General features: G+C 35.0%; 1 protein-coding gene, 1 long non-coding RNA gene and 1 pseudogene across 6 annotated transcripts; all 3 read left to right on the top strand.

The window, feature by feature from the left end:
• The first annotated feature begins 45491 nt into the window (after nt 1-45491).
• On the top strand, nt 45492-168992 carry CDK8 (cyclin dependent kinase 8). 5 transcript variants are annotated; one of them, XM_074303614.1, is made up of 13 exons: nt 45492-45696; nt 108245-108320; nt 120718-120828; nt 130903-131043; nt 152228-152285; nt 154518-154649; nt 157176-157289; nt 159129-159198; nt 160330-160402; nt 164095-164192; nt 165211-165289; nt 165408-165566; nt 168162-168992. In XM_074303614.1, exons 1-13 carry the CDS (start codon nt 45569-45571, stop codon nt 168285-168287), a joined length of 1365 nt encoding a protein of 454 aa, XP_074159715.1. In that variant the 5' UTR covers nt 45492-45568; the 3' UTR covers nt 168288-168992. The 5 variants fall into 5 exon arrangements, with proteins under 5 accessions (XP_074159715.1, XP_074159714.1, XP_074159713.1 ...); XM_074303613.1 differs by having other exon boundaries at nt 157161-157289; XM_074303612.1 differs by having other exon boundaries at nt 157146-157289; nt 165411-165566.
• Nucleotides 168993-209302: 40310 nt separating this feature from the next.
• Nucleotides 209303-215892, top strand: LOC141563056 (uncharacterized). Its single transcript, XR_012488317.1, has 4 exons — nt 209303-209441; nt 210109-210173; nt 211240-211543; nt 212545-215892. It is a non-coding gene; the product is annotated as an uncharacterized LOC141563056 (long non-coding RNA).
• A 69327-nt stretch (nt 215893-285219) lies between these two features.
• Nucleotides 285220-285659, top strand: LOC141559708 (large ribosomal subunit protein eL24-like; annotated as a pseudogene).
• The last annotated feature ends 1977 nt before the right edge of the window (nt 285660-287636 follow it).

The raw sequence follows: 287636 nt of genomic DNA, 5'->3' as shown, positions 1-287636 counted from the left end.
GGAAGTGAGACTTACTTTGATCCAAAAAGCAGCCAGAAGTAAGAGACAGAAGACATAGAGAAGTAGATAACTTTCTAAGTGACCAAAATGGAATGGGCTACATTAAGAGAAAATGGGCTTCAACTTGAGGTCATCAAAGGAATGTCCATCCTTTTGACAGGTTAGATTCTTGTGGAGATATGAGTTGTTCTCAGTAGTCCCAGGTTAAATGGTTTACAGCCAAGTGGAATCAAAGGAAGACTTAAATCCAGGTCTTCTGTAAGGTTTTTTTTTTTTTTTCCCCTGATTCATGCTGTAAATCTCTTAGAATAAAATTAAAATAAATCAAGGAAATCTTTTTGATCAGAGTGATAATAATAAGAGTATAAAATGGTCCACACCATTAAGGTATAGATAGTTAAATTAGGACAGAAGGAAAAAAAATGAAGAAATAAAATAATTTAAAGAAATATCAGAAAGCAGTACTTTTAACATTGTCAAATGAGTGGTACAAACGGAAAGGATGAGATCACTGGAATGGAGTGATCTAAGAGCATTTCATAGAGGATGATGCCTTTGTTGGTCTTGAACAATGGACAGCATTTGAGACGGGACAAATGTGAATCATTAGAGTCCTAAATATCAGGATCTTTTGGAACCACTATGAGAAAGTCTGGAGTCTGCTTCATTCTTTCTATAAGTCCTCCATAGTCTTTGGGTAACAGGTTCTAAACAGGCTCATTTATCACCTACTTTCAGCTAAGTACTAAGATCCAGAGGATCACAGATTTAGAGTTATAAGGATCTTATCAATCAATGGATAAGGAAACTAAAGATGGCTTGCCCTAGGTCACATGGGTAGCACAAAATAGATTTGAATTTGTCAGTCTCCAAATCTAGTGTTACTCTGCTCTTCCAGACACTATAGGCTTACCTGTCTATTAGTGACAGTTGGTTAGCCGTTGGTATTGGTTTGGTGGGGGGTGGGGGATTGGGAGCAGGAGAAAAATGTGTTTTGAAAGTGGGCGGATGAGGGGCTGGACTCTAAAAGACATTTAGGGAACTGGAAACTCCATTTTAAATTAGAACTTATTTATACTGTTCATTCTAGCCCATGCTAATTCTTCTAGAATAAAATTTAATGCCTGACCATGGTTTTCTTTTCTGACTTATTTATGAAGTGTTAGGGTCCAGTTAAAGTTATTTATTTGAAGCCTCCAAAATCCCTACCCATTTTATTGTGTTCATGAACTGCTTAGCCTCACTAAAATTATAGCATCATAGACTTTTATAATTGAAACATACCTTAAAAAATATCTTGTCCAAACTTTTAGAGTTAGTAAAAAACTCTATTATAGTATAAGTGAGGCCCAAAGTTAAATTAAGTCAAGAACCTAAGTCTACTGACTATTACAATGAAATTAGTCCTCAGACTAACTTCCAACTGGACACAAATTTTATTTTTAAAGGCATAAAATCAGTAAGTACCTCTAGGCTTCCTTTTGTAATAAACCATTGCCCAGGAAGATCAAACATTGACCAGCTGGCAATTGTAGCACTTACCTAGTGTTTCACTTAATTTCATCTTAGTCCCAGGAGTTTCTTGACAGCAGGAACTGTTTTGTTTTAGCACCTTGCCTAGAACATTGGGGATATGTAATGAATGTTAGTTGAATTAAAATGAAGTCTTTTGGTCTCTTCCAACTTTGAAATTCTATGATTCTGCCTTAAAGAAATTGTCTCTACCAGAACTGATTTTTGGGAACACTGGTCTGACCTGTGGTGCAATAAGTACTTGACCTCACAAGTAGACTGGCCATAATATATCAAAGAAATAGTATATCAAATAAAAAGTGAAAATCAATAGAACACATTTAACAACAAATAGGTCCCAGTATTTTCAAGTTCTGAAAACCCTCTGAAGTCACACATTATTGCACCAAAACCATGAGGAAGGTAGTATGTGAAATAGAATCCTGACTAGATTCTGGGTTCAGTTCTGGATCTGCCACCTTAAGATTACGTCACTTCTCTGGGCCTCTATAAGTTTCATTATTCAAATAAAAGCATTGAACAATAATACCCTAAATACCCTAAAAATTCCTTCTATCTCTAAATCTATGATTCTTTGGAATAACAGGATAGGATTCTCCCAAGAATCTGTTTGCCTTCACACGTGTTACTTCCAATACAAACACTCATCTTTCTCTGAAGTTTCTGCTAAACAAGACTCTTTACTTGATTTCATGAAAAAAAAAAAATTTTTTTAATTCTCACCAACCTCCAAAAGAAATTCATTTAGGAATTAAAGTAACAAAGCAATGCACATTGTCACCAAATTGCCAAAGCAGTCCTTGACAAAAAAAAAAAAAAAAAAAAAAAAAAAAAAAAAAAAAAAAAAAAAAAAAGTTGTCAGAGTTGCAAGGGGCTTATGGTAAAACCAGCATGTTGGAAGCAGTTGGTAGTGCAGTAAAAATGGCACTGGGTCAGAAGTCAGGAAAACCTCAGTTTAAATCCAACCTCAGACACTACCTATGTGACCCTTAAATCCCTTAATCTCTTTACCTTAATCCACTGGAGAAGGAAATGGCAAATAACAGTATCCTTACTAAGAAAACCCCATAGACAACACCTGTATACTCTGGTTCACTGGGACATGAAGAGTTGGATATGACTAAATGAAGAACAAACAATGCTATGTCAGATATAGGACTTAAATGTTGATGACTGCGAAGATGGTCTTCTATGTGACATTCTACTTTCTTAGAGATTATATATTTCCTTAATGATCTCTTATGTAACTTATTTTTAGGTCATCATTGGAAATAGGTTGTAGCCAAATTGTGTAGAGTACTTCTCTTGATTGTTTTTTGAGTATAGATATGCATAGACTTTGGATCAGGCATGCTAGCATATACTAGGAAAATTCCCATTGGTCCTTCATCTTCCTCCCAGAATGTGCTGGCACCTCTGGCCCATGCTCCATGCACATGTATATCAGTAGATCATCTACATTCCAGTTCTTAGGAAATTATGGTAATCCTGGATTTTTAGCCTCATAGCATCATTGGAGAGAACATTTTTGTTATAAAAATGTGTTTTTATGTTGAGAACAGCCGAGGATTGTTGTAAACTCAGGACAGTTTCCCAAATGTAATACAACTCTTCTTCCTGTCCAGTTCTGAGCTGAACTTATTGTTTACTTTGTCCCAGATACATATATTAATATAGTAACTCATCAGACTGGCCATTCAACTGTATTCCATAGTCTGGACAAAGAACTTTTTTATCCATTTTAGTTTTTCCTGCACGACTTGTTTGGTTGAGCAACCATAGATCACATTGTGGAAGACATGTAATGTTTTAGGTTTTGATGAAGTCAGCTCAACATGGAAATATCTAGAATAGCTTATCTATAGGAAATCCCTTACCAGAATGCCTTATGAACATCTTTAAAAGTAGAAACATATCTGGATTTATCTCCCTATTTTATGCCTCATTTGGTATTATTAATCAGAAGATTGTTGAACAGAGTTGCATTTGTCAAGAAATAGTGTTTAGTATATGATCCTAATATGCATATGCCTTTAAGACTATATCTTGTTCTACCCAATTTAATGCTTTTTTTGGTAATCAGCAAACAATTAATAAAACAGACAATAAACTTGGCAAGGTTTTGTATTCTGTCCCTTTCAGTCAGTCATATGTAACCATAAAAATGTTCTCTGCTATAGAGAATCATTTTGGAAAAATTGCCCATTCCCTTCTCATATATTCAAAGGGTACTTTTGATGTATATAGTTATTATGATGAAGACTTTATAAAGATAAGAAAGGAGGCATATTATATACATAATATAAATATATACATATATAAATTTAAATATTATGTACACAATATAACTATGTATTATGTACATAATACGTGAATATAAATATATGATATAAATTTGCATACATATAAACATATTTTTGTCATTTTAATCATGTCTGAATCTTCATAAACTCGTCTGGGATTTTCTGGACAGAGATACAGTACACACATACGTGTGTGTGTATGTGTGTGTTATTTAGGAGTTTTCCTAAATATCTTAACAATCAAAACTATCTAAACAACCTAACAAAGAAGTTCATCAAACAAAATGATGAAATTATAAAGCATTGTATATCAGATGAAAGCAACTGACAATACAAGAAACCTATCAATTGACTGGCTGAAGGCTCAGTGCCACACCCCCTCCACCAGGATCTTTAAAAAACATGGGTCTGCTCTGAAGAGAAAATTTGTTCTTTATCTTGTTCCCTTGCACCTCCTAAGGAGTTCAGTAGGCAAGTGAGGGGGATTTTCTTTTCTCTTTTCTCTCCCATTAAGAGCATATGGCAGCATTGGGTGGAACAGAATTGAGCTATGACATCTAGTTGGAAGAGATCAAGAGTCTGTCCAGTACCTGAAGCTGGGGTGAAGACTCCTGCTGGTCCTAGGGTATGGGTTCTTGTTCCTTCTAAAAGTTCCTTTCAGTATTTTAGCTCAGGATTTCAGCTAAGCCTGAAGCAGAGAAGGAGAGATTGACCAAAAAGTGAGTCATCTGTCCCATCTAGGAGCATGCCCAGGGTTTCTATTGAAACAACTTATCCTTCAGAAATGCCTTAACACATAAGGAACAACTCAAGGGTGTCATGATCCCAAGATACTGGAAGCCCAGAAGCACCAAAAGTGTAAGGTGTTCAACCACATACCCTCCTTCCACATGTGATTTTCCATTTGTACTCTCTATGCGTTTCCATTCTTCTCATTTATGCTCCAAATATTTGTGAGAGAATGTGTCTCAGGTTAATGGGGAGGATATTTTGTTGCTGGATTTTTTATTACCACTTTACTCACTACCTTTGCTTTGAACTATGTCCTCAAGCTGATATCAAAAGTTAAAACATATTGAAGGGAACTAAACACTAAAATAATTAGGCCTTTGGTTAATTTAATTAAGAAAAAGAAAGATAACCAAATTACCAGTATCAAAAGTGAAAAGGGTTCATTCACAACCAATGAAAAAGAAATAAAAGCAATTATTAGGAATCATTTCTCTAACTATATGCCAATAAAACTAACAATTCAAATGAAATGGATAAATAGAATTTATAGATTTACAAGTCAAGAAGGACCTACAAAGACTCTTGAACCTGAAGCTATTATTTCCCCAGGAGATCCAAACTGGGAAGGATAATTTAAATGAGGCAATTATAAATATACATAAGACATTTCTTAGAGAACTCATTTGTAATTTGCTATATTTCTTTTTCTAAAATAAGCTGATTCTATGTTCTATTGTGTTGATATGAGCATTTGATGTTTTTATAAATATTTATCCATTTCATTTGAATTGTTAGTTTTATTGGCATATAGTTAGAGAAATGATTCCTAATAATTGCTTTTATTTCTTTTTCATTGGTTGTGAATGCACCCTTTTCACTTTTGATACTGGTAATTTGGTTATCTTTCTTTTTCTTAATTAAATTAACCAAAGGCCTAATTATTTTAGTGTTGTTTTGTTTTAAAAGCAATTAGTTTCTAGTTTATAATTCAAAGGCCCATTATTACATATAATTTTTATTGTATTGTGGTCAGAAAATACATATTTCAAAAATTGGTCTGGGTCCTCTTTCTATTCATTCAGATAATAAAAACTACTGTGGCAAAAATAACATACTTTGAGCAAAATGGTGATGTTTTTTGTTAGGATTTTTATTCTCCTAACTAATGCTAATCGGTCCTTATTCTTATATGATATTATTATTAATATAAAGGATTTACAGAAAAGAAACCTTCCAGAGAAGGATTATAATTGAGAGACAACAGAATATTAGTTTTTCCAAACTTTTTCCTTACCAGTACTCATGTAATTCATTGCTGGGCTCATAGATTGTGTGTGTGTGTGTGTGTGTGTGTGTGTGTGCACGAATGTATGTGTATCTGATGTGTGACTCAGTGGAACAAATGCTGGATTTTTCAGAGGACTGCAGTTCAAAACCCAGCTCTCTCACTTGGGAAAGTGATAAACTTCTTGGGACTAAAAGCTACCTCTATAAGCATCAAAGGATTAGACTAGATGGTTTTTAAGAGCTCATTATTCCAGCTCTAAATCTATGACCTTGGGAACATCTCATATGACTACATACATGCTCAAACTACTGTCATTTTTATTAATTAATTAATTAATTACTTTTGCTGAGGCAATTGGGGTTAAATGACTTGCCCAGAACTACACAGTTAATTAGAAAGTATTAAGTGTCTGAGGCCAGATTTGGAGTTCTGACTTCAGGACTTCAGTGGTGATCTATCTACTATGCCATCTAGCTGTCCCTACTGTTAATTTTTTTTGGGGGAAATAAAGTGATAGATTTTAACTCAATATTAGTTAGCATCATTTAGAAAAGTAAACATCCACTTAACAAACATGAGGGTAATATTTCTTTAAGATCAGTTAATAAATTAACTCTCTATTTTTAGAATGTTCAGATATTTGCTAGATTTTGGATTATGCTGATATTGACATTAAAGGAATTTGTACTTTATGATATGGATGCCAACATATCCCTTTTTTCATATTTATGCATACAAAAACTGAATTTTTAAAAAACTTCTCTCCTTTTATATTTATATACATATTATTTTTGCTTTAAATTGGAGGCCCCTTTGGGTAGGGAATCTGTGATTTTAAATTAGATTTTAAAAAAAATTAAAGACTCCTTAACTTAGCATGGAATCTATGTTCCATAAATTCATTTATAGATCATTTGTTCAGAAAAAAAAAATCCATTAACCTACAGAAACAATGATTGTAAATGGTGCCGAGATGGCACAAAAGACTATTTAACCCAAAATATAACATTTATACTAATTATTTTAGATTAAATCTGGGGTTCTAGAGACTCAGAACCATTAACTGCAATAGGGTGAAGAAGGGATTGGATAAGAAGCAGAGAATTTTTTCTCCAGGGCACTAGACTGGGCCTAGGAGAACACTGTTAAATAGTCTTAAATTTATCTTTGACATGCTTTTACTTTTGTGTTCCCCCTTTCTTCACTCCCTAGGCACCCAGTGCTTTCTCTGCATTATATGTAGGCCTGTCTTCCAGCGTGCTCTATGTAATAGAGTACAAAGTAATAGTCTTTTCTCCCTAACTATATTCCTCAGCAAAGCAAAATTGAGTATTAGGAAACCAGGTAATATACACAAAGGTGTAAATGACTCCTTGTCCATTCTAGAAGTATTAATGTGTTTTTTTAATAAATCTATAATTAATCAAAATTTCAGGATCTGCTACAAAACTGGAATGTAAAAAATCCAGATGGAGGGAGGAAAATTGTTTTATAGCCAAAGAATTATGTAACCTCACCTGCTTTTCATAGCTTCTTTCCTTTTTCCACTTCTGAGTACACAGATTCTCAAAAAAATGCTGTATGTGTGTGTTTTTAAACATAGCAGCTGTCTACTATAGCAACTATAGTAGGATGATAGGGTGGATAGTAGTCATTGATTTAAAAAAGGAGGGTGGGTGAGGGTGAAGGGGTGATATGGAGGCATCATGAAATAATGGAAAGAGAACTGAACTTGACCTTGAGTTAGAGCACTGAGTTCATAGTTTGTCCAGGAGCCATTGACTTTTCTCAGTCTCACTTTCTTCTTCTGTTAAAGGAAGATAATAATAACTGAGGAGAAAGTGCTTTGTAGACTATAAAGTAATATATAAATGTGAACTATTATTGATGACATATATTTGTAAGTTGGAGCTTACCTTACAGGAGGAACAAATGTCCATTTGGATACACTATTATCTGGTCATCCATTTATAATTTAAGACTTTTCCAACATAACCCCTCCTACCTTCATGAACCTTCTGACTTACACTGGTTTATTTGTTATTCCTCCCACATAACATTCCATCTCTTGACTCTATGTAATTCATGACAGGTAATAGAAGGTAATAAAGATAAGCAGAAGTCAGATTGTGGAGGTCTTTTACTGCCTGATTAAGCAGTTTGCATTTATTCTATGGACATTGGAGAATTGTTCATGGTTCTATGAAAGACCTGTGATTTAGGAAGACTATTTTGGAAACATGGATTAAAAAGAGGAGAGACTTAAAATAACCCTAACTTATTCTTTTTAATTATGTGGGCTACAGCAGTACTACTACTGGGCTTATATCCCAAAGAAATACTAAAGAGCGGAAAGAGACCTGTATATGCCAAAATGTTTGTGGCAGCTCTATTTGTTGTAGCTAGAAACTGGAAGATGAATGGAAGTCCATCAGTTGGAGAATGGTTGGGTAAATTATGGTATATGAAGGTTATGGAATATTATTGCTCTGTAAGAAATGACCAGCAGGAGGAATACAGAGAGGCTTGGAGAGACTTACATCAACTGTTGCTGAGTGAAATGAGCAGAACCAGAAGATCACTATACACTTCAACAACAATACTGTATGAGGATGTATTCTGATGGAAGTGGAAATCTTCAACATAAAGAAGATCCAACTCACTTCCAGTTGATCAATGATGGACAGAGGTAGCTACACCCAGAGAAGGAACACTGGGAAGTGAATGTAAATTGTTAGCACTAATATCTGTCTGCCCAGATTACATGTACCTTCGGAATCTAATGCTTATTGTGCAACAAGAAAATGGTATTTGCACACATGTATTATATCTAGGTTATATTGTAACACATGTAAAATGTATGGGATTGCCTGTCATGGGGGGGGAGGGAGTAAAGGGAGGAGGGGATAATTTGGAAAAATCAATACAAGGGATAATATTATAAAAAATATATATAATAAAAAAATTAATTATGTGGGCTAAAAGTTTATCCATTTTGTTAATCTTTTCAAAATACCAGCTTTTAGGGTTTTTTTGAGTTCTATAGTCTTTGGGAAGGTTAATTTTTCTATTTCTCTTTTAGTTTTCAAGATTTCTTTTGTGTCTGTTTTGGATATATTTCTTTGTCTTCTCCCTGTTTCTATCTAATTTGCAAGATTGATCTCAGGAAGATCTTAGACATGCAATCCCTTTCCTTAATTTTTCCCATGACATGTTTAGTGTAAGGTTCAGAACTGCACCTAAGTGATTGATAATTTTTTTTTTTGTAATACTACTTTACTTAAGAAACCATATGGCTATATAAAGTTGAGTGCCTAGATAACATAGAGAGTGATGAGACAACTACAAAATTTCTCAAAGGTGAAGTGGGAGTTCTAGAGCTCTATATTTTTAATAATTGTGAGCAATTTTACATGACTCCCAGAGTTATAATTCAGAATACAGTCAGAATGCTCCTTACTTTTTTTTTTCCTTGACTATTCACCGCTTGTGAAACTACTAATGTTGGAGGGGTAGGTAACTTGTATATGTACAAATTAAAATCTCCAATCAAAGAAACCTTGAGGGGAATCTTTGATGTGGTGTATTGCCTATAGAGCCACCTGCTGGGCTAATTATATATTACAATTCCTCTCTGATTAATTGTGAAGTGATCTTTCTTCTTTCTATGGAATTAAAGGTAGTAGGACATAAATTGTTGTGAAATGCTGCTGCTATTGATTTTATTTCCCACCTATCTCTACTCCTTTAGATTGTGTTTAATCATATTCCCAGGATTTTCATCATCAGGAAATTAATGAGCATCAGCTGTATCAGCTTTGGCAGTCACATCTCCTCAGTACCCTCAGTACTTGTGCCCCTAGGACTTTAGGAATGAAGAATGAAGCAAAGAACTTCTCCCAAATCCTCCATTTAAAGAGGATTTCCAAGCTGCTATCTCTTTATTTTCCACCTGACTACCTTTCTTTGGACTTCTAGTAACCCCTCTCCCTCATGCCTCTTTAGCTTCTCTTTGTGTATTTTACCTGTAAAATTGCAAGTTTCCTGAAGGCAAGAACACCCCTTTTTTTGTATTTATCACAACACAACAGTGCCTGACATATAGTAAATGCTTGAAATAATGCTCTGCAGTACCTGGGGTCACATGGGACAAATGTGTATACAGTACACATCACTTATATCTGATTTAGTTCCTCTGGTAGTATATTTTTACTCCCTGGATGAGAATCTCTCATTTTGAAAACTGTTAGGTTATTGTTTATAGATAGTCCCAAAATTAAGTGTTTCTTAGCTTTCCCTGTCCCCTTTTCTACCACTCACTGCAGAAATTAAAAAGGACTGCATGGAACTGAAAGCATTTTGCATTTGTTTTTCACATTTTGCCCTAGACATTTGCTGCTCTGTATCTCCTAGTCTCTCTCTGAGAAAGTACATCCTCTTCCAGTTTTCACTGTGACATTCACTGACTTCCACTTCTGATCTAGCATCTTCACACCCTCTTCTTCCTCACTGCCAAATTAAGGTTTGCTCTGCATCTATCAGCATTTGCACTCTTCCTACTCTCTGGCACTTCTAATAATTTTGTGGAAATGACAGCACAGCCAATCACACATATCAACCACTCTTGCATTCTGTGTATATAAGAAATTTTCTCAAATTGCTATAGCGTCCACTCCATGTCCAGCTGCTGCTCAGCCCCACAGCAAACAATACTATTTGTATGATATTTCTCTAAATTTGGACCTCATAATTCTGCCATTGTAGAGTAAGAGCACTATGGATAGGTATCTAGATTCTTCCCTTTGTGTCTTCCCTTTAGTCTATGTTTTTGTGTTCTTCTATATCTCTTCTATATCTATTTCTATATATAGGGTAATCAGGTGTGTCCTTCTGGGTGCATTACCCCTTCCTTGGATGAAATGCCTTCAGGTCTCTCCAGTACATAGAAGGTCAAGAGAGAAATGGGTTAATGACAGTTTGAGTCTGAGGCTCAGCTTCTTCCTTGATATCACCTGAGGCATTTTCCCCCTCAAGGCATGGTCTTGGCTGTGGTCAAAGATCCTGTCTCTCACATTCTCTTAGGAGGTGAAGACAAATCTATAAAATAGAATAGAAAAAAGGGATAATGGGATACAAAGTGCTTGGGGTGTTCAGAAAAGAATGGGACAAAAATAGCATGAATATGGACAAAATAGCATCAATGAGATCACAAAAGCTGGTAATATCAAGAAGAATGGACATCTGTATTTCCATTTGGCTAGGGCACAGAGTGTTTGTGGTGAAAGAATAGGACATAAGGCAGGAAAAAGTGGTAGTGGGCCTGGAATACTAGACTAATGAATTTCGATTGTACATAGTCTATCAGTGGGGTAACCAGTTTGTCAAACAGGGTTATTCAGCCACTCCTTTTGGCTTTCTCACTCTATTACTGACTCATTGCCTACTTGGAGATTCTAGTATAAACATCCTTCCTCTGCTCAGGAAAGTTGTAACAAGAGGAATCTTTCTAATTGACTCCCCTCAAGAAAGACAACATAGTTTAAAATTTATCTATCTTTCCTCTTTACTGGAATGATTACCATTAGCCTTCTCTCAAGTGTAATTCTAATTATACAACCAGATTTACAAACACCTATAATTAGTATTGTTTATACAGACAAAGAAAACATTGAGACAAAAAAAAATATAAACTGACCTTTGCAGTGACCAAAGCAAAAAGCTTCAGGCTACATGGAAATACCTGGCATTGCCAGGTGAGAGAAAGGCCACCAGGTCTTTTCCCCACCCCCACCTCTTCTCTTTTCAGATCACTTTCATATTCTCTGTACATATCTTGTATGTGGCTACATATTTTTATATTGTCTTTCCCATTAAAAGGTATAGTTCTAGAAAACAGGTATTCAAAAACTTATGACACATAGTAAGCACTTAATAAATATTTGTTGACTGATTTACAGGCTCCCATGAAGGAGTACAAGGAGAAAAAGGAAAAAAAGAATTACACCTTTGACCTCTATAGTCTGGAGAATTTCATCAACTCAGCATCCATCCTGACATTCCTAGTGTTCAGTCATTCCACTCTGCCTTTTTCTTTAAGTCCTGTTCTCATTATTTTTGGCCCATGGTTCTTTTCCTCTGGCACTGTGGTCTTTTCCATATCTCAATAGGAGAGTTCAGTCTTTATTCTGGGGCCAGCCTGTCTTCATGGGAACTGGATTTTAAGGGTGATCCAGGTAGAGTAAATCATTTCATGACTAATGGGTTTACTCCTTTTCTAATCCACTCAAGAGACTTGTTCCACTTTCATAAAAGGATTACTGGATGTCCTTGCATTTTTACAGTCGGTTTAACTCATCACAACTTATGTTTTATGAATAGGTTTTCTGGGCTTTCAGAGGACAATTTCTTTAAAAATAGGATGGTAAGATCAGAGACTTAGAGCTAGAAGGGAATTTAGAGGCCATCTGTTCCAACCCATTCATTTTATAGTTGAGGAGACAGAGGTACATTATGAGAACTTCTCAATGATTGACAGAATTTCAGAATTGGAAGGGATTTAAGAGACCATTTGGTTCAAGCCTTACTGAAAAAGGATCCTTACTGCAACATTCCTATTGTAAAAGAACATTCATAAAGCTGCCTTAGGGACTTTGTGTATGAAGAATTTCCAGGTAACTTCTCAGTGGCCAGGTTTGACTCAGTTGTGGTTTAAGAACCCCCCTTAATTAGCCACCAAGCAGGATGAACTGCTGATTCACTGGAACTTTAAAAAGAAAAGAACTCCAGAGGAACTTTCTTCCTTCTGTCCAGGTAGTATGGTGTAACTTAGAAACTTCCCATAAAGTCTGTGGGAGGAATGACTTTGTCTCAGGAGCATATCAGCTGCTCCTATGTAACAGCAAGAGCAGGAGGACTTAACTGATAATGAGCCAGGTCCTTTGACTGTCACTTTTCTACTTGATGTTTCATTGCTTGATCATAGGTGACTGAATCAGTCTTAAAGTGAATATGTTCAGACCAGAAGGTGACCTTATGAATTACAGTTTGGATCTTGGTTACTCAGTTGAGGCTGGGTTGGAGAGAATAGTGGTAGTGCTAGTAAATGTTGACAATAGGTCTGGATAAGTGGGTGGAACATACCCTGGGACCACTTTTAAATTTAATCTTCATGATTGCCATTTTTTTTCTCACATACTATTTTAAAGCAATCAGCATTTGTTGATTTTTCAAAATTGTAAATGTTCCCAATGGGCAGCTAGATGGTAAAATAGAGTACTGGGCTTAGAATCTGGAAGACTCACCTTCCTAAATTCAAATCTGGCCTCAAATACTTAGTAGCTGTGTGACCCTGGGCAAATCCCTTAATCCTGTTTGCCTCAGGGCTAGTAAAATGAGCTGAGAAGGAAATGGCAACCCATTTTTTCTATTTCTATTTTGACTAACCAGTTTAAGCTGATTCTAGTATACTCCTGAGCTAGTTATACTTTAAAGGAGATTCTAGCAAGTACTCTAGCATGAGGTTTGTTACAAAATATCTACCTCAAGGGAGGACAGTCTTGAAGGAAAGTAAAATATGAAATTCTTATTATTCAACATTCTGGCAAATGCTTTAAGTTTGGATGATGCTTTTAAATCTCAAAGTCCTGGAAGAATATAATACTCCTATATACATGCATACATACATATATATGTAGATAGATATTTAGTGACTTCAATTACTGGGGACAGGCAGTAAAAAGGCACAGTCAGGAGGATCTGAGTTCAAATATGATCTCAGACACTTAACACTTTCTGGCTATGGGACCTTGGACAAGTCACTTAACCCTAATTGCCTCAGGGGAAAAAAAAAAAAAAAGAGGATATTCTGATGTATCCAAATCAGTCTACTCCCTAACCTCTGAACATGACTTATACTTTTCTTTTTTCATTTTTCTACTTATACTATTTGATATGTAGATAATATACTTAACTTCTTTCCCCATTGTCATCTATCAAAGTCCTACTCATCCTTCACAGCTGAAGTAAAACTTTGCACAATGATCTTTATCTTCTCTGAAGTCCTTTATCATTTGTTATCCATATGATTCACATCTATACTTGTATTTTAGTTATTTCTGTGTAAACATATCTCCCATGAGATTATTTACTCAAGAAGAGTAGGGCCCTTTCTCAGATTTCTTTGTAAGTCCCATAACTTTAGGGCTGGTGTTCTATCCATTGTTCCACATAGCTGCCCCAGGATCCTCATTTAAAAAAAAATTCTGAACTTAATAAACACCAAGATGAATATTTTCATATATATAATAAAACAGAAAAAGGATTGCACTCGCGAATCTCCAATCATGAGTAGCTTGCTTTAAAATATATATAACAAATTAATCACGAAACTTTCAAAAGAGTCCTGCTTCTCCGCATGTTTTTGTCCTTCCTTCTATATTCTTGTGTATTAAAAAATGCTTCAGTCTTTTAATATCTTTTCTTTCTTTTCTTGTCTTTTTTTTGGGGGGAGGGGAATGTAGCAGACTTTACCTACTCCCCTTTTCCCTTCCACTCTCACCTGCCCTACAAAAAAAGAAAAATAAGCCTGTATGTAAATATATATAGTCATGCAAAATCAGTTGCCACAATAGCTGTATCTGAAATTTTCCTAGTCATCTTGAGTCTCTCATTTTCTCAGAAGATAGGTAATATGTTCAATTATCAGTCCTCTCTCCAAAATTATTTCTCCTTCCTTTATAAGAGAATTGAGCACACATACCTTCCTTGCTAACCCAATCTCTGCTTTTATATTAAGAGATTTTTGATAGATATATTGACATCCTTTGAAACACTCTGGCCTCCCAGTTCATTAACCTTCTTCTCACTTCCATGATGTGCATCTTTATTCCACCTCAGCTACCCATAAAGACAATCCTTCCCTTGATATAAAAGGATTCTTGTAGGAAGAATAATGAAAGGTAAGGTTGGAAAGAGAGTTTAAGGCCAAATTGTTGGGGGTTTCTGCAGATTAGTGCTTTCCAATTTCTAATTCATGACAAATTCTTGCTGTTACCTTAAATTGTTATAAAGTTATTCTTAAAACATAGTTTAAAGAATTGACTCCTGATACATCTCCTTTTCCCATGGCTTTTTAACCCCTTGGCTTTTTCTTTCTCTCCAGGTCTATGTCCCAGTTCCCTAAGCCACTCAGATTTGAGAACAAGTATAAAGTTATAATTTAAAAATAGAGAGTAATCCAAAGCTGATCCATAAATAGACTGCATGACATAATCAATAATGATGAGCCTGGGAAGTGGCATGAAAAACATCACCAAAATCATGTAACCTACAAAAGAGCTTAGTCAGTCACATGTCTATGAGGAGAACCAATAGATGGATGATCAAATGCTGCTTGTTTATTTTGGAGTTATTAAAAGATAGTGGTCAATCTGCCTGTCACTAGGCTCTCCTTAGAACAGGCCATCCAGATACCAAAGGATTTTCATAAAACATAGATCTGACCTTATTACCCAGCTACTCAATGAATTCCAATATCTCCCTATCACCACCAGGCTCAAACATAAAATCCTGTGTTTGGCATTCAAGACCTTCAATTACATAGCTCTTACTTTCTCCATCCTTTTAAATCTTCTTTTATCTTTCATCGTTCCCCCACCCTCACCCCATGAAGTCTTCAATTCATTAACATTGGTCTCCTTGTTGCTTCTCAAATAAGATATGCCATCTCTTTGCTTAGGCCATTTCTCTGGTTGTCCTCCATGACTAGAATGCTCTCAATCCTCACCTTTATGTCCTGACTTCTTTTAAATCCCAATTAAAATTTCATCTTCTACAGGATACTTTCCCAAACTTCTCTTAATTATAGCACCTTCCAGAGGATTCTGAGAAGATGGTGGAGGAAGTCAGAAAACTTCAAGCTCTCTAGATTTCTCCCACTAACAAAACAAAATTGTGCTTCTAGCTGAATGTAGACCTGTGAAAAACAAATAAGGGTGGGGCTGGACAGAGGTTTTCCTCTTCAGGTTAGCTCCAATGAAACTGCAAACAGGGAATCCTGGAGCTAGCTGGATTCTGAGGTAGCCTAAGCCCCAACCACAAGAACTTTAACCTCCTGGACAGAGTGGGGGATCTAGAGTTTGAATCCAGAAAGATTGAGGGAAGCTCTGCTGAGAAGAAATACCAGGTCCACCTGTGCTGCAGAGATGCAGTCCTGAGCAAGAAGCAACCAGCTCATACCTAGTGAGTGCAGAAAAAGTGGGGCAAGGAAGCTGATGGCTGCAGATACTTACAGGAAGGTGAAATTCTTAGTTTTGGGGTCCACACCAGAGGGGGAACTAAAGGATGATATAGAGCCAGAGGCACCATCCCCCACACCCCAAGACTAGAGGTGAATATACTAACAAGCTCTTTTTGTTTGTTTGTTTAAATGAATGGGCAAAGGAGAAGGAAATCAATCATACAAATTTACTATAGGAATAGGAAAGACCAGGGTTCATCTTCAGAGGAGGATACTGAAGTAAAGAAAAGCCTCTTTTACCCCAAAGAGTAATGTTAAATGGTACCTGCTTAAAATGAATTTATAGAAGAATTTTTAAAATACTTTAAAAATCAAATCAGAGAGATTGAGGAAAAACTTTAAAAAAGAATAAAAAGATCAAGAAGATTATGAAAAGAAAGTCAACCAACTAGAAAAGAAGATTCAGAATCTTAAGGAGAAAATGACTTTGAAAATTAGAATTAGGCAAGGGGAAGCCAATGAAAGTATAAAAGACCAAGAGATAATAAAACAAAATATAAATGATGAAAAAATAGAAAAGAATATGAGATATCTTGTAAGAAAAACAACAGTTCTGGAGAACAGATCAAGAAGAGAAAATATAAGAATAATTAGACTACTTGAAATATTTATATATTTCAAAAGAAGAACCTTGATACTGTGTGAGATGGAAAGATGAAGGACTTTCAAGATAAGTATTGTATGACTCCCCCTCACTTTTGTCCTGCATAAGTAGAATATATGCAGACATAGTTACTTAACATTATTCAGTGACATTTATCAGTATTTGACATTTATTGATATTTAGTCTATTAGCTTGACCACCATCGGCTTGATTATCTGAAGCCTGAAGGCCTAAGTTTCTGTTTCCTAGAAATCAGGTAATTTTGGGTAAATGTAAACCTTCCATTCCAATCTTTTTTGGGTAGCAATAACCAGTTAGATGGCTCCACCCTTCTCAATGCTCTCTAATTTGTGATGTAATCTCTTGTAATAAAATCTATAAAAGCTGTGTGTATTCAGTGATTCTTCACCTCTCCTGCTGTATCTTCATTTCCTTTTTTCGCTTTTGACTAGACTGCCCGCTTCTCATAAGATTCTACAATAAACATTTTTCTACTTTCTATTTTGAATTATCTTTGAGTAGTCATTTTGGGTAAGGGTCTTTACAGTTGGGGGCTCATTTGGGATTGGGGGCCTATTGGGGAGAAGGCTGTGCACCCCGAATGGGGACAGGTGTGCCCACGGAGTAGTTCTCTCTGTGGTCTCTGGTTCTGAGTGTGCAGCCTCCCTCCCTTTTTAGATAATGACCCAAGGCAGAGGTACTCAGTGGAAAGTAGAATTGAAGATTGGAAGGAATAAAGTCCTGATGGCCAATGCAGTCTAATCTGAAAGACTTACAGGTGTAAATTGAAGTAAACTCTCAGGAGTCTGGGGGTCTGTTGGCTGGATCAAGGGAGACCCAAGGGATTAGCCCTCCTAAATTTGTTTTTGGTGGGGACTGCTGTCAACTCCTGTGATAAAGGACTTTCCTGAGGAAGTTCTCAGGTGACTGCTGCTGTGAGGGTGACCTCCATTGATACCTGGTTTGGGGCAGGTTGAAAAATAGGACAGAAGCAGTCCAAGAATCAATGTCAGAACCTTACCCTGGGAATTCCAGTTGATAGCCCTCTTGGGAGTCAACTTAAAGATTGAGATGAACTTCCCAGGTATAAAGAGAAGGATAAATTATTGATTAAATATTGCTACTTTGTTTGAAGTGGCCAGGATATTGGCTGCAGAATAATTTGGTCAAAGTACGGTTCCACTGAGGATTGGGTGGGTCAGTAATTGAAAATATATGTAAATGATAAAGATCCATATAATCCAGAGGAATCAACCTATGCTAATCTCTGGCTAGAGTCAAGAGTCATGAAAATCTTTTTGAGTAAGGTGGGGGTAGGAGGTGATTAGGACACGGCTAAGGGGAGAACCAAGTAAGCCTCAAGACCCTGAAACTAGCCATTGGGATCTTCTTGCTGCTCTCCTACCTCCCTATGCAGCACCTCCCTCTGCACTGCAAGATCCTTCTCCTCCCCCAGTAAAAGAAGCCCCTTTAATAAATTTAAGCCAAGAGAGAGTATAGATAGAACTCAGAGTAGCTCATATGGGTACTTATGTAAGGAATTGGAGCAGCTACGGCAGGATGTTCTAAACCTCCCCTTTAAAGAGAAAAAGGAGAGAGCTCCCATGAATGTATGTACCCACTCAGAGAGGTCCCGCTAGGTGAGGCTCAAGGAGGAATTGGGTTTGTAAATGCATCTCTGTCACGCAGTGAAGTTAGGACATTTAAGAAAGAATAAGTTTCCATTATGGAAGATTTGGTTGGGACATCAAAGCAGTTAGATCAATTCCTAGACCCCAACCTATATACTTGGTCAGAATTGATACATATATTATCCATACTATTCACTCTCAAAGAATGGTGTTCAATTTGGGCAGGAACTATGTGGGAATGGGAAAGAAGACACCTCCCCCTGAATGAAGGTGTAGTCCCAGCTGATCAGAAGTATCCAGTGAATGACCCAGGGTGGGATGGCAAAAATCAGGTGCATAAGCAAAATATGTAGGATTTGAGAGAATTGGTAATTGTAGGGATAAGGGATACCTTCCTGAATGGACAAAATATAAATAAAGCATTGACCATTACCTAGGAAAAATATGAGCCACCAGCCCAGAATTTAGGACTTAGGGAAGGGATGAGGAAGTACTCAGGAACAGATCCTGATAACCTGGAGAGCAAGCAGATATTGAAGGTACATTTTGTGTCCAATTCTGGGCCAGACATCAATAAAAAGTTACAGAAAATTGAGGGATGGATGCAATCTACTTTAGGAACTTTTCTGGAGGAGGCCACCAAAGTGTATGTGAGGATAGATGAGGAAAAGAAGAAACAGAAGGATAAATGGGAGTATCAGAAGACTAAGATGCTGTTGCAGATGATTCAAAGGACTCCGAAAAATGGTACAAGGAAGAGGGCTATAGGTGCATGCACTTCAGGAATGAAGTAAAGAAGGGGGGAGGAAGAAAGTTGATATGGCTTGCTGGACCTGTGGGAAATTGGATCACTTTTCCAGAGAATGCCCGCCCGAAAAAGGAGAAGCAGGTACTGTCTCTGGTGGAATTAGAAGATTAGGGATGTCAGGGACTCAATGGGGGACCCCACCTGGAACCCTTGATAAATTTAAAAGTGGGGTCCTCAAAGAAGGAGATGATTTTTTTTGATTGACTTGAGTGCAGCTCGAACTTCAGTGACATGGGTACCTGCAGGAGCAAAATTATCATCAAAATCAGGAATTAAGGAAGAAACTTTCCCAATGCCTGTGTCTGAGGTATTGCCTATAGAATATGAGGGATTTGAGGTTCTGGGATAATTTTTAATAGTCCCTGAGGCAGGGGTGAATTTGCTAGGGAGGGATTTGACAGCAAAACTTTCTATTAGTCTTGTGCCCAGAGGCCCTCTGCTATTTCCACTTCAAACCTATGTAATGAGGGAAATAGATAGGCAGCAGATTAATTCTGAGATTTGGGCAAGCCCCAAGAATCCAGGACTGCTGTCTATTGTCTCCAATATGGATAACTTTAAAAGACCCACATACTATAGTTCAGGTCTGACAATACTCAATTCCAAGTGAAAGAAGGAAGGGCTGAAACTGATAATTGAGAGACTCTTGAGTATGGGACTAATCGAACCTTGTATTTCACCATTCAATACTCCCATTCTCCCTGTGTGAAAGAAGGATGGGATGTATAGAATGGTTCAAGATTTGAGGGAAATAAATAAGATAGTATTGCTCTCCCATCCAGTGGTTCTGTCTGGATCCTTATATGATTTTGGGAAGAATTCCTGAAGGCAGTGCATGGTTTAGTGTAATAGATTTAAAGGATGCATTTTGGAATTGTCCTTTATCAGAGAATGGACGAAACCTTTTTGCATTTGAATGGAAAGCTCCAGATACAGGGAGGAAACAACAATATCAATGGTGTGTGTTACCCCAAGAGTATACAGTCCCCCCACTTATTTGGGTAAATAGTAAAATTTTGAGAATCCAATTACAGGGATGCAAGTTTTACAGTATGTAGATGATCTTCTTGTAGCTGGATGGAAGAAGAATGATCTTACCCAGGTCACTATTATTAGCTAGTTAAATTATTTAGGAGCACAGGGGCTGAGAGTCTCTCAAGACAAATTGCAACTTGTGGAGTGTGAGGTAAAATATTTAGGCCACTTTATAAGTGTGGAAGGAATTCTCCAGATTACGAAGTCTAGAACTAAGAACACCCTCTGGAAATTTTTAGGATTGGTGGGGTATTGTAGAACTTGGATTGATGAATATGTAGTATTGACTAAACCATTGTACACTCACTTATTAGAGGACAAACCTATTAAAGTGCAGTGGGACCCAGAAGGGGAAAGGAATTCTGAACAACTCAGACAAGCTTTAATTTTGGCCCCTGTGCTATTATTACCATAGTTGGCTAAGCCTTTTCATCTATATGTAAATACTGTAAATGGGATGGCTTTGGGGGGAGAGGGGATACTGGCACAAGTCAGGGGAGGGCAACGACATCCAGTGGCCTTCCTGTTAAAAATTTTAGATCCAGTGGCAAAAAGATGGCCCACGCATATTCAGGCAGTTGCAGCTACGCGCTCCTAGTGGAAGAAAGCCAGAAATTAACATTTGGTGGTAGTCTAATAGTAAGTGTTCCACATCAGGTCTGATCGATCCTGTATCAGAGAGCAGGAGGTGGTTGACTGATTCCAGGATTTTGAAATATGAGGCAATATTTCTGGAAAAGAATGATCTGGTGCTTTCACAGGACCATAATCTTAACCCAGCTCTGTTCCTCTCTGCTTCCCCTGGGGAACATGTGTCTCTTGAACATGAATGTCTGAATGTAATTGATTATCAGATGAAATTTAGGGAGGATTTGCAAGAAACCCCTCTGTTGAAAAGTGCTCAGTGGTTTGTAGATGGATCTTCACGGGTGGTGAATAGAAAAAGGAAAAATGGATATGCTATAGACAATGGGGATAATTTGTCTCTGGTTCAAGCTGGGTCTCTACCAAAAGAATAGTCAGCTCAAACTTGTGAGTTATATGCATTGAATCAAACATTGAAATTGCTTGAAGGGAAGAATGGGACTATTTATACGGATTCAAAATATGTATGGGGGGTAATCCATGTATTTGGAAAAATATAGGAGGAATGGGAAATGGTAAACACTAACGGCAAGAGATTGGCATAGGCATTGGTCTTCAAAGTTTTAACTAATCTTATGTTGCCTAAGAACATTGCAGTGATTTATATGCAGGAGCACCAAAAAGGAAATTTGTCTGAGACAAAGGGAAACCACTTTGAGGATGAGGAGGCAAAATGGGCTGGAGAAGAGGAATCTGTAAGTATGGAGGAGATGATAGTGTTAATTCCGGCATTTCTGCCTCAAATGCCTCCACCTTCCCTTACCCCAGAAAAGCAGAAAATCTAGGACTTTGGTGCTCAGGAGACTAAGGAGGGATACTGGTTCCTACCCAATGACAGAGAGGTACTGACCACAGCAGGTATGAGACATGTACTCCAGCATTTATATCAGGGCAGTCATTTTGAGGTGTCCAGAACCTGTGTGATGCGGTGCTGAATAAGTTTGTAACACCGGGCCTGTATACTATAGCACGACAACTTGTCGATGGTTTTCTTGTTGTTGAAGGATGAATAGGATGCCCCAATGAGGAGTGCTGCGAGGAGGAAGGCCTCCCAGCATTAGGCCCTTTCAAAGCATACCGCTGGACTTTACCAAGCTGCTGGTTGTTGGGCATCTCAAATATTTGCTGGTCATAGTGGACCATCTGACCTCTTGGGTGGAGGCCTTTCCCTTTGCCCAGGCAACTGCCTTGGCAGTCACGAAAATGCTTTTTGAGCATATTGTTCTGAGGTATGGGTTGGTGGAGAGGATAGATTCAGACCAAGGCACTCATTTCATGGATAAGATCCTCCTGTCTGTAGCCCAAGCTCTAGAAATATCATGGGATTTACATACCCCATGGCATCCACCCTCATCAGGTAAAGTGGAGAGGATAAACTGAGAAATTAAACAGCAATTGACTAAATGAGCTTTGGAGACACAACTGCTCTGGACCAAGTTTACCTTCCCTTTGCCTTATTAAGAATTAGAACGAGACCCCAAAGGGACGTAGGATTGTAACCTTATGAGTTGTTGTATGGTCATCCATATCTGAAAGGGATTCAGAATTCCTCTTCAGATCCAATATTGGAAACCAAGGACTTGTTTTTAAGGAAGTATGTTATGTCTTTAATACAACATATGAAAACTTTGCAATTAAAAGGGATTATTGCTCAGACTCCTCCTCTAGGATTTGCAATGCATGAGTTCCAGCCTGTAGACTGGGTCCTGATTCAGACATGGAAGGAAGACAAGCTGATTTGGGAGGGGCAGTTCCAGATCCTCTTAACATCAGACACAGAGCTGTATACGATGGAAAGAGGTTGGACTCATCATACCAGAGTCAAAGGACTAGTGGATGTCCTGAGGGAGTGGACTGCAGGACTGGACCCAGAGAACAAACAGACAGACTTTTAAAAGGAACTGATGAAGTATGCATGTAAAATCTTAATAGGGGTCCTGATCTGGGGAACCTTATTAGGGCTTTTTCTGGTAGTCCTGGATAAGATTTTCTATTGGACAGTGTTTCAGTTCAGAAATTTGACCTATCATTTGATAGAATGGGGACAGAACAAAACTTAAAACATTGGAGACTGTGCCTTATATCATTATGTCAGATATTTCCCTCTGCTGTCACTACTCCTAACCCTTTGCTAAGGAAAGAAAACAGTTTTCAGGGCTTGATTCAAATTATCGTGGATACATTTTTAAAATTGCTGCATATGTGGGGAACCTGAACAACTCCCACAATGGCCATGAGTTCCCATTCCCCTACCTCAGGTTTGGATCTTGAGCAATAAATCAACTGTACACAATGGTACTGGTTTTTGGTCAGCCCAGGAAGAGCATCAGCGGACATTAACTAGCACTGTCCTGGGAAGGTACAAATCCAGGGCTGTGGATGGGAGAGAGTAAGTGTGAATGGACCTTTACTCACCGACCAGAGAAGGTAGATATCATAGATTGTAGTGAGTATAAGGATAGGTGGAACAAGTCAAATATTGTTTGTGATGATGGATCCATGCTTAACTATGTCCACCAGCACTCATTTGAAGGTAATGAGGAATGTCTGAAGGAATTGAGAAAGAAGCCTAATTGCCATACCCTCCTGTAATCTATGGAGATGCATAATGCTAAATAGTACAGGACCTGACACAATTAGCACTACAATGGAATGGAAATAGGAAAATGGAAATGGTACTGTTGGAAGATGTTTAGCAATTTCTGGAGCAATATAGACTTCACTGGGGAAAATTATTGCAATTGTACTTGGATGTCTGAAAAACAGCTTTGGAAATGTAATTAAAAAACTATGAAAGGGGGCCCATTAGGCCCATAGGATATTAAATATTTTCTACCCTCAGTGGGGACTTTATATTTTAGTATGAGACTTCTAGACTTTGAAGGGACATTATTGGATTTGTGGCCAAACAGCATATACAAATCTGCCAAGAAATTAGACTGGGATTTTCTATATAGGAACAATAAGACCTAAGTTCTTCTTTCTCCCAGAGGATAGTGATAGGCAATTAGGAATATGACTCTATGACAATCTGAAAGAAGAAAAACGGAGTCTAGACTGTTCCCTAACTAGTATTGATACTTTGACTCAAACTGGTGATACTAATGAGTGGGGAGACACCTGGCCTCCAGAAAGAATCATCAAGGAATATGGGCCAGCAACATGGACCCAAAGTGGTAGCTGGGGATATCCAACATCAATATATATTTTGAATAGACTGATTTGATTACAAGCAGTCTTAGAAGTAACTACCAACCAGACTGCTCAGGGTCTCAATCTATTAGCTGATCAAGTACTCAGACAAAGGAAGCTATTTTACAACATAGATTGGTCTTATACTATCTGTTGGAAGAGAAAGGGGGAGTCTGTGGAAAACTAAACTTGTCTACTTGTTGTATGTGAATTGATGACAAAGGGCAAGCAGTGAAGGAACTCACTAAAGGCATTCAGAGGATAGTTCATGTGCCCCTACAAGTTTGGGAATCTCCCTTCACAAATGGCTGGTGGTCTTGGTTTGATGGCAATTGGTGGAAGCAACTTTTATGGTATGGACTTATTGCAATTAGTGGTATTATCCTGTTGCTATGTCTGCCTGTATAATTACATTAGTAACCAGAATAGTTCAATGGTCCCTGTCAAAGATACTGCATACAGAGGATGCAAAATGATGATTCTTCAGAAAGAAGGTTGGAATGTAGTAGAGAGAGATGATTCAGATGGTGAGCTTGATAAACAATGTGTAGATATGTTGACTGATTTTGAACGGTCTGTAAGCCCTTCATAGAGATATGATAAACATCATTCACAAATTATAGGGGGGATTGTGTGAGATGGAAAGATGAAGGACTTATAAGATAAGTATTGTATGAATCCCCCTTTTGTCCTGCATAAGTAGAATATATGCAGACATATTTACTTAACATTAATCAGTGACAATTATCAGTATTTGACATTTATTGATATTTAGTTTATTAGCTTGACGACTGTCAGCTCAATTATCTGAAGCTTGAAGGCCTAAGTTTCAGTTTCCTAGAAATCAGGTGATTTGAGGGAAATGTAAACCTTCCATTCCAATTTTTTCTGGTAGCAACAACCGTTAGATGGCTCCAAGCTTCTCAATGTTCTCTAACTTGTGATGTAATCTCTTGTAACAAAATCTATAAAAGCTGTGTGTATTCAGTGATTCTTCAGCACTCCTGCTGTGAGTACTTTCACTTCCCTTTTTCGCTCATGGCTGGACCACCTGCTTCTCATGAGATTCTACAATAAAAATTCTTCTACTTTCTTTTTTGCATGATTGCTGAGTAGTCATTTTGGGTAAGGGTCTTTATGTCCCACATAATACTGATGAAATGCAAGAATTGAGGGTAAGAAATCTCCTCAATGTTGCAAATTCTTTGTGAAAAAATTTGCAAACCTGGTTTGTGGCAAAAGGGGATTTATTTGCAGCAAGAAGACAGCTTTCTTAGCGGCAAACTCCTGATTAGGAATTTAGCAAAGATGGGTTTATACTGAAAAGAAAATATCTTCATCAGTGGGCTAAGTCCAGAAGGGCAATTAGCAAAGCTTTGGGTTTCAAAGTCATCTTTTATTAGTTTTCTGAGGACTTGGGCTTTTTTGATCTTTGGCCCCAAACTGGGGCCAATTTTCAATTCAATTCAATTCAAAATTGAATGAGATTATTTATCTTGGGAGTTGTCTGGGAAAGATGTGCCAGAGAGGGTTTGAGAGTCAGGAGTACCATTCCCCCCAAAGGAGACATACTTCATATCAGGACCTTTCTACCCCTCCCCCTCAAGACCTCAGTTTATATCTTTCCCCCCCCCTCAAACAGTCCCCCAAATTCATTTAGGGCAAAGGGACAAAGGTCTCATTTTCTGCAGATGCTTCAAGCTGAAAAGGGTCATAGAGTTGTCCCTATGTTCAATGGGGATTCAGGCCAGGAGAGGAAGTTTGAGATCTGAAGCGGCATATAGGGGATGTGGAGTGTCCCATGATCTTTAGGCTGATGGAGTAGTTATAAATTTGTTTGGAGCCTGTAGGAAACAAATCTCAGGAGCAGATTAAAAGTGGGGTAGCATCCAGGGTAGAGATGGAGATGTTTGGGAATGGGGTCTTTGCAAATAATGCATCAGGTTCCATCTGTGGGCTGCCTTGAGGATGCTGATGGCCCACCCAACAATGCTGAATGCCCCCACTGCCTATGAAGCTCCCTAGCTGAAAGGCTAAGAAGGAGTTAACACCCTACTGGCAGAGGCCACAGAATGACATCAAGAAAAGGCAGAGAAAAAATGCTAGGGACAAAGTTCTCATGGTGAGAAAGGAAGGAAGGAGATTATAGTGAGAGACAGACAATTTCATCCTTCTTTCTCCAGAGTGCTCACAGGAGTACTCTGAAATACCCGAGAAATAAAAGCTGGACTATTTGTCACTCTGCAAGGAACTAGGCAGGCTTAGGTGAGGTATGATCTCTTTTAGCAAGCTCCTTGATACCTCCTGAGTCTTCTCAGTCCTGCAGGGAAAAACTTCTACTCAGTAAAGGTGTCAACAAAAATCAGAAGCAACTTGAAACCAACCTCCTCTGGGTATGTGCCCTTTTTCTAAACAGTCTTCAGGAGAGGGGGAGGTTTAATAGCGCCTTCAGGATTTACTTGTGCACAAGTTGGACAGGCCTAGTAGACCTGTCTGATTGATTCTCCCAGTTTGTAACCTGTAAAAATGCATTTCACAAGGGATTGAAGGGCATTTCTTCCTAGATGCACAGCCTGAATGAAGACCAAAGATAAGTTTCAATTTACTTGCCTCTGGGATTAAGAGTTGGTTTTAGGGTGTTTGAAACCAGAAAAAAGGAGAAAGGGTGTATCCCCTTTCTTCTGCAAGAGCTTGCTACTTCTTATAGAGAAGGAGTGTAAGAATCAGGGAGCTGAGAGATTAAAGGTGCCATAGTCAGGGGTGAATGAGCAGACCCTGCAAACCCATTCCCCTTGACTTGAAGTGAATCTCCCTTCTGGTGTCCTTTTCAAAATATGACTGAAATCCCTATACATCTTGTAGTAGCTATAGGATTTCTCCTGCATATTTAATAGGAGAATACTTTGCTGTGAAAAGTCCCCTTTCTTTCCATATAGCCCTGTGAGCATGCAAAATATGAAAAAGCATATTTTGAGTCTGTAGATGTTCACTTTCATTCCATTCCCTAGTTCCAAAGCTCTGGTTAGGGCAACAAGTTTGGCTTTCTGGGCAGAAGTCCTAGGGGCCAGTGGTTTAGCCTCCAGGGTGCTATTGAGGATAAGCTTCCCACCAGTAAGCCACTGATGCCCTTTGGCTTCTAAAATGCTCTGGTGTCTCAGAGTTAGTTTTGAAGCTTCTTCAGTTAAAAGGGCTATGGCAGTCACTGCTCTAAGGGAGAAGGCCATCCTAGGGAAACTGAGTCTACTTTCTTTGAGAAGTAGGTGACCAGTCTGGGGTCAGGTCCCAGGGCCTTGGCCTGCCTTTGGGGACTGCAGATTAAGATAAGACTGCAGTTAAGTGGCTCCAAATCTCATAACTCTTTGGCTAAAAGTTTATGCTTAAGAAATTTCTCAATCCTGACTAAGGCTGGAGTGGCCCAAAAAGAGGAATCTATTTTCTCCCAGATTTCAGAGGGAATATGGGAAGGCTTTGAGAGTATCACAAAAAAAGACCATCTAGAGGTCTGAGAAGAGAAAATTGAGTCTCCCCAACTTCACCATTAAATCACCCCCTAATAAGGGAGCAGGATAGGAGGGAATACTAAAAAATGAGTGTTTAAATAACAGATCACCAAACTGGCAAGGCAGTGGAAAAGTCTCCAAACAATTCTTAAATTCCCCTTCATTCCCCATTATCCTATGGGGGGAGGGGCAAGTGAGACCAGAGTACCAGATCAAGAAAGAAGAAGTCCCTGTAGCAAAAAGAAATTCAATCATCTTACTGGCCATATGTGGATGTTGGGCTGTCACGGTGGAGTGAGGGGGAGCTTGACCAAGCCCTAAACTCCTGTCGGAGAGCAGGGTATTGGTGGGGCAGCTTGTGCCCTGTAGGCAGTCTCTCCTCCTGTGCTCCTCAGGGCAAGGACTAGGGAGTTTCCTCGGACAGTTTACATGACACCTAAAGCACAAACTTCTGTGGTTCCCTGAAATGTCAGCAGTCAAAAGTAGGGACTGTTCTCCAAATCTTGCTTTAATTCTGCAATCTTTTTTTTTTTTTTTTTTTTTGCTGCTGTTTGATTCCTATTATTAAAGACTCCAACAGTTGTTTCTAGCGGCTGAGGGGGAGAAATTTCAGGGCCTAAAGCTGGCTTCTGCAGTTTCCTTCAGATATGTGGGGCAGAGTGTTTAATATTAACATCTCCCCAGGAAAGATCAAGGGGGGCATTGGCCTTGGACCCCTCCCAAAACTGGGTGGGGCCCTCAGAGTAATGGCCAGGTTTTTCCCTACTCTAGGAGAGATTTGATGTTGAAAGAAGCACCTTTGCTCTGAGTGTCTCTCCCTGAGAGACATTTCTCTCAGAGGGCAGAGGTTAAAAGGAGTAGCTGAATCCTAAGTATCCTGAGGAGGGGCCTCACTCCTTGTATCAGAGGAAGTGAGAAGTGCTGGGAAGCCTCCGGATCTGGTTCAGGTGAGGGGGATAGAGTTAAAGAAATATTGTTGGATATAAGGTCCTGTTCTAAAAGGGTGAAGCCTCCTGATAAGGACAGCATAGGAGTGCAGAGGAGGGATCCTGTGTCCCTAGAGGAGCAGGAAGGAGGGAGTTTGATTTCTCTCCAACAAATTTAAGTGCTGTTTTAATTTAAGCTTTTTTACTTTTGAGATCATTTAAGCCAAACTTGTCTCTGTTTTTTAAGAGACTGCTTAAGGAAGAATCCTTAGGCATAGAGACAGAGGTAGATTGTCCCATTTTGCTACAAACTTTAAATTTTCCCGATTCTATAGCGCCTCATTCTTCTCTTAGGCATCCCCAGAGAGGGAGATATGACAAAACATTCCCTGAATAAAGGGGCTTTTTGTCAGAAAACACAGGAGTTCCCAGTTCAGGCATTCCTGAGGGAATTCTGCTCCAGTGTGGAGCTCCCAATTACCCTATTTTTTCCTGGAAATTTGAGTGTCCTAGCTATAGAATAGACAACCAATAAGAAAAAGGCTTACCTCGGCCAGACTCTTGGGAATCCCTATACAGGGCCACCAGATTGTAAGGTGTGAGAATTGAGGGTAAGAGATCCCATAACAGCAATGGGATCCCCTTGGCTGGTAACAGATTTTGTGAAAGAATTCATAAACCCCAATAAATACAGACAAGAGGTTTGTGTCAAGGAACGGGTTTATTTATGCTAAGAAAACAGAACGCTAAAAAGATATCTTTATTAGCAGAAAACTCCTGATTAGGAATTTAGCAAAGATGGGTTTACACTGAGAAGAAAATATCTTCATCAGTGAGTTAAGTCCAGAAACTTCAGGGTTTCAGTCATCTTTATTAGAATTCTGAGGTCTGGGGCTTTTTTGATCTTTGGCCCCCAGCTGGGGGCCAATCTCTGGATGAATCTGAGACTGATTTTTCAATTCACTTCAATTCAAAATTGAATGAGATTACTTATCTTGGGAGTTGTCTGGGAAGGTATGTCAGGGAGGGTTTGAGAGTCAGGAGCACCCTTCCCCCCAAAGGAGACATACTTCACATCAGGGCCTTTCCAACTCTTTCCCCCAAAAGATTTCAGTTGATATCAATACAATAATACAAAAAATAATTTAAGAAAATTGTCCTGAAGTGATAGAAAATAGGAAAAAGAAGAAATAGAAAAAAATCCTCCAATCACCACCTGAAAGAGATCCTATAAGGAAAACAACATATAGGAATATCATTGCTAAATTTCATATCCCCAGATTAAAGAGAAAAAATTTCAAGCAACAAAAAACTAAACAACAACAAAACCACAACAAAAAAGCAATTCAAGATACAATTAGAATCACATAAGACTTAGTGACTACAGATCCTGGAATGCCATTGACAATAAAAGAACTAGGGCTTCAGCTGAAAATATTATATCCAGAAAAATTAAGTATAATACTGAATAGAAAATTTTACATATAAGAGCCAACATCAAAAAATAATTTCAAGGAACTCAATAGTGACAAACTGTTTATTTTTTTTTTTTAATGTGGAAATGTAAACCATATATTGAAGATTGTCGTCCCTAATTAGATAGAGATATAGTGCTATTCTAAAAAGCAAAACTGTGTAGGAAAAGATAAAAACAGTAATTATGCTATAGGAATGAAGTTCTTGTGCTTAAGTAGTTCTGAAATCCTATTCACATCAGGAATAGGTTAAAGGGGAAACTATATATATATAAATCTATATAAAATAAGAGGGGGAAGGAATAGGATAAGGCAGAGTATGGAAGAGTATGCATATTAATAGGAATGACATAAGGTACATACATTAATGGGAAAGGGATAAAGAAGGAAGGATTGGGGGGGGGAGAAAAGACGAGGGAGGCATCCTGGAGCAGGGAAAGGAAATTATGTAATAGCAAGGCAAGCTAGTGGGGAAAAGTAAAGTAGAAGAATTAGCAGGGATAGGAAATGAAATAATGTGTACATATGTATGTGTGTACACGCACACATATGTGTGTTTATATCTATGTACTTATATACATACATATGTATGTAAACATAAATATATCCATTCATATTTAACTGTAGCCTGCTTGGGGAGGTGGAGGTAAGGAGGAAGAAAGGGGAAAAAAAGAATAAAATAAAAAGTACATAGTAGAAAACAAAAGAAACCTACAAGCAAAAAAAAGATGGACAATTCTGAATATAGCATGGTCTATTATTATATATGCTTTCTTGAAGTGGAAATTTGTTGTTACATATTTTGAATCCTCATGTTCTGCTGTGCAAAAGATAATGTTTTCTTTTTTCTGTTTTTTTCTCCACTTTCTATGTAAGCTTTAAATTTTTAAAAAATTAAAAAATTCAGCACCTTTTTTATATTGCTTACTTTCTATTTATTTTGTATACAGCTTGTTTGTCTAGAGTTGTTTGCATGTGGTTTCCTCAGTTAGATTGTGAAGGAGAAAGACTGTCTTTTGCCTTTCTTCGTGTGCTTAGGATATTGGCAGATGCATAATAGGTGCTTAATAAATGCAAATTGATTGACTGACAAATGAAGAAACTAAGTTTAAATGACTTATCAAATGTTATAGAGCAAATACGTGTCTGAGTTAATCTTCCTGACTCAATGTTTAGCACTCTATCCACTATAACTCCTAGCTATCTCTAGATAACAAAAGGTAATAAAAATCAATGTTAGAGGTATTTTAGGAAGATAGGTACAACAATAACAACACTGTTACTGTACTTGTGAATTAGTTTAATCATTCTGGAAAGCAGTTTTTTTAATGGAATTACACAAGAAAAATCACTAAACTATTCATATGCTTTGCTGTAATAATCCCACCACTGAACATATAACCCAAAGAGGATAAAGGCAAAAAAGAAAGGTACTAAAATATATACAAAGTGAATATACCAAAATAACCATTATAACAACCTTTTTATGAAAACAAACTAGATAACTATTATTTTTGAAATGGAAGTGAATGTGATGAAATACTATTGTGATGAATAAAAACAATGAATATGTGAAACTAACAGACACAGGAAGATTCATATGAATTATTATAAAAAGATGAAAGAACCAGGAAAACTATATGCACAATAACTGATGTAAATAGAAACAACACTAAAAGGCAGCTAAGTTAAAATTAATTGCAATGATCACTTTATTCCCAATTATCAAATAATGAAACTACCTTGTCTCCTATCATTAAAGAAGTTGTAGTGAATATTTCTGTTTTGAAAAAGACTTAACTATTTTTTATTTCTTTGTCCCTCTCTCCTTCCTTCCTCTTTTCCTCCTTGCTTCCTCCATTCCTCCTTACCCTCCTTTCCTTCCTCTCCCTTTCTCTCTCCTTTTCCCTCTTCTCCCCTCTCTCTTTCTTAATTTCTTTTTCTCCCTTCTTCCTTCCTTCTCCTTCCTTCCTTCTTCCTTCCTTCCTTCCTTCCTTCCTTCCTTCTCCTTCCTTCCTTCCTTCTCCTTCTTCCTTCCTTCCTTCCTTCTTCCTTCCCTCCCTTTCTTTCCTTCCTTTCTTTCTCCCTCCCTTCTCCCTTTCTTTCTTCCTTCCTTCTTCCCTCCCTCCTTTTCTTTCTTCCTTCCTTTTTCCCCTCCTTCCCTCCCTCCATCCCTTCCTTCTTCCTTCCTTTCTCCCTTCCTTCCTTCCTTTCTTCCCTCTCTTCCTCTCTCCTCCTTCCTTCCTTCTTTCCTCCCCATCTCTTCTTCTTCCTTCCTTCCTTCCTTTCCTTCCTTCCTTCCTTCTTCCTTCCTTCCTTCCTTCCTTCCTTCCTTCCTTCCTCCTTCCTTCCTTCCTTCCTTCCTTCTTCCTTCCTTCCTTTCCTTTCCTGTCCTTTCCTTTCCCTTCCTTTCCTTTCTTTTCTCTCTTTCTTTCTTTCTTTCTTTCCTTCCTTCCTTCCTTCCTTCCTTCCTTCCTTCCTTCCTTCCTTCCTTCCTTCCCTTCCTTCCTTCCTTCCTCCTTTCCTTCCTTCCTTCTTCTTTCTTTCTTTCTTTCTTTCTTTCTTTCTTCTTTCTTTCTTTCTTTCTTTCTTCTTTCTTTCTTTCTTCTTTCTTTCTTTCTTTCTTTCTTTCTTTCTTTCTTTCTTTCTTTCTTTCTTTCTTTCTTTCTTTCCTTCCTTTCCTTTCTTTTCCTTTCTTTCTTTCTTTTTAAGTATTACCTCTGACACATTCCTGGACAAATACCTTAACCCCTCAGTGCCCTAGGCAGCTTTCTAAAATTATAAATTGCAGAGCAAGTACCATCATGTGTCAGTAGCTGCCATTTTTTTTTCATCAAGAGCTACCTATACCAAAGAAAAAACAGGCCCAAATCAAAACAAACTTCTCTTTCTGAAAAATTAGGGTTCAGTAAAAGGTAGAGAGGGAGGGTATATTTGGAAATGACCATGATGTTAAAAAAAAAAAAGGCTCTAAAAATACTAGTTGGGAAGATTATTGTGATAGGCTAAGTATAGGTGAAAAATAATTATATTAAGTTAAAAGAAGTAGGATTGGAAAGAGATCGATAAAAGCATCTGTAAATGAAGAAATAATGGATTTATGGATAAATAAGACTGGAAGGAATCATAAAGATCATCTAATTCAATTTCCTCAATTTTATACATAATGGAAACTGAGTCTTTTTTTACTCTATATTGGTAAATAAAATCAAGAAAGATGATAAATTCAAAGATAACTCCAAGATGTCTAGCCATAAAACTGGGAGAATAATGGCACCATTAATTGAAATTAAAAAGGATAAGTTGTAGAATCACAGATTCTTAAAAGGTAACCAAAACAGATATAACAACCTGATACCCAACACAAGTATGACAAGTTAATAAATACATAGAAAATGCTAAACTAGCAGTCACATTCAAGTGTAATGGATATATGGTGGGAGGTGAAGGTGGGTGTGGGTGTCTCCATCTTCTCTGTACTGCTTCACAACTTTCATATAGACATATGAACACAGTGGCCCATTCTCTCTGGCTTGCTTGGTACAATTTGCTCTTACTCTGGCAGAGAAAGACAATTATTATGTAGTTATTCTTAAATGTTTTCAGGACTGTAGAGATAGGTCTGTTGTAGGGGAATACACTCACATTACTCACCATTTTAGCTCTTTAGCCCCCAATTACATATTTCTTTTTACATAGAAAGTCAACACAGTAATTTCACTGTTAGATATTAAATATAACCACTTAGTAATAAGGCCAAAAATAATATCATAGGCACTCAAATATTAAAACATGTGTATCAATAATAACATATTTTGTAATCCATCCATAAACTTGAATAACACTCTCCCATCAATGCACTCAGTCACTGTGGTAAAAAGTGAGTATAGAGAGAAACTTGTCAGAGAAATATATGAGAGAGAAAAACCCATATGCTTTTGGTATCTTACAACACTGGAATGTAAGGTTAATTGATCTACTCAGGCACATTTGTACTATATGAGAAATTGACTCTCTGCTATTTGTTTACTGATCCTTCCCACTCTCCAAGTGGGCAAATCTCCTCTTTTCAAACAAATATAGCAATTAATAGATCTTTAGAATTATAATTATCCTTAAAGGGCTTTACAAAAGTATAACACTATTGAATTACCTACTAGGTAGTCTCCCTTTAAGTCAAAGAAAATAAGTTTGTCAATTTGGTTATGTCTAGGCATAACAAACCAACACAACTAGCTGTTGGCTTATCAGAATGCTTTATCATATAATAAGGTCATTGCTTACCAACAAACAACCCAGGCTGACTCTGCTGGCAGAACAAATCATTCTAACTTTTTCTTCTTCTATTCCATTTTATTTTCAGTTCCAGATTCTTTCTCCTTTTCGCTCCTCCACCTATCTAGAAGGGAAGAAATATAAACCCATTATAAATGTGAAATTATGTAAAAACAAATATCCATATTAGTCATGTTTAGAGAAAAAGAAAGAAATATACTTTAATATACATTATTCTGAGTCTATCAATTTATTTCTTCTCTCTCCCTGTCCCCTTTGTTTCTGTCTCTGTCTTTCTATCTCTATTTCTCTGTCTTTGTCTCTCTGTATGTCTATCTCTATCTCCTTTCTCCCCCACTTCCTACCCTAATGGGAGACACCAATTTTTAAATCTAAGTTCTTTGGAATTCCAGTGGATCAATGGGTTGATATTTTCAGTTAGGGGGTATTTCAGTGCATAGAGTGCTAGGTCTGGAGTCAAGAACACTTATCTTCCTGAAAATCTAACCTCAAATATTAGTTGTGTGAGCTTGGGAAAGACATTTAACCCTCTTTGCCTTAATTTTCTCATCTTTAAAATGCATTGGAGCATTTTACACTTCAGTGTCTTTGCCAAGAAAACCTCAAATGTAGTCATGAAGAGTCAGCTGAGCAATAATGACAAAATGTGCTGTTCAGACTTGATTGTCTTTACAATAGTGCTATAACTGTATACATTGTTCTACTGGTCCTTCACTTTTCTTTGTGTCAGGTAATATAAATCTTCCTAAATTTTTCTAAAATCATCCCCTTAAAGTTTTTTTATAGCACAATAATAGTTCATCATATTTATATACCACAAGTTACTTAGCCATCCCTTATTTTATGGGCATCAGTTTTTAATTTTTTTTGCCACCAAAAAAGATGCTATAAACATTTTGGTACACATGGATCCTTTTACTTTTGTGTCTTTGGAGTATAGATCTAGTAGTGGTATTGCTGAGTCAAAGAGTATGTATGTGCACTCTAACAACTTTTTGGGCATAATGCTAAACTTCTCTCTAGAGTGGTTGAACTAGTTCACAAATCTACCAATAGTGCATTAATGTAGCTATTTTCTTACATTCCTTCCAGATTTGTCATTTTCCTTTTCTGTTAATTTAGTCAATCTGGTGGGTGTTTTAATTAAACTCAGAGTAGTTTTATTTGCATTTCTTTATTAGTGATTTAGGGTATATTTTCTTACTATTGAGACCTTTGATTTTTTTCCTCTGAAAACTACTTGTTTATATCCTTTCACCATTTATGAATTGGGAAACAACTCTTACTCTAACAAATTTGCTTTATAATTTTAGCTTCCTAAACATTTGAGAAATGAGATCTTTATGAGAGAAACTTTCTGCAGAGATTTTCCCCTCATTGCTGCATTTCTTCAAATTTTAGCTGCATTGGTTCTGTTTGTGCAAAAACTTTTAAAATTTTATGATAATCAAAATTATTCATTTAGCTCCTATTAATACCAGCTCTTATTATATATTATGTACATATGTTATACAGGAAAACACCATCAGGAATTGTCTTTCACCTTTGTTTCCCCTCTCATATTAGAGGTGGCAGAAAAAGGCAGCATATGCTACTGAGTCTTTATTTCTCTTAAACTTTAGTATATTGTTAAGTCCTTGTGAGGATGAGTTTCTAAGCAATCAGAAATCATGAACCTGAAGGCTTCTATTACCTTCTCTATACATAGTTGCCACTTCTTTACACATAGTCCTTACAGAGCTACTCTTTTAACATGCTACTGTTTCTTCAGTCTTCATTTGCCAAGTACTTCTAGTTTCAATTTCAATCTAGTCTTCCTCTATGCTATGTTTTTCAGTGGTTTAAAATAGAGCTTCCTGGCACTCAGTGACAGTTTGCAATTAAAAGGTAACAATTCAAGAAATTTTCTCTGAGAAATTAATAAAAATTTAAAAATTAATCTCCAAATAAACATATGAATTTTGATCTTTTGAGCTTTACTCGCTTAAGTCTTAAAATAGATTTCTATATGGACCAGGAGTGCAGTAATTAGACTCATAGATCAGACTGTATTAGGAGTACTGAAAGTTTGGAAGTACCCAGTTTGTCTCTGAGATCCTGAAATAACCTATCATTTAATACCCCCAAGAAAGCAGCAATAGGCCCAGCCCAGACTTGTAAAAATATGCCAGAGCCCAGCCCCAACATTAAGCCTGAAGTCAGAAAGTAGGCTGGAAGAATAGGGAGGAGAGAAGAATCTTACCATAAAAAAATTAGTATGATAACAGGGATATTCAAGACACAAAACCAGAAGAAAATGTCTCTGAAACATCCATCTATAAGCTAAGTCTGAAAGAAAAATGTAGATGGGATATAAATTCAGCTAGAATTCTTGGAAGAGATTTAGCAAGGGTTAAAATTATTTTTGTAAATGAAACAAGAATTTTTTTCCCTGAAGCAATTGGGGTTAAGTGACTTGCCCAGGGTCACACAACTAGGAAGTGTTAAGTGTCTGAGACCAGATTTGAACTCAGATCCTCCTGACTTCACGGCTGGTACTCAATCCACTTCACCATCTAGTTGCCCCCCAAAACAAGAGCATTTGAGGAAAAACCTGGAAAACCATGGAAGAAAGACTTGGAGAGAATTATTAACTTGGCACATGAGGTATAAAACCTTACTCAGGAAATTAGAATGGACCAAATAGATGTCACCAACTTTGTGAGACAATAAGAAATATTAAAATAAAGTTAAAAGACTGAAAACGGTAGAAGAAAATGTAAGATTTCTTAAAGTAAAAAGCAGCTTACCTAGAGATAGAGAAAAAATTTTAAGAATTATTTAAAGTACTTGAAATCTGTGCAAAACAAGAGCAAAACAAGAGTTTACTACATCCTTTAAGAATTCTTAAACAAACTCACAATTGTTCACTCCTCTTAGAACCAGATAGAAGAATCTTCACTTTTCACCCTGAAAGAATCCAAAAATGAAAATTTCCCAGAAGTATCATAGTCAAAATTCAAGGATTCAAATCAAAGAAAAAGTTTTCTTAAGATGTTTTTCATTGTATAAATCTGAAATCTGTCTTCCTTTAACCATCACATATTGGTCCTAATTCTTTCTTGGATTTCTCTTCTTAGATGAAGCAGATCCAATTTCTCTTCCTTATAATAAAAAATAATAGCTTATATATTATATATAAATTTATAGTTTATATATAATATATATCCCCTATACATATATAATATACACTATATAAATATATGTATATAATTAACAGTTTATTCATATAAAATTAGAAACTGAGAAGTTTCCCATAAATGAAGAATGGTTGAATAAGCCATGGTATGGAAATGTGATCAATTATTGTGCTGTGAGAAATGGTGAAAAAAGAATCAGAGAAATTTGGGAAAACTTGTATGAACTGATGCAGAATGAAGTGAACAGTATTAGAACTACAATTTGCAGAATGAAAACAATATGGTAAAGGAAAAGAACTTTGAAAGACTTAGGAACTCTGATCAATATGACTTAACCATAATTCTGAGGACTAATGATAAAACATACTACCTACCTCCTCATAGGGAGGAGGGATTCAGAGTGCAGAATGCGACAATTTAAAAAATATGGACAACTTAGAAATTTGTTTTAATTGATCATTCATGTTTCTTGAAGATAGGAGTCCAAAGACCAGGATTTCTTTTCTCTCAAGCTCTTGACAACTGTCTCTGATGCACATATGGAGCATTAAGTAATCAATCTTTACCAATAAAGAAAATCCTATATAAATGTATTATGAGCCATAGATTATACTAGTACTATGTCAAATAGAATTGGTGACAATGTACATCCTTTTTTCACCTCTAAGTTTTTTGGAAAAAAATCTGTTCTATTTATAATCATTTTAAAGGTCCGTTTTATTATTTTTAAATTAAAAAATAGAAGTGGCTGCTATATTTTGCCAAAAAATTTTTCTTCAGTAATATGATTTTATTGACTTAATGTGGTTATTTGAGTTTATAGTTTTCTTAATGTTATACCAGTCCTGCAATTCCTGCCATAAATCCAACCTAGTCATAGTGTATAATGTATATAATTTGTTATTTTAGCCTCTTTCTAATATTTTAAGGTTTTTGCAGCTGTTTGTCATGAATATTAGTCTATAATTTTCCCCTAGTTTATGGAAAAGGCTCTCATCTGTACCATAAAAGGAATTTGGTAGAATTTCTCCTTTTGTTATTTTTGCAAATAATTCATGTAATATTTGAATAAATTTTCCTTCCAATAATGCTTGATTGAATTTATTTCTGAATCTTTCTGGTTCTAGAGGTTTTTGTTTTTTTTTTTTTTACTTTGGAAGATCATCTGGCTAATCAAGCATCATTCAAAGGGTGGCTTATGTTGTTTTGGCTTTCTAAAGATCAGACAATTTCTCTCTACATCTTAGACCATTTGGCTAATGTTCTGCAATAGAACTTTAGTGAATATTAGCCTTAACACATAGGGCTTCAGACACTGGGAAAAAAAGGAAATGGAATTAGTTCTCACCCACCTTTTCCCCCATCCTAACTTAATGCTTCCCTCTAAGAACCAGCTATTTATAGTTAATTTGTTTTTTTCCCCTTTATTGTTATTTTCCAATTACACGTAAAGATAGTTTTCAACATTAATTTTTGTAAGACTTTGTGTTTCAAGATTTTTTCCCATCCTCCCTCTTTTCCCCTCCCTGATATATTATACATCTACAAATATTTTAAATATATTTCTATTTTTTCATGTTGTGAAATAAAAATTAGAAAAGGGAAAAACTATGAGAAAGAAAAAGGAAACAAAAAAAGGTGAAAATAGTATCCTTCAATCAGCATTCAGTTTTCATAATTTTTTCTGCATGTAGGTGGCATTTTCCATTCCAAGTCTACTGAAATTGTCTTGGATGACTGTATGCTGGGAAGAGCTAATCATAGTTGATCACAGAATCTTGCTATTATTGTGTATAATATTCTCCTGATTCTGTTCACTTTATTCAACACCAGTTCATATAAGTTTTTCCAGATTTTTTCCCCCTGAAATCAGCCTGTTCATTTCTTATAGAACAATAATACTCATTATAGAATAATAATATTACATTCATGTAAGTAATGTAAGTCATGTATTTTGGGCAAAGTAGGAACACAATTATAGCTACTTTACAGGGGCACATGAGAAATGTACTCATGTGCACTTATGTACCTGGGGTAACCTATAACATTAGACTATATAGGCCTTCATATTAGGCTCTTTAGGGAATAGTATATCACTTGTAGTTCCAAACTGCGGCTTTAGTATCTATTCCCCTGAAAGTCCTCACAACTCACCTCAGAAATGTTGCTTCTATGATATTATCAGGTCACTGAAGCAGTATTTGGTTCTTTTAGCACATAATACTCTTGGCAGAATGCTCTTTTAGCAAAAATAGATCAGTTTTGAAGTCAGAAGGACCTGAGTTCAAATGTGACCTCAGACACTTATACTTCCTAGCTTGTGACTCTAGGCAAGTAACTTAACCCCCAGTTGCCTCAGGAAAAAAACAAAAAACAAAAAACAACAACAAACCCCCCCCCCCCCCCCACAGCTTTATGCTTTTTTTTTTTTTTAAGTGAACTATCCATCCTAAGCCTGGAATCTTTAGTTTTCCAGATCTGCTTCCTTGACCAGGTATTGAAAAGCAATACAGACCAGTCTTGTCAGCTCTTCATGATACAGGATTTTGCTTTTTTCAATCACTTCTAAGCAACAGCGTCTCTCCTATGCTAGGAGCATAACTCCTAGCAAAATAGCGGTAAAGATTGCTTTCTTCTTTTTTTCTTGTTTTCTCAGTTTGTTGTTGTTGCTCAGTCATTTTTCAATCCTGTCCTACTTTCCCTGACCCCATTTGAGACTTTGTTGGCAAAGTACTGATTGGTTTGAGCTTTCCTTCTCCAGCTTATTTTACAGATGAGAAAACTAAGGCAAATAGGGTTAAGTGACTTACCCAGGGTCACACAGTTAGCCAGTGTCTGAGGCCAGATTTGAACTTGTGAAGATGATGATTATTCCAAATTCCAGGCCTGGAGCTCTATCTACTGTCCCACTCAGCTGCTTATTTGTGTCCTTCTTAGATTGTAAGGGACAGTAAAAGGCAGTGTAGGCATTTTTGAGAATTTCCCCCTTAGCAAGCTGTAGATGGTGATAAAGGACAGTATGATTGTCCTTTCTGCATGTAGGTGGCATTCCAAGTCTGCTATTCAGCTCTCAAAAACTGAGTTTAGTATTCAATCAGCATAGTTCTCAGAAAAATGTCTGAAGAGCATGTCTTTCTCCTGTTAGCTGTCTCATCTCTAAGCAGCTATTTTCTCAGCTTATCTTCTGTGTTTTTGGTTTTCCATCCATTCAACTTATGACATCTTATGCCTCAAATCTGGGACTCCTCAATAAGCATTTAACCTCTGTCTATCCCATTTCTATCTCAGGTTGAAAAATCCAAATTTACAATTTTTCCAAGTATAATATAGACAATATAAAAATATAACCAGACAATATAAAAATTTTCCCATGTAGTTTTCCCAAATAGTTGATTTATGATTGCTCAGATATATTCTTAAAAACTTTGAAAAGTCCTAGCTGTGTGACTCTGGGCAAGTCACTCAACCCCAATTGCCTCAGCAAACACACACACACACACACACACACACACACACACACACACACACACACACACACCAAAAAACCAAAACAAAACAAACAAAAAAGCCCTCTGAAAAGTTATATGTAAATGAACTAATGAACAACAATACCATTTAGGCACCTCTACCTTCAGATCAGGGAAGCTAGGTGGTATAATGGATAGAGTGCCAAGCTTGGAAGATTCTTCTTTCTGAGTTTAAACCTGGCCTGAGATACTTAACCAAGCTTTGTGACCCTAGGAAAGAAACTTAGCCCTCAGTTTCCTCATTTGTAAAAATGAGAAGAAAATAATCACTCTAATACTTTGCCAGGAAAACCCCAAATGGGTTCTTGGGGGGTTGGATATGCATGAAATGACTGAAAACCACCACCACCAGCCTTCAGGTCCCTTTAATTTAAAATAGTTCATTTAATCGAAAGATTGTTTTCAAGTCCCTATAACTATCTTAACCTACCTTTCTTGGACAATTTCCCTTAAAAAAAAAAAAAAAAAAACTTTTTCAGCAACTAAAACATTCACTTAAAGAGGAAAGTATCTTACATTACTAAAAAATGTTTTTTAAAATTTATGATAAATGAGATTTTGTAGACTCCCCTCAGCAAAGTACATAATAGCAAAGTCCACTGTGAATATTTCTTGTGAATTTGCTGGTTTCCTTCTAATCTCACCAAAAGGTCCCTTATTAATTTGTAAATGCATTATTTTCATAAAAATTTTATATAGATGTGAAATTAGGCATATTGGTCAATAGTTATTGAAGATCACTTTCATCTCTAAATCTATATTTTTGATTCTATGTTCACTTAGTTTTTTTTTGTTTTTGTTTTTGTTTTTTGCATTAAGTGATTTTTCCTCTATTCCTTTGGCATCTTCCCCTCCTTTGATTTCAATCCCTCAATGAACTAAAAATGCCCTATTTCTAGCATATGTTCTGTATATACTTGTTCGTGTTGTCTTTTATATCTTCTCTACTTCTGGAATAGCATATCCATGTAACATTTGCATCTGAATGTAAAAAGAGCTATAAACATCTATTATATCATCCTAGGAAACAGCCTAGAGTTTTATCTTTTTGTTCATTCTTTTCTAGGTACAGAAAATAGAATCTTTAATTGGCCTGGGGTATGGGGAAATGAGGGAAGGCCCTTCCCCTTTACAGCAGAGTTCTCTTATAAGGAGCTATTAGTGAAGGAGTCACCTTGATCTCTCAGATATGAATGCTGGAATCCTCAGTTGATGCTGACTCTGGCCATTTAAAAAACACCAATAGTTCTTATTATACAGTCAATGAAAAAAATGCTTTTCCAAACTACAGCGTAGTCCAGTGCATAATGTCTATAGACATACCCCAATCTTCATGAAGCATAACCTAAATTCTCTCCATGCTGAGAGATGCTATCTTAGCAAATTGACGTTATCTGTACATGTGCTAGCATCCCATTAGATATCTTTCATCAACTTGATGTTCACCTTTTAGTTTCATTGCTAAATAGACTTAGGATAACTTTATTTTAGTTTGGTTTTCCACCCCTTTTTATTTAAACTTATTTTTCTTTGTTGCTTCTATTATATGAGGTGATACTATTCATAATCTCCCTATGTTCTTTTCTATAAGGTCATATAAAGAACTTTATATACTAATTTGGCTCTGCCATTGGCTGACATCTTTGCTTGTTAAAAAGGTCTCAGTATTTGACACCTGAGGTGATTTTCAGTTTCTTTAATTGACAATTGACTTAGTTATGCTTTGGTATGAAATTGTGATCATTTTATTTCTTTATATCTTTTCTATTTTTATGTGTCAAAACTTATTTAAATAAGTTGGAGCTCACTTAAAATTGAACTACTTTTTCTAATTTTTATTCTTTCATCTAGTTTCATATTAATTTTAATCTTTGATCTAAGAAGTTAGTGGTTGACTCTTCTCAGAGTGCTGATTTAGTAATGGCTGCCATATCAATTACAAATTGTTTTTTATTTGTTAAAATATAATCATTTAAAATTTTTGGTGATATTATCTGGTGCTCACCATGTCCAGTGCTTTCCAAATCATTTCTCTAAGAAAGTACTCATGATGTATATATTGTGGGACTTCTTTGTCTTTTTTCATCCCTTACTCCTGAAATATATTTTGTCTGTTCTTGGATAATTATTTCATGTTCATGTTTGTGTTTATATTACTGTGTATCAAAATATATGAATTTTTAATTTGGAAGAACTTGCAAAATTTCTTTACTTCTCAATCTGCTGCAATAACATTGATGTATAAAATACAATGATTTCATGGTGACATTTTCACATTAATTTATCTTGCGCACTTCCATATAAGGTAATCGAATGTCCTGTGATCTTTCTTGTCACCTCTTGATACAAAATAACATCTAATCCTGTTAGACCGGCTACTTTAGGCGCCTTTCCACTAAGAATGTGTGATCCACAGCTTTCTTTGTCTTCGGATTCTTTCAATAGGGAAAAGTCAAAACTGCTGATTCAGCTCCACTACATAAGGATCTGACATTCCGTGTATGAACACACCTGAGTTTTGCGCTTCATAGCCCAGCTTGTTCTTTTCCCACAACTGTGTCACCTTCACAGTAAAAGCAGAAGGGGGCAGCACAGGACTAAGAATTGTTGATAGGGTGCTGTGGCTGAAAAATTCATCAACAAGTCCTTTGATTGGTTCGGAGTCTCCATATAAATAGCCACGATGGTCTCTAAAAAGGAGAAATAATCCTCAGTGGTGCTCGCCGTATCATCAGCCTTTCTCTAGCTGGGGAAACTTCCAGATATCGTGCTCCACGGCACAGACTTCATGAAGACAGGATTACATCACATTAGTATGGCACAAGAGTGAGCTTCAGATTCTTTAACTATAAAAAAACAAACAGTATTTGCACTACCAACCTTGCCGGGCTGGTTTTTAGGAATGCTTTTGGTAAACTATAATAACGATAATAGCTTGGTAAGCTATCATAACTATAATAACAGACTATGACCTTTCATTTTATTTTGATTCATAGGAATACAGATTTAGAGCTGAAAGAAAACACAGAGCCGCGGAATTCAGCCTTTTTTTTTTTTTTTTTTTTTTTTTTTAAACGGAAAACAGGCACTGAGAAAGTGCGACTTACCCAGGGTCACACATAGGTAGGAAATACCTGGGACAGGTTTGGCTCTGCATTGGGCAAGACACCGGACCTTACTTCCCTCATCTGTAAAGTGCGATCTCTGCGGTCCTGAGTGACAGCAGACTAGCTCAGTCGATAAAGCATTCGGTCTAGAGGCAGGAAGACCTGAGTGCAAATCCAGCCGCAGACGTTTATTAGCTCTGTGACTGGGCAAACCCCTTCACTTCGGCCTGCCTCAGTTTCATCAGTTGTTAAGTGGGGATAATAATTTACATCGCTTCCTGTGTGCCAGGCGCTCTGTGGAAGCTTTGGAGATATCTCAAAAGCGCCACGGAACCTTTACACATCTCATCTCAGTTGTTCTTCACAACGATTCTAAGAAGTAGGTGCTGTTATGATCCCCGTTTTGTTGTGAGAATTAAATGATATGGTTCCTATCTGTAAAGCGCATTGGCAGATACTACTAAATAAATGCCCACTTCCTTCCTTTTAGGGCTTCTTCCAGCTCTGTCCGGACACAGAATCCTTTCGAAGACTACAAATCCCAGCAAACAACAAAAACTTCCTTTCTGGGCGGAGTCACGAAAGGGGGTGGGAGCCGGACAGGAGGGAGGAGCCTGCTGCTTGCTGGGAGTCGTAGTCCCCGCGGCTTGAAGGAGTCCACGTGGTCGGCCCGGCCGCAGCTGGGGTTTGCCGGCTGCCTCACACTCTCACCCCACCGGCTCTGTGAGGCTCGGGTGTCGCCGCGAGGGGCAGCGAGCTCTGAGGTCTAGAGCTGTCGAGGCGGGGGAGGAGGAAGAGAAGCAGGAGGAGGAGGAGGAGAAGGGAACCTGAGGGTTTGCGACGTTTTTTTGCGACAGCTGCGGCCGCGTTCAGTGATTTCCCCCTCCCCTCAGGTCTCGCTCGTCCTCTCTCTCCCTCTGTGTGTGTTTGTGTGTATGCGTGTGTGTGTGCGCGTGTGTGTGAGTGTGTCTGTGTGTGTGGAGATACCGGCTGTTGTGCTGGTGCTGTGCCTCTCTGGGGGAGTGTGCTTGCGTGTGTGAGTGGGTGAGTGTGTGTGTGAGTGGGTGAGAGAGGGAGTGAGTGTGTGAGGGAGAGGAGGAAGAAGGCGAGGAAGAAGAGAGTGGCTGCAGCTGCAGCCGCCGCCGCCCCAACCAACCCGGAGACGCGGACCGAGAGCGGCTCCGGCTCCGGGCCCCGGCCCCGGCCCCGGCCCCTTCGCTCCCCTTCCCGGGTGAGAGCGTCCCCGGCTCCGTCTCTCGCCCCGTCTCTCTCCTCTCCGCTGGATGTCCCCGGCTTCGGCGTGGGGCCTCCTCCTCCTTTTCCTGCATCAGCCGGGGTGGTGCCGCCGCCGGCGGGCGTGAAGCGGGCGGGATCCCGGGGGCCGCGGCTGCCTCTGCTCCCCCCCCGGACCCCGGCCCCGACCCCGACCCTGACCCTGACCCCGGCCCCGGAGCCTCGGCCCCCCGCCCGCCCGCCCGGAGGCTGTGACAATGGACTATGACTTCAAAGTGAAGCTCAGCAGCGAGCGGGAGCGGGTAGAGGACCTGTTTGAATACGAGGGCTGCAAAGTTGGCCGAGGCACTTACGGTCACGTCTACAAAGCCAAGAGGAAAGATGGGTGAGTGGGCCGTGCGTGTGCCCTGGTGCGTGCCCGTCCGGGTGCGCTCCCGCAGGCCGGGGGGAGGGACGGGCAGGGGTGGGGGTGGGGGGGGCAGCGACCCCCCGCTGGCCTGTCCAGTGTCCCCTTCTCTCACTCTTCTCATCCTTCCTCGTTCCCATTAGCCGGCTCTGTGAGAAAATAGCCAGTGAGCGAGGAATAGCCAGGAATACCAGGTGCTGCCTGTGTGAATTTCCACTGGGAGTGGGGGGTGGGGGAGCAAATTAGGGACCGGGGACGCTACTCTTAGGGTGCTTTGCTTTTCGAAAAAAGGGTTTCAGCCCGAGAGCTTCTAGTCTAAGGACGGCGAAATGGATTTTATAAGTTGCATTACGCTGGTGGTTACCATTCTGGGGACTTTACCATCCCCCTCCGAGTGACATCCATCAGTCTGGAGAGTGGTGCAGTTTAGGGGCAGCTGGGATCCTTTCTCTCTGATCCTCTCGCCTCCCCTTTAAGCAGTTTGTAATGGTTTTTAAATAAGGACTTCATTTTTTTGGAAGGAAGGGGGCAAGTAAATGTTGATAGCGTGAGTTGATTACTGTGATCCTCTCCTATGTGTATGTGGCACTTGCCATTTAGATTTCATTAGCCCATAGAGAAGCGGTGAGTTTTTACGTAGAACAATGGGGGTTTGGTGCAGGGTGGGTGGTGGGGAAAAGACTAGTGACAGACAGGGACTGTCTTGTATGCTTAGCTGGAAGTGAACTTTAAATAGTCCATTTACTTGAGAGAAAAAAAAAATCTTTTTCTCTTCATAACTTAATTAAATCTATGACTGGTAATCCTCTGAATATAGCTCCTCAAAATGACAAGTGAAATACTCTCCTTACCCTTTGTCAGTAGATAGAATATTTTATAACATTGACAAAAGAGAAAACAATTGTCAGTTGGGAAGAAAAATATATTTGATAAGTTTCTTGTTTTCTTTTACATAAATATGCTCCTAGCCTGCATTCCACTTAGAATTGTTGGGAAGAGACTGTTCAAGTCCTGTTACATAATCTTTGGAATTTATTAAAAAATCAACATAGGAATACTTGCATATTCCCATCGTTTTGGCTATTTACTACTTAACATTAAAATTAAGCCAACTTTTTTTTTTTTTAATTGGAAAGCAGGATGTGATGGATCAATCAGGAATGTCAGCACAGAAATATGAAGCATTTGACAAAGCTCCTCTTTGAGTATTTTAACAATTCAAAACAATTTGAGTATTCTGGATATTGAAGAGAAAATTCCTAATTCAACATTTTTCTTACCTTTATTGAGATTTCTTTCAAAAAAAGGTGAAACAGAAAGCCCCTGAGAAAAAGTGCCTTAGTTACTTTTTTAGATATATGCTTTAGCAGCTTTTTGTAACAGTAAAGCTTTTTATGCATCTGCAATCAATCTGGAGGAATTTAAAAATTTGATGCTATTTATTGAGTTTATTTAATATTTTCTCCTCCATTCCCCTTCACCCTTTAAAAAAAAGAATGGTCAGTCCAATGACATTTGAGGAATCAGTTTATGGAAATGTTGCTTGCTCTATTGTCTAATTAGATTTTTCACTAAAGAGTATATTCATTTTACAAATCATGCTTGATTTATTTTCAAAGACATTTTTCCAAAAGCTTCTCTCCAGAAATTCATAAAATTTTGAACTCCAGGAAATTAAAAAATAAGGTTGTTTTGATCAAATTGTGGTTCATTTTATAAAATTTTAGTGAGTATAAATTAACTGGAAACCAGTTACATTTTCAAACATTGCCAATGTATACTCATATAAATATGCAAAGCTCATATAAATATGCAAATTTGTGGCTGTAATTATGATTACACATTTTATTAAATCAAATGTATTACTCTCTTTGAAGAAGATGCTTTTCGACTTGTTTTTCTCATTATCATGTTTTAATTTAAGTTGTTTTAAAAATAATACAAACATTGTCATAATTTTAAAAGTTTTAAAAGAATGCTTTGTTTTTTATTTTAAATTATTGTAACAAAAGAAATTTGTATTTTCTAAAGGAAATCTTTATTTGAAATTGTTTGAGTTTCCTTTTGTGTATATGATGAGCATTTAAAAATGTATTGAATTTCAGGTTTTAGCCTATTTCAATTTTCCAGAAGTCTTTTTTTCCTTTTTGGCTTCTTCTGGCAAAGTATAGTACTGTGTTTCTGAAATTATCTTTTTATTTTATATTTGTTTAAAGTAATGTATATAATTCCCTTTGATCTTGGAGATGCAGATTCTATAGTTGTGAAATTTTCTAATAAAATAAAGATGATTAAGTAATTTTTATTTTTTATATTGATTAACATTTGCATATTTTACAACTTTCATCCTGATCCTGGAATTCAGCAAATGATAGGAGTAAATTTGAGAAAGTGCATTTTGTTGTGAAATTTTATCATTATTGTGTACAATAAAATGAAACTAATTTTGTTTAGTTATTTTAACACCTGTTAATGTAATTAGAATTAAATCTAGTAACTATATCAGATTATTCTTATGACCAAGTAAATTTCAAAAAATTGTGTACCTATCTTCTCTAAAGCAAATCTTCAAGGATTTCTTTCAGTGATCACACTTTTTTGGAATGAAATATATTCTAAATTTGTGTCACCATTCTATCATGTGACCAAGTTGTTTAAATTAAACATAATCTGTTAAGTTTGGATTTTGGGGACTAATATAATAGTGAAGCAAATAAAAAATTCTTTAATGTGTTAATATATATTTTAGAGTAAAGAACTACTTATTGAGTTAGTTTTAGGTAATCTCCAAAAGAGTTCAAGTGTTTGTGTTACACAAGTGCACAGTAAACCTTGAAATTAATGACCATTGTCAATATAAATAAGATAGAAAGTGTTCTTTCTGTCTGGGTACCAACTCTGGGAGTGGCTTCTTCTGAAGTCAATTGCATGTACTTTGTATAAAGTTTAGGCAACTAAATCGATTTTGTTTGAAAAACGTGGGAATATGTGCAGTAGACATTCACAGTTTGTGGGGTTTAAAAGGCTGAACTAAATCCTTAAAAGGCTGAACTAAATCCTTTAAAGGATTTAAAATGTAATTTATGATTCATCTCCCAACATATTTCTTTTAGTAGATTGCCTTATCTCTATGAGTTTCCTGAGAAAGTAACTATCACATAATTCAAAGTTTTTTTTTTTTTTTTAGTTGAGCATATGTTAAAAAAAATTCCTTCATGGTATTTTTGAAGATTAGTAGAGCTACTTATAATTTAATATAATAGCATTAATGTGAATATTCAGAGTTAAATTGTTCTTGGAAGATTTAATATTCTTTCTGCTTGATGGAAAATATGTGTGCATGTGTATATATATATATGTGTGTGTGTGTATGTGTACATAAACATGTATATTGCCTAAAACAATTATCTGCTTTTTCTTAGCCATGTACTTGGATTTAGTAAACTGGTATATATATTCTTATGTGTTCTTCAACTCTTCTTGAAATTCTTATGATTAGAACCATTATGTTAATTACTTATTTCTTTAAAATCAAAAACCATTTTGGTGAAGGTAAATTAGTTTAAGACAGAAAATTATAAATTCTAGTGGAAAAAGAAAACTTAAGATTTTTTAAAAAGTATAAAATTTAGTGCATACAAAGTAAAACTTTTTTGCAAGGTGACATAAAATTCAACAGCTGTTAAATTTGGGATTTTATGAGGAATCCTGTAGTTAGCCTTGCATAACTATCTTCTATTTTATGTCCATGATAACTTTAGTTTCATATTGGGGCATTGGCTATTATTGCTAACTTCCAGGAAGAAGTGGATACCTGTTTACTAATTATTAGCAATCTGGTAAATAGCATTTCTGAAATCTGGAATTGATATTTCTTTGCACTGGTGGCTGGGGAAAAAAAAAACAACATGCTTGGTGCTGCCATTGAGTTTTTTAGAGGCTGCCCTGGGATCCTTTAAATTTAGGACTTGGTAACTAAATGCTTTTTGTTGTTACTTAGTGATTCATTTGCTTGACTCTTGCTTCATGAGCCAATCAAATGGAAGTATAACAGCACCTAGAAATATCCTTTTAAAAAAGTCTGCATTTCTCAACCCCATTGTTAAGCAGTCTGATTTTTACATTGGACCCTTAAGTCCCCTTGCCCCATTAATTTAATGTAGGGTCATAGGTCACAGATCTTAAGAATTTTTTGAGGATAGTGACTATCTTTTGTTTCTTTTTGTTTTCCTAACATTTATCAGTTTCTGGCACATAGCAGGCAATGTTTACTGATTGAATGATTGATAGATCTAGAGTTGGAAGGGACCTCAAGGGGCTGACCATTTGGAGTAACCTCATTTTACATACTTGGTTCAGAGAAGTGAAACAAACTATCCAAGTGTTAACATAGGATTTGAACTCACAGCTTAAGACTCCAGGGTCATTGCATTTTCCATTGCACTGTTACTCATTCCTTTCTAGATTGCAAGATATCTCTTTTCCTATTCAGTGCAACTAGAGGAAATCAAAACTTTAATAGACTGGCTCTATTACATATTTATGTTTTTCAATCTCAACTGTGCTCTAACTGCTGCATTGTAATGTTTTTACTCTTCTTGATTTACTGTCACATTTGCCACAGTGTGTCTATTCCATATCATCTTTTCTTAAGCCTTCTATGCTGTCATAGCCCCTCCCTTTCATCAGATGACGTTTTGTTTTCCTGAAAAAATCGAGGCCATTTGTTCTGAGCTTCCTCTCCTCTTTTGCTCTAGTTTTGGGGAATTTTTTGGTAATGTTTCTGTGGTCTTTTCTCTTCCTGTCTTCTCAGGGAGTTTGTCTCTTAGATTATCCCTCCCCCTAATTTTCAACTTTTCCATATATGTTGGATTTAAAAAAAAAAATTGTTATGTTAATAAATGTAACCATGGCTCACCAAGGCTTTGATAGTAGCATATAGTCTCTTAGAGGATGTACCATTCTGAAAGAGCTTTGGATAGGAACTTGTTGACAAACTTTATATCTTTTAAGGATTGGCTATAAAGTGGTGAGTTACCTGGCACACAATTCAGAGAGGAAGTACAGAAGGGTTGTGATTTATATTAGTGGAGGAAGCACCATAACTGATTAAATTATAGGTCCTTGAAGTATAGATGTAAACTTATAATTCATAAGAGCTGGAGGGAACCTTAAAAATTATTTTAATCATCTTGTAGAGCTGGAGCTGGAGATTTTACATATTATTGTTAGCCCCTCTCATTTTATAAATGAGGGAAAGTGGCTTGTTTAGGATTATGTAGAGAAGACAAGTGACAGAATCAGACTTATTCCCATTCAAATTCTCTTTCCATTCTACTTCTTGTTGATCATCAATAGATGATTTCTGTTTAAAGTTTTGTCTTATGACCAATACATTCCTTAATTATTTGATTCATTCCAAATAGTTCCATAACTATTTGTAGTGAATCTTTATTTTATCTTGATATCCTCTTCAGATTTTGTCCTGTATCTTTTTCCTTTTCCATCTAATAGAAAAAGCTATTATCTTCAATTCAAATTTGGTCTCAGATACTTAGCTTTGTGATTCTGGGTAAGTCACTTAATCTTTCCCTCCACCCCCAATTTGCCTCAGTTCTCCTCATCTGTTAAATGAGCTGGAGAAGGAAATGACAAATCACTCCAGCATCTTTGCCAAGAAATCTCCAAATGGGGTCATAAAAAAATGGACTCGAATGAAAAATAACTGAACAACAAAATCTTCATTCATTTGACATTTGTATCCTATACATGCTACTTTTCCACTCAGTTCTGGTTTCTGACTTTCCCACTTGATTAAAACAACTCTCATTAAGATTACCAACAATCCTAATTGCTAAATATAGTGGCCTTTTCTCTTTCAGTTCTTGTGTTTTTGTTTTATTTTTGTTTTTTTATTTCTCCACAGTGTTTGGATCCTGTTGAGCATTTCCTCTTTTTAGATAGGCTCTTTTTCCTGGATTTTCCTAACACTGCTTTCTCCTGATTCTGTTCTTTCCAATCTGACCCACATTTTTCCAGAATTCATTTTTGTATTTTTATGCTTGTCCTGATCTCCATGCCCTAAACTCTTGCTCTCTTTCTCCTCCCATTCTGCTCTCTCTCTCTCTCTCTCTTTTTTCATTTTTTTTCTCCTATCTCTCTGTGATCTTAATTAGGTTTCATTTTATTTATTAATTATCACTAAGCTGATGGCCTCCAGACCTATATATTCATCCCTAAACTTTTGAACTTTTAACCCCATTCCTTCAAGTATCTCCATTTAACTGGTATATAGGCATCTCAAATTAAACAAAATCTCAAATTAAATTAGCCCAATATCTTTCCCCTTAAACTCACTCTTCTTTTTTTTTTAATTATAACTTTTTATTGACAGAACATATGCCTGCATAATTTTTTACAACATTATCGCTTGTATTCACTTTTGTTCCAACTTTTCCCTTCCCTCCCTTTGATTAATTGGAACTGAATTAAATCTTCTCTTTGCCCAAGATATCCATTTCCATTAGAATATATCCTCATACAGTATTGTTGTTGAAGTGTATGGTGATCTCCTGGTTCTGCTCAATTTCACTCAGCATCAGTTCATGTAAGTCTCTCCAAGCCTCTCTGTATTCATCCTGCTGGACATATCTTACAGAACAATAACATTCCATAACATTCATATACCATAATTTACCCAACCATTCTCCAGTTGATGGGCATCCATTCATTTTCCAGTTTCTAGCCACTACAAAAAGGGCTGCCACAAACATTTTGGCACATATAGGTCCCTTTCCCTTCTTTAGTATTTCTTTGGGATATAAGCCCAGCAGTAGCATTGCTGGATCAAAGGGTATGCACAGTTTGATAACTTTTTGGGCATAATTCCAGATTGCTCTCCAGAATGGTTGGATTCATTCACAACTCCACCAACAATGTATCAATGTCCCAGTTTTCCCTGCAATCCCCTCCAACGTTCCTCATTATTTTTTCCTGTTATCTCAGCCAATCTGACAGGTGTATAGTGTTATCTCAGCGTTGTCTTAATTTGCATTTCTCTGATCAGTAGTGATTTGGAACACTCTTTCATATGACTGTAAATAGTTTCATTTCATAATCTGATAATTGTCTGTTCATATCCTTTGATCATTTATCAATTGGCTCACTCTTCTTTTTAACTTTATTTCTGTTAAGTGAACTTCTATGCTTCTAATTGCCCAGGTTGTCATGACATTTAGGGTCATCAAGTCATTCTTGATATTCTGCTTTTTCACCCTTAGTATCTAATCAGTTGCTAAGTCTTATTCTATCTCTACAATATATTTGGGATCTCTCCCTTTCTCTCCATTCACGCTGAGATCACCTACACCTTTACCATCTCTTGAACTATTACAAAAGTGTTTCAGTCTTCTCTTCAACCATATGGCTTCCAAATGATCACTTCTAATATCTCGTCATGCCTACTCCCTAATTTAAGAAACTTCAATGCTCTCTGTTAATTTCTATATTATTTGTTATTAAAACTCTTTACTTCTTATCTTTCCAGGCATATTTTACCTTATTTCCTCTCTAGCCAGATGGACATACTTTCTATTCCCATTACATGAAATTCCATTCTCTGCTTTTGTACAGCCTGCTCCCTTCCTGGAGTGCTCTCCTTCCTTACCTTTGTTTCTTGGAATTTTTTAGCTCCTTTGAAGGCTAAATTCAAGTGGCACCTCCTTGAAGAGGCCTTTCTTCCCACATTATTAGCACTTACTCCTATATTACATTTTATTATTAGACAGCTGTATTAATAAACTGGACCTCATCCATTGTTGGTTATTCTGGATTATGAGGGGGAATTGAAGTAGTGCTGTAAAAATTGATTGGAGGAATTGGGAATGTTTAACCTAGAGAAGAATCAGTAATAGATGGAAATTACTATTTCAAGTATATGAAATATCATATAGTAGAAATGTGATTATATTTATTCTGCTTTGCTTTAGGGGGCAGAACTAGGTATAATAGATGGAAGCTTCAGGGAAGCTTGAAGAAAATAGGAAGAAAAACTTTAACTGGAGCTTCCAAAAAAAAAAAAAAATTGCAACAGGCTGGGTCAGAAGGTAATGAATACATCTAGAGAAATATAGAAGTTAAAATTGCCCACAGGTAGGGAATGTTTTAGAATAAATTCATGCTAGATTTCTGAGAGTGAGATTCTATACTTCCAAGATTTCCTCAACACATTATACCTTTTTACAGTTGAGAATATCTACCTTCCCTAGCTATTAATTATGTTAAGATATTTCTTGTGCAACTGTGCTATTTTGTTTTGTGGCCATTACTTTATTTACTTATTTATTTATTTGCTTATTTATTTATTTATTTATTGAAGCAGAGGAGAATGGCAAACTAAATTACAGTAAATTACCTTTTAGATATATGGGTCATGTATTTTTTTTCCCCCCAGAGCAATTTTTGCTACCTGGTAGATAGTGGTTTTTATATATATTATTGCAGACTAGCTTCTCACAAAGTTGGTCTTTTTAAAAATTTATTTTACTGATACCTTTTGTTTTATCAATGTGTTCCAATATATTTCTCACTCCTCTACCAAGAGGGTTAAACATCACCATAAAGAAGAAGGAGTGCAATGGGTGGTACAGTGGGCATAGAGAATGGAAGTCCTAGATTCAAATCAGGCCTCAAACAAGTATTAGTTGTGTCATCTTGAACAAATTAATTATCCTTTATTTGTCTCAGTTTCCTCAACTGTGAAATGGGTATAATAAAGAACCTATTACCTAATATTGTTGTGAGAATAAAATAAAATATTTGTAAAGCTTTCAGAACAGTGCCTAGCACAAATAGGTATTAATATTAACTATTATAATTAGAACTAATGAGAGTAATAAAAGCAAACAGCTTAGCAAAACAAACCAATACATCAGGCATATACAACAGTATATGTTGTGTTCTGTGCTGTTTTGGTAAACAGTGATTGATAGGAGGTACATTCTGGTCTTTTAGAGGACAAACTACCCAAAATTCATTTTTATTTTGTTTCCATTCACTTTGTCATAATCATGATATATATTTATATTCACAATATAAATATATGTCATGATTATGACAAAGTGAATTTTCTTTACTTTGTGTCAGTCTTCCCATGCCTCTTTGTATGTTTCATTTTTGTGATTTCTTACTGTGGTATTTTATTCAATAAGTTTCAAACTCATTTGAATAAACTCTAAAAGTTTAGTTCATGCAAGGTATTCTGCATTTCTTGATTCCTGCCTCTTATCCTCAGGAGTTTGTCTCTTAATTTTCTGTCAAAGCCCTTTTTTGTTTACATTCAATTAAGGTCTCTCTGAAGTTTAATAGTTTTCTATCACAGGGTCATAGCCTCCTACTTATAAGCATCCTATTTAAGAATAGTAATTTAGATACAAGGCAGTTCTTTTTGATATTCCCAGAATAGAAGAAGGGTGAATTGAGACTATACTGGGATGGGGAAGAGAAATCTTTTCTTCCATGGAATTTGAGTAAATGTGGTAGGACATCATTTTAGATAGTAGGGCTGTCTTTTGTTGCCCCAAATTCCTACTTGGGAATTGAGGTGATTTTCCTCTTAAAAATTTTCTGCTTAGAAATAATAAAAATTTCTGCACTATTGGAGTTCTTGAACTGAGTTAAATAAGAGACTGAAGGCTGAGAACTGGATCACTGTTTATTAACATTGTTTCTATAGAATAATTACAAACAAACTTTTATAATTTGTAAGATTGGGGATTGTACCTGCATTAAAGCACTTTTGATTACTTGTTTTCTTTTCTTTTCTTTTCTTTTTTTTTTCTTCCCTTTCTATATTTCCTTCCTCCCTCCTCCCTTTTTAAGATTTAGTCTTATTGTCCAGCCCTTTGGAATTTTTGACTTTACTTTGGCTATATTTTATATTACTTCCGTGTGTCTAATTTGTTTCCACTGAGACATCTGTTAAGGCACTGATGAGATTTTTGTCTTTGTATTCTTAAAACTTAACCTGGTTCCTAGCACTTGGTAATTAATAAATGCTTGTTGGTTGATTCTCTGATTTCTCCCCCTCCTCCTTTTTGTTGATGTTAAGATATTGAAATTCTAATTTTTCCCTTTCCCAATTCCTACCCTTTTTAGAGAAGTTTGTCACCTGTTGTTTTGAATTTATGCCATGTCAGTTTTGGGAATATCTTTTTGCCAAGATTTTTTTACTGTTTGAAGTTGATTTATCTGATTGCCCTGTTCTTGGGTCCTCTATGCATCAGGCCTTTTTTTGCTTTATTTTGTTTTATCTGTCAAATTTATTCATTCCTTTGACAGATTATTATACCTTTTTCTTTGAGCTGTATTTTAGGCTATACTTTATTTGGAGAATACCTTTCCCTTTAACTTTGATGAACTGGATCATTTTAATAGACTAATTTTACTAATTTTTCAAAGCTTTCTCTATCTCTTTGGGAAAGAATTTTAGAGAAGCCTGCCTCCCTTTCTCCCCAGTAAAAAATATTTTCATTTCCTTTTCAATGATTACCTTATAAAACTACTTTTTGTGAGTTGAGAGTTATCATAATATAGTGAAAAGAGTATGAATTTTGATCCTGCACATCTGAGTTTAATTCCCATGGTTGTTACTTACTCGCTTTGTGACCTTAGGCTTCTCACTTAACCTCTGGGCCTTAGTTTCTTCATTAAAATCTAGGAAAGTGCTCTAAGATAATAAAAAAAAGGTTAAATACTTTGTTACTTCCTAGAGGAGAAATATTTGATATGCTGCCTTGATGCCAGGGAGTTGAATTACTTACGACTCTTAATTTTTTTTTTTTTTTAGTGCCTAGAACACTGATTTAAATTGAGATCTATCTATCTATCTATCTATCTATCTATCTATCTATCTATCTATATCCATGCATAAACACATATGTGTACTATATATATATTTTATAATTGTTAAACTACAATTTTCTTTTTGCATAAATAAGTGTCTGAGATCACATTTGAAGTCTTCCGAGTCCAGGATTGGGCACTTTATCCACTATGTCACCTAGTTGCCCATGCAAAAACAATACTGATAACAATAAAAAGAATAATCCCAACATCAAAATGATTTCTGAATCAAATTTGACCCAAAATGACATTTAATTTGATTCAAGTTCTTTCTTAATATTGGATATAAAAGCAACAATTGATTACAATATGAAGTTCACTTTCCTGTGTGGGATTATAAAACAATCTGTAATTATTCATCTTCTATTCATTTAAAGCTTTTAAACTCAGAATCTAAGGCTAATGACTCTGAGTCTGAATTCTAACAAGGGAACAATCTAAGGTAAGAATTCCTGCTTAGGGTTTTAAATAAATTTATCCTTCTCTGAAGTCATTGTTTATGGAATTAAAAAGAGTTGGATTTTGTTGTTGCTCTTGTTGTAAATTGTTTTTTATATTACTATTCAAAATTAGGATATTATATAATGTTTATGAAGTTATGTATTAAAATGTTTTTAAGGAAACCAAATAGTGCATGTAAAATTTTGATCCCTTAGAATAGATAGTAAAACTAAACCACCTTCTATACATTTTTTTTTTCATTAATTCTCTTGACATTCTTGATTTTTTTTTTTTTTTTTTTTAGGTTACTTTAGTTGTTTTTCTTGCTCTATAAAATAATTTTTTGATAGTTTGATTGATATAGTTGTATTTTAGGTAAAATTGCCATTATTATATTGACACTGCCAATGAAGTTATATTTCTCCAGTTATTTAAATCAGACTTTATTTTGTGTGGTAAATGTTGTGTAATTGTGTTCTGTAGTTCCTGGGTTTGTTTTGGCAAGTAGATTCCAAGTATTTTATATTGTCTGCAATTATTTTAAGAGGAATTTCTCTTCTCTTTCTATCTCTTGCTACTGGATTTTGTTGAATATATGCAGAAGTACTGATGATAGTTTATTTTATGATGGTTTATTTTATATCCTGCAACTTTGCTAAAATTGTTAATTATTTCAATTAGTTTTTTCAGTTCATTTTCTGGAATTTTCTAAGTATACCATCATATCATTTGCAAAGAATAATAGTTTTAGTTTCCTCATTGTCTGTTCTGATACCTTCAATTTCATTTTCTACTCTTACTGCTATAGCTAACATTTCACTACAATATTATAGTGGTGATAATGGGCATTTTTGCTTCATCTCTGATCTTATTGGGAAGACTTCTAGTTTAATCTCCCTTATAGATAATGCTTGCTGATGGCTTTGTGTAGATAATACTTAACTGTTATAAGTAAAGCTGCATGTAGTCTTATGTTCTCCTAGTGTTTTAAAATAGGAATGTGTGTTACATTTTGTCAAAAGCCTTTTCTGCATTTATTGAGAGAATTATAGGATTTCTGTGGCTTTTGTTATTGATATAATAAATTAGTGATAGTTTTTCTATTATTGATTCAGATTTGCATTCCTGCTATAAATCCCATCTGGTCATAGTATTTTATCCTTATGATATATTACAGTAATCTCCTTGCTTGTGTGTGTGTGTGTGTGTGTGTGTGTGTGTGTGTGTGTGTGTGTGTGTGAGTGTGTGTGTGTGTGTGTTTGCATCAATATTCATTAAGGAAATTGGTTTAGAGTTTTCTTTCTCTATTTTGCCTCTTCTTGGTTTAGATATCAGCACCATATTTGCATAGTAAAAGGAATAAGATTCCTTTGTCTATTTTTTCAAATAGTTTATATAATAATAGAATTAATTGTTCCTTAAATGTTTCAGAGAATTGTGAATCCATCTGATCCTGGGAAGTTTTTCTTAGGAAGTTTATTTGTAACTCAAGATGAGATTATTGAAGTGTTCCATTTCCTCCTCCATTAATTTAGACAATTTGCATTTTTGTATTTATCCAAATCACTTAGATTGTTGGATTTATAGGCATATAATTGGGCAAAATAGCTCTTAATAATTGTTTTAACTCCTTCTTCATTGGTGAATCTAATGTTTTCATTTTTTGATGTTGGTAATTTAATTTTCCTTTCTTTTTTTAAATCAAATTAACCAATGACTTAACTTACTGGTGTTTTTTCTTCAAAAACACAGCTCTTAGTTTTATTTATTAGTTCAATTTTTAAAATGTCTGCTTTGATTTTTCATGATTTTCAATTTTGTACTTAATTGGAATTTTCTACTTCACTTAGTTGATTTTAAAACCTTTTAAAAAGACAGCAACAAACAAAGCTCTTCCAGTTTTTTTAAACCTGAAATTCCTTTGAAGCCATTTTGACATTATTGACTTCTCCCTGTCACCAGATCAGATTCTTTTTTGTTTTTTTGCTTATTTTTTCCAGGCTGCTTGTTAACTTTTATTTTAAAGTTGGGCTTTGTTCCTGTGCAAGACTTTATGTTCCAAATTTTTTCTGCTTCCCTCCTTTTCCTCCCTATTCCCCAAGACAGCAAACAATCTGATATAGGTTGAACACGTGCAATCTTTTTAAATAGATTTCCATATTTGTCGTGTTGTTCAAGAAAAATCAGACCAGAACAAAATCTACAAGAAAGAAAAATCAAGCCAACAAAAAGTGGAAATACTATACACATTCAGTTTCCATAGTTCTCTCTCTGACATTTTCTATCACAAGTCTATTATAATTGTTTTGGATTGCCGGATTGCTGAGAACAGCTGAGTCTATCGTAGTTGATCATCACATAATCTTTATGTTACTGTGTTCAATGTTTTCTTGGTCATGCTCACTTTAGTTGGTATGAATTCATGTATTTACAGCTTGTTAATCATTTCTTATAGAACAATAATATGTCATTACGTTGATATACTGTAAATTATTCAGCCATTCCCCACATTGCCACTCAATTTTTAATTCCTTATTATTACAAAAAAGGGCTGCTATAAACATTTTTGCACACATAAGTCCTTTCCCCTTTTTTATGATTTCTTTGGGATACAGGCCCAGTAGCAATACTGCTGGATCAAAGGGTAGACACAATTTGGCCTTAGTTCCAAATTGCTTTCCAGAATGGTTGGATCATTTCACAACTCTAACAACAATGCATTAGTATCCTAGTTTTCCCACATCCCCTCTAACATTCATCATTATCTTTTCCTGTTATTTTAGCCAATCTAAGAGATGTGAATTGGTATCTCAGAGTTGTCTTAATTTGCATTTCTCTATTAATAGTGATTTAGAGTAAACAATATTTTAAGAAAGATCAAAAGAAAAAATAAGAGGGGAAAATCAGTGTAACTGATCAATATATTGAAAAAAATCTTGAAATATATGCAGTGTATTAGCTTTTAGACCTCCTACCTCTACAAAGAAGTAATATGGGAATGTCTTCTCATATTTATTTCTCTTTGTAGTTAAGCTTCTTTGTAATTTTGCAACACCCATACTTTATTTATTTTTGGTCATGGGTATAATTCTTTCCATTTCTGTTGTAGTCGTGTGCAATGTATTGTTTTTTACTCTTTTGCATCAGTTATTATAGATCTTTCCATGCTTCTCTGTATTCATCAAATTTCACAGCTAGGAAAAATTATTAACAAACTGAAGATCATTTTACAAAGATGGAGAAGGGCCTGAGATCTTAAAACTTGAGGTGTTTGGCCTGGCAATGAAAAGGAAATATTATGGAGAAGAATTAGATTTGTTCTGTTTGACCCTACAAGAAAGAACTAAGGGCACTGGGTGGAACTTAGAAACAGAGAAATTTAGGCTTGAAGTAAGGAAAGGCTTCACCTTTAATATGGTTGTTAATAGTTTTAATTTCTTATTTTGAGAATTGTTTGTTAATGCTCTTTGACCATTTATTCATGGTCTCTACTATGTGTTAGAAATTCTGGCTATCAAAATAAGAGCAAAAAAAAAGATAAAGGGAAAATTATAGACAAAAAATAAAATCTTCTCTTTTTGCAGATGACATAATGTAATTCTCTAAACAGTGATGTGGTTGATTAGGTCAGAGTATAATCATATTGTCCTATTCTTTATTTCTGGAAGTTATGCTTTTCTCATTGTAGGGCAAGACATCATTAACTTTGTTTGTCTGGTTATATATTGAATTTCTAGGCCACTAAGTCTCTCTCGCAGATCTTTTTTAGATAAACTGTTGCCTGGCTATATCTTCTTATTTTATACTTTTGAAATTGATTTTGAATCCAAGTTGAAAAGTGAAATAAGATTTTTTAAAAACCAGTCCTTTGAAATCATTGGTATGAGGAACTCTTTTTTTTTTTTTTTTTTTTTTTTTTTTTATAACATTATCCCTTGTACTCATTTTTCCAAATTATCCCCTCCCTCCCCTTGATGACAGGCAATCCCATACATTTTACATGTGTTACAGTATAACCTAGATACAATATATGTGTGTAAATCCAATTTTCTTGTTGCACATTAAGTATTAGATTCCGAAGGTATAAATAAGTAACCTGGGTAGATAGACAGTAGTGCTAACAATTTACATTCACTTCTCAGTGTTCCTTCTCTGGGTGTAGTTATTTCTGTCCATCATTGATCAACTAGAAGCGATTTGGATCTTCTTTATGTTGAAGATATCCACTTCCATCAGAATACATCTTCATACAACATTGAAGTGTACAGAGATCTTCTGGTTCTATTCATTTCACTCAGCATCAGTTGATGTAAGTCTCTCCAAGCCTCTCTGTATTTTCCTCCTGCTGGTCATTTCTTACAGAGCAAAAATATTCCATAACCTTCATATACCATAATTTACCCAACCATTCTCCAATTGATGGACATCCATTCATCTTCCAGTTTCTAGCCACTACGAAAAGAGCTGCCACAAACATTTTGGCACATACAGGTCCCTTTCCCCTTCTCAGTATTTCTTTGGGATATAAGCCCAATAGCAGCAATGTTGGATCAAAGGGTATGCACAGTTTGATAATTTTTTGGGCATAGTTCCAAATTGCTCTGTATGAGGAACTCTTAAGGAGGCTTTCTCATCTATATAGATTGGTACCTATTCTGCAGTTTATAGTCTTTTTTTAAATAGTATTTTATTTTTCCAAATACATGTAAAAATAGTCTTCAACTGCCTCAGTTTTTTTCTTTTAATTTAATTTTTACTTTATTTAAACTTTTAATAATAGCCTTTAATTTTCAAAGTACATTCAAAAATAATTTTCAACATTCATCCTTGCAAAACCTATGTAGACTGAATATGGATCAAAGAATAGTATTTTCATCTTTCTGATTTTTTTTCTCATTTTTTCCTTTTTGATCTGATTTTTCTTGTGCAGCATATGTGTGGAAATATGTTTATAAGAATTGCACCTATATTGAATTATTTGCTGCCTAAGGGAGGGGAGTGCGAGGATGGGAGCAAGAAAAATTTGGAACACAAGGTTTTGCAAGGATGAATGTTGAAAATTATCTTTGCATGTACTTTAAAATATAGCTCCACTTCATTTCATTGGTGACTGGGAAAGCACAAAAGCATCATCTGTTACCTGGAAGTCATGCAAGCATGTTGTGGGATTAGGTAGTACAGTATTGATGAACTTCTCCGAGCATCCAAATTTTGCCATGACCTCTCCCTATAAGTCTTTATGACTGACAGTATCAAAAGCCTTGGGTCAAATCAATGACGGATGTTGTATAAAGACCTCTGTTCTCTTTGAGTGGTAGGCAGCAAATATCAATCATTCCCTCACTCTTTCTGAAGCTATGCTAGCTTTTAGGTAAATGATCTTCCAAATGAAGGATACGCTTATTAAGGAGGACTCTGGCAAGAATCCTGCTAGCATTAAGAGAGACTTTCTTGTGATTGTAACAGGACAACTTAATACCTTTTCCTTAATAGAGATGGACAGTGGAGTCCTTGAATTCTTAGGGAATGTCCTCTTGCAATATAACCAGGAAAATTTCAGTCAGCTTTCATATGAGTAGTTGACTCCCTGCCTTGTAAATCATAGCTGGAAAAGAATTAGCTTTAGGTGCTGTGCCGGATAAGAAGAGTCTAAAGACATTTAAAACCTCTTCAATTGGAAGTTTGGCTAGAGTGGAATTGACTTCAACCTGAGTTTTGTGGTCAATGGCTTCATCATTAGTTGAAGATAGTCTCTTGAGAACACTATGAAAGTGCTCTGCCCTATGGAAGTGTTTAACCCATTGCTCCAGGATTTTGTCTTTATCACTACTAATCAATATGGCTAAATCAGTATTGAATACTTGAGATGTAGCCTCAGTCCTTAAATAGCCTCCAGGGTATCACAAAAGCACTTTGGATTGTTACTGCCAGCATAAAACTGGTTTTTATCTGCTTTCTTACTGAGCCAAAAAATCTTGCATCTCTCTAAACTTTGCTTGTATTTTTCTTTTGACGGTGCCTTTTGAAACACGTTATTCTGTTGGTAAATCTTGTGGAGTTATTGTTTTTTGGCTTCTGCATTTCCTTTTCATTTTCATCATTTATCTTGATGTTTGTGAATGTTCTGGCCTACTTGAATAAAGGTGGTGCTACACAACAAATCCCTGAAGGCTGTCTACTCTTTTTGTGCTCTGCTATTGCTTGTCTATATGTTGGCTCAGCTTTCCTGTTAACAACAAACTGTTCACATGAGAAGTGCTGTAAGCTGTTGACATTAAATCTCCTGGCTGTTAATGTGTTTTGGGGCTTCCCCATTTGTTGATTTGGAGAGGGTGAATCCATGCTTGATTGGTCCAGCACTCTGCACCATACATCACTTTTGCCATTCTCATAGTCAAAACTGTCTCTTCTTAAAATGATATAGTTTGCTATTAGGGTGCAAACATGAAGTTTTATTTAAGCATGTAGGTAATGGAAAATATTTGGTGACAAGTAAATTGGATATTTGCTGATACTTTGTGGGATCTTTGGGTTTTCTTATGCCAATATTTATATTGACAAAATATCAAAATAAATTTTACCAATTTATTATTATGAAATTAGATGTCATTTCTGATATCCATTTCCCATTTTTTATTGCTAACTAATTGTTTAAATAATTCATGATTAAGTTGTTTCCATTGTATGCCATAGTTTTTTCTTTCTTTCATTTTTTAAAAACTTATTTTGATCTTTGCCTCAATAAACTTTGTTATCCTCTGCCGGGATATCTAATATCCCTGCAACAACAGGGATAACTCCAATATAAATAACAAAGTTCTTTAATTTTTTAAAAACATGTTTCATATTTTTTTTTTTTTATTATTTGGGGCATACTATGTCCAATTTTACTAGTTCTTTTCTCAAAGAAATTGATCATGATATAAAAGTGAAACTTCTGGGTAATCTGTACATTTTTGTTCTTTCTCATTTTCTCTGACCTTTACTTTCCTATTTATTTCTCACCATTCTTATCTTTTCCCAGCTTTTCCTTTCAAGACATATAGTCAGAGTATGTATTAATTGAATTTATACAAATCTTTTAAAAATTATATTAGATGGTAAATCCTCTACATATCTATAATGATTTCATCAGAAATTCTTTTCTCTTACTGATTTAGTTTATCTTTGCATCTTCAGAATTTTAGTCTTTGAGTCAATCCATCCTTCCTGGACTGATTTCACTCCTCTTATCCAACAAAGTTATTTTGAGGGATAATTATCCAAATGATTACTTGTCTTCAGTGATTCTGTAATTTGTATATTCTGTTTAAAACTTAAGTTAAAATTAGGAAAGTTCATGTCCTTTTGGTTTGGGTCCACGTTTAAACAAATAATGGTGGTATCTTCAAATAAAGATCTTATATATTATATTTTTCTCTTATGAAATATATTTTCAACTGCTTGTAAGACATTTTTACTTTGATATCCTCCTTCTCTCTAAAACTTAAATTTCTAATACTTAATTCATCTTTACTGTTTTCTTTCACCCTCTCAACTTTCTTGTTACTTTTCATTGTACTACTGTCTTTTTAGCAAACCCAAGCTTGAAATTTTAGTATCATCTGACGTCTTTATTTGCCTCATTCCTCACTTTTGGTCAGTTGCTGGGTCAGTCTGCATCTCCTTTCCCTTTTGTCTTTCGTATCTGTTTTTTGTTGTTATTCAGTATTATAATCATCCTTATTGAGGCCCATATTAGCTCTTATATAGTTAATAATCTAATAGTTGTGCTTATTGACTTGATTCTCTTAATCATCCTTACCATTATTTTTCCAAGTTATCTTTCTCTTGTCCACTTTTGACTGCTTCAGTGGCATTTCATCATCTAAAGGATAAAGTATGAACACTGTAGCCTGGTAAATAATACCTTTTTACAATTTCCATCTTGTGTATACAGTTGTGTGTGTATATTTCTGTATGTTTCTTCCTCCAATCTTTGACCAGTTCAGATGAAAGTGGAGTTCAAGAGTCCCAATAATAATTGAATTTAGAGGAGAAATGTATATCTCTCCCCATATTAAAATGTTGTAAGCATTTGTTCATATTTACTTTTTTTTGCTTCTCTTAATTCCTTCCTTTGATATACTATGATACATTATGAGACTCTGGAATCTTAATAATAAATGCTGAGAATTCCCCTGTTTGATTAAAAGTCCATTTTTTTGGCCCCTGTAGGATTTTTTGCTAGGTCAATTTTTCATATTGGTAAATTTTGTCTTCTTTATTTAGTTGCTAAATAATGTATAATACGGATGTTGTTTCTTGATACTTGAATTCTTTCTTTGCAGTTCCTCACAGTATTTTTGCTTTGACCTGGGAGCGCTCTGAGTTTTAACTACAGTGTTCCTGGGAGTTGATATTTTAAAGTTTCTTTTAGGAGGTGATAGATTCTGTTTCCATTTTTCCCTATGGTTCTGAAACATGGGCAGTTTTCTTATGATTTCTTGAAATATGCTGGGATTTTTTTTTTTTTTTCATGACTTTCAGACAGTCTTTTTTTTTTTTTTTTTTAGTTTACCTGTCAGATTATATATATATATATATATATATTTTTTTTTAATATAGCTTTTTATTTACAAGATATATGCATGGGTAATTTTACAGCACTGACAATTGCCAAGCCTTTTGTTCCAATTTTTCCCTCCTTCCCCCACCCCTTTCCCCCCAGATGGCAGGTTGACCAATACATGTTACATATGTTAAAGTAGAAATTAAATACAATATATGTATACATGCCCAAACAATTATTTTGCTTACAAAAAGAATCGGACTTTGAAATAATGTACAATTAGTCTAGTTATTCTTAAATCTTCTTTTCCAGGTCAATTGTTTTTGGTTTGAGATATATTACATTTTCTTTTTTTTCCTTTGTTTTTTCTTCAGTATTTTGACTTAGTTTTAATGTTTAATGATGGCTCATGGAATCATTAACTTTTGTTTGTTCCATTCTTAATTTTCAGGGAATTTGTTACTTGAGAAAGGTTTTGTACTTCTTGTGCCAAGCGATTCTGTTTCTGTTTTTTCCCCCTTAGCTCTTGTTTCTTTTCCTATTTTTCCCTTTCCCACTTTCATTTGATTTTTATAAAATCATTGTTAACTTTTCCCCCAAATATCCTGCTTCAATTCCCTTTCTCCTCCCCCTCCCAGGAATATTTCTTGAGGTTTATTGGATTATTCTTTTGGCTTTGTGTCTTGAGTTTTTCAGTCTTCCTAATAGTTCTTTATAATGATTCTTTTTTATTTTTTGTTTATTCTATCAGCCCATTTTATGGTAGGATCAGGTTCTATACATTTTTGGAAGGGAATGAAATCGCTGAATTTTTTTTTTCCTCTTTAGTCCTTTTGCTTTATTTTGGGGTATTGGCTATTGTGTTCTTCCAAACTTTCAGGACTTACAAGCTTTTGGTGCTATTAGAGTGACACAGTCTGGGTCAGACTCTGTTCACTGCTTCACTCTGACCTCTGCAAGTTCCTGACTCCAAGATTTGGGTCTGTCAGCTTGTCCCTGATTGGAACTTCTGTCATCAACTGTACTCAATCACTATTAATAGGATGGGGAGTTTGGCAAGTTCAGAGTGATTGAATTGCAGGTCTTCCTTTGGTCTAGCACTCCTTCCCTATTTATTCTACTATAAATTTCATCCTGGGCTATAAGTTAAAACTGAATCCCTGCTCAGCCCCTTGGTTTAGAGCCACATAGTTCCTTATTTACTTCTGAACTTGTTTTTCTCTTAGCTTACAGAAGGACCAGTGACCAGGACCAGTCCTCCCTGTCACTTCCTTATCCCCTTTTTGTTTTTCCAGTATTGCTTCCCATTTCTGAGATTAGGGTAGCCTAGTAACCACCCTAAAGCTATTTAAATGCAGTAAAATCTTCAGGAAGACTTTTTGGACTTTGCCATGAAGAAGTAAGGTGTAATAGGATTAATATTGAGTGGGGTCCTATTTCTAATTTCACCTTGGAGGTTAGGCTAGTTCTTTCCCTAAAGAGTAAGGAAGCTTTCCTTAAGCCTTGATTAGCTCAAGGGGATAAGGCTCTACCTAGGCCACTTTAATATCCTTCCTGATCTCCCAAAGTTATAAAAAGGCCCATTCACTGCAAATCTGGGCCTTTTAGACTTGGAAGGCTTTGCTAGTCTGTATAAGTCACCACACCCTGTCCTGCTAACTGGACTCTTTCATAAGGAGATGAAAAGGGTCACAGATGTTTTATCTTTGTTGAGGATCCTTTCAGCACGCTGAGTAAACTTCCTTTTGTTAATTGTTAAATAACCAAGGACTATTTCATTTCATTATATTTGGACTTAAGGGTCTAGAGGATTGGCTTGGCTACTACACCTTCCCAGCAGAAACTAGTAGTCTACTCTTTAGATTCCTTATGTGAGTTGTCTCCTCATCTTGCCTTAAGTATATCTCCATGTTATTTCCTGGCCTATTTCACCCCATGTTTTCTGTCTTTCAGTCATCATGTTTATAATTCTTCTTCTGTCAGTCAATCAGTAAACATTTATATAAGGAACTTGGATTCTGCTTCTAGGATCCTGGGCTCCAAAAAGGGAGCTTTCACTTCATCTTACCAGAAACTAGGTCTTTGTGACACTTCTTAGATATCTCTGTATTATGCCTCCATCAGCTTTTTTCTCCCTGTATTCTCAGCTTCCCTTGAGCATTAGAAGTTTTTCATATATTAAGTTTTTAACATATGTTCTCTCTTTGTCTGTTTTTCTCTTTTTCATTGTTCATACATTTTTTGGCAGTGAGATTTTTATAAAATTTTATTATTTGTGGTTTACTAATAGATGAAAATTATGAAAATAATAAATGTTGCAGCCAAGATGATATAGAGGACTAACTACTTAAAGAGAGCCTCTCAGGGTCCACTATTTTGATCAGTGACCTGGGTGAAATCATAGATGGTCAGATTTAATGATGACACAAAATTGGGAAGAATAGCTAACACATTGGACAGTAGAATTTTAAAGATTTCACTAGACTGGTATTTGAAGCTCTATAATATGGAATAGAAGTTAAACTTTCCTATCAATACTAGAGGCACATCCAGAAACAATAAATATTGCTCCTATTAATTTAAACAACTTCCTCTTAAATAGCTATCTCCAAAGTTAGAATGTGTTGTCTCAAAAAGTAATGACTTTTTCTTCCCTGGTGGTCCTGAAGTGAAAACTGGATATCTAGGAATATCAAGGATTACATTAAGGCATGGATTACACTACATAACCTCTGAAATTCTGTAGGAGTCTACACCTTGATTAGTTTAATTTGGTTCTAAGATTTGGTTCTCATTTTAGGCATTTGAGAAATTTGATTTTCTTTAATTGGGGATTTGTGCCTTTTGAGCATTGTCACTTTCACTTTATTCAACAAGTAATGTGTTAATTTATAGTGGAAGATGTTTGTGGTAGTTAATTGGTATTGCTTATTTGTACAAGATAATCTGTCCAGTTGATTGGTTAGGGAGACTGGATTAGAGTGGAGCTTTTTGAATATATAATAAAGCAAAAGGAATGAGATAATGTTGAAGGAATATCTCCATCAATCTCTAATAGTCTAATAAATTGTCTTTCTCTAGGGATATATAAGTAACAACAATGGATATCTAAACAGTACTTTAAAACTTGCAAAGTGCGTAATGTATATTTCTCATTTGATCATTATAACCACTGTATAGGGTATATATTACATTCCTTGTTATTTTCATTTTTATTGCTGATGAGCCTGAGGACAAAAGATGTTAGTTAAATTGTTTACACACATAACTAGTAAATGTTTGAGGTAGAATTTAAAGCTAGGTTTTTCAGACTTCAAATCCAATAAGCCATCTACTACTATTATTCCCACCTAAAATTACACGCAAACACACACACACACACACACACACACACACACACACACACACACCCTACCCCTGAAGTAGAAAATGTACTGACTAAGTCAAATGACCTGTAGTCCTTAGGTGAATTATAATTTTATCTATAAAATGAGGAGATTGCATCTCAGAGGTCCACTATAGCACTTTTAGAGGTATAATACTATCATCCAAAGATTATTCTGTCCCCTGAATACTGAGAGCTGTGCAAACTGTTTTAGTGTTTGGGGTGGGACATGAGATCTGTCTTATTTGAAGTATTGTCATGAATTGACTTGTGCTTGAGTCAGAGGGAAGAACTATGAGTGGTATAAGTAAAGACTATTTGAGCTCAGCCTCTCTCAGCTTTGGCCATTCTGATTATTGTTCAAGCCTGGAACATTTCCTTCTCTGCTCCAACTATTGACATCCCTGGCTTCCTTAAAGTTCCAGTGAAAATCTCTTTTTATATGAAGCTTTACCCAACCCCTCTTAGGGTCATCTCTCTGTTAATTATGTCCTATTTATTCTGTATATAGTTTGCTTTGTTTTTGCCTCATTTTGTATAATCAGCATTTAGCACAGTACCTGGCAAATAGTAAGTACTTAGTAAATGTTTGATATCACATAAGGAATAATTTCCTAAGATAAGAAGAGTCAGAAACTGAAGTACCAGCCTTATGTGATAGTTACCTTCTTGTCACTGGTGGTCTTTTAGTGGAAGCTTGATAAATACTAGTAAAGGATATTGTTTATGAGATGATGCTCAAATGGGGATTTTAAAATACTAAATCATTTCCTAATAATCAATGAGCATTTGTTTTTTTAATTTCAAGATTTTTTAAATATAACTTTAATTGGAAAAAACTATTTCAAAAAAGATTATCTTGTACATTTTTAATAGTATTTTATCTTTCCAAATATATGCAGATTGTTTTGTAAATTTTTTTTTGTAGAAAGTTTTAAATATTCACTTTTGTGAAAACTTATGTTCCAAATTTTTCTCTGTCTTCTCCCTTTCCCTCTTCCCCAATATAGCAAATCATCTATTATGTACAACTCTTCTAAACATGTCCAAATGACGAATGTTGGAGGGGATGTGGGAAAACTGGGACACTGATACATTGTTGTTGGAACTGTGAATGAATCTTACCATTCTGGAGAGCACTTTGGAACTATGCTCAAAAAATTATCCAACTGTGCATACCCTTTGACCCAGCAGTGCTACTACTGGGTTTATATCCCAAAAAGATATTAAAGGAGGGAAAGGGACCCACATGTGCAAAAATGTTTGTGGCAGCCCTTTTTGTAATGGCTAGAAACTGGAAACTGAATGGATGCTCATTAACTGGAGAATGGTTGAATAAATTATGGTATAAGAATATTATGGAATATTATTGTTCTGTAAGAAACAACCAGCAGGATGATTTCAGAGAGGCCTGGAGAGACATAACATGAATTGATGCTAAGTGAAATGTGCAGAACCAGGAGATCATTATACACAGCAACAAGACTATACCATGATCAATTCTAATAGACCTGGCTGTCTTCAACAATGAGATGATTCAAACCATTTCCAGTTGTTCAGTGATGAAGAGAACCATCTACACTTAGAGACAGGACTATGGGAAATAAGTGTGGACCACAACATAACGTTTCCACTCTTTCTATTATTGTTTGCTTGCATTTTTGTTTTCCTTGTCAAGTTTTTTTTTTCTTTCTAGATCTGATTTTTCTTGTGCAGCAAGATAACTGTATAAATATGTGTATATATGTGTGTGTATGTATATATATATGTGTATATATGTATATATATATATTAGATTTAATATGTATTTGAACATATTTAGCATGTATTGGACTATCTGCCATCTATAGGAGGGTATGGGGGGAAGGAGGGAAAAATTTGGAACAGAAGCTTTTGCAAGGGTCAGTGTTGAAAAATTACCCATGCATGCTTGTAAATTAAAAAAAAAAACTATAATAATAAAAAAGAAATGATCAGCAGGATGATTTAAGAGAGACTTGGAGAGACTTACATGAACTAATGCTAAGTGAAATGAGCAGAACCAGGAGATCATTATACGCAGCAACAATAAAACTATATGAAGATCAATTCTGATGGAATTGGCTCTCTTCAACAATGAGGTGATTCAAACCAGTTACAATGAATTTATGAAGAGAGAACCATCTATACCCAAAAACAGTACTGTGGGAACTGTTCACAATATAGCGTTCTCACTTTTTGTTGTTGTTTGCCTGCATTTTATTTTGCTTCTCCCTATCTCTCTCTCTTTCTCTCTCTCTCTCTATTGGTTTGATTTGATTTTTCTATTGCAGCAGGATAATTGTATAAATATTTATGCACATATTGAATTTAACATATATATTTATCACATTTAACACATATTGGACTATTTGTCATCTAGGGGAGGGTGTGAGGGAAATTGGAACACAAGATTTTGTAAGGGCTAATGTTGGGGCAGCTAGGTGGCTCAGTGGATAGAGCATCAGCCCTGAATTCAGGAGGACCCTAGTTCAAATGTGGTCTCAGACACTTAACACTTCCTAGCTGTGTGATCCTGGGCAAGTCACTTAACCCCAGCCTCAGGGAAAAAAAAAAAAAAAAAGGGTAATGTTAAAGAATTGTCCATACATATGTTTTGAAAAATAAAAGGCTTTAATAATAAAAAAATAAAAATATAGCCATATTCATCATGTGGTACAAAAAAAAATAGATCAAAAGGGGGAAAAAAAACCAAGAAAGGAAACAAAAAAACCAAGCAAACAAACAACAAAAGTGAAAATGCTGTCTTTTGATCCACATTCAGTTTCCATACTTAGGGTGGCTCTTTCTATCACAAGTCTATTGGAATTGCCTTATATCACTTCATTGTTGAAAAGAGAGAAGTTTATCATAGTCAAACATCACATAATCTTTTTGTTATTGTGTAGATTTTTCTTTTGGTTCTGCTTATTTCACTCAACATCAATTTATGTAAGTTTCTCCAGGCCTTTTTGAAATGCTGATCATTTCTTATAGAACAATAATATTCCATACCATTCATATACCATAACTTATTCAGCCATTCTCTAATTGATGGACATCCATTCAGTTTTTGGTTCCTTGCCACTATAAAAAGGGCTGCCACAAACATTTTATGATCTCTTTGGGATACAGACCCTGTAGAGACATTGTTGGATCAAAGGGTATGGTTAGTTTATAGTTCTTTGCATAGTTCCAAATTACTCTCCAGAATAGTTAGATCATTTTACAACTCTACCAACAATGCATGAGTGTCCCAGTTTTCACACATCCCCTCCAACATTTATCATTATCTTTTCCTATCATCTTAGCCAATCTTAGAAGTATGAAGTAGTACTCAGAGTTGTCTTAATTTGCATTTATGTCATCAGTAATGATTTAGGGCATTTTTTCATATGACTAGAAATGGCTTTAATTTTTTCATTTGAAAACTTCTTGCTCATATCCTTTGACCATTTATTAATTGGGGAATGACATGTAGTATCATAAATTTGAGTGATTTCTTTATATAGTTTAGAAATGAGGCTTTTATTAGAAACACTGGCTGTAAAAATTTTTTCTGAGCTTTTTGCTTCCCTTTTAATCTTGGCTGCATTGATTTTGTTTGTGCAAAAGCTTTTTAATTTAATGTAATAAAAATTATCCATTTTGTATTTCATAATGTTCTAGAATTTTTCTTTGGCCATAAATTCCTCTCTTCTCCACAGATCTGAGAGAGAAAATGTCCTTTAAACACACATTTATTTAATGCTCTAGACCATGTTCAAATCTTCAGATACTTACCAATTGTATGACATCGGGCAGATCACTTAACCTATGTCTGCCTCAGTCTCCTCAGCTGTTGAATGGAGATAATAGATGCCAAGCTGATATTCCCAAAGCATAGGTGTGAAGCTGTCATTCTTCTCAAAAAATATCCCTTTTCCTACCCTACTTCCCATTTCACTTAGAAAACCACGAAATCTTCTGTTTAACATTTAAAGAAACCATTTGTAGTCTAGTCTGCAGTGGGCCGCAGATAGTGGGGAACTCTGGGTAAGGTATAAGATCCTTCAGCCCAGAGGAAATCTATCTGTGGCCCTCTACACCAGTCCTGGCTTATCTTTTCAGGTTGATCACATATTATTCTCCCTCATTCACATTCACTGACCCTGTAAGACAGTCTATCCTATAGTCAGGCTAGCTTACTTGCTGTTCCTCACATACAACATTATTTCTTATTAAGTCTTATTGAATTCTTTTTATTTCAAAGGTCACTTAACTTTGTGTACTTTTTAAAATGGAATGTTCTTTCTCTTCATCTGTTTTTTAAAGTACCTCATTTGGCACAGAAATAGGGAAAAAAACTCAAGTTTCATTTTTCTATGTATTATGCACAAATAACACTGTTTTGCATGAATGATTTTTATTGACTCTTAGGAGCCATTCCCACGATAATAACATTTTGACCAATCTTAATAGTTTATTTTTTTTCCATTGAAGTGTAGTTGTAGACTTCTATTTTATGATGTCTGTGTGTACTGATTATTGGGTAGAATAAACAATATGTGTTCAGAAAAACCCTTGAAATTTTGACTTCTTAGAAGAGAATTATTTGTGTATTCTAAATCTCAAAATAGAATGATGCATAAAAAGAACCAGAAAGAGAATTGAATGCTAGTCAAAACAAAATTTGGCGATTTGTTGAGTATCTTTATTTTTAAAAATAAAAAAAAGACTCAATGTGATTAAAGCCAATCTTTGAGTCAGATACTTTGGCAGAATTTTAAAAGAAGAGATTATGTTGAATTTGGGGCAATGTCTGTATTGTATGCAATACAAGTAAGTGATTGGGGCAAGGTATGGATTGTACACAATGCAAGTAAGTGAGGAATTAAATAAATGCAATAGCAGCCTCTCCTTTTATGGAGAATGACTGTTTACATTTAGAAAATTTCAGTTTCTGAATGAATCTCTGTTTGAGTCAGTAAGCCTTTATTAAGTACCTCCTTAAGTTCCAGGGATATATGCTGGGGAAATAGTTCACCATTGGAAACAAAAGTGAGAGCATTCTTACACAAATGATATATGTGTAGGATTGGAGATAATCAACCAAAGGAAGATACTAACATTAAGGAGGGTTAGGAAGAATTTTAGTTGGAATGTGAAGGAATTCAAGGAAGCCAGGAAGTGTAGATGAAGGAAATATTCCAGGTATGAGGCGAAGCCAGTGAAAATGGAGTCAGGGGATGAAGTGTTTTGGTTATGAAATAACAAGAGCAAAGTGGCCAATGTCACTTGGATATAGAATATGTGGGGGCAGGGGGAATAAATTATGAGAAAACTGGAAGGGAAAGATAGTAGGTGGACAGTTTGGGAAGGTTTTTGAGTGCAAAGCAGGATTTTATATTTGAACCTAGAGGTAATAAGGGAACAATGAGATTTATTCAGTGGAGGTGGAGGTGACATATCAGATCTGCCCTTTAGGAAGATAATTTGACTGCCAAGTGAAGAATGGACTAGAATAGGGAAGAGATTTGAAGCAGAGAGATTAACCTGCAGGCTTTTGCACTAGCAAATTGCAAGTGATGAGAATCTATATCAGGGTGGTACTAGTGCCAAAGGGACACATTTGAGAGATATTATGAAGGTAAAATTGAAAGCTTTTGGATTTTGGATATTGGGGAAGAGACAATGAAGAATCAAGGATGAAAGCTAAGTTGTGAACCTGGTGACAGAGTATGGTGGTGCCCTTGATAATAAAAGAGAAGATTGGAAAGGCGAAGGTGATTTTTTTGAGAAAGATAAGGAATTTTGTTTTTGGACATGCTGTGATTAACGTGTCTGGGAGATATCCAAGTTGAGACATGTAATGAGAGATAGTAGTCTAGAAGTAAGAGGCTAGAGTTAGATAAGTAGATCTGAGATAGAGCATAAACTGTTGAAACCTTGGGAGCTGATGAAATAAATATTATCTTTAGATAAGAGAAAAGGGCCCAGGCCTTTAGTGGGTGGGACTTGGGCTAAGGTCCTACAAAGGAATTAGACTAGTGGGAATAGAGCTGGGATAGTGAAGTGACATGAAAATGTAGAGAGAAAGAGGGTCATAGACGGTGTCAAAAACTTGCAGAGATATCAAGAAGGATAAGATTTTAAAAGGCCATTAGATATGGCAATTAAAAGTTATATATGAACTTTGGATAGAACAATTTTGATTGAACAATGAGATAGGAGTCTAGATGTAGAAGTTTTAAAAAGAGGTTGAGAAAAAAGGCAGTGGAGGCATCCATTATAGATGATCTTGAAGAGGTAAGCCACAAAAGTGAGGAAAAAATACAATGGAATAGCCAGCAGGGATAAATAAATCAAATGAGGATTTTTTTTTTTTAAGGTTGGAGAAGAGCATGTGTGTAGACAATGGAGAAGTAGTCAATAGACATAAATACATTGGAGATAAGTGAGAACATGGGTATAACAGAGGGAGCAGTTTGCTAGCGAAGTTATGGCGGAATAAGATCCCTTGTGTACGTAGAATGATTTGTTTTATTTAGGCAAAATTTCTTATGTGAAACATGTATGAAATAGGCATTTGGCGCAAAGCATCTGGGTAATGGGAGATGAGAGAGGAAGGAAGAAGAGGAAGCTCTTGCTAAATAACTTCAATTTAAACATTTGTATATATTTTATATATATATTATATAAATTGCCTATTAAATATATTTAATCATAAATATACATATACACATGTATAGGTTTGGAAGAGCTTCTGTTACTGAGTGTGATAAGTAAATTATGGAATATAAAAGGATTATATTTAGCAGTGAGGACCAAATTGATATTATAACATAAATTTATATTGGACCCTGTTACCATAGTTTCATGGATTTTCTCCACCTTTGTTTAGAAAAAAATATGTATGGGTAAAGGCAGTTGATGATGGAAGTGAGTGCTCCAAGACTTATTACCAGGGCAGAATCTTCAAGAGGACAGTGTTAAGTTCAACTGCTTTTTTCAACATTGTTATGCTTGGGGTTGGAAATTAAGTGTAACTAGTAATATTTTTGCATATGATCTTTCAAACTAGAATCTGAATTCCTTGAGGGCATAGATGGTATTTTTTTTTGCCTTTTTTTTTTTTTTAATCCCTAAAGCCTGGCACAAAGCAGGGCTCTTTAAAATATGCTTTGTGATGGAATCACATGAAAATTAGATTAGTGAAACTTGCTTTATTTTACTTTTTTTCCTTTCCACTCCTTCCATCTTCTGACTGTCACTAAGACCTTGCTTCCTTACTGTGACAAATCTTCCCTGGTTCTCTTTCCAGTACAGACTATACTTTGTTATTCCTCTATACACTTAAAAAAAAAAAATTCAAAAGACTAGGTCTCCTTATTTTGATTGATTAAAACAAATAGATCCCACTCTGACTGTGGAAGGACTTTTGATCCAATCAATTTAGCTTTCTATAGCTCAGAACTGCAACCTCCCAAGGAGCTGGAATTACAGGCCCTGATGGATGTTTTCTGTTCCATATTGTGGTTTCCAACTACAGGGGCAGCTAGATGGCACAGTGTATAGAGTACCAGCTCTGGAGTCAGGAGTACCTAGGTTCAAATCTGGCCTTAGACAAGCTATGTGACCTTGGACAAGTCACTTAACCTCAGTTTCCTCTCGAAAGAAAAAAGACAACCTTCCAGCTTTTGTTTACTTTCTCCATAAGGAGAGACATTGTGCTATTTGTTCATATATCTCTCCATAAATTGTTGATAAAAAGATGCCATATTTGAGAAAAAGAAATCAGGGCTTTTCATAGACATCTGATATTGTTTGTTGACATATCTGTACTTTAAAAACTTTTCCCCATTTGATCATAGTGTCAAATCTTTTTTGAAGATGGGATTTAAGCAAGGAATCAGATTTTGGCGAATGTGAAATTTTGCAAATTGGAGGAAAGCTGCATATATACTTTTTTGCCTTTTTTCACAAAGATGTTAAAACTGGAAACAATTCTCAGATCAACTATTCTAAGATTCTGCCATCAGTTAGATAAGATATTAAATAGATTTTACAAATGAGATAAGTGAAACACAGAGAAATTGAGATGCCATAATAAAACTGAGTTAAATGCTTTATGGGGAGGAGGATGAGGGAAGATAGAAACTTCTAAAAATGTTGCTTTCATTTAGTATCAATTTCTTCTCATTATAGAGCATAATTTTTTGTTTAAAAAACATCAGGAAAATATCAGTGTTATATCTTTTGGTTGGTGGACTGAATTTCTGTTTAGTTCACTGAGAATTTTCTCTAGGTCATATTGAGAGTAGCAGAAAAGGAAAGACTCTTGAAGAGAGTACAGGATCCAAGAATACATGTTAGGGAATTAGATATAAGGAGACTGAAAAAGGAGACATCTAGATAATGAAGGACTTTGCCAAATATAGCATTTTGTATTTGTTTCTGGAGGTAATGGGAAGTTTATTGAGTTGGAGTGGGGGATGAGGATGGTGGTGGTGATATGATGGGATCTGTGCTTTAGGAAAATTACCGTAGTGGTTTAATGGAGGCTGTTTTGAAATGGGGAAAGATCTGACACAGGTAGATCCACCAGTAGGCTATTGCTTTATTTTACTTTTTTTCCTTTCCACTCCTTCCATCTTCTGACTGTCACTAAGACCTTGCTTCTTTACTGTATCAAATCCTCCCTGGTTCTCTTTCCAGCACAGACTATACTTTGTTATTCCTCTATACACTTAAAAAACAATGTTAGAGGAGAGAAGGGAGTGTATTTCAAAGATGTTGTAAAGATGAAATTGGCAGGTCTTGGCATCAACATTGAGTGTGGGAGTAGTGAGAGATACTGAGAAATCCAGATGACTCCCAGGGTGGGAGCCTGAGGGACAGGGAGGATGATGATGATGATGATGATGATGATGATAATGATGATGATGATGATGATGATGATGATGTCGTGTAATAGGAAAGATAAGAGTTGGGAAGAGTTTGGGAGAAAAGATAATGAGTTTTGTTGTGGGCTACTCAGTTTCAGGTGTTTACTGGACATCCTATTGAAGATAAAGGGAAGATGGGAGATTGGAAATCAACTGAGACATTGAGATAGGAAAGGTAGAATTGAGAATCATCAGCATAGAAATAGTAATAAATCCATGGGAGCTGATGAGATCACTAAATGATGTAACATAGAGGAAGAAGAGAAAAAGACAAAGGACACAATTCTGAGGGAACCTACAGTTAGAAGGCATGATCTAGAAAAGGATATAGCAGAAGGACGGAAAAAAAAGCAAACAAGTAGACAGGTAGGAGAACCAGGAGAGAGTAGTGTCTTATTTCTTTTGTTCTTGAAGGGGACTGTGATGTCATGACTTGCAAGTTATTTGGATTTAAGTGAGGGAAGACTGCAAAATCAACTCTCTCCTCTGGAGCCAAATGAGTCCAATGGCAAGATTGTAGATTAGGTCTACTGGAGGTGGTTCCAGATGCAATTGAAGACCTTGGCCTTTTCAGATTAAGGTCTTCTTCAGGTCTCAACTTTGTCTGAGGCAAAGATTGGCTTCTTTTACCTAGAGAAAATATCAGAGGAGACTGTGATCAATAGTTTTAGAAGTTGCAGAGAAATTAAGGGAGTAAGACTTGAGAAAAGGCATTGGATCATAATTATCTTTTTTGTGGGAAGTGGCACTTGAACTGAGAGATTTTCTAAGAGATGGAGATGAGGAGGGAGGCAATTCCAGGTAAATGCAAGGAGGATATAGAAAAACTTGTAGCTTGTAGCAACAGAACTTTCTCAGAAAATGGCTTCAATGAATTTTGTGATGACTTGTATGGTTCCCTGTTAATATAAAGTATTAAAATGGTTGCCAAACAGTTGCTGAAATGTGAACATTTCCATATTCAATGAGTAATTAAAAAAAGGGGGGGGATTTTATATAAAATTATTCTGAGCTTGAAAACACCCTCCTTTCTCCCCCTTAATTTATGGAATAAAACAGTCATTTCCATAAAGTATTATAAAGAGGATTGCACATATAATATATACACACATTTTCAAGAGTCTCTTTCTTATTTTTTTCCCCACTCTCCTAAATCTTCATGCATTCTTTTAAAAGTTCTTCCTCAATCCTGTCATCCAGTTTTCCTCACCTCTCTAAAAATTTAGAATAGTTCTACACCTTTTCAGATGTAGAAATTGTTTGTTCTTCAACCCAGATCAAAGCAAAGTTCCAACATTAGCAGCTTTTCACCCCTACCTGCTTCCTCTATATTAATTCTTCCTTTCACGTCCCTCTTTTTCTGATAGAATTGCTCCTTTTTACTTACTCAATCTTGTTTTTTGGAATCACCCCATCATGTACAACTTAGTCCTAACTTTTCATATATTCTTTATATATATATATATATATATATATATATATATATATATATATATATATATATATATATATATATATATATATATATATATATATATATATATCCTTATATATATATATTCTTATATATACTTATTTTATATATATGCTTGCTTGTATATATGTGTATGTATATACATATGTATAAAAATAAGTAAACAGATTGACTGTAATGAGTACCTTATAATTAATCTTTATTGTTTTCCTTATGTTTCTTCTGGCTCTTTTATTTTGAATTTTCTATTGAATTCTGGTTAATATATATATCTCCGCTTTTTCTGAACATAGTTCAACACTTTAGTTCCAAAGCTCTCTTGTTTGGGTTGTTCTGTGATTCTTCTTCTTCAGATCTCTTATATACATTTAAAAAAAAAATGCTTCATTGGTATTATTATTATTATTTTTTTTTTTTTTACCATTATCACTAGTTCAGTTATTCCATCCTTGTCCCTTTCATCCTTGTAACAAGTTAACAAAATAAATCTATCCACATCCTAATTATGTGTGTCTTTCTTCACCTTTAGTCTCTCATCTCTCTGTCACGAAGTGGAAAGTATTCTTTCTCCTTGGCCTTTGGAGAAGTTTTGTAGTCAGTGCAAATGATGGAGTTCTTAAATCTTTCAAAGTTATTTTTGTGTGGAACAGCAATGCAATTCCTTACTCAAAATGATTATCCAGAGATTTCTTAAAGTGAAGATCAGAAATTTTATTAGAATCTCACGAAAAGTGGGCAGTCCTCTCACTAGCTTCTCAGAAAGAGAGGCCACTGATTACAGACTTGGAAGTGATTTAATAGCCATAGGAACCCATGACACCCCTCCCCCCTCACCAAATCCAGTTAATTTTCACTGCTTGCTCAGGTTTGCTAAATTTAGTAAGTTCTAGTCAAGCCAATTTAGTTGACTTATTGCAAGTGTGTTTGTCTAAATTTATTGCTACAATGTTTGCAAATGCTTGCTTGAGCTGATGTGAGCACTCTATTGTAATGTTTGTACAAAGAATTTCATTTTCCCCAAACTCATCAAATGTTCATAAACTAAAATTTAGGTTATAGGTTCAATCTACCTTAGTTACTGATTTTATGAGAAACCACATAATACCTCACAATAAGGAGATTTATTTAGAGCAACTGTCCTCAAACTTTTTAAATAGGGGGCCAGTTCACTGTCCCTCAGACGGTTGGAGGGCCAGACTGTAGTAAAAACAAAAACTCACACTCTGTTTCTGCCCCTTAGCCCATTTGCCATAACCCATTGGGCCGCATAAATATCTTCAGCAGGCCACATCTGGCCATAGTTTGAGAACCCCTGATTTAGAGGTAAGTAATTGATTAAGTCCGAGGGGTTAAAGCTTTCTAAAATAACTAATGAGACTTGGTTTTACCTCAGGCTTTCTCATTCAACAAATAGAGATAGCAAGTTTAGAGACTTCTCTAATATCTATCTTCAGGCCATTAAATTAATTAGTCAAGTTCTCTCTAAGCAGTTGAGTAAAGGTCAAGGGTTATCTCTAAATGTTTTCTGCTGGAAGAGCAAGAGCCTAAATGATGAACAGATCCTTAGTGCTGAGTCTTGAATTACTCAAAGTTATTATTCTGAGAAGTCCTTCAGTTTCCCTGTTTCACTCAAATCTCTCTTATTAACATATGAGGACTTCTCATCTTTGTTCAAATTCCCCCATTTTCACCAACTTCCACTACCTGTCTTGGAAACAGCGTCATCACAGAATAGATTGGCATCTGGCAGCAATAGAACTCCAGCACTATGGATGCCTGGGGCTCCAGGTCCATTGCCACATAATCTCCCACTTCAAGCAGTCTGGATCCAGACTCATTTGGGAAAAAGAGGTGAAGGTTTCATCATTTTCTGGAGCTGCTTCAGGTTCACAAGGGGCATATAGTTGGCCCTACCCAGTGGAGTCCAGACTGAAGAGGGGAGATGAAATGAGTTGCAGGCGATGGCAGCAGCAGCATCTGGTGCTGAGTGTCAGAATCAGGTCTCAGGTAATTTCAGGTTGGCTGAATTGTTGGAACTTCATGGCTCAGTGTCTGGAAGAAGCAACTCTCACAAGTATTAAAAATACAAGGACTAAATATGAGTAAAAGAGAAAGCATAAATAAAAGTTAAGTTAATATAGAGGTTACTAGGGACAGTAACCAAGGAAACCCATCCAGAAGAAGGCTGGGACAGGGTGGGGAGGTGAGGCTATTATAAATGCCTCTCATCCAAAAGGCTTCCCTAGGATAGATATCAAAGAATGTTTCTCTGCATACTTAATGGGAAATTGTTTGATTGTCAAAAGTTCCTTTCTTTTCCAAATAATCCCACCCCCACCCCGCAAAATATAAGAAAGTCAGTGATAGCTCTTTCATAAGTAAGCAAGAGGTCCAGGGTTGGGATTCCAGAGACCCCAAGGATCTAGCCCTGCTTTCCATTTGTTTCTATTTCAATGAACAAAGGGAAAATGGGAGTGGTCTCAAATATTTGGGTGAAGTAGGTCTTTAGATAAAGAAACTCTAGCCCTAGCCCCAGAAAGAAAAAAAAAATAATTAAAAGATGTTATAGCAGCAATCAGAAAGTCATCCAAGGCCAGGCTGCAAATTAAGATATCTACATATTTGCATATCTTTTATATCTTCTTCTGATCACTTGCTCTGATTACCTGGTTAGCTTTCTGGGGGACCTTCAGATGGGAGTGTCTCTCTTCCAGTCTTTGTTGGTTCTTACATACCTTTTTGTAATTATATCATTTCAGCATATTGATTATGTGTGAATTTAGAGAACCATTACATCACTATGCTAAGTACTAAGTATATGTAAACTAGATAACCATTGTCTCATCAATTCTTCTGAGTTAACACCTTGTTTCAAGTTTATTTTTCCAGAGTTCTGGCTCTCTCCAACTTGCTATAAGAGGAAAAATCAGGGACATGAATTACTTAAAGCAGTTTTACTTCAAGCAACTGTCCAATTTTTTAAAATTCCACCTTAAGCCAGAGTCAGGAATAATCATGTGGGTTCTCATTCAAAAGAACACCACTGGGAAATTGAATCTGAAGGATCCTCTCTTCAGCAGAGACCAAGATCATCCTTCTAATTCATTCCCAGATGCTAACTTCCACCTATAACAACTTCTTCTGAGTAGCTTATGGTATATTCCTTTCAGATGATGGAGCATTGGTTTGATGATCTATACAGACAGTCATACCTGTTTAAAACTCCAAAAGATTTTATCTCCCACAGTAATTATTATTAATCAAAGCTTCAGATGAATCTAGCTTTCAAGGATCACAGGAAGAGATTCATCCTAGAAAGTTCACAGCTTATATAACTTTTCTTTCATATCTAAATAGATGGTTCTAAGTCCAACATTACATAGATTATTTTGCTTTTAAAATATCCAGTACGATACCTAAACCAGGTAGGTTGAAAAAAGAGAAAGAAAATTATAGATCACGAATTATAGAAATTATAGAATATGAATATTGATGCTGAAATCTTAAATAAGATATTAGCACAAAGACTACAGAAAATCATCCCCAGGATAATACACCATGATCAAGTAGGATTTATACCAGAAATACAGGGATGGTTCAATATTAGGAAAACTATCAGTATAATTGGCCTTATTAATAAGTAAACTAACAAAAACCATATGATCATCTCAATAGATGCAGAAAAAGCATTTGATGAAATCTAACATTCCATTCCTATTAAAAACACTTGAGAATATAGTAATAAATGGATTTTTCCTTAAAATAATCAGTAGCATCTGTTTAAAACCATCAATAAGCATCATATGTAATGGGGATAAACTGCAACCATTCCCAGTAAGATCAGGAGTGAAATAAGGTTGTCGACTATCCCCATTACTATTCAATATTGTATTAGAAATGCTAGCTTTTGCAATAAGAGTTGACAAAGAGATTAAAAGAATTAGAATAGGTAATGAAGAAACCAAATTATCACTCTTTGCTGATAATATGATGGTATACTTAGAGAACCCCAGAGATTCTACTAAAAAGCTATTAGAAATAATCCACACCTTTAGCAAAGTTTCAGGATACAAATTAAACCCATATAAGTCATCAGCATTCTTATATATCACTAACAAAATCCAACAGAGCTACAAAAAGAAATTCCAGTTAAAGTAACTACCAATAGTATAAAATATTTAGGAATCTATCTGCCAAGGGAAAACTAGAAACTATATGAGCAAAACTACAAAACACTTTCCACACAAATTAAGTCTGATCTAACCAATTGGAAAAATATTAAATGCTCTTGGATAGGGCATGCAAATAAAGATGACAATACTGCCTAAACTAATCTATTTAGCACTATACCAATAAGACTCCCAAAAAACTATTTTAATAACCTAGAAAAATAACAAAGAAAGTTCATATGGAAAAACAAAAAGTCAAGAATCTCATGGGAATTAATTAAAAAAAAAAATCAAATGAAGGTGGCCTAGGTGTACCAGATCTAAAATTATATTATAAAGCAGCGGTTACCAAAACCATTTGAAATTAGCTAAGAAATAGACTAGCTGATCAGTGGAATAGGTTAGGTTCAAAGGACAAAATAATCAATAACTTTAATAATTTAGTGTTTGACAAGCCCAAAGACCCCAGCTTTGGGGATAAATTGCTGGGAAAATTGGAAATTAGTATGGCAAAAACTAGGCATTGACCCACACTTAACACTGTACACATCTCAAGATAAGGTCAAAATGGGTTCATGACCTAGGCATAAAAAATGAGATTATAAATAAATTAGAAGAACGTAGGATAGTTTACCTCTCAGACCTGTGGAAGAAGAATGAATTTATGACCAAAGAAGAACGAGAGATCATTATTGATCACAAAGTAGAAAATTTTGATTATATGAAATTGAAAAGATTTTATACAAACAAAACTAATGCAGACAAGATTAGAAGGGAAACAATAAACTGGGAAAACATTTTTATAGTCAAAGGTTCTGATAAAGGCCTCATTTCTAAAATATATAGAGAATTGACTCTAATTTATAAGAAATCAATCCATTCTCCAATTGATATGAACAATTCTTAGACAAAGAAATTGATCCTAAATCTTCAACATAAAGAAGATCCAACTCACTTCCAGTTGATCAATGATGGACAGAAATAACTATACCCAGAGAAGGAACACTGGGAAGCAAATGTAAATTGTTAGCACTACTGTCTATCTACCCAGGTTACTTATACCTTCGGAAGCTAATAATTAATGTGCAACAAGAAAATGGTATTTATACACATATATTGTATCTAGGTTATATTGTAACACATGTAAAATGTATGGGATTACCTGCCATCGGGGGGAGGGAGTGGAGGGAGGGAGGGGATAATTTGGAAAAATGAATAAAAAAAAAGAAATTGATCCTATTTCTAGCCATATGAAAAGATGCTCCAAGTCATTATTAATCAGAGAAATGCAAATTAAGACAACTCTGAGATACCATTACACACTTGTCAGATTGGCTAGAATGACAGGAAAAGATAATTCGAAATGTTGGAGGGGATGTGGAAAAATAGGGACACTGATACATTGTTGGTGGAATTGTGAACACATCCACCCATTCTGGAGAGAGCAATTTGGAATTATGCTCAAAAAGTTACCATTTTGATCCAGCAGTGTTATTACTGGGCTTATATCCCAAAGAGATTTAAAAACAGGAAAAGGGACCTGTATGTGCAAGAATGTTTGTGGCAGCTCTCTTTGTAGTGGCCAGAAACTGGAAACTGAATGGATGCCCATCAATTGGAGAATGGCTGAATAAATTTTGGTATATGAATATTATGGAATATTATTGTTCTGTAAGAAATGACCAACAGGATGATTCATAAAGGCCTGGAGAGACTTAAATGAACCAATGCTGAGTGAAGTGAGCAGGACCATTAATTAGATCATTATATAGTTCAACAATAATACTATATGATGATCAATTCTGATGGACGGGGACATCTTCAACAATGAGATGAACCAAATCAGTTTCAATAGAGCAGTAATGAATTGAACTGGCTACAGCCAGCGAAAGAACTCTGGGAGATGACTATGAACCACTACATAGAATTCCCAATCCCTCTATTTTTGTCCACCTGCATTTTTTATTTTCTTCACAGGCTAATTGTACACTATTTCAAAGTCTGATTCTTTTTGTACAGTAAAATAATTGTTTGGACATATATACATATATTGTATTTAATTTATACTTTAACATATTTAACATGTCTTGGTCAACCTGCCATGTGGGGGAGAGGGTAGGGGGAAGGAGGGGAAAAATTGGAACAAAAAGTTTGGCAATTGTCAATGCTGTAAAATTACTCATGCATATATCTGGTAAATAAAAAGCCATAATAAAAAAAAAAATACCCAGTACGTAGAAAAATTCTGAACTGCATATTGTTCATAACAGAGACATTCTCAAAGGAACAAAGACAAAAATATTATTTTCAGTGTCTCTTTAAATAATGGTACAACTTTAAGATGATGCCACATAATCAATTCAACTCCCACAGAATATCCTATTTGCACATAAAAGAATTTGAAAGGTTTTTTAAAAAAAATTATCAATTAACCTTTTGGAAATAACCTTACCAAATTATAGAACATATTTATGACTATATTCATTAAACAAGGAGACTATTATGCATCTAAAGAAACAAACATTCAGTCAATTAACATCTTGTAAGAGCAGGCTGTCCCTTTAAATCACAGTTTGCTTTCTACAGCAGAAGGCCAAGTGGTTGCAACATAGTTACTGGGGGAAGGGGAATTGACAAGATCCTTTATAAGGCTGCCCTTCCTCCCCACTCTACATGGCATTTCTCCCAACTCCCAATCCCCTTGCTCAACTTTTCTCTTTCCATCTTTCAACCTGTTCTTTTTCTTCCTGTCTCTGTCTCCTTCCTGAAATCATTCAAACCTTTAGTTGCTCCTACAAATCAATCTTTCTAATCTCAGTTCTTCAAAAATCACGTTCTTTCCTCCTTTTCTTTCAAAACTTTAAGATTCATAATACAGTGAATAAATAATTACATAAAACACACACATGTTCCACAGAGTTGACAGAATTTAAAGCACAACTTATAATGTTTACAGATTACCCAAAAATGTTTCAGAAGATAACATACTTTACATAATTAGAGGCATGTGACTTCTTCAAGTAAGTTATCAGAGGTTGCTTTAATAAGCTATTTTTAAACTGAACCAAGTATTCTAATTCTACCCCTTCAATTATTGGAACATTAAAATTCTCCCCAGCAATAGTCAAATTCTTTGAGAAGCCCATTCCTCCTGGCAAGTGAGTCACAGATGTATGAGCTGCTCCCATATCTATCAGAAATATCATCTTCCATTGTGGCCCTACCCTCAAATTTATCAAGGTGGGATTTTTTTTTTTTTTTTTTTTTTGGAGGAACCCCTGACTTCCCTAATCATCTGATTCCATGAGAGAGCAAACTTGTTCATCTTCCCTTCCTCCCAGACAATTCCTACAGATGGGTCCAGTCTTCCCACAGGTCCAACAGGTCAGAGGGCCCCATGATTTGCCACCTACTTAACCACCTCTATCCTCTGAAGGTCTTGTCACTCCTTTTTGTTCTGAGACTTCTTATTCCAGCCTTTTTCCCTGTCCTTGGGTGGCTTGTAAAGTCTGAACTAGTATTTTGATTCATTGTTTTTCTTTCCTTTTTTTTTTTTCCCCATCTCTCCTCATGTATATCTTTGTTGCTTCTTTCAATAATTCCCCAATTGACTTAATACTCCATCCTTACAATTTCTGCAATTTTTTATTTATGTCTAGCCATGAATTGGAGACAAAATATAGCTTTAGCACACTTTCTGTTGCTGGATTTTCTAAGTTTATTCTCAAATATTTTTGATCTCTTCTTTCAGACATTCTAGGAATCTGAAAGGTGATTCATCCTTTTCCTATCTAACCTCTAAGGCTTTATTAATATTTTGTCTTTTGAGAAAAGAATCTGATCCCCATAATAATTAAATGGTCCCTTAAATCATTTATATTCTGCCTGTATGCTTGATTATTATTATTCCATCCTGTATTTACTAGCGGATATTTTTGTTCTGTAGTCCTCGCTCCTTTTGCAAGGGGATGTCTCTCCCACTCTTCTATAGCTGCCTTTCTATAACTGATTTCTCTTCTGGAGTGAAGAGAGTGGCTAAGATATACATTAATTCTCTTCTTAGTTCTAATTCTCTTTCTAAATGTCTATATACTAGTTACTTGCGGACTCCTGCTGCCCCTTGGTTTTCCAGTTCAATACTCAGCTGGGGATATGGGCACATAAGGTGGAGGGACTGCAATTAAAGGATTCCAGACGTGAGATGGGATTTTCTTAATTTCAGGCTCTTTTACCAGCTTTTTCTCTACCTCTTCTGCCTGGCTTATACACAGCCTGTCTTTTGTCCCTGGAAGCCAGAGGCTTGAATACACCGATTCTTCTGAACTGAAGGGACTTTTCCCATTAACATACAAATTTAGTGTTTGTCCAATTATTGAAGATACCATATTTTGATCAAATTATTCTTCTGCCCAAATCTTGTCCACTCCAAACAAAATAGCAATACTTTTATCATTTCTTTTTGTACTTTGGTGATTCTTTCTAATTTTGCAGCAGATTACCTAATGGACTATCAGCTGGTACTCCCTGACCTAGTTCCTGGCTTGGGGACTTTGTTGACTGCACTTTCCCCATAATTGGAGAAAATTCTTGCCCCCAATCCTTTTGACAAAGATCACTCTTTACCAGTGGTCAACCAAGAGCTGGTTTGGTGAGTCCTTTCCCTTGGGATTTCTGCAGCTTGACAATACACACGTATACATCTCTGTTTAATGAGAGCTAATCTCTTGGGTCTCCCTTGACCCAGCCAGTTGACCCCCGCACTCCCGAAGGTTTACCTTGGATTACACATGTAAGTCTTCCAGACTGTGAGAGCACACATCTACAAAACACCAGGTTTCAGTCTTTCTATTTTCACCGAGTGTCTCTGCCTTAGGCCTCTGCCTAGCAGGGAGGAAAAGGCTGTCAAATCCAGGAGATTTGGGGACAAAAGGACCCTAAGTGCCTTTTTGGTCTCCAAAGCCAAGCAACATTGTTCCCTTACCAAGCATTCATCCTGGACGAGCCCCCAAACTGTGTGAACCTGCACCTCAATTCCTTACTCAAAATGATTATTCAGGGATTTCTCAAAGTGAAGATCAGAAGTTTTATTAGAATCTTGTAAGAAGTAGGTAGTCTGCTCACTAGGTTCTCAGAGAGAGAAGGCCACTGATTGCAGAGTTAGAAGCAATTAAATAATCATAGGAACCCATGACCACCCCCCCCCTTCCCCAAAATCCAGTAAATTTTCACTGCTTGCTCAGGTTTGCTAAATTCTAGTCAAGCCAATTTAGTTGACTTATTGCAAGTGTGTTTGCCCAAGTTTATTGTGGTCAGCTTGTTACAATGTTTGCAAATGCTTACATCAGCTGATATGAGCATTCTATTATAATGTTTGTACAAAGAATTTAATTTTTCCCAAAATCATCAGATGTTTATAAACTAAAATTTAGGTTATAGGTTCAATCTATCTTAGTTAATGATTTTATGAAAAATCGCATAATCCCTCACAATAAGGAGATTTACTTAGAGGTAAGTATTCAATTAAGCCAGAGGGGTTAAAGGTTTCTAAAATAATTAGGAGACTTGGTTTTTCCTCAGGCTTTCTCATTCAACAAATAGAGATAGTAAGTTTAGAGATTTCTCAAATATCTCCAGGCCATTAAATTATTAGTCAGGTTCTTCTCTAAGCAGTTGAGTAAAAGTCAAAGGGTTATCTTTTAGATGTTTTCTGCTAGAAGAGCAAGAGCTTAATGATGAACAGATCCTTGGTGCTGAGTCTTGAATTACTCAAAGTTATTATTCTGAGAAGTACTCAGTTTCCTGTTTCACTCATTTTCTTTACAAAATATTGCATTAATTATTTTCTTATTTTAACTTCACTATGTATCATTTCATATATGTCTTACCATATGTCTCTGAAGATCTGTTCCTGATAATTTTTATGGTGCAGTAATACTTATAATTATATGTCACTGTTTGATCAACCATTCTCCAGTTGATAGGTTTGCCTGATCTATGTAGATCTCTATATACACTTTCATCAAATTCTTCCCAATCTTTATTGTCTGATGGAAAATTTAATACAATTGTTTCTTTTCTGGTAGCTAAAATTGAAAGTTTAAATGACATCTCTCTTGTAAGTTTATGCTTCATGGTGAGTTGATTCTAGTATGGATTTTTTTTTTTTTCTATTTTCTTGTATTGTTTTCACAATAAAATTGTAGCTGATCAATAGAACCTAGGCTCTCCCCCATTACTTTTTTTTAGTAGATCTCAATGAAATTCTTGTAGAAATAATTGTGGGTGTTTCTCCCCACCCCCCTTTGAATGGGAATCTTTATAAAAAGCACTGAATATTGCCTTAGTAAAGAGCGCAGACAGAACACAAACTAAACGTTTATTAATTACTTTTGATCAACATTTTGGAAGATAAGCTGTTGATTGTACTGTGTTGTGATAAAACGATACATGCTGGTGCTTTGTACACATGAATGATTCAGCATTACTTCTACAATATATTTGTGTGCGTGTATGTATGTGCACATGTTCTCCATTTCTCTCAGTTATCACTGATTACTGCTTTGAACGTTTTCTTAGGAAAATTCTGCTTTTATTGTATGGTGCTATAAACTAGGTTGAATTGAAAATTACCAGGACAATACAGCTAACTTAATCTTAACTTGGGAGGTTGTGATCACTTCTTTTAATTTTAAATAGCTTTCTGTTCCCTGAAGAATAAAATACAAAATTCTCCCCATGCAATTTGACCCCCACAAATCTATTAAAAAAAATAGAATGTTTAATCAATTTTTTTTTAGTTACTTTTTTTTTTTTTCATGTCACCTACATTATCCTTATCCTAATACATAGAAAAAAAAATCTATGAAGTATTCCATGCTTCTGGGTCCTTCTCCTCTGCAAAAGAGTAGAGACAAGTGTCTTATTAAGATTTCTTCTTTGGAGTCAAGTTAGTAATAATTTTGCAACATTTGTTTTTGATTGTTTTGCAGTCAACAGACATTTATTAAGCACTTACTATGTGCTATATGCTAGAAATACAAATATAAGCAACAACAAAGACAGCACCTCAAAGCTCTTGTATTCATTCTAATGAAGGAAGACAATACTTAGAGACTTGGAAAAAGTGTTAGAGGGAATAGAGAAATCTGATGAGGCATAGTGGTAGAATCCATAAAATGAAGAATATCTGATTTAAACCTTTCTTAAATTTCAGTCTCTGAAAAGAATTTAAAAATCAATGATATGAAGAGACAGCCAAGGTATAGTGTCATAGTCTGTCAAAATCCCTCAAAATGAGGCTAGTTGCTCTTTCTATTTGCATTGTTGTAGTCATTGTGTATATTGTTTTCCTGGCTCTCTTTACTTCACTTTGTATCACCTTATGGAAGTCTTCACATTTCTCTATATTCGCCATAGAAAAAGAAAGAGAGAAAGGAAGAGAGACAAATATATTCATCATGTTTGGTGTTTCTTACAACACAATAATATTTCATTACCTTTATACACCACAATTTATTTAGCCATTCTTCATTTGAAGGGCCTTAATTTTGTTTACAATTCTTTGCACAATTCAGGACAAAAAGTGCTGCTATAAATATTTTAGTATATAGAATACATTTTTTTTTTATCTATAACTATGCATATGTATAGTAGTGGTATCTTTGCATTAAAGTTTATAAAGTATTTTAGCTATTTTATTTGCATAATTGCAAATACTTTTCCAAAATGGTTGGGCTAATTACCAACAATACCAGTAGTATATTTGTGTAGCTTCTTATCACTAACCTTGACTATTAAGGAAGGATCCCTTGTCATCTTTGACATTTTGCTTGGATGTAAGGTAAAACTTCAGTATTAGTTTGACCTTTCCTCCCTTCTCCCTCCCTTCTTCCTTTCCTTCTTTCCTCCCTTCTTTCCTTCCTTCCAAAAAAATAAAATTATTAAATACCTACTTTGTGCCAGAACCGTGCTAAGTGCTGATGATACAAATAAGAAGAAAAAAATTCCTGTCTAATAGAGCATCTAAGAGGAAGGTAGAAGAGTGAGGCAAGGTATCTGGCATAGTGAGAGAGATATGCAGTCTTCTACAATGACTGGCCTTTGAGTATTTTTTTAAAGAGGCCCCCCAGCTGTCCAATTAGAAGAACAGAAGCTATTCAGGAAATTGAAGTGTGAGTGTAATGCTACTGTAATCTTTGGGAGTAATGAGCTTTTTTCTCCCTCATTATTAGTGACCTGGAGCATTTTTTTCAAATGGATATTAATGTTTGCATTTTTCTTTTGAGAACTGTTTATCATATCCTTTATATAGAATATTGTTTGTTAGAGAATAGCATTTGTTCCTTTTATCTTTTTAATCTTTTTTCATAGTGCTCCCTATCATGTACTCTCTGTTCTATTTCATTCGCTTTTAGCTGTATCCCCCATACATTACCCTTCTGCCTCTTTGCCTTTGTCTGAACTACCTTACAGAATCCCTGGCTTTCTTAACATACAGGTCAGGGGACACTTCTTATAAAAGGCTTTTCTTTTTTCCCCTACCCCAAAATAATTAATGCTCTTTTCTCTTTGAAACTGCTTTGTATTTATATCTGTGTATATGCATGTCACCTCAGTAAAATGTAAATTGTCAAAGGGCAGAGATTTTGGGTTTTTTTGTATTCTAAGTGAATGGTGCCCTGCTCAGAACTCCCAGATTAGAATCATTCTGACTTCTCAGACAGGGTTTGTCTCTGGCCTATTTAAATTCTGTATATTCAAATATGCAACAGCTATCTTTTCATGTCCTCTCTTAGCATGTGGTTAAATATATACATGCATATGTGTGTGTATATATATGAATACACACACCTAACATATAATTAAGATCATTCTTATCTTTATTTAAAGAATGCCAATTGTACAAATTAAAACAGAAATTGTAAACATAATCTTAAAACTCATAAAACATTGGAAAGGAAGGAAAATGGAAATTGGGAGAAAAAAATCATTTTTCATCTCAGCAGAGTCAGGAAACCATATTATCTCTCGTCTTAGCCCCAGTTGGTATCCCTATGGTTTAACAAATATGAATCAATTTATATTAATAGGGGAAATAACTTTTATATAGAAAAATAAATACTTCATACTGAGTAGTGGAGTTGGAGGTCAGGAAAGGACTCTATAGGAGGTGACATTTGATCTGAGCTTTGAAGAAAGGCTTCTACTGCATTATAGGCTTGGAGGACAGCTTATACAAAAGGTAAAAAATGGACTATATGGTGTAAGAAAGAGTAAGTAGGTCAATTTAACTTGCATGGTGTAGTTGATTAAAGTGCTTAAAGGAGTAATGTGCATTAAGTCTGAAAAAGTAGAATGGGTCAGTTTTGAAGGGCTTTAAATGCTAAGCAGAGAAGTTTCTATTTAATCATAAAGCAGAGAAATAAAGCCAAAAAAAGAGCTCTTGGGTTTTATTCATCAGGGGAGTGCCTTGTATCATAACTATGCTTTTGAAAAATCATTCATAGCTACTTGGAGGACAGATTAGAGGAAGGAGATTGGAAGCATTGAGTCCTTGAGATTTAAAGATCTATTACTTTTGTCTAAGGAAGAGGTAATAAGGACATGATCACCTCTCGTGATCCTCTCCTGTGAGTAGAGATAAGAGAGTGGAATTTGAGATGTTTTAGAGGTAGAATTGATGAGACTTGTCAGCTAATTGTATTTGGGGGATGAAGCAGAATGGAGAATCGAGGCTGACTATAGGTTGTCAGCCTGGTAGAAGGATGGTATACCTGACAGAAAAAAGGAAATTAGGAAAAGGAATAAGATTAGGGAAAAATTAATAAGGTCTCTTTTGAACAGGTTGAATTTGAGCTGCTGTTGGATATCTTGATAGAGATATCTAAGAAGGAATTGGTAATGTAGGATTGGAGGTTGAATGACCAAAGTTGGATCTCTATATTCTTCTACTAGAGATTATAGTTGAGCTCTTCAGGCCAGATGAGCTCAGCCAAAAGGTATTCATATTCTGAGTTTGAGAATCTGGCAAAGAAGGCTCACAGTTATTAAGGGGTTAACACTCCTCCTAGCATTGTTGTTGCATCCTGAGCTAAATATCTAAAAGGGAGCTGTTTAATTGTAACAAAATCACTCTGTAACTAACTTTACATAGAATGTATATATTCTGTAAAATGAGGGATACCTTTACTTTAAAGGGAATATCCTAGAAAGATTAAATTTGTTATAATTACCATTTTGAACATTTTCTTGTGGTTGTACATTCTAAAAGAATTGGACACTTAAAATATAGCCTAGCTTTGTAGGAATGACTAAAAGCAGATTTTAAAGAACTAGATGATTTGTAACATAGAACATGATTTTTCCAGAATCTTTTCCCCTAGATCACTGATTAAATTTAGAAAGGATGAATTTGCATAGCTAGCATTTATAAAAGCTGCCTGGTTCTTATAAACCAGGTTGTTGGTGGTAGTGGTGCTGTTAACTTTTGGATGACTTCTGAGGCATAGGATAAGAATTAATACTACTAGCTTGTACTGTCTAGTCAAGGTAAAGCTATACTTTGTCGGAAAATTGACAGCACTAGAATCCAAGCTCAATCTTTGAAGTCTTTAATTAAGCTACTCATTGCCCATTTGCTATAATTTATTCCTAAATCTACAAGAATTGTTTTAAAGGTGAAACATATTTACATGATCTATAATATACAATATAGATCACATTCACAACTTGAATGGTAAGACATTTCCTATTTTTTTCTTGTATGACAATTACAGTTTTGTAAGGCTAATGTAATAATAATATAGTAAAAAAAAAAAAAAAGGTGATCAGCTGGCTAGAGATGTTGGGATTTTTAATGATGAAAGAAATTAATTAAAAAATACTGGTTGAGGTCAGTTAAAATTTGATTTTTAAAACACATTGGAGAATGTCAGTACCAAATAAAGACATAACTTCTTTTGTTTCTGTACCTTATTTTTCTTTTAAGGATTAGAAAATTGTGGTATAAACTCCAAGGTAAAATTTTCCACTGAATATTACATTTTGTGGTTATTCTGGTTCTGATATTAAGTTATATTTCCCCCAAGGAATACATTTTCCTTATACATTTCCTTATGGCATGAAGCCAGTTTGTTAGTGGTGGGCAATTTGAATAGAATTGTATTATTGGAAAAAAATAAAACTTTCATCTCTTGTTCATATTCTTAATAATAATATAAAATATGCCTCAGCAAATGCTGCCAATAGTATTAAGAGAGAAAAGGAAGAGAATGGGAGCTACTTTGTGTCCAGTATTATGTTAAAGACTTTATAAATATCGTCTCGTTTGTTTCTCATATCAACCCTGAGAGAAAATGCTTTTATTATCCCCACTTTACAATTGAGAAAACTGAGAGAGATATTAAATGTAAAGTGCCTAGCTCACATAGTTAATAAATTTCTGAGACAGGATTAAAATTCAGTTTTTCATGACTCCAGGACCAATATTCTGTCCACTGTTTTAGAATTGCCCCTTAATATACCATGAGTTTAGGCAAATTATTTGACACCCCACTGGACTTCAATTTCTTTATCTGTAAAATGAGGGTCTGCTTTTTAAAGTTCCTGAGCGCTCTAAAATTCAATGAGCTGCTTTAATAGACTCTCTGACCTGGTCACAGAAGCCAGGTAGGTTTCTAAGCCACCTTCCTGGTCAACAAACTCAACAAATATTGTTTGAGCACTATGTGGAAAGGATTGTACTGTCACCAATAGTTATTGTATCCACTTGGAGTTTTTTTTTTTTTTTTTTTAATCAAATATTGTTTTTCTTTATGCAAAATATTCTTTCACAATAATTCCCTCTTGCCCCTGCATCCTGATCTTTGTGTAAGGGGATGTGTAGTGAGGGATTTGGGGGTTTTGTAGTTATACTTAATTTAATTCAGCTTTCCGTAAAATGAAGGATTGGATCAGATTCTATGGTACCTTCCATGTGTCAGATGTTAGAATTGTCTAACTTTAAATATAAAATACATAAGGATTATAGAGTACTATTGACTTGTTTTTAAGGACATTGGAAATGATAACAATAGAATGTAAAAACTAAAAGAAGGGATATATGCTTTATTAATTTTTTATATGCATCTTATTTTAAGCAGGAAACTTAGAAACTATTATTTATATATTTATATTTTATGTTTATAGTTCAGATATACTAGAAGCCTGTGGAAAAAAGATATTTAAAAATTTTTAAGGTTAGTGGCATAATAGAACTTTATTTTCACATGCAAGGCTAAATATGAAAACCAATTTTTTTTTTCTTTCATCAGTAAGTACTCGTTTTGGTTTTTTTTTTTAACCACTGTATTCATTTGATTTATGGTAGAATCAATACTAATAATATTGATAGGGTGAGAAATAAATTGAATCTGATGGCTTTTTAAAAATTGGTAGAATAAAAAGAAATGTGGAATAATGGGAGAGAGGAAAGTGAGCATTTTTGTAAAGAATGTGCTTAATTAATAAACTGATTACTTATGTAGTATAGTATAATTTAAGAAAATGTCTGCAATCAAAGAAGATTAAATTAGTTATATATGAAAACAGTTTGATAATCCCTAGTTTCATTCTAGGATAAAAGACTTATTCGAGTAAAATTATTAGTGTAAATTAATTTTTATTTAAAGTTCTACCTTCTTCTCCTTTTAATAGACTTGTCAGTGCAGTAGCACAAGCAGATTTTACCAAGGTGGGAAGGCTTTGAATATGTTGTCAATAATAGTGGATCAGTAATTTAGATTAGTTTATCAAATTTATCAAGCCAGGGATACCACCAAAAGAGGTTGGCCACTTGAGAATTGATTTATTTGTCAATAGCAAATTAATAAAATTATTTACTGTGGTTTAGAGGGACTATGGCAATGGCTTGGGATGCAGGAGATGACTTTGGTCACTTCAATATCTGACCAAGCTCTAAGCAAGCACTCCACAATGCCTGCTTGGCCATTGGGGGGAAAAAAGTTTTCATCTGTCCGTTCCACTGGGGGAGTCTTCACAAAATTGAGATAGACATCCTCCTAACTCATTGATAGATGGAGATCTATCCTTTACCCTCAGTCTGGGTTAACCTGTTTAGATAGTTTTATTGGGGTGTGGCCCCTGTGCATGTTATAACTACTCAGAGCTGCAGATAAGAATTGGGGACAAGTGGACACCAAAAATGGATGATGTATTAAAATAAATGAGACAAGCCCCTCAATTAGCAATGAGTCAGTAACTAGAAGGTATTTTAGGCTTTTTGAAAGGGAGGAGAATGGTATGATCAGATGGGCATTTGGGGTAAATAATTGGAGTTGGAGAGAACAAGTCCATTTAGGACTTAGCAGATGTCTTTCAAAATTTTAATTGGGAGGAAAGCTCTTAAATTTTTTTGACCAAGAAATTTGGTCCAAGCTGGACTAAGCAAAACAGTTTTAGTCTAATTACTCTTCTCTATGACAGTTCTTCAGATATATTTCTTGAAGAAAACTATTAGATCTCTCTTAATTTTTTTTTCTCATGAGCTAAACTCCCCTAATTCTTTCAGCAGCAACTTATAGTTTCAAGTCATCTTAAATCTGATTTGTCCTCTTCTAAACATAGAATCATAAATTTAGAAACTTAAAAGCTGGAAAGAACCTTAAAAACCATTGAATTCAACTCCCTTGTTTTAGAGGTGAAGAGATGACCTGTCCAGGGTCACAGAGCTGTGTCTCATACCCTTTCCTGTGTCCCATAGAAGATGTCATGAGCAGAACTAATCATTATGTTCTAGATAATTTCTGAATAGGACAGAATATTTCCAAGCTTTTCTTATTTTGAATATTATGCCTCCGTTAATGCATCCTGAGATGACATTGGCTCTTTAGTCTGCCATGCCAATACTCTTATTGAGTATGCATTACACTAAAGTCCACAGTTCTTTATCACATGAATTGTTTTCTAGTCATTCCTCCCTCATACTATACTTTGATTGTTGATTTTTTTTTAAAGTTAAACTGTAAGGTTTTACATTATTCCTGGTAGAATGATAGAATTCATATTGTTAGATTCAGCCTATTATCCTCCTATGAAAATCTAGTAGTTTTCCCAAGTAATTTTTGTAATCTGCATATTTGATAAAAACACAATGCTATTTCTGCTTTGCAAATCTTAAAGTGCTATGTAAACATTAGTAATATCAACTGTTTTATCCAAATTCCACTAAAAGACTTTTATTCATTTGTCACCAATCTTTGGCTTTGTTTTCAACTGTATTTAACTGTACTACCCACATATCTCCATCTTTTCCATAAGAACATCTTAAGAGATTTTGTCAAGTGCTTTGCTAGAATCCAGGCATTCCCAGATCTGCCCATTTAGCCTGCCAAAAAAGGAAAAGAACAAGAGCTATTTTCTGGCCTCCAAGGCTGATGGTCTTTTCAGCCTTGCAGCTGTCTGTATAGCAAGGTAAAAATGAATCAGAAATACAAAAGCTAACAGGCTCAGCCATAAAGCTGTCCATCTGGCAAAACCATTCATGAATCAGGTTTGAATTCCAAGTGAGAATTTTGATGAGGCCTTCATTCCTAGGACTGTATTACATTGGAAAATTTTAGTTACAAAGAACCTTCCAAGATTTCTCATCCTTAGACAACAGACTTTCTCTGTTTTGTCACATAAATTCCTTTAGGGATATTTTCTGAGATTGCTTATGGTTTTAAATCTTTCATACCTTTCAACAAGTAAGGAGAGAAATGCTACTGATCATTATACTCATATTGTCAAAGGTAATCAGATATGGCCTAAAATTCCTTTGTAAGATTTTTTGCATACCTGTGATGAGAATCAAGGAATAATAGGAACCTGAAGGCATACCTTAATATTTTAACGACTAGAAAGAAAAATGTTAATTATATGCAACTTCATGGTTGTTTTTTTAAAAACTATATCCCACGTGATTTTAGAATTTGTATTTTATTTGATAGTTTGAAAAAGAAATCACTCAAAAACTAGAATTATAAACTTTTTAATTTTTCTAAGAAAACTTGCATAGAAATATATTTTCTAAGAATTGGCTTGTAATCTTTTTTTTTTCAGGCTCAAATGAAAAAGTACAATATAAACTAAAAATGAATGAATTCATTAAGATTTATTCTAAGGGCTATCCAGTTAGCACAGTGGGTTAAGCACTAGCCTTGGACTCAGGTGAATCTAGGTTCAAATGTGGCCTCAAACACTTAACACTTCCTAGCTGTGTGACCCTGGACAGGTCACTTAACCCCAATTACCTCGTGCCCCTCCCCCCAAAAAAAAGAAAGTGGGTACTGTTTCTAGCACTATAAATCAAAGCCCATCCATGCCTTTTTATCCTTTGCAACTTTGGTTCTGTCTTTTCATATAGGCTCTGCCAGAGGTCTACCTATTGAGTACAGAGCCAGGAACTTCCTTTTTTTTTTTTTTTTTTTTCCTGTCTGTCTATCTATTCATTCATTCATTTATTTATTGCTGAGGCAATTGAGGTTAAGTGACTTGCCCAGGGTCACACGCTAGGAAGTATTACGTGTCTGTCAAATTTGAACTCAGGTCCTCCTGAATTAGGAGCTGGTACTCTATCCACTGCACCACCTAGCTGCCCTTTTCTTTTTTATTTCTTTACATTAAATGTGTTCCTGTGAAGACAAGCTGTCCCTCCTTCATTCCTTGTTTTTACTGTATGACTGGTCATCTCCTTTTCAAGTCACATATCTCCCTGATGATATCTTTCATGTTAGTTTTGGTACATATCTCTTAGTTGATAATATTCTCAATACCATCCATTTTTCCATTGCCCTTTGAATAACTGACAACATTAATTCTTTTGAGATTGGTAATCTTTGTTTTGCAGCTGTTTGGAATTGCCAAGAGAATAATAGTGTTAAAAAAGATGGGTTTTTGTATTTGGAAGTATTTGAATTATTATGAATATTAGTACTATTTCTATGTGCAATGCAGCTTGTTCCCACCCCCTCCCCCCATTCAATTCTAGGCCCAGTTCATTATCTGTCTGCTGTGGTATGTGTGTTATCATCAATTTTATATGTGGAATACACATACATATATGCATTTACATTACATATACCACACATAGAAACAAATGGGCAAGCTCTACGAGTTATAAATCCAACTGCCTATCATAAGAATTTATTAAGGAACTATGTGCCAGGCACTATGCTAGGCACTTTATAATTATTATCTTATTTGAGCCTCATAATAGTCCTTTGAGGTAGTACTGCTATTTTTTCCCATTTTACAGGGGAATTTGAGACAGCTTGACAAGAAGCAACTTGCTTAGGGTCTCAGAGCTAGTACATTGAGCTGAATTTGAACTCAGTTCTTAACTCAAAGCTCAATTTACCTACTGGGCTACATAATTGCATATTAAAGTACAATAGGCAGTTTTCAAACTCCTGATTTTCATAGTATAGGCTGTTTGAATTTTAATTTCTTATTTTTTCATACGTGTCTCTGGTTTTATTGCTGGAGGGAATTCTCATGAAGATATTCTGGTGAATTGTGATCACAAGAGTTAAAGTTATCTAATGTTACTGTAAAGTTAAATGACTTGTTCAGGTTTATATAACAATGCGTATTGCTGTACAAAATGTATTGTATAACAACATAATGCCTTTAATCCAAATGAGTTTTTACTCACTAATTTTCCATTAAAGTAACCCTATTGTTATATTTGGTGATCTCCTCTGTTTCCATGGATTTGAATCTCCATGCAGATGACATGTCTTTCTGACATCCAGTCTAACATCCTCTTGAGCATCTTGCACTGAATGTCATATATATATAATTCCATTTTAAATTCGTTATACTTCAGACCAAATTCTTTATCTTTTTCCACTAACTTCCTCTCTCCTAATTTCCTATTACTTTCTAGGATATCACTATCCTCCAAGTCACTCATACTTGAAATGTGGGTGTTTTTCTTGACATCTCATCCAATTAGCCTCCTCTATCCTCATATCCAATCAGTTCTTAAGTCCTTCTGCTTCTACCTCTCAACAACTTTCTCTATGTCTGTCCTCTTTTTTCCTTTGATAGTTCCTCCACTTTGTTGTAAGTCATGTCTAAACTATTGCAGTAACTTGTTGTTTGGTCTCCTTGACTTCATCACTTCTCCATCCAGTTCATATTCCACTTATCAAAATGATCTTTCTAAAGCATACATCATATCATGTCTACCCCCCCCACCTCACCCCCCCACCCTGTCCCATTCAGTAAACTCCACAGATTCCATATTGGTTATCTCTAGGTTCAAATATGAACTCATTTTGTCTTTTAAAACCTTTCATAATTTAGCCATTTCTTCCTGCCTTTCCAGTGGTACACCTTATTCCCCTCCAAATGATTTGTAATTCAGTGATATTGGCCTTCTTGCTATTTCTAGCATAAGACACTCTTAACTCCCTATTTTGCATTTTTACCAGCTGTCTCCCCCAATGTTGGAATTTTCTCCCTCCTCATGTTTGCCTCTTGATTTCCCTGTCTTCCTTCAGATCTTGATTAAAGTTCTACCTTCTGTAAGATTTTCCCAGTCCTCCTTAATCTTAATGCTTTCTCCATGAGACTATTCCCATTCATCTTTTTTTGTATATAGTTGTTTGTATGTTGTCTTCCCTGTTAGACTGAGCTCTTGTCTTTTTTTTTTTTTTTTTTTTTTTTTTTTGTTGTTGTTGTTGTTGTTTTGTTTTTGCCTTACTTTATCCCCATTGCTTAAAAGGATGCCTGGTACATAGTAGATGCTTAATAAATGGTTATTAACTACCTGAAATCAGTGTATATCATGTGCAAATAGGAACATTACAGTTTCTGAACTTCCATTTGGACTCTGTACTAATCATGCTCCAATATAGAGCATTATAGATGTAGTTAATAGATTATTGAGTGGCTGCAACAGAGCTGAAAGAGATTTAGGAGAGCTTTTAGTTCAACTTCCTCCTTTACTGATGAGGAAACTGAAACAAAGGATATTAAGTGACAGGAAATGCCATGCTCTTTCCATTACCACGTAATGCTTCTTTATCATAGGTACATTTACTGAATATAAGCCATCAGAACATCATGATAATAAAACTTCCACAGGGATAAAAAGAAACGTCTTCCATCTACAAGATATGTACCAGACCACTTCCAGTCCTGCTTGCAGTATATCCCTGGAGATATTTGGAGAAGATCTAGTTATCCCTGCTTCCAGTATAGCCCTAGGAGATATTGGAGAAGGTCTAGTTATACAGATAGGACAGTAAGCCAACCTAGCTGAAGAAGCAAGGCATCCTGAGAGAGATAAACAGCATGTGCCAGGCAAGTCAAATCAACACCATCCCTTGGCTACCATTTCCCCTCAGACCCTGATGGAGACAGCCCAGGACCCAGAACACAGATAATTAGTAATAACATGTTTGAACCTAGTGTCTATAGCCGTCATCCTGGAAGCAACCTCTGGAGATGCAGCTGGCAACTGTTCCTGCAAGTGCCAGGAAGAAAGTTCTTTTGTCATGAAAATCAGACCAAACACCACCACCAAATGAAAATATAAAAAAGAGCTATTGCCATTTGCTGTACCCTAAGGATCATGGACTTTTCCATTTTACTTGCAGCTAAAGCCTGCTATATCTGCTTTTTCAATAGAATGTAAGCTCCTGGAGAGCAGGAACTGTCTGACTTTTTTTTTTTTTTTTTTTTTTTTTTTTGCATCCCAGCATTTAATACAATTAATTTCATACCTTGTGAATGAATGGTAAGCTTAATAAACGCTTCATTTTTGAACAAAGTTAATTGTGTTGCATCTTTCAGAATATTGGTTTCTATGATTTTAACATGCATGAGAACTAGCTTGTTGGAGGAAAGCCTTTAAAATGAATTTTATTCTACAGAATGAAGTGCTTTTAAAATTGTTAACAAATGGTAATTTGATTCTGTGTCGGGCTTTGTTCTAGGTGCTGAGGATAATATTACAAAAACTAATAGGGTTTCTATTCTCACAGAGCTTGCAGTACTATTTTTTATTCTGGGTTCTTTTTAGTCAGTTATGTGGCTAGGAAGATGTAGCGTGCTATAGAATGCTCTTTTCTAGGTCTGCTCACTCCCTTCTCGTCCTATCTCCCTCCTCCATATATACTTGAAGCTGCCTCGTTGCTTCTTCATGTTGATGTTCCCTCCAATATTCTAATCTGCTTTATGAATATGAAATCTTTACTGGGAAGTATTTGGCACAGTTCAGATGAGATAACATACAATGGAATGGAATAAGTGCTTATAGAGCTCTTTCTATGTGCCAGGCATTTACTTTTCCCAACAGCCCTGGGAGTTGAAGAAACTGAAGCATAGAGTGTCATCAAGCTAGGAAGATCTGAGCTCAGGTCTTCTTGACTCAGGCCCAGGGCCACCAGTTCCTTCTGACTTGGTAGTAGGCATTTTTAGCATTGTTTCATATTCAGCAGTTGTCAGTAAGAGTGAATGAGCCAGAAGGTGGAAAATCGTCCCAGGTTGAGTGAGTGTGGGTGAATGGTGTGCTCTGCAATAGTGCAAGGGGACAGTGGGAGAGAGCTGAGAGCTTCACTGAGGGTGGGGAGCCTGGGTGAAGGTGACAGAGAATGGAGTAGATGGAGGTCCCAGTGAGAGATTTAGGGGTTTTTGGGGACCAAGAAGGTGTAATGATAAAAAATTATGATCAGATAAAGGAATATAAGAACCTGTGAATGTAGAAGTTAGTGAAAGCAAGATGGGGGATTTGATCATCTCTGAGTATAGCTAGGGTAGAATTGAAAAAAAAATAGATATTAGAATGTGAGTATTGTGGGACTGGGGGTAGGATATTTAAGGTGATATCGATATTAGATTGAAATACTCTATTATGAGTTTAAGATTTAGAAAATGAGAAAGACTGAGCCAGGCACTGAATCATTTTAGAATGAAGAAGAATGTCTCAGGGACCATTGTATACCTAGCAGGATCTGGATTGGATGATATGTTTAGATAACCTGGACCTCAAATGGTGATGGCTGCTTAGTAAAAAGGGTCTGGATATAACAGAGGAGAGCATATTGGACTCCCCTTCTGTGACCAGGAAATCACCCCTCTGCTGACTCCATGTATCTCTTCCCTCCCAATGTTGACGTCTATGTAAACTCATCAGACCATTTTAGCCTCTCTTCCTGAATCCCTTGCTCACTTTTTTTTTTTTAAAAGGCAAACTTTGCCAAATCCCAAACAGATAATTGGCTTCCTTTGTTCCTACTCATTGAGGTGGAAGAATTTAAGAAACCATTCTGACTAGCTCCATTTAAAATTTATTATCTTTTGTCAACTGTGTCATCACTTCAACAAGGCAATACTTCTGCTCTTTCCTGTTGGATTCTTTATGTCATTTATCACAGCAGCTTTTAAAAACATTCTTTTCTTAGACCGGTAGATCAGTGGAACAGATTAGATACAAAGGACAAAAAAGGGTACATCTATAACAATCTAATCTTTGACAAACCCAAAGATACCAACATTAGGGATAAAAATTCATTATTTGGAAAAAACTGTTGGGAAAACTGGAAATTAATATGGCAGAAATTAGATATGGACCCACACTTAACACCATATACCAAGATAAGATCAAAATGGGTCCATGATTTAGGCATAAAGAGTGAGATAATAAATAGATTAGAGGAACCGAGGATAGTCTACCTCTCAGACTTGTGGAGGAGGAAGGAATTTATGACCAGAGGAGAACTAGAGATCATTATTGATCACAAAATAGAAGATTTTGATTACATCAAACTAAAAAATTTCTGTACAAACAATAGTAATGCAAATAAGATTAGAAGGGAAGTAACAAATTGGGAAAATATTTTTAAAAGCAAAGGTTCTGACAAAGGTCTCATTTCCAAAATATATAGAGAACTGACCCTAATTTATAAGAAACCAAACCATTCTCCAATTGATAAATGGTCAAAGGATATGAACAGACAATTCTCAGATGAAGAAATTGAAACTATATCCACTCACATGAAAGAGTGTTCCAAATCACTACTGATCAGAGAAATGCAAATTAAGACAACTCTGAGATACCACTACACACCTGTCAGATTGGCTAAGATGACAGGAACAAATAATGATGAATGTTGGAGGGGATGTGGGAAAACTGGGACACTAATATATTGCTGGTGGAGTTGTGAAAGAATACAGCCATTCTGGAGAGCAATTTGGAACTATGCCCAAAAAGTTATCAAACTGTGCATACCCTTTGACCCAGCAGTACTACTACTGGGCTTATATCCCAAAGAAATACTAAAGAGCGGAAAGAGACCTGTATGTGCCAAAATGTTTGTGGCAGCTCTTTTTGTTGTAGCTAGAAACTGGAAGATGAATGGATGTCCATCAGTTGGAGAATGGTTGGGTAAATTATGGTATATGAAGGTTATGGAATATTATTGCTCTGTAAGAAATGACCAGCAGGAGGAATACAGAGAGGCTTGGAGAGACTTAAATCAACTGTTGCTGAGTGAAATGAGCAGAACCAGAAGATCACTATACACTTCAACAACAATACTGTATGAGGATGTATTCTGATGGAAGTGGAAATCTTCAACATAAAGAAGAGTCAACTCACTCCCAGTTGATCAATGATGGACAGAGGTAGCTACACCCAGAGAAGAAACACTGGGAAGTGAATGTAAATTGTTAGCACTAATATCTGTCTGCCCAGGTTACATGTACCTTCGGAATCTAATGCTTATTGTGCAACAAGAAAATGGTATTTACACACATGTATTGTATCTAGGTTATATTGTAACACATGTAAAATGTATGGGATTGCCTGTCATCCGGGGGAGGGAGTGGAGGGAGGGGGGGACAATTTGGAAAAATGAATACAAGGGATAATATTATAAAAAATATAAAAAAAAAAAGATTGGAAACCAAGACTCATGATATGCAGGAAATAAAAACATGTATCTAAAAAAAATTAAATATGAAATCTTAGTGCTTTCATATAATGTGGAATTTAGTGCTATAGGAACTCTTCATGGAAGAAATGGCATCAGGTTTCATAAATGAGTGCCTAAGGAATTGAGAGGAAAAGGTATTTCAAGGAAAGGAAACATTGTAAGGAAAAAATGCAGATACTGGAAAGTAATGTAAATAGTGATTAATCTAGTTTAGCTGTAATATGGAATATACGAAGTGGTGTATTGGATGATATAGTTAGGAAAGTATGTTAAAACCAAGTTAATTGAATATGTTTAGTAAAATACTTATGTGCCCAAATAAAGATTTGCTTTTGAAAAGTGTGGAAAAAACAAAATAAAACAAAAAAACCATTCTTTTCTTTCCTAAAACCTTTTACAACAATCATCCTTCCACATTTAGCTGTCTCATTCTTCAGTGTAATAATCTTCTTTAAAATGTAATCTTCTCTTGTTGGAGTTTCCTTGGGGTCTCTGGAGGCAGCCTTAGTTTCAGTTCAATAATCACCCCAAATGCAGCCAGATATTAAAGTCCAAATCTTTTATTGTGTCCTTCACTTGGGGCTTGGCTAGTTTTTCTGGAGGCCTTCCCGATCTTGGTTTTAGTGTTCTCCACAGGACAGCCTGCCACCATTTCTTTGTCTTCCTTCCTTCTGCCTGACTGCCTTCTCTGGCGTCTGAATCTCCCTGACTCCAAGGGTTTCAGCTTCAAGGTCCAGCCACAATAAAGGTTGAAGATGGAATGAATCTGTCTCAGCGTTGGAGAGGTTCTAGTGCCCTTGTCCTTTCTGGCCCTGAGAGCTCCTCCTTATATATTCCATACTGAGTATATACCACTCATTATATCACTAGGAAACCATTATTTGTTGTAGGATTAAATCAATGCTAAATAGATTTAACCACTGTCTCCTCTATTCCACTTACTTGGCACCATGTTTCAAGTTCTGACCCATAACATTTACCCTTCTCCTAATCAACCTATCTCCATTTTCCCTTAGCCCTTTCTTCTATTTCCCTGTTGAGTAAGATGCATTTCTCTGCCCAACAGTGTGTTATATGCTTCTCTCCTTTTCACAGGTCAGGTGAGAGTTAGGTTCTGGTGTCACCTTATCTCTTTCCCATTTCCTCCTCCATTGTGGAAGCTCTCTTTTGTATATCTTTTGTGTGGGAGATATTTTCCCCCTCTCTTCCTATCCTTTCCTTCTCTCTCTGCATTCTTTTTTCCTCCCTTTTTCAAGCTTTTTTTGAGATCATTTCAACATTATAGATTTCTAAGTAGATTTCCTTTTTAATTAATGATAATCTTGTTCTTAGGGGGTTACATATATAATCTTTGTATATAGGAATGTAAATAGTTTAACCTTGTTTGATCCTTTATGATATCTCATTCATCTTTATTTTTTAATACTCCTTAATTCTTTTGTTTGAATATCAGAATGTCTCTTCAGCTCTGGTCTTTTCATCAAGAGTGTTTGAAAATTCTATTTAATTTCAACGTCCATTTTGTCTAGGTCCTTTTTTTATTCATGGTTTTCAGGTAGACCAATAATTCTTAAATGATCTCTCAATCCATCTATTTTGTAGTCAATTGTTTTTCCTATGAGATATTTCACATTTTAAAAAATTTTCTTTCCAGTTGTTGGATTTTGTTTTATTGTCTCTTTATTGTCTCATGGAATTTATTTGCTTTCACTTGCTTTATTTTACTTTTTAAGGAGTTTTTTTCTTCAGTATTTTTTTTTTGCCTCTTTAATAAAACTGCTAATTCTGTTTTCATAATTTTCTTGCATTGTTCTCATGTCTCTCCCTCTATTGCTTTTATTTGATTCCGTTTTTCTTGCTTTCTTAAAAAAAAAAAAAACCTCTTTAGTTTTTCAAGGAATTCTTGTGCTTGTATCCAACATATTGTATTTGCATATTTTTCATTGGAGGTTTTGCTTGTGGATGTTTTAAAGTTGTTTTCTTCTGGGTTTGTGTATTGAGCATCTCCACCAGGTTCTTTTTTTGTTGTTGTTTGCTCATTTTTCCAGAATATTTCTTCACTTTAGACTTTGTTAGGATTGAATCTGGAAGTAAAAAGAATTTATCATACTAGTTTAAGTGAGAGAGGTAGTGAAGATTTGGATTATGGCGGTAGTTGTGAGAACGGAGGAAAAAATATATATAAAAGAGGTTGTGGAGATAGAAATAACTAAATTTGGCAATTGATTGGATAATGTGGCATGACTGAGATTGAACAGTTGATGCCATCTGAGATGTGTACTTGGGTGACTCAGAAGGGTAGTAAATGATAGTTTTATGTAAGTTCAGAAGAGGAATGAGTTTTTGAGGAAAGATAATGAATTTTGCTTTGGATTTGAGTTTGAGATGCTTAGAGGACAAGTATGAGATATCTAATAAATAAGAATGTGTTAATTTCTGAATTTTTTACATTTAGCTCAGTAAACATCTTATATAGTTTTCAGATGAATTATTTTGCTGATCTGTACAAAAATCTGGAAACTACCAGAATCATCTCATTTCATTTCTAATAGAATGTATTTGCTTAATGATTTTTATTATGTAGAGATACTATTTATTTACATATTTGTTTTCTGTATAGTGAATCTAATTCTGTATTCAATGTTCATTTAAATTTTTTTTTATGTTTTTATAGGAAAGATGATAAAGATTATGCTTTAAAACAAATAGAAGGAACTGGGATTTCTATGTCAGCATGCAGAGAAATAGCAGTAAGTAAAGTTCTTTTCTTTTCATTCTTGTTATTCTTATTATTATCATCAATGACTTTGAGTGACTTTGTTTGCTGTCATTTGTATTCAATTTTCTTGGCACTAAAATTTTTTGTAGTGAATATTGTAATTATTAAAACTAAAAATTGAACTTAAAGCAGTTTTTACCACATATATAAATGTGGTCTTCAACTTTTCATTTATTTAGGAACAGCTCTTTCTTACATAAATATTTGTATTTTATCTAAACTATGTATTTAATTTCACAAGAAAATGAGATTGCCGAAGGTAGTAGAAAGAATACCAGACTTGATGTTAGGAGAAAAATAAAGGTTTCCTATCTTCTGTCCTGAATAGTTGTGTGACTGTGGACCCACATTGACCAAATTTCTCTGAACTTCATTTTCCTAATATGTAAAATAGCATTAACAGAATATTTGTAATGCCTATCTCATAGGTGTATTGCAAAGATCAATAAATGTAATACATCTATAAATTGCCTTGAAAATCTTAAAAGTGAGGTCAAGTTAACAAGAATTTATTAAGCACTTAACTATGTACAGGACTGTACTAAGTGCTTAGGGATACAAAACACTCTCTACATTCCTGGAGCTCACTCTGTCAGCCATTTCTATTAATAGCAGAATACTTTTTTTTTTTTTTTTTTTTAATTTTAAATTTTAATTTATTTTTATTTTTTTCCTGAGGCAATCGGGGCTAAGTGACTTGCCCAGAGTCACACAGCTAAGAAGTGTTAAGTACCTGAGACCAGATTTGAACTCAGGTTCTCCTGAATTCAGGGCTGGTGCTCTACCCACTGCACCACCTAGCTGCCCCCAGAATATTTAAGTAATAGAAAAATTCTTTTGATGATAAGATTCGTGGATTATTAAAATTAGATGAGCTTAAAAATAAATATTTCAATAGTTGGTTTTCATAGCTTCTACTTATTTAATCATTTGTGCAAAGCAAAATACATATTTTTTGGATCACAGTTTTGAATGGTATTTTTGTGTGTAATTGAATATTAATAAATACTTTATATATGAACTTGTTCATCCATTTATTGCTAGAGTTTTTGTTTTTGTTCATATTTTAAAGATATTCTTCCAGATTTATTAATTTACATTATTGAGGGATTTAAGGATTTGAATTAGAATCTATACTATTTTATCCTATCAGCTGATGTCTTTTTAAAATAATTATGTTAAAAATAACATGAGTTTTAGGAATTATACCCTTACATACTTCTTAATAAACAATCTATGTCAGTCAGTTGGAAAAATCTTAGTTTAGAAAGGGACTTCAAATACTTTATAATTTATATTGCTGTTGAAGGAACTTTTACATAAAAATCACCAACAAATGATGTTACTTGATGTTGTTTTGAGTTTGAAAATTTTTTATGTATAAATATGAAGAAGCCTGGAAAACTGTTCCATAGTGTACTGTGTACATAACATTCATAATTTTAAGAATTAAATTTAAAGAGGTGGTATGAAATAATGAATAGGATATTGAGCTTAGTGTCAGGAAGACCTAGGTTTGATTCCTGCATAAACTATATACTATACTAGCTGTGTGACACTGGATGAAGTTTTTTTTACCCTTTATGTGCCTTAGGCAACTCCTTAAAACTTATCTATTAAGTCATAAGAGAATACATTGATAAATTAAAGAAAGGAATTCCATATACTGAAGAACTCACAGATCCTTCTCATATTTATATAGTACTTATGATGTTGACAGCTTTAAATTTGTATTTTTTATAGGAATTATTAGACAACTTTTTTCCTGTTCCTTAAGTTGAGATCTATTAGAAAATTGCATCCTAATTTACTTTTTGCTTCTTGAATATTGTATTGAGAGATCCTTTAATCATGTAGATGTGGTTTTGAATGGAATAGTATGTAAACTAAATAAACTTAAATCAAAACTGACCAAGCAATTTCTGATAGTTTGTCTAATTGCAATCTTTTGTAAAATCCTTTACCACTTTGTCAGCTTTTTTGTATATATGTCATCTTAGGTCTAGGACAGTGGCTATACATAGTTGATTCTCCTTTCCTGGCTATCATTCTGTATTTCTTCTGCTTTTTATAGATAAAATAGAAAAGACCGTTTGCAATAATAGGTGCTTCTACTTCCTTTCCTCTCACACTTTTCTAAGCTCTACAATCTATCTCATCATTCACCCAAAACTCATCATTCAAGCAAAACTTTTCTCTCCAAAGTTAACAGTGATTTTTAACTGGTAAATCCAATGGTCTTTCTCACTTTTATTATACTTTTTCTTTTCTCATTCTCTTCGTAACACCTTATAATCTAGTTTCTGACCTTATCATCCTACCGAAACTACTCTCTAAAGTTTCCAGTTTTGTACTTGCTAAACCAAATGCCTTTTCTTAATCCTGACTCTCCTTGACTTCTCTGTAGTTTTTGACACTGTTGATCACCCTTCTCCTTGATACCTTATTTTCTCCATGTTTTTGGGATACTGCTTTTCCCCTAGTTCTTTTCCTACTTATTTGACTACTCCTCTTCTGTCTCTCTTGCTGAATCAATCTGTTGTCAAAATCTACTGATTTCATCTTTGCAACATCTCTTGAATATTCTTTCTTCTCTCTTCTGACATTGACACTACTTGTGTGTTAACTCATGCCTACTATTGCAATAGCTTTCTGGTGGATCGATCTATCACAAATCTGTACCCATTGCAGTCCATCCTTCCTTAAGCCACCAAAGTGATTCCCTAAAGCTCAGATCTAACAATGTCAGCCTTTGCTCTCTTACCCGATCCTCCGCCCATTTCCCAATAACTCCAGTGACTAAGTCTTATTTGTTCCAGAATCAAACGCAAAATACTCTGGAAGCCCTCATAAACTAGCCCCTCCTACCTTTTCAGTCATTTACACCTTACTATCTAATATGTACTTTTTGGTCCAGTGTTCTATGAAAAAGACACCTCATTTCTTATCTCTGATCATTTTCTTCTGCTTGTGCAGAGGGCTGGAACTCTGAAAATGTGTATGTGAATCTAAAGACAGCAGAGCACTTAAGGCTAATTACCTACTCAATGCAATGTAAGATAATGATTCTATAAATATATACTTGGATGATATGGTGATGTGAGGTAATCGTAGGCAAGGATTGGAGGGCTGAGGGAGAGGGTCAGAGTCTCTCTGCCTTAGCATGCTCAGGAGACGAGATTTCAGGCTCCAGACTACAGAGCCCAGAGTCTTGCCTGCCTCCTTTGGTGCTTGAACCTGGATGTAAGGATTTACACTCAGCAGTCTGACTCACACGAGTGGAGAAGCAAGCCCCTGTGACCCAGATAATAGGGTAAATACAAAAATAGACAGGCAGGAAACTTTGGTAAGGGCTAAATTAGTGTTTCAGCTGAAATGGGACAAATGGTTAGAAAAAAATCTTCCCCACCCCAAGGGAAGTGTGTAGAATGCATAGTTAAGCTAATTAAAAAAACCCAAGGTTTGATTGTAACTTGAAAGCAGATCATTGAACTCTTCAAAACATTAGAGTACATACCTCTTTGGGTTCTCTAAGAAAGAAAAATTAGAGCCAGATAAGTGGAAACTAGTGGGAGAGCAATTAATTGAATATTACAGTGATAATGGTCCTGATTCAATACGTGAAGAAACATTCCATATATACAACATAATACAATTGGTTTTAAGGAATTACATAAGTATTAGAATAAGAAAAAAGAAGAAATAGGAGGAGGGGAATGGTACTGACAAAATAGTTGAAAAGCATGAAGAATTAGACAAGAAACGAGTTAAGTATAATGTTGATGAAATTAAGGAGTGTGGTGCTTTACTGCAGGAACCATTAGGCATTCCCCATCTCATCACTCTTCCTTCTCAACTTCCCCTTCATGGGTGGAGAGAGGAGGAGGAGGAGGAGCAGTGACACAATCACCATCCATGAAGCAGCTTTGTCCACCCCTTATGACACGATTAGAAACGGCACTAGTTAAAGCTAAAAAAAGACAGGGTATATCTGATTTAAAAATAAAAGCATACCCTGTAATTGAAGAATTTGATTCTTCAGGTCAAGCCAGGAAAAGATAACACTCCTTTTGATCTGGAAATTATCAAAGATCTGAAAAAAGGTTGTACTCTTTATGGGGTTACATCATCTTATGTTAAAATAATATTAGAGAATTTGGCTTTTGAAATTTTAACACCTGGTGATTGGAAATCTATAGCAAGAACCTGGACAAAACTTCTGGCTTTCTAAGTATAGTGAACCTTGTAGAATACAAAGAAATAAGCAATATGGAGTTAATATACCAGTCACCTTTGATCAACTAGCATGTATATCATTATGTAGATACTTTAGTATAGATTAATTACCCTATAGCAGCATATGAGCAAATTGCTACTGCTGCTATCAAGGCATGGGGCTCCCTCCCAGGAAAACAAGATAGAGGGGAAGCCTTCACGAAAATAGAGCAAGTTCCAAATGAACCCTTTGCTGATTTTGTGGAATGTCTGCAGACAGCTGTCATACAAACTATTCGTAAAAATGCAACAACATAAATTATGATAAAACAACTTGCTAGAGAAAATGCTAATGAGATTTGTAGAAGAATTATAGTAGATCTACACAAGGATGCTTCTCTAAAGGAGATCATAAGACGCTGTGCCACAGTGGGCACAAATACCTTTTATGCCCAGGCTGTGATGCAGAACATGGGAAGACAAGGGTCCCTTTTGGCAAGGGACTTCCAGAGAGACTCCTCAATGCTGTGGTAAAGTAGGGCATTTGAAAGCTCAATGTTGGCATAGAGATCGAGTGAGAAGATAGGGTGAGAGAACAAGACCCAAAATCCTATGTCCAAAATGCAACAGAGGCTTCTATTGGATATCAGAATGTATTGACTCAGGGAAATGAGAGATGGGGCCCAGCTCCTGGGGCCCAGGCAAAAAACATCTGGAGCATGATGACAGCCGAGGTAACACCCAGAGAGTCTTTAGAAGTTAAGTACTCTGATATGTTAAGTCAACTGTGAAGCAATCTGATGGGAGAAAGGGATTACATGATCTACATGATCAATCATCAGAAAAGCAATCTGATTTTTTTTTTTTTTTTATATTCACATGGAGAAAGGAATTACATGATCTATTAGCCAAGAAGCAATTAGATGGGAAAAAGGGATTATAATTGGGAAAATACAGGTTTTATATTCTGACAGAAGGGCATTGTCCAGTGCGAGCAGCTCCAATATAATTGCCACATGATGAGGAGAGATCCCAAAAGTAGTGAATGGAAGAGATCAGATAGGTTAATTGCTTGGGGGAGAGGGTTTGCTTGTATCTCTACAGATGGAGAAGGAATCAGATTGGTGCCAACAAGCACCTGGAGAGAGAGACATAAAAAGAGAAATAACTTCAAAATAAAGGAGAAAATTCAAGAAACATGGGATATTTCCATCTCTGACTACATGTGCCACTGAAAAAGCATGACTGTTAACAATGTGTATGGTAATTGACACAGGAACATCAAAAAATTGTTGATAAGATTGTTACAGAACTTCAAAACCTCAAGAATCATTGGATTCTCTGACACATGAAGTAATGGACAATAGATTGGTTTTGGACTATCTCTTGGCTGCTGAAGGAGGAGTATGTATGATTGTTGTTTACATATCCTCCTTCTAGGACTTATGGAAATCTTTTACAATACCATGTCAATTCATATTGTTTGTTGTATCACTACTTGCATGTATAATTAATGTTTGTTATACCACATTGAGCCTGTGCTGGCTGTGGGGATAATCATCACTATTAGCCTGTGCTTTATTGCTATGTATTTGTGTAATACTTCCCATGCTGATGGATTTATATATACCTGTTTTAAGTGAGACCCTTCAGAAACCCACTAACAAAATCTGGCTTGACTCCCCATTTCCCTTTGGTGTTTTTGTCTCCCTTCCTGAGACATCAGGGAGGGAATGATCCACCTCCTTTTTGGTGCTTTCACCTCCTTTCCTGAGAAGTCAGGGGTGGCATAATCATCTCCTTTTTGAGGTTTTCACTTCCCTGAGAAGTCAGGGAGGGAGTGACCACCTGTGTTCTAAAAGGAAAGAAAGCAGGAGATGTAGAGGGCTGGAACTTTGGAGAAGTATATTTGAAGCAAGGATTCTTAGGACAAGGTATTAAGTCAGTGGACAATGGTAATCTAGTTTAGCATGGTGATTAATAGTTCTCAAGTTCAGTAGGATTGATTTAATCCTACAATAAATAATGGTTCTGTAGTGATATAATGATTGACTTATACTCAGTATGATGAATGGATTTAATTGTAATGGAGTATTTAAGTGGTCAGAGTCAGACCTAGAAAAGGAAGACAAAGACTCGTGGTGGCTGGCCTGTCCTACTTTACTTCTCCATTGAGATCAAGGCCCGCCTGAAGGTCTCCCAAAAAGCTAGCCTGGCCCTAGGTGAAGGAGACCAACTGTGAAGGAGGCAAGCAAGCTGCCCCATGGCTAATCATAAGATGAATCCTGGACTCTGGAGTCTGGATCCTGAAGTCTCCTCTTCTGAACATGCTGCGGCAGAGAGACTCTGACCTTCTCCATCAGCCCTCCAGTCCTTCCCTGAGATTACGTCACCACAACACATTCTGCAGTTGCCAATCATGAGGAGAGCTATCACATCACCAAATCATCTAAGTATATATATAGAATCATTTTCTCATATTGAGTAGGTACTTAGCTTTAAGCACTCTGCTATCTTTAGATTCAAGTACACCTTTTCAGAGTTTTCTAGCCCGATAACATGCTTGAAATACTTCCTCATATCTCCCTCCCAGTTTCCCTGACTTCTTTTAAGTGACAACTAAAATCCTTTCTTCTACAGGAAACATTAAAACATTCTTTCAATTCTGGTGCCTTCTTACTGTTGATTATTTCCATTTATCTTGTCTATAGTTTATTTGTACATATTTGTTGGCTTATTTCTCCCTCATTAGATTGTGAGCCCTTTTAGGGCAGGAACAGCTGTTTGCCTCTTTTGGTCTACCCAGCTCTTAGCACAGGGTCTGGCATAGAAGAGATGCTTACTATGTGATTAACAATAACTACTTCTTGAATTGTATTAAATAATGGTGTTAAATAGCCAAACAAGTTCTTTCCACAAATAATGAATAAATTATCAGATCGGTATCAGATAAAGATTGTCTGAAAAGAGAATATTTTAATCTTCAAAAACAGGAAGGAAATACTATCAAATGATGCATCCCCAGAGGTTATTCATTATATTGACAAATTAATTGAAACCCTAGATGTGGAGAAGTTTTTACAAAACAGTCTTATTTGATTACTTTTTTTTTTTTTTTTTTTAGGCGGGGTTAAGTGACTTGCCCAGGGTCACACAGCTAGGAAGTGTCAAGTGTCTGAGATCAGATTTGAACTCGGGTCCTCCTAAATTCAAGGCTGGTGCTCTATCCACTGCGCCACCTAGCTGCCCCCAAAACAGTTTTATTTGGTATCCAAAACAACACAAATAATTTATGACTATTTCGTTGAAGTTATATGTAATCTAATTAATGTAATCTAGTTTAGCATGGTGATTAATAATTCTCAAGTTCAGTAGGATTGATTTAATCTTACAATAAATAATGGTTTCCAGGTGATACAATGATTGGTTTATACTCAGTATACTGTAAATGACCTAGTTATAATAGAGCATATAAACTGAGACAAACTCAGCCAGGGTGGGACTCAGAGACACATTCCTTCCATTTCCCACTTTTGTGGTGGCTGGAGGCTGGAACACCAGCCCTTGGACTCTGAGAGATTCACTCCATCTCACACCACTGTGGTGACTGGCCTGTTTGTCCTCCTGCAATTTCCTCCACTGAAACCAAGTTGCTTGGGCCCTAAGCAAGGACACAATAAAGAATTTGGACTTTATCCCTGGCTATTCTCGTGGTGATTACTCTGCTAAAACGAAGGCTGGTCCAGAGACCTCTAGAAAACCAACCAGAACATTACAAGCAAAAGACCAGTTCCAATAGACTTGTGACAGAGGGACCCATCTGCATCCAGAAAGAGGACTATGGGGACCGAATCTGGATAACAGCATAATATTTCCATCTTTTTTGTTGTTGTTTGCTTGCTTTTTTTTCCCCTCATTTATTGATCTGATTTTTCTTGTGCAGCATGATGAATGTAGAAATATAATTAGAAGAATTGCATATTGGATTTAACATATTGGATTAGTTGCTTTCTAGGGGAGGGAAAAGGGAGGGAGAAAAATTTGGCACAATTTGCAACGTTAGATGTTGAAAACTATCTTCACATGTATTTTGAAAATTAAAAGCTATTATTAGGAGGGGGGGAAACACCAAACGATGAGATCACTAGGCTAATTGACATATTTGTATACTGTATAAAGCACTAAGCTTGTATTACAAATTCTATCTATAAAAACTTATGGATCAAAGAGTTGCGCCAAACAATCTCAATTATGTGTTGTCAATTTATCGTTGAACAAATTGCTTGAAAACACAATATTGTCTTCTGTTGATTATTGTACTATTCCATACTCATACTTATTCATATGCTGTAAATATATGAAACAGATCTAAAGTTTTGATATTCACATGGAGAATTGTTTATTATTTAATACCTCCTATCAACTCAAAAATGTTGAGAGTATTTAATATAAAGCATAGCATCTTCAAGAAAGTAAGTTTAACTCTTTTATTTTTCCAAGCCCTACACCCTGATTTTTACTTCCAAGTCAGAGAGGGAGTAGTACCAGAACATTCTATTAGACATTTCATGTGCATGGATTATTACATATATAAAGTAAAATGACTCACTTAAAAGCCCCCTAAATAGCTATTTCATAACATGGAAATTTTCTCCAGTAGTATCTGAATGTCATTTATATTTAGTAGGTATGAAATTCTTTCATGTGTATCAAGAAGAAATAGATAATGCAAACTTTGAACTTGAATCTTAAAGTCAAATAAAACATAAAGAAGATACATAAGTTGGTCATCTTCAGGCAAGATGTGAAAAGGTATCTTAATGGAATGACTGGTACTTTTATGTCAGTGGTAAAAGTTTAGAATAATCCCTACATGATGTCAGTTTATCAGTTAGTTTTGTGATAGTTAAATTGGCCCCATTGGATCTAGATTAGGGCTGATTGTGACTTCAAAGGAAGTTGCAATTCTACATAAAGGAGGAGATTCAAAGAAGTAAGGAACAATGTAGAATTGCTCTGTGGCCCTGCAGGCCTTATATATAAGGATTCATTCAGTTTAGATAGCAATAACTTAGATGGGATAGTATTTATTAAGTTTTTTCTTTAAAAAAAAAAAAATGGGAATCCATCCCTGCTAATTGCTTTGTGTGGCAAATGTAGGCAGCCAGAAAATTAAGAACAAGCTATAGCTGACCTGATAGGATTGTGTAAGCAGCTAGGAAAATATCACACAGGGATGAACAATTATATTGGGCAATAGGACTTTGTCATGAGTCTAATATGAGGAGAATTGGGGCTTAGGAAGAGTTTTTTCTGATGAAGGGTCAACATGGTCTAGTCATAAGCACTGATTATTTCTCTAGCTACTTAAAAATTTTTTTTTCAGGAGCATTTTATGATTTAATTTATGCAATTGTAGTCAATAGAAAGATAGAAGCACACTGGATCTAGAGATCTGTCGACTATTTTTTAAATTCTAGATTAATTCTAATTTAATTAATTTTTTAATTCTAGAATGTTTAATCCTTTCCCCTATTAATTATTTCTTATTTATCCTGTTTATAGCTAGTCTGTACACATTTACTTCTCCTTCGACTTCTCATTAGATTGTGAACTGAAGGGCAGAAATTTATCTTTAGCCTTTCTTTGTGGAACACAGTACATGTTATTGTTCATTCATTCAGTATTGTCCAATTCTTTGTGATCCTGTGGACCATACTGTCCATGGAGTTTTCTTGGCAAAGATTAGTATTCTCCAGTTATTTAGATCTGACTTTTTTTTGCGTGAAAAGGAGTGTTTTATAGTTGTGTTCATATAAGTCCTCGGTTTGTTTTGGCAGGTACTCCCAGTATTTTGTATTGTCTACAGTTATTTTAAATGGAATTTCCCTTTCATTCTCTTGCTGCCCGACTTTGTTGATAATATTTTAAAATGCTAATTTATGTGAGTTTATTTTGTATCCTGCAACTTTGCTAAAATTGTTAATAATTTCACATAGTTTTTTAGTTGATCTGTAAGATTTTTAAAGTTTATCATATAATCTACTGAGAAATGATATTTTATTTCCTTGTTGCCTGTTCTAATTTTCATTTCTTTTTCTTCTCTTATTGGTATAGCTAATATTTCTAGTACAATATTAAACAATAGAAGGGATATAATGGACATCTTAACTTCATGTCTGATTATATTGGGAATGTTTCTAGTTTATCCTTATAATGCTTGCTGATGGTTTTAAACAACCATTACTTATTGTAAGGTAATCTCCATTGCTCTCTAGTGTTTTTAATAGGAATGGGTACTGTATTTTTTCAAAGGCTTTTACTGCATGATGTATTGAGATCATCATGATTTCTGATATCAGTTAGGCTGATAGTTTTCCTAATATTAAACCAGCCCTGTATTCCGGTTATAAATTTCACCTGGCCTCATTGTATGATCCTCTTGGTATATTGCTTTAATCTTTTATCTAGTGTTTTATTTAAAATTTTTCATTAATATTCTTTAGGGAAATTGGTCCATAATTTTCTTTCACTGCTTTGGCTCTCCCTGATTTTAGATATCAGCATCATATTTGTATCACAAAAGGAATTTGGTATGACTCCTTCAGATATTTTTCTAAATAGTTTATATAGTGTTCAGATTAATTTCTCTTTAAATGATTGGTAGAAATCATTTGTGAATGTACCTGGGCCTGGGAAATTTTTATAGGAAGTTCACTGATGGCCTGGGAAATTTCTTTTATTGAGACTTGGGTTATTTAAGTACCTAATTTCCTCTGTTAATCTAAGTAGTTTATATTTTTGTAGATATTTCATTTACATTCCAAAACATCTCTTAACAATTGTCTTAATTTCTTCTTTACTACTCGTGAATTCTTCCCTTTCATTTTTGATACTGTTAATTTGTTTCTATTCTTTCCCTTTTAAAGTCGAATTAAATAATGACTTATCTATTTTGTTAGTTTTTCCATAAAAGCAACTTCTAGATTTATTTATTAGTTAAGTGACTTTCTTACATTCAGTTTGATTAATTTCTCCTTTTCAATTTCTCACTTGTTCTTAATCTTTGACCATTTATCAATTGGAAAGGAGTCCTTATTCTTATAATTTTGACTTAGTATATATTTTATCAGAGAAACTTGCTGCAAAGATTTGCTTCTATCCCCTGATCTTCATTTTCCTTTTAATTTTAGCTGCATTGGTTTTGTTTGTGAGAAGAAAAAAAAAACTTTATTTAACCAAAATTGGTAATTTTGTGCATGTACTCTCTTTGATTTAGAGATTTCACTAAGTATATACACTCCAAGGAGGTCACTGACTAAAACCATCAAAATAGTGATAGTAGCTTTTTTTTTTTTTTTTTTTTTTTTTTTTTTTTTTTTTTGGTGATAGTAAAGAACCAGGGTAAAAAATGTAGATACTCATCTCTTAGTGAATGGATAAACAAATTATAGTACTTCAGTATAGTATGCTATTGAAAAAAAAGTGATGTGAGATATATATGTGTGTGTGTATATATATAAAGTGAATGTAGAGAAACAGAGAATTGATCCATTGTAAAGGAAACAGCCAAAAAACAATGTATACATTGGCTAAAACAACGTAAAGAATTGCCATAAAATAATAATAATTCAATTTTGTAAAATTGTAGTGATTCAAGAAAGCATCTTCCCCACTGCTTTTTTGAGGACAGAATGTAAGGGATACATATGATTGGAGAATGTAGGTAATATAAAAACAAAATATATTAGTTAAAATGTTTTAAGATGCTTACTGTTAACATTGGTATATGTTGGGGAGGAGGAATAATGTTCTGGCTCATTTAAATTAAATAGGGATAAAATAAAAACATGAAAAAAACACAAGTAAGATAATCTCTTGACAATGTGAAATGTGTCTTCATCTATATATAAAGACTTTTATATTTGATAATCTTGGGAAACATGCAAAATTTTAAGTAAAAATTTTGTTTATCATTCTTTTGTCTCATACTTTGAAACTCAAATTAATAACTTAAGCTTTTATTTATTGGATTAGATATTTAATATAGAAAACAGAAAATCTGTTCCGATTTAAAGGCAAAAAGGATACATTATTACTATTCATTTGTGTGTATGTGAAAACTTCTTTAATGGTTTTCCTTTGCTTTGCAGCTACTTCGAGAACTTAAGCATCCAAATGTCATCTCTCTTCAAAAGGTGTTTTTGTCTCATGCTGATAGGAAAGTGTGGCTTCTGTTTGACTATGCTGAGCATGACCTCTGGGTAAGGCATATTACATTTATATTGATTTGACGATCAGAGAGTTGAAAATCATATATAGGCATTGATATCCATTCATTAAATAGAAATAAATAGGTATGGATGTGCATATTCTCTTTCATAGTGTTTTTGCTTTGCATAGTTCCTTTGTGTCACTATCTTTTGTCTTTTGTGTAAAGAGAAATAGCATAGCATATTTTAGAAAAAAGATTCAAATATATATCCAAGTGCATATATAGATTCTTTTATGGATATTCATTATCCTATATGCTTATGATAAAATTGTGTTCTAAAATAAACATACAAAAACATAAACACTTATTTTGAGAGTTAAATTCGGAGGGGAAAAATTTCATGTCTTGTCTAACTGTATAAGCAAGCACCACAGATGGATTTGGACCCTAATTTGGGCAGAGGAAGTATAAAACAAAATAATAGGAGACAATGCCAGATTACTCTTTTAATCCTGGCCTCCTAATACAAAAGGCAGAGTGGGAAAAACTAGTCAAAGTGATTTTGTTTAATTCAAATTTGGAGGAAAAGAGAGGTTATATTAGGGTCATTTCATTAAAAACTTTAAAATCTTGTTCATATGATCATGCCTTGGTTGACTATGTAATTTAGTTATTAATTATACATAAAGGAAATCACTTTTTTGATGTAATTGTATCATTCATCAAAAATGTTATTTAACATTATACTTTCTGGAATTATGCATATATTTTGCATGGAAAAATCCTTGTAGAAAGTTCTATTTTGTAAAATGAGATCTCTCTGAAAATATATAGATAGATATATAGCTTTCTGATCTATGAACAAAATTAGCAGTTTACATCTGTAAATGCATGCCTTTTTAATATTGTTTTTACAAGTTTTATTTTTGTCTTAGAGCTAATTTTTTTTCATATTTCAGATTTGTTTTGAGAGACATACTAGCATTTTCAGTTGAAAAAATGCAGTAAATGTCAATAATGTAAAATGAAAATAAAAAGTGAGAATTCTGGATGTTCAAAGAATAGAAAAGAAGTAGTCCTTTAAATAATTATATTACAACTAAAGTTTTTGAATTAATTTAACTAGCTCACAGAACCAACTTTGAATCATTTAACATCTAAGAAATAGTTGACTTTTTAACTAAGCAGCCTAAGAACTTTTTCAAGTAGCATTTAAACCATGGTAAAATTTAGGGGAATCAAAATTAACCCTCTCCCCCCCCCTAATCCCCCAAAATCCTCTTTGTCCAATCAGCCATGGTTAGCATAGCAATTAGAGAAGCCTTAAGTGGTTTATATTAAGGAAACATTAATAGTATATCCAAATTTTTATAATTCTAATTTCATGATTCATTACTTTGATGTTAGCTCCCTCCTAATTACCAATAGATTTGTGAGTCAAAGACATATGTGGTCAAAAACAACTGATATGTTTGGAATAAGTGAACAATCTAATTCTGTGGACCATACAAAGAAAGGGGATAACTTTTCCACAATTCATCTTTGATTTAGTTTTATTTATTTATTTCTTTTTCTCAGGCATTGGGTTTAAGTAACTTGCCCAGAATCATACAGCTAGGAAGTGTTAAGTGTCTGAGGCCAGATTTGAACTCAGGTCCTCCTGACTTCAGGGCTGGTGTTCTATCCACTGTGCCACCTAGCTGCCCTGATTTAGTTTTATTTTTGTTATTACTTTTACAGAACTTTTGTGCTGATTATGTAGTTATATGTCTACCTAGAAAAATAAATTTATTTTGTAGATATTAGGAAGAAGCTAGAAGCATTCATTTGATTCCTTTCTGCCTGAATACTTGTTTCATTCTGTTTTTTTTTTTCATTCTGTCATCTTTAAAAACAAACTAAAAATCCAAACATTATAGAGTTTACTAAAGCTAAATAGCATAGTTATAGAATGAATTAAGAAGTATTTGTGTGTGTGTGTGTGTGTGTGTTTGAAGTTTTAAACCCAGCTCCATGGCATTGATATTGTTCATTAAAGTAAATAATAAAGCATTCTAGGTTAATGAGGTTTAATATAGTTTTTGCATTATTATATGCTTTGGAAAATGAGAGAGGGGGAGGATTCCTGGAGTAGGTTGGTAAATTTCAAGCTCTCCCAATTTCTCCCACAAATAGAAGAGATTTGTGGCTCAAGGTGAACATAGACTTAGACATGTGAAAAAATCAAGAAGACTTGGGGAAGTTGGGTAGAACAGCGATTTTCTTGTTAACAACCCATGAAGATGTTGAAGAAAGACCTAGGTCTGGGATTAACCCATATGAAGTGCATACACCTTCAGGATAGCTCCATAGAAACAGTGGGAAGCCCTGGAATGAGCTGGGTTTGGCTGGAGTCTCAGCAGGGAGTGCAGAGAAGCTCACCTTGGGAGCTGCTTGTGGAAACCAGGTCTGAGGCCAGGAAGACTGAGGGGGACTTCACTGATTAGAATGCCAGATCCATCTGCATATACATGCACACATTCTGCTGCATGTGGCCCTGGGCAACAAGGAACCAGCATCTGGTTTGTGCAGAAGCAATGGGGCTAGGATGTTGCTGGCTGCAGCTATTTGAAGGAGGGTGGAGTTCTTGGTTTGGAGTTCCTGGTCAGAGGGAAGAGCTGAAGAGAAGCCAGAGACACCATTTCCCTACCACAGGATTAGAGGTACACTAATACCTCTTAAAGAATCCCACTCTAGAAACATAATATGGGAACATGGAAGACTGGGGGTCTGGAGTTCATCTTCAGAGGAGATACTGAAGTAAGAACAGTTTCTACTCCAAAGAGTAATGTGAAATGGCTCCCTACCCAGAGAGAATGTATAGAAGAACTTAAAAATCAAATGAGTGACATTGAGGAAAACCTAAAAATAGTAGTAAAATAACAATAAAGATAACCATCCAAGTAAAACAAAAAGATTATGAAAAAAATGTTAACCACCTAGAAAAGAAGATACAGAGTTTTAAAGATGAAAATAACTCTTTGAAAATTAGAATAGACAAGGGGAAGCCAGTGAAACTAATGAGAGACCAAGAAAGAACAAAACAGATTATAAAGGATGAAACAAATAGAACAGAATATAAAATATCTTATTAAAAAAATAGATTTAGAGAGCAGATCAAGAAGAGGAAAATATAAGAATAATTGGACTGCCAGAAAGTTGTGACCAAAAAAAGGACCATGACACAATAATTTTAGAAATAATCCAAGAAGATTGACTTAGAGTGATTAGAACATTAGGGGAAAGTAGAAATAGAGAAAAAATCCACTGATCATCACCTCAAGGAGATCCTTTGTGGAAAACACATAAGAACAAAAGAGAAAAATTTCTAAGAAACAAGAAAACAGTTCAAATATGCTGGAGCTACCATTAAAATTGTATAGGACTTATTAGCAGCTACAGTAAAAGACCACAGTTCTGAACTCATATCTACAGACAATCAAAAGAACTAGGCCTGTGGCCAAAAATGTCCAGCAAAATTATCTATAATATTGAATGAGAAAAAATGGTCATTCAGTGAATCTTGGAGATTTTCAGAACTTTATATCAACCAAACCAGAACTTATTAGAAAATTTTACATATAAGAGCTAATATAAAAGATCAATTTCAAGGAATTTAACATGGACAAAATGTTTTTTGTTTTTTTGTTTTGTTTTTGTTTTTGTATTGGAAATTTATGTTGGAAAAAACATGTTTAAGATTGACATCAACTGCTGAGTGAAATGGGCAAGACCAGGAGATCATTATATACTTCAACAAAAATACTATATGATGATCAATTCTGATGGATGTGGCCGTCTTCAACAATGAGATGAACCAAATCAGTTCCTATAGAGCAGTAATGAACTGAACCAGTTATGCCCAGCGAAAGAACTTTGGGAGATGACTATGAACCACTACATAGAATTTCCAATACCCCTATTTTTGTCCACCTGCATTTTTTATTTCCTTCACAGACTAATTGTACACTATTTCAAAGTCCTATTCTTTTTGTACAGCAAAATAACTGTTTGGACATGTATACATATATTGTATTTAATTTATACTTTAACATATGTAACAAGTATTGGTCAACTTGCCATCTTGGGGAGGGGGGGGTGGGAGAAAGGAGGGGAAAAATTGGAACAAAAAGCTTGGCAATTGTCAGTGCTGTAAAATTGCCCATGCATATATCTTATAAATAAAAAGCTATAATAAGAATTTGGAAAAAAACCCAAAAAAACAAAAAAGATTGACATCAGCAATACAACAAACAGCTCAAGAGAAAGATTGGGGTAGAGTCAAGATAAAATAGTAATTTTTTTTATACAAATGAGATGCAGAAGGATAGATACAGAGGCATTAGAAGAGGGATGAAGCACTCGTAGTTCTGAAAAATTCACATTGGGAATGGCTTCAATAGGCTGCACTACTTATACACTATGAAGGATATAGCACCTTCCAAAATCTGTAAAGAAACAAGAAAGAAAGAAACAAGGAAGCAAAGAGTGAGGGAAGAAGACAGGGGAGATATCCTTGGGTGGGGGAAAGTTAAGTTACAGCAGGGCAAATTAGGAGCAGAATTAAAGCAAAGAGTTAGCAAGAATAAGAAAGATATGTGTGTGTATATGTGTATGTAAATATCTACAAATGTATAAATGTATCCTTTTTTAATTATAGCCTGCTTGGAGGTGGGGAGTGGGGAATGAAAGGGGAAAAAAAGAATAAAGTAAAAAAGATATGCAGCAGAGAATAAAAGAACAATTTATAAAGAAGTCAAGAAAATATGCACACTCATGAATATAATTTCTTTTACTAACTTTTATATATCTGTACATATACTTTCTTGAACTGGTATTTGTTGTTATATGTTTTTGAATCCTCCCTGATGTTCTGCTGGGCACATGGCAATGTTTCATTTTGTTTTGTATTTCTTTTCTGTTTTTTTCTTATTCTGTTTCTTTAAATAAAATAAATTTGGGAGAAGAAAAAGAAAATGAGGAAAATGGAATAATATATTATCATATAAGCTAATCACATCACTTAGATATTCTTGCCTTTTCCATTTTCCTTATTAATAAAATCAAACTTTATACAAATAGTTATGTCTTTTATGACCAAATTGCTTCTTCTGATAGACATGTCTTTTCACTATCCATCATTTCATTCTCATGATCCCAATAACTTTTCAGTATCTGATTAAAAGGAGTACGATGTCAGGATTTTAATTTTTTATAGGAGATTTCTTTCTCATCTTCCTTTTTTCCCCCTACCAGCTATAAAAGCCTATTCAATCTAACTCACATATATATGCCTGATGTATATTTTTCTAAAGACAAAGCAGCAGTAAACTATTAAGAGGTCTTAGAATTTTGAGCTTAATTCAATTCACTGGCACTTACTATTTGCAAAGCATTGATCTAGGAGGCTGTGAAAATTGTAAAATCCTTGGTAAGAAAAGATATATTTAAATAACTCTAAATGGAAGTTAGAATATGATCAACATTAAAAGTGATCAGTCAAAGAGAAAGGAAAGATTAGAAAAAGGGGAAGATTCATTTTTCCTTTAGGAAGAAGAGTCAAATTGAGGCAGTCATTAGAATACTGAGTCAAGCTCAGATATCTTTGCCTAATAATTAAGACCTTACAAATTCTGGCACTACTCTACCTTTGTCCATCTGTGTTCCATCCAAATTGGACTCCTCTCTGTCCCTCCAGCATGCCTGCTCTTTCAGTACTCTCCCTAACTCAACCCCACCTCAATCTGCTGAATTCTTTCCTACTTTTGAAAACTAGCTTGTATGGTATTTCTTTGTGAGCAATTTATTCTGCACCTCTTTCATGCTTTTGTAGAATATTTCGTGTTGTAATTACAAGTATTTGTGTCATTCTTATTTAAAACTTTAAATTCCAAACTTATATGTTTTCAACTTAGTGATTCTTCTTTTCCTCCAAATAATGTCAATTTTAATTAGCTTGTATGGTCATTTCTATCATCTTTTATTCTATATCTTCCTTTATTATGTATGGTCTTTGTTACCTTAGGCATATAAGCCTTTCCAATTTTAAAATTTAAGTTATTGACTTCTAGTTGTCTAGGCATATTTCTGTTCAGTTTGTATATCAAGCTTCTTTTTAAGCACCTAATATATGTCAAGCAGTCCTATCTTCTACTAATTCATTGTCTTCTGGTGATAAGGGAGAGAAGAAAACAGCATTATTTATCTACTGTCTACATTTTTTATGTAAACTTTTTAATTAATAGTTTTAAAAAGATTTGACTAGTGTTTGACAAAAACCAAAAGATCCCCAGCTCTTCGGATAAGAATTCAGTATTTGACAAAAACTGCTGGGAAAATTGGAAACTAGTATGACAGAAACTAGTCATTGACCTACATCTAATACCATATACAAGATAATGTCAAAATGGGTTCATGATCTAGACATAAAGAATGATATCATAAACAAATTAGAACAATATAGGATAGTTTATCTCTCAAATCTGTGGAGAATGAAGGAATTTGTGACCAAAGGAGAACTAGAGATCATTATTGATCATAAAATGGATGATTTTGATTATATTAAGTTTAAAAATTTTTGTACAAACAAAACTAATGCAGACAAGATTAGTAGGGAAGCAATAAACTGGAAAACATTTTTACATTCAAAGGTTCTGATGAAGTCCTCATTTCTAAAATATATAGAAAATTGACTCAAACTTAGAAGAATTCAAGCCATTCTCCAGTTGATAAATGGTCAAAGGATATGAAGATACAATTTTCACATGAAGAAATTAAAACTATTTGTAGTCATATGAAAAAGGTGCTCCAAATCACTATTGATCAGAGAAATGCAAATCAAGACAACTCTGAGATACCAAGACACACCTGTCAGATTGGCTGACAGGAAAAGATAATGGAATATGGGAAAACTGGGACATTGATACATTGTTGGTGGACTTGTGAGCAGATCCAGCCATTCTGGAGAGCAGTTTAGAACTATACTCAAAAAGTTATCAAACTGCATACCCTTTGACCCAGCAATGGTTCTACTGGGCTTATATCCCAAAGAGATCTTAAAGGAGGGAAAGGGAGCTGTATGTGCAAAAATGTTTGTGGCAGTCCTTTGTGGTAGGCTAGAAAGTGGAAACTGAGTGGATACCCATCAATTGGAGAATGGCTGAATAAAGTATGGTATATGAATGATATGGAATATTATTTTTCTGTAAGAAAGGACCAGTAGGAAAATTGGAAATTTATATGGCAGAATCTAGGCATTGACCCACACTTAACACCGTATACCAAAATCAGGTCAAAATGGGTTCATGACTTAGGCATAAAGGATGAGATTATAAATATATAGTTATATAGGATAGTTTACCTCTCAGACCTGTGGAAGAGGAATGAATGTATGTCCAAAGAAGAACTAGAGATCATTATTGATCACAAAATTGAAGACTTTAATCAAAGTTGAAAAGTTTTTGTACAAACAAAACTAATGCAGATAAGATTAGAGGAGAAACAATAAACTGGGAAAACAGTTTTACATCCAAAGGTTCTGATAAAGGCCTCATTTCCAAAATATATAGAGAATTGACTCTAATTTATAAGAAATCAAGTCATTCTCCAATTGATATGAATAGACAATTCTCAGATGAAGAAATTGAAACTATTTCTAGTTATATGAAAAGATGCTCTAAATCATTATTAATCAGAGAAATGTAAATTAAGACAACTCTGAGATACCACTACACATCTGTCAGATTGGCTAGAATGATAGGGAAAGATAATGTTCAATGTTGGAGGGCATGTGGGAAAACAGAGACACTGATACATTTGTTGGTGGAATTGTGAACAGATATAGCCATTCTGGAGAGCAATTTGGAACTATGCTCAAAGAGTTATCAAACTGTGCATACCCTTTGACCCAGCAGTTTTACTACTGGGCTTATATCCCAAAGAGATCGTAAAAAAGGGAAGGGGACCTGTATGTGCAAGAATGTTTGTGGCAGCTCTCTTTGTAGTGGCCAGAAACTGGAAATTGAGTGAATGCCCATCAATTGGAGAATGGCTGAATACATTGTGGTATATGAATATTATGGAGTATTATTATTCTGTAAGAAATGACCAACAGAATGATTTCAGAAAGACCTGGAGAGATTTACATGAACTGATGCTGAGTGAAATGAGCAGGACCAAGAGATCATTATATAGTTCAACAACAATACTATATGATGATCAATTCTGATGGACATGGACATCTTCAACAGTGAGATGAACCAAATCAATTCTAATAGAGCAGTAATGAACTAAACCAGCTACACACAGTGAAAGAACTCTGGGAGATGACTATGAACCACTACATAGAATCCCCATTCCCTCTATTTTTGTCCGCCTGCATTTTTGATTTTTCACACTATTTCAAAATCCAGTTCTTTTTGTACAGCAAAACAACTGTTTGGACATGTATACATATATTGTATTAATTTATACTTTAACATATTTAACATGTATTGGTCAACCTGCCATCTTGGGGGGGTGGGAAGGAGGGGAAAATTAGAACAAAAGGTTTGGCAATTGTCAAGGCTGTAAAATTACCCATGTATATATCTGGTAAATAAAACTATTTTTAAAAATAAAAAATATAAAGCTGGAGATTAAAAAATAAATAAAAAAAGAAAGGACCAGCAGGATGATTTCAGAGAGACCTGGAGAGACTTACATGAACTGATGCTAAGTGAAATGAGCAGAACTAGGAAATCATTATATATGGCAACAACAAGACTATATGATGATCAATTCTGATGGACGTGGCTCTCTTACAATGAGATGATTCAGACCAGTTCCAGTTGTTCAGTGATGAAGAGAGCCATCTATATCCAGAGAGAGGACTGTGGAACTAAATGTGGATCACAATATAGCATTGTCTTTTTTTGTTGTTGTTTACTTGAATTTTGTTTTCTTTCCCAGTTTTTTTCCCCCCCTTCTTGATCCGATTTTTCTAGTATAGCAAGATAACTGTATAAATATGTATACATATATTGGATTTAACATATATTTTAACATATTTAACATGTATTGGACTATCTGGCATCTAGGGGAGGTGGGAAGAAGGAGGGGATAATTTGGAACAGAAAGCTTTGAAAGGGTCAGTGTTGAAAAATTGCCCATGTATATTTACACACATATAATGTGTGTAATACACATTGAAGATGTATGGGATTGCCTGTCATTGAGGGGAAGGAGTGGAAGGAGGGAGGGGATAATGTGGAAAAATGAATACAAGGGATAATGTTATTTAAAAAAATTACTCATGCATATATACTGTCAAAAAAGAATTTATAAATAAAATATAAAAAAAAAAAAAGAAAAAAGAAAAATTGCCCATGTATATGTTTTGTAAATAAACAGCTTTAATAAAGAAATAAGATTTGGTTGTGAAATTGAATTTTTAGTAGGGCCCAAGAAGAATATGACACCCTTCAAAATTCCTGTCAGATGTAGAAAAAACAGCCTTTTTGTTTTTCCTTGAATTATTATTAACCCAATTCTTCAACTGTTTTCTGTAAATTTCTCATGTGAATATAAGTCATTGTTGCTGATCTTTTGTTGTTAATATTTACTTGTTTGTTACAAAAATAGAAGGGTCTTGCCTGGCTTAAATTATCTTCAATGTTACCAATGTGTTATACATATATAGTACTATTATAATAGCCAAAATACTTGGTTTATCAGAGTACATTACAAATTTTCTTGGTAAAATTCTTCTGGTATTTCATTAGACAAATCAGAATGGAATGTTCTCAAAAGAAATGATTATATATTAGTCATATTTTTAAATGAAATCATAAAATCTACAATTCCTCTAAATTTCCATTTATTTTCTGACCATCATTTATATTTTTTATTGTGTATAGTAAACTATTTGGACCCTTAACACAGTTATTTGGAAATGTTGAAGTTGCTTGAATTATTTAGAAGAGTATGGAGTGATATTGGCAGGTATCATGAGGAGTCTGAAGGTTTTCTGTCAGTAAATTGTTACACATCAAAGTGTCTTTTTTTCCTTTTTCTGAATCTATTGATATTTTTTTCTTTCTTTTAGCACATAATCAAGTTTCACAGAGCTTCTAAAGCAAACAAGAAGCCAGTTCAGTTACCTCGGGGAATGGTCAAGTCACTATTATATCAGATCCTAGATGGTATTCACTACCTGCATGCTAACTGGGTGTTGCACAGGGATTTGGTAAGTTGATCTTCAGTGGAGTTTGAACCTGGTAAGGAGCACATTTACAGGTTGCTTTACTAGTTGCCTTTAGAGCTTAAACATTTTCATGAGCTAAGGCTCTAGGCTAGCTAACTTTTAGGGATAAAGAATGTGTAGGAACCTAAAAAAAACATTGCCCAAATTTATATAGAGCTTCCTACTCTTTCTCTCTCTCTCTCTCTCTCTCTCTCTCTCTCTCTCACACACACACACACACACACACACACACACACACACACACACACACACACGTATATGTGAGTGCATGTGAGAAATAAAGGTTTGTTTTAGTTAGATCATTTATTAAATAACATTTATTAAATGCCTGTTATATACCAGGAGAACACTGGAAAGTGAATAGATTTATGAATAACTTTACACAAATCTGGAGAACAACTGTGATGTAATAATAGAAAAAGACTATATCATTTTGGGGGCAGCTAGTTAATGTAGTGGATAGAGCACCAGCCCTGAAGTCAGGAGAACCTAAGTTCAAATGTGGCCTTAGACACTTAACACTTCCTGGCTGTGTTTCCCTGGACAAGTCACTTAGCTCCAATTGCCTCAGCAAAAAAAACAAAACAAAAAACAAAACAAAAAAACCAAACTCTTCATTTTGTTATCCTACCAATTATATAGAAGTCTTTTGATTAGAAAACTTTCATTATTTGTAGAGAATGCTGTCTTTTTTTTTTTTTTTTTTTTTTTTTTAGTGATTTATCAAAATACCCTGATTTTCAAAAATAAGTATCTTTTAAAATTTGACCAAGTCTTCTATAAGTTCTTTAATTTTTTTTCTATAGGAATACTCTCTCTGTTTCTGTGTGTGTGTGTGAAATATATATATATTTACCTGTTATTTTCTGTCTACCATATTATTTCATCCTGAATATTAATAGAGTTAAATTGTCTAAATTGGACTTATCCTTTCTTATTGAACATACTTCAGAATTATGTGGAAGTTTTTTATTTTTACTTTAAAAGCAAGTGAGGTTTTTAATAATTCATTTGTTTCAAACAATTCTGAGTACAGTACTGTAAATTATAATTGTAGTTTCCTAATAGGTATTTTAGTAATGTGCTAGAAAAACCCATATAGAATCTGATTCCAGACTTCTTTATATTTAATTCATTAAGGCTCTGGCCTTCAAATTAGCTATTTCAGTGTCTTATCTTCTCGATCTTTAATCTTACTTCAATAATCCCCTTAAAGTGTGTTTAATGATGGTTATTTTACCTCCTGTTCTTGTTCCCCAGGAAATGTTTAAAATAGATTATGAAAAGTGAAAGTACTTTATCCTATATTTAAAGTATTTTTAATAGATTAGAAAGTTTTATGGTAGTAAAGATTTAGACTGTACAATTTATTACAGATTTGAATTTTAAATTGATTTTAAAATATAAAAGGTTGAAAGACAGTAATTAAGGAAGGAATGATATATTAGAAGATATGATTAATTTTTAATCCCTGTCCATTTCTGTGACATCAAAAGAACAAAATATAAAAATATATACTGAAGACATGCTTTCTGCCAGTATCTCCTACCCCCCACCCCACTGTCCAAATAAATTTTAAGCAAATGCAAAGGTATTATATTTCATTTCATTGTGATCCTTTTCATATTGAACTTCTTTTTTTATTTGTGTGTGTTTAGTTGTTTAACAAATGTATACCATGGACCTAATTTTTCTCCTAGTTATTTTGATTAATGTATAAAAGTATACATAATATTCTTGCGTCTAAATGCTGTTTGTCTATAGAGTGAATTCAGCACAGGTAGAATAATTCTATTTAAATTATGATAATAAAATCTATTTCTTATGTCAAAGCTATTCATTTTTTGGTAGACATCTTCACTACTATGAAGTAGAAACACTATAGAATGTATACTATCCCATGTCTCATTTATTTGTCGACATATTTAATAGAGATTTTTCTTTTACTAGATATTATATATAGTTTGGTTAGTATTGCCTCTATCATATATTTCATTTGTTTCATATGAAATCCCATGTGTCTTAGCTCGATTGTTGCTCTTATGTCCTCCTTGTGTGTTTTAGAGATAAACACCTGGGGAAAATAGACTAAAAAGTCATTGAAAACTAAATAATATCATCCTAAAGAATGAATGGGTGAAACAGCAAATCATAGACACAATTAATAATTTTACCTAAGAGAATGGCAATAATGAGGTGACATATCAAAATGTGTGGGATGCAGCCAAAGCAGTAATGAGGAAATTTTATATCTCTAGAGGCCTACTTGCATAAAATAGAGAAAGAGAAAATCAATGAATTAGGCTTGAAACTAAAAAAGCTAAAAATAGAGCAAATTTTAAAAACCCCAATCAAACACTAAACTTGAAATTCTAAAAATAAAAGGAGAGATTAATGAAATTGAAAGTAAAAAAATCTATTGAGTTAATAAAACTAAGAGTTGGTTCTATGAAAAAACTAACAAAATAGATAAACCCTTGGTAAATTTAATTAGAAAAAGGAAAGAGGAAAATCAAATTGTGAGTCTTAAAAATGAAAAGGCAGAACTTTCCACTAATGAAGAAATTAGAGCAATAATTAGGAGTTACTTTGCCCAACTTTATGCCAATACATTTGATAACTGTTGCCGAGATTGACAGAGGGAGAAGTAAATTGGTTAAATAGTCCCATTTTAGAAAAAGAAACAGAACAAACTATTAACCAACTCCCTAAGAAAAAAATCCCCAGGACCAGATGGATTTACATGTGAATTCTACCAAATATTTTAAGAACAATTAACTCCACTGCTATATAAACTATTTGAAAAAATAGAGATTGAAGGAGTCCTACCAAATTCCTTTTATGACACAGACTTGGTACTAATACCTAAACCAGGTAGGACAAAAACATAAAAAGAAAATTATAGACCAATCTCCCTAATGAATATTGATGCCAAAATCTTAAATAAAATATTAGCAAAAAGATTATAGAAAATCATCCCCAGGATAATACACCATGACCAAGGATTTATACCAGGAATGTAGGACTGGTTCAATATTAGGAAAACATAATTAATTATATCAATAACCAAATTAACAAAAACCATATGATTATCTCAATAGATGCAGAAAAAGCATTTGATAAAATCTAACACCCATTCCTCTTTAAAACACTAGAGAATATAGGAATAAATGGACTTTTCCTTAAAATAGTCAATAGCATCTATTTAAACCCATCAGTAAAGCATCATACGTAATGGTAATAAACTGGAACCATTCCCAATCAAATCAGGATTGAAACAAAGTCACCCACTATTACCATTACTATTCACTATTGTGTTAGAAATGCTAGCTTCTGTAATAACAGATGAAAAAGAGATTAAAGAAAGTAGAATAGGTAATGAGGAAACCAAATTTTCACTCTTTGCAGATGATATGATGGTATACTTAGAGAACCCCAGAGATTCTACTAAAAAGCTATTAGAAAGAGATAAACACCTAATACCCATTGAACTGTTACTTTAGGATGTTTAATATTTGCCAATTTTTGCCTCTTGCCCTTGGAGGCAAGTACTAAGTATTTTCTTAAAGATGGGACCTCTTGGTCTAGTATGAAATGCTTTTTAGTATCCACATACAAATTACCAGCCCAGCACTTTAAATATTCAATATTATGTAAGTATTTAAGGGTAGTTATAGATAGTAATTGCATGCATAACAATGATTCTTTCAAGACTCTACTACTTTAGGACCAACACAAAAAACATCTTGCCTTGCTTTGGCTCACTCATCCACTACCTGTTCCAACCTCTGACTGTTCTGCTTTGTAAATAATACACATGAAACATATGATTTGTGTCAAGAAATTAAAAAATGAACATTATAGTTTAACACTGTGCTTTTGTTTTAATTAATTTAATATACATTGTGCAAGTTGTACATAGTCTAGTTATATGGGGTTTAACATATTAAAGCTTTGTTTCTAATCAGTGACATTTGATTATTTACTTGTCAAAAGGAATGGCTTATAAGGTGGACTCACTGATCTCTAAAAATGATGTTACGGTGAAGCTCTATTATAGTGTTAACTTGTGATAAATAGAATCAACTCATGTGGACACTAATTTTTTTAAGAACTAAAAGAAAACACTGTTATGAAAATAGAAGATTTAGGAGTTATATTGATTTGACATTCATGAGGGAATTGTAACTTTTTACTTTTAGTTACAAATGTAATCATACTTTTTCTAACAAAGTTACCATTGTTATCTATTGTCAAATTTTTAACTGAGATAAAAATTTCTTACCCTGCTTTGTGGTGGTGTCATCTTGAACAAAAATAGGATGCTGGGAAATAAAGATTTAAACTTTGTAGAAATATTTTAAGCAGTGATTTCAATGGGAGATGCCAAATAATGAAGGACCTAGTTACTTTGTTTCAAAATAGAAAACTGCATTATCCAATTATACTTATATACTTAGAGATGTGAAAGAATGAATGAAGAAACAAACTTTTGAATAAAAAATGAATTTGTTAATTTTAATTCTAATTTTTTTTGGGGGGAAGACATCCTTAATAAGAAAAGGGTATTCCTGCCTCCCACCTTGGATTTTCCTTTCTTTTTTCCCTGAACCTCCATCCTTTTTGTTGGGAAAGCATCTTGAAGAGAGAAGGGAAATGGAAACTGGGGAAGGAACAGTGATTGTGGTCTCAAATTTGGTCAAGAAGTTTACAATAAAGAGTATGGAATTCAGTGTTGTAGAAGAAATAAATTTGGTAGAATTTTTGTAAATTTAACTCCAAATAAGAAAATTTCTTATCATGGAAATAACTATTTTGTATTTGCTGGTATTTTGAAAAAAGCAAGTGAAGATTATATTTGCATAATTTTCTAAATTCCTCTCTCACCTTGAAAGCCGGTTCTTTAGCATAGGGCTCTTAGCCCACAGCACATTTTTGAGAAATAAGCTGATTTGGAGATATCCAGAGAAATTTAGTCTCCATAACTGTCCATTTAGTACTTTTCACTAATACTGGCATTAAGTGAAACTTGAACAGAGCTAGGAAGAACACAACTTTCTTTGAGGATAGATTTCTTTTCTAACCAATTTAATAGTTTATTTTCTTGTTACTTTTCAAAGTTGGTGGTTTTTTCTTTTAGTTGACATGATTTCTGATTTTATTGGGAGAAAGAACTTTATTTGGGGATCTAGTTACAATAAGAGGTATGGTCAAGTATTAAAAATAAAACAAAACAAAACAATCCCCCTCCCCCTAGTTTTCTACTTAAATTGCCAAGGCAGATCATCAAACATCAAAAATCAATTGAATTCCAAAATATATGTTGAATACTTATTTGTTTTCTGAGATAGGCTGATACTTTCCTGAATCAGGGGAACAAGTGCTAGAAGGTGGTTTATTATTTATTATTGTGCTTAACCATTCATCTGGAACCCAGAATATTAATGTCCTTGTCTTGAGGTGCTTCCCCTCCACTACCTCTCATTGCCTCATTCAGCCCCTTCATCTCTCAGTAAGGAACTTCCCATGGTTCTGCTGAGTGGGTGGCTTACTTAGTGCAGTTCTTTTTAGTAGAAAATGGTCCTTCCAGGAAGTCCAACAATATGCATTATAGTGAGAGAACCTTCAGGGTAATTGGTAAGGCCCCAGCAAGGGGATTTGGATAGATGGATCTTTATGTGTGTACTTCTAAAGTTTGTCTTGTCAATTGCCTGAACTTAATAAAATACCCAAATTTGTGCTTTTTTTCCTGACAGACATTTTTGATTTCTCAGACTAACTGTGGTATTGTGGAGGAGCCATCAGGAATCTTGGTCTAATCATTGCCCTAATTAGTTGGGTGCTGGGAGTGGGTGTGAATGTCAAAAGAGCCACTGAATTGAATCCAGGCTCTGTGGGGCCTTATGACCAAGCAGAGATTTTCCAAGGATATTTTAAGGACTCTTCAGAAAACTATCTTGTGTCATGTCAAGTTGTATAATCAACTTTAGGGTCATCTTGGTTCTAGAATTTGTCAGAATAGAAAAAGTTCTACATTTTAATGTAAATAGTGTTAATGTCTGACATATGCTTCAAAAATGTTTTTTGTCTTGTTTCATCTTAGCAACAGCCTATAAATTAAAATTTGCATCATTCCCATTTTACAGATAAGAAAACTGAAATATTGAGAATTTGTGTAACTTTTCTAATGTTACATTTGGAGTTCTTGACAGAAAATAGAACTATAATTCAATTTTGTTTCTTGACTGCCAGACTACTAATATTCCCATTATGTGGAATAGCCTTTTACAACTCTGATAGATAACTATTTATAAGACTATATAGGTGGTTGTTCAGAAGATTTGGTGGAATTAGCTGAGGGTCTAGCTGTGTGAAAAAGAATAGAAATAACAGAATTGTCAATCCTGGGATTTACTAATTGCATCATGTAATGTTATAGCAGATTAAAGTGGTGAATGAACATGTCTATCAGATGTAACTTTTGCATGATTAAGAACACATGGGTGAAGTTTCAAGAAAAAAATAAAATCTTTAAAACATCTTGGATTTTAAGCTGTTTCATATAGAAATTTTCTTTATGATGTCCTAGCTTAACAGTATAAACAGTTAAATATACATGCTTCTTGACAGTAATGAAATAATTTTGAACAGAGTTAATCTTAAAGAAATTTCAGAATTGAATAATCACAAAGGAAAACATATAATCAAAATTTCATAAATGTATTTCATATTCATTTTATTTGAAACATCTTAAGACAGTTTTTGGACTTATGTTGGAAATACTGTGTTCATCTGTGTGTCTCTAAAGATCTTTTCCTTAAAGTTCAAAGAAATCCAGTAGTTAATTCATACTCAACCAAAAAACAAACAAAAGGGATCCCAAGATGACTTTTTATATAATTGAAGGCAGCGTTACCTATGACAGTAGTTGGAAAAATCAAGGAATTAAGAAATGTACTTTCTAATCTTAGTTTTGTTCTAGTTATGTGCTTCTGGATTATTCAGTACCTTCTCTGTGCTTCATTTGCAGTCATTTGCCATGAGTTAGCACAATAGTACCAATAATCTTATCCACTTATTTCCAAAGAATTAAGAATTTGATGAGAATAAAATGCTTCTTAAATCATCAAGTCTAATTTTTTTTAATTGATTAATTCCCTTGCTAATAAGAAATATTTTCCTATCAGGAGCATATTTCCTGGCTTCTTGAATTGCATATTCAAAAGAGGAAAATATTGTTTCTATGTACCTTGGAATGTGAGCAAGGGGAATGGAAAATATCATGAAAGAGCTGATTAAGAAAAATGGAAAAGTTTGAGACTATAAGAATTTCATTAGAATGAAAGGGTTTTAGTATTGAAAAACCTGATTTCTGATTCTTGCTTTATTAAGGAAAAATTAAGAAGAAAGAAGGTAAATTATTTAATTATTAACACATAGGTTTGTGGTATTGGTATTCAAACCAATCTTTTAATTCTAAATTCTATTATGTCCTTTACATTATACTATGATGATAGTAACAGAAATATTAGTTTATTTTCATATTTTATGAATTACAAAGTTCTTTATGTGATCTTATTTGATTCTCACAAATAGTTATTGTGAGAATTATTACTGTACTTTAAAAAATTAGGAAGGTAAAAATCTAGAGGTGAAGTAACTCGCTAAAAGTCACAGTGATAAATTAGTAAAAGATCCCTCCAAAAAGCATCTTCCAACCATAATATGCCTTGAAGATATAGGTTAATAGGCCTAGCAATTGATTAGAAAAGAAATAAAATCAGGTTGAGTTCTAATTTGTTTTTATTTCATTTTTAATTTGTGGAATAAGATAAACATTTCCCTAATATAGCATAATTTTTTTAACAAAAAGATCATTGTACATGAAACTGCAAATCTATTATGTACAACCTGCTAATTGTTTTGAAATATATAATAAAGTTATGTAAATTTCTTTTTTCCCTTTTTTTCTTCCCTTTCCCCTTGCTGTAGAGATGACAACAGGACTCAAATATGTGTCTACAAATATATATATATAATGTTCTCTTGGTCCTGCTCATTATTTCATGCAATGAAATGTTTGTCTTTCTATGTTTGTCTAAAATCATTGAGCTCATCATTCCTTAATGCATCACAATCACATATCAGAATTTCTTCAACCATTCCCCAGTCGAAGAACTTTCCTGCAATTTCTTGTTCTTTGTCACCACAAAGAGAGTTGCTAAAAACATACAAAGTTCAGGTCTTTTTTAAGGTAGAATGTCAGTTTTATTAAATATCTTCTGCTATAGGAAAGATATGGATGGAGGAAGTCTGGTACACCCTCAACCCCCTCTATGCCAGTTTCTGTTTTCTTCCATGGCCCTTCACTACCTGGAGTTTGAGCAACTATCTGTAGCCCTCAACTTTGCCCATTTGTGCCTAGTGGGAACTAGGATATATCCTGATGCCATCATTCTTTATTATAGTATTTTTGCATTTCTTGATCATTCAATATTCACAAAACTGTGCCTCTTTTTATTTGATTCCTATCTATTTTTTTAAATTTGTCACTGATATTTAATGTTTTATATATTTTGTCCCTAACCCCATTTTCCTCATAAGCCATATGACTCTCACTGTGTCATTTTGCACAGCCTAGTGATTTTTAGGAATCCATATGTCTTGTTTATACCAAATTTAGAAACTGACTTTAATACTATGATAAAGCATATGAAAAATTTATATTTTGATCTTGTTTTAAGACATGCACTCTAGCCTTCTAGTATTTTATTTTCCAGTCTTAAGAAGATTTGTAAAAAGTAATTTAATTTTTAAAGATGGAATACATTAGATTAGGTACTCATCACAGCTAAAATTCTGAAATAAACCAATTATAAGTGTTTGGTGGTCAGAGCTGCATAAATCTTGCATTAAACCTTTGTCATTTTGATAACCTTATTTGTCTTCTTGATGTGTATAAATGAGAAGTGATTAAAATGAAAGGGTGAAATTAAGTGTTTCTTTTAGAAAGCTTGACCTGTCATCTTTTACAGGCAACTTATCACAAAAGGTGTTAGTCTTGAGTAATTTTTTTTTTTTTTAAACATGTAAAAGACAATGCTTATGATCAAGAAAAAGACAATTACCAACACAAGTATTGAATCTTGGAGTTGGGATCCTTAAGGGTCATCTATTCCAGCTTCCCTCTTTATCTAACATCTATGATGGAGAGCTGATAAGTTCACCTGATTACTTGTTGTTAAATGGATCTAATTATAAGAAAATTCTTATTTTGGAAAAACATATTTAATTACATTTGTCTTTTAATTTTCCATGTCTGATGAGGCAAAAAAAAAAAAAAAAAAAAAAAAAGCCATTAATTTTGCCCAGGAATTAGAAATCTCTGTAGCTGTTACTGGCTGAGAGAAATGTTGTTAGGCTTTTTCTTTTCGCTTCTGAAAAATTTTTTTTCCCTGAGGCAATCGGGGTTGTGACTTGCCCAGAGTCACACACCAGGAAGTGTTAAGTGTCTGAAGTCAAAATTGAACTCAGGTCCTCCCGACTTCAGACCTGGTGCTCTATCCACTACACCATCTAGTTGCCCCTTTTCCTCTGAATTTTTTAAAATTAATTTTATTTTGTATTTTTTTCAATTAACAAACATTTTTTTTTCTCTCTATAGAACTCTTAACATACGTATAATTATTGGTCCTATAGTTAGGGTCTATCATATTGATATGTCATATTAGCCAATCTGATAGATGAGAGACGATATCTCAGAATTGTTTTAATTTGTATTTCTCTAATCAATAGTGATTTAGAGCATTTTCCCTGTGATTCTAGATAGTTTTAATTAAGTGCCTGTTCACATTCTTCGAGCATTTATCAGTTTTTATAAATTTGACTTGTCTCTCTGTGTATTTAGAAATTGAACCTTCATCAGGTTGTAAAAATTGTTTCCCAGCTTTCTGTTTTCCTTCTAATCTTAGTTGCACTGGCTTTGTGTAAAACCTTTTTAATTTAATGATCAAAATGATCCATTTTGCATTTTATAATATTCTTTATCTCCTATTTGCTCATAAAGTCTTCTCCATAGATCTGACAGATAAACTATTTCTTGCTCTCCTAATTTGTTTATGGTATTATCCTTATGTCTAAATCAATGTACTTGTTTTGACCTTATGTTGGTATATATGGTGTGAGGTGTGGATCTATTCTTAGTTTCTGCCATATTCTTTTCCTAGCAGTTTTGGCAAATAGTGAGTTCTTATTCTAAAAGTTGGAGTATTTGGGCTTTTCAAACAGCAGATTGCTGTAATCATTGATTACTATGTAATGATGATTTAAAAAAAAAAGTTTTCTCGTCCAATTATGAAGAGACAATACTATTTTGTTGTTGTTCAAATACTACCTCAATTTCTATGTGTATGAACTTGTCAAGTTAGTTATCCTCTTTGTCATTTTCCTTTTCTGTTAAATTAAGGGTATTGAATTTGATGGCCTCAAAAATTCCTTTTCAGTTCTAAATCTATATTCCTAAGAACGAATGTATTATGGATTCTTTTCCCAGGTTGGTATAGAATCATAAGGTATAGTTATTTAAGTAAGCATTTTTAATCACCTTTACCTGCTTCTTTCCTTTTACTCTTTATGATAGAAAAAGTGATCTGAATTTATTACCAGTGTTTTCTTCTTGTTATGGTTCTTTCTCAGTTCTTAGAATTGAATTGCCAGTTGTATATTTGTAGGTCTTCAGATGAACCTTGAACCATTTTTGGTTCTTTAAAAGAGATATTAATGATAAAAACATTGCTTCTGTCTCTCATCACCATTTTTCTACCTATCATATATGATCTTATGCCCTGTGTCCTACATATGAAATGACAATACTGAAAACTCATTAAAAGTAGAGCTACTTCACTGCTTTAGTCTTATAAATAAGTATTTAGATTTCAAAACACAATCCAGAGACAGAGTAGATAAGATAGAGTACCTAAGAAAGCAGTTCATTGTAGTACACATATTATTAGAGAAAACAGGATCTTTAATATTGCCTTATTTTAATTTAGAAAGAATTCAAAAGAAGCCTTAATATTTTTTTCACTCTCAATTCATTTTTGATGATTTATGTCATAAACTGTATATATTTCATAATACTTTTAGGAGACTCTACAGAATTGAAGAATCTTAGCAAATGATTAAATATAGGGGACAAGGGACAAGTAAAAATCAAGTATTACTCCAATAACGTAAACTTTGGTTACTGGAAGGACACTATTTCTAAGGTCATCTATCTTCAAGTTTTCACTTATACCAACTTAGCATATTGTATTGTGCATCACTTTATTGTGCTTTTCAGATAATTTTTTTTGAAAGATTTATGGCAACACTATGCCATAGATAGTCTATTGGGGCCATTTTTCCATCAACATGTGCTCACATTGTGACTGTGTATCATATTTTGGTAATTCTCACAAAATTTCAAACTTTTTAATTATTATTATATCTTTTGTGGTGATCTTTAATGTTCTTATTGTAATTGTTTTGGAGTACTATGAACTGCTCCCATAAAAGATGACAACTTTGTAAATGTTGTAAGTGTTTTGACTGTTCCACTAACTGACTGTTGCTACATTTCTCTCTCTTATTGATTGGGCTTCCCTATTTCTGAGACACAAAAATATTGAAATTAGGCCAATTAATAACCTTATAAAATTAGTGTGACAAATTTCATTATTGGCTTATTTTAATAAATTGGAACAGCCACTCCAACCTTTAGTAACTAGCGCCCTGGTCGGTCACCAGTTATCAACATTGAGACAAGACCCTCCACCAACAAAAAGATTATGATTTGTTGAAGGCTCAGATGATTAGCATTTTTAAGCAATAAGTATTTTATTATTTGTACATTTTCCCCCCTAAATGTAATACTATTGCACATTTAATAAACTACAGTATGGTGTAAAGTTTTAAAGGCATTGGAAAACAAAACAAAAAAAAATGAATGGCTCACTTTATTTCAATATTCACTTTATTATAGTAGTCTAGAATCAAACTTTCAGTATATCCACGGCATCCCTGTTTTTATTCAGTTTTCACTTATATCAGTGGTTCTCAAACTTTTTGATCTAAATGTCCTTTAGATGATTTATTTTGGTAATTATTAAGGTCTTTTGAAGAATTTTTAGCGTATTAGAAATTAAAGTTCTTAATAACATAATTTTAGCCATGTGGATCCCTGAAAAGATATCAAGCAATATAAAAGAGTCCCTAAGCCACACTTTGGGAACTGCTTATCTAGATTGTTGGAATATCCTTGTAATGGATCTTTCCAATCTCAAAAATTCTCTCTTCTGCAGTCCATCCTCCAAAAACATAGCTCTGACTATATAATTTCATTGCTCAAAAATCACCATTGGTTCCTTATTACTTCTAGGAACAAATTCTAATTTTTCTGCTTGACATTTACAAGTAGTTGTCATTATACAACATTTTCTTTCACATATTCCACAGCTCAGTCACTCTGTCCTAGTGGCTGTTCCTCATATATAATGTTATTGTCTTCATGCTTTTGTATAGACTATCTCTTTGGCTTGGAATATATTTCTGCCTTCACCATCTTATAATTATTTTCTTTCAAAAATCAGTGCAAGTATAACTTACTACATGAAGCTTTTTAATGATCCAACTCAATCAGTAGTTAATGTTCCTCCCGCTCCCCCCCCCCAAAAAAAAATAGACCTTGTATTTACTTTATATATTTTTTGTTTTTTATATACATGGTGGATACAATGTAAAAAGTTCAGAATAGTTGATGGTATAGGTTTATAAAGGTCTTTGAAGGTCAAAGATGTTTATATTTGATCTTGGAGGTAATAGTAAAACACTGGAGTTTATTGAAGTTGGGGAGGAGGAGTTGACATGATCAGACCTGCCTTTTAGAAAGACCATTTTTAATAGCTCATTGGAGGATGATTATAATAGGGATATACTTAGGGTGGGGCTAACAATCAGCAGGCTATTGGCAATTGTTGTCTTCCATTCTCTAAAATGACCTTGACATCTGGGACATCTGGGAGATGATGCCATGACATGCAGATAAATTGGATTTAAGTAAAGGAGGGTTATGCAAAATCACCAGCCTTTTTCCTTTGATGCCATCTGGGTCTAGTGGCAAGATCAGATCAGGATGACTATAGATGGCCCTGGATGTAGTATGAGACCTTGGTCTTTTCCAGTGTTGGATAAGGGGGTGTATTTGAGAGATGTTGCAAAGATAAAATCCACAGGCCTTGGCAATAGATTGGATAGTGTGGGTGAGAGAGTGAGGAGTTAAGGATGACATCCAGGTTGTGAGGCTGGGTGATACCCTCAAAAATAATAGGGAAGTTTAAAAATGGAGAGATTTTACAAAGAAAGATAATTCAATTTTAGAAATGTTGAGTTTAAAATATTTATGGGACTTTCAGTTTGAGGTGTCTTAATAGGCATTTGGAATACTGAATACTGGAAGTCAAGAGAGAGGATAGGGCTGGATAAGGAAGACTGAGAATCATTAGCATAGAAATGATCATTGAATCATTGGGAGCTGATGGAATCATAAAGCATTATAATTCTTTATAATGCATTATAATATGGAGGGAAACAAGAAGATGGCCTAGGATACTTCTGTGGGGAATACACATGGGTAGCTGATAAGCCCTAGATGAAGATCTAGCAAAGAAGGTAAAAGGAAAACCAGGAGAGAGTTGTGTCCTGAAAGTTTAGAGAGAAGAGAATATCAAGAACATGATCAACAATTTAAAAGGTTTCAGAGAATTCAAGAAAAATAAGGATTGAGAAAAGATCATTAGCTTTGAGAACTAAGATTTGGAATTAATTGTATGGTCTGACTGAAAATAGTTGTTAATGGATATCAAAGGTTATCTCCAAAGTCATAGAAGGTCATCTCCAAGGGAATATTCTGGAAATCTGTATTTGAACCTATCTATTTAATATTTTTATCAGTGACTTGGTTAAAAACAAGTGTTAGATCTTTATCAGATGTGCAGCTAGCACAAAGTTGGGTGACATAACTAACATTGATTCAGAGAAATAGGATTTAAAAAGACCTTATTCAGAACTTTGCAACTAATTTAAAAAGATGAAATATGTCGGGGCACTTCCTAGCTATGTGATCCTGGGCAAGTCCCCAATTGCCTTGGGGTGGGGGAGAGGGGAGGAAGATAAAATATGTTAAAGGTAAAGTCTTATATTTGACTTCAGAAAAGCAACTTCAAAAGTCAAGATGTGGCCAGTATGGTTTGACAACACTTTGTAAAATATGTTGAGATAGATTATTAATGTACTACAAGTTCAATATTAAATCATCATATGACAATTAGATAAGTTAATGCTATCTTACATTACACTGAAAGTCAATGAATAAATGATGATAATCGTGGTGTCAGATTATTTTTTTAGTAAGATCACATCTCAAATAGTATGTCCATTTTTGGGTACTACATATTAGAAATGATATTGGTGAGCTAAACGATATCCAGAAAAGAGTAGTGCCATATGAAGATCACTCAGAAAACTTGGAAAAAGACTGTGGCCCACTCAGGTAGAAGTTGCAAACATACAAATTTATTATTGATATATGAGATAGCTTAATAATTAAAGGTGGAATGGAATGCCTCAAGAGAAATGTCTTCCTTTCAGTGGAAGCCTTTATGCAGAGGCTGAATGAGTCCTTGTCAATTAAGTTATGGTAGGGTTTTTCAGGGGTAGGTAAGACAAAATGGTCATTGATAATCTGTTTCAATTTTGAAACCTTATAAATCAGTGAAATCATTTGTGTTTAGTTTTGTCCTGTACCCAAAATATAGAATGTTAGGATCAATATTCACTCTAATTTTTAGTAATGAAAATGAATAATGAAGTTCAGAATCAACAAATATGCTTGTTATAATATAGAAAGCAAGTTAGAAAGTCTGAACAAAAGTAAACAATTTAATGAAGAGATTGTAGGGAAAGATCAGCTCTGTTGACTGCCATACTCCTGATTATACTTCCTGGCTCCTAAAAGATGAAGGTAGAGTGAAGGGAAGGGGGAAGGTATTCAAACCAGCTGAGATTTTGAGCCCCAGGGTGGTGGAATGGGTGAATGCCAATATCAGGACCATCTCCACTCTCAATGTGCCTTAACATAGTCAAGGGAGCCAGTGGACTCCTAGTTCCAGGAACCAACATGTGCTTTGGTGTAGCCTTGGACAAACAAGTATCATCATGGTTTCTGATCATCCTGTGCTTCTGCACAGTCTGGGGCAAACAGATTGGAATCAATCCTAAAGTTGCCTACGAAACCAGGCAGCTGCCAACACAAACCTGCCAGCCTTCAGCATAGCCCTAAGCAGCCTCCAGAGGCCAGATCATCATGTAGATCCAAGGAAAAGCAGAAATCTTCTACAAGTTCTCTGCACATATCTCACACCACAACTACAACTCCAGCTTAGTACTAGGTAAGCTGCCAGACCCTTGCATTCTCCAGCAGTATCAGTCATTCCTCAGGGCCCGTAACCGCTGACACTGGCACCCTAGGAATAGAGCTCAAATTTAAAGGAAAAGGGAAAAACAGGCAAAATTTAAAAAATAAAATTAAAAAAAATATATGAGCATATAAGTTATTATGATGGCAGGGGAAGACCAAAACACAAACTCAGAAGAGGGCAACAATATCAAAACACCTGTGGACAAAATTCCAAAGAAAAACTTGAAGTGGTCTCAAGCCTAGAAAATTCATGAGAGGAGAGTTCAAGAAAGGAGCTTTTAAAAAATCAAATGAGAGCAGTAGAATAGAAATTGGAAAAAGAAATGAGAGTGATACAATAGAATTATGAAAAAAAAGTCAACTGCTTTAAAAATTGCTTAAAAAGTAGAAGTGGCCAAATGGAAAAAGTGATACAAAAATCCACTGAGGAAAACAAATCCTTAAAAAGACAGCCAAATGGTAAAGAAAAGTAGAAAAGCCGATTGAGGGAAACAAAACCTTATAAGTTAGAATTGGGTAAGAGGAAGCTAATGACTTTATAATATATCAGGAATCAAACATTCAAAAGAATGAAAAAAAAAATATATAAAAAAGACCACCTGGGCTCTTTATAGTGGCCAGAAATTGGAAATTATGTGGATGCCCATCAATGGAGAATGGCTGAATAAATTGAGATATATGAATATTATGGAATATTATTGTTCTGTAAGAAATGACCAACAAGATGATTTCAGAAAGGCCTGGAGAGATTTACAAGAACTGGTGCTGAGTGAAATGAGCAGGATCAAGAGATTATTATATACTTCAACAGCAATACTATATGATGATCAATTCTGATGGATGTGGCCATCTTCAACAATGAGATGAACCAAATCAATTCCATTAGAGCAATAATGAACTGAACCAGCTACATCCAATGAAAGAACTCTGGGAGATGACTATGAACCACTACATAGAATTCCCAATGCCTCTAATTTTGTCTGCCTGCATTTTGGATTTCCTTCACAGGCTAATTGTACACTATTTCAAAGTCCAGGGTTTTTTTGTACAGCAAAACAACTGTTTGGACATGTATACATATATTGTATTTAATTTATACTTTAACATATTTAACATGTATTGGTCAACCTGCCATCTTGGGGAGTGAGGGGGGGAAATTGGAACAAAAGGTTTGGCAATTGTCAATGCTATAAAATTGCCCATGCATGTGTTTGGTAAATAAAAACTATAATTAATTAAAAAAAAAAACAAAAAAAAACCTCATGGGAAAAACAATTGACTTGGAAAATAGATCCAAAAAAGACAATCTTAGAATCATTGGACTACCTGAAATCCATGATCAGAAGGAGGACCTGGACAACTACAAGAAACTTTGAAAGAAAACTTTGATATATTAGAATCAGAGAGCAAAATGAGCATTGAAAGAATCTTCCAATCACACCGGAAAGAGATTTCAAAATAAAAACCTCAAGGAACTTTTTAGCCAAATTTCAGAATTATCAGGTCAAGATAAAAATACAAGTGGCCACAAAGAAACAATTCAAATATTGGGGAGTCACAATCAAGATTTCACAGGTCTTGACATCAAAGCATGAAAGGATTGGAAAGTCCTAGAACTTGATTATCTAGAAGGGAAAGGATCTAGGCCTTCAACCAAGAATCATTCACCTGACAAAATTTAACATAAGGGGGGAAATGATTTATTCATTCAAGGTTTCATAAGAAGACCAGAACTAAACTACATAAAATTTGGCCACTATAAGCTTAAATAGGTAAAAAGGGAAAAGAAAACGCAAAGGATTCAAGGATTCAATTGTGCTGAGTTGCTTACGTCCCTACATTGGGAAGATGATACTTGTAATTCTTAAAAATTGTACTACTAATAGTATGGCTAGAAGGAATATACATAGAGGTTATAGGTATAAGGCAAATTTGAGGGAATGAAGTTTAAAAAAATAAGGAATGAGAAAGGAATACAATGGGTGCAGAAGGAAGGGAGAGAGAATGATGTGAATTATTTTACATTAAGAGGCACAAAAGACTTATAGTGGAGGGGAAGATGAGAACATGGGTATTGGACATTGCTTGAATCTCATTCTTATCAGTATACACAATATACTCAATATACACAATCAGTTGAATATAGAAAGTAGGAGGTCAGGAGATTAAGTGAAGGAGTGAGGATAAGGACTGACAGAAAGGAGAAAAGATGAGGGGATGTAAACAAAAGCAAAACATTGGTAAGAATGGAAAGGGTGAAAGGAGAGAGAATAGGTGGAAGTAAATCAACAGTAATCAATAACCTTGAATGTGAATGGAATGAATTCTCCCATAAAAATGGGAATGGATAGCAGAGAGGATCAAAACCCAGAATCTTACAATATGTTGTTCATAGGAAACACACTTGAAACAGAGAGACATATGCCAAATAAAGGTAAAGGACTGTAGTAGAATGTTTTAACTGAAGTTTAAAAATAAATAAATAAAAAGCAGATTTTGCAATTCTGGTCTTAGATAAAATATAAGCAAAAATAAACCTAATTAAAAGAGGTAAGGAAAGAAACTACATCTTGCTAAAATGTATCATAGACAATAAAGCAACATCAATATTAAAGACACTTCAAGTAGCATAGCATATAAATTCTTAAAGGAGAAATTCTGTGAAGTACAAAAAGAAATAGTAAAAGTGTAGTGAGGTACCTCAAATGTCCTCTCAGAACTTGACAAATTCAACCAAAAAATGAATGAGAGACACTTGGGAAGTAAAGAGAATATTAGATAAGTTAGATATGGCAGACCTTTGGAGAAAATGGAATGGGAACAGAAAGGAATTTATCTTTTTTGTCAGCAGCATACGTAAAAATTGATCATCTGATAAGGCACAAAAACCTCAAAGTCAAAAATTTAGAAGGCAGAAATATAGAATATTTCTCAGATCATAATGCAATAAAATTACATTCAAAAAAGGGCAATGAAAAAATTAATTGGAAACATCTAAACTGAAGAATAAGTGAGTCAAAGAACAAAACATAGAGACAATAATTTCATTTAAAAAAATAACAAGACAATATATAAAAATTTATGGGCATCAGCCAAAGCAATACTTAAGGGAAATTCCCTCCCTCCCTTCCTTGCTTCCTTCCTTCCTCTTTCCCATAAGAAGAAATAGAATGTTTAAATAATCCCATACTAAAAACAAAAACTGAACAAGCCATTAATGTACTCCATAGGGAAAAAAATTTCTCTGATCCAGCTGGATTCACAAACGAATTCTACCAAACATTTAAAGAATAGTTAATTCCAATACTGTATAAACTATTTGAAAAAATAAGCAAAGAAATTCTATCAAGCTCTTTTTGTGACACAAATATGATGCTGATACCTGAATTAGGAATAGTTATGGCTATGACCAACAAAGCCCAGCAGTAAGAAATAGAAAAATTCAATTTAAAATGACTGTAAACAATATGAAATCCTTAGGAGTCTACCTGCCAAAACAAGTCCAGAAACTATATGAATGCAATTACAGATCACTTTGTACAAAATCAGGCTAAGCAATTGGAAAAATATCACTTGCTTATGGGTAGGACTAGCTAATATAATTTTGCATAATTTACTTATTCAGTACCATACCAATCATACTACCAAAAATTATTTGATAGAGCTAGAAAAAATTAAAAAAAAAAAAGTTAATCTGGAAGAACAAAAGGTTGAGTATTAAAGGAATTAGTGGGGGAAAAAATACAAAAGGAAGGTAGCCTAGAAACCCCAGATTTCAAGTGATATGTTAAAGCATTAATCATCAAAACTATCTGTTATTGGTTTTACTCTAAAGTAATGTGTAGTATATCATTTGTAGGATCATCAGATCAAAGATTTTGAAAGGGTATTTTAGCTACTTAGTCCAACCACATGAAGAAATTCAAGCTCAGTTTAAATGCTTTTCATGGAGTGATCCAGGTAATAAAAGTCAAAGGCTGGTTTTGAACATAGATCATGGTGTCTCCCAATTTAGCACTCTATCCATTAAGCTATACTGCTTCTCAAAATTTATACTAACCACTACTCCCAAGTGATCTATCATACAGGTAGTCTGTAGGCTTAAATCTACTTAACTTCTGTGATCAGATAAACTTAGATATTTTCAGGGGAAGTACCTTCTACCTCTTCATCAATGACTTCATGATCTTAACTCTTTCACAAGATGCTGGTTCCATGGGGAACCAGCTGTCTTATGACAAACTAAATTGTACATGTAAGCAGTTTAGGATGTTTATGATCAGATATAGATGAACCTTAGGAAGAATTTTGGTAAGCCTGTTACCAATCACAGAAGTATATGAATTTAAGGTATTTGAGAAACTGACTTAAGTTCTGGTATCTTTTTCCAGAAAAACAAATTAGAAATGAGCACATCAGTATTCACTAATGGAAAAATCTTTTGTCACTCAGTGTTTTTTTTTTTTTTTTTTTTTTTTCCAGGCATGTCATAGAAAAGGTGTTGGACTCAGAATCAGGTTTTTAATTTGTTGTTTTTTGAGGGATAGTCACTTTGGTCTTAGTTCATTTATATAATTAGGTATTGAGAATAAATTTTTTCTTGTCTTTTCCATTACTAAAGTTCTATGAATTTCTAGCTGATGGAGTTTTATGACAAACAATAAATAGAAAGTATAGGTTCTTTTTGATATCAAAAACAGATCTTTATTTTTTTGTAGCTGAATGGTAGTTGGAACGGTATTTAATTGTCTTGTATGGTATTGAATCTTTTACAGTGATGACATAGAGGCATTACACTAGTACAGTAGAGGATAAGGAGGAGATCCTAATATCTACAGTAAACACAATTAAAAATATTCAATGTGATTTTTAGGATTGATTGCTCCTCTTTTTGTTTTCTAGTACAGTTGTACTATTTAGCAAATTACGGCTATACTGAATAAATAAGTCTGTCCATGTAGAGTAGGGAGAAAATTAAGAATTTTAATATCATGTCTACTTTCTTATGGTTTGGGGAATTATTGACATTTTTAAAACCACTCAGAGTTGTGGGATTTTAAAATTGAATGGTTTTCTTAATTTGTACTTTTAGATTGCAGTTTAATTTTTTAAAAAAGAAACAAAATTATTATTTTCACAAAATTTTCTGCCATTTACTTAGGAGAGATCTGCATGAAACTTATTTGTTTTTTCATATTGAAAAATTTCTGTAAATAATACAAGATATTTGACTAAAGGGCTTAGGGGGGAAAAAAAAGATTCATTTATATATAAGCTCACTGAGGGCAAAGAACATTTTGGTTTTGTTTTTGTTATCCCCTGCTGTCTAGCACAGGGCTTTGTTACATGGAAGCCATTTAATAAATGCTTCCTGAATTTAATTATCAGCTTCCTATTAAATAGTTCCAGTAAATACAATACTGAAAGTAATGGCTATTTAAGAAATTCAGAAATGTCTTAGCTCTACTTATGGGAAAGGAAAGACTCTTTGGATAATCATAATATGTTCAATACATACATACATGCAATTCTTTGGTAGTCGTTTCATTTGACAACTTTGTAAATCAGTATATTTTTTTTTCCATTTCAGATGGATTTTTACTTGTACTGTCATAGTCTGCTTAAAAATATACAAATATTTTGTTTCCACAGAAACCTGCTAATATTTTAGTTATGGGTGAAGGTCCTGAGCGAGGAAGAGTAAAAATTGGTATGTTCTATCTTTGTTAAGTGATGCACATTTTTAGAGCTTTCAAATAAAGTTATATGAATTTAAAATTTTTTTTTGTGATTATATGCATGTGTTCATTTAATGGAAATAATTTTTAAAGAATGTTTATTTTAAAGAATTTTTTCATTTAGTACCTGAAGCATTCTTTTAATGAAGCAGGTAACAGATAATTCTCCCAAAATCTATACCTTCACTATATATAACCTATAAAGATTATTAAATGTAGAGAGTAGATTCACCTTTACACATATGACTTTCTTTCTGTGATGGAACAAAACATATGTACCAAGACCTATCACTTCTATTCATCTAAGTCAATAGAATTTTAAATACATTTAAGGCTGAATTAAATGCCTCAGTTTCTTGATAGAAGTCTAGTAATCAGCCATTTATGCCTGAAACATTTCTAAAACAATGTATCTTAAAAAAACCCCAAACACACTGCTGTGAGTAGTTGTCTTTTTGAAAGCAAATAAATAATACAAGCACCCTATACCTTGAGGTCTCTGTTCTTTAATAGCATTATTTAATTAAAAAAAAAAATTAAATGATGATTCCACATATTTCTTGATGTGCTACTCTGTGGAAAGAACAAGTGTGTCATTTTTCTCATTTTTCATTTTCATTTCCCTAGTCATGTTAGACATATATATTTTAAGCTATTTTGTGTTTTTGTACTAGGAAATGATGAAATCCTTTCACAAAATTATATTTTAATTTAAAATTGGACGACTAGTAGAGCTGTGTACCAAGTTTAATATTTATTTTAGTTTGCAGAGTTGTGTTTCAAGTAATCAACTGGCAGGTTCTGCTCTACCAAAGTGTGAGCTTCTCATGCCTTTTATCTTTCTTTATCTTCTCTTTCTCCTGTATAACTCCTTGGCATTTCTTTTCAGGTGGTAGTTGTATGTCATTTACATAAACCCTGGTTAATACAATCTAAATTTTTATGACTTAGGCTGTGCAAATTTCTGACTAAATGTCCTTCATAGTAACTTTCTTTAGACCTTATAGGTAACCAAGCATCAAAGGAGAAGAGGCTATTAAATTTGGTAAAATTTGAATGTAAGCTTCTAGCAAAGCTTAAATAATAGTAGAGAAACTGTTTCAGCAAAAACAAGAAATAGGAGAGAACCTTTTAAGTAATACTTGTTACATGTATTCCATGAGATTTGGAGAGATTTTACATAAAATATTTACATTTTCTCATTTGGTATAGTATTAACTTCATATTAAGGTAAAAATTCTTCAGGGGGCATAATTGGGGTGGAGAAGCTAATGTTGCAGATTGACACATTTGAGAGAACTTATTTTAATTGTAATTATCTTGAAAATATGATTATATAGAATTATAATCCTTTGCCAAATTAGTGATTACTATATTCTTTTATTCAAATTATTTAAGTACAGTAGAACAATGCTTATTTTGTTGAAAAACTCCATTAGGAGAAAAGCTAACCTTACTTTAATCTTCAATTTTAAAGAAGAAATAATGGGTTAAGCTTGAAACTAGTGAATAGATTATAAAGAAAAGTTGTTTTAAATAGATGTGTATGTATGTTTGAATATATACATATATATATATAATAAACATGTGTAAATATATTTATTCAGTGTTATGCATGATCTGAATTTAAAATCTATCATAAATGAGTTTAATGAGTTTTGGAAGTCATGTGACAAATCTGGTCTTCAGTTTCATATAAAAATTATGGGGTTGTGATCCCTTCAAGCTTTAAAATTCTATGATATAGTCATTTAAATCTAACACTGTCTTTGAAGAAGCATCAGTGATAACATTTAAAAACTCTTGCCAGTTAAATAGGCACAGATAATTTAAAGTGGCAGATAATTCGTCTATCTTTGTCAGAACTATATTCCATTTCCTCATGGTTGTCACAGACAACTTAGGCTCATGGCTCTTTGCCCCTATTTTGGCACAGCAGATGGAAACCTACTTCTGAGAATAGGATCATATTTACCAAGGGGAGCAGGACCATGGACTTAATCTAATCAAAGATCTGGGTGAGATAATCTAAGTTGGTTGTATAAAGAATCTTATTAAGAAATAAAAGTTTTATTACTTCAAATTATTATTCTTTTATGAGTACTATAGAATATTAATGAACTAGAATATAGTCAGTAAGACTTGCAAAAGTCTTATTTTCTTAATATTAAAATGGATTTTTTTTTTTGTTTTGAATTTCACAGCTGACATGGGCTTTGCACGATTATTTAATTCACCTTTGAAGCCTTTAGCAGATTTGGATCCAGTAGTTGTAACATTCTGGTACCGAGCTCCAGAGCTCCTTCTTGGAGCAAGACATTATACCAAAGCTATTGGTGAGTAGAACTAATTAAAAATTGCTTCTTAACAGTTACTCTTGTGAAATAGTCTTTAAAATTTAAGAGTTGGAAGGGACCTCAGAGTTCATATAGTCTAACCTCATCCAAAGTTTGAATCCTGTCCACAACAAGTGATCATTAAAGCTAGTCTCAATTTGAAGACAAGCATTGTTAGAAAATTCATTTCATTTCATGTTTTGGACAGTTTATTGTTAGGAAAATTTTCCTTACGTTGAACCAAATTGTTCTTCCTTATAATTTCTACTTATTGGTCCTAGTTCTGGTTTCTAGAACCAAACAGCAGAACAAGTTTAATCTTTCAGTTATTTAACCATATCATTTTAGAAGGGCTAAGTTGACATGATGTGATAGATGAGATTAGAGAAGATATTCCATTAATATTTCGTGGCTTAACAAAAGGCACATTGATACAAGGAAAAAGACAGAAAGTCATAAATAGGAACTGTCCATACATGTTTGCAACATAGACCGAAGAGTCTATGGGATGAAAGGAATTAGGTATAGTAAGCTACTAAGTAAATTATTTTTAAGTCCATGGTTGAAGCTTTTGAATTTGATTTGCATATTGATGAGAAATTCCTAAAAAATTTTGAGTGGAGAATGAAATGGGCAAAATAATGTGGATTTTAAAATGATCTCATTAATATACAAGATAGAAGATACTGAAAGTGGTGTATATGTTGAAAAGAAAGCTACCGTAGGTGATCTGGGGCTTGGAACAAATCAGTCTCCTCTCCCCTTTCCATTTGCCTACTTTTTATTAAATCCCCAATATATATTTGCTTTTATCTGTCAAGCCACATTGTTAACTTAAGTAGTCCTACTTATTCTGATGTCTCTTAATTGTCTCCTAGAACTTGGAGCAAGATTCTTATGTGTTGTGTTATAAAAAGAGTCCCCCATCTGCTTTTATTTTATGCAGCTATATTCTGTGGCATCATTATATTTCTTAATTGACTCTTTAAGACTATCATAAGTCATTTTGGTGTAGAATTGCAGTATAAACTGTTACCTAACAATTTCTTAGTGTAAAAAAAAAAAAATTGGTAAATGTAGAGTATCTTTGAATTTATGTTATTAGAAAAAAATTCTTCATAGATAAATGTTCAAAACATAGTACTTAACTTTACCAAGGATGTTTTTATTTAAAAATGTTGACTGAGCTTGGTGGTTTTGGGGTGTGAAATGCAAGAACTAAGAAATTCATTTATCACTGGGAAATATAAATCTAGGTTCATATCAAATATAACATTTTTGCATCAGTGATAGGTTTTCTTTCAAGAACAGGTAGAGGATAATTCATTCCCTTCCAAATTTAGCCTTGCTGAGGATGGCAGTACAATTAATTTTTGGTTCTGATGATCTTAAAGTTGCTTTTGAATGTCATTATTTACTGGACTACAATTAATATAGTTAATTTACTTGAAAATAAGCTTTAAAACTTTTTCTCCCTTCTTTGATTTGAATCTGAATTTTTTTTTTAATTTTGCACATATATTGGCCAAAATAATAAAGTTTTCCTGAATTTGTTATGTATCTGTTGTATGTAGAGTGGATCATATATTACCTGCCATCTTTCCTTATTTTTTTTAAAAGGATTAAGTCAGTCCATCTTTTTTTCCTATTTGGGTTTCAGAAATTTTTTCAATGATGAATAATTCTGGTAAGTAGATTGTAAATATGAGGCAATAAGAAAATAAATATATATTTTGAATTTTACAAAATGAATTTACAGGATAAAAAGAGATTAGTCACTTTGACCAACCTTTTCAAATAGTGATATGTTGCCATTTTCACTGATACTAAAAAGTAGCTTACGGGTTGAGATACAACTGTAACTTGAAAGGAACACTTTGAAGTGCTACTTGCTCTTTGAGGACAGGAATGCTGTTTCAATGAGTTTTTGAAGTTGGAAGTTGTCTTTTTTCTTATTGGCAGTCGAAGTTTACTAATTAGGATTAATGGCTGAGCAATTATTGAACTTTTAAAATTATCAAGGAGACAAAAATAGCATCATTATTTCATCATACTCATATTCTCTGCCCTTTGTTTCAAAAAAGTATTGCTTAATTTTAATTTTGTTTTATTTTCAGTTATCACTTCTGATATAAGGGACCTTGCATCCAGTTTTATGCATGTGATTTTATTTTGAGCTAAATAACTTCACTCAACTATTCTAAATTTAGACTGAAACTTAGAATAAAGCTACTAGGTGGGAAGGAGGTGGGGCAACAGTATTTAAAATGTGGAGTTTAAAATAAATGTAATTTCATGGTATTTATTGTCCATAAATTGATTGTTTAGGAGTGAATATGCTTTCCTTTAAAAAAAAATCCTTCCCCTTTCTCCATTCACCCCTCCAAACACCCCCCTCCCCAACAATGCATTTTCTTTTGGAAAGATCCACTTTATTTTCCTCCTTTCCTTTTCTTTTTCTTTTTCCTTTTTCTCTTTCTTTTTTTTCCCTTAAAGATATTTGGGCTATAGGGTGTATATTTGCAGAGCTACTAACTTCAGAACCAATATTTCACTGTCGACAAGAGGACATCAAAACTAGTAATCCTTATCACCATGACCAGCTGGACAGAATATTCAATGTAATGGGATTTCCTGCAGGTACATATTGCTTTTTTTTATCACTCTTATTTAATTTTACATATCAGCATTTGAAAAGATGTATTTTTTAAAATAAAGGATAGACTAAGTAAAGCATAAAAGTTGTTGGTATAGAATCTTTTGTTCAAAAGGTTGCACAGATAATACACCCGTTATATGAATTTATTTTATATATTAATGGTGATCTGAATTTGTAGAAAGAATAGGGATATTGTTTTATGTTTGAAAAAGAATAAAATACTTTTAAGATCTTTATTTGTTTAAAGATTCTATTGTTAATGGAATAACAGGGGAATCGCTGAGATTTGGGGTTCCATGTAAGAAAAGGCTCTATTAAAGCTCACTGTATTTCAAGATCACCTCAAAGAGAGATCTTGAGTTGTACTTTCATATTTTCTAATGTTAGGTGCAGTAAATAACCATTGGACTGTTTATATATTGTCTTTCTTTGAAATATGTCCTTTTCTGTTAGTCTGTTTCCCCACTTCATATAAGACATAATGGACATATGATTTTTCATTTTTCTTTTCAGAGGGAGAAATTGCACTTACTCTTGATTCTATAGAAAGACCCAAGCAGAGTTGGGGCTAGGGTTAAGTTTTCCTGTCTCCAAATTCTTTACTGTAGCTATCAGTTTATCCTATCTGGTTTTTCCAGAGGGAAAGGGAGCAGTAATAAATATAAACAGCTATGATAAGTGCTCAGAAATTTGCCAAGGTGCTTTTATTTAAAAAAAAAAAAAAAAAAAAAGAGGATCCTTAAAGGGTCCATTTGAAAAAAATAATACCTATATATGGAGTAACTAGAGAATATTTACAAAGTTTTTCTCCCAAAAGAATGTATTTATATATATATAATCATTATTGTTATTTGATTGGTATAAAACTTTCCCAATAATGAAACTTCTATCTATTCAGATCAGCAAAGGCTTCATAACATGTAGACTTAGAGAGGCTTGGAAATACTGAGACATTAAACAAATTGCCCAAGGTCATACATCCAGTCTATGTCACAGGCTAGAATTGGACTCACGTCTTGAGGCTGGCTTTTTGTCACTTAATATGAGTACCATATAGTCTTTTAGCATGATGAACACAAGATAATTTATATAGCCAAGTACAAAATTATTGTGTGGCACAGATATAATTTTTTAGAGGGCAGAAAATGCTATAGTCCATGATTAGTTACAGAAGACATCCTGGATAAGATGTGAATTAGGCCTTGAAGAAAAACTAGAATTTGAATAGTCACAGGCAACTTAAACCATAGGAGAAAAGCATGCTCTCTTACTTGGGAATTCTGCTTTACATAATTAGTAATATTCTAGGTAATAAAATTTTCTTCACCCAAGAAATTTTAAATAATTTTAGTTGATTTAAAAGTGAAATTCATATGAGTAAGTGATATTATTACGTTCACTTCTTAATTACATATAATGCTGTGAAGAAACGTGATAAAAAAATGAAATAAACAAGGCCAGATCATTAGAAACTCTGGTTTCAAGATCTGGCTCTGTCACTTATTATACATATAACCTAATTTTCTGGCCTCACTTTCCTGATGTGTAAAATGGGGTCCCTTTTAGCTCTAGATTTTTGAGCATGAGCATTATGGGAAAAGCCTGTTATCAGTTTTAAAAACTATATAAGGGAAGGAGTAACTTTCAGTTACCTTTGAGAAAATTACAGATGGGACCAGCAAAGTTTAATTCAAAAAGTAAAATTAGATTAATTATGCCATAATCATTATTGGAGTGACATATTAAAATAGGTTGATCAATATTTTGTGCACTAATAATAGGAAGTTGGGCAATATAAAATTAATGAATGTACTTCACAGATAAAGATTGGGAAGATATAAAAAAGATGCCTGAACATTCAACCTTAATGAAAGATTTTCGAAGAAATACGTAAGTCAAAGAATTTCATTTTGTTGCATGCTTTTTGTTTTGTATGAAGTCCTGTTCATTTTATAATTTCTGTGTGAGGCCTGACATCACTCAACACAAGATTAATTTTGATTTTTGACAAATGGCTATTGTCTTTGTTTCTCTAATGACAGCTTTTACAATGAGGAAATCTTGATATATGAAGATGGAAAAGATTTCTCTTATATATATAGCTGCTACTTTGATAGATAGAAAATTTTTTAAACTAAAAAAACTAAACATATTAACTACTCATTCATACAAATAATAATTTATGCTCAGTGAATAATGAACAACATAGTCCTTGTCCATTTATTATTCATATAAGGAAAAATATTCTTTCTAATAATTTTTATTTATATATATATATTCTAACTGATGTAATTAATCAGTAAAATGAAAATATGATTATAAATAAAGACAATATTATAAAAAGCAATTTGTGCCATAGAACAGTGTTATAAAAGGTTGCTTGTCAAAAAGTGTTATTGTGTTAAGTTTTTATTGGAGTTTGTTTCTGATATTTTTTTATTGACAAATGGCTGGTTCAATGAATAAAGTATTAGATGTGAAATTAGGAAGACTCGAATTCAAATCTGGTCTCAGACACTTACTAGTATGTATGATCCTGGGCAAGTTACTTAACCTCTGTCTGTCTGTCTCCCTATCTGCATTTACCTTGAAATGTTGTGAAAATAAAATTAGGTGATATTTGCAAAGTGTTTTCAAACTTTCAAAATGTAAATGCTAGCTATTAAATATTAATAATTCTGATTAAGGATAATGTTATGTGGCATCCTACTGCCTTTTAACTTAGTTACCAAACAGATAAAAAAATAGGTTTGAAAATCCTAAGGGTTTTAGTTTAAAATTAAGTATTCAAAGAGTGATTCAATATATATTATATATTTTCACCTCAATTAAAGATCCATTCTGAGTTGGATCTCCTCTTGTGAGAGGATGATGTTTATCTTTATATGTATGTAACTATTTTTACATATATGTCATAATCAGTAATCAAGGATTAAAAACCTTATTAGGTTTTTTATGTAAAATGAATCTCAACTTAAGTCTGATATGATTCTTCTACATCTTATAGTGTTTCTCTTTCAGATATACCAACTGCAGCCTTATCAAGTATATGGAAAAACATAAAGTTAAACCAGACAGTAAAGCATTCCACTTGGTAAGCCCTGATTAATGGCAATCTAATGAAACTTATTTAGTGCACAATAAATGAGTGGTTCAGCTTGGGGCTAGTCTGTTAGAAGAGGAGCTCACCTGTATGTATGTAGTGCGGCACATGCTTCAGTGTACTTATTCCTAGCTTATCAGAGTTTAACTATTTTATATAGATTTCCAATTAATAATAACTCAAATATTTTTGTTGTTTTCCAGTTAAGTACTTTGAAGAACTGTTTAAAGCATGTTAAAAGTACAGTTGAATCCTATTATAATTATTCTATTAGAGAACAAGAATGACAGTATTAAAAATTTCAGTATTGTATTAAAAGATACATTGCTTCACTCTGTATGTAGAATTTGACTTATAACAAAAAATAAATATCAAATAGAATAGTGATTCATGATGAAATTATAATATGCTGTTTCCGCTGATTCCATATTTGACAATGCATTTTGTCACCAATAGAAATTTTGTCACATTGCTACAGAAACATTGCTTAACTGGATTTGAAAAGTATGTTTTTTGAAATGCAAAAATAAATCTTTGGAAGACAGCTTGATTTTTTTTGTTGTTTTGTTTTGTTTTCTGATTTATTTTTATATAATCTACTAACACATGGTCCTTAACAGTTCAATAAGTAGTACATGCAATTCTTGAAAATTTTAAATGTGGCTTCATTTTTCATGCTTATTTAGTAAATATTTCTAACAATGACAACAGTAATAATATAATGATTATATCTTGTCAACATTTCAAGCTGCTTTTTTACTTCCCATAGGACCAGTATATTTTTTATTTCAACAATAGATTATTGTAACATTTTTAGAGTTAGATTCAAAATGTTAAATGAATTTATACAAAATAGAAAATTAGCAGGGTCATGAATGTGTTCTTTAAATATTTGGTAGGCTTGTGAATTTTCCGAGAAACTTAGGATCCATTAAAAGCAACTTTAAAAAAAATTCAATCAAATGGTAGCACTTTAACAAGCATTTAGCATCAGAACTGTCTATTCAGATATCTTTCAGGTCCCTCCACTGGGCAACATGGTATAAAAGAATATTGGCCCTGGAGACCAAAGATTTAGGTTTATCTCTTAATGCAGAGCCGTTTAAGCAGTAGATACTTACTTAGACAATAACCTTAGTGTCACTCACTTCTCTCTGGCCCTCCATTTCTTAATCTGCAAAGGTAATATTACTTACCTCATAAATCAAATGACAGAAGAAATATAAGAGTGTTTTAGAATTACTTTGTGACTACAAGGTACTATATAAATCTTAGGTTGTTTTTATCTTCTCATATTAAACCTCAAGGCCAGTGAGGTTTATTAGTTCAGAATTATAATAGAACAGATCACTGAGTATACAAGGAATATTCTAGTTACATATTTCCTAATGGACTCAGTTTTTACTTAAGTTTATTAAATATTTAATATATAAATGTGATCTTTTAATAGGTTTGTACCTTTAGATATTCATGATTTACACTAGTTTTTTTTTTTTTTTTTTTTTTTTTTTTCAAAATCTAATCATTATTCCTTTCCAAAAAAGGATACAAAAGTTAAAAAATTTTAGGATGTTTGAGAAAATGGTAATCATGTGAGTATATGTATTTTCAAAGAATTTTATAATTTTGAGGGAGCTTAGAGATCATCTATTCATTTTGCAGATGAGAAATTCTAAAGAAGGGCTACTTCAAAAAAATGTTCAAATTATTGAACAATTGTGCTTATGAAGCCATTAAGATTCTACAAACTAGGCTTCAATACTTATGTGAACTGAGAATTACCAGAAGAGCTTGCTAGTTTTTCGAGAGTCAGACAAACTAGCGACCAAATTGCCAATACTCCCTGGAATTCAAAAACAACAACAACAACAAAAAAAACAATCTACTTCTGTTTTACTGACTAAAGTCTTTGTGTAGATCACAATAAAATATGGCAAATCCTGAAAGATATGGAAGTACTAGATCATCCTAGTTTTCTTCTGAGCAAACTGTATGTGGGTCAAGAAGCAACAGTTAGAACCAAACATGGAACAACTGATTGGTTTAAGATTGGAAAAGGAGTTCAACAAGACTATATATTCTCATTTTATTTAATCAGATTGTGTACATATTGTGTGAAATGTCAGGTTGATAACTCAAAAGTCAGAATAAGGTTCCCAGGAAAAATATCAACAATCTCACTCTGAAGGCAGAAAGCGAAGTAGAATTGAGAATCTTTTAGATGAGAATGAAAGAGGAAAGAGTGTAAATAAAAGCTGGCTTGAAGCATAACATCAAAAAAACTAAGATCTGGACAACTGGTCTCATCACTTCCTGACAAATATAAGGAGGAAAATAATGGAAGCAGTGTCAGATTTTATATTTTTGAGCTCAAAGATGACTGTAGATGGTGACTGCAGCCATAAAATTAAAAGATATTTGCTTTTTAGAAGGAAAGCTATGACAAATTTGTACAGCATAATAAAAATCAGAAATATCACTTTGCTGATAAGGTGATATATTCCAAATTGTGTGGTTTTTCCAGTAGTAATGTATGGCAATTGCAGTGGGACTCTAAAGAAAGTTAAGCTCCTCAGAATTGATGCTTTTGAATTGTGCTAGAGAAGATTTTTGAGAGTCCCTTGAAAGGTATGGATATCAAATCAATCAGTACTTAAAGAAATTAGTTCAGGCTATTTAATGAAAGATGAAATATTGAATTTGAAGCTTCAGTGCTTTGGCCACATAATGATAAAACAGGATTCATTGGAAATGATGTTGTGGTAAAGATTGAAGACGAAAGAGAGGACAGCAGATGATGAAATGAACAGTGTCATGAAAACAATGAAGATGAATTTGGAAAGAGAGTGTGTTAGAATTCTTACAAGGTGCTAAGTAAGTGGAATTGAGGAGACAGTGATTTAATACAACAAATAATGGTTTCCTAGTGATATAATGATTGGTGTATACTCAGCGTGCAACATATAAGCAAGAAGCTCTCAGGGCTGGACACACAAGCCCACTCTCAGAGGAAGAGACAGATTCATTGCATCTTCCACCTTTGTGCTGGCTGGAAACTGAAGTACAAACCTTTGGATTCGGAGACATTCAGAGGGAGCTAGAGGCAGAAGCTGGCAGAGGCAAAGGACTAGCGGCAGGAGCTCTCAGGAACCAAGGAGAGAGATAGGCCTTTAAGAAAGCTAATTGGGTCCCAGGAAAAGAGACAAGACACAATAAAGGATTTGGACTTTAATCCCTGGCTGCATTTGGGGTGATTACTCCGAACTGAAACTAAGGGTGCCTCCAGAGACCCCAAGGAAACCCCAACCAAGAGACCTGCTTCCAGAGAACAATATATTTTAGAGAACAACATTACAAGAGTGGAAGATAGAAGAACCTGATATGCTATGGTCCATGGGCTCATGAAGAATCAGATTTGACTGAATGAACAACCACAGCAGCAGCTAGGGTGTATGAAGAGTTCATGTTAGATCCTGGTCTCCAGACTCCCAGTTAAGTGTACTTCTCATTACCTGAAATTACACTGGATTGCTAACTTGTGAATTTTAGTATATTAACTTTGAATGAATAGGCACCTTTTGCATTCAGATTTTGATTACTGAAAGTCAGGTTGTCTAGTCATAAGTGTTCATTCATAAAATTCAGAGCAGTATATTCAATTCTTTTGTGACTTTTGGTTTCAGCTTCAGAAGTTGCTTACTATGGACCCAATAAAGCGAATTACCTCAGAACAGGCTATGCAGGATCCTTATTTCTTAGAAGATCCACTTCCTACATCAGAGTAAGTGATATACTTATCATCTTGTCAGCATGATAAGTAAAGGTTTTCTTGTATGCTTTCTCCTAGTCACCCCTCTCCAGTAGCCATTCCCAAGATGGTCAGAAAGGAAAGACTTGATTTCTGACAAGTTAAAAATGAGCTCTAATGACCAAGATGCCATTTGAAGGGTTTAAAATTAAATGGCATTTTTGTTAATCTCTTTCTTTATGAAACTTTGATCCCATTAGTCATAGCACTAATCCTGTTATTCACTGACAGGTTGATTATTCATGCTATAGATCTTCCCAGACTTCTGCTCAAGGCCTGAAGTCCCAGCTCTCTGTTCTGGAATGCCAAGTGCCATTTCCCTATCTCATCTTTTATTTTAAAGTGTCCAAAAAGTGTGGAGTTCAGTTCAGTTTAACAAAAGATAATCTTATGACACCTGAACCATATTATGATGGCAATTTCTAATATTATCTAGAGAAGAGGAAGTTTGTTTGTTTGTTTGTTTTAAGAGAAGAAGAAGTTAATGGAGACTGGAAGAAAATTGGTTCAAATTTTCCAATTCCTGTTGAGACTACTGGTTGTAGTTTTTATTAGATTCTCCAAACTACTTATGATAATTTTAGTATTTGGAAATAAAGACTCAAATTATTTCTTAGTTACCTGAAAGTTTCTTGAAAGTGTGAAATAAAACTTTTTTTTTTTCCCTTTTATTCCTTAAGTAATAAAAAGTGGGTATTTTTTTTTTAATACAAAATGGTTGAAATTTAATATTAAAATATTTTTGGCTAGTTCAATATCAGTCTTTCCTTGCTCAGGTATCTATAATACCAATACAAGAAAAAACTGTTAGCCAGAGGAAAGTTTCATTGAGAATATCTCTTGCTATCTTTTCTATAAAAATAGTGAAGGAAGAAAATAATTAAATGAGGCATCCAAAAGGAACTGTTTAGTCCAGTTTTCCCCATATAGGGCACAGGAACTTTGATCCCATCTATAAAAAGACAGTAACTATTTGTTTTCTTATGGCTAGTGTTTTTGCAGGTTGCCAGATCCCTTATCCTAAACGTGAATTTTTAACAGAAGAAGAACCTGATGACAAGGGAGACAAAGTAAATATTGAAGTACAATTTATACCTTATTTTATTGTATTGTTTCCCCTAACCTTTTACATCTTGACTTTTGTTCTCCTTCTGAGTTGAAATTTATTTTTTTGTTTAACCAATTGAGAAGAACCAGCAGCAGCAGCAGGGCAATAACCATACTAATGGAACTGGTCATCCAGGGAATCAAGACAGCAGTCATGCACAGGGACCCCCGTTGAAAAAAGTGAGAGTTGTTCCTCCTACCACTACCTCAGGTGGACTGATCATGACCTCAGACTATCAGGTATTTCAAATTAAAATTATACGATTCATTATAAGGTTGTTTTGTGTGAGATAATCAGAAAGAAGCAACTAAATCATTATAAATTTTTCATACTGTAAATTCATGTCATTTAGACATTTTCCTTATCCATATGGGACAGAGAACAAACATTTTTAAAGTTCTTAATATGTGACAGGCACTGGACTAAGCACTTTACAAATATTATTTCATTTGATCTTCATAGAAACTATTAGGCATATACTATTATTATCACTATTTTATCCTTTAGGCAGACAGAATTTAAATGACTTGTCTTGAGGTCATACAGCTGGGAAGTATCTTAGATCATATTTGAACATATCAAATTCTAAACCAACCACTCTATCTCCTGTACCTCCTACCTGCCTAGGTATTGGCATGTCTCCTATTCAGATGACTTGTATATTATTTTCTCTTAAGATTTGTTTTCAGAATCAGTTTCGTTCCTGTTCATTTTAATTAGCAAAAATCCCTATCTGGTAGTCCTTGGTCATTCAACCTTCATGTGGAAGAAAATGTTTACTGTTTTATTTAAGAATTAGGATGTTGATTTTGGAGGTATCAGAACTGCAATAAAGGGGAGTTGTTGGAGAAAAACTACTATTTGGGTTAAGACAGAAAGTATAACTCTTCTCCCATTTTACTTCAGGATAATAATTTGATTATATATGGTCTACCAACAAAAGACAGCTTAATTCTTCTTCCCCTTCACTCTGCCTAGATAGATACATTTTTCACCTTTATTTAGCTCAAAAATGTCTTTATACCTTACTAAGTTGATTATCTTGGAATGAAGTCAAAGCAATGCTACAACCCCTAAAAAGTATTGTTTAGAAGAGAAGGCTTTTATCAATCTTACCCTTCAGTGCTTTTCTCTGTTGGTTAATTTTGAGGGGGGAAAAATTATCTGAATTTTTTATAAATCTAGGGAACTACTGGCAAAATTTAAAATGATATTGTAAAATATTCTTTAAAACAGAATATTTTATGGCTAAGCTTTTTTTATAGTAGAGTGGAAAAAACAAAATCCCATCACTCAGGTGAACTGTCAAAAATATTACTTTTGTTGTTTCTGTTTTCCTATTTATAGTTACTAAATCTAACATATTCTGCCTTATCTTCCTTTATCTTTCCAATATATCATTTTACATTTATAAATAATTTAAGAAAATAAAATTCATAAATGAAAAAGTATATCAAAGCAAAATAAATTGATGCTGCAGATATCATCTTTTCAATGAGTGTTCATTAAGTATCTTTTATGTGTCATGAACTTTGCTAGATTTGGCAATATTAAGACAAATATGAAGTAGTTCCTGTCTACAATGAGAGATTTTCTTTTTCATTGTATCTTCAATCCTAGTGTCATATTTATTTTTCTCCTTTTGTTTATTATCTTGGGTTGATGTGGATAAGAAATAAGATTTGTACATATTAAAAATGTCTGTAATGTGCAAAGTATTAAGTTAAAATAAAAAATTAAGAATTTCGTTCAAATCAATTCAGTAGACATTTATTAAACCCCTTATGGTTTTGATCTGTTTCACTAAGGTGATAATTCATTTGAATATTAAGAGAATGAGTAAGGTGCAAGCTAAATTGTCCCAGCCCTTACATCTTATAGTAGGTAACAATGTATATACAAAGAAATTAAAGTGAAACACATAAAATATAAATACAAGATAATTTTAATATGTAGAGACTATTTTCAGCTGGGGATACAGGACAGGCCTCTTGTAGGAAGCATCAATTGTTCTGTGCTTGGAAGGAAGCTTGAAATCTATGAGGCAAAAATAAAGGAGATGTGGCAGGCCAGTGTGCAATAATAAGTTCTAAACGGTAAACAGCTAATAATTATTTTGTGAAGATAGTCATCAGTGTGGTGTAAATTTTTTTTAGCAAATGTTTAGCAGCATGTAAGTAGGAGCAAATAATGGTGGGGCTGATAGAAATCCAGGGTTAGGGGTAGGCAGAGCATAGTGTTTGTTTGGATGTACTGACTATCAGGCCAGGATTCTGAAGGAAAGGAAGAAGAGACAGAACAGATTGATGAACTAGGAGAATATGGAAGAGTGGGAGACAGGCTGGCATAGTAATATGTATATACAAAGAATAGGTATAGAAGTATTGAAACAGAAGGTGAGATTGAATTCAGCAAGAGGAACTTAAAAGTTCTGGATCTTGGAGGTAGGATAGTAATGGTAAGTAAGTAAAACCTCTTCTTGGGGTCCAGTGCTTTGGGAGCACACCAAAAAAGGAGCATCCAGGAGTTGAAGGGGAAACCAGGGATGGCCCTGTCTTTGGCTATTGTTATTGTTCACTAAGGCATTACCTTGTAATGGAGACTTTTTAAATCTCTCCAACAAAGTGTGTTTAATGAATCCAAAAAGGAAATCTAAAGCATAAGTTGCAAAATATTAATGCTAGTACTAAAAGTCACTTCTAAACCCTTGATTCAGCAGAGATTTGTGAACACATTTCATTGGGAATCCGTGAGCAGTATCATTTTAGGGTATGACAACTGCATATTGCTTACTCACTTTACTCATTCCTTTTGCCTTTTGCCTCCTTTCCTAGCGTTCCAATCCACATGCTGCCTATCCCAACCCTGGACCAAGCACATCACAGCCACAGAGCAGCATGGGATATTCAACTACCTCCCAGCAGCCTCCACAGTACTCACATCAGACACACCGGTACTGAGCTGCATCTGAATAATGTCAATGCACTGTTGCTAATGCTGCAGGACTGACCATGCAGCTCTCTGCCTGGAACCTGGTATGGGCCATGCGAATGTACTGTACAACCACACCTTCAAAATGTCCAATAGCCAAGTTCTACCACTTTTCACAGATTGGAGTAGTGGCTTGCAAATGTTACCTGTTTTGGAGTTAGACTTGAAAAGAAAGTGCTAGCACAGTTTGTGTTGTGGATATGCTACTTCCATAGTTTACTTGACATGGTTCAGACTGACCAATGCATTTTTTCAGTGACAGTCTGTAGCAATTGAAGCTGTGAAATGTGCTAGGGGCAGGCATTCCTTGTTGTATGTGGTGAATTCTCTCGATGTAACATTATCTGACCAATAGTACGCAAAATCCTTTAACTGGTACTTGAAACAAACAGTATATGTTAACAACAACAAAAACCAACAAAATAATCAAGATTCAGATTGAGATTATTTTGATATATATTTCTTTTTAGTCTTTTCAATGGGTTGATTCATTTTCCACATGATCAGTGTTTTTGACCAACAAAATTAGTACATTTTTTTCAAAGTACATAAAGCCACGCAATTTTTCCAGCAGATTTCAGAACTCCCAAAGATTAATTTCCAACCTATGAATTTGTTTTTTGTTTTTTAAATCGATGACTTGACTGGTATTAAAGCTGCTATTCGATAGTAAATAAGTATGTTGTCATTGATATAAATCTGTTTGGTTTAGCAAACAAACTAAAAAGATTGTCATAGACAGTGTTTTATTTTTTTTCTGTTGGTGTTGCTGATTGTGAGCATGCTTTGAGATGAAAAAGCATGAGGTGATAACTTCCTTTTAAAAGGTGCGGCATCCATTCAGATATTTTGTCCTGATTTTCAGAGCTGACTTGGTGTAGTGGAATTAAAATTTTGTTCATTTACTTTTCTTTCTTAAAACTTGTTCGCACGTTACTTAGGGTGCCCTTACTTCAGCAAAGGAGAAAGGAGTAGGAGAGCCTTAGAATTTATGAGGAAAAAAACTATAACATACAACGTACTGTATCAAACTATTTTACATGAATGACGCAAGTATTCTGAGGAAAAAAATTGAACATTGTTAAAAACAAGGTGTTATGTAATAAATTTATTTTTCATAAATCTGAAAATGATGTTATTTGTCTTCCTTTTTTAATATTTAAGTAAACTATTTCTAAATATAGTGTAATAATTATCCCAAATTGACTTTGTTATCTTTTCCTTTTTACTGTCAAGGGCACCAACCATCCCTCAAGTCCCATAGGCTCACAGTCTATGTGTCATCTTCAACTTCTCTCACCCTCATATATCTAATCTCTTGCCTATTGATTTCACCTTTGTAACATCTCTCAGATATGCCCTCTTCACTCCTCTGATACTCACCCTGGTTTAGGCATTCAACTCTTCACCCATGGATTTCTACAATAGCCTGCTGATAGGTCTCCTGCCTTGAGTCTCTCTCCACTTCAGTCTAGCCATTGGGCTGCTAAACATAGGTTTGTTTAACTCCAGTGACTTCCTGTCATGTCCAGGCTCAAGTGCAAAATCCTTTTTTGGCATTCAAAGCCCTTTATAACCTAGTTTTCTTATATCTTTTTCCCCCAATGCCTCACACATACACACTGTGATTCAGTAACATTGGCTTTCTTGCTATAATTCCAGCAAGAAATTCCAGATGTCTTCACTAGCAATCCTCTTTGCCTGAAATGCCTCCCCTCTTCATCTCCACCTTCTGGCTTTCCTGAAGTTCCAACTAAATTCCCACCTTCTGTAGGAAACTTTTCTAATCCCTCTTAGTTCTACTGCCTTCCCCTGTTGATTACTTCAAAATAATTTATTATGTTCATAGCTTATTTTGTTTATTATCAGTTGCATATTGTGAGCTCCTCAAGGATAGAGACTTCTCTTCTGTCTCTTTTTGTATCCTCAGCAGTTAGCACAATGCCTGACATATACTAGATGATTAATAAATGTTTATTGACTTATATGATTTAGCACAATTTTTGTTGTGTTCTAATGCCAGCAAAATTACAACTCAAATTAGAATCATCTCCCTAAAATTCTGATTTCCTGAATACAAGAGGTACATGGACCAGATTTTAAATGTACAATGATCTATACATTTCTAGCATGATACATCATACTTCTTTTGAACTGAACATAATTTTGTTGGTATAAAACACCAGCTTTTTTTGTAGGAGCCATATAATATCCTCCTCAAAAAAGGAATTTTGATTCCTTTTGCTACCCTCATAGTTCAGGTTCTTATCACCTATGTATATTCTTATCTTCCTAATTCATTTTTCAAACCTATGCTTGACATCTTCCTTATGCATAGATTTAATCATATCACTTTTGTGTTCAAAAATTTTAGTTGATGCTTTATTGTCTGCTGAGTAAAATCCATATTCTGTTGCCTGGCATTCAGAATCCTCTAGAATCTGGAACCATCCTATCTTTGTAGCTTTAAAACATCTTTTCTCTCACCTGTCTTATGCTTCAGCTCTGCTTATGCTCTCATTTTCTTACTTTGAATCTTTTGTTCTCACTATTCACTATATTAGAATGTTTTCACCACTTATCTGGACCTGTTGAATTCTTAACAATTCTTTAAAATCTAGTAGTGTTAGGTTCTTTCTTCATGAAGCCATTTGTAATCCCACCCTGGTGTCAGTCAACCAGTGAATAAGCATTTATTAAATGTTTAAACTAACAACCAGTATTAATGCTAGTTGATAGCAAATTAGTATGTTGCCTTTGAAATAAGCCTTTTTGGCTCAACCAAAAGAAAAGAAAAGAACAAATTCCATAAAGTTGCAGGTACTATACTAAGCCCTGGAGACACAAAGAAAAGCAAAAACACAATCTCTGACCTCATTGAGCATACATTCTAATGGAAGAGACTATAAGTAAATAACCAAGTATTTTCAGGGTAAGTTATATTGCACCATATAAGATACAGAATAAATGGAAGGTAATCTGAGAGAAGAAAGTACCTGAGATTAGAGAGAAACAAGAGCTAGAAAAAGCCTCCTAAAAAAGGGTAGGATTTGAACTGAATCTTGTGAAGCAAGTCAAGTATGAGACAGAAGTAAGGAGGAGGAACATTATAAGCAAATAAGAATTGGCAGTGCAGAGGTATACCAAATACAGGAGATATAATGTCTTATTTGAATAGATCAACTTTTCTGGATCATGGACGTGATCCAGGCGTGAGATCAAGTGCGAAGAGAATGGAAAGAGAACTAGGTTATGAAGATCTTTCAGTGCCATAGAACTTTTTGTTTGATCTCTTGATAATGATCCTGGTGCTCACTGAAAAGGAAGATAGAGTGGTCATAGCCACATTTAGGAAAAATTAATAGCAAAGTGGAAGATATCTTGAAGTAAGAAAATACTTGCAATGTCTAAAAGTCGGGTAATGATACTACAGGACTACAGCTTGGGAGAGAAACTAAGATTAGACATATAGATTTTAGAACCACCTACATAGAGATGACAATTGAACCCAAGGGAACTGGTGAAATTAAAGGAGATAATATAGAAAAAAAGAAAATATAATCAAGATAGAGTACATCCATTATGGCTGTGACCATGAGGAACAGCCTGCAAAGGAGATTGCGTGGTTAGACCAGAATGACCAGGAGAATGTGTGGTAGAGAAAGGAGAGTGTGATCAACAGTCCCAAGTTCTCCAAAGAGGTAAAGAAGCATGATCAAGAAAATATATCAAGTTCTATGATACTTAACTCCATAATCTGGCCCCTTCCTGTGCTTCCAATCTCCTCACACTTCCTGATCTAGCAAAGCTGCTCTCCTTGCTGTTCCTTGAGATTTGGCAAAGAGATTACTGGTACCTTTGAACAGGGCAATTGAGTTAAATGAAAAACTTGGAAGCCAGGTGGCATGGAAAACACAGGTTTCAAAAGTTTGAGAAAAGTTAGCAGGGATAGTAAAATCACATGAAGATTATTTTAATGATAGGGGAGACAGACATTGTAGGGAAGTGGGAAGGAGTCACTAAACAGGGAAAGATTGAAGACAGAGAATTGGGCTAAGTTCAGGCAATTTGCTGAAGAAATTAGGAGGAGATGGGACCAGTGGTATATGCAGAGGGATTGTCTTTTGTCAGGAGGACCATTGATCCATCCAAGACTTGAATGACAGAAAAGATGGCAAAAGATAAAATAACTGAATGATGTGAAATAAGGACAAGAAGAATAAAGAAAGTTTTTAGCAAATGGCTTCATTTCTCTCCCTCTCCCTCCCCCCCCCCCCCTGAAGTAATAGACAAAGTCCTCATAAACAGTGGTTCTATAGGAGGCTTGAGTGTCAAGATCTGGAACAGTCGTTACCAGGATTGGGGTAGCAAAATCAATTAGGGAGAAATAAAATATTTGCTGTGTTACATATGTAACCAATTTTTAAAATTCTGTGATTTTTGCCATCTCTGTTCAATACTTTTTTATTATTTAGCTAATGTAATTTAGTTTACCTCATCATTGCAGAATACTAGTAGTGAATCAACTAGGTAATAAATAAACACGTCTTGACATTTTATTCTTTTAGTTGGAAAAGATGTATGTGTACATGTGCACATTTTTTTTTCTTTTTTTTTGTAATGTGAGTGTGTGTTTTTCGGCTCCTATTTTAGGATCTATTGAAATTTGCTATGTTCTTCTCATAATAAATATCTTAAGTTAATATTAAATTGTACCGGGTTGGTATTAGTCAGCAGACTTTTATTGGATTATTTATGGATGAACTATATACATAATAATTAGAAAATAAGGAACAGAGGAAAGGCAATAGAACTGAGAGGGATTGTGAAAGCCTATAGTAGCTAAAATTTTAAGTGGTGAGACTTGAAGGAAGCCAGTTGTATCCAGAAAGCAGAGATGAAAAGGGAAAGCATCCTGTGCACAAGGCATAGCTGTTGAAAATGCTTAGAATTGGGGGGCCAAGCATCTTTCAGAGAACATCAAGACCAGTATTACTGAATTGAAGAGTCCCTTGTAGAGGAAAGAGACTAAAGTGTAAGACCAACATTGAAGGCCAAATAGAGGATTTTATATTTGATTCCAGAGGTGAGAAGAAGCTTGGAGTTTGTTGAATTGGGTGAGTGACGTGATTAGACCTGCACTTTAGCAAAATCACTTTGGTAGCTGAGTGGAGGATGAACTGGAAAGGGGAGAAAATTGTGGCAGGCATACCCACTAGCAGGCTATTGCAATAGTCCTGATCTGAAGAGATGAGACCCTCTGAACCAAGATGGTCGCTCAATCAGAAGAGAAAAGGGACATATTTGAGATGTTACAAAGGTGATAGTGACATGTCTGGATTATAGATTGTGAGAGAGGGAGTTTGGAAAGGGGAGTGTTTGGGAGGAATGATGAGTTCAGTTCTGGACAAGTTTGAGTTTAATGTGTCTGTAGGACATACAGTTTGAGATATCCTAAAACCAGTGTAGATGGGAATCTAGAGGACAGTAGAGAGGGTAGGGCTGAATAAGTAGTTTTGAAAAGCATTAGCATAGAGATGATAATTGATTCCATGAGAGTTGATGAGATTACTAAGTCAAATAGTTTAGAGGGAAAAGAAAAGGCATACTCATGGTCAATGGGCAGGACCTAGATGAAGACCTAGCAAAGATGTAGACCTATCTACAAAGATAGAAGAATCAGGAGAGAGTAGAGAGAAAAGAATATCAAGAAGGTGGTGATCAACAGTATAGGGTGCAGAAAAGTAAAAAATGATGTAGGTTGAAAAATCATAGGATTTGGCTATTAAAAAAAATAATTGCAACTTTGAAGACAACAGTTCTAGTTAAATGAGTCAGAATTCAACCTGTGTAGAGTTAAGAACAGTGAGAGGAGTAGTGGAGACGCTTGTTTTGGATGTCTTTTCAAGAAGTGTAGCTGCAAATGTGGAATTTTAGGCAGCAGAGATGGATTAAGTGAGGAGAGGATGGGAAAGACAGGGGCATGTGTGGAGGCATCCAGTGGGCAGGGAAAGGTTGAAGATCAGTGAGAGCTGGAATGATAGAGGGGACAATCTGCTGGAGATAATGGATATAAGGGAGTTTGTTTTGGCAAGGAGAAAGGCCATCTGGAACAGCCCAGAACAACTCAAGAAGACAGAAATCTATAAACCTTAGAGTAAGGGTGACTGGGAGAATGGTGCACAGAAATGATGGAAGTAGCATGTTATACAAGAAAATTATGACAAATAAAAGAAAATGGTAAATATCTCATTGGAAAAAACAACTGAACTAGAAAACAGATTAAGAAAAGATAATTTAATAATTATTGGACTACTTGAAAGATTTGATCAGAAAAGTTCAGATATCACATTTCAAGAAATTATAAAAGAAAATTATGAAGATATCTTAGAACCAAAGGGCAAAGTAGAAATTGAGAGAGCCCACCAGTGACTTCCTGAAATACATCCCAGAATAAAAACTCTCAAGAAAGCTATAGCCAAATTTCAGAGCTTCCAGGTCAAGGAGAAAATATTGCCAATAGCCAGGGGGAAAAAAAAAACAAAAAAAAAAAAACCTCAAAACATAGAAATGCCATGCAGCCACAGTCAGGATCATCCAAGGTTCAGCAGCTAACACTATAAAGTGGTGGAGGGCTTAGAATATGATATTCTTTATGCAACAAAACTTTTTTTTTTTCTTCAAGAATAACCTACACCACAGAATTGAGTATAATCCTACAGGAGAAAAAGGGATATTTAATAAAGTAAAGGACCTTCAAGCATTTCTAATGAAAAGAATAAAAAATTTGTCATTCAAACAATACTCAAGAGAAGCATTAAAAGATAAATATGAGAGAAATCTTAAGGGATCTAATAAGGTAAAACTATTTACATTCCCATATGGGAATATGATACATGTAATCTCTAACAACATTACCAGCATCAAGACAATTAAAAGGAATCTACTTTGACAAAGAGAATGGGTATGTTAAGAGAAATCTAGGGGTGAAAAGAGGGATTCAATTGGAGAAGAGAAAAGGGAGAACATAAATGAAGAAAATTATCTCACATAAAAGGGAAGCAAGGAAGAATTTTTACAGTGAAGAGGATAATGGTGAGGGGAGCAGGCAATACTTGAACCTCTCATCTGAACTGATTCGAGGAGGGAAGAATATATATACTGATACAGCTGGATATAGAAATTTATCTTATCCAGCAGGGAAGTAGGAAGAGAAGGGGCCAGGAGAAAGCAGAGGAAGGTGGTAAGCAGGAAGATTGATTAAAGAAGGTAATGATCAGAAGGAAAACAGACTTTGAGGAGGGGACAGGATAAAAAATAGAAGGGCAAATATAAGAAAATGAGATGGAGGGAAATACACAACCAGCAATCATAATTGAATGAATGAGACAAACTCAGCCATAAAACAGAAGAGGATAACATAATGAATTAGAAACCAGAATCCAATAATTATTTTGTTTGAAACATTTGAAGCAGAAACACAAAATTAAGAGGTTGAAGCAGAATTTTTATGCGTTGCCTAAAATTTTAAAAGGCAGGATAACAATCATGATGTCAGACAAAGCAAAAGCAAAAATAGATCTAATTAAAAGTGATGCTCAAGGAAACTACATTTGGCTTAAAGATACCATAAATAGTAAATTAACATTAGTGTCCAATACATATATGCACCAAAAGTCTTAGCATCCAAATTTTAAAGCAAATGTTAAATGAGTTACAGGAAGTATTAGACAACAAAACTATATTAGTAGAGTCTTCTATTTATCTGTCCCTCAGCCCTTGATAAATCTAACCATAAAACAAAAAGAAGTGAAGAAAATTAGTAGAATTTCAGAAAAGCTAGATATGATAGGACTTGAAGAATACTGACTAGGAATAGAAAAGAGCATACCTACTTATCTATTGTACATGGCATATTCATAAAAACTGTCTATGTATTAGGGCATAAAACCCTCACAAATGCAGAAAAGCAGAAATATTAAGTGCATCTTTTGGGGGCTATAATTTAATAAGAAATTATATTTAATAAACTGCTTTTGAAGCATAGATTAAAAATTAATTAGAAATTAATTTTAGAGAATGAGTGGGTCAATGAATAAATTATAGGAACAATCAACAATTTCATTAAAGATAATCCCAATAATGAGACAATATAGCAAATTTGTGATGTGCTTATTGGAAAATTTATCTCTAAAAATTTACATTAAAAAAGGGAAAAAACAGACCAAAAAATTTGAGCTTCTAAATAATTGGAGCAATTTAAAAAACTAAAAAAAAAAGATGAAATTTAAATCCCCAAACACCAAACTAAAAAACTTAAAAATCAAAGGAGAAATTAATAAATTTATAAGTTAAATATTGAAGTAATATATAAAACTGGGAACAGATTTTATGAAAGCAAACAAAATAAATTACTGGTTAATTTAAGAAAAGAAAGCCTAATTACCAATATCAAAAATGAAAAGGGTGCATATGCAACCAATGAAGATGAAATTAAAACAATTAGGAGCTATTTTCTTCAACTTTATGCCAACAAAACCCACAATTTAAATGAATTAGATGAATGTTTACAAAAATACAAATTGCCCAGATTAACAGAGAAAGAAATAGGATATTTAAATATACCTCTTTTAGGAAAAAACAATCGAATAAGTCTTAAATTAGCTCCCTAAAAAAAAAGAAAAAAGAAACTCAGGGTTAGAGGTTTAGAAACAGATTCTCCCTAAATATTTAAAGAGCAATTAATTCCAATGTTCTAAAAATTGTTTGAAATAATTGGTAAAGGCAATCTTCCAAGTTCCTTTTATGGCACATACATATCTTTGACACCTAAACCAGGAAAAAAAAAAGCACACACACACACAGGGAAAGAAAACTATAGATCACTTTTCCTAATAAATATTGATGCAAAGCATTTAGATACTTGTAAAGATATTACTGTTAACATATCACAAATATCATACAGTATTGATGAGGGTGAACACTGAAATTAAATTCGGGGTCTCAGACTCTGAAGATTCTGGAAAAAAGCATATTTTCCCAGACAAATCCTTCCCAAGTTAAGCAGTGTTATTCAGTTGGAGAACTTGGTTTGATAATTAGCTCAAAATGCCTCCCAACCCCCAGGCCAAAATTTACACATAAAATAGGAGTCTGTTAACTTACTCTTTGCAAAATTCCTCATTAGGAATTTGCCCTCTGAGAGAGCTTCTTAGTGAACAATAAAACTTCCTTTTTGCCACAAATTTTGGGGTTCGTGAATTCTTTCACATTTGGACCCATGTCTCCGGGCTGAGGGAATCTTGTCTCCCTTATTCCCACACCTCAACAATATGACTAGCCTCTATGCTAGGAATGCAGGGCTAATTCAATATTAGGAAAACTATAAGCATTGTTGAAAATATCAATAATCAAAAGAAAGTAGTATGATTATATCAACAAATGTAAAAAATCCATTTCTTAAAAACACAAGAAAGCATAGAAATAAATGGAACTTTAAAAAAAAAAAAAGTATCTTTCTAAAATGAAGAGCAAGGCTCACCTGTGATGAGAATAAACTAGAAGTCTTTTCAGTAAGATCAAGAATGAAGCAAGGGAGGAGGATTCTGGGAAGATGCCAGGTTGGTAAATTTCAAATTCTCCAGATTTCTCCCACAAATAGAACAAAATTGCACCTGGGGTGAACATAGACTGGTGAAAAATCAAGTAGATTTGGAGCAGAGGAAGGGTCCTCCTGATACAACTCAACAAGATCTGAAGAAAGACCGAGCCAGGCTTAACCTATTTGAAGTGCAAACCCCACCAGGCTAACTCCACAGAAACATCAAACGGGGATCCTTTGAGCTGGTTGAGTATGACTGGAGCCTCAGCAGGAACCACAGACACTTTCATCTCCCAGACTTCTTGTCCTGTTTGTCCAGAAGGGGTTTGAGTCCAGGAAGACAGAGAAAACCTCAGCTGATTGGGAACAGCAGACCCCAGCTGGGCTGTTGAGTGAGAAGGAGCCATCACCTGGTGAGTGCAGAAGTACCTGGCCTGGGGCGCTTTTGGCTGGAGGCGGAACTTGTGGTTTGGGATTCCTGGTCAGAGGGGAGAGTTGAAGGGAAGCTAGAGGCACCATATTCCCCCTACCCCACGATCAGAGGTGCTTTACACTAATACCTCTTATTTAAAAAAAAAAATGAACTGGCAAAGAAGAAAGAACTCCACCATTGAAACATATTGTGGGAACAGGGAAGACTGGGATTCACCTTCAGAAGAGGACACTTTAGTAAAAAAAAAAAAAAAAAAAAAAAAAAAATTCAAAAATCAAATGAGAGTCATTGAAGAAAAATTAAAGAAAAAAAATTTTAAACCATCTAAGAAAAACAAGATTATGAAAAGAAGTTAACCAATTAGAAAAGGAGGTACAGAGTCTCAAAGATGAAAATAACTCTTTGAAAATTAGAATCAGGTAAGCTGAAGCCAGTGAAGCTATGAGAGACCAAGATATAACAAAACAAATTATAAAGAATGAGAAAATAGAACAGAATGTGAATCATTTTATAAGAAAAATAATAAATCTGGAGAACAGATCAAGAAGAGAAAATATAAGAATAAGTGGACTGCCAGAAAGTTGTGACCAAAAAGAGAATTTGATGCAATAATACAGGAAATAATCCTGGAAAATTGTCTGGAGTGATAGAACATGAGGGGAAAGTAAAAATAGAAAAAAATCTACCAATTACCACCTCAAAGAGATCCTTTGTGGAAAACACATAAGAATATAATTTCCAAATTTTGAAACCTCCAGATTGGAAAAAAAAAAATTGCAAGAAAGAAGAAAAAAAAAATTCAAATACACTGAAGCTACAGTCAGAATTGTACAAGACTTAAAACAGCTACAATAAAAGATTGCAGATCTTGCAATCATATCTATAGATAAGCAAAAGAGCTAGGGCTATAGCCAAAAATATCATATCAGGCAAAATTATAATTTTCAATGAGGAAAAAATGGATATTCAATGGACCTGAAGATTTTCAGGACTTTCTATCAACCAAACCCAAATTTAACAGAAAATTTAACATGTAAGAATAAATATTAAAGAGCAATTTTAAGGAACTCAACATGGACATTTAAACATGGACTAATCATTTGTTTTTTTCTACATGTGAAATGTATAGTCTATGTTTAAGATTTATATCAATAATAAAGTTCAAAAGAAAGATTGGCAGAGTAAAGGTAAAAATAGTAATCATGTTATACAAATGAGGTATAGAGGAAGAATAAACACAGAAACATTAGAGGGGAAGAAGGGTTCATAGTTCTGAAAAACTTACTCACATTGGGAATGGGTTCAATAGGCAACAATACAAATATACCATGAATAGCATCCTCCAAAATCTATAAAGAAATAAGGGGGGAGGGATGGACAGATGGGGAAGCAAAGGGTAAGGGAAGAAGACGAGAGGAATCCATGGGTGGGGAAAGGTTAAGTAATATTAAGTCAAATGATGGAGCAGAATTTAATGAAAGAGTCAGCAGGGATAGGAAACATATGGGTGTATATGTGTGTGTGTATATAAAAAGTGAAGCAAGGATATCCATTAGTATTCAATAGTGTACTAAAAATGCTAGATATAACAATAAGATATGAAAAAGAATTTGAAAGATGTAGAACAAGAAACAAAACTTTTTTTTTAGTTTTAAATATTTTATTTTCCCCTAATACATGTAAAAACAATTTTTGACATAACATTTTTTAGAAAAGTTTTGAGTTCCAAGTTCTACTTCTCCCTCCCCTGTTCCCTGAAAGTAAGTAATCCTATATAAGTTATAGACATGCAATCATGTAAAACATTTCTATGTTAGTGATTTTGTGTGAGAAAATTCAAACATCAGAATAAATAAATTAGGTGAAAAAATAGTATCCTTTGGTCTGTATTTTAACAACACCAATTCTTTCTTTAGAGGCAAATAACATTTTTCATCATGAGTCCTTTGGGTTTGTCTTGGATTATTTTATTTCTGAGACTAATTTAAAGTCATTCACAGTTCTTCAATATACAATATTGTTGTTACTGTGTGCAATATTTTCCTGGTTCTGCTCACTTCATTTTGTCTCAGTTCATACAAGTCTTTTAACTTTTTTTTGAAATTCTTTTGCTTGTCATTTCTTACAGCACAATAATATCCCATTGCAATCATAATAAAAACAAATGATACATTCTTTACAATTGTATTGTAAAGCAAATATTTGTGGATCTTATTTTCCCATCAGTTTATAATACCAAAGACATATTTCTACTTAAAAAAATTGACCTATAAACACAAATTTATGCTTATAATTCTCCCATCCACATCATCACATAGTCATAGGATCATAGCTTCATAGATTTAGAGGAGAGAAGAACCTTAGAGGCCATCTAATCTAATCCCCTCATTTTATCCATAAGAGGAAGATAAAATTGAGACCAAAGACCATGCAAAAAGTAAATATTTGAAACCAAGTCCTCTGACTCCAGACACATATCCCTAATGTGTAATTTTGTCAAAGGGCAATCTATAACTATTTAATTCTCCATAATAATTCTTATGAGAAATTAAGTCAGTAATTGACAGTTTCATAATGTTTTACCCATTGGGGGGGGAAGGTTTCCTAACTTTTTAAGGGTCTTTTCATTTGGAACATTTTAGAGATGGAAAAGGCAGAAAAAGTTTTGGGGAAGCAAAGGAAAAGATCCTAGCAACTGCCAAAGAATATGATATATTGCTTTTATTATTATTGAACATTTTGATACTTAGAAGGAATAGGAAATGAACTTTTTTTAAAAAATTATTGAATAAAATACAAAATGTTAAAAGAATAATAGAAAAAAGAGAGAAAAATAAAATTTTTTAAAAATCAAAATAAATTTTTGCATATGTTCAGCAGAACATCACGGAGGATTCAAAATATATAAAAAATAATTTCCATTTCAAAAAAGTATATATTACAGTAGAAAAAATTACATTCATGATGTCCTTCTTTTGCTTCCTTAGTAAATTATTCTTTTTTTTTCTTCTTCTAAACACTTTTTACTTTATTATTTTTTCTCCTTTCATTCCCCTAAGCTCCCCTAAGCAGTCTATAGTTAATATACATATATGTGTGTGTGTATCTCTATCTACAGACCCACACACATCATAAACTTACATACATATATGCCACGTATACTCAGACACAAATGAAACATACATCTAAAACAATAATAACATGCCTGATATATAATGTAGATTTCTCTCTTGATTGAATCTTTGTTTGTTTTTGTCTATGATCAATGATTACTATCTCTACTTTTTTCTAGTAAATTCTACTTTTGATCCTTGTGGTAGTGTTTCTGTATATCTCTTATTTTCTATCCCTGTTAACTCTTCTACTTTAATTTTGCTCCTTAATTTACTTTGCTATTATTTAACTTCTCCCTACTCATAGATCCTTATCTTTCCCCCTCATCCTTTTCTTCCCTCTTCATCCCATTCCCATTTATTTATACACCTTATCCTATTCCAATTAATTAAAAAACTCTACTGTATTCCCACTTTATCTTATGCTACCCTTTCCACCTCTTTATCCCTTTCCTGTTAATCTGTACACCTTGTCCCACTACCATCACCCTTCATATCCTTCTGTATCCCACCTTATCCTCTATCTCTTGCCCAGTAATTTATGTATCTTGTCCTACTGTCATAAATCTACTCATCCTTTTATACCCCATTTTATCCTATTCCTTCCATCCATCCCCATTGCTTATTTCTCTGTAGATTTTGGAGGATGCTATACCCTTCATGATATGTGTATAATGTTCCCTATTAAACTCATTCCTGATGTAAGTAGATTTTCAGGACTACAAGCCCTCCTCCCCCTCTAATGCCTCTGTGTCTCATTCTTCTGAACCTCATTTGTATAACACAATTACTATTTTTACCTTTTCCTAGACAGTTTTGCTTTTTAAAGTCAGATCATACTCAACTCTGTCCCAATCTTTGTTTTGAGCCAACCAATTATTGAAGTCAATCATAAATGTGTTATACATTTTCATGTATAAAATAATTTGTCCATGTTAAGTTCCTTGAAATTAATCTTTGATATTGGGTCTTTTATGTTAAATTTTCTGTTAAATTTGGGTTTGGGTGGGACAGTCCTGAAAATCAGCACGCTCATTGAATGTCCATTTTTTAATCTAATATTATGGATAATTTAATTGGATATGACATTTTTTGGCCATAGACCTTGTTCTTTTGATTGACAATATATATAATTCCAGGACCTGAGGTCTTTTATTGTGGTTGCTAAATCCTGTACAATTCTGAATATAGCTCCTGTATATTTGAATTTTTTGTTTGTTTTATTTCTTGTGAAATTTTCTCTTTGATCAGGAGGTTTCGAAATTTGGCAGTAGTATTCTTATATATTTTCCACAAAAGATCTCTTTGAGGTTGGTGATTAGTGGATTTTTTTCTGTTTCTACTTTCCCCTCCTGTTCTATCACTCCAGGACAATTTTTTTGAATTATTTCTTGCATTATTGAGTCAAAGTTCTTTTTTTGGTCTCAGCTTTCAGATAGTCCAATTATTTTTACATTTTTCTCTTCTTGATCTGTTCTCCAAATCTATTGTTTTTCTCATGTTTCACATTGTTTTATTTTTTCATTCTTTATGTTTTGTTTTATTATTTCTTGGTCCCTTATAGTTTCATTGGCTTCCTCTTGGCCAATTCTAATTTTCAAAGAATTATTTTCTCCTATAAGATTCTGTATCTTATTTTCTAATTGGTTACCTTTTTTACATAATCTTGTTTTTCTTGGATGGCTTTATTTTTAAATTTTTTCTTCCATCTCTCTCATTTAATTTTTTTTTAATTTTTGTTTTATTTTATAATTATAACTTTTTTTTTGACAGTACATATGCATGGGTAATTTTTTACAACATTATCCCTTGCACTTAATTCTATTCAGATTTTTTCCCTTCCTCCCCCAACCCCCTCCCCCAGATGGCAGGCAGTCTTATACATGTTAAATATATTACAGTATATTCTAGATACTGTTAGGATTACTAAGTGAGAACTGAGGTTTTCTGGACAATTACAAGGTGAGAACTCAGGTTGACTTGATAGAGGGGGCAAGCTCATTGGCTGGGGTGGTTCTTCCCAGAAGCCCTTGCATTATCCCACGCCCATTCTCTGGGAGAATAAAAGAGAGGACTCTCAGAGAAAGAAGAAGACTCTCTGCATTACATCAGGCCTGACGGGGCTCTCTGCAGGAAGGGAAGTCACTTCTAAGGACAAGAGTTAACAGCAACTGCCTGGAGACAACGGTTCGTTACAGGAAGAAGAATCTGTCTGAGAGATTTGAGTAGACACAGCAGATCTCTTCCCAGAGAGCAATCCAGCAGCTTCTGGAGACAAATGTAGCGAGCTGTCGTCTCCAGAAGCTGCCGGATCACTCTCTGGGAAGAGATCTGCTGTGTCTTCTACTCAAATCTCTCCAACAGATTCTTCTTCCTGTAGTGAACCGTTGTCTCCATGTAGTTGCTGTTAACTCTTGTCCAGAGAAGTGACTTCCCTTCCTTCAGAGAGCCCCGTCAGGCCTGATGTAATGCAGAGAGTCTTCTTCTTTCTCTGAGAGTCCTCTCTTTTATTCTCCCAGAGAATGGGCGTGGGATAATGCAAGGGCTTCTGGGAAGAACCACCCCAGCCAATGAGCTTGCCCCCTCTATCAAGTCAACCTGAGTTCTCACCTTGTAATTGTCCAGAAAACCTCAGTTCTCACTTAGTAATCCTAACATCTCCCCCTTTCTTTTGATTTAGAACATAGGACAGTCATGACCTTGAAACATAAATCCATCAATATGGGAAGTATTACAGATAATTACATAAATTACATAAGCACATAGTAACATAGTAACGTAACACATGCTAGAAGTATATAACATAATCATAAATTGAAAATTTATAAATGTCCATAAGTCCATTGTCCATTAGTCTCATCTTGTGTGAGGAAGTCCAATGATTCCTGCTGGTTTTTAAAGTTCTTTAACAGTCTTCTTATTATCCATGCTCTTTCAGTGTCAGATGTTTCTTAGATCTTCTCCTTTATTTTGAGGCCTTTTTCTTTTTCTGTCTCTCTCTGATGGACAAGGCGAATATGACTCGTTGGCACCCATCTGATTCCTTCTCCTGCTGAAGAAATACAAGCAAACCCTCTCCCCCAGGCAGTTAACCTATCTGGTCCCTTCCATTCACCACTTTCTGGATCTCTCCACATCACCTGGCGATTATCTAAGGACAGTGGAGCTGCTCGCACTGGACACTGCCCTTCTGGTGGGTTATAAAACCTGTCTGCCGGAGCCAGTGCATCTTTGTCAAAAATTAGAAAATTAATGGTATAGAGAACTAAATTTAGAAGTTCCCTAGGGCTACCTGTGGCTCCCCCTTTCTTTTGTTTTTGGAGGAGTGTCTTAATATCTCTGTTTCTTCTCTCTACTATTGCCTGCCCTTGAGGATTAAAGGGTATGCCCGTGGTATGTAAAATCTTATACTGTGCACAAAAGTGTGTAAAATGTTTGGACGTATATGCAGGTCCATTGTCTGTTTTTATTGCTTGTGGCACACCCATAATTGCAAAAGCCTGTATAAGGAATTCAGTGACCACTCGGGCTGTCTCTTTTGCTGCTGGCATTGCAAATGTGAATCCTGAAAAGGTGTCTACCACGACATGAATAAAAGATAGACGACCAAAAGATTTATAATGGGTCACATCCATTTGCCAGATTTCATTGGGTCTCAAACCACGAGGATTCTTCCCTGGAGGGAGTGTAGGAGCATGGAAAGGAAGACAAGCTGTACAGCTTTTTACTATGCTCCTAGCTTCCTCTCTTGTGATTCCAAATTGTAAACGTAAAGCTCGAGCAGCCTGATGATATTTAGAATGAGATTCTTGTGCTTCCTGAAATAAAGGACTACTGGCTAACATGGTTAGAAGGCTATCTGCCTTTGAATTTCCATCAAAAATGGGACCTGGAAGTCCACTATGTGAGTGGACATGCAAGATATAAATCTTGCCTGGATGTTTTCTCACTTGCTCTTGAAGTTCCTTAAAGAGCTGATAAATATTGGAGGCTGCAAATTTTATTTGGGCTGTGGCAATTCTTTGTACTACACCTACTGAATAGGCTGAATCAGTAATTATATTTATGTCTCCTGGGTAATAAGTGAGAGCTAGCATGATAGCAAATAATTCATTCTGTTGAGTGGATTGAAAAGGAGTCCTGATTACTCTCTTTATGGTTAAATCATGAGAGTATATGGCACAAATATTTTCTTTGGAGGCATCTGTAAAGATGGTTGGTCCTTTAAGAGGAACCTTAGAAACCTTTTCTTCAAAAATCCATCGCCAATTATGTAGTAGCCGGGTAATCTTTAATGGAGATCCATGTGCAAAATTTGGAGCGGTGGCTAATAAAATTTGCCATTCTGGGATGGTCTCACAGCATACATTAATCTGTGCGTTAGTATAGAATGTGTATATTTTTTCAGGACTTATCCCAGATAATTGTGTTACTCTCTTAATAGCCTTTAATAAAATCCTAGCCACAAGCACTGGGTAAGGTGTAAGGCTTTGTTCTGGTTGTGCTGGGAGGTTCACCCACTCAATCACTCTGTCTCCTTGGTGAAGGACTGCTGTGGGTGCCTCTTTTGTAGCAAAAACTGATATTTCCAAGGGTTTTTGAGTGACTCTTTCAACCACGTTGGATAAAGCCAGTTCAACTTCTCTCAAAGCCTTTTGTGCTTCTTTTGTAAGCTGGCGTGGTGAATTTAAAGCACTGTCTCCCCTTAAAATGTCATATAGTGGTTGTAGTTGATTGGTAGTTAAGCCTAACACTGGACGCATCCATTGGATATCTCCTATTAATTTTTGAAAGTCATTTAAGGTGTTCAACTTCTCTGTTCTTAAGGAGAGTTTTTGTACTGTAAGCACCTTAGGATATACTTCATATCCTAAATATTGAAAAGGAGCATGTCTTTGAATTTTTTCTGTAGCTATATGCAGTTTGTAGTACTTTAATGTTTCCATGGTCCTTTGTAGACATGCCTCTAACATTTGTTCCTCAGGTGCACATCCCAAAATATCATCCATATAATGTAACAATATTACTTTTGGAAAGGCTTTTCTTACTGGAGCAAGAGCAGCTGCAACATACATTTGGCACATAGTAGGGCTGTTTTTCATTCCCTGTGGCAAAACTGTCCATTCATATCTTTTATAAGGCTCAGCCAAATTAACACTAGGCACTGAAAAAGCAAATCTTTTCATATCCTCCTTATCTAGAGGAATAGAATAGAAACAATCCTTAATGTCTATAACCCATAGAGGCCATTCTCTTGGCAACTGAGTAGGAGATGGAAGTCCAGGCTGAAGAGTTCCCATAGTTTCCATCTGTTCATTTACTCTTCTTAGATCAGTTATCATCCTCCATTTTCCAGATTTCTTTTTCACCACAAATACTGGGGAATTCCAAGGACTTAGAGAAGGCCGCAAGTGTCCTTGGTCAAGTTGTTCTTGCACTATGTCTAATAAGGCCTGAATTTTATCACTTCTTAAGGGCCACTGTTCTACCCACACTGGTGAATCAGTCTTCCACTGAATAGGAACTGGTGAAAGTGCAGGTAGGCCTTCAACAGCAGCCCTGCCTAAAAAGCAGTTGGGCGCCAAATGTAGCGAGCTGTCGTCTCCAGAAGCTGCCGGATCACTCTCTGGGAAGAGATCTGCTGTGTCTTCTACTCAAATCTCTCCAACAGATTCTTCTTCCTGTAGTGAACCGTTGTCTCCATGTAGTTGCTGTTAACTCTTGTCCAGAGAAGTGACTTCCCTTCCTTCAGAGAGCCCCGTCAGGCCTGATGTAATGCAGAGAGTCTTCTTCTTTCTCTGAGAGTCCTCTCTTTTATTCTCCCAGAGAATGGGCGTGGGATAATGCAAGGGCTTCTGGGAAGAACCACCCCAGCCAATGAGCTTGCCCCCTCTATCAAGTCAACCTGAGTTCTCACCTTGTAATTGTCCAGAAAACCTCAGTTCTCACTTAGTAATCCTAACAAGATACAATATATGTGTGTAGAACCGAATTTCTTGTTGCACAGGAAGAATTGGATTCAGAAGGTAAAAATAACAGTTTACACTCATTTCCCAGTGTTCCTTTTCTGGATGTAGCTGATTCTGTCCATCATTAATCAATTGGAATTGGATTAGCTCTTCTCTATGTTGAAGATATCCACTTCCATCAGCATACATCCTCGTACAGTATCATTGTTGAAGTGTATAATGATCTTCTGGTTCTGCTCGTTTCACTTAGCATCAGTTGATGTAAGTCTCTCCAAGCCTCTCTGTCTTTCTCCTGTTGGTCATTTCTTATACCATAATTTACCCAACCATTCTCCAATTGATGGACATCCATTCATCTTCCAGCTTCTAGCCACTATGAAAAGGGCTGCCACAAACATTTTGGCACATACAGGTCCCTTTCCCTTCTTTAGTATTTCCTTGGGATATAAGCCCAGTAGCAGTATGGCTGGGTCAAAGGGTATGCACATTTTGATAACTTTTTGGGCATAATTCCAGATTGCTCTCCAGAATGGTTGGATTCTTTCACAACTCCACCAACAATGCATCAGTCCCAGTTTTCCCACAGCCCCTCTAACATTCATCGTTATTTGTTCCTGTCATCTTAGCCAATCTGACAGGTGTGTAATGATATCTCAGAGTTGTCTTAATTTGCATTTCTCTGATCAATAGTGATTTGGAACACTCTTTCATATGAGTGGAAATATTTTTAATTTCATCATCTGAAAATTGTCTGTTCATATCCTTTGACCATTTATCATTTGGAGAATGGCTTGATTTCTTATAAATTAAAGTCAATTCTCTGTATATTTTGGAGATGTCTCTCATTTGATTTTAAAAGTCTTTTTGAATTCTTCTATAAATTTTCTCTGGGCAGCATGCTATTTAATGTTGTTCCTAATCAGAAGAGGTCTTCCTGGACTCAGACTCCTGAGGTGAACGTTTCTGTGGTTTCTGCAGAGGCTCCAGCCAAACCCAGCTAGCCTCAGGGATTGTACCAGGAGGACCCCTGTTCTGCCTAAGTCTTCTTGATTTTTCACCAGTCTCTGTTCACCTTGAGGTGCAAATTTGTTTTGTTTGTGGGGAAATCTGGAGAGCTTGAAATTTACTAACCTATTTCACCATCTTCCCAGAATCCTATCCCAAGAACTTTGTTTTAATTAAAAAACAAAAAACAAAAAACCTGCTAACATGTTTATATTAAAAAAAAACTGCTTTTCAATAGTATTTGAGAAATTTTAGGATTTCAGAAGTTTTGTAACTATAGACACTTAAATCATTTTGTAAATTTGGCACTTTAAAAAAGGTAGTAAAAAACTTTTGTTAAAAATTAAGAAATATGAATAAAACTTTTTTCTGGAAACATTCCCTTTGTTATTATTTATAACATAGTAATATCCCATACCATTAAGTTATTATGCACTCAATTATATACTTCCCCCCCATAGTTTCCAATTATTTGCCACCACTAAAAGACTTGCTCTAAATATTTTTACATATATGGACACTTTCCCTCTTTCTTTGATCTCTTTGGAGCATAGACCAAACATTGCTATTATTGAGTCAAAGCTAGGCACAGTTTAATAGCTTTTTGGGTCTACTTTCAAATGCTTTTGAAAATGGCTGGATTGGTTAAGACCTTCACCAACAGTGTATGAATGTTTTTTGACAACCTTTCTAGTATTTGTCACTTTCCTTTATTTTATCAATTTTGCCAATCTTATGGTTGTAGAGTGAAATTGCTAAGTTATTTTAATTGGAATTTCTTTACTTCTTGATTTAGGTAATATCTTCCTCATGTAGTTAATAATAGCTTGTATTTCTTTCACTGAAAACTTCTTGTTCATATCTTTTGATTATTTATCAATTGGGAAATGGATCTTATTCTTATAAACTTGAACCAATTTCCTACATAGCTTAGACATGATCCTGTATCCAAAAAACTTGCTGCAAACATTTTTTTCCCTAATTCCCTGTTTGTCTTCTAATTTGGAATTAATTTTATTATGTAATTGAAATGGTCCATTTTTCCTCTTATGAAACTTTCTATCTCTTAAGTTCTTCCTCATCCATACATCTGTTGGGTAATTTATTCTATGTTCCTTTAACTTGTAATGTCACCCTTTTTATTTAAACTATGGATCTATTTGAAGCTTGTCTTGGTATACAATATGAGAGTCTATAACATATTTTTCCAAGTCTGTTTTCCTGTTTTGCTAACAGTTCATGTCTAATAACAACAATTAGCATTTATGTAGCACTTATTCTGTGCTTAGTATTGTGCTAAATGCTTTCCAAATATTATAGATGGAAATTTGGATTTATCAAGCACTTGTCTGCAGTGCTTCTTTGCTTCTATATGTTGTGTGTCTAATCTGTTCCATTAACCATTTTCTTCATTTTTCCCCAGTATCAATATTTTTTATAATTATGATTTTATAGTAGAGTTTAAAAGTTGATTCTGTCAGGACCCCTTCATTATCACTCGTATTTTCATCAATTCTCTTGACATTCTCAAACTTTTCTTCCTCCATATAAGTTTTATTATTTTTTTTCTAACTCCATTTGTATTGATAACTTGATTGGAATGACACAGAATAAGTAAATTAAGTAGCATTGTCATTTTTATCATATTGATTCAGCCTACTTATGAACAATTAATATTTTCCAATCATTTAGATTTGTTTTTATATGTTTAAAAAGTGTTTTGTAATTGTGTTCCTGTAGATCCCGTGTTTGTGAGTCTTAGTACATAGACTATCAAGTATTTTATGTAATCTGAAGTTATTAAAACAGAATTTCTCTTTATATCTCATCATGCTGGAATTTGTTGGTAATAGAAGAAACACTGATGGTTTATGGGAATTAATTTTATATGTTGTGACTTTGCTAAAGCTATTAATTATTTAAATTTGTTTAGTTGATTTTCTAGGGTTCTTTAAATAAACCATCATATCTTCTACAAAAAGTAAAATTTTTATTTGTTGCTTATGCTGTTTATCTCAATTTCTTTTTCTTATCTTATTGCTATATGAAATAGTAAATGGTAGTAGTAAACATCTTTGCTTTACCTCTGATCTTATTGGAAAAGCCTGTACCTTTATCTCCACTATAAATAATGCAGCTCGACTTTAGATAGACTCAATTTATCCTATGAAGGAAAGCTGTTTCTTGTGTAATTTTAAAATAATTTTATTCCTTTTTCTGATCTAAAATTTTTACTAATTTACTAATAATTATTAAAATATCAGCAAACAATTGATATTATTTATATTTGTAGCAAGGAGATGAGGAGGGCACAATTTGTGTAATGACATTTCATATAGACAGGAATCAATTTTCCTAGTGTTTTTAACAAAAGTGGATATTGCATTTTACTTAAAACTTTTTCTGAATCACTTGATATGTAATGTGATTTTGGTTGGTTTTATTAATACAGTCAATGATGTTTATAGTTTTTTTGACATTGAACTAGCCCTGCATTTCAACTATAAATTTAGCTAGGTCATAGTATACAATTTTTGTGATACATTGCTATAGTCTTATTGCTAATATTTATATTTTAGGTCTATATTCATTAGAGTTATTGTCTAATTTTTTCTTTCTCTTGTGCATCTCCCTAGTTTAAATATCAAGATCATATTTGTGTCACAAAAGGAATTTGGTAGCACCCATTTTTTTCCTTAAAAAAATTTATGTGTATTGGAATTAAATTGTTCTTTAAACATTTGATAGAATTAGCTTGTGAAGCCATTTTGTTTTGGGCTTATTTTCTTTTAATTTTAATTTTATTTTAATGGTATGTTATTTTTCTGATTATAAGTAAAGATGGTTGTTTTTAACATTAATTTTTGTAAGATTTTGAGTTCCAATTTTTTTTCTTCCTTTCTCCCTTACCTTTCCCTTCCCCAAGACAGAAAGCAAACTGATATAGGTTATATATGTACAATCAATTTTTAACATAATTTCTATTGTAAATCATGTTGGGAAAGAAAAATCAGAACATAAGGGGGAAACCACAAGAAAACAACAACAAAAAGCAAAAACAAACAAACAAAAGGTATAATATGCTTCAAAAACCACACTCGGTCTCTGTACTTCTCTCTCTAGATACATATGACATTTTCCATCCAAAGTTGGAATTATCTTGGATCACTGTATTGCTAAAAAGAGCTAATTTGTTTTTATAAAATAGGGTTTTTAAAGTACTCTTTTTCCTGTTTTATTTACCTGGGCAATTTATATTTTTGAAAATATTAATTTTATTTTGTTTAGATTTTGTAAATATTCATTTATTTTGTTTAGATCATCACATAAATCTATTATTATATGCCAATTTTATTGACATAATTCAACAAAATGTTGCTGTTGTTCAGTCATTTTCAGTTGTGTCTGAATCTGATCCCATTTGGGGAAAGATACTGCAATGGTTTGCCATTTCCTTCTCCAGCTCATTTTACAATGAGGAACTGAGACAAAAAGGATTAAGCCATTTGCCCAGGGTGATACAGCTAATGTCTGAGGCCAGGATTTAACTCAGGAAAGTGAGTCTTTCTTTCACTCCTGGCACTTCATCCACTGTGCCACTTAGTTGTCTCAATTGTATAAAATACCTCCTAATAATTTATTTTGTAATTAATTGGTTGTGAATTTACCTTTTTTCATTTTTGACATTAGTGATTTGATTTTCTTTCTTTTAAAAAAATCAATGAAACAATCACTTATTTATATTGTATTTTTCAACAAAAACAGCTTCTAATTTTCCTTATTAATTCAGTGTTTTTTCTGCTTTTGAATTTTCAATCTCTCTTTTGATTTCCAAGATTTCTACTTTGTTGCTTAATTTAGGGCTTTTCATTATTGGTTTTCTGTTGTTTTAGTTGCATGCCCAATTCATTGATTGGTTCTCCTTCTCTTTAATGTGGAAGTGTTTATAGATATAAATTTTCTCCTAAGTAACACTTTGGATATGTTCTACAAAGTTTGGTATTTTATATCATTTTTGTTGTGAACTTAATTTGAAGTATTGGCTATTTCTATGATTTATTCTTTGACCCATCATTTCTTTAGAATTTAGTTAGTTTAGAATTAATTTTTTAATCTTTGCCTCAGAGGCATTTATTAAATATAATTTTATTGCCTTGTGGTTGGTTATAGAAGCATTTAATATTTCTGATTTTCTGCATTTGTTTTTGAAGTTTTTAATGCTCAAATACAAGGTCATTTTTTGTGCATATGCAATGCACATTTAATTAATAATTATACTTCTTTCTATTTCCATTCAATATTTTCTAGAGGTCTATTATATCTAACTTTCCCAAAATTTTATTCAGGGTCTACATTTCTTTTTTTCTCCCTTAATTTTGGTTTGATTTATCACCAATTATTATAATTTTATCACCTATATCTCCAATTGTCACCAATTATTATAGTTTTATCACCTATAGCTCCTTGTATCTCATTTAACTTTTCCTTTAAGATTTTGGATACTATGCTATTTTGTATATATACACTTAATATTGATGCTAATTAATTGATTTATGATGTCATTTAGCAAAATGTATTTTCCTTATTTGCAGCAGCTAGGTAGCACAATGGATAGCTTGCTGGGCCTGGAGTAAGGAAGACTTAACTTCCTAAATTCAAATCAGAATCCTGATACTTATTAGCTATGTGACCCTGGGCAAGAAAGACATTTAAACCTGTTTGCCTCAGTTTTCTCATCTGTCAAATGAGCTAGAGAAGAAAATGGCAAACTACTTCAATATCTTTGTCCAGAAAACCTCCAGGGAGGTCATGAGGAGTCCAAAATGATTGAACAACAATAAAGTTTTGTTGATAATCTTTTTTAATTACATGTTTTTGCTTTTGCTTTGTCTGAAATTGTGATTGCTACCCCTGCCTTTTTAACTTTAGCTGAAGAATAAGAGATTTTATTTTAGCTATTTATTTTAACTCTGTGCATATCTATTTCTGATTCAAGTATGTTTCTTGTAAACAAAATATTTTTGGATTCATTTCTAACAAATACTGTTTTTTTTTTTAATTTTATGAACTTTGGTTGCTAACTGTATTTTCGTCTACTCTATGCACTTATTCTTTTCCTCTTTTTGTTGCTTTCTTATGCCATCCTTTGTTTTGCTTCAGAATAATCCCTCCATTAATCTAAATCTCCCCATACCCCTTTCTTTAATCTTTCCCCTCCTGTTCCTTATTGGTGAAATGTATTTCTGTACTCAATTGTATATTCTTTCCTCCCTTGACCAGTTCAAAACAGTAAAATTTGAATGTTCCCTATTAGTCCTTTCATTTCCTTCTTTTTGTATAGAGTTCTATTTGCACATGCCATTTATTTAAGATAAATTTCCCTGTTTTTCCTCTTTATTCCTTTTCTCCCAATACAAATCCCTTCCATTTCCTTTCTGTTCTTTTAAAATCACCAACACAAAACAGAAACATTTCCAAATCCTCTAATTAGATTCGCCCTATGACTATTGATGATGGTAGAGATGATCTCCTCCTATTCCCTTCAAATCAATAGAATTCTTTTTTATATTCATCAGTACTCTGCTTTCATTCAAAATGAAGTTAAATATGATACAAAATCTGAATCTTTACATAAACAAAGCCAAAGATCCCTAAGATGCTGACAAAAGGCATAGTGTCAAATTTCCTTCTGTTTTTACCAGGCTTATCACTCTATTGTCTTCTCAGAGCTTGACAATGTAACACTGAGAGTAAAATTTAAAATTTGCCTTTATCTTTTCCTAAGTCATAGCCTTTCCCTTTTGGGAATCCTTATCAGAGGAATTTCAGTATTTGGAAAATTCAGCAGTTTACTAGTGTTTTTGGAGGAGGTAGTTCACCAACCTGCTAACCCAAATTTCTTCATTGACCCTATAATCTAAATGTCAAGATAAAATGAAGACTTTGGAATCAGATTAATTGGGAAAAGAAGAGTCTGGGGAAGTAAGCATAGAGCAGTGAAACAGTTCAAGTTATTGATTTCAATGGAAGAAGCACACTGTGTTAAATTGCTACTTTGAACACATCTTCAGGGCTTATCACATCTCTGTTTTTCTTGAATATATGCTCCTTTGCCCTTGATATGTAGAAATTTGCTTTTTCTGTTCCTTAATACTCATTTTTTACATGTGTATTTATTTTCCCCAGGTACCTAATTTTACCTGAAATTGGAGTGGATTTTTAAATTAAGGGCTCAGTGGAATTTAAATGACCTCAAGAGATTATCACTATCATTATTAGAGATAAATTAATTCTTTGTTCAGGTTCATATTTTTTGTCTTTAAATTCACATGCTTATTGTATATTCTTAAGAGTTCTAAAGGTCACTATTCATTAGTCTTGAAAGAGATAAGTTTTATTTCTTGGAGAAGCAGGTTCTTACTTGACATTCAAAGCATACTCTTTGGCTGTGAACGTCTTTACACTCATTTCCTAGCTAATTTATTTCTTTAGGAGCTACACAATCCTAGGCTTTGTCCCCATGAGTGTTAGAGGAGAGACTTTGCCACATTCAGATGGCAGTGACTGATTTAAAAATAGTTTGTTTTAGGTCCCAGCCAAAGAAGTCTCTGCTGCATCCTTGATGCTGTCTAACAGATTTCACTTTCTTAATTTACTGGGAAGCATTTGCTTTGTTTTATTAGCTGTAGGACTAGAAGGAACCAACAGAGCTGAGTGGTAATCAAGCAGCCAGGTAAGGTTGCATAGTGTAGATCCCAGGGAGAAAATTGTTTCAAATGCTGAAAGGCTTTGGTGTCATGCCAACCTATTCACCAAGGAACCTGTTCTGCCCTGCCTGGGAAATTGGTTAGACAGGCAATAAGAGATTCAGAACACTTCCAAAGGAGAGCACCTAAGGCACATATAATTGCCCAAGCTGAGTAGAAAGCCTGTGGAGAATCAAACTACTGCTGAATGTGTGACTTGGAGAGCTGAGTCTTAACAGAAATGCAAATGTTTTTTACAACTTGAATCTACTCAGGGAAGATGAGGTCTAGGTGTCTGCTTTCATAGCAAATTTGTTCTATTCTACTTTTGGTTAGCAAGTTTAGAAATAGAAGACATTAACAATGCTTAGCACAGTGCCAGACACATATTAAGGGCACAATAAATTCTCTCTCTCTCTCTCTCTCTCTCTCTCTCTCTCTCTCTCTCTCTCTCTCTCTCTCTCTCTCTCTCTGTCTCTCTTTCTCTCTCTCTCTGTCTCTCTCTCTCTCTCTTTCTCTCTCTCTCTGTCTCTCTCTCTCTCTCTCTCTGTCTCTCTGTCTCTCTCTGTGTGTGTCTCTCTCTCTTTCTCTGTCTCCTCCTCCTCCTCCTTTTTTTTCCTCCTCCTCCTCCTCCTTCTTCCTCCTCCTCCTTCTCTTCGTCCTCCTCCTCCTCTTCCTCCTCCTTTCTCTTCTCTTCTTCTCCTTTCTTCTCCTCTTCCTCATCTTCCTCCTCCTCTTTCTTCTCCTCCTCCTCTTCTTTCTCCTCCTCCTCCCTTCTCCTTCTCTTCCCCCTTTCTCCTCTTCCTCCTCCTCTCTATTCTCTTCTTCTCCTTTCTTCTTCTCTTCCTCATCTTCCTCCTCCTCTTTCTTCTCCTCCTCCTCATCTTCCTCCTCCTCTTTCTTCTCCTCCTCCTCTTCTTTCTCCTCCTCCTCCCTTCTCCTTCTCTTCCCCCTTTCTCCTCTTCCTCCTCCTTCTCTTTCTTCTGTTGCTGCTTCTTTTTCAGCTTCAAAATCACACAATGAATCACTAACTGAGAAGGGATTCAAACCCAGGTCTTCTGACTCTAAAACCAAATTTCCTTCCAAATTGTTTTTCTTCATCATATTTTGAGTTTGTCGAAGGATAAATCCTAATGATACATAAGGGAACATAACAGGTGTGATGTTATGATAAGAAAAAAAATAAGCTTTTGCAACAATATTCTACAGCAGACTATATTTCTCTAATCATGCATATATCTCAGAGTTTTAATTACTACAAGATTTCACTATGATTTTGTCAATTAACAATTATTTTATTTTTCCAAATATATACAAAGATAGTTTTCAACATTCACCTCTGCAAAACCTTGTGTACCAATTTTTTTTCTCCCTCTTCTTCCCTTTCCCCTCCCAGTAATCAATCCAGTATAGGTTAAGTGTGTAATTCTAAACATTTTCCATATTCCTCACACTATACATGAAAATTTAGATCAAAAGGGAAAAAAACCAGAAGCAAACAAGCACCAACAAAGAAAAAAGGTGAGAATACTATTCTTTGATCCATATTCAATCTCCTTAGCTCTTTCTTTAGATGTAGATGGCACTTTCCATCACAAATCTATTGGAATTGCCTTGAATCATGCATTGTTAAAAAAAAAAAAAAAAGCCAAGTCTATCATTGTTGATCATCACATAATCTTGCTTGTTACTGTGTACAATATTCTCTTGGTTCTGCTTACTTCACTCAGCATCAATTCATATAAATATTTCCAGGGTTTTCTGAAATCAACCTGCTCATCATTTCTTATAGAACAATAATATTCCATTACATTTATGTACCATAACTTATTCAGCTGTTCTCCCATTGAGAGGCATCCACTCAGTTTCTCGTTCCTTCAACTACAAAAAAGGTTGCTACAAACATTTTCACATTTGGGTCCTTTTCTGTCTTTTATGATCTCTTTGAGATACAGACCCAGTAGAAAACTGCTGGATCAAAAGGTATACACAGTTTTTTTGTCCTTTGCATAGTTCCAAGCTATCCTTCAGAATGGTTGGATCATTTCACAATTCCACCAACAATATGTGAGTATCCCAGTTTTCCCATATCCCCTTTCACATTTAACATTATTTTTTCCTGTTGTCTTAGCCAATCTGAGAGATGTAAAAGAGATACCTCAGAGTTGTTTTAATCTGCATTTCTCTAATCAATAGTGATTTAGAGCATATTTTCATATGACTAAAAATGGCTTTAATTTCTTCATTTGAAAACTGCCTGCTCATATGCTTTGATCATTTGTTAATTAGGAAATGGCTTGTATTCTTATAAATTTGAATCAATTTTCTAAATATTTTTAGAAATGAGGTCTTTATCAGAAATACTACTATAAAAATTGTTTCCCAATTTTCTGCTTCCCTTTTTACCTTGGCTTCAGTGGTTTTGTTTGTACAAAGCCTTTTTAATTTAATGTAATCAAAATTATCCATTTTGCATTTCATAATGTTCTCTAATTCTTCTTTGGCCATAAATTTTTCCCTTCTTTACAGATCTGAGAGGAAGACTATCCCTTGTTCTCCTAATTTGTTTATAGTAATCACCCTTTATACCTAAATCATGAACCAATTTTCGCCTTATCTTGGTATGTGCTATTAGATGCTGGTCAGTGCCTAGTTTCTGCCATATTATTTTCTACTTTTCCCAACAATTTTTGTTAAATAGTGAGTTCTTATTCCAGAAGATGTAGTCTTTGGGTTTATCAAATAGGAGATTACTATAGTCATGGACTATTGTGTCTGTGAATCTAACTTATTCCATTGGTCCGCTACTCTATTTCTTAACCAGTACCAAACGGTTTGATGGTTATTTTTTTCTAATATAGTTTTAGATCTGGTACAGCTAAGCTACCTTTGTTTGCATTTTTTTTTCATTAATCCCCTTGAAATTCTTGACTTTTGTTCTTCCAGATGAATTTTGTTATTATCTTTTCTATTCTCTATTTCTAGAGTCTCTAAAGTAATTTCTTGGCAGATTGATTGGTGTTCAGTAGAAAAAGTAAATTAATTTAGGTAGAATTGTCATTTTTATTTTATTAGTTTGGCCTAACCATGAGCACCTGATATTCTTCCAGTTGCTTAGATCTTACTTTATTTGTGTGAAATGTGTTTTGTAATTGTGTTCATATAGTTATTGGCAGGTAGACTCCCACATATTTTATAATATTATCTATGGTTATTTTAAATGGGATTTTTCTTTCTATCTCTTGCTGCTGGGCTTTGTTGGTAATATATAAAAATACCAATAATGTATGTGAATTTATTTTATATCTTGCGACTTTGCTAAAATTGTTGATTGTTTTTAGTAGTTTTTTTTTTTTTCAGTTGATTCTCTAGGATTCTCTAAGTATATAATTATATCACCTACAAAGAGTGATAATTTTGTTTCCTCATTACCTACTCTAATTCCTTCAATTTATTTTTCTTTTCTTATTGCTAAAGCTAACATTTATAATACAATATTCAATAATTGTGGTGATAATTGATTAGTTTGTTTCACCCCGATCTTTTTGGGAATGCATCTAACTTCTCTCCATTACAAATAAACCTTGCTGGTGGTTTTAGATAGATGCTGTTTATCATTTTAAGGAAAACTCCATTTATTCCTATACTCTCTAGTGTTTCTAATAGTAATGAGTGTCATATTTTGTTAAATGCTTTTCCTGCATTTATTGAGATAATCATGTGATTTCTCTTACTTTAGTTATTGTTATATTCATCAAAGCATGCTGATAGTTTTCTGGACATTGTCCTGCATTCCAGATATTCCAGATATAAATTCTACTTTGTCATAGTATTAGTATCCTGGTGACAAGTGTCTGTAATTTCTTTGTTAACATTTTATTTAAGGTTTTTTTAAGCAAATATTCATTAGGGAAATTGGTCTATGATTTTTTTCCCTCTGTTTTGACCCTTTTCTAGCTTAGGTGTCAGCACCATATTTGTGTTATAAAAGGAATTTGGTAGAACTCCTTCTTTCCTTATTTTTCCAAATAGTTTATATAGTAAGGGAAATATTATTTAAATGTTTAGTGGAATTCACTTGTTAATCCACCTGGCCCTGGAGATTTTTTTCTTAGAGAGTTCATTAATGGCTTGTTCAATTTATTTTTCCAAAATGGGACTATTTAAGTAATTTATTTCCTCATCTATTAATCTGGACAATCTATATTTTTGTATGTATTCATCCATTTCACTTAGATTATCAGATTTATTGCATATTCTTGGGCAAAATAACTAATTATTACTTTAATACTTTCCTTTTCCTTTACTTTAATTACTTTCCTCTTCATTTGTGGTAAATTCACCCTTTTTGATACCAGTAACTTGATTTTCTTTCATTTTTTTTCTAATCAATTAACCAAAGATTTATCTTTTTTTTTTTTTTTTCATGAAACTGACTCTTAGTTTTGTTTATTTGTTCAATAGTTTCCTTACTTTCAATTTTATTAATCCTTTGATTTTTAGAATTTCTAACTTGGTATTTAATTGGGAGGGTTATTTTGTTCTTTTTTTTATCTTTTAAAATTGTATGACCAATTTATTTATTTTCTCTTTCTCTATTTTATTCATGTAAGTATCTAGAGATATAAAATATTCCTAAGAACTGCTTTGGCTGCATCCCATAGATTTTGGTATGGTTTCTCATTACTATCATTCTCCTGGATGAAAATATTGTTTCTATGATTTGTTGTTGACCTACTCATTCTTTAGGATTAGATTATTTAGTTTCCAATGAATTTTTGCTCTATCTTTTCATGGCTCTTTATTGCACATATTTTTATTGCATCAAGATTTGAAAAGGATACATTTACTATTTCTGCCTCTCTTCATTTGATTGTGAGGTTTTTATGTCATATATGGTCAGTTTTGGTGTAGGTACACTGAGATAAAGGTATATTCTTTTCTATCTCCATTCAAATTTCTTCAAAAGTCTATCATACCTAACTTTTCTAAAATTCTGTTTACCTTCTTAACTTCTTTCTTCTTGTTAGATTTATCTAGTTCTGATAGAAGTGGAGAGCTTTCACTAGTACAGTTTTCCTGTTTTGTTCTTTTTGCAACTCACTTAATTTATCCTCTAGGAATTTGCATGTTATACCAATTGGTGCATGTATTTAATATTGTTATTATTTCATTATTGATGGTAGCTGCTAGCAAGATGGAGTTTCCTTCCTTGTCTCTTTTAACTAGAACTATTTTTTCTTTGGCTTCATCTGAGATTAAAATCATTACCTCTACTTTTTTTACTTCTGCTGAAGCATAATATATTCTGCTCTAGATTTTTACCTTTTACCTGTATCATCTTCCTATGTAGGGATACATTTTTAAAACCATTTTTAAAAAACATTTTTTTTAAATTTCCTTTTTTTTAATGCTTCTCTTGAGTCTTGCATTTGGAGCTTAAATTTTCTGTTCAACTCTGGTCTTTTTATCTGTAATGATTACAAATTCCCTATTTCATGGAATGTCCATCTGTTCTTCCAAAAGATAATGCTTAATTTTACTGGGTAATTGATTCTTGTTTGTAGTCAAAGCTCCTTTGCCTTCCAGAATATCATATTCCAGGACCTCCAATCCTTTAAAGTAGAAGCTGCTATGTCTTGAGTAATCTTGATTGTGACACCTTCATATTTGAATTTTTTTTTTCTGGTTGCTTGCAATATTTTCTTCGTGATCTGATAATCCTGGAATTCAGCTACTCTATTAGTTGGAGTTTTAGTTTTCCTTGATGATTTCTTGAAAGATGTTTTAATTTTGGCATTTTACCTTTGCTGTCCTCTTCTGGGTTTGTATTCTGATCTTCCCTGTCTCTATAGAAGCTCTCTATGGTCAGAGTTCTTTTTTGCTTTTTTGTTCATTTTTAAAGATTGAAGTCTGCTCCTAGAGCACGAGGAAGGTTGTTCTGAGATTCCTCTGCAGGGCAATAAGGACTTCTCACTGACTGTGCTGGGGCCAGTGTTGCTGCAGGGTTTCCCACTGTGGTGCATGGACCTAATCAAGTCCCACCTGTTATGCTGGGCTTTAGTGGCTCACAATTTGCCTTCTGTAGTTGTGTTGGAGATCTCACAGCTAAATCTGCTGATCCACTGGCCTTCTGAACCAGAACAGAGTACTCAACACTGCTGTATTAGCTAAGAGCTTCTCTCTAGATTCCCTGCATCTTCTTTGTGCCAGACATTATTCCAAATACTTTATAAATATTATCTCATTTGATCCTCACAGCAATCTGGGAGATAGGTGCTATTATTATCATCCCAATTTTATAATTGTAGAAACTGAAGCAGACAAAAATAACTTGCCTAGAGTCAGAGCTAGTAAGTACATGAGGCTGAATTTGGACTGACTTCAAGTCCAGTATTCTCTCTACTACTTAGCTGACACAGGAAAAATTAAATTAATGAAGCATTCTTATTGGCAAGATTGTGATATGCTATTGGATAGATAATCCATGGAGTTAATCCATCTATTTATATCTTGTACATATATTGCAGATGAACAATTGAATTGTGCCAAATTAAATAGTAGAGGAGTAGACTGACCTAAGAAATTATTTAGTACATTTGGATACCTCCCAAGCTTCTTCCTTTAATTTTTTTTTACTGGACTTATGATTAAATTAGTGTAAGAACAAAGCAAAACAATATTTGTTCTATGGTTTAGTCTTTTCTAAAAAATTATTTTCCCAGCTACATGTAAACAAAAACTTTTTTTTTGGTTATGCATATACATTCTTTTTTTTTTTTTAACATATTTCCTTATGAATCCTTTGAGAGAGAGAAATCAGAGCAAAAGGGGAAAATGAGAGAAAAATTTAAAAAAAGAAAAAGAAAGTGAACATGGTATGTATTGATTTACATTCAATCTCCATTGTTCTCTCTCTGGTTTGTTGTTGTTTTCTGGTTTTTGGTGAGGCTGTTGAAGTTAAGTGACTTGCCCAGAGTCGCACAGCTAGTATTAAATATCTTGAGCCAGATTTAAACTTAGGTCATCCTGACTGCAGAGTTAGGGTTCTATCTACTGCTCTATGTTGCTGCCCCAGCCTCAGTCTTGAAAAAATTAAAGTCCCATATCATACAGATAGTACTGGCAAGATGTGTGATGGGCATGAAGAGACTATAATATATTCATTAAGAATACTCTAAAATACTGAATGTGGAGCACAACATATCATTTTCACTTTTTTGTTTTTGTTGTTTGCTTGCTTGTTTTTTTTTTCTCATTTTTTCCCTTTTGATCTAATTTTTCTTGTGCAGCATGATAAATGTGGAAATATGTTTAGAAGAATTGTACATGTTTAACCTGTTTTACCTGCTGTCTAAGGGAGGGGAGTAGGTGGAAAGGAGGGAGAAAAATTTGAAACACAAAGTTTTGCAAGGATAAATGTTGAAAACTATCTTTGCATGTAGTTTAAAAATAAAAAAGCTATTATTATAAATAAAAAAAGGAGAATGGCTTAGTGCCTGAGGCAAGGAAAAGTGATATGCAAATTTTTTCTGGAGTTGTGGCATAAATAAAAATAATTTAGATTAGGCCAGAATTATATACCATCAAATGAGCCTACAAATGGATTCATATTTTCTAATTCATTGGAGCATAATTCCTACCTCATGGGCAAAACTCAAGAAATAAAATTCCAATCATAACCAGGGGAAAAAAATAAGATAAAAAACATAAACATTATTATCAGAGAGGTATGTGATGGTAAAAGAAAGTGGACTCTCTCAACAGAAATTTTTTTAAAAAAACAAATATTTATTTAATATTTTCCCCAGTTACATTTTAAATGTTATTTACATTTAATTTTTAAAACTTTTAAGTTACAGATTCTCTCCCTTTCCCCCTCCCCAGCCTCCATTAAGAAACAACATGTGAAGTTATGCAAAATATTTCCATAAAAGCCATGTTAATAAAGAAAACATAGATGTTCCACCCTAATTTTTAAAAAAATCTTCAAGAAAAATAAGTTGAGAGAGACAGACAGAGAATGAATGAGAGAGAGACAGAGAGGAGAGACAGAGAGACAGATGAGAGAGAGAGAGAGAGACAGAAAGAGAGAGAAGAAGGGAGGGAGGGAAGGAGAGAATCAGTTTCTTCTTTGTGTATGAATAGAATTTTTCATCATATGTCTTTCAGAGTAGTTGTGGATCATTATACTACTGAAAATAGCAAAGTCATTTACAGCTAGTCATTCCAGAACATTGCTATTAGTTTGTATATAGTACGGAATATACTTTGCTTGAGTTCATAGAGACATTTTCAAGTTTTTTTTTTTTTCTTAGCACATTCTTCTCATCATTTCCCATAGAACAATAATATTTTATTATAATCACATAACACAATTTATTTGGTCATTCCCTAATTCTTCTCAATTTCCTTTTTTTTTTTTTTGCCCCAAGAATAGAGTTGCTACAACTTTTGTACATAGAGATCCTTTTCATTAAAAAAAAATATATCTTTTTATACTCATACTTAGTAGTGGTATTGTTAGGTCAAAGGACATGCATGAATTTATAGCCCATTGGGAATAGATCACATCTTTTAATCATTTATCAATTGGGACATGGCTATTAGTTTTTATAAATTTGATTCAGTTCCCTCTATGTCACAGAAACTTACTTTAAAATTCTTTTTTACAATTACTGTTTACTAACTGTATTTCCCCCCTATTTATTCTATTCTCTCTCCTTTAACTCTGTACACCCTCAAAAGTTTTTTGCTACTGACAATTCCTTCCCCCAGTAAGACCTCTCTTTTATTGCTCTGCCTCCTTTCTGCATTCCATTCCCCTCCTATTTTCCTGCAGGGTAAGATAAATTTCTCTACACATATTGAGTGTGTTTGTAATTTCCTCTTTGAACCAGTTCTGATGAGATTAAGCTTCAATCTCTCCTCCTCTCTTTCCCTTCATCTGCACTGTAAGAAGCTTTTTCTTGCCTCTTTTTTTATGGCAGATAATTTATACCATTCCACTTCTCCCTTTCCTTTATCATCCTTTAATTTCATCATTTTTAAAAGATATTATCCCTTCATATTCAACTCATACCTGTGTCCTCTGTCTATATATTCCTTCTAACTGCTATAATAATGAGAAAGCTCTAATGAATTATAAATATTATCCTCCCATGTAGGAATATAAGCAAACAAACCTTATTAAGTTCCTTATGATGTAACTTTCCTGGTTACTTCCTTGTACTTCTCCTGAATCCTATATTTGAAAATCAAATTTACATTCAGCTATGGTCTTTTCATCATATCCCAACTCCATTGCTCTCCAGAATATCATATTCCAAGCTCTCCAATCCTTGAATGTAGAAGTTGTTAAATCTTGTGTTCTCCTGACTGTGGCTCCACTAGACTAGAATTGTTTCTTTCTGGATTCTTGTAATATTTTCTTTTTGACATAAGAGTTTCTTTTCCTATTTTTTCCTTTATTTCTCTTGATTTTCAGAGTCCCTTTTGAGCTCTTCCATGGTATGAGCCCAATTCTTATTTTTCTTGGAGGCTTTGGATGTAGGAGCTTTGACTTTGATTTGTATCTTCTTCTGGGTGTGGGTTTTGATCTTTCTTGTCACCATAGAAACTTTTTTGTCTGCTCGTTTTCCTAGCCTATTAACTCTTTGTTAAAGTAGAGCTCTGTGTTCAGGATGGGAGGATGCATTGTCCCAGTCTTCAGGGGTTTTGTGCAGCTGTTTTCAGAGATGTGTCTAGGACTTGACCACAAGCACTCTTTTCTGCCTTGGAGCTGTTAGGTGTGTCCCCACCCTACTGTAGCTGTAAGATCTAGTGTGCTTAAGCAATAGAGTCCTGTAAGCTGGGGCTGAGGCTGGGGATGCACTGTCATGGGCTAGGTTCCCACTTTGTTGCTACAGACCTTTTCTGCTGACCTTCCAAGTCCTCCTTGGTGTCTCTGGGCTGAGAGGTCTGGAAGCTGCCAGCTCTGACACTGATTTAGAGATCCCTAGACTTGTTCCTGCTTTACTGGTGTGAGGCTGGGCCAGGGCTGGGGTTGAGGCTGTGCTGACATGATCTGTACCATGACTGCACGCTGGAGAAGAACTCACCCTGATGTCACAGACTTATTCTGCTGACCTTCTAAGTTGCCTTTGGCTGGAAAATGTTCTACTCCATTTTTGGAGATATTCTGATACTCTCAAAAATTTTTAAGTCATTACTTAAAGGAATTTGGAGAGGTTTTGGGGAAGAGGTTGGGCAAGTTCCTACCTTTATTCCTCTTTTTTTGCTTTGTCTTTCTCTCAATGAAAATCTTTTTTTTATTATAACTTTTTATTGACAGAACATATGCTTGGGTAAAAAATTACAACATTATCTGTTGGAGTGGATGTGGGAAAACTGGGACACATACATTGTTGGTGGAGCTGTGAAAGAATCCAGCCATTTTGGAGAGCAATCTGGAACTATGCCCCAAAAGTTATCAAACTGTGCATACCCTTTGATCCAGCAGTGCTGCTATTGGGCTTATATCCCAAAGAAATACTAAAGAGGGGAAAGGGACCTGTGTGTGCCAAAATGTTTGTAGCAGCTCTTTTCTTAGTGGCTAGAAACTGGAAGATGAATGAAGTCCATCAATTGGAGAATGATTGGGTAAATTATGGTATATGAAGGTTATGGAATATTATTGCTCTGTAAGAAATGACCAACAGGATGATTTCAGAAAGGCTTGGAGAGACTTGCATGAACTGATGCTGAGTGAAATGAGCAGAACCAGAAGATCACTATACACTTCAACAACAATACTGTATGAAGATGTATTCTGATGGAAGTGGATATCTTCAACATAAAGAAGATCCAACTCACTTCCAGCTGATCAATGATGGACAGAAACAACTGCACCCAGAGAAGGAACACTGGGAATTGAATGTAAAATATTAGCACTACTGTCTATCTACCCAGGTTACTTATACCTTCAGAATCCAATACTTAACGTGCAACAAGAAAATTGGATTTACACACATATATTGTATCTAGGTTATATTGTAACACATGTAAAATGTATGAGATTGCCTGTCATCTACGGGAGGGAGTAGAGGGAGGGAAGGAGGGGAAAATCTGGAAAAATGAATACAAGGGATAATGTTATAAAAAAATTACTCATGCATATATACTGTCAAAAATGTATAATTATAAAATTAATAAAAAAATTACAACATTATCGCTTGCACTCACTTCTGTTCTGACTTTTCCTTTCCCTCCCTCCACCCTCTCCCCTATATGGCAAGCAGTCTAATACATGTTAATTATGTTACAGTATATCCTAGATACAATATATATGTGCAGAACCGAACAGTTCTCTTGTTGCACAAGGAGAATTGGATTTAGAAGGTAAAAATAACCTGGGAAGAAAAACAAAAGTGCAAACAGTTTTCACTCATTTCCCAGTGTTCCTTTTCTGGGTGTGGTTGATTCTGTCTATCATTGATCAATTGGAATTGGATTAGCTCTTCTCTATGTTGAAGATTTCCACTTCCATCAGAAAACATCCTCATACAGTATTGTTGTTGAAGTGTATAGTGATCTTCTGGTTCTGCTCATTTCACTTAGCATCAGTTCATGTAAGTCTCTCCAAGCCTCTCTGTATTCCTCCTGCTGGTCATTTCTTACAGAGCAATAATATTCCATAACATTCATATGCCACAATTTACCCAAACCATTGAAATTTACCCAACCAATTGATGGACATCCATTCATCTTCCAGTTTCTAGCCACTACAAAAAGAGCTGCCACAAACATTTTGGCACATACAGGTCCCTTTCCCCACTTTAGTATCTCTTTGGGATATAAGTCCAGTAGTAGCACTGCTGGATCAAAGGGTGTGTACAGTGTGATAACTTTTTGGGCATGGGGCAGCTAGGTGGCGCAGTGGATAGAGCACCAGCCTTGAATTCAGGAGGACCAGAGTTCAAATCTGGTCTCAGACACTTAGGATGTCCTAGCTGTGTGACCCTGGGCAAGTCACTTAACCCCAGCCTTAAAAACAAAAAAACAAAAAAACAAAACAAAAAAAAACAACAAAACTTTTTGGGCATAATTCCAGATTGCTCTCCAGAATGTTTGGATTCATTCACAACTCCACCAACAATGTATCAGTGTCCCAGTTTTCCCACATCCCCTCCAACATTCATCATTATTTTTTCTTGTCATCTTAGCCAATCTGACAGGTGTGTTGTCTTAATTTGACTCAGCATTGTCTTAATTTGCATTTCTCTGATCAATAGTGATTTGGAACACTCTTTCATATGAGTATAAATAGTTTCAATTTCATCATTTGAAAATTGTCTGTTCATATCCTTTGACCATTTATCAATTGAAGAATGGCTTGATTTCTTATAAATTAGAGTCAATTCTCTATATATTTTGGAAATGAGGCCTTTATCAGAACCTTTAACTGTAAAAATATTTTCCCAATTTATTGCTTCCCTTCTAATATTGTTTGCATTAGGTTTGCTTGTACAAAGGCTTTTTAATTTGATATAATAAAAATTTTCTATTTTGTGATCAATAATGATCTCTAGTTCTTCTTTGGTCACAAATTCCTTCCTCCTCCACAAATCTGAGAGGTAAACTATCCTGTGTTCCTCTAATTTATTTATGATCTCGTTCTTTATGCCTAAATCATGGACCCATTTTGATCTTATCTTGGTATATGGTGTTAAGTATGGGTCCATGCCTAATTTCTGCCATGCTAATTTCCAGTTTTCCCAGCAGTTTTTGTCAAATAGTGAATTCTTATCCCAAAAGTTAGGATCTCTGGGTTTGTCAAATACTAGATTGCTATAGTTTTACACTATTTTGTCTTATGATCAATGGAAATCTTTTTTTAAAAAAAGTAGATGACCATTTTTTTGATTAAATTAAAGAGAGAATTCCTATGCTAAGACTAGATCATCCATGTGGTCCCTTCCAACTCTAAAACTCTATAATAATAATCATTATTTACCTGGTTAGTAGTTGAATAAATATGAAATAAAGAGGCAAAGTTTTATTATTGGCATATATTTTTGTGTGCTAATACTAACAGCAACCACCTGTAGGTATTTTGTACATTTCCAAGCCTGTATGCAGTATATGAAAATATCATAAAAATATCTCTTCATATTCATGTCATTGTTGTTGTTGAGTCGTTTTTATCATGTCTGACTCTTCATGACCCCATTTAGGGTTTTCTTGGCAAAGATATTGGAATGATTTACTATTTCTTTCTCTAACTTATTTTACAAATGAGGAAACAGGCTAAGAAGGTTAAGGGACTTTATTTGAGTCACATAACTATTAAGTGTCTGAGTCTGGATTTGAAGTTATTCACCCATATGTAATGACTATATATCTATATTTATATCTACATATACAATATCTTTATTTTCCCTTAGAAAATGGAGAGTGACTCATTTTCCAATGAACTTGCCCCACACATATATCTTATTGAATTAGCAATTCTTGATATATTGGCTCAGTTTTTCGATGGTGCCTGACTTATCCCATCTATCAGAAGAACACACACGCTCCCACTTAACAGAAAGAAATAGTGACAGAGTATATTTGTACATTGAAAAATATTGCCAATAATACAGTTATTTATCTTCCTTTCAGTATCCTATTGATATATTGCTTAGATAGTTTAGACAACTCCCTGAAATTATGTGAGATTATTCTTTAGTATTCAGACCTTATATGAGCTCAGGCCCCAGGATATATAGCCCCATGTGTTATGTGTTACTTCACATATGCCTTTGTTAAATATACCAGACATATACTATGCCTCAAATGCTGAACTATCAGTATGAGCCACTTCTTCAGTGAGTCAGTGAACATTGCTATGAGCTATTATAATATTTATTGACCAGCCTGGCAACAAAAACAAATTGAATCAGATTTCATCAGGAAAATCTTCTTTGGGACTAATCTAAATCCTTCTCACTAGAGGGCCAATTTTATCTTGTTACAGTCCTTAGTGGAACCAGGTGGTTTTTATCACTTCTGTAATAGCCTTTCTAGCATTATCAAATATATTAAATTACTTTTTGCCTTCTCTCTCATGGCTAACTATCTAATTTTTTTTTTTTAGGAAACTCCTTTATCTAGAGATCTTAGAGTACTTTAACTGGATGCATGAAGGTGGTGACTACTAAAATGACACGCTACATGAAATGGAGTATGGATTGTGTTGTACAACAGCCCATCCCCACAGTCACAGCAGGAGAGGTAATAGTAGAACACCTTGAATTATGGCAATATTTAAGATAGGGTCAAGAATAGTGTATCAGGATAGCCTGAGAGTTGGCCAGGAATGGTTCTCCTATATATATATCAAGTCACTCATACTACAAAAATATTAATAATGATAAATTTCTCATTGAGAGTTCTCTATAGCAATGAAATCACAGGTCCAGTAAAAAGAAAAATAGATTATGTGTGTATGGACCTGTACAATTTATAATGGCTTTACATTGTTTCTCTGAATATTTACAACTTACCTTAATGCTGACCTTCAGATCAGCATCAGTTTTTGTCAATGAAAAGAACCCACCATTCATTTACTCCCTTTCTTGTCTTCAGGTGACTATCCTAGAAAAGGGTTTATTGTTGTTCTGCTTGACTGGGAAAGGCAGAACAAGGACCAAGGGTTGAAAGTTGATTTTGGTTTAATATATTGATTTAGGTTTTGTGTAAGGATAAGCATCCTCACAACTGGAGCTCTTCAGCAATGGCATTGGCCACCTGAAGACAGTGATTTCACCATCACTGAAGGTTTTTAAGCAGAGACACATTTATCAATAATATTTCTAGAGGTATTCTGTTTAGATAAAGATTAGACTAGATAGTCTCTGGGACTTTTTCTAGTTGTAATATTTTGTTATTGTTCTTCTAGGCCTCAGTGGACAAAACAAGGACCAATGGGTTGACATGGGAGTAGACTTGAGCTTGTTACAAGAGGTGAGATAGTATGGGTTCAGAAGGTGGATGGAAGAAGGGATACAACTTTCTAAACATTTAAGACCAGTTAGCAATAGAGCTGCCTTGGGAGGTAATAGATTAATTTCTTCTTCTCACTTCAAGACTTGTGATTGAATTGTATTGTTGAGATTTAGAAGGTGACCCCAAAAGTTTGGGGTTGCAAACTGGTGTCATGAGGTGTCCTAAAAGTATTTGCAGGCTTGGGGTAGCAAGGTAGTGCAGTCAGGAAGACCTGGATTCAAATCTGGTCTCAGATACTTAAAACTTCCTAGCTGTGTGACCCTGGGCAAGTCACTTAACCCCAATTGCAAAGATTAAATAAATCAATAAAAAATAAAAATTTACAGGCTTGAACCCATTTCTTAGTCTAGGGACAAAGTTTATTGTAATTATAATGGCACTTGAAGTGGGCTAAGTTCCAAAAGAATTTAGCAAAATGCTAAGAGAGAGAGGACACCTTTATGCAGCTTTCTATCACTGACATGTTAATTCTATGGCCCAGAGGTAGGTCAGGGAATGGTCTCTGGAATTTGATTCTTACTGACCAACAGAGTATCTCTATTGTCTGAGGAGTTTGGTCCATAGGACTATTCTGAGACCAAAAGCTATCTGACTGAGGAATGATCTATTCAAAACAACTTAGATTGGGTGTGGGAATCTCCTGAGGCAGACTCCAAAGTCTGAAGATTTAGGATTACTGACTTATTGTTAGAATGGAAGCCCCCCCAAAGGTCAGGGGAGCTAAAAATCATTGCTGGCTCCCCTAGAAGCTAGATCAGTATGACAATGTGTGAAGAATATGGTAGAATGTACTCTACTCTAGATATGGGTTTAGCTAGGTACATCTGAATGTTTACTAATTCTGACATTCCAAGTTCTGTGAACAGGCCCGTGAGGGAAATACCAGATACCTTATTCATATTTTGTAGGTGAGGAAGCTTGCTCTTAGAGAAGTAAAGGGATATGTCAAAGGTTACATAGTTATGAGCACATGCCCAGTCCTTTTCTCCACTGTGCCCTTGCTAAAAACCCTCTATTATTCCAGGAGAAAAAGAAGCCATTTTCTACTTTTGTATAATGCTGAAGACAGAGGAGCTTGTTCAGATGATATGCGTGTGGCCTTGTTCTGTCCTACTCATAACCCAGCACTGTACATACATCACAAGCCCAGGAATCTATTTTCTAAAACAGTGACTATGACAAGTTTGTTATTTAAATTTAGTCTCAGCGACTGAAAATATTAGTATTCACCCTGGCTCCATGAAAAAAATAAATATGAAGGGTCTCTTGGATACTACTCTGAATAAAGTCCTAGTGCTGGAAGAGAAGGCATGTAGAGCTTCTACCTGGTGAGTCCTAAGTGAATTAAATACCCCACCCCCACCCCCACCATGTTACTATCAAAAAATAAGTGCAAATGCATTCAGTCACAGTGGAGGCTTCTTGTAAAATGGAACCAGGAGCTACAGGTTGGAGAGTTAAGAAAATACAACATAGGATAGATGAGTTATCAAAATTGCATCACTAGGAATCTAGAGAGCTCTTGGGCTGGCTAAGAGAGTACAGAATCTGAAGAATGCTCTCCAAAACTCCTTGATTCATCTCCTTGTGATTATTTCCACCTCAAAAATATGACCTTATTTCTCACTACCATCCTAATATTCATCTTTTTCAAAAGTACTATCCTGAAATGGGGGTCTACAAAACTGAAAAACAGAACACTAGTAGTTTGGACTATACAATTACAACTTCATCATTTAAACATTTGTTGAATGCTCATATGTATGCAAGATCCTCAGTTAGATACTTCAGACACAAAGAAATAAGATCATAGGATTCAAGTAGGAACAGCACTTAAGGAATAAAGAGAAAAGGTTAAAAGAAGACAAGACAAGACAGAAATAAACAAAGGGTCAGGGATACTGTGGAATCTTTTACTTTTTTGGGAAGCCTAGTTTTCCCCTCCTCAGAATTAATTTGATTTATGGAGGGAACTTTTTATTGGAATCTTCAAACTCATAAGAACATTGTCCATGAAGTAAACATACATAGCCACCTTGTTGTTCTTATCTCTATTATGCTCTCTCACGCAGTATTCTCCAATGCTATTTTACAAGTTTTCTTTTGCTTTTCTTGCTGTCTTTTTGGGTAAGATCTCAACGTTTTCTGAGTACAAGTGCTACCATGATATGAAGTAATGTATGTAAAACATTTTGCAAACCGTAAAGCGATCACATAATTGTTGCTATTAATGTTATTATTATTTCTTTTTCTTGTTTTTAAAAATGAATCCTAAAACAAGTTTTCTTTGTAATCTTAAAAATGTTCTTTTCATATTTTAATATCCTAGGGACTTTAAGAACTAAAGGATTTTCAAACATTCTTGATGAAAAGACCAGAGCTGAATAGAAAAATTTGGCTTTTACATACAAGATCTGAGCAAAGCAAAAAAAAAAAAAAAAAGGTAAACAAGAAGGAGAAATTATATGGAACTTAATGAGGTTGGACTGTTTACATTCCCCCTTAGGAAGATGATACTTGTAACTCATAAGAATTTTGTAATCATTAGGACAGTTAGAAGGACTATATATAGACAGAGGGCACAGGTGTTAGTTGAATGTGAAGGGATAATATTTAAAAAAAAAAAAGAAGGGGTGAGAGAGGGATGTACTGGGAGAAAGGGAAAGGGAAAAGTTGAATGGGGATAAATTATCAAACATAAAAGAGTCAAGAAAAAGCTTTTTCATTGGAGGGGAAAGAGGGGGAAGATAAAAGGGAGTGACTGAACCTTACTCTCATTTAAATTGGCTCAAAGATGGCATAACATACACACTCTTTTGTGTATAGAAATATATCTTACTCTACAGGAGAATAGGAAAGGAAGGTGATAAGGTGGGGAGTGGGTAATAAAAGAAAGGGCAGATTTGAAGAAAGGGTTGTCAGAAGAATGGGGTGAAAGGAGAGACTGAAGGGGAGGTTATACAGTTAGCAAGAGTAATTATGGCAAATAAAATTGAAGCTAGTTTCTCGGATAAAGGCCTCATTTCTCATATGGAGAATTGAGTCAAATTTATAAAAATAAAATCCATTCCCTAATTGATAAATGATTAAAAAATAAGAACAGTTTTCTATATCTTATCTATAAACCAAATCTATGAAATTTTTCATATATTTATAAGCAGAATTACCTCAATTAGGTTACAGAGTAAACTACTTAGAGAGCTTACAAGGAACTAATTTTGAGAAGGGAGGTTTGCATGTCACCAAGATACCAAGGAAAATTTAACATAAGTACCATGAAAAAAAGGATAGAGCAAATAATCATCAATATAACTAACAACAAATTTCCTTGAATCCTTGTAACTTACTCCCAATATCTATTTAATTAGCACATTTTGAGATTCAGATGTCCATGTGGTCTGGTCCTTGGAAATCTTCTCTTATACATTTTGGAATATGCTCTATTCTCAAGAAAGCTATGAAGGGGGTTTTACTTTTTCTGTTCCAAATCATTTTTAGAAGTTACTAGGTAATTCTGATAAAATCTGCTACTAACAGACTCGGTAAAATTTGGTATATCTTAAATTTTATATTCCAATCCTGAAACTTCAGAAATTTTATTTTTTTTTATATATCACTTGCTATTTTTAATTTATACCTAAAACCTCATGTATAAGAATATACATATCCTCAACTTGCTTCTTGTTACCTTTATGCTCAGTATGTTTTGACTGAAGAACATGAAAATATTAATTTCATCTATTGGTTCAGTTTTACCTCCATAAAATAAATGTATTTAATGTTATGGCATTTTGGAGTATCTTGTTCACTAATCACCAAATCAAGAGTGAGTAGCTCTTTATACTTTTGGAACTTTTAGTTATACTGTTATATTTATAGATTTAAAAAACTGATACAAACTATGAATGTTTATACAAAGTGCATAAACATGTAATATTCCTATATAGCTGGAGTGGTTGCTGATGTTCTCATATTTTGCTGATAAATATGTAATGTCTTCTGTTAAGAAATACAAGATTAGAATTTTGATTATATTAAACTAATTTTTTTTGTACAAACAAAACCAATGCAGCCAAGATTAGAAAGAAAGCAGAAAGCTGGGGGAAAAAATGTTTACAGCAAGTGTTTCTGATAAAGTCCTTCTTCTAAAATTTATAAGAATACAAACAATCTCCCAATTGACAAATTGGTCAAAGAACATCAACAGACAATTTTCAGATGAAGAAATTAAAGCCATTAACTATGCTCAAATGGTTATCAAACTGTGCATATCCTTTGATCTAGCAGTGTCTCTATTGGGCCTGTATCCTGAAGAGATCATAAAAAGGGAAAAGGATCTACACATGCAAAAATGTTTGTAGCCCTTTTTGTAGTGGCAAGAAACTGGAAAGTGAATGGATGCCCAGCAGTTGAAAAATGGCTAAGTTATGATATAAAAATATAATGGGATATTATTGTTCTATAAGAAATAATCAGCAGGATGATTTCAGAAAGGTTTGGAGAAATTTATATTAATTGATGCTAAATGAGATGAGAAGAACCAAAAGAACACTTTATACAGCAAAAAGATTATGTGATGATCAAATGTGATGGGCTTAACTCTTTTGAACAATGAGGTGATTCAAAGCAATTCCAATAGACTTAGGATGGAAAGAGCCATGTCCAGCCAGCGAGAGATCTGAGACTGAATGTGGATCAAAGCATAGTATTTTCATATTTTCTTGATGATGATGGTGGTGGTGGTTTGCCTTTTTTTTAATCTCTTGTGTGTTTTTTCCCTTTTGATCTGATTTTTCTTGGGCAGCATGATGAATATGGGAATATGTTTAGAAGAATTGCTCATGTTTAACCTATATCAGATTGCACAAACATAGAATAAAGATCAGGAATAAAATTTATTATGTAAAAAAAGTTGGAGTAGTAATCATGATCTCAAAGTTAAAACTAAAACAGACTTATCAAAAGAGAAAAATAGGGAAACTATACCATGTTACCCATATTAATCAATATTATTTTAGATTATTTAAAATAAAATTTAAAATAACAATATGAGGTTGGAATATTACTGTAATGTAGGAAATCAGGAACTGGTGGAATTAAAAAAATATGGACAGAGTTGAACTTATGAAAGCAGATATATGGTCTTACATTAGATGCATGTGAATGTATATTGTGTAGGTGTATGATAATAGATATTTGTATATGTATGTGTATGTGTATATGTATATATGTATATGTGTCTGTGTATATATGTGTTTATATATACACACACATTTCTCCATGTAGTCTTCTTGGGAGAGAGAGAGGAGGAAAAGAAGAAAAAAGAACAAAGTATGAAGTGCACAGCAGAGAAAAAAAGAAAACCTTAAAGGAAGCAAAGAAAATATAGACAGCTTTGAGCACTATGTATAATATATATGTAAAATTTTGAGCTAACAATGAAAAACTTTATCTGTACCTATCAAGCCTTTCAGTTTTGTAGAGAAATTACAATTTCAGTTACTTCTCTTGATATAATAACCATGCTGCCATTCATTGATTTAGTGATATGTAAACTTTCTCTTTTGAAATCAATACAACTTGAAAGTGTATTGTTTTGAATTTCTTTTGACCATATAAGACAACTAGAAATTGCCTACATTTTGCTTTTGGGGTTCTCCCTCTCCTCTAATTTATGTCCTTCTCAATTTTTACTGGATATAACAATCTAGTAATCCTATTTAAAAATATATATTCATATAATAAAATAAAATTATTAGAATATTTTTTACAATATATAAAATGAAATATCTAAAATTATAAAGGAAACCAATTATATCGATAAGGTTATCAAAATATTTTTAAATGTTAACAAAATGTCAACTATCATCCATTTAAGAAATTATTCATAGATCCCAGCCTACCAAACTCTGATCTATAATATAATTTTTGGCTGATATTGAGTTTTTGTTATTTGGGCTTCCTTGGCTCCTTCCAGGGGTTCTCAAACTACGACCTGGGAGCCAATATGGCAAATGGGCTGAGGAGAGGAGACAGAGTGTGAGTTTTTGTTTTTACTATAGTCTGGCCCTCCAACAGTCTGAGGGACAGTGACCTGGCTATTTAAAAAGTTTGAGGACCATTAATATTTTGTTTTTCACTTTCCATTGCTGATAAAAGATAGAAAGAGTTTTTTTAAATAAATTTCCATTTTCCATATTCCATTATACATGTTCCTTTGCTGTCTTTTTAAAATTGAATACTGTGGTATTTAATCTTCCTATCAATTAGATATTGATATAATTTTCTAACCCAAGAATATGGCTGCACCATATTCTTCTGTGCACAAATCCTGAAATGTTTTTAGACTTTACGTCAAATATTTTGAGAGCATGCATTCATTCACAATGGCTAGAGTAGGGATCAACTTTTGTGAATTACTCTATCTTAATATACTTGGTCTGAACTGAAAAAGAGCTTTTTGAAATTCTTTTCTATGTCTGTCTTCTCTTCAGAATCACTTGAGACATAAGCATAATATATTCCATCTGTTTCATTATTTGGTGGTGCTTTTTAAATTTTTAATCATAGGTTCTTTTATTAAATTAAATTTTTATTTCATTTTCAAATGAAGATTTCTTCTCCCCTACCACTTCTTCCCTATCTCCTAAATGAAAAAGAAAGAAAAACAAAAGTTCTTGTAACAAACATGTCAAAATAGTCAAATAAATAGTCAATAGTCAAAATAAATTACCCCATTGGTCATCATATTTTTAAAAAATTCTCATTCTCCATTCTGAATACATGGTTCTGTATCAGGAGTGGAGCAGCATGTTTATTCATATATCCTCTGGAATTTTATTTGGTCATTGTGTCAATCAGAGCCCCCATGACTTTCAGAGGTTTTTTTATCTATATAACATAATGGTTTTTGTATACTTTGTTCTCCTGGTTCCTAAGAATAGATTTTCAATGCCTTAAAGTCTCATCACCTTATCCCTCTTCGAATTTAAATAACTTTGGTGTTTTTATTTTTATTTCATCTAATCAGGGGTTTAAGAATAAAGTTGTTTTTTTTTTTTTAATTAACTTTCACCTTATAATTGCCTTGCAATAATTTGAAGTCTAAGACTGTCATCGAAAAAAAGCAGCATGAAGTCCTGACATAAATGATAAGATTACTCTCTAATTTTGTGATGATGGTACATAATAAAAGTATTTATATTTTCAGTTTATTTCATCAGCACCTATGGTTTGCCCACTTTAGTAGTCACTGTCATTTATACCAAAGCATTTCCAGTAGAGGAGTTTGAGCTTTTCAAATTAATTCCAGGATAATTTGCCTTCTCTGGTACCAGAACATGAAGGAATATCACTCTTTTCTTTGTACTTCACATAATTCAGCAGAGCTGATGGTTCCATGTAGGGCCAAAATGTCCTCTGCTGCCTCACTGATTTCTTCAGTATCTACTCTACATCACCATGGCTGGCATTCCCTTCTTTATCATTTACCTGTTTTTCTTCTCTCTACGCTACCTTCCTCATCTCCCCATTACATCTTCCCAATCCCCCATCCTCTAAAAGAGAGGATGTATTGAGCTCAGGGGAAGATATTACTGTTAATATCATTGTAATGTGTTTTGACTTCACCTGCAGTCATTACCATGAAAATGTGGTGACTGAGGTAATTGCCTACAGGCCAAGCAGACTATGCAGATCCTTGAGGTTCTGTTAGTCTTGCTTTTGACCTTGAATTGACTTTTGAGGGGAAAAAAAAGCCAACAGGATAGTTACAGGAGAGATGCCAGAAGAGATGATGGAAGGTTAGGAGAGGGAATTCCTTGGACTTCATTCCTCTTTTTTTGTTGAGAAAAGGGATGGCCTAAAATAGAGAACAATTGGATTGAGAATGTTGGGACTGGGAGCTGACCAGGTGTAAACCAGGTGCAGTACTGAGGCTGGGAGGAGAATCAACTTGTCTAATAGCACCATTAGCTCCTTTATTCCCCTCTACTACCTTATCCAGGGAAAAGCTATTCCCTTTCCTTCCTCCTACTCCTCTCTGCCATTCAATCCCTTCATCTTTGTTTTCCTTGATCCCCTTCCATGGCTCCTAGATCAAATATCCAGTATTGGAGGTTTCAGTTTCCCAAACTGTTTACTTTTATCTTTATGCTCTTTAAATTGTTACTTAAAACAAGGACAACAAAAATTTGATGGCCACCAAATCCTAGTTTATTTATATTCATTATTCTAAGGATGAAATGAAATTAAGATGAGAAAGTCAGATTCTCACTAGAAGAGTTTAGATTTTGTTTATTTTTCTCCATCTTCAATTGAGATAAGGACATCCAGAATATCTCTCTGTCTCTGTCTCTCTCCCAAACACACACAGAGACAAGAGAAACAAAGATAGAGACAAAGGAAAAAAGAAAAGATGAGATTTTTTTCCACAACTTTTCACAACAATAAATGGAAAACCAAAAATGTTTCTTTTCCCTTAGAAATTTCTTTTAAAAAGGAAAAGGGATGAAAAAAAGGAAAAGAGATAGAGATAAAGTAAAAGTCCTTGCTATTTTTATATATTGCTAGCTGAAAAGGGAGTGACATTTATGTAGTACCTACTATATATCAGTCACAGTGCTAAGGACTTTACAAATATTATTTCATTTGATCCTTACAACAACTCTATGAAGTAGGTACTTTTACCTCCATTTTACAGTTGAGGAAACTGAGGCAGAAGGATTGATTAGCACAGAGTGTTTAAGGCTAGATTTAAATTCCGGTCTTTCTGGACTTCAGGTTCATGCTCTATCTATTGCACAATCTATTTGCTTTTAGAATAGAGTAACTTACTAGAGAGTGATTGTTTTCTTTATTCAGGTCTAGAGGACTTTACCATACTTTCACCTGCTTCAGACAGGTTAATAGCTAGCAAATTGATATTATTTGAAGCTGGAGAGGCTACCTATTGTTCTACCTTCTGCTGGGTAGATTATTATTGTAACAGCAAGAAGACCTTTCCATAGAAACATCTTTGAAAAACAATTTTAATTTCTGGGTGAAGAAAATTCCATATTGCCTTTTTAGTACCCAATATAGGCAAAGCATAGAAATACCAGCTAGTAAATATCTGTGGAATCTCCAGGTTTAGTAGGGTGTGATCACTGCACATGCTTAAGTTTATTGGAGTCACAGGTGAGAGTCAGGGTGATAGGTAGACACCAAAGGTAGATAAACAGCCCTAAAATGGCATAGCAGCTCACATTACTTGGCCTGGAGCAGAGGAGGCATTTTATTTTATGAAGATTATTCTGTTTCATTTCATGATGATTATTTGCTGTGTTTTCAAATTCTTTTTCTTTGATGTTATATTTATTATAATTTTATCTAATTACATTTACTTTAAAAATATTTCCTGAATACACTTTTTCTTCCATAATTTTACATTTTATATTAGTGATATTAACAAACACATAATAAACATTTGGTGATTTGAATTTTTTTTAGTTTGATTTTTTTCATTTTGAACTCAAACACCAAAAAAGTGAGTATTTTCATATGCACAGGATATCATAAAAAGATTATACAAGAAAAACTATAAAACTCGATCTCCTACTATTTTACTGTTTTAAAAAATCATATAATAAGTTCAACCTATTATTTCAAAACTATCTTATCTTCCTTCTAAACTTTTTTTTCTGCATATTAAAAATGCTTCAATGATCTTCCTTTTTGGTATTATTATTATTGATAATACAATTCTCCCACCCTCAATTGAAAATTCAAGAAAAAAAATCCTCACAACTAATAAGATCTTAAGTTGTAACTGGAGCCACCTGCTAGTGGCTGCTGGGGAATCTAATTCTGACTAGCAGAACAGATCCCTTCATGTGAGATGATGATAACATACAAGGAGACTGAGAGGCAGTTGAATTCTCTGACCTCTCTTCTCGCCTCAGATTTATTTCATTCCCAATTCACAAGCAACATTTGCTCAGTAAAGGCTGATTTGCAATTACTTCAGGGGTATTATGATTCACAGCTGTGGGGAGAACCTACTACCACCCCTTAATGGTGCAGTCCCCTTTAATCCTTTACAGGCTTTCTGGGTTTCACATTTAGGCATGGTCCTCAACATTAAGAACTAGGTGTGATTGACAGAGGATGACTGGAATTGCCCCCTGGGCAGGCAGGGAAGGACACTGATGGGGATCAATTTAGCTTCATAGACTCATCCTCTGTGGAGGTCATGGACAGCCCAGCCATGCTAGGTCCAGTCAGAAATCCAAGTTAGGTCAACCTCCTGAGGTTAAATTTCCCCTGTAAATGTGTCCATGACTCTCTCCATCTTTGCTGAACCTCTTTGGGTTATATTCTGCCTCCTGGTGTCTTTCCTCTCCCCACTTCCCCATCCCACATGGTATCTCTCCTCTCACACCACTATGACTCCTGTTGTCTTTTTCCTTCTTGTTGATAACTAAACTTTTAGGGTGCTAGACTCCTCTTTAGATTTAGCCTGCCAATTAAGGGCATATTCCAACCTCATGGAATATTCCCTTTCTCCTGTGAATTCCATTAGGAAACTTGTCTTTTTCTTGTTTGTAGCCTCTTTTCTTAAATAAACTCATCTTTTGCCAAAGAGAAAGGCTATTGTGAATTCTTCACATGACCAAACCCCAGTATTTGGTGCCTCACATTGATGGGGTGCAGCTTTTAGGGAAAATGTAATAATTCTGAGGTCTCTTGGCCTTAGCAATACTATAGTAATATTTCTTCCCCTAGCTTTTAGGGAAGATATATTAGTAATACTGAGGCTCCCTGACCTTAGGAGTGCTATTGCTCTAACAATTTGTCTATCAATAATCCTAAAGTCTCCTGGCTTTAGGAATACTATAGTATAGTCCTATAATCATTGCTGACTGTTAGATAAACAATCTGTTGGTGAATGATAACAAAATTCCTGAGACAATAATGAATGGACCACCCCTCAAATCTACCAGAGAGCCATAAAACTATCAAATAAGTTACATAAAGCTCCTGGTCTCTCTTTTTCCTATAAATTTATCTCCTTGCTTCTGGTGCTTTGCTAAATTCTTTTGGAACTTAGCCCCCTTCCATTGGCATTACAATTATAGTAAACTTTGCCCCTTGACTTGGAGAAGGGTTCAAGCTTGAAAATTCTTTTAAGACACCTCATGACACCGGTCTGAAACTCCAATCTTTGTCATCTCCTTGGAACCTCAACAATATTATTTGGAACTAGAAATTGCTGTCTTAAATCACATCCGTAACAAATAAACATATTCAAGCAAACTAAATCCACACATTTAATATGTCAGCAAATGTACTTTATTGCATCCATCCAACACCTCTCTGTCAGGAGGTGAGTAACAGGCTCCCTCATACATCCTTTGGAGACATGGTTGGTCATTGTATTGACCAAATTTTTTAAATCTTTGAAAGGCTTTATTTATTTATTTTTAAATAATATAGTTGTCTGTGTAGAAATTGTTCTTTTGGATCTGATCACTTCAGTCTGCATTAGGTTATACTCCTCAGGATTCGTTGAGATCATCCCTTTCATTTGCTATTCAATCATTTCAGGAATGTCTGACTCTTCATGACCCCATTTTGGGATTTTTTTTGTCAGAGAAACTGAGATAGTTTGCCTTTTCCTTCTCCAGTTCATTTTACAGATGAGGAAACTGAGGCAAACAGGGTTAAGTAACTTGACCAGCTAGTAAGTGTCTGAGATTGGATTTGAAGTCATGGTTTCTTGACTCCAGGCCCAGGCACTCTATCGACTGGGCTAACTTTCATCATTATGCAACAATATTCCATTATATTTATATATTACAATTTGTTCAACCATTCCCCATGTATGGTCACCCCCTGGATTTCCTGTTCTTTTCTTTTTCTTTTAATCCCCTACTCAGTACCAAGATATTTGTTTGCTTGTGGCTATTCCTGCTCTTGTTATCCATCCTTTTAACCACTCTCTCAATACCTGCTCCTTTCCTTGTTGACTTTGATTCATTTCTATGCCAAACTGTTTGTGTGTTTTCAACCCTCAGATTAGAGTGAGGTTCATCTGATCCGCTCACTCCACCCCTTCCTCTACCTTTATATATGAAAAATACCAAATTCTGCCATCTTCTACCTTTCTACTTGAAAGTATCCTTTTTTTTTTAATCCTCCTTTATTTCTCCTTTCTCAAAACTCCCAGAACAGAATCCATTTACTACCTTCGAGTCCTCTTCCTCCCTTCCACCCTTCCACCCCCCTCCCATTTAACCTTCCCTTTACTAACCCTTTGGAGATACTCATATTTTAAAGTTACTTATTTCTTCTCCTTACAGAGAGCTTTAACTTGGGGTTTGTGGACTTCTCCCTCTCCTCCAAGATTTTGGTAATTGTATTTCACCATAGTTGGTTTCCTCTGAAATTCTTTTTTTCTCCCTGAGGCAATTGGGATGAAGTGACTTGCCCAGGATCACAGCTATTAATTATTAAGTATCTAAAACTGAATTTGAACCCAGACCCTCCTAACTCCAGGGCAAGTATTTATTTATTGCCCTTCCTTTGAAATTCTATATAATTTATCTTGTTCACTTAAGAAAATTATGAAGTTTAGGTTTCACTACATTTCCAAAGAAGTTCATCACTGAACCTTATTACAATGTTAATACTATATCAGCATGCAGCTCTTCTGAATTGTTGAAATAAATTTATCTTTACCCTATTGTGTTTTTAATTCAAAGTTCCTACTCTGCCTTGTTAGTTTTTTTTTATTAGAAGTATGTTTCCATTAAAGTACCATTATAACTATATAAGATTATTTAATTATAAGCCTATTTTGTGTATTCCCAACTGGTTCCTGGATACTTGAACTCCTTTCTGGACACTTGGAATGATCAATCAATAACTAAATGATGAGATTGGCCATTCCTTTTGGCAAAAGGTAGGTTTATTTAGGAGAAGAGGTTACAAATAAAATCAAGAGATACAATAGGCACCAGAAGTGGTAAATATGAAATAGAATTGAGAGAGCACATAGCAAAAAAAGAGGTTTTAAAACAATTAATGATGGAAAAAACAAGTTCCCTAGTAAAACTCACAATTTAGCAAGAGAAAGGGAATACCCCATGAAGTTGGAGTATGCCCTTGACTGGCAGCCTAAATAGAAAAAGAGATTTAGTACTCTAAAAGAGTTAATTAGCTACAAGAAAAAGACACCATAAAGCATGGAGGAGGAGGGAGAGAGAAGCAGATCAGAGGAACTTCACTATAATCTAATCTAATCTAATCTAATCTAATCACAAGGCAGAGTATTGTGGTGGGTTATAACTAAAAGGGGCTTAGCAAAGATGGTGTGAGTTATGCACAGATCTACAGAGGAAGTTTAACCTCAGGGGTTTGACATAACTAGAATTTCTGATGAGGCATAGCTGCCCATGACCTTCATAGGACCACTAGGTTACTTTGATCTCTATCAGTGCCTTTCCCTGCCTCCTCCAGGTAGTAATTCCATCAGTGTTCCAGTCTCCAGTCCTACTTTGACATAACTAGGTTCAGAACCCTAGAATGTATATAAAGATCCTCTGGTGTCGTCTCAGAACCCCCAAAATCTTGAGTTCTGCCACACAATACTGATCATTACCATTTCTGGTAGCATCTAATGTCTTTTATCGTGGGTTTTTAACTGCCCCCTTTCTAAGTGCCCTGGAAGTTTCCTGAGGGACCCTACTCTTATTCCTTGGTATACATGGTCTTATAATTTAATGTCACTGCCCTATCTCTGACCACATTTGGATCTTTGACTTGTTTATGTACATTTATTATATGAGCAAATATCTTATTGTTCATGGGCTTTTGGCTGACTTGGTAGTGGACAATTCAAAAATGCAAGAAATTACTGTAGTATTTCATTGGATTAATTGACTATTTTATGTGATTCAAATTTAAGATATAGTAGTCAATATGTAGGAACTGGATAGGGATGTAAGGGGGCTCATCAGATGGCCATCTTGACTGAATGTGAATTAAATGTTCTCAAAGCAAAAACAGAGTAGTTTAAGCCAAGTATCCAAGGCTAATTTTTTCATTTCAACATTAAAATACAAATACAAGTTTTTAATTTGTAAGTAATTCAATTCAGTGAACATTTATTAAGCACCAGGTATGTGCCAGTCACATAATTCTAAGTGCTGGAAATACAAAGGAAAAAAAAAAAGATAGCCCCTGATCTCTAGAAGCTTAAAATCTAAAGACACAACACATAAAAGGAAGCTGAAAATCAGGGAGGGCACAGTGGGGGAGGGACCTGACATTCAAGAAGTCAAACCAAGCAGAGTTGCTGCTGCAAAATGGAAAGTTATTTGGAAAGTTCAGATCCCAGTGTTAGATTTAGGGAGGCTTTGGGAGGACCAATTAGAGGGCAGAGGGTACTGAGAGTATCAAAAACTGCATAGTGCTGAGATTTCAAGTAACTAATTTATCCTGGTTGGGAGATGATGTTTTGTAGAATCCAGATCAAACAGAGCTACTGATGGAAAATGGAGAGTAATAATAGAACAAATAAAACAATGTCTTTTCTCCCCTACAATTGAAAATAAACGAATTTTTTTTTCAGATGAGATCATGGCTTTTTTTAAGTGAAAGTGTGGGGCCTCAGTCGTCTCAATCTGCCACATGTAAGAATGCCCAGAGAAGAAGTACTATCTCCTGGCTAGTTGTAATCCAGAATCTGGATTTACTAGAGCAGTCTGAAATAACTACTCATTTCACATGACTTTTCAACTGCCTTCTCAGTTATACTTGAGTAAATATGAATGAAACTGTATACTTGAAATATAAATCCTAGATCCTTTATTTATATAGCATTTCAAAGCTCCTTGACTATGTTGATGATTTCATCCTCACAAAAACCTTGTGATGTTGTTATGTTCCCACTTTACAGATAAGAAAACTGAGGTTCCACCTGTTCCAGTGTATCCAAGATTATACTGCTAGTGTGTAGGATTTGAACTGATTCCAAGTCCAACACTCTAGCTACTGTACCACCTGACTTCCCTTAACTCAAGAATTCCAGTCCTTAGTCATCCTTAGGGAGAATTGCTCCATATCTGAGCCAGGCTAAGAGTAGATTGCTGGGCAGTGACTCAAGAAGGGAAAAGGATATGGCATTTAGCCAGCTGGTGCTAAAAAGCCTTGAGGATGACATGGAGTAAGTCCAAAAAAACCCCATTCTGATCAAAGCACAAATGAGAAATTCACCCCCAAATCCTTCTATGTGATTTTCCCAGAGGGCATGTTTTGTGACCTTGTTTTACCTTCAAGACCCCTCTGTGTATGGGGCAGGGGGTGGGGAAGGAGAAATATTAGATGACACACAGGCAATTTACTGTCTGCTGACCTTTTAGAGATCATAGGATTACGAGCTGGAAGGGAATTTAAAGATCTTTTACTTCAATGTCCTCATTTTAGAAACTAAGGCTCAGAGAGATGTGACTATGTCAAAGTCACATAGGCAATATTCAAAATCCAGTCCTGCTAGCAAATCCTGCTATAAGATATCAACATAAGTGGACAGGATTGACAGGCAAGGTAGGAGTGGAGGTTGGAGTCTTATTCCAAATAGGTTATGAAGTAGGAGAGCAGGAAGGACTTAGGAGGAAAGGGGGTGGATGACAGTGACTCAGCACTGACTTGCCTGCTGAGCCTGGGACAGCAATGAGATAAACAGAAGGGATTCATATAGAAAGATAAACAATAGGATAGAAGATTGATAAAGACAGAGAAATGAGAGAGAAACAGAGACTGAAACAGAAACACAGATAGAGACAGAACACTCAGAGAGAATGAGAGACAGAGACAGAGAAAGAAACGGAGACAGAGAGACAGAGGCACAGAAACAGAGACATATAGAGAGAAAATGAGATAGAGACAAAGACACACAAAGACAGAAAAGAGAGACATACAGAGACAGAAAAGAGAGACAGACACACACAGAGTCAGAGAGAAAATGAGAGACAGAGACAGAAAAAAACAGACACAGAGAGACACACAGAGTCAGAGAGAAAATGAGATAGAGACAAAGACACACAAAGACAGAAAAGAGAGACATACAGAGACAGAAAAGAGAAACAGAAACAGACATACACAGAGTCAGAGAGAAAATGAGAGACAGAGACAGAAAAAAACAGACACAGAGAGACATACACAGAGTCAGAGAGAAAATGAGATAGAGACAAAGACACACAAAGACAGAAAAGAGAGACATACAGAGACAGAAAAGAGAAACAGAAACAGACATACACAAAGTCAGAGAGAAAATGAGATAGAGACAAAGACACTCAGAGACAGAAACAGAGAGACAGAAATAGACAGAAACAGAGACAGACACACACAGAGTCAGAGAGAAAATGAGACAGAGACAGAAAAAAACAGACACAGAGAGACATACACAGAGTCAGAGAGAAAATGAGATAGAGACAAAGACACTCAGAGACAGAAACAGAGACACAGACCGAGAAGCACATAGAGACAGAGACATAAAAATAGACACAGAGAGACACACACAGTCAGAGAGAGAATGAGAGACAGAGACAGAGATTGAGGCACAGAAACAGAGAGGGAGACAGAGAGACAGAGGCATAGAGAGAAAGGTGAGATAGAGACAATGACACACAGAGACAGAGACAGAAAAGAGAGATAGACACAGAGACAGACTCAGAGACAGAGACAGATAAAAACAGATACAGAGAAACACACACAGAGTCAGAGAGAAAATGAGATAGAGACAAAGAAACACCAGAAAGACAGAGACAGAGAGGCACAATACAGACAGAGACAGAGAAAATTATGTTTTCTTAACAATAGTGGCAAAAAGGTAGATGTGTAATTGTTTTTCAGGAATGAATGGATCCTTCTGTCTCCACCTCTTCTCAGTGATATATTAAGTTTCACTATCACACAGAATCCATGACCTTCAATTCTAACATTCCATTCTTTGATCACAACCTCCCAGTCTTCACTTGCTCATTCTATATTTGAATTTTATACTCACAATGACCTTCACTCCCTCACTTACTCTCTAGTCAGTTTCCCTTATTATGGTTATTATGCCTCCTTTCCTATTTGACCACTTCAATTGTTTATTAGCAACTTCTCTAGAATTCCATTAATGTCCTGGACTGTCTAATTCTTATCTTTTCCAGCCCAAGCTCAGTGTAACAATCACCATGTAATTTCTTCTTCTTTAGTGCTGATGAGCGTTGATGGAGAAAATTATTAAATCATACTCATTTCATTTACTATAAATTTATAGTTCACACACCTAAGCCACTTCCTCACTGTTGATAAAATTATTCAACAATTATTTTTTCATCTTTTTCCATTATCCGGAATGACGCTCTCTTTAATTCCCAACTCAAACAGATGAGGTCCTAGGTAAAGTGAGGTTGGCAGAGACAGCCAGAAATACTGATAAGATTATATAAAATAATTGCCCTGAGGCAAGCAGGGAAGGACACTGATGGGGATCAGCTCAGTCTTGGGAAACCCCACCTTACTGTATCCATTCAGAGAGTCCATAGCAGAGGTTAAATTTCCCCTATAAATCTGTCCATGGCCTATGCCATCTTTACTGAACCCCTTTTGGGGTTAGCCTATGAGGCCATAGTGTCTTTCTCTTCACCCCTTTCCCATGCCTCATGATATCTTTCTCCTTGTTTGCTATAATTATTTATAACTAGCTAACTAACTCTTTTAGGATGCTAAACTCCTATGCATTTAGCTTTCCAGTTAATGGCACACTCCCACCTGATGGCATATTCCCTTTGTCCTAGTTAATTGTGGATTCCCACTGGAGAACTTGTCTTTTCCCTTAATAATTGTTAAAACTCCTTTCCTTGCTAACTATATATAACTATATAACTTGCTAACTAACTTTTCCAAACTGTTTCATATTTGTCATTTCTAGTGTTTATTTTACCTCTTCATTTTGTCTATGACCTCTTCTCAAGATACCTTTTACCATGGAGAAAAGTATTGTGAATTCTTCACATGTGAATTGCTACTGAATCCTGTCATTTAATGCCACATCCCAATCTCATCAAAACCACTGGGATCTCCACTCATAGGAGATAGCCATGCCTTCCCCCCTTTACTAAAAATATTCAAGACATCTATTGGGAACTTTCAATTCCTTTTTTTTCCTCCCCTAAACTCAATACTATCTTCACTAATTTTCTCACTTCCTGTTGTGTAGGGTGTAAATTGCTTATGTAGGTTATATGTATGTTTGTCTACATGGGCTTGTCTAAATTCAATTTACAGAGGAAGATATCAATATATAACCCTGAAATCTCTTTTGTCCTCCAAGGGAAATGTTGATTCCTGTCTGTAGGGGAATAGAGACTGAAGTCACAAGACTGGTAGTTCTGCTTTCCTCAAAAACTAAACTAGATTTACACTTATCTTTTCCCTCACCCCCAAATTGTGCTAGTCCAGGGAAATGATTTTGTTCTTATGTTCGTCACTTTTCTTGTCTTTATATCCTAAAGCATAAGGACCCAAGTTTATGCTCTAAGTTTAACTCCTTTCCTAGTTAAATAAAAGATTATCTTTAATAGTAAATTTGGAAGTAAACCCACTTATTCAAACAAATAACTAACAGAAGTTAGAAAAGTTATACAGGTTAAAATATACCAGAAAAATAAATGAGCTCTCCCACTGGGAGTGAGATATCTCAGCTCAATTCCTCAGTCTCATCCATCAGGAAATTCCCCAAAGTCTCTGGTTAGGTATATATTGAGTAGTCAGATCCTCTGTATGTGTACTGCTTCCCAAAGTCATTTCTATCTCCTTTGTTTGAAGGATCTCTCCTAGGGTCTGAAACTATTACTGCACATGGATCACCTTTCAAAGATGAGAGCAAGAAACTTTAGTGACTTTTTATTGTTTCCAGGATCAATTACAATTTGATAGGGCATTAAAATGAAAGTTCTTCATAAATCTAGCCCCCTTCTTACTTTTCAATCTTTTTTTTTAACAATAAGTTCTTTTTTATTAGAATAATAAAATGTATTTTGAAGAGAAAGAAAGAAGAATAGGAAAGAAAAAGAAAGAGAGGGAGGCAGAGGAGAAAGGAGAGGGAAGGAGACATTTGGTAGAAAAAAGACAGGAAGGAAAGAAGATAAAGAAGTTAAAAAAAGAGGGGTGGGAGCGCATTTGGATAATTAAGAAAACTTGTGGTTACAGAGTCTGGGCTAGCAGATAAAATAACCAAAGAAGAACCTGGGAAATTTTTGTAGGCCCGAAGACAGCCAGACTAAGGAATTTATGACCACTAGGCAAGATTTGAAAATGTTATTCTTTGGGTGCATCTTACTATCCACTAGAGGCTTTCTTGGAGTCTCCACTGTGCACTTGGGACTTGCCTTATCCCAAAATAAATACCTGCATGCCTTGAGCAATGGAATTTTCTGGCACTAATAAGTCTGTTTATAAAAAAAGATTACCACTTCCCAGAAGACTATATTATAGAACACAAAGGCTACTTTCTGGGAACCAGTTTGCCTAAGTGTAGACAGGGCTCATCACTGGCAAGTGGCCACCTAATTTTAAATTATTTGACTATGGCAACCCCTGAATGTTCCCCTACTTTTTGTCTCCCTTTCCCTAGATTCCAGCTTTTTCCAGGGCATAAGTGTTGAAGGTCAGAGGGAAAAAATTACAGGAGATAGTTAATGATGTAATATAGCAATGATTTTGAGGTCCCCTGATTATAGGGAGGGGGGGGCTTTTGTTCTAACCATGTCAGTAATCCTAAATTTTCTGGCTTTGGAGTCTGCCTCAGGGACTCCCACACTCCCAATCTAAGAACAACACTCTGATTTCAAATAGATTACTCCTCAATTCATTGCTGACTGATTATCTGGTCAGTGAGAACCAAATTCGGGAGACCACTCCCTAGCCCTAGCCCTACCTCTGGGCCACAGAATTAGCATGTCAAGGAAAGAAAGCTGGATAAAGCTGTCCTCTCTCAGCGCTCTGTTCATTTCTTTTGGAACTTAACCCACTGCAATTGGGGTTACAATTACAATAAGCTTTGCCTTTTGACTAGGAAATGGATTCAAGCCTGCAAATTCTTTTGAGACACCTCACAACATGGGTCTGTGGCCCCAAACTTTTGGGGTCCCCTTCCCAACCTCAACAGTTAATACTCTAAAGCAGGGATTCTTCCCCCCAATGATTATTTTATTCTTTCAAATACATGTAAAGATTCATTTTTGTAAGATTGAGTTCCAAATTTTTTTCCTCTCTCTCCCTTACCACCCCCTTCCCCAAGACAGCAAAATAGGTTACGCATGTACAAATACTTTTAAACATATTTCCATATTTGTCAGGTTGTGCAAGAAAAGTCAGACCAAAAGGGGAGGAAAAAAAAACCACACACACAAGAAAGAAAAAGCAAACAACAACAAAAAAAGGTGAAAAAGCTATGCTTTGATCCACATTTAGCACCAGGGTGGCTAGGGACTCTGGATGTAGCTGGAGTTTTCCAATCCAAGTCTATTGGAATTGTCTTTAATCATCAAATTGTTGATAAAAGCCAAGTTCATCACAATTTATAATGACATAATCCTGCTATAACTGTGTACAATTTTTACAATTTACCAGGAGAAAGGAAACAGTTCATGAGATTGGGGCATGCCCTTAGCTGATAGGTTAAATCCTGAAAGGGACTTAGCACCCTAAAAGAGTTAGTGTAAGAGCATATGAAAGACAAGTTCCTCAGTGGAACTTACAATTACCCAGAGGAAAGAAACACTTCATGAGGTTGGGGCATGCCCTTAGCTGACAGGCTAAATCCTGAAAGGGACTTAGCACCCCAGAAGTTAGCTAATTATAAGGAGGAGTCAGGAGAGACACCACAAGCCATGGTGGGGTTGGGAGACACCTCACCAGGAACGGGGGCGGGATAAAGCCTGACCCAAAAGAGGGTAGCAGCGTAAGTAGATTTTATAGGGAACATTTAACTCAGGCACGTGACTGGGATTCCTGACAGGACATGGCAAAGTGAGGCTGCTCAAGACCCCTACAGACGGTGAGTCTCCGGGTTTGACATAATTTAGATTTCAGACTATCGGCCTCCCCAGAGGGTGGAACTAGGAAGCTAAAATGATCTACGGGCACCTTCTCCCTGCCTGCCTTGGGGATTATTTCTCATCATAACTGACTTCCTTTGTAACCCTTTGTAACTTATGCATTTATAAAGCATTATTCTGATAAGATGTCCATACAAAACTCTTCCACAGGATTCAAGACACAAAAATGTGTCTTTAATGAAATTCAAAACAGGTCAGAAAAGAAACTAGCAGCAAGGAGATCCACTGGGAGGGAGGGTGGGGATAGAACCGCTGTTTCAGGGTAAATTTCAGAAGTACAGGAGACAAGCCCAGCAGAGAGGAGACAAGGAACGGGAACCCTGGGGACTCGAGGATCGCCTGGAGGAGCAGTAGACGGAATGCAGTCCAGCGCAGTGTAGATTGCGAGGCCTGAGGCTGGAGAGGGGAGCGTTTGTGGGGCTGGAGATGCTGTGCTCCCTGCCACACTGTTCGGGCGTCCCAGAGCTAGCTTAGGGGGCAGGTGATGACTGTGGGCAGCCGGGGGAGAAGGCTGAACTTCCCTTACTCAGCAGGGGAGCCTCAGCGAGCCTGGCGCGAGGTCCCGCTCTGTGCCTCCGACCTCTCCAGTCTTCCTGCCTCTGCCAGCTGGGATATCAAACAAAGTGGAGGAAAAGTCGCACCCCTCCCCCACATCCTCTGCTCTCCCTTCCCAGGCTGCGTTGGAAACAGACCTTTTTGCCTTGCACGCGCTGGCGACAGCCCGGAGCTAGGGCCGCTGGAGAAAGTTCCCTGGCACCGCAGCCGGTTTTACTTTGCCATCAGCAAGGTTGGGTGACGAGAGACGCCTCCTCGTGGCCAGAGCCGGGCGTGCACACTGAAGGAGCAGGGACATCGCCCACCTTGGGACTGGGAGAAGCGATGATGATACCCATCTCTCCGCCGGCAGGGCTCCCACGCAGCGAGCCTCAGAGGCCAGCCAAACCGCGCAGAATTTCGGAACGTATCACCCGGACATAGAGTCATGGCTAGACTGCTGGAAGGGTCCTCTGACTCCAACTTCAGGAGCATCCACACAGGGATGCTCTAATCACAACCACAGGTGTTTGAAACGTAGTTCCTTAAGGTGTGAAGGCTAGCAAGTATTGAATACGCGATCACAAAGGTCATTTCTATTCAACAAACTAAAGAAGAAAAAAATTTAACCAAGTTATTAAAAATAACAATCACAAAAATACAATCATCTCAAAAAATCAAATTCTTTTTCTGAAATATTAGCGTGTGCCTGCGATCACAATAGCTTGTGGGATGAATTGATTGAGTTGGAATGTCGGTAATTTCTTTCTCAAAGTTGGGTAAAATCCCAACTCCGGCTCAGTAATTTCACAAATTAAATCCAGGGGCAGGTCCGTCCTAGACCAGAAATTCTCTCTTAGGCCTCTAAATCACTGGTTTATTCCTGATGCCTAAGAAACGGAAGAGAATTGCTAGGTAATAAGCAAAGAATATTGCCCGTGTAATCCAATCCAGTTTATTAAGGGGAGGGGTGGCCCAGGAGGGGGCAGCCTCACGTTTAAAAGGTAGCTGGGTTGGCACTGCTTTCTTGGTAGATTGAACAGTATTCCTGATAAAACGGGTCAAACTGGATAGAACCATTTAAAAACAAACCCACATAAATGGTCCCTTATTTGTCTAGCTTTCTAGCCTCAGGGATGGCTGCTAGGCTCACTGGGGCTGGTGCTCTTATTCCTCTCTGTCCTGCACACAGTCATGAGTTTTAGAAGTTTGTTCTTTAAGTCAGAGAATTAGGATTCTCCATATCATACTCTTCAATTGGGTTATGACACATTTCTAGGGGTCGAGATATAATATTATTTGGATATGAGACAGGTACTTTAAACCTATACACATGCCAGAGCCCCACGCTCCAGGGTCCAGGCTTGTCTTCCCTCAGGTACCCTGCTGGATTGTGATATTGTCTCCCTTTTCTGCCACCATCTCAAGTCCTCTTCTTCCCACATTTTTAGTTGTCCATTAACTAGCATCCCACTTCTATTTAACTACTTAGCATCAGGTAGCTTTTATGAAGAAGTATTTACAAGTATAGCAGGAAAGGACAAACAAACACCTTCCCCCCCAAACACCTCAGGGACATAATTTGTCCTACATCACCTGGAGGAAGTGGTGGCGGTAAAGACAAGTTTCACAATTTAGCTCAGTTCCTTCAAAACCCTGGTCTCCCAGGTTCATTTCTCAAACCAGAATGTCTACTGTCTTCTTTGAGGATAGACTCCTGAAGTCTTGCTCCTCAGGGTATAGATGCTGGGATAGCTGCAATTTTCAGTCTGAATACCTGGTTTCCTGGGTCCTTGTGGCTTGAGTTGCTGGGGCTAGATGGAGGATTCTACTTCCTGTACCTAGAATAGAAAAAAAAAATGAGTGAAAAGATACAAGACCTTGACACATTTTTCAGGGACTATTCGGCCTTACAGGCAGAAGGCTCTATAGTCCTTCCTCTTACAAAATAATTTTCTCAAGGTAATTATGAATGAAAGAGTTACCTTGTCTCATGGCTGGTATTGATTCATGATCATTTTTTTTATTAAAGCTTTTTATTTTCAGAACATATGCATGGATAATTTTTCAACATTGACCCTTGCATAGCCTTGTATTCCAGATTTTCCCCCTTTTTCCGCCACCTCCTCCCCAGATGGCAAGAAATCCAATATATTATACATATTAAAATATATGTTAAATCCAATATGTGTAAACACATTTATACAATCATCTTTCTCACAAGAAAAATAAGATCAAAAAGGAAAGAAAAAGAATAAGAAAAGAAAATGCAAATGAAGAACAACAAAAAGTGAGAATGTTATGTTGTGATCCACATTCACTTCCCACAGTCCTCTCTCTGGGTGTGGATGGCTCTGTTCATCACAAGATCATTGAAATTAGTCTCAATCTTCTCCTTGTTGGAAAGAGTTGTGTTCATCAGAACTGATCATCATATAGTATTGTTGTTGCCGTGTACAATGATCTCCTGGTTTTGCTCATTTCATTTAACTTCATTTCATGTAGGTCTCTCTAGACTTCTCTGAAATCCTTTTGACAATCATTTCTTGCAGAATAATAATATTCTATAGCATTCATATGCCATAACTTATTCAGCCATTCTCCAACTGATGGGCAGCCTCTCAGTTTCTAGTTTCTAGCCACTATAAAAAAGAGCTGCTACAAACATTTTCTCACATGCAGGTCTCTTTTCCTCCTTTAAGATCTCTTTGGGATATAAGCCCAGTAGAAAGACTGCTGGATCAAAGGGAATGCACAGTTTGATAATTTATTTATTTACTTACTTTTAATTTTTTTTAGCATAGTTCCAAATTGCTTTCCAGAATGGCTGAATCCATTCACAATTCCACCAACAATGAATGTATTGGTGTCCCAGTTTTCCCACATCCTCTTCAACATTTGTCATTCTTTTCCTCTCATCTTAGCCAATCTGAGAGATGTGTCTCAGTGATGTCTTAATTTACATTTCTCTGATCAACAGTGATTTTAATTTCTACATCTGAGAATTGCCTGTTCATGTTCTTTGACTATTTATCAATTGGAGAATGGCTTGAATTCTTATAAATTTGAGTCAATTCTCTATGTATTTTAGAAAGGGGGCCTTTATCATGATCATTTAAAAATTATTTAGTATTTTGTTTTTCCCCAGTTATATGTAAAAACAATTTTTAACATTCATTTGTAAAATTTTGAGTTCCAGATTTTTTCTCTTCCTCCCTCCCTCCCCTCCAAATTGATGATGCAAACAATTTAATATAGATTATACATGTGTAATCATGTAAAACATTTCCATAATATTCATGGAATATAATGAAGATAGAGAATATAGAGCAAAAATAACCCTCAAGGAAAACAAAGTAAAAAAAAATGCTCCATTCAGATACTATCAGTTCTTTCTCTGGGTATAGATAGGGTTGTCTTGGGTCATTATATTACTGAAAATAGTTATATCATTCAATAGTTGATCATCTTACAATATTGCTGTTACTTTACACAGAGTGCATTTCATTTTGCATCAGCTTATGGAAGTCTTTCTAAGTTTTTCTGAGAGTATCTTGCTCATCATAATTCCTTCATAATATATAATACATAATGCAACAATTTATTCAGCCATTCCCCAGTTGCTGGGCATCCTCTCAATTTCCAATTCTTTGCCTCTAGAAAAGTGATCTTTTGAAGACAGCTATAATTCTGGCATTGCAAACAATGGAAAAAAGCTCATCCTAATCCCATGGTAGGCCAACTATCTAATGTCCACACGTGCTTTAGTCTCACATTTCTCCCAGAAGCAGCTATCTAGCATCCTTCACATGGATACTGCCATTTTTAGCAACTTGTGGGCTCTACACATGTGCCAGACCCTCATTAAACACATAAGAAAGAATAAACATTTAAAAAATCAATCACTAGCATACATTGAAAGAACAGGATTCAATTGCTTAATAACTACTGTTACAATCTGCTAAGGGTAGGAGTGGAGAAGCAAATATTTAAATTTTGTTAGAACATAAAGCAGTTTATGATACCATTAATAAAATCTATATTTTATTTCAATTTTTTTTCAAGTAACATTGTTCAAGCTCAAGAAATTATTCAAGTATCATTAAGGCAATGTTCAAATAACCCTTGGTACATATTTGCCAGTAAATGAAGTACATTTGAGTTAATCTTCTTGTTAATGGTCATTCTCTCTGTTGCAGAGAGGATATAATCCAGCTGTCGGTTACTGCATATAAATGTATGTATGGATGGGGAGAGCTCATTGACACTGCTATATTCACTGACCTTTCAAACTCATAAGGCCACTTAGGGAGAGAAGAAAATACATATAAGCTTGTAGGAGCCCAAACTCCAGGGCCTCCTGGTTGAGCTCAGAGGTCACCTGCTTCTTGGGGAACAGAGGAGGAACTAGCACTGCTCATTTACCTATTCTTATCCTTTATCCCTTACACAGTTTTTTCTTTTGATGAATCTAATTATTTATTCTCTTTTCAGTCACAGAATGGGAAAATATTCAGAGCTGTTGTTAGTAATTTTTAGCCACGTCTGACTCTTTGTGACCTCTTTTGGGGTTTTTTTGGGCAAAGATACTGGAATATGTCTGCCATTTCCTCTCCAGCTCATTTTACAAATGGGGAAACTAAGGCAAATAAGCCTAAATGACTTGTTCAGGGTCACACAGTTAGTAAGTGCATGAAGTGGGATTTGAACTCAGTTCTTCCTGACTCCAGTCCTGGTTCTCTATCCACTGCAATAGCTAGTTATGCAGGTTTTTTCCACAAGTTCTTTTAGTGATAAGCCAGAAGTAGCCAGGAAATTCAATACTTAGTAAAAGGTCAAAACAATCAGTCACCATATCCTTGGAATCCTGAAGTTTCCAGGGGAGACCTTAGGGCACAATCCCTGGAATGACCTCTATGGATTAGATCGTTAAAAATTGAGTCACAGTCTACTAATCTTGTTTAAAATCAGGTCTTGGTTACTTGTGGGCCTTGCTAAAATGAGATACTTTTTTCACTCAAGATACTGAGACAAACCTCATACTTTCCCCATTACATTCTCTATCCTGCCTTCTCTCCTCTCTCCTATGTTTTATTTTGCATTTCAGAAGCAATAGAGAGGATATTGTGAATAAATTCTAGTCTATCTATGAATTCTCCCATAATAAGATCTCTAGTTTTTATCTTTCAGACCTTTATAGTATATTAAATTAGTTGTTATAGTAATATCTAACATCAGGAGGAGAATATCATTTTTTAAAATACAAAAAACACCATTTCTTCTTTGAATAGTGAAAGGTTGAAATATAAAAGCAATTAAACAGAAAAAAAAAACTTTTTGACCTATAGAGATAGAGATGTATAGATGATGTTTACTGATGTTTCTTTCATATTTGATAAATTTGCAAAACTCGATAATCCAAATAAAGGAAGACATTTAACTACTATGGTATAAAATGCTGAAATTTAATGTGATTTGAGATGGGAATAAAAATATTATCAATAAAATACTTTTAAAAACTTCCATGTTCTTGTGCCCTATCAAGAATGAAGTGGCTCTCTAGACTTAACCTGAGATTGATAGATATAATTTGACACTCCAGGAGAGAAGCTAAGAGCAGCTCTGAGCTAAATTTCCAATTTTCTATTGAGAGTTCTCATCCACTTTGACCTAAGTCCTGACCTTTCAGATAAACATAGTCACTATTTGAATTTTTCATTCAAATTTTAGGAATATTCCTAAATCACATAAAATTTAGAACTATTCAGGATCAGGAAATAGCTCGTTCTGACTAAGGTGTCCTTGGAGACTAGGGTAGGTTGGGGAGCTAAATGTGCTCCATATTCCTGAGTTCTTTTCCTAGTCCTCTGTTCTCTTTGTATAACTGGTTTTAAGTTTCATATTGCGAGGCTCTTAGCTGAAAGATTTGCTGTTTGGTGGCTGCATTTTAGCCCATAATGGAAAATGGAAATAAAATATTTGGAAACATTGAGCAGCATGAATCTTTTTAATGCTAAATATGACCCAGAAACAGAATTTTTACTTGCCTTCAAACATGCTTAGATTTATGCCACTTTAAATTAATTTTGAAATGATTTTTAAAATTGTATAAGTCCACATTTATGTGCAATTATTCTTCTTTGCCTTTTTCTTGAAATGCTAAATCTAGAAGAAAAGATGATTAGGTGAGAGTAGCAATGATGACCTTAGAAAAGCATATGTTGAAGCTTGACTTGATCCTTTGAGTAAAATAAATCCTAGGATTGGGAAAGGATGGAGTGGAGTGGGGAATGAGGGGTACTTTTGTGAAAGGTATTAATGTAACTCAAACGATCATGAAGACTTAATTCTTTACTGATTTGACAGGACCAAGGTGCCTCCCCAAGTTGTCACACTAAAGTTGTAAGCAATAAACTTAAAGAAAATGAAAGCCCAAAGGCCTGTGAATGACTGAGATCCCTTTCTACATCAAACTGTTTTCATAAAGATGATCACTTTTGATTTAAATGGTAGTTTTAACCATACAACTTTTAGATAACTTTGTTCTATTTATATAGTGGCCATTGATCATTATGAATGTATTCTTTATGAACATTGCTGTAAAAAAAGATGTAAATGACTTCCTGAGTTGAATAGTTATCATAGCAAAAAGTACAAACTTCGGTAGAGATGAGAATCTGAGAACTATGTGATAATCTAGACTTTATCATTTCAAAAAAATTTTTTTCTAAAGAATATTCCTGCATGCCAAATGTGTTTTCCAATGATTTGTAATATCAATTTATGACTGGAACCATTTTATATGACATACTTCAATAACTGTTTTGATTTAAAAAAATAAAGAACTGCTCAGGATCTTGAAAATCTAGACCTACTCTTAAATGTTACAAAGGAAGGAATAAAGATCAAGGGAAGTTCAGTGATTTGCTGAAAATAAAACTCAGAGAGTGTCTGACCTAGGACTAGGACCAATATCCATTTGGGTGCTCTTTCTAGTTTAATAAACTAGTAAAGCTATTTTAGGAAAAAGAGCCACCTGGTAACCATCTAGTATTTTGAATTTTGAATGAATAAAAGATAGCCACCTGGACAATTAGGTGGCACAATGTAAGGCCTGGAATCAGGAAGACCTGAATTCAAATTTGGCCTTAGGCACTTAACTAGCTATCTGTGTGATCTTGGGCACATCACTTAACCTTATTTGGTTCGGTTTTCTCATCTGTAAAATGAGCTGAAGAAGAAAATGGCAAGCCACTCTAGTCTCTTTGCTAAGAAACCCCAAAAGGGGTCATGAAAAATCAAATGCAACTAAAAAACAACTAAACAACATCAAATATCCTATAATTCCTTAATAAACACATCATTGGTTTATAACTAGAGAGAGTGACAAAGGCTAGGAAGTATTCTGAGAAATAAGGTATCTGGCACAATCCTTTGGGACTACTTCCTAGGTTTGCTACCTTTGCCTTCTCCAAGCCTTCAGGACCTATGTAATTGATACTCTTAATCTTTTAAGTCAGAAGTATCTTTTTAAGTCAGAAACATCCTTGAAAGATCTGATCAAAGCAGTGATCAACCACAGTTCTAGGAGACTAATGATGAAACATGCTTCTCATCTCCTGACAGAGAGACAATGGACTCCACGTAGAAAGAAAGAGGTATGCATTTTTGATGTGGTTAATTTTGTACTTAGATTTTGTTTTTCTTGATTATATATATATATATATATATATATATATATATATATATATATATATATATGTATATATATTATATAGTTGCATAAACATACATATATGAATCTATTGATCCATTATAAAAGTTTTGGTTTTGATTTTCAGAAGAAGAGGGAGGTAGGAAGGAGAAAAAAATGCATGTTACTTGAAAAAAATTATTTGAGGCAAAAAAAGGAAAGAAAAGAAAAGGGCAGTTTAGGTGGCACAGTAGATAGAGGTTTGGACTTAAGTTATGAAGACTTCTCTTCCTGAATTTGAATTTTCCCTCACTTACTAACTGGGCTTACTAGTTTGGGCAAGTCACTTAATTCTGCCTCAGTTTCCTATTTGTAAAATGACCTGGAGAAGGAAATGGCAAACCATTTCAGTATCTTTGCTAAGAAAACCCAAAAAATAGGGTCATGAAGAACTGAACATGACAGAAAGACTAAACAAAATGTGGAAGTTGATTCTTATTGTAGAAATCTTGTGTCCTTCTTTCTACCTTTCCCCATTTCTGTCATGTGCACCACCATCCTCCTGATTCTTCAGATTCATGACTTATTTGGCAATTGTTCTCTTATTCATCTCTCCAAACATTCAATAAACATTTATTATTTCCTTACTGTGCACAATGCACTGAACTAATTCCTGGGTAGATAGATTGATCATTAAAGCATGGTAGTCAGGGAGTTTATAACCACAATGCTTGGCACATAATTTGCACTTAATAAATGCTTATTTTTCTTAATCCCTTCCCTTCATTCAGCAAATATTCATTCATTCATTCATTTATTCATGCATTTAACAAACATTTGTTAATTGCTTATTTCAGTACAATGCCTAGTGGTGAGTGCTAGGGGAGATATTAAGGCACAAACCCTGTAGTAAAGTAGTTTATGATCACAGTGCTTGTCCCATAATAGATACTTAATAAATGCTTAGTCTTCTCATTTCCTTCCTTTCATTCAGAAAATATTTGCTCATTCATTTATCCATGCATTCAATAAACATTTATTAATTGCTTCCTACATATAACATTATGCTAGGTGCAAAGGGAGACAATGATAAGTAAGACACGAACTCAGTCTTCAGAGAAGTTATAGTCACAGTGTCTGGCAGATGGCACTTAATAAATGTGTGTTCTTTTATCAATTGATTTGATAATCCCTTTAACTCATCTTGGACTCCTCAGAGATTCCTTTACTCCTGTCATTTGATTAGCTTTCTTAATTCTCCCTCTAAACTCTCTTGGGTTCCATAGCCACTACCTTAATTCAGGCCTTTGTAAGCCCTTATCTAGATGATGAAAAGTTGAGTTTTTGCTTGGCATTTAGCAAATGCTTATTGAGTGAGTGAATTATTGATTATATGAGTTATTAATTACATTAATAAGCCACAATGATTATTACATATATATAATTAATATATGGTTATACTAAAAATGTGATTATTAATGTATTATTATTATTAAAAGTGTCTTGAATTTTCCTAGATTTCAGAATGACTCACCACCACATTTCTTTTCATTCCATTATTTCAATATATTTTCACATCTATATCCAGCTTTATATATGTATGTACATATTCCTAGTCCCTCTCCCGAGCTTCAGCCCCATATTATCTATTGCCTATTAGATATTCCAATTTCTAAAACCTGAAGACATCTTCAATTCAATATATGCCAAACAATTCATTATCTTTCCCTCAGACCCTTCCCCTTCCAAAATTCCCTATTTCTTATGAAAGAGAACACAAGTCTGTTAGTCTCTTAGGTACAGAACCTCAGCATTTTTCTGTTTCTTCCTCTCCCTCACCTCATATAACCAATCCATTGTGAAATCTTGCCTCTTTTATGTTTACAGAATCTTTAGCACCCAATCCTTTCTTTTTAGTCACACAACTATAACTTTAGTTCATGCTCTTATCACTTCTGTCTTAGATTACCGGCATAGTCTTATAATTGGTGTCCCTTCTTCAAATGTCTAAAGTCATTGTAACTCCACTACCACATTAAGCTCAGGTCTCTGTCTTCTCCCTTAATCAACTTAGTAGGTTATTATTGTACAGTCATTTCTGATTCTTCCTAATCCCATTTTTTTGATAGAGATACTGGAGTGATTTACCATTTCATTCTCCAGCTCATTTTACAGATGAGAAAACTGAGGCAAGCAGGGTTAAAACTTGCCCGGGGTCAAATGCCTAATGTTTTAAAGCAGGATTTTAACTTAGGTCTTCCAGTTTCAGGCCTGGCTCTTCTGCCCCACCTAATCTCCCTAGCTTCCTAATACCTCTAGGATAAAATAGAAACTCTTCTGGAGAGTTTTTAAAGTCTCACACAATCTGTTAGCCTCAATCTATGTTTCAAACTTTGTTGGACATAAATCCACATCCTGCAGTCTGATCCAGCAAAACTGACCTTTACTCTGTTCCTCACATACAACAAACTCTCTATTTCCACTTTCTGGACCTTTGCATTGGTCATCCCCCAGAGCTCACATGCATTTTTCTTTACTTCTATCTTTTTTGTTGCTGTTGTCATTCCACTGCAGTGTCCCCCACTGGAGTTTTCTTGGCAGAGATATTGGCAGAGAGTGATTTGCCATTTCCTTCTCCAGTTCATACATAAGGAATCTGAGGCAAATAGGATTAAATGACTTGTCCAGCATCATACAACTTATAAGTGTCTGAGCATGGATTTAAATTCAGGTCTTCCTGACTCCATTCCTAGTGCCCTATTCTCTGTATCACCTATGCTGCCTCTCTTCCTTTCTGATGCAGCTCAAACACCATCTTCTCTGTGCTTTTTCCTACTAAGGTCCTTCCTCGCAAAGTACTTTATATTTAATGATTTTGTTTATATTTGTATTTATTAACAACATTTATGCTGTGCTTTTATGTGCAGCACTAGGCACATAGTAGACATCTAATAAATAATTATTAATAAGAATAATTAGCATTTACATAGTTCTTTAAGATTTGCAAAGCACTTATTAGTGGTTATAGATTAACATACTTGATCCTCAAAGCAACACTGGGAGGTAGATGCTATTATTATCCCCTTTTTCCAGATGAGAAAACTGGGGCTAAGAAAGTTTAAGTGACTTTCATGGTCAACTACTAGTGTCTATTGCAGAATTTAAATACTGATCTTCCTGACTCTATCTATTCCAGCACTCTATTGTGCCACCTATAATAAATGCTTCTTATTGCTATTTGATTATTGCTTTCAACTTTCAGCTTTATTTACACTGACCAATGACATCTATGAATGCACCTTCACTGACATCTTGGGTCAAGTGGGAACTTTTCTTAAAGAGAGTAGCTCTATTCTGATCTGGGCATTCTGTCCCTGTCATGGCCTTTGACTCCTAGATCCTGAGGTCCTTCTTTGGAGCTAGTGATCTTCTGCCCACTAATTATAGTGTTTATACTCAGAGCAAAAGGAAACTTTTTTTAAAATTAATGCTTTTTAATTTCAAAACATATACATAGATAATTTTTAGCATTCACTTTACAATATATTATGTTCCAAATTTTTTTCTTCCCTCCCTTCTCCAACCTCAATGTATGTTAAACATGTGCAATTCTTCTATACATAACAATTATCATGCTACACAAGAAAAATTAGATCAAAACGGGAAAAAATGAGAAAGGAAATAAAATGCAAGCAAAAAAAACAATAACAAAATGAAAATACTATATTGTGATCCATACTTAGTCCCCATAGTCCTCTCTTTGGATGCAGATGGCTCTTTTCATCACAAGACCTTTGGAAATGACCTGAATTACTTCACTGTTGAAAAGAGCCACCAGAATTGATCATTGTATAGTCTTGTTGCCGTGTACAATGATCTAGTTCTACTTACTTCATTCAGCATCATTTCACGTAAGTTTCCCCAAATCTCTCTGAAATCATCCTGCTGATTGTTTCTTATGGAACAATAATATCCCATAACATTCATATACCATAATTTATTCAGCCACTCTCTAGCTGATGGGCATCCATTCAGTTTCCAGAGAAAACATTTTTTTGATGGGAGAAAATAATGTATTGTTCAGCATGTCAAAGGAAAAGACTGATGTTCCACTGAAAATCCCAATCATCCAGTTGCCATACAGATTTGCCAAAAACACTATTGCTGAAGCAAAAGGAGTCTTCCCAAGTGTCCTCAGCTGCCCTTGGATTGCCTTTTCAGAAATATTTGTCTGGAAGTGGGTCTTACATTTCTGACATTTGCAAAGTAGCCTGTGGGACTTCTGTCTTCAGTAAGAACCATCTGGCAGCTTCCTCCTGTTGTCAGCCCTGGTGTGTTGTGAAATGCCTTTGTTTCCCATAGCCCTTAAGCAAAAGAAGAACCATAAGAGAGGTGAGGAATTTGTAGACCACCCATAAGATAAGGCAAACCTGTTTATCTCTTCTCAGATTAGCTAACTTTTTGATTCCATGCTTCTTCCAAGAATTTTTTGATATAAAACTTGAGATAAAGATTTAATATTTTTGACTGAAGAGCTTTTCCTCTCCTCACCATATAAATTCTTACAATGTTGAGAATCACCTTTGAAAAGTTTCCAGAAAGAGAAGTTCTAATGATAACTTTTAAAAAAAAATTATTTTAAACTTAAATGCAAAATAAGAAAAGGAAGATGAAAAACATTGCCATGTGCATAGCAGAACATAAGAAAGGATTCCAAGTATAAAGCAATGAATCTGTATTTCAAGAAAACCTATACAATAATACAATAACTACTATACATTTTGTTCTGAGCTATTCCTTTTTTCTTTGCTTCCTTATATGTTTTATTTTGTTCTCTGCTGTGTAGTTTTTACTTTTTTTGCCTCCCTCCCCTGTTTACCCAAGAAAGCTATAATTAAGAATGAAAAAAATTTTATATATATGTATTTATATACATATATAATGTGTGTATGCATTTGTTTATGTGTATATACACATATACATACATATGCACATACAAAGGCTTCAATTAAGAGTGGAAATATATTCATATATATACATATGCACATACATATATATATAGATATCTATAATAGTACACATATATTCATACGTACATATGTAAGACTACTATGTTTATTTTTGCTTGTTCTCTGTTTCTCTGAAGGTGGATAGCATCTTCCTTTATAAGTTTCTATATTTTTCTCTTCAGCATATCATTTCCTAACTACAGCAATATTCCAAGCTTATACTGTCTAGTTACTTTAAATAGTCTAAATCAACATTATTAGTATGGCTGACATATATGACAATATGACATCTTAGTTAAATCCCTAATGATATCTTAATGAGGAAATGGAGCCACCAATGGAGTTCTGCTTGGTTGCCATTTACTGGTGTCAAGTCCCGGTTCTAAATACCCTGTTAGTATTAGTATCATTACTTCTGCTTGGATAGCATATCCTCTCATCTCCAAGGCAACTGCACAGAGTATGTGGCCTTCTGAGGTCTTGCCTGCTCAGACATATTGGGATGCCTGCTCAGGTGTAGGGAAGTCTGATCAAGGTCTAAGAGGCAGCTGTTAGATTACTCTTAGTCATGGAATGTCGACTAGCTCATTAGAGAGCCCTCCTCCCAACGCCCTCCCCTTTTGAATTCCAATAAGCATTTACTTGTATATAAGTATTTAATTCCATCCTGAAATTTAAGAAAGATTTCTGCTGTCTGATTTACATCTGTTTGATGTAACTGCCAAGGCAAACCTTAGTTTGGCAGATTCTTAACACTAAATCTCCCACTACACCTCCTCTGGTAAAGAAAACAAAACAAAACAAAACAAAAAAACAGAAAAAAAAAAAAACCAGATGTAAATGAAAAACATCTGTAAACTTTCACTTGCTTGGTAGCATTTCTGAATGTGATGACATATCCTTTCTGCATAATGTAAAATGATTCACTGAGACCATGTAGATTTAGACTATATGGAAATGGTGGTATGTCACAACTAACTAATTAAAAGGGTGAAAGGTCTCAAATATAAGATTTGAAATTGGGTGACAAAAGAGATTAAGATGACATTAAAATGAATTAAAATTTCAAAAAAATATTCCACTAAAAATTACAGAAGAAACAAAATGGAGATCAAGAAGTGAGAAGAGGTTGGAGTTAGCACCTTTGGAGAAAGAGTAACATTACAATATAGATCATTAGACTTGAATTAATTCTCTATGTTGGAAGTGATATCTCGTCTACATCAGCATGAAACACAGGCCCAAGAAGCTCAAATAGTAGTTGGTAAGGATCCAAAGGCTAACATTTCTCATCCTTACTAAGTCTGGTTGACAATAGAGAATGTATCCTTAGAGGAAGTATTGAATAAAGGTGGAATCAAGGATGTTCAAGTGGTGTTACTCCTATATATAGTTAAGGAGATTGCAATCTTTAACCACTAGGCAGATCTCAAAAGTGGAAGGATCTGATCACTTTGTTCACCAAGGAGAACCTGACAGTGCTTGCCCATGAAGTATATGTGGTCTAGAGATGTTTGCCATTCTAAAGTGCAGAGAAAAATCTTAACTTCTCTCCTAGTCTCTAATGGCACTTACATTATGTGTCACATGACACATAATGCCATGTGATGGCCTCTTCAGTCCTTTAGATCTTGTTAGATCTAGTTATATGCCTGTGGCTTTTGTCTTTCCAAATAGACCATAAACTTCTAGAAAGCAGAAACCTACCTATGCTTTGCGTTGGATGCAGTGCTGAGCTCAGGAATGACCCTGGCAGTAGACTTTCTGGGACTATTTGCATTAGAACTGTGCAATAGTTCCAGGTTCCTCAGTCTTTGGGAGACCTATCCGGCTGGACCTACTCCTACTGCCTGTCCTGGTCCTGGTTGACTCTCTATTAGTACCTAAATCCCAAGTCAAATAGGCCTTCAGATGGTCTCTGATAATGCTAGAGAGCGTGAAATAATAAACTCTTAGATTCAGAGTAACCTTTTTCTAAAGGCCAAAATTCTAATCACTGTGTTTGCAAGGGCCTTTGCTCAAAATTCTGCCTCTGCGTTTCATGCACCATAGACTACCTTTCAAGAGAGTATGCCTGCTTTCTATGGATCAGCTCCCAGGCTGCAGCTGTTACTAATTCCACAGATGTTCTACAAACAGCAACTGAGCATTTCATAGCCATGGAGGACGAACATTCCTTACTATACATTCATTCTTGGGTTGGTTTAATTCGGCTCACATTTATTGAGCACCTGTTACATGCAAACCACTATTCTAAGTGCACATATCTTATTTGTACTTATTTTCTTTATAGTCTTCTCATTAGGCTGTGAACTTCTTGAGAGTAGGGGTTGTTACTTTTTTCCCAATTATTCTCCTCCCATATTGCTTCTGCCCTTTGTGTTTAAACTTTTTGATAAGGCTATCAACTATAGATGTTTCCAATTTCTCTATCTCTCTGTCTCTGTCTCTCTGTCTCTCTCTCTGTCTCTTTCTCTCTCTCTCTCTGTCTCTGTCTCTCTCTGCCTCTGTCTGTCTTTCCCTCCTTCCTCCTCCCCTTCTTTCTCCTCTTTAGTCTTTCAGATCTGGCTTCTTATCTTATCCTTCCACTGAAACTAATTTCACCAAAGTTACCAATGATCTCTTCATTGCCAAACCCAATAGCCTTTTCTCAATCCTCATGTTCCTTGTCTCCTCTGCAATCTTTGACACCGATCACTATCTTTTCCTTAATACCTTTTTTTTCTTTCTAGGTTTTTAGGATACTTTTCTGCCCTAGTTTTCTTCCTATCTATGGAACCCTCTCCTCTTTGCTGGATCCTCAACCACAGGTCTCCCATAGGTTTCTGTCCTAGATTCTCTCCTCTTCTTTTTCTATTTTATTTTACCTGGTGAGCTCATCACCTTCAATAGTTTTTTTTTTTTTTTTTTTTTTTAAAGGCTGGGGTTAAGTGACTTGCCCAGGGTCACACAGCTAGGAAGTGAAAGTGTCTGAGACCAGATTTGAACTCGGGTCTTCCTGAATTCAAGGCTGGTGCTCTATCCACTGCGCCACCTAGCTGCCCCACCTTCAATAGTTTTAATGACCATTTCTATGTAAAGGATTCTCAAGTCTACCTATCCTGCCCTAATTTCTCTATTGACTTCTAACTTTACATTTCTGCTTTTCAGACATCTCAAACTATAGTTTGAGTTTAAGATGGTTGGTAGACTCAACATGTCCAAAATTGAAGTCATCATCTTTCTAAATCCTGCCCTGGTCCTACCTTCCTTTTTATTTTAGAGGCCAATACCATCCTGTAAGTTCTTCAGGCCTGCAAACTAGGTGTTATTTTAGACTCCTCACTATCTCTCTCACACCCCTGATGTCCAGGCTGTCCTACTCATATAACCTTTACTACATCTCTTGAATAAGTCCCCTTCTCTCCTCTGACACTGCCGCCATGCTAGTGCAGACCTTCATGACTTCATGCCTGGACTATTGCAATTGTCTGCCTACCACATGTCTTATATATACTGCTCAGGATTATTGTGCGTATCAAATGAGATTAATATTGGTAAAGTGCTTAGCACAGTGCCTGACACATAGTAAGTACTATATAAATGCATATTCTCTTTTCCCTTCCTCCTTCCCTTGTTTTCTGTTCTCTTACAGCCCTGTTCTTTGTTAGGTGACAGATAACTAATCTATAGGAATGTGTAAATGGGTAAAAATAATAGAATAATGAAATATATCTCTCAAGGAAACTACTTGAATTTCAACAGGAACTTTCTCAAAGAAGACAACAAAGGAGTAATACTAATGGTAGGCAATTCAAATACTATATCAGTGTATTATGTGAGATATTTCAAGTCAGATATTTCATTGCCGATCAGTATATTTGATAGGATCAACATTCTAAGGCCCTACTGGAGACATGAATCTTTTTTTTTTCCTTAAAAGGCATTGAAAATGGAGGGACAGAGCCAAGATGGTAGAGTACAAGCCATTTTATCTATCTCCATCCTACTGAAGTCCTGTTGCTGTTGTTGAGATATTTAAGTTGTATCCAACTCGTATGACCTTATTTAGAGTATTTTTGGCAAAGATATAGGAGTGATTTGCCATTTCCTTCTCCATTTCATTTTGCAAATGAGGAATCAAAGAAAATAGAGTTGTGACTTGTCCAGCGTCACACAGCTATAAATATCTGAGGCTGGATTTGAAATCAAGTCCTCAAATCAAATTTTGCTGTGGCAGAGCCAATTAAAAATAAAAATAAGATTTTTCTAGCTCAAAACAATTTAAAAGGTCAGCAGGAGAGTTCAGTGACACTAGGAACCAATCCAGAGAGCAGTAGCAGAAACAAGAGTGGACACTGGAGATGGCTATGATAGTAACAGCAGCTTCAGAACATATAGACAGCCAATAAACTAACAACTGGTGAGAAGGATTACAAGAGATCCTTTACTGCCACTAATTGCAGCTAGCCGTGATGGATAACTCTATTTCTCATTTGCTGGATCACAGTTCCAGGGCAGAGAAGAGCACTTCTCATCATCCACAAGAGATCAAGGATTTTGGCCCCAATTCCAAGACAGAGAGGAGCACTAATGCTTGTAGGTGCAGATCAGTACTTGGTTACAGTTCCAAGGCAAAGAGGAATGCTAGTGCTTATGCCTATAGGGAAGAAGGAACCCTTTCTGGGCAAAGATCAGAGAGCAATGGCCATAGCTACCCCAAGATCACAGTACTATGAAGCAATGAAATCTCCAGATCTTCAGAACAAACACTAAAAACAACAGCATGAAAAAGCCTGAAGTTTGGCAGATTATCTCCCTACGCCAAGGTGAGCAGTGCCCAACTTTAATATAAAGTTCAAAGTAAAAAATTAGGCTGGGAAAATAAACATTCAATAACAAAAAAAATTTGACCACAAAAAATGATTACAATGGTAGGGAGGACAAAGAAATTCAGAAGAAGACAACAATGTGAATATAGTTACAAGCAAAGCCTCAAGGACAAATGCTAATTGGATCCAAGCCCAATAAGAATTCCCAGAAAAGTTAAAGAAAGGCATAAGAGAGGTAGAGATAAAAATGGGAAAAGAAATGAATAATGCAAGAAAATTATGAAAACAGATTTAATAGGCTGGTAAAAGATATTGAAAGCACAAAAATACTGAAGAAAATAACATCTTAAAAATTAGAACTGGCTTAATGATTTAAAAAAAAAAAGTACAAAATCTTGCTAAAAAAATTCCTTAAGAATTTGAATTGGGGAAGTGGAAGGTGATGACTCCATGAGAAATTAGGAAACAATGAAACAAAGTAAAAAGAATGGAGATAAAAAAGAAAATGCAAAATCTCACATTAAAAAAAAAAAAAACAAAAACTGACCTGGAAAATAATTTGAAAAGTGGTCATTTAAAATTATTGGACTATTTAAAGTTTTTTTGCCCCCAAAAGAGCCTAAACATCACATTTAAGGAAATTATAAAGGGAAACTTCCTTAGATCCAAAGGTTAAAATAGAAATTAAAATTCACCAGTCACTTCTAGAAAGAGGACTTAAAATGAAAATTCCAGTGAATATTATAGCCAAATTCCAGAGCTGCCAGGTCCAGGATAAAATATTGTGAGCAATCAGAAAAAAAACAATTCAAATACTGTGAAGCCACAGGAAGGATCACATGATTTTTAATAGCTTTCATGTTAAAAGAGTGGAGAGCTTGGAATATGATATTCCAAAGGGCAAAAGACCCAGGATTACCGAATCACTTACCCCACAAAACTGAGTATAATTCTTCAGGAGGGAAATGGATATTTAATGAAATGGAGGACTTTCAAGCATTCCTGATGAAAAGACCAGAGTTGAATTAAAAAAATATGACATTCAAACACAAGATTCAAGAGTAACATAGAAAAGTAAATATGAAAGAATAATTGTAAGAGACTTAAACTAATGTGACCATGAGAAAAATTATTTTGTCTCCTCGGGATTTAGCTTCCTTTTCTTTAAATGAGGAAGTTGGACTAAATACAGATGATCACTAAGATCTCTTCCATATTAAAATACATGATCCTTAAAAAAAGGGAAAAGCACTCACATGTGCAAAAATGTTTGTAGCAGCCCTTTTTGAAGCAGCAAAGAACTGAAAATTCAGTGGATGCCCATTATTTGGAGAATGGTTAAATAAATTATGATATATGAATGTAATAGAATATTATTGTTCTATAAGAAATGATGAGCAGGCTGATTTCAGAGACATATATGAAGTGAGAGAGACCGGAGATACTTAAGCTGATGCTAAGCAAAGTGAGTAGAACCAGAGAACATTGACACAGCAACAACATTATGTGGCAATCAAATGTGATGGACTTGAGTCACATGACTCATGCCAATGAGGTGATTCAGTCCAATTTTAAAAGATTTTTGATGGAAAGAGCCATCCACATCCAGAAAGAGAATTATGGAGACTGAATGTGGATCAAAGCAAAGTATTTTCATCTTTTTTGGTGGTAATGGTATTTGTTTGCTTGGCTTTTTTTCTTTCTCACCTTGTGTTCCAATTTTTTCTCCTTCTCTCACCCTTCTCCCCTTCCCTCAACAGCAAGCAATCCAATATAGGTTAAACGTGTGTGATTTTTTCTGAACATATTTCCATATTCATCATGCTGTGCAAGAAAAATCATATCAATGGAAAAAAAATGAGAAAGAAAAAAGTACAATACTGTTAAAAAGAGAATAGGCCTTGACAAACTAAGTTCATTTCTTTGCCAGCTGAGTAGGAGACGGACTAACCTGAGGAGACATTTTTTTTCATCTCTATTAACTTTATTTTTTATTGTATTATTGTCATAGTATAGTATTGTCATAGTATTTTATTTTTCCGTACACATCCAAAGATAGTTTTCAACATTCATCTTTGTAAAACCTTGTGTTTCAAATTTTTCTCCTCTCCCTCCTTCTTCTCTTCCCAAGACAGTAAGCAATCTAAGTTAAATATGTGCAAAATCTTTTCAACATATTTCCATATTTGGCACATTGTGCATGAAAAATCAGATCAAAAAGGAAAAAATGAGAAAGAAAAAAAGCAAGCAAACAACCAATACATACAATAAAAAATGAAAATGCTGCGTTTTGATCCATATTGACATAGTTCTTTTTCTGGATCTGGATGGCACATTCCATCACAAGTCTATTGGAACTGCCTTGAATCACCACATTGTTGAAGAGTCAAGTCCATCATAGTTAATCATATAATCTTGTTGTTATTGTGTACAATGTTTTCTTGGTTCTGATCACTTCACTTAGTATAAGTTCATATAAGTGTCAATCCTATTATTGATGCACTGCTGCAAGCTTTTGGTGATTACCACTTTATTTTCGAAGTATTCTCAATCATCCCTTTACTATGTTCTAGAATTTTGCCAAGAGTCTAAGTCCATTTTACATAGTTATAATGTAAAAAATATGCCACTTAACCATATTTGTTACAGAATTCCAGTTTACTCCCATTTTTAAGCATGTTCTAATAATCTCTTGGACCACATATGTAAGGCTATTTGCCAGTTTTTGCAGTAATGAGTTCTACTGGACTTAGGAGCTGTGTAATCATCCATCTTCTTACTTCTTCCTTTTTAAACATGTTTTTGGTTCTAGTTCCTCTCAACATTTTAGAGCCCATGGGATTCATCTTTTTGGCTAAAGATATCCTTGGGGGTATAAACTCAAGAGTAGAATCACTTGACAAAAGGATATGAATGGTTTAGTAACTCATCACATAATTTCAGGTTATTTTCCAGAACAGTTAAATAAATTTTCAGCTTTTGATGAACACATTCTATGACAATCTATTATATGTATAAACTGTTCTGTTTCAAGGTGGGTTTTCCCCACCAGAGTTTTGGATTTTCATGTCTTTCTTCTGAAACATATCAGACATAAACTCATACATTATTCCTTTGCTGTCTGCCCTTACTCCCCAAGAGGTATTGTTATTACATCAATTTGACATCATTGTTCTGAGCTTATATCAAGGCAATGAATAAAGTGTAAGATTGTCACATATTTGGTGTTAATGAAACTGTTTTGCATATATTTATGCTGTCTTCATCACAGGATTCTTTCTCTGAGTATGAAACAGAACATGTAGAGATAAAATTGTCCTATTTTGAATATGGATGATGCTGATTATTATTAGGTTGTTTATGGATATGCAAAACACCTTTCACTTGTGTCAAATGATGTTCTGAAAAAAACACCATGATGATGGATGGGTTAGAAATAGGTCAGTTAAAAATGAGGAATAATACTGACAGAGAATGTTAAGGGATAGAAAAAAGAAACTATTTTCCTGGGTTAAAATGGAAACAGAGACCTTAGTGTGGGTCATAAAAAGATGGACTCCAGTTCTAAATATAAGAAAAAGGCACTAATTCAAAAAGAGGCATGAGATGAACAAAGTTAGAGACATCTCCACTCCAAATATTCATATGGATTATTTGTATATGAGCTTAGCCTCAGTCAGACACATGGTACCTCAATCCTGACCTAATGATGCCATTTTGTCCTCTCTAAACATGATGGACAACAACTAATTAATAAGAAAAATAATGTCTCACATTTCTATAGTGCTTAAAAGTTAATAAGTTGCCTTCAACAGGTAACAGGTAACACAGGTAGCAAAGCATTACCCACATTTTAAAGATGACAAAATTGAAGCTCAAAAAAGTTAAATGACTATTTCACAATCTCACAGATAATAAAATCAAAGTTAGCAATTAAAGCCTGATCTCCTGACTCCAAAGCCATGGCTTGTTATTCCATGCTAGTAACAACAACAGCAACAATGATAATGTAGAATAAGATATAATGTTGTATTGTATATAACAATGGCATGTAACAATGTAATATAACACAATATAATAAAATGTAATGTGACATATAATAAAATGCAAAATAGTATAACATACTGTAATATATTGTATGATATAATGTAACATATGGTATGTGATACAAGATGATATGATATGATGGTATAAGCAAAGTATAGCATAACTAGAGAGTTATAGTATTAGACCTGGAGTCAGGAAGACCTGAGTTCAAATACTGACTATCTTTATGATCCTGGGGAAGCTAATTGATGGGAATAATAATAGTAACAATAACCAAGATTAAAGTGGAAAGAAAATTGGTGTGTAACTTTCTGTTCTCAAATGATAGTGTACTCAATGCACCCTCCGAGGCTGAGTTGTAATCAAGTATGGATTAATTTTGGGCTGCCTGTGCTAATTTTGGTTTAACAATTTGCACTAAGAAAACAGAGTTTTCTCCACCAGCTAGCAGCACATAATCCATACATGGGAACATTGGTTGCAGAAAAGGGAGAATGTTGTTCACTTACTTAGGCAGTATATTTTCCAGGGATGTGCACACAAATGATAAGGTTTGACATACACATTGTCAGAGATAGCTCAGTGCTTGGGAGGCTCAGAAGGAAAGTGTGGGAGAGAAAAGTTATTAGTCTTATTAGCTGAAGGTTTACCTAGTATTTATACTAGCCTCTTTGTCATATGCCTGTGAAACCTGTACAGTGTGCCAGCACCATGCCAGGAAGCTGAATCACTTCCATTTAAATTGTCTTAGGAAGATTCTGAAGATTGCCTGGCAGGATAAAGGACCCGACATAGAGATCCTTTCTTGAGCCGAACTTGCATACATTTAAACTCTGCTCCATTGGGCTGCCTACATTTAATGCCAAAAGTACATTTGCCTAAAGAATTAGGAAATCTTATGGAAGTCAAAAGAAGTGACACAAAGACACTCTCAAGGTTTCTCTGAAGAACTTTAGAATATATTGTGTGATATGGGAGATACTGGCACAAGGACACCCAACATGGCATGCTTTCATCAAAGAAGGATCTGTACTCTATGAGCAAAGCAGCACTGCAATAGCTTAAAAGGAATGAAAAATGCACATATTTAGAGTTAATTCCATTCCAAGTGTTTACATAGTCCATCTGTGCCTAGCCTGTGCTAAAGACTTCCGAGCTTGTATTGGTCTGATCAGCCACAGTCCAATGCATTGTACTTTGACCCCAATATACTGATGTCATTTTCATTCTTTTCCAGAACAAAGAACAGCAAGTAAGCAGCCAATCAATAATAACACCTACTTCCCAAGACTGCTGTGAAGATAAAATGAAATGATATTTGTAATGTGCTTTGCAATCTTTAAAGCACTATATAAATTTTAGCTATTATCTAAATCAAAGTCTTATTCTACTACAATATTAATATTAATAATAATAGCATTATACTTTGAACAAATAAAGGAGGGTTTCTGAAAATCTGCCAAGTTCATAGCATCATGAATTTGAAAACAGAAAGGATCTTGCAGGCCAATCCTTTTATTTTACAGATGAAGTATTGAGGTCCAGAGAGGTTAAATTATTTGACCACAAAGGTTAGCAGGTAGTTAGGAGCAAAGCTAAGATTTAAATCCTGGTCCACTGACTTGAAAGCCAGCAGACTGTCTATTGTTCTATGCTGCCTCCCCAAGTTTCAAAATCAAATTGCTTTAACAAAACTTGATTATGATTTACATCTCACAGCAGTAGAGAACATATCAAAATGCAATTTTTATAGACAACACATAGCTTAATATATTTCAATAAAATGACATTGATGTGGTAGTTTTAAATCTGTCAGTTCTCAGACATATGATTTCTTCATTCCTCACACTCTGATGAGATTTCATCTACAATAATGTGCTGGATAACTTACAAATGCAATTTTTAAAAATGTCATCTTAATTAACATTAAGAATTATCAAGCATCAGCACATGCCAGGCATAGAACAGAATAGTCAATAAGCCAGAATGACGAAACCAGGGTTCTGATAGACAGCTTCTTTACACCCATAAGTCTCTGCTCTCCACCCATGTCAATCTTCCTCATTTATTCCCTCCCCCCAGTCTATGCACAGAACATTGGGCCTGGAATCGGATAGACCTGAATTCAAATCCAGCTTCAGACATTTACATGCTGTGTGACTCTGGCAAGTCACTTAATCTTTTTTTAGCTTCAGTTTCCTCATCTATAAAATGAGCTCTAGAAGGAAATGGCAAACCACTCCAGTGGGGCCATGAAGAGTTGCTTGTGACTAAAATGATGACTTTAGCTGAAGGTTATAATCCTTATTTTGCCACCATATGATAGATGGATAAAACACTTTATCTTCCCACTCTTCCGTTTCATCGTCATACTGTGTGGATAGACCAGATGATCTTTAAAGTTGTGATCTTAGAAAGATTGATTGAAGAAAGCCTAATATCCTGATTTTCAAAAAAGGAGAACATGGATTTTGCTGATCTTAAAGAAGTGACCTTGACTTTGATGCCCTGCTAAATTCTAGAATGTATTATTAAGGAATACTTCATGAAGATCTAGGAAAGATTATAAAGAGCCAATATGGCTTCATCAAGCACATGTCATGTCAGTCAACCTGTTGGTGATAAACATTTATTAAGTATCTGATATATTCTAGGAGGCAGATAGTTGGCTCGGTGAATAAAGCATTCATCCTGGAACTAGAAAGACCTAAGTTCAAACTAGGTCTCATACACTTACTAGCTGTGTGTCCTTAATCACTTAACCCAGTTTGCCTCAGTTTCCTCATCTGTAAAATGAGCTGAAGAAGGAAATGACAAGTTGCTCCAGTATCTTTGCCAAGAAAACTCCACATGTAGAGTCAGACATAACTGAAAAACAATGTTCCCAGTGCCACTCTGGGGTTGTTTAACATGCAGTTTACATAAATTTGAATCAAGCTTTTGAAAAAGTCTCTCATGTTCTTTTTGTGAACACGTTAGAAAGATATGGACTAGGTGGTTGCTTAATTATGTGAATTCAGAATTGGTTGAATGAGTCTCAAAAGAACAATCATTTGTTGTTCAATGTCATCTTAGAAGAAAAGTTTTAGTGGAGTGATCTCGGGATCTATGCTTGGCCCTGTGCTGACTTACACTAAAATAATCTTTTGGGAAAATTGCAAGCTTATCAAATTTGAAAACGATGCAAAGTAGGAGAAACATTGGATGACATATTAAAGTTAGGATTTTAAAAATATTTTGGTAGAATAAAATATTGAGCTAATCAAGATAAAATTAAATATCTGTTTTCCAGTTCTTCTTCCAACTTTCTGGACTACTATGCCTCAGCTGCCTGACGTTGGAACATCCTTCTTGGAATGTTGGAATGCAGGACTTCGGGTTCCAAGTCAGTACTTTTTCTTCAGTACCAGGTTTATGTAAGCTCTCTCAAGGGTACAAAAAAAGACCTAAAATTTGGTACCAGATTTTGAAAAGTGTACTTGTTTTGATATTTAGAATAATCTGTGATTTAATTGATGGGGATACACTCCCCATTGATGTAAACAAAAATTTCTTTTTATGCTGTTTTCATCCTTGCCTGCTCTTACACTAAATCTTCTGTAGACAACATATATATGCAGCTGGTATTTTGAGGCTTACCTAACCATTCAGGTCCTCTGGCTGTTATCTCTCATTCTTCCCATAAGATTTATTCATACATTTCCCCTCCAAATATGTACATATGTGTATATATACATATACATATGCATGCATATATTCATGTATGTATGTATAAATGTACGATGTTTCTTACTTGTATACGATCTATCTTTGGCAACATGTAGTAGCCTATACCTTCTCATTGCTTTTTAAATTATTAATAATTTCAATTTTCCTAAGATGAGACTAAGTTCACTACAAATTAATATTAAGCTCACTGGGCACTCACTGCAGCAAGGAAATCCTGCTGCTTCTCTCTAATTGATTTTTCTACTCACCATAGGAGCAATTTTAAAGCTGTGCTTCTTAAGCCTCCTCTAGTCCCATTCCAACTCTCTTCCATTGTATTTTACCACCCAAATCAAAGCCATAATAATAGCAATAACTAGTAATTCTATAATACTTTAAGGTTTCAAATCACTTTACAAATTTTATCTCATTTGACCCTTACAACTATCTCATGAGATGGGTTCTATTATTATCCCTGTTTTACAAATGAAGAAGTAGAGGCACAAAAAGGTTGTAACTTGCCCATAGTTACACAATTAGTAAATGTCTGAGGCAGGATTCAAACTCAGTTCTTCCTGATTATAATTCTCTTTCCATTGAAGCATCTACCTCCCCTTTTTATGCTTCTTTTCTCTTTTGTGCTGTATCACTTTTCTAATTGGTTTCCCTGACTCAGGTGTCTCTTCACTCCATCTTCCATTCAGTGCCAAAGTAATTTTTCTAAAGTGTAAGTCTTGATCATATCTCCTCTTTGACAAACTCTAGTAACTCCCTATTAGCTTTAGTTCTTTGATATTTAAAGCTCTTCATAACCTAAACTCCTTATATTTTCCCAATTTTGTTATATTTTGGCCTCTTTGCTATTCTTCTCTCATGGCAGTCTATTTCTGGATACCATGCCTTTGCACTTTGTATTTTCTATGATTGGAATGCTCTCTGCCTCTTAGAATCCCTGACCCCCTTTGATGCTCAGCTTAAATACACAACAAATAACAACTGCTGCTGCTGCTGCTACTACTACTACTATTGCTATTACTACCACCACCACCATATCATCCACGAGACCTTTCCTAATAACTCAGTTACTAGTGTCATTTCTATCTAAAGATAATTATCTCATTTTGGACATGTTGAGTTTGAGATGTCTACAGGACACATTTGATATATCCAAAGGGCAGTTGGTGATATAGAAAAGACCTTCTATCTAGTCTGCATTTATTTTGTGGGTTCTGATTTATATTTACATAATTATATAATCATTACATAATTACATAAACTCTTTGAGGGTTAAGACTTTTTTTTGATTTGTTTTTGAATTCTTACCACTTAGCACAGCATATAATAAGTATATAATAAGCATATGGTAAGTATAATAATAAGGTAAGTATATATAAAGTTTGAATGCTTCTTGATAGATTAATTGAATACTATCTACTGACTGTGTTATTTATACTCTCATTTCTCTAGGCATCTAACACTCTAATTTAAAGACCTTACTATCTTGCACTGGTAGAGAGAGTTTCTAGAAGTTCCATAAATTGATGAAATCACAGCTCTAGTCCCACCCACTATTACATTCCTTTAGTGACTTGCTTTGTTATAACCGAATTCAAATCTGGGAAACAATTTTTTTTTAATTATTTATTTATTTATTATTTTTGCTGAGGCAATTGGGGTTAAGTGACTTGCCCAGGCTTACACAGCTAGGAAGTGTTAATTGTCTGAGTTCAGATTTGAACTCAGTCCTCCTGATTTCAGGGTTGGTGCTCTATCCACTGTGACACCTAGCTGCCCCTCTGGGAAAAAATTTTAAGCAAAGTTGTCACTTGTTAATTATAGTTTAATAATTCACCATCCCACATGACATCTGCCTTTTCATGGTGAACTTTAGTATCTAATCCTCAATAATGCAGTAAAATGAACATTTATTTTAAAATTAATTTGGCTTAATTTTAATGTGAACATCACTGTTGGTTAGGTTAGGGGAAGATAGTGGGAACAGGTGAGGTCCCATCAGCTAATTTTTTTGGTGTAATTTTAAAATATAACACACTTAGAAAGGTATGCTGTACAATTAGATTCTTAATTAGCCTCACTTCTCAGAATCCCCATTGCATACCACCTATTCTTTAGTCTTCTGGTCTCTAATATATAGATATTCATCTCATCATGCTCAGTCTTAAATCTACCACTTCACTTCAATGGTAGAAATGACAAGAGTTGCCAATAAATTGAATGTGAAGTGTGAACGTGAATGAATAGTCAAGGGTGATGCAGAGGTTGGGAGCCTATTTTGTAAATGGAAGGATAGCAGTATCCTCCACAGTAATAGAAGAGTTGGAAGAATATTTGGATTTAGATTTGGATCTCAGTTTAGATATGTTGAGTTTGAGGTGTCTCCAGGAAGGACTTTATATTTGAGATAGCCAAAGGGCAGTGGGGGAATATAGAAAGGAGCTCAGAAAAGAAGTTAGATCTGACAATAACTTCACAGAAATAATTATTGAACCTATGGGAGCTGATGAGATCACCAAGTGAGATAATATGTAAAGAGAGAAAAGAGCCAAGAACAGACCTCTGGGGGATGCTCACAAGGGATACTCTGGAAGAAAATCCAGCAAAGACTATTGAGGAGTGGTCTGACAAAATAGGCAAAGAAAGAAAGAGCATTATTATGAGATTGGGATGATGTATCCAAGCTTCTCTTTTTTACATGTATGTGTATCCCTAGGACTAGTACAGTGCCTGACACATAGTGCTTAATAAATGCTTTTTTTTCTTTCTTCCTCTTTCTGTTCCTTCTTCCCTCCTTTTTCCTTCCCTCCCTCCCTTCCTTCCTTCCCTTTCCTTCCTTCCCCTTCCTTCCTTCCTTTTTGCTTTCCACTCTTCCTTCCTTCCTTCCTTCCTTCCTTTTCTTTCTTTGCTTCTTTGTTTTGTTTGTTTCTTCCTTTCCCTCTTCCCTCATCTTCCCTTCGTTCTTTCCTTTCTCCTACATTCATTCCTTTCTCTTTCCCTTTCTACATTCCTCCCTCCTGCCTTTCTCTCTTTCCTTTCTTATTTCCTTCCTCATTCATTTTTATCTTTTTGTCTCTTTCATTTTGTTAGAGAGGTTAAAATAGAAAAATAATATGAAAAGAGAATAAAATTTATAATACTAAGGCCATCCATTACATTTAGGGTTGTGTACATGTCTTCTAAGGAGATTCATCTCTCTTTAGGTCAGAGAGATACAGGTCCACTCTGTAATATTGCTAACTCCTTCTTGTGTGCTTAGAGGGGGAGAACTACCATGATAAGAAATAAGAAATTACTATATTCAGATGTTTTCTGTCTTTTATTCAGATAGTGCAGGTATTTGGCATAAGCTGAAGCCTCCTAACTTATATACTCATTTGTATTGTCTTCTTTCTTTAGCCTCCATGCAGTTGATTCGAAATTTATGGTCAGTCTTCAGGAGGAAGAGGTCTATTGCTATAAGAAGCTGATTCCATTTTTTTCTTGCTTCGCCCCAGGCAGCTTCCTTCCTCCAGAATAGAACAGCTGTCTGGCCCCAGGATCAGTCTGTCAAGAACCACGAGGGGAAACTTCTTGGTTGACAGCTCCCAGATGTTGAACTTACTGCCCTCAGGGATCTGATTTATCCTAACATCAAAACAGCAGGAAGATGCCAAATTTTTTTGTTCAAACTTTCCACAGGAACTAAAACAGAATGTCTTGGGTTCCTGCAAACCTGGTTTCTTTCATCCTCTACCACTAAATCCAGCTTAAGTTGTGGGTTAGTTGAGCTAATAGAGGCATTAAGTTTATTTTTTTTCACTTTCTGAGAGACATCTTCAGTAATTCAACACATCAGTGGTTTCATTGATGTGGGTACTTTCTTCACTAGTGGAGACTTCAGCATATCAATATCTTCTCACCCTATAAGATTCTTATTTATTTTTCTTCCATGGATTTTCCACAGAGGATCTATCCAATTTGCCAGAGGCATCCCTGTAGGTCCTTTAAAATTTTCAAATACATTTCCAGCACATGGACTGTCCACATGTTATCATTCACTGTCACTACATCATTAGCCCATCACCTTTTCAGATCATAAATTTCTTTAAAGATACCACTTATGCAACATCTTCTGCACAAATTATGTTTTCAGTGTTATTGTATGTCCTGTTTCCCCATTGGCCTGTAGGCCACTTGCAACATTTAACTTTTCAGGGGATTTCGGTTATCAATTAGGGCTATCAGTTGGATATTTCAAGAAGACTAGCACCTCTGGCGTGAAGGCTTTCTGAGCCCTTTTCAGGACTCCTTATCCATCTTTGTTGTCCATCTATCACCCATCTCTCACCTATTTATGTAAGAAGGTTCCATATAGCACATGCAGTGATTATACCCTTGTTCACCATCTTAGCAGACAAGCTAAACTAGTAAGAGGGTAATTTAAACCAGTCAATAAGTTGGGGGGACTGTCTACCCAAGCATGTGAAAACTTCCCCAGTGGAAAGAACAGATGAGAATAGTTTGTTCCAGTGGCCATGAAGATGGCTGAAATAGGCTCAGTGCAGCACTTAGAGCTTGGTCAGACATTAAAGACCCCATGGTCATCCACTGCATCCCACTGCATGACTGGGCCATGGCTAGTCATTTTAACCCAAGACTTTTTGCTCCTGGACTTTGATGACTGTGGAAGAAAAAATGATACTGATGATTTTGCAACTCTACCTCAATTAAATTGAATTAATGCACAAGAAAAGACATCACTCTTGTGATGTCATTGGTCCTTTAAAAAAAAAAAGAGAGACAAGCAATAACCATATTAATTAATATCAATTAGGTACCCAAATTTAATTAGCTCCTAGAAAGGAACATCTATCACAATGGCAGAGTTAGAGCAATTAGATTGAAAAGTCTGGGGCACACTTTTCCATCAATGCATACATATTCTAGGGCAAAGTGGACGCAGACATGGAAAGCATGTCTAGCAAAGATAACACATTTCCTGTTTGCTAGAAGTCCTTTTCTCCCATTGTGTACCTATGAAGATCCTCTTAAGCATGTTGTGGCTTTCTCCTAGGTTTTTTGGTATCACCTTAAATTGCCTGCCTTCAGTGTATGTGGTTTGTCCTCCCACTACAGATACATCTGCCAGCCACTGCTATCATTTGGATGCTACTAGGATGTTTAGAAGAAGAACAGTTCCTCTAACCTTCTGAAGTTTATAAGATCATCTTCCAGTCAAGGGTTGAGGGTGGTGAAGGGAGGAAGAGAAACAAACATCCCCTCCACTAGTGATTCCTTCTCAGGGAATTAAGTAGTACTCTGCTGATTTGCTAAAGAACTCTCTTGGGTTGCAAATTGTTCTGCTATTTTACATAAAAGCCATAGAACATAATGGAATTTCCTTAGCCAACCTTAACACACTTCCTATATGGTTTCATTTTATTTCATCCAAAGACTTTCACTTCTTCCAAATCGATCAACCCCTTCTCACATCTAGTTAAATGTTCTTGGTTGAATTAATATGTGTCTGGGTTTTGATCATATCTATCTCATTCTTCAGATGGAGTCAATCTTTAAGTCTAGGATCTCCATAATTGTTAAAGTAAAGCACTCTTCTTTACAAAATCATTAACACAATGGCATCTTGTATTCTCTGCCCCCTTTCATCAACTGTGTGGATATAAAGATGTGATCCTAATTGAAAATTGTTTGCTAAAGCCTGCCTATTGCTTTTTCATATTTTTATCAATTAGGAGACATGTATGGATCATTTTCATAAATATTTCATAATAATGAGAAAGTAGACATATAGAAGCCAGAAGTTATTGATATTTTCTTAATCACCTTTTTTTGGGTAATAATATCAAGCGTGATATTTTTCTCTCCTTTAGAAAGTTCCCCTCCCTGAGATAACATCAAATACTCTCTTAATGCTTTCAAGATTGTGTCATTTCCACTTTGGATCTCTGTGGTACATATGAGTTTGGTTCAGTGGGTTTTGCTAGTTTTTTTGTAACTTTTATCTAAGTTTTATTTGCTTTATCTTAAATTTTAAAAACTTTACCTTAGGTGACCATTTCAACTTCCTCATGTAAAACATTGGAGACTGAGATGGTGAGTCCAAACATATTGACTCACTTGATGAGATCTAGATAAAGAGTACCTAAATGAAATTAGGGTTAATTGAGGTCTTAGTGCAGATTTGGGTTACAGGAAGTCAAATGGAGCTCCCCTGCAACCCCTCTGGATTCGGCGCAAGGATACAGAGTTAAATGAGTTCTAGTAGCAGTGCAAGAGTCCCCTGTAAAGGAATTTACAGGCCCAAAAACCTAGATTGATTAAAAAAAAAAAAAAAAAGGTTTATTGTAGGGTTTAGAAGTAAGGTTAAAGTCTGGTTAGTAAAAGGTATTAGAAAAAGAGAGAAATATACCAGAAGGTCCAGTGGACAGAGAGTCTGTGATGCAAAGCATGTTGCCAGCATGTTTCGACCCTCTGCAAAGAGATGATTCCAGCTTGGCTCTTTTATTTAGTTAAAGGGGCCTATGGGTGTAGTCCCACGTTGTTTCCTTGATGGGTTTCAGCAAGGGCTAGAATTTGCTAGATGGGGTTTGGGAAACCTGAGAAGATAATTAGAATGGGGGCTGGGACAGCCCAAATTAGTTCAGATCTGATGGGGGCTGGGAGAGCCCAGATATCTCCATTGGAATTCAAAAGGGTGCTTTTGACCAGGACTTATGAATCAAAGGTCAGTCATGGGGGTTGGGAATCAGGAAGGAATTTTAAAAGGGCCACAGCCCACATCACACTGATGATTAAAATTGATTAGCATAATCATTAGATTGTAAGCTCTTTGAAAGTAGCACCTAGCTTTTCTTCTCCTTGTATCCTCAAGGCTTAACATAGTGCCTGCCACATAGTAGATACTTAATAAATACTGTTGACTTGTCTTGATTCAATGGTAAAATTCTTCTGCTTTTGGCTCATTTGTTCTATTTTACCTCTAAGAGATGGGTGAGTAAAAGAAATCATTTACTTAACAAAGGGAGTAGTAATAAAATAGTAGTTAATAAATAAAAGTTTCTCTAGATCTAGGGCTACTTAAACTTTTTCTACTTGTGACCCAGGTTATACAGGTATATAAAATAAGTATTTAAATCAAACATTCAATGATAATAAATTATAATTTCATGATCCCCACATTCAGTTATAAGACTCCATATGGGGTTGTGATTCACAGCTTAAGAAGCTGGTCTAGACAACAGAGGAGGTAGAACAGGGAGACTTCTATACTAACTATAAGCACCATGACTATAACATTTTACTATACTTCATACTTGGAGTGCATTCCCCTATTTTCAAGGCTCATTTCCATGTTATCTTCTATATAAAATTTTTCTTGTTTTGTCTAGCTTCTGGGACTCTTTCCAAGCCACCTTATATTAATTGTGTATATACTTATGAAATTCATATTGTCTCCTTCAAAAGAATATGGTGTCCTTGAGAGCAGGAAGTATTTCAGTTAACTTTGTGTCCTCATTGCCTAACATAGTGCCGGGTGCAAATTAGGTACTTAATTAATGCTTTTTTTTTCTTCTTTCAGCGAATGAATATATTCATTCAAAAGAGTTTGATGTAGTCCCTTTGGAAGGTAATGGACATCATATCCTAAAGATGCTGCTGTAGTTCAAAAGACTTTTGAAATGCCTCCTTTTGTATTTCCTCAGAGCCAGTATATAAACCATAAAATAACACATTATATTACTCATACCTTGTTTTTTTGGTTGTTATTATTTGTTTGTTTTGACTAAAATAGCATTCTCCAGTTTGATCACCCATCTGATTCACCACTTTTAGCTTTGAATTACTTTTGGATCTTTATACAAATCACATTCACCTGCAGAGGATGAAAATTCTTCCCCACTGAGGATATTCCAAAGAATGTGAATAGGCTCTGAGGGCAATTCTAAAAAAAAGCTTAAATAATGTTTTTCACTGTGGCACATCATTGAAAGATCTGCACAACCTTGAAAAATTTCTTTAAAGTAGATAAGCTTGATTTGAATGTGCAATAGCATATTTAATATAAAAGGATATTTAATGTAGAAATTAACTGAATCATTTTAGAATACATTTATATGTTAGTATGTTAGATGTTGTTTGTGATTTTCTCACACTCTCTGTTCCTTATTCCTTTGGTTGAATGTACTTCCTTTCTGTTCCTTCAGGCTCTCCTTCTATCATTAAACATTTTTTCATATATCCTACTATGTCTAGCAAGCACACTTAAATCTCACTATAATTTAGCATGATATAGTCAATAGAGGGTCAGTGTTGGAGCCTGAAACTCTAACTCAAGTGTCTCTTCTGATGAATTAAATCCTTCTTTGACACATAATGACTCTGTGATATTAGCAAGTGTAACCTTTCAGTGCCCCAAGCAAATCTGGAAAATTATAAATTATATCCCATCTCTTTTAGGATCATGAGTTTACAGGTTTAGAGACAATCTCCTCTCTTTCCCTCCATCTTCTCTGTCTCTGTTTCTCTGTCTTTCTGTCTCTATCTCTCTATTTCTCTCTCTCTCTCTCTCCCCTTCCACCTATCTACCTATCTACCCATCTGTCTCTGTCATCTATCTATCTATCTATCTATCTATCTATCTATCTATCTATCTATCTATCTATCTATCTAACTAACTATCTATGCATCAAAACTGAGGCACAGACAGAGAGGTTAAATGACACAACCATTAATTTTTTGAGGCAAAATTTGAATCCAGGTCTTACTGCTGGGTCAGAATTACATACCAAATTCTGTGTAATTATAATGATCAAGAAACATGATCCTGGAGAAGAGCTAAGAAAAGGTGCCTTTCTCCTTTCTTTGAAAAGGTGCACACTATAGGTGAGGAATATTATAAATACTGTCAGATTCCATTGCTTTGATGGTTGGTTTTGTGAAGATTTCCTTTTCTCCCTCTCCCCTCCCCCTGCCTTTTTTTCCTATTCTTTGTAACAAGAAATGGTAACAAATTGGAGAACAATAGATTTAAGGATGAAGGAGATATAAAAATGAAACCTATCTATGCAAAACATATTTATTTCATTCCTAGAAAAATTTTTATTATATTGAAAATTATATTTTTTCATGAATTCTCCAAGGAAATATAGTCCAAACCAAGAATGATATGATTACTTTCTGATTTATGCTGGGGTGAATTACCTCCTCCTTAAAGTAATTCACTACCCTCCTTTTTAGTCAAGTCTCTTTCTTTGTATGGAAATATCTCTGTGCCTACTGGTGGCTTGGGGTGTAACTATGGACTTTCTTCATTCTTTTCCCAATTTGGATATCCAAATTCCCATCTTTCCCTGTGTTTGTGTTATATCTGTTTTTAGATTTTTATTTGATCTTAAATCCACAGAGCTGGAGCAGAAACATTGTTTAGAGCTGTGAGGAATGTTCCCCCTCATTCCAGCTACTTCCTACATTCCTCCCAATCAATGTAGTCAAATACTTGCCAAGTTAGCACTATCCTAAATTCTACTTAAAACAACCATAGACTTTATCCTTTGGATAGGTGCTTACTAACAGACATCTTTTCCTGGCTCAGACATGAACAAAGCACCTGTTTAATCTAGGGGCCATTGTATTTCTATTAAGTCATCTTTCAATTATCACATGAATGGAGAGATCATAGAATTAAAAGTGAGAAGTGACCTCTAATGTCATCTAATGCAACTACTTCAGTTTACAGATAAGGAAAAAAATAGGGATAGGTAGATGACATGATATGTTTAAGGTAACTAAAAGAAATAATGAGTAAAGTTGACTCCAGATCCAGGGTCCTCTCTATTGTACTGGAGGCAACTAGATGGCACTGTAATGCACAGAAGACCTTGATTTTATTCACTTAATAGCTACGTGATCTCTGCAAGTCATTTAACCTCTGCTTACCTGTTTCCTCATCTGTAAAATGGAAATAATAATAGCATCTACCTCCCAGGATTGTTGTGAGGATCAAATGAGATAATAATTTTACAGCACATAGCATAATACTTGGCATATAGTAAACACTATGTACATTTTTGATATTATTATTATTACCATACTGTCTCCAAAGAGAATAAATCATTTCCCACATTACCTCCAGTAAATCTCCTACATAATTATATTTTGTTTAGTCAAAAATTCAATTTAATTTGCAATCCCTGTGCATGCAGCCCTGATTTGGAGGAAAGACTATCCTGGATAGCACAGCTAAACCAGCTTGAGATGGTGAATGCATCCCAGATAAGGTACTTATAGATAATCTAAAAATGCTTTTAAAAAAAGCTATTTTAAATGTTAAAAAGTAAATAAAATCAATACTGGTAGAATTAAGAAGACCTGAAATTGATAAACAGGACAATGTTTATACTACCTCATTAAATCTAACATTTATACATATAAAATATTAATAAATATATAAAGTTTTATATTTATATATGTGTGTATAAATATATTTTAAAAGCATAACTTAGGGGAAAGAATGTTGATTCTGAAGCCAAAGACTTGGATTGAAATTTTTCCTGTTATTGCTTACTACCTGTGTGATTCATGGAGCAAGATATAATCTCTCTGGGCCTCAGTTTCCTTGTCTGTAAAATGAAAAGATCATACTAAATGACCTTTGGGAGCTTTCCTTGTTCTAAATCTATGAGAGTAGCATGCTATCATAATAGATTCATAGTTTTGGATAGGATTCCCATTTCCTGGCATTTTTGTGTGTGGAAATTTGCTTCATAATTTAAAAAAATCAAGAAAGCTTGATATTTCTGCATTTTATGTTTTTCTTTTTCTCATCCTCCATATCTATTAGTTTTTTTTTATTTTTTCCCTGACATTTGCCTCTCTCTCCATTTAGTTATTTAAAAGATAAATTCTCTAATTTCTAATAGCTCCAATTAAAATCCAGCTTTGTAGAGGGATTATCAACATTTCTTTCTTTACCCCTCATCCTTCATACCTCTTCTTTTTTTTTAAATAATAATAGTTTTTATTTACCAGATATATGCATGTGTAATTTTACAGCATTGACAATTGCCAAATCTTTTGTTCTAATCCCCCCCAGGTTGACCAATACATGTTAAATATGTTAAAGTATATGTTAAATACAATATATGTATACATGTCCAAACAGTTGTTTTGCTGTACAAAAAGAATCAGACTTTGAAATAGTATACATTTAGCCTGTGAAAGAAATCCAAAATACAGGAGGACAAAATTAGAGGGATTGGGAATTCTATGTAGTGGTTCATAGTCATCTTTCAGAGTTCTTTTGCTGGGTGTAGCTGGTTCAGTTCATTACTGCCCTATTGGAACTGATTTGGTTCATCTCATTGTTGGAGAGGGCCGCATCCATCAGAATTGATCATCATATAATATTGTTGTTGAAGTATATAATGATCTCCTGGTCCTGCTCATTTCACTCAGCATCAGTTCATGTAAGTCTCTCCAGGCCTTTCTGAAATCATCCTGTTGGTCATTTCTTACAGAACAATAATATTCCATAATATTCATATACCACAATTTATTCAGCCATTTTCCAATTGATAGGCATCCACTCAGTTTACAGTTTCTGGCCACTATAAAGAGGGCTGCCACAAACATTTTGGCACATACAGGTCCCTTTCCCTTCTTTAAGATCTCTTTGGGATATAAGCCCAGTAGTAACACTGCTGGGTCAAAGGATACTTCATACCTCTTCTTAAGACTTCCAAGGGATACAATTGTCCTACTTCTTTCTGTCTACACTTTTGTTGAAAGGATGGATATAAGCAACCTTGATTTGCTAATTTTCTCCCTCTTCTCCTCCCCTCTTCCCTCCCCTCTCCTCCTCTCCCCTTCCTTCCTCTCTCTTCCCTCTCTTTCTCTATTTCTGTCTCTGTTTGTCTCTTTTACTTTGTTTCTCTCTCTCTGTGTGTGTGTGTGTGTGTGTGTGTGTGTGTGTGTGTGTGTGTGTGTTTCTCTCCCTATCTCTGAGAACATCATCTTGATTTGAATTACTATTGCTTGATAGTTTGCTTTCATTTCCTGCCTTTCATGCTCCATCTCCATTCACCAGTGACTAGTCTGTCAGGAAGGAGTTAACCATTAAAGAGCAACACATACCTTTAAAGCCAAGATTGAACAGAAATCCAGCCAAGCAGCTTAATGAAAATGAGCCAGATGTGAAACTGAATATCTACTTCGAGACAGCCCAGAGTGAAGTTATGTTGTGCTCTAAATTGAGTCTCTAGACAATATCTTCATAGAATACACAATTTGATTGTGCCCTTACTTAGACTGGGGAAGGCAATATTCTTTGTAGGTAAGCTACTTTATTTTTTTTTTAATGTTTTCATTATGAGCTTATTTTTGCTTTTAACAAACTTCAAATCAGACAAACATTTCCATATATGAAGCAGAACAGAAAAAGAATGGTGCATGAAGCTAAGACTCTCATAAATGGCTTGCTTTCCCGAAGTCCCTTTTTAAAGCTATCTACCTTTCCATTGTATTCTTTGGAATGCTTGCACCAGAGGCAAAAAACTTGCTTTCATTTGAAAGGTTTTCTTTCCCTCTCCTCTCACCTTCATTCACCCTTTGAGACCGATCTTCCTTTTGATGACACAGCTTCACTGACTATCATTTCTAGTGCTGCTACACTTTCACTCATATACCACAATTCACTTGTGATTGATTATAGGAGAGTTGGGATTCTCCTTGCTTCTCATTGAACTTCCCAGATTCTCCCTCTACCACCATCACACAGGAACTTCTCCTTTGAGGTTTTTTCAATCTGTATTTATCACAATCAAGATTCTAGTATAACCCCATTTTGATTTATAATTTTCCCTCCTCACCCCCAACCCCAATTCTCTAAAACACCCTGCTTCCTTCCACAATATGTTCACTACCTGGCTCATGGGCTTTTTCTCCTCTTCAATTCTTGGTCTCATCCCAGGGGACTTCAAAAACACATCGACACACTCAAATACCTTATTTTCCCAGTCCTTCAACTTACAACCTTTTCTTTTCTTTTCTTTTCTTTTCTTTTCTTTTCTTTTCTTTTCTTTTCTTTTCTTTTCTTTTCTTTTCTTTTCTTTTCTTTTCTTTTCTTTTCTTTTCTTTTCTTTCTCTCTCTCTTTCTTTCTTTCTCTCTCTCTCTTTCTTTCTTTCTCTCTTTCTCTTTTTCTTTCTCTCTTTCTCTTTCTTTCTTTCTTTTTCCTTCCTTCCTTCTTTCTTTCTCTCTTTCTCTTTCTTTCTCTCTTTTTCTTTCTTTCTTTTTCTTTCCTTCCTTCTTTCTTTCTCTCTTTCTCTTTCTTTCTCTCTTTTTCTTTCTTTCTTTCTCTCTTTCTCTTTCTTTCTTTCTTTTTCCTTCCTTCCTTCTTTCTTTCTCTCTTTCTTTCTTTCTCTCTTTCTCTCTCCCTTCCTTCCTTCCTTCCTTCCTTCCTTCCTTCCTTCCTTCCTTCCTTCCTTCCTTCCTTTCTTCCTTTCTTTCCTTTCTTTCTTTTCTTTCTTTCTTTCTTTCTTTCTTTCTTTCTTTCTTTTCTTTCTTTTCTTTCTTTCTTTCTTTCTTTCTTTCTTTCTTTCTTTCTTTCTTTCTTTCTTTCTTTCTTTCTCTCTTTCTCTCTTTCTCTCTCTTTCTTTCTCTCTTTCTCTCTTTCTTCCTTCCTTCCTTCCTTTCTTTCTTTCTTCCTTCCTTCCTTCCTTCCTTCCTTCCTTCCTTCCTTCCTTCCTTCCTTCCTTCCTTCCTTCCTTCCTTCCTTCCTTTCTTTCTTTCTTTCTTTCTTTCTTTCTTTCTTTCTTTCTTTCTTTCTTTCTTTCTTTCTTTCTTTCTTTCTTTCTTTCTTTCTTTCTTTCTTTCTTTCTTTCTTTCTTTCTTTCTTTCTTTCTTTCTTTCTTTCTTTCTCTTTCTTTCTTTCCTGAGGCAATTGGGGTTAAGTGACTTGCCCAGGTTCACACAGCTAGGAAGTATTAAGTGTCTGAGGCTGGATTTGAACTCAGGTTCTCCTGACTTCAGGACTGGTGTTCTATCCACTGTGTCATCTAGCTGTCCCTACAACATATTCTTTTGATCCATCTCAGCAGTACACAAAGATTTTTGATTCTGCCATCACCTCCAAGTCTTCCACTTTCAGATTCATGAATTCTGAAATTCCCTATCTTATCACAGTCTATTGACATTCCATGTGTCCCATCTGCCAATATCAAATCTTGCTCTTCCTCCATACCATGACTCCCAGTCCTTGATCCGTCGAGTTTCTCCCAGGCCATTTCCCCTGTACTAATAATACTCTCCTCCTTCCCCTCTGTCTTGAATCCTTGGAGGACAAGGTCAATTTTATACTCTCCTCTTCCCTTGAATAATTTGTTTCCTTATCATATAACAATCATGTCCTGCCAAATATCAGTCTTGTATCTTTCTCACCATCATCCACTTTCCTTTCAAAATCCTCTTTTCCCATTAACTTCCCTTTTATATCCAAAGCTTTACATACTCTTAGTCACCCAGGATCATATTGTAGATATAATCCTTAACTTCCCTTCTACCATCTAATCAACTTTTTTTTTTTTTCATCTAAGCCTCTTTGATTTTACCTTTGCAGTACCTCCTACATATTCCCTTCTTTTTTCTGATACTGTCTGATAAGGACTCTCATCACCTTATAATTGGAGATGAAAGTTATTTCAATAGGTTATTCTCCCTGCTTCAATTTCCCCCCATTCCAGCCCATGTTCCTCTTAGCTGTAAAATTGGTCTCCCTTAAATTCAGGTTTGACCACATCTGTCAACTTATTCAATAGACTCTACAGATTCCTTATTAGTTCCAGGATTAAATATTAAATATTCTGTTTGGCTTTCAAATCACTTTATAACTTAGTTTATTGTTACATTTCCAATGTTCTCACATTATACTCTCTTTCCCCTCATATTGTATAATCCAGCTTCCTTCCTCTTCCTTAAACAGGATACTCCATCTTCTATCACTAAGCATTTTCACTGGCTATCCTCCATGCCTGGAATTTTTTCCTTCATCTCTATTTCTTAGATTCCTGAATTTCTTCAAATCTCAGCCAAAATCTCACCTTCTGTCAGAAGTCTTTCCTAATTCCCCTTTATGCTAGTATTTTCTCCCTGAGACTTTTTCCAGTTTATCTTTATGTCTTGTTGGTACATAGTTTCATCTTTCTCCTCTCTATTAGATTATGAGCTCCCTGAAATCATGGATTGTTTTTGTCTTTTTTATTTTTTTGGTATTTTTCTTAATAGTTATATACTTCACAAACACTTCTTGACTTATCTTCTCTTTTTTAGAACATAATAAATTTAGCATATACCTTTCAAAGCCAACCTGCCTATTGTCTATGTCTCCTTCTAGTCCTCCTTCCTTCTGTTCACTTTTATGGTTTTAAAAATGCTCAATGACTCTTTTTTTCTTTAATTTTTTTTCTTTTTGACAATCCTATCATTACTCTCTTTCACCTTCCCCACCCCAGAAGCATATTTTGTCATCGTGATTTCTGGAATTGTGATTAGAAATTATTAAAATTTTTGAAGTCTTTAAAAGTTATTTTTGTAAAGTTTTTGTTATTTTCTAGATTATTTTCCTAGTTCTTCCAAGTTTCTCTAAGTCTATCCTTTTTATCATTTAATATAGCTCAATGGTTTTCCATTGCATCTCTATTTTTTCAATCATTTCCTAATTTGTGGGCATCCTTTTAATTTCTAGTTAATTTCTATAATATTCACAAACACACACATATGTATATGTTTATGCATATATGCACATATATACATATACGTGAGTAGGTATGGGTGGGTAACTCCTTTTCCTCTTTTTCCTCTTTCTTGGATCTCTTTGGGGATAAAGACCTGGACCAAAAAGCATATACAGCTCAGTGATTTTAGAAATAATTCCAAATTGATCCTCAGAAAATACTGGCCAATAAGGGGGATAATTTAAGCAGCATATGTTAGGAGATGGATCTTTTTTTCTCATAAATGCTACATGATTAATTGACTAGGTGGTGGTGCTGGTAGGGAATAAGATGAAAATCCATCCTTAATAGCCCTTGCATACGTTCTGTTTTTGTTGTATGATCCCTTACTTCAATTAAAATATGGGAAATAATATACAATAATTAATACTCATATTAGTTACATTCAATCAATCTTATGCATTTTCCCATCTGACCACTAGAGGGCAAAGCTTAAAATATTTGTGCTTCATGAGTGATTGCACTCAGCATATGGTACTCAGTTCACATTTAATGTAAAGGAATCAGTTTTTGAATATATTCCCCTTTCTTTAAAACAAATTCAAAAACATTAAAGTATATTATTTCATCTTTACTATTACCAAAGAGTCTAAATAAATGCTGACCAAGTTTAATTTGGCTATTTTAGTTAATCACTGAAACTTAAACCACAATTTAATCCTTCTCATTGTGATGTATGTGATGTTGTATCCTGACTAGTCGTACTGCCCTCTATTCACATTGGATGTTTTCATGCTCATTTAAATACAAAATCAATATAACTTTGCTCACACCATTACTACTTCATGAAGTGCCCACAAACCATAGGTATCTCGACTGCCACTCTAAGCCTGCACTTAATCTGCTAACATCAACCCTACTAGTTGAACTTGGTCTAAAAATAATAATGACTGACATTTATATAGATATGTAGATTTCCAAGATACCTGTTTGCCTCAGTTTCCTTTTTTGTAAAATGGAACTAATAATAACTATCTTTCAGATCATTGTGAAAATCAGATGAGATAATAATTATACAGTGCTTGGCACATAACAACTGATATATATGTATACATATAAATATTATTATTAATATCACAATAATCCTATATGGTAAGTACTATTGGTATTATTCTCCTCATCTTGCAGATGAGAAGCCCAAGAAGAGAGACTGACTTTCTATAGCTAGTCAGAGGTCTTTCTGACTTAATATGTATACTGAAAAGATTTAAAGTTCTTTACAACCTGACCTCTTCCTACCTTTTTAATCATCTTATATTTTACTATCTTCACTCATTCTAAAATCCAGCCAGGGTGGCCCATGCCCACCCCATTTCCACTCTCCATGTCTTTGTAATGGTTCTCTACCCATTCCTGGAATGTAGAATCCTAGTCCTGTCCACTACTAGAGTTTTCCTTTTTCAGGTTATATTCTAGTTACTCTATATGGATCCTGTATGTCCCTATATCATCTAGTTCCTTTAGTGTTACCTCAATAGAAGTAATAGTAGTTCATTCAATTTTGCTGTTTCAATTCAGTTCAACAAGTTCAATTCAATAAGAAATCTGTGTTTTTTTTTTCCTCTGGTACCACCAGGGTTTGATTCTCCATTTTGTGTTCTTCCGGCATATATTAGATAATTAGTGAATTTAAGAAACATCATTTGTTACTTCAGTGGGTTTACCCATCCCTGAAAAGTTCATCATCATTGGAATTATCGAATTTTTATTGTGGACATTTGTGTACTGTATAAAAGCACAGAGAAAACACTATCTCCAGCCCTAGGAAGTGCATGCAAATACTTATGAAGGAATAGAAATACAATCAGTCAAATAAGTCAATAAATACTTATTTAGCACCTACTGCATGCCAGACAGTGAGTGAAACATTTGGATACAAAGACAAAAGACAGCCTTTATTCTCAAGGAGGTCACAGTCCAATATGGGAGGTGACACACAAGCTAGAGCTGGGGGTGGAAAAAAGAAGGTTGGAGAACTAGAAAAGTTGGAGAGCCATAACACATTATTTCTTATTCTTTAATGGATGAAAAAAGCATGCTCATTTGTGTATTATATTTGAGATTCACCAACACAATTTGTATATAGAAAAAGTGTGACACGCTAATATCACATAGCAGAGTACCAAAAAGGGTATATACATATTAATGCTACTGTGATGGAATTGGGTATAGGCCAGAAATCAGCAGGCAGAAAGAGGACGAATATAGCTGTGCAAAGCAGGAAAAGTTTAAAATCAAATGCAAAAAGTTCTAAAGTTAGCACAGTGCAGATGTGCCAAAGGGAATGAAACCAAATTCTGACTTCTAATTTTCCTTCCAAGTCTCTCTCTCCCTCCCCCCTCTCTCTTCTTCCCTCCCTTTCTTCTCTCTCTGTCTCTGTCTCTATCTGTCTGTCTGTCTCCCTTTCTGTCTCTATCTCTCTTCTCTGTCTCTCTCTTATTCTCTGTATCTCTCCATTTCCCTCTCTTTCTGCCTCTATATCTCCATCTGTCTGTCTATGTCTCCCCCCCTCCTTTCCCTACCTCTCTGTCTCTGTCTCTCTCTTCCTTCCCCCTTCTCTCTGTCTTTCCTTCTCTGTCTCTGTCTCTGTCTCTATCTCTGTCTGCCTGTCTCTCATTACCTTCAGGGTCAACAATCATAGGAAGATAACAGTGAATATGGCTATAATGAGAGAAAGAGGAAAACAATAATTATTAGGGCTTTTATTTTCTGGCAGTGAATGTGGCTAAGGACATTTGGAAAGGCAGAAAGGAGAAAAAAGACTATTGGATTTGGATTCAAGCCATATTTATAATTCACACCTGTCAGTATTTTTGTGAGTATGAGTTATTTGCTATACCTTGCTGCCTCAATTGCTGCGTCTGTGAAATGACAGAGTTGAACTTGATAGCCTCTAAGATCCTTTTATCACTCTAAATGTATTTGCTGATGAACCTAAATGAATTTCTTTCACTATACTTCTGGTTAGTGCTTCCTACAATCACAGAACCTCAAATTTACAAATAAACTTAGACACCATCTTGTCCCTGATTATACAATATCCCTGATGTTGGAGGTAGAGGTTTCAAAGTTTAGAATCAATTTTGGGTTGAGATGAAGCATTCCCAAGTCACTGAACTTTGGGTTGACATCTAACTACTAATTGTAGATTTGGGGAGGTCTGATAATTCAATAAACTCCCATTCTCTATCTCAGATTCACCACCTTAGTTCAGCTCTTCATCAGCTCCTGCCTGGAATACTCAATGGTCTCTGAATGGAATCCCTGCTCTGGTCTCTTCCTTCCAATCTATCCTCCACATAGCCATGTAAATGATTTTCCTTAAATTGAGGCTTAACCCTGTTACTACCTTATTTTACAAATTTCAAAAGTTCCCTATTACTACTAGAATGAAATATAATTTTTTTCTGTTTAAATTCAGCACCCCTTCAAGGCTTGGTTCCGTTCATCTTGTCTACAAGGATACAATGATAGACTTATCAAATTTATTTAGAAATCTAAGCATAATGACTATAAGATTTCATGTATCCATCAATTTGCTTTTTAACCTGTTGTATAATTTTATTGATATAGGGAAACTTTAGGGAGGAAACTGCATTTCCTAAGTAGATTAGCTGCTTTTCAGCTAAAGCTCTAAGGATCATAATCCTGGCACTGGAAGGGATGTCAGAAGCTATCTATTCCAACTTTATCATTTGACATATTAGAAAACAGAAGACCAGAGAAATTAAAAAATTTGCCCCCAAAACAATTATTAAATAACTAAAAAAGGGGGGAAAGTATTTATCCAAAGATACACAGTAGCAAAATTTGTCAGGGTTAGAGGAAGAATTTGAATTAAAGACTTTTGTCCCGAGACCAAGGCTCTTTCCATTTATAGTGTTATTGTGTTAGTCTGAGACATTGACATGTTAAGATATTTGCCAAGGATCACATTGTTGGTATGAATAGCAGGACTTGGACCCAAGTCTTTGTGACTTTAAGACCAACTTCTTACTCCATTATATTTTGCAGCCTCTCTACCAATATAATAGCCCTACCAAAAATGTAAGTAAGATATGTTTGTTTCCTATGAACCTATACTGGCTTTCTTTTCTCAGTGTTTAAAAACCAGGGTTTTAATAACATATTTTAGAATCTTGCCTGGAATTGAAGATAATTTCACTGATCTATAGTTTGAAAAATACACCTTTTTTTAATGTTAAAATTTTCTCTTCTATTTTATTGTTCAGTTGTTTTTTAATTGTGTCCATCTCTTTGGGGTTTTTCTGGCAAAGATACTAAAATATTTCCTTCTCCATTTCCTTCTCCAGCTCATTTTGCACATGAGGAAACTGAGGCAAATGGGGTCTAGAGTAACACAGTTCATAAATGTCTGAGATTTGAACTCAGGAGCTCAAGTGTTCTTGATTCCAGGCCTGATGCTCTATCCACTCTTTCAACTTGCTGTCCCTCTTTTCTTTGGTTCACAACTGTTCAAAGGTTATGGATATGACGAAATAATTATCTCTTCCAATTCCTTCAGTAACCTGGGACCACATGATCACAGATTTGTAGCTATAAGTGATCTTATAATTGATCATGGCCAATGCCTTTATGTTACAGATGGAAATTAGAAAATTTAGTTTTTGGAAAACCAAACCCAGAGTAGATAAGTGAATTTTAGGTAGCAAGTAGATGAAACAGCTTGAATTCATTGAAGACACACTTATCTTATTATCACTCATCATGAATTTCAGTTCTCTGTTAAGAATTTTTGCTCTAATATCTCTAGTCTGAAGACTCCTTAGTTGGAGAAAACAAAAGTAAAATTAGAGCTGATATGTTCTGCTTTCCTTCCTGTATCATCATTGTTCCATCTGCTGTAAACTGTGATTTTATTCCTATCTATTCTTGGTATATTGTTTCTCTAAAACCTACCTCAGGATTATGGCCTGAAACTCAAATGTAGATGACCTTAGTGCAAGCCCCCAGAACCAGGGAGTGTAGAAAGGTTGCAATTGGATGATTTTCACCCAAGGAGTTATCAGACCATCAGATTGGCTCTAAGGTGATTTTTTTTTGTGTGTGTGTATGTTGCATGCCAAGGTAAGAAGCCATAGAGGAACGGTAGCATCCAAAATCAGGAGAAGAAATTAAAAAGAGTCAAACAGAATTTAAGATTTGAGTGAAGAAATATGGTTTTTGATGTAGGCTAAAGATGAAAGGCTAAGTTCGGCTATATTGCCGAAGATCTAGGTAATATGTTCTTAGTCTACATCACTAAGCATTGTTTTCTTTAAAAATTTTAATAGCTTTTTTACTTTCAAAATATATGCAAAGATAGTTTTCAACATTCATTCTTGCAAAATTTTGTGTTCCAAATTTTTCACCCTCCCTTCTCCCAACTCCTTCTCTGGACAAGCAAGTAATCCAATATATATATTAAATATGTGCACATCTATATGTATTTCCACATTATCATGCTGCACAAGAAAGATCAGATCAAAAAGGGGATGAGAAAAATGAGAAAGAACAAAAACAAGCAAACAACAAAAGTGAAAATATTATGTGGTGATCCACATTAAGTCCCCATAATCCTCTTTCTGGAGGCAGATGGTTCTCTCTATTACAAGTCTATTGAAATTGGTCTGAATCACCTCATTGTTGAAAAGAGCCAAATCTATCATAGTTTATGATCACCTAATCTTGCTGTTGTGTACAGTGTTCTCTTGATTCTACTCACTTCACTTAGCATCAGTTCATGTAAGTCTCTCCAGAAGGCATTGATTTCTAATCAGTGGGCTAGAGATTTGAGTTTCTTGTTCTTTTGATCCACAAATCACTAACCCGGGGCTCCCTGTAGAAGAAGTAGAAAAATGATTGAACTCTTTCAACCTACTTTTCCTTCAGGAGCTCCTAGAGTGCTTCTTTCCATCAATAAATTTAATAAGAAAAGGGACATAATGATAGAAGACTTGGGCTTCTTGCCTAGCTTCTTACTGATTTCAAGATTTTGGGCAAATTACTTTAGCTCCAGTATCCTTATCTGTTAAAAAAAAAAAAAAAGAGGGGGGGTGATGATGGAGAAGAGATGACTATGTAGTCTCAAAAGTCTCTTCTACCATTTAAATTCTGTAATTTTTGTGAATAAAGTTAATCTTACTCTTCAGTGATGTGTGCTCCAGTGCCATAACTCCAGCTTCCTACTCAACATCTCCACTTAGGTCTTTGGCATCTCAAACTTAACACATTCAAGACAGAACTAGACTTGTTTTTCCACAAACCCCTTCCTCCCCCAAACTTTCCTGTCTTCATCAAGAACATCACTATTCTTCCAGTAACTGAGGTTTGCAATCTAGGAGTCATTCTTGATTCTTCACTCTCATTTAATGCTCTCTCTATAATTGACAATATGTTCTCTTCAATATGCCTCTCATCTGCCCCTCTTCTCACTACTCATGTTACAACCACCCTAATCCAGGCCCAAATAACTTCTCTCCTAGACTATTGAAATAGTTTCATAATTTCTCTCATTGCATCCAATTTCCCATCTCGAATTGAGATATCGAAGTCCAAGCCTGACTATAACATTTCTGCTCAAGAAGATTAAAGTGCTCCCCATTGTCCTAGTACAGAATACAAGCTGATTGAGTTTTTTTTTTTTTTTTTCCTCCAGGTTGATTGTAAACTGTCTTGCTTCCACACTATATGCTCCAACCAAATGGATTTCTTTGTTATTCTCCATGTAGGAAAGTTCCATTACTTCTCCTCCCTGCATCCTTATTTGTCCCCGTCTTAAAGGTATCTTCCACAATAATGCAGGCTGTGTCTCATTCCTGGTATGCTCTCCCTTCTGACTATGTTTTTTAAAATCCACAGCTCTCTTTAAAATGTAGCTTGAGTCACTTTCTTCAAATGACCTCTCTTGATTTCTCCTAGTCATTATATCACCAAATGACTGTTCATGTCCTGTAATGATCTATAAACCTGTATCCCTACATTATTATCTCCTGGAAAACAGAAATATCTCATTTTTAATAGTTGTATCCTAGGTGCTTAGAATAGACCCAGCACATAGTAAATGCTTGTTGATTGATTTGTTGATTGATTTACTGATCCCTTCTCCTGCAATTCTGGCTGTAGTAATTGGACCTTAACATGATTGCCCTGAAATCCCAGTTTACATATAGGTCAGCCACACAAATTTGAAAGCAATCAGAAACACCAGTTTCGTGGACAAGGTCAATGGCTATTATTGGGTTTACTCAGAATTTCAGAAATATTTGCTCTTTTTAAAGACATTTTTATGTGTACATATGGTATTAAGGTTCCCTTTGAGCCTTTCTTAAATTCGTTAACTCCTTACCAAAAGGTAATAAGAATAAACCTTTTGTTCTGTCATTAATGAGATCTCCTTAATAAGATGTGAGCTCTTTTGGTCCTGGATGCTTCTTGGCCCACTGATAATGCCTTAATGATGACTGATTGATTCCCATTATACATCACTAGGCATGGCCTTTAAAAGAAGGGCTATAGAACTAAGTGGCCAGTGAGAAACCAAGGGAGCATTGTGTTCTCTGGAAGGAAATTAAGATGGCCTCACATCTTTGTGGCCATTTGTCTAAGGACTCATTTGTCAGGGAACCACATTATCCAAAAGAGAAGGTAAAGAGAGCCATGTAACCCCAGAAAAGGCATTGGACAGAGGCAATAGCATTAGATTGAGAAATTCCTGAACCAAGCCAGAAGCTCTCAGAATAAGATCCAGGGACAGTGGAATATCCTTGAACATCAAGGGAGTTTCTGGACCATACCTCCAAATGCAAAGGTGAGTCTCAGAACTCTGCTGAGCTCTCATCTTCTGGATATAGCATCACAAAAAAGTAGCACATGGGTGTAACAGTGTAGACTGCACAAAATAATGTGTATGATCTTATAAGGACTATATTAAATGCAAATTAGGAAGACCTGTGTTTAAATTTTCCCTCAGACATTCATCAGCTATGTGATCCTGGGCAAGCCAGGGTGTAGAAAGTCTGGTGTAAGGGCTTGCCAAGGTTTCAGGGCTGCTCATCCATCTTTGATGTCTATCTTCATGCAACGTTCACTTGTAACTCCAAGAAGCTATAGGTTACACCATGGTCATACTCTGATAAAACTATCTCAGCAGATGGGCTAAACCAGGTTGAGGGTAACAGACTTGAAACCTCTTGTTGAGATAAAGGGCTATCTATCCATGAGCTTGGGCACTAGAAGAATTTGTTCCATCATCCACCAAGGCAGGTAAAGCCTTCAGTGACACAAATCATTCACTGCGTCTCCCAAAGTCATCCACTGCATCTTAGGCTATCGCCAATCATCTAGGCTTTTGGGTAGCCACCAGACATTGCTAACTCTCAAGGACAAGCTGATGACTATGCAGCTCTGCCCTACTTAAATCCAATTTACTCACAAGTCAAGACATCACCTCGTGATGTTATTGTTCTTTTTCCAGCAATGACAATGGACAAGCCATTTAATTACTCTGTGCCTCAATGTTTTTCATCTGTAAAATGGGGAAGTTGGATTCAGTGTTCTATAAGATTCCTTCCTTCTAAAAAATGATGGTGCTGTGACCTCTTATATCCTATATTAGAGAGGTGATAAATATTTTTCTTCTATTGAGATATTTGTACAACACATCTTATTTATTTGTTATTTAATTTTAATTATATTTTATTTGTTTCAATCAGCAAAACTCCCACCTTCTTACTCTCCCACCTCTACTCCAAAATGAGAAGAAAAATAAAACTCATTTTAAATATATACTCAGTCAATAAAAACAAATTTCCACAGTGATAGATCCAAAATGTTTTGGACAACATATTTTATAAAAGGATATTAATAATATGAAAGCACCCAGAGCAAGGCAAACAGGTTAGAGCGGTTTTTTTTTAAATCATGAGGATAGGGTGAAGGAATTAGGAGTATTTATTCTGGAAAAGGGAAATTATGACAGTTGTCTTCAGCTGTCTAACTAGAACAGAGAACCAAGAATATTCATGTAAATTCCCTACCCCCTCCCACCTCCAGCCTAGCTTTAAAGGCTCACATGATATGCTTGGAGCTGAACTTCTAGAGGCAGATGTCCCTAAACAGCTTAACTTAGGTAGTGGACCCAGGGAGGTCAGCAGATATCCCTTAGAACACCCCAGAGTATTTATGAACTACCACAGTCACCCAGTTGGGAAATTTTCTCAAGGCACTAAGTTGACAACCCCCTCCCCCAAAACATTCATCTGGGCTCTCAGGCTGGCATTGTGTTGGTGAAAGATGACCACTTTGCCCTAAAGGATCATGACCTTGGGCTGCTTCCTAGACTTGCTCCCGCTAGAATGGGTATTGTGGTCCATAGTTCTGATAACTGCTGCTAGCAGAGAGGGACTGACATGGTTGCCAGATCCCTCATAAGTGGGGGGACTCTCTGGGAATAGAACAAGAGGAAAACATTTCTCCTGGACCTAAGGGCAATGCATTCTGCATAGTGCAAACTGAGGTCTTTCAAATTGGCAAAAAAAAAACAAAACATGTTTATAGAGGATCTTATTTAGAAAGAAGAACATTATGGTGCTAGCCCAGTGGACCAGAGGTCAATTACTAAAAACTTAGAATGCAAAACAGAAATGAGATAGGAAAATCTGGATTTGATCATGGTTCATAGACTTAGAGTGGAAGTCCCCTAATTTTTGGATAAGTGACTTGTACAGTACAGTCATCCCAATATTAAGTAACAAAGGTAGAGTTTGAACCCAGGTACTCTCACTTCAAAGCCCATTGAGGGTGCTCCCACTGAGATCATGGACTTTTAAGATTACTGACACACTAAGGAAACAGATACAGGGAAAGCTCTAGTCTCATTTCAGTAAACATTTAATAAAGCATCTAATTAAGGAAGAGAAATGTAGACTGTCTAAATTTGGCTAGAAAGCAGTGAAAAGGGAAGGGTTAAGCTGGCCAGTAAATTTGCAGGGAAGCTGAGTCTGGGCAGAAAAGGAGCCACAATAAGTCATTAATCAAGGTCAACTGGGGTATAAGCCAAAGCAGCCAAAGGAAGCAAGTTTTCACTGACTGTCTTTAGGAGCAGGAAGTCTGGCTATTTGCAAGGGGAAAATGGGAAACTAAGGTAGCCAGTCTCAAAGATGCTAGTCTTGCCAGTTCCAAGTGCATGCTGAGTCAGCTGAAATATGATGCCAAGAGAAGAGCATGACACTGATGGAGAGAGACAGAAGGGGAAACCAAAATCACAAGCAGTACCTATGCCATACTGCACTGCAGAGACAAGTGGTTATAGATATGTTGGGACAAGATGACAAGGTACAGTGACCCAACTACCCTGTACCTCTCAACATGTTATTGGAGTTAAGATTCAGGGAGCGAGGATTAGATGTGAATGGTTTTCCCCTGGACTGGGGCCTGGATCTAGGGTGTGGATTTTGTGGAGTAACAGCACTGGAATTCCTTTACAAGTACAGGTCATGGAAGCTGACCCAAGCCACAAGCCCCACGCCCTTCTGCTCCCAGGGAAATCTCCGTTTCTATCTGTGTTGCTGGCCATAGTCCAGTGTAACTGGCATCCGGCTTCTATGAGAGCTATTTGAGAATGACCTTGCAAGTAAATGTCCTCCTAATCCCCCACCTGACAAGGCTTGTGTGTGTGTGTGTGTGTGTGTGTGCGTGTGTGTGTGTGTGTGTGTGAGATGCCAGGTGGCAAATAGCTTATAGGGTACCTTAATTTCTTGGAAAGTGACTTGGAAATCAACTTGGGTGGCTTTCAGTTTCCCTGGAAAATCATGTATAGTTGGGACTGCTTTCCTAAGGTAAAGGGTAAGAAAAACAAGGGGCAAAAATGTGGTCTTGTGAAGAGTAGTATTCTGGATAACGACATCTATCTGATGCTGCAGTGCAACTGCAGAAAATACAGTTGTCCTCATGGTCTGGATTGGAGGTAACAGAGGTATAATTAGTTTGTCTCAGTACCCTCACCTTCTCCTTTTCTTCTTCTTTCAGGATTTAGCTCAAAATCTACTTTCTATGGGAGGCTTTTTTTACTCATGCATCCAATGCTAATGCCTCATTTCTGAAATTATCTATCATAGGTATAGATATATTATTATTCACATGTTGTCTCCCTCAGCAGAATGCAAGCTTCTTGAGCTCAGAAATTGTATTTTTGCCTTTCTCTGTATCCCCAATATTTAGCACAATGTCTGCTACACAGTATGCATTTAATAAAGTTTATCGATTGACTTAACTGACTACTTGACTAGGAGTGGCAAGCAGAAAAGAGATGGCTTCTGACCTGTAGTATCATGAATGGGATGTTAACTAGGGCCTGCAAATAGGAGAGGAAGCATGTGAACCTTATTCTAGGGTTCTTGTTATAGGCAGAGACTCTACATGTACTCATGTAGCAGTGGACATCATAATAGATGTAGAATCTCCAGTAGTCTCAGGTGGTGAATCTTAAAAACAAAACTCCTATTGTTGATTAGCTGAATATTGTAACACAATCAAAGAACTTGGGTGTAGACTTCCTTTACAGCAAGAGTTTTTAACCTGTAGTCTAGTTACTCCATAGATAGAATTCCTTCCTTCCTTCCTTCCTTCCTTTCTTCCCTCTTCCTCTCTTTCCCTCCTTTTCCTCCTTCTTTCCTCCTTCTGTTCACATAGGGTACCACACCCTTACCACAGATGCTCTTAAAAGTATTTTTTCCTCTTTTGCATCTCTGAACCCTCCTAAAATATTTTAGAATCCAAAAATTTGGATAGGAAGATATTACATCTTTATTTAGATTAACCTACAGATTCAATATTCCCTTCATTTATTTAAATGGTCCAAGAGACAAGTGATATAAAAAAATTTAAGAACTCTTGCTATACAGTGTTGTAGACCTGAGAATGTAGCTGTAGATGAAAACAAACCTAGTGTTCTTATGACCTAGGATTATTGATGAAGGAAACACATTTTGATAGATTGGACCCTAATGAATCAGACAAAGCAAACTTTTTCCTAGGGTGAAAATGTTTAGCAAACACACAGAAAAAGACACATTGAATAATCTAGAGAAATTTTAGTTTGAAAACAAATGTTCCCATCCTCCAAAATAACTAATATGCAAGAAGATATTATCCAAATATAAAAGCCTAGAATACTTTCTTATAAAATATTCAAGAAGAAAACAGGGAGCTCTTCCTTTTCTCCATCTTCCTGCTGTTTGCACCATGAAATTCGAACTGTGTGGCTTCAGCAGGTACAAGATCTAGCCTGGGCATGAAAATTGCTACATGGCACAGATTGGAAGTTTTCTAATTTTTGAATGGAAAGTGCAAGTCTGCATTCCTTTTAATCAGCAGATCAATTGGGCTGGTCTTTATAGAAGAAAGCACAAAAAAGAGACAGTGGGAAGAGATTCAAAAGAAATGAACTTGCCAGGCTGTTAAATTTGAGAGGGCCGACACTGCAGCTTCTGTTGCTGATATAATGGCCAACAGAAACCAGAAACCAGAAGTGTAAATGGCCCAATGAGAATAAGCCATCAAAGCTGTCAAGGAAGCAAAAAAGGCCAAGCAAGCAACTAAACACCTGCATCCATTGCTAAGACTGATACAAAGACAACACCTAAACTAAAATTGTGAAGCCTGTGAAAGTTTCTGCACCTTAGTTGGTGGAAAATGTTGATTGTTTATTTAATTCAAGTAAGTAGAGTAAACTTTAAAGCAACTTAAAAAAAATAGGGGCAGGTAGGTGGTGCAGTTTATAGAGCATTAGCTCTGAAGTTAGAAAGACCTGACTTTAAATGCCTAAGATATTTTCTAGCTATGTGACTCTGGGCAAGTCAATTAACTCCAATTGTCTCTCCACCCCAAAATGATTAAAGAAAATAACTTCCTTCAAAACCCTATTTTCCCCCAATTAAAAAAATATTTAAAGTTTTGAGTTCTGTATTCTATTTCTTCTTCCCTTTCTACTCTTCCCTCTCCCTGAGATGATAAGCAGACATAGGTTATACACATGCAATCATGTAAAACATTTACAAAAAGACTCAAATAAAAGAAAAAGAAAGAAAGAAAGTGAAAAATAGCATGCTCCAGTCTGTATTCAATCAATATAAACTCTTTCTCTGGAGGTGGACAGTATATTTCATTATTAGTCTTTTGTGATTGTCTTGGATCAGTGTATTACTGAGAATAGCTAAATTCTTTATTGAACAATATTGCTGTCACTATGTACAACATTCTCCTGGTTCTATTCACTTCATTAGACTTCAACTGACTTATCTGTAGCATTGCTGGATCAAAGGGTATGCATAGTTTCATAATCCTTTGACATAGATTCAAATTGCTCTCCAGAAGGATTAGATCAGTTCACAATTCTACCAATAATGCAGTAATGTCTCAGTTTTCCCACATCTCCTCCAACATTTATCATTTTCCTTTTTTTGCATTGCTAATTGGATTGATATGAGGTGGTACTTCAGAACAGTTTAATTGGCATGTCTCTAATCAATAGTGATTTAGAGCTTTTTTTTTTTTTTTTTTAATAAGACTATAGACTGCTTTGACTTCTTGTCTGAAAACTGCCTGTTCATATCCCTTGAACATTTTTCATTTGGGGGAATGACTTGTACTTTTTTATAAATTTGACTCAGTTTTCTATGTATATGAGAAATGCAGTCTTTATCAGAAATATTTGTTGCAAAATTCCATTCCCCCCCCCCCCAGTTTTCTGCTTTTCTTTTAATTTGGTTGCAATGAATTTGTTTGTGGAACAAACTTTAAAATTTTATATATTTGAAATTATTTTTTGTAATGCTCTTTATATATTCTTTGCTCAGAAATTCTTCTCTTACACATATTTCTGTCAGATAAACTGTTCCATGATCTCTTAATTGACTTATGGTATCACCCTTTATGTGTAAATCCATTTTGACCTTAGCTTGGTATACAGTGTGAGTTGTTGGTTACAGTGAGTAGTTTCTGCCATACTGTTTTCTATTTTTCTTTTCAGTTTTTGTCAAAATAAGTTTTGTTTTTTTCTCCAAAAGCTTGAAACTTCAGATTTATCATATCCTAAATTATCATGGTCATTTGTTATAATGTAATTTGTACCTGATCTATTCCATTGATCCATGACTCAATTTCCTAGCCAATACCAGATTATTATTTTTTTAATTTTTATTAAAGCTTTTTATTTACAAAACATATGCATAGGTAATTTTTCAACACTGACTCTTGCAAAACTTTCTGTTCCAAATTTTTTCCTCCTTCCCCCCCACCTTATCCCCAGATTGTAGATAGTCCAATACATGTTAAATATGTTAAATTATATGTTAAATCCAATATATATATATATGTGTGTGTGTATATATATATATATGCATATATATACATATATTCATACAGTTATCTTGCTGCACAAGAAAAATGGATCTAGAAAGAAAAAAACAAACCTGAGAAGGAAAACAAAATGCAAGCAAGCATCAATAGAAAGAGTGAAAATGCTATGTTGTGGTCCATACTCAGTTTCCACAGGCCTTTTTCTGGGTGTATATGGCTTTCTTCATCACTGAACAATTGGAACTGGTTTAAATCATCTCATTGTTGAAGAGAGCTATGTCCATCAGAACTGATCATCATAT

This window comes from Sminthopsis crassicaudata, chromosome 3 (assembly GCF_048593235.1).
Source record: "Sminthopsis crassicaudata isolate SCR6 chromosome 3, ASM4859323v1, whole genome shotgun sequence".
Lineage (NCBI taxonomy): Eukaryota > Metazoa > Chordata > Mammalia > Dasyuromorphia > Dasyuridae > Sminthopsis > Sminthopsis crassicaudata.
This window is presented reverse-complemented; position numbering and strand designations above follow the sequence as displayed.

What these genes read in the sequence shown, in the direction of transcription:
- CDK8 (XM_074303611.1), top strand. Translation starts at nt 45,569, where the DNA reads ATGGACTATGACTTCAAAGTGAAGCTCAGCAGCGAGCGGGAGCGGGTA. An exon ending in AAAGCCAAGAGGAAAGATGG is followed by an intron (nt 45,697 to 108,244) that starts GTGAGTGGGCCG and finishes ATGTTTTTATAG; the next exon opens with GAAAGATGATAAAGATTATG. An exon ending in GATCCACTTCCTACATCAGA is followed by an intron (nt 164,193 to 165,210) that starts GTAAGTGATATA and finishes TCTTATGGCTAG; the next exon opens with TGTTTTTGCAGGTTGCCAGA.